At 41.5% G+C, this 288,358-nt stretch overlaps 4 protein-coding genes, 1 long non-coding RNA gene and 1 other non-coding gene across 15 annotated transcripts in view; 2 read left to right on the top strand and 4 right to left on the bottom strand.

The window, feature by feature from the left end:
• Positions 1-48,676, bottom strand: part of Mrc1 (mannose receptor, C type 1) — an 81,687-nt gene extending 33,011 nt beyond the window's left edge. The window contains exons 1-12 of one of the 2 annotated variants that reach the window (NM_001106123.2): positions 48,511-48,676; positions 38,844-39,245; positions 34,934-35,107; positions 30,920-31,084; positions 22,728-22,841; positions 18,119-18,265; positions 15,623-15,808; positions 12,800-12,957; positions 11,761-11,871; positions 6,674-6,789; positions 3,383-3,531; positions 834-1,033 (exon numbers count right to left, since the gene is read on the bottom strand). In NM_001106123.2, the coding sequence (NP_001099593.2) occupies positions 834-1,033; positions 3,383-3,531; positions 6,674-6,789; positions 11,761-11,871; positions 12,800-12,957; positions 15,623-15,808; positions 18,119-18,265; positions 22,728-22,841; positions 30,920-31,084; positions 34,934-35,107; positions 38,844-39,245; positions 48,511-48,571 (1,983 nt within the window). In that variant the 5' untranslated portion in view covers positions 48,572-48,676. Of the gene's footprint in view, positions 1-833; positions 1,034-3,382; positions 3,532-6,673; positions 6,790-11,760; positions 11,872-12,799; positions 12,958-15,622; positions 15,809-18,118; positions 18,266-22,727; positions 22,842-30,919; positions 31,085-34,933; positions 35,108-37,716; positions 37,870-38,843; positions 39,246-48,510 lie in introns of those variants that run through there. The other variant, XM_063276254.1, reaches the window with a different exon arrangement.
• Mir511 (microRNA 511) lies at positions 18,370-18,448 on the bottom strand. The gene has a single exon (NR_032742.1). It is a non-coding gene; the product is annotated as a microRNA 511 (primary transcript).
• Positions 39,240-42,907, top strand: LOC134482611 (uncharacterized). The gene is made up of 2 exons (XR_010058995.1): positions 39,240-41,845; positions 42,361-42,907. It is a non-coding gene; the product is annotated as an uncharacterized LOC134482611 (long non-coding RNA).
• A 7,928-nt stretch (positions 48,677-56,604) lies between the features above and the next one.
• Tmem236 (transmembrane protein 236) lies at positions 56,605-131,381 on the bottom strand. Its single transcript, XM_001057551.8, has 4 exons — positions 109,418-131,381; positions 88,951-89,023; positions 84,615-84,756; positions 56,605-59,759 (listed from the first exon to the last, which is right to left on the bottom strand). The coding sequence occupies exons 1-4, from the start codon at positions 109,672-109,674 to the stop codon at positions 59,191-59,193; spliced, it is 1,041 nt and encodes a 346-aa protein (XP_001057551.1). The 5' UTR covers positions 109,675-131,381; the 3' UTR covers positions 56,605-59,190.
• Positions 131,382-131,683: 302 nt separating this feature from the next.
• Stam (signal transducing adaptor molecule) lies at positions 131,684-177,622 on the bottom strand. 2 transcript variants are annotated; one of them, NM_001109121.2, is made up of 14 exons: positions 177,465-177,622; positions 164,499-164,583; positions 153,731-153,806; positions 153,550-153,645; positions 152,052-152,198; positions 149,122-149,212; positions 148,582-148,774; positions 146,493-146,587; positions 142,967-143,061; positions 140,005-140,092; positions 139,533-139,587; positions 138,638-138,791; positions 137,076-137,251; positions 131,684-133,171 (listed from the first exon to the last, which is right to left on the bottom strand). In NM_001109121.2, exons 1-14 carry the CDS (start codon positions 177,502-177,504, stop codon positions 132,919-132,921), a joined length of 1,644 nt encoding a protein of 547 aa, NP_001102591.1. In that variant the 5' UTR covers positions 177,505-177,622; the 3' UTR covers positions 131,684-132,918. The 2 variants fall into 2 exon arrangements, with proteins under 2 accessions (NP_001102591.1, XP_017456140.2); XM_017600651.3 differs by lacking the exon at positions 177,465-177,622 and adding an exon at positions 177,034-177,452.
• Positions 177,623-191,724: 14,102 nt separating this feature from the next.
• Hacd1 (3-hydroxyacyl-CoA dehydratase 1) lies at positions 191,725-214,117 on the top strand. Of its 8 annotated transcripts, XR_005495327.2 has the most exons (8): positions 191,725-192,036; positions 200,112-200,229; positions 200,401-200,419; positions 200,496-200,584; positions 205,355-205,476; positions 210,049-210,227; positions 212,241-212,340; positions 213,942-214,117. XR_005495327.2 is itself a non-coding variant. In XM_039096059.2 (7 exons), the coding sequence occupies exons 1-7, from the start codon at positions 191,900-191,902 to the stop codon at positions 214,022-214,024; spliced, it is 717 nt and encodes a 238-aa protein (XP_038951987.1). In that variant the 5' UTR covers positions 191,725-191,899; the 3' UTR covers positions 214,025-214,117. The 8 variants fall into 8 exon arrangements, 5 of the variants coding, with proteins under 5 accessions (XP_038951987.1, XP_038951988.1, XP_063132800.1 ...); XM_039096059.2 differs by lacking the exon at positions 212,241-212,340 and having other exon boundaries at positions 200,496-200,554; XM_039096060.2 differs by lacking the exon at positions 213,942-214,117 and having other exon boundaries at positions 212,097-212,340.
• Positions 214,118-288,358: the final 74,241 nt, after the last annotated feature.

The following is a 288,358-nucleotide window of genomic DNA, read 5'->3' as shown; positions in this document are numbered from 1 at the left end:
CTTCTGAAGCATGTCAGGATCATGTGTCTTTGAAAGGGCAAAAGAGGTCCCGAGCATATAACCACTAGATACATTATCATTAGGCACAAGATACATTTCTGTGTTAGTGTAAATCTAAATTTTTCTGTGAAGTTTAGGGCAACATAGAGGGGGAGGAGGGGAAATCAAATCCTTATTTCATTGGAGTTGTGATATTTTGTTTGACTGATTCTGGTTTTGTTCTTGTGTTTGACTGGTTGATTATTTTGGTGATCGCATAAGGAGAAAACAGAAGGTTCAATCTGAGAATATGTAAAAATAATAACAAAACACTGAATCCCCAATTAAAGGAATTGAGGGCCTGTGCACTTACAATATTTCCATTGTCCATCCTTACAGTCATTAGGTCTTAAGTTGGAGAAACAGAACATGAACTATGTAATGCTGACACAACACGAGTGTAGACCAGCTTTTCAATTAAGCTAGCTAAAGCTCAGGCTTGAAGGCAAGGGCAAAATGAAATGCCAGAGGTCAGAGTAGGAAAGAACAACTGTGTTCTTAATGAGCATTACAAGCTCAATACAGGGCTAGAAAGTCACGGAGGAAAAACAAAGAGGGAATGATTACAGCAAAGCAAAAGAGGCAAGAGGTCGGAAAGTCCTATCTGGGCTGTTGCCTGTGTTTGTGGGTCTCAGTTAATGAATCATTTATCTCTATTCGCGGCACTCACCGTCAATAAAATCAGATTAAATTTTCTACAGGTGGAACTGGAGCTGGACGCTGCATCTTCTGGAGTTTGGTTTTTAGTTCTTGGGTATTTCAGATGCTTTATTAGTTCGACAAGTGATCCTTACCTTGAAACACATGCTGGTTTTACTGGTGGTACCCCAGTCTTCTGGACATTTGGGTTCAGGAGTTGTTGTGGGCTCTGGTGGACGAGTTACTCCTTCTGCCCAGTGTTTGCACACAAATTTTGCCTTTTCTTCACAACTCAAAACATCCCATAAACCACCTGCCACTCCAGTTTTCATAGCAACGCATCCTGCCTTTCGTCCTGCCGTTAAACAGAAAGTGGAATTCAGTCAATGGGTTGCTGGCTGAAGATCCGCCATTGCTCACAAAAGGCAACCAACGTGGCAAGATACTGTGGCTCATTCCCTGCACGTAAAAATGAAATGTGGCATTTGGAAGGTGGGTTACCATATTTTGCCTTTTATTTGTGTGGTCTATATTCCCAACATGCTCATAAGAATAGGAAGTTTTGATAACATCTTATATTTTCCACATCAGGCAGAGTGGTCCACATTTAGACATTTAATGATAAAATATTTCTACTATAATGGCAAAGATAACAGTATAATGGATTTTCCTTCCTGTCCTTCTGCTGGACTTCCTCCCTTTCCTTTTTAATTCTTTGAGATTCCCCCCTCCCCACCATGATCCACTTCAGACTCCAGGATTCGAGCACTTGATAAGATTTCCAAACAAGACACATCTCAATTGGATGATCTGGGAAAGTGAGTCAAGCTCTCTTGCTTCCTTGTCTTAAAATGCAAACCACAGGCTCTACTATGCAGAACTGAGAGGTAGGTAATGAAAAGGTCTGTGAAAGTCAAACAATGACCCAAGTAGGATTAAAAGGTTGTAATTCTGTTTGGTGGCCATTGTAGTAAGAAGTCTCAGAGATGTTAAAAACATCAAGATTCTTGCCACTAAGAGGAGCTAATAATATTATCAATAGTTTTCAAAGGATCTTAAATGCATAAAAGTTTATTATCATAGTGCTGAGGAGACATATCCTTTCTAGAATGTTTTCTCTAAACCCTCCGATTTCCTGAGACTTTTTTCAGATTCCTAGAGTCATCTCCCTTCCGAAATTCACAGGCATGCACTGAAACCGACTATTACTACAAAGGATGGCAGCTAAGGCTGCTGTGACACACTGACCCACTGGTTACAAGAGTCATTCACTTTTCTTGATACTTAGGTCAGGCCCCCAAATGCCTTGCCTGTTCTTGAAGCTGCATGTTTGGGCACTCAGCCAGCATTTCTTGAACAGAAAACATCATCTTTCCATCAAGTAGATACAGGCTAGTGGGGTCTGATGGCAAGGCTGTGGTCAGCACATGGGAAGTGGGGTGGGGCTGAAGTAGAAGGATCTTGAGTTTAAGACCAGCCTACATAGTAAGCGCCATAGAAAGTTCTACCAGCTACATTGCAAGTTCAAGTCTAAGCCTGGACTATACAACAAGAGGCTTTGTCTCCAAGATTCTCAATGGTTACAGCTGAATTACAGTTCTAGTTTAGTGAATTTTTATTCAGAATCCTCCTGGTGAGTAAGTAACTGAGGCAAAGTAAAGCTACCCAGTAAGAGCTGTGACTTTCACCAAAATCGAAGCAAACAAAACAAGAATGTGTTCATTTACATGACCTGGAATCTTACAGTTCCTATAATGTTTAATGATTTAGTCATCACACAGCAGTTGCACAAACAATAATCTGACTGGTGACATCAGTTCCTCACTCAAAGCTGCTTATACAAATTCAAATAGCAGATGGAGATTAGGTTATATTGGGCCAAGGAGCAAACCCTTGCACTTAAGTAGTTATTCTGCTTTTAGCTTGTGATCCTGGCACACTGACTTGTTTTTTGTCAAGGGGGTTGAACTGTCTGAGAAATGGCATAGTCAGTAATATTTGCCAATAACATCAGAGTATTAAGATGATATAGGAGACTCAGGGTCTGCTAGAGAGGCCACTTTGGGTCTCCAATTAAAGAAAGCAAGTCAAAATACCGGGGCAGTCAGTTGGTCCAAAACCAGATACCTCAGACTAGCTTATTACCTTGATTAGTATAAATCTAGGCTTGGGTATCACTAGTCCTGTAAATTGATTTCCACATCTTTTAAATGAAGATACTTAAACACCCTTTATAATTCTTTGAGAGATAAAATAAAATCTGATATTTATAAAGGGTTAATGATAAAGATACATGGAAGACATTGGAATATTGATTCCCCATGAGCACTCCCTTTGGTCCCACTATTCAAGGACATTTATATTCATGTTCAGCCCCACTGTAACAGCTTTACATCTACTACCTATAGAGTCGAGTTTTAGGGCATTAAACAAACACTCCTGACACTCGAGAGCACTTGACATCTCCCATCTCTTTGACTACACCAGAACTAAATCACTTAACAATTTTCTCTTCCTCCTTGCTCCAGAATGCTGCAAGCTCATGGGAGTGCATGGTGGAAGAGAAATGTAAAGATTACTAGAACACCGTTGACTTGCATGCTGCATTAGAGAGGTGCACGCTCAGCTGGCAGGAGTGAGCAAATGCCCTGAGCACGGCACCCCCATACCTGGCAGGTCTACCCTGAGCTCGGCACCCCCATACCTGGCATGTCAGCGTTCCAGTGTGTAAACTGCACCTGCTCGTCCACAGTCCACCGAAACGTCCCTTTGTTTTGAACATCTGAGAGTCCTGTCCAAAAATATTTTTCAGGCCTCAATCCAACCAAACTAGTCAGGAATGCTTGTTCATATCTTTAAAAGAATTAAATTCAACTAAACTTTAGAAACATTTATGCACATCGCTTAAATGATCAACATGAAAAGTATTTCAATTGTATATCTGAGTTACGATTTAGTCGATAAATTCAGACATTGCTTTACTACTCTGCAGCTATTTCCCCTGGATTCTAACACTCTTTCTGAAAGACAAAACATATCTCATAGATCCAGGAAGCTAAGGAAACTTAGAAAGCTCAGGAAGTTTATGAAAGGTACAGGACTCGCAGGGCCTCTCCCTGGGATTACAGAAGTAATAAATAATTGCTAGGGAGACGAGATCCTTCTTTGGAGCTCCTGCAAGTTGGTTGGGGAGTGTCAGGGATGCAGCCTTCATGAATCATTCCCCACACTGAGGTGAGCTTTCCAGGGAGAGAGCTGCCAATAAATCACTCATATCCATATATGTAACCTTTACTCACACGCCCCCTTAAAGTAATCCTGTAAACTCCCTGATTCACCAAGCTGGACCTGGGCAGAATCATTTCCTTTATGATCGTGCATGAATAAACACTTCATAACTCCCCACAAGGAATTCCCCCACAGGAATCTTAACTTTATATCACTTACATTATAATATTCTTCACTAGGGAGACATAAGTTTATGAAGTTAAACTACCATTCAGCTGAGTGGATCGATCAACTCAGACATTGTTCTCTTGTTCTCATTTTGGCCTCTCTGGCCATCACAAAATTTAAAAGAACTTTGAAAATATGAAGGATAAAACTATAGCAGTTGGAAAAAATTATTTGAAATGACCAGTCCACTTTTCACACAGGCCAAGTGTCCTGCTCAATTCTTTGATGGCAGAGGTAGAGAGATGATAGGGTTATCAAGGAAAATCACAAATCAAGACCATCAAATTTCTTTCCCCTTCACATTGATAGGCAAAGCAATAAAAATCTGTCTTAGCTTAAAAAAAAACCTTGAAACAATGCAGACAACTTGGGCAGAAACATCTCACAAAAGAGCAAAAGAGGCACTCCATTTTCAGGAACATGGAGAGCCAGGGAGAACAAAGAGAACTGTGGACCCTGCTAAAAAATGACATGTTTTATTTAACCACAGTCCAAATAATTCCAGATACCTAAAACCAGCAAACAAAATGCTATAAGGACAATTTAGTTTTTAAAACATGAAAAGCAATTTTAATGACAATTAGTAGAATTGATTGCTAAATATAAATAGCTCAAAGAACACATGGAGAATAAGTCTTTTCTTGTACAAGATTCTTTAACCAATCAATCACAGTTCAGTCCAAAATGTTATTCCCCTGGTACTTAAACAATTCACCTTCTCTGTCTTACAAAAATACGTATCTATGTTCTTATAGTCAGATGTTTATATTAGCATGTTATTGCTGTCAGAGGAAGATGCAGTTTGAAACACAATCCTCTGATATCTATTTTTATCACAGGATTTTTAGTATCAGGAGGACTCTGTGAAATTTGAGTCGGCCCTGAAGTAATAAAATGTCAGTGACTTTTAAATTTTTGAAGTTTCTCAAGCGTATAATCCAAACTTTGAAAAGAGTAAGAAACAAAAAAACAAAGAGGTAAATAATTCTCAAAGATGGATGGGACCTCAGAGGTTAAAGTTACATTTTTTTCTTAAATCCTCTACTTTCTGTTTGATTTTCTTGGTCTATCAGTCAATTAGCCTAGCGCAGCAAAACTTAATTAATTAGTTAACCTGGTTAATTAATTAGTTCACTAAAATAAAAGAATAGAAAAATGAGTAGAATATATGCAGATATGGCAATATGTATTTGGGAGGTTGTAATCATAATTTTGGGCTCTGATCTGCCTTCTTCAGTAATAAGTGATAGGACGTATCCTATCAATCCCGGAGAGGGAGAAAGGCTGCGTACACTAAGAGGTGCAGGAGAATCTTAGCACACACTGTGATTCCTTGCTCAGTCTATTAGCAAGCATCCTCAAGCAATCATGTCTCTCTAGCAGCCCACGGAGTCTTCAGAAAGCTTCCACACAGTCGAGCAGGTGGAGATTCCTGACAGTGCAAGACAGTAGAAAGGATGGACTCTCCATGTACCTTGTCTTCAACGTCACCCTCTGTCACTGCATCTGTCTGTCTCTGTCTCTCTCTCTCTCTCTCTCTCTCTCTCTCTCTCTCTCTCTCTCTCTCTCTCTGTTACACATATGAAAACCAGAGATCAGTGATGTTGGGTTTCTTCCTTACTCTCTCTCCATCTCCTCTCCCCTAATCCTCTCCTTATGACATCCCCCAAGTGAATCAGGAAATGTAAGTGCTTCCCAGAGTTCTCTGAGCTGTTCTAGCAAATGAACGGAACCGAGCATGGTGCTGTAGGAATGCCTTTCTGTAGCTGGCCATTCAGAAACTCCGGCAGCACAGTTTAGGGCCTGCAACGGGACCTGACATGAGTAAAGCACAAGCTCCAGAAGGTCGAATCCTGCCTGTGGGCTCGGACACTACTGCAGAGCAGACAATGTAAGAATTGAATTAAATTCAGGAATCCAAGGGTGGGGTCATGGAAGAATTGCTTGCTGGGTGCTAGGGGAAGCCTTGACACCTTTGAGATTGGAAAGATTGATTTGAGCTGTGAGTGTGCATTAGGAAAACATATGTGTGGGCTGGTCTTTTCTTGGAATCATTCCCCTCTGCCCCTCCTTTCCACAGAGTGGGTGCTAAAAGCACAAAATGGGGTGTTACCTGAATCTTATAACTTTTTTGCTTTAAAATTTGACAGCTAACAGATTAGAAAACACTCAATCTATAACATTCAGTAGATTAGCCATAAACTTCTGAATACAGACGCCAGTCATGGTGTCTCACACTTATAATCCCAGATCTCTGTGAGTTCAAGGCTATTCTGGTCTACATCACAAGTTAGGGCCAGGCAGGCTACATCATAAGACCCTGTCTTAAAAATAAAGTTTTAAGTAAATTTGTGCCTAAAAGTAACAAAGTAGTTTTATATTAAGCCAACAAATGAGAATATTTTTAACATTTCTACCTTTTAAAGCATGACTCAAGAGCATATGTAATCTACTCCAGCATAAATAGCATGCTAACTCTATGATTTTGTAACACATACTATTTGGCTTATTTTAGAATACGTTCAATATCGCTCCATACCTGTCTTCAACTGTTGTCAAATAAGCCTTCTCATTTGTGCATGTTTGGTTTGCATCAGCGAACGTTGAAAGGGTGGATCCAATCAAGTAGCAGTAAAACCCATGCCGTTTCCAGCCCTGTGAACACCATCAGGTAACAAGCAAACCAGAGGGTTACCATGCATATTCATACTTTTAAATACTTTTCAGTGATTCCTCCATGTAACAGGAGTTGCTGGACAGGAGAGTCTAAAGAAAACACGTCAGAATGCTATCAAATACAGTATGAATTACTCATGTATTTGAATGAAGGAAATAGCATGACATTGTCCCTCACATGACAGACAATGATACTAAAGGAAGGGAAGGCTGTCCTCTGGCATTCTGAGGCATTCTGCAAGGCACACTGCTTGTGAAATGACCCCTGAGGAAACCAAGTAATAGAGCCCAGGATCCATTTCACATGAGGTCATCCCAGAAAATAGCTTGAGGAACTGTAACCGTAGATGTCTACTGATGTCAAAGGTAGGTGGTGAACATGAAACTGTGACTCCTGGCCATTGCACTTCATGACATTCGTTTCCCACAGTTCAAATACACAAAATACTACATAAAGTCATGCAAATTTAAATTCCTGGGAAAAGACTGAGAGGAACTGAGGAACTCTCTGGGCACAGAAAACTAAATTGAAAGCTAAAGTTGTGGTTGGCTGGGAGTATATCAAATGCAGACTGGGGTCTGGGGGGAGGGTCCTGCTGTCAACACAGAGCATAGTGTTAGGCTTTCTTCTACAGTGAGAGCAAAAGAAAATGTAGGCATACAATTCCAAGTTAATAGTCCTGTTATCTGCTTGGTGTGTTAGATTCCAGAAAGGAATGTTTCAAAATAAATGCCATCTATGTATGCCTGCAATGCCAAACTTATGAGACTTAAAAGTTAGATTCCAGCCTGGGCTATATATTAGCAGGACCCTGTCAAAAAACCAAAGACGGGTGACTATCTCAGTGATGGAGCGCTTGTTTGTTGTTTTCAAGGGTGGGAATTTTACATCCAATATGGCAAAAATTCAATCAATCAATTGCCAAGACTGTGCTACAGATAGATAAGGTCTAGTTCCAACTTTGATAAAATAATATTTAGTTTCCACAAACAGAATATCTTAGCTATTCCAAGAAGAATACAAAACCACATAATAGAAAAATTCCACAAACCAGGCATGGAGGGTGTTAGCATCTGTGAGGGAGAGAGTAGGCACATGGGCACTAACTCACAAGCAAAAGTCATAAACTAAGCAATGTCTTGTATTGGGTGAGAATCACTGGTTTCACAAAAGAACAATCAGAAATCTGTATTGTACAAACAATCATGTTTGAGATGATTTAACAACCAAAGATAAAATAGAGATCAAACTGTGGAAGATTTAAAGTAAATTAGAATTTCTAGAAGAGAAAAAATATAGAAATGATGTTTAAAAATACAGCAATGAGATTAAATACACTAAACACTGTTTCAGAGATAAATAGTAAATTAGATAGATGGATGGGAAGACAAAAAGAAGCTTAAACAGGAAACATATATTTCCTGGGAAAATATAAACACTAGTTGTGGTGGTTTGATATGGTTGGCCTAGGGAGTGGCCCTATAGATGTGGTAATGTTAGAGTAGGTGTGGCCATGTTGGAGGACCTGTGCCACTGTGGGATTGAGCTTTCCTGTCCGATGCTCGAGCTCTGCTTACTGTGGAGGAGTCTCTCCTCAGAAGACAGTTTCTTCTGCTGCCTTTGGACTAAGATGTAGAATTCTTGGCTTTTGCAGCACTGTGTCTGCCTTGACACCGACATACTTCCCATCATGACGATAATGGACTAAAACCTATGAAACTATAAGCTCACCCCAGAGAAATGTTTTCCTTTTAAGAGTTCCCTTGGAAATGGTGTCTCCTCTTAGCAATAAAACCACAGATATTAGTACTGAGGGTAAAGTGCTGTTGAACGGGGGTGGGGAGGAAATTGAGGGAATGGCTACCCAATGACTGGCCCAACTCAAGCCCCATCCCATGGAAGAGAGCCAACCCCTGACACTATTAATGATACTCTGCCATGCTTGCAGACAGGAGCCTAAAGTCACTGTCTTTTTGAGAGGCTTTGTCAGGCAGCAGATGGAAACAGATGCAGAGACCCATGGCCAAACATTAGGGGGAGCTTGGGAGTCTTGTGGAAGAGTAGGGGATAGGATTGAGGATCGAGAACACACCAAGAAAATCTACAGAGTCAACCAACGTGGGCCCTGGAGATTTGCAGAGACTGAAGCACCAACGAAAAAGCAAGCATGGGCCGACCCTAGGGCTCCCACACATCCGTAGCTGATGTGTAGCTTAGTGTAAATGTCGGTCCCCTAACAATTGGAGCAGGGGCTGACTCTGACTCTGTTGCCTGCCTTTGGATGCCCTTCCCTACCTGGACTGGCCTCAGTGGGAGAGGGTAGACTTAGTCCTGCTGGGATTTGATGTGCCAGGGTACGTTGGTACCCAATGGGGGGATTCCCAGTTCTCTGAGGGAGAAGGGAAGGAGGTAATGAGGGCGGGGATTTGTGTGGGTGGAACTGAGAGGAAAAGAGGGAAGGGGCAGCAACAGTGATGTAAAGTAAATAAGTAAATACATAAATAAACACATACATGCATGCATGCATACATACATACATACATACATACATACATACATACATACATACAGTCGATAATAATAATAAAAAAAAGGACAAGTGTCCTAATCTCAGCACTGTGGAGGTTGGAACAGATGGGTTTGTTGCTCATTCACTCTGGCCTGTTTGTTGAGCTGCAGGCCAATGAGAGACCTTGTCTCAAAAAAATCAATGTGGGGGTCATCATCAGATAAATTTCCCCCAGCAGCAGATGGAACAGATGCAGAGACCCACAGCAAGACATTACTTGGAGAGAGTCTAAATGGAATGTCTTCATCAAATCCCTTCCCTCAGACCTCAGGAAACCCTGTGGAAGAGGGGGCACAAAGTGTATAAGTGCCAGAGGGGATGGAGGACACCAGGAGAACGAAGCCCTCTGAACCAACCAAGCAAAGCGAATATGAGCTCACAGAGAGGGAAGCAGCAAGCACGGGGCCTACACAGGTCCTCTGTGTGCACATTACAGCTTTTAGCTTAGTTTTTTATTGTACTCCTGACTGCGAAAACAAGCAGGTCTCTGAGATTTGTGCCTCTTCTTGGGACTCTTTTCCCCCTGTTGGGTTGCTGTGTCCTATTTTGACATAATGAGCTTTGCCTTATCTTATTATATTTTATTGTCTTGTGTTTGGTTATTATTTCTTAAGCCTGTTTTTTTATTTAAATAAGGAGAGACAGAAAGGGATTGGCTACAAAGGGGAGGGGAGGTGGGGAAGAACTGGGAGGAGGAGATAAAGGAGAAACTGTAATCAGGATATATTGTATGAGACAAGAATCTATGTTCAATAGAAGGAAAAGTAGCAAAATAAGACAAACGAACAAACAACAACAATAAGACAATGTGGGAAACCTCCTCATTAGGGATAACATAGGTTGCCGAATAGCCTCCACTTATATACACATATAAACACAAACATGCACACACACACACACACACACACACACACAGACACATATACTCACAGACACATATACACACACACAAACACACAGACACACACATACACAAACACACACAGACACATATACACACACACAAACACACAGACACACACATACACAAACACACAAACATACACATACACACAAACACACACACACACACACAGAGTGGGTGGGACATAGTACTTGAGGAAAGACACCATAAATTGATCTCTGGCCTCCATACACATATGTGTATACATGCACAAATGCCAGCACACACAAGTGTATCCACACAAACATGCACAATACAAGAGGAAAGACATCTTTATAACTTCCCTGACTAAGTTCTTGGAATGCGAAATCGGGAGGAGTTTTGACCACTGTTAAGACCGTTCACGAATCTCTCAGATGCTGCGGGTTTTTTTCTATTAACTGCTGCTTTTCTTTACAGTGTATCTGCCCACTAAGTAGTTATGAGTCATATATTCCTATTTTTCATGGTTTGTTATCTGATGGTGTGACCAGCGCATAACACTGGAAATGCTACCAAAAAAATCATAAGTTTTCACTTTGCCCTTCTTTCAGGAGAAAAGTACAAAAGAGAAAGATGAGCTACTCTTCGGATAGGAAAACAATAACCATAAGCCTATGCTGTTTTTCATCCATTTAGACGTCTTTTACAATATAATTTATTTTAGCCTTCTGGAACTCTATGTGTTTCTATCTCTGTGTGTCTGTCTCTGTGTCTGTCTCTCTGTCTCTCTATGTGTCTGACTCTCTGTGTCCATCTATATTTAATCTATATCTGTCTGTCGGTCTGTCTGTCTATATCTATCTATTTATCATTCTATCTATCTATCTATCTATCTATCTATCTATCTATCTATCTATCTATCAACCTACTTATTATCCATTTCTCAGTGTGTCTCTCTGCTGGTAAGGCGCACACACACTGTGAGTTTGTGTGATTTTATTTAACACTGTTACTCAGCACAAACTGAAGGCTCGTTGCCTTGCCTCTTACTGTAGTGATGTCCTGAAAAGTTTCCCTAGTGGAAGAAAGCTCATTCTGTAGGCAAGAGTGGCCAATAATGGCTTGCTACCAGCGTGTATGCATTGAATCTTACTCACTGGAAATGTCTCCAACTGCCCATAGGGTGTCAGACTCCCGGATTCCTGCGCAGTGACTTCTCTTGGGTCTTTCTTTGTCTCAGTCCAGGCTCTTTTAATCATTTCACTTTATTTTCTATTTCCTGTTCAGTTCTCATGACATTCTGAATGGAGCCCAGGAGTGACTGCACCTCCCCCATTAGCCAGAGACTGCCCAAGAAAACTTCAAGAAGGATGGAGTTATCAGACACAGTAAGACACTGAACACTTACACAGTTGAAGTGCTGGTCTTTGACGATAAGTAAGTACTGCCTCATATGAAACAAAGCCCACTGTACAACCCGGGTATCTTAAGTCATTGTGGATGGTCCATACTCACTTTCCGGCAGCCTTTTTCTGCACCCTCTGGTATTACAGTGTGGATTTGTGAGACCATCTTACAGATGTAACCCAGTGGTTGCTCACAAGCTCTATCTGCCCAGTATCCATCCTACAGAGTAAAAGAAAAAGAAATGATTATCTGCTTTAGGACCTTTGTATATTTGTTTCATTCCAGTGCTGAACCCAGGGTCTAATGCATGCTAGCCAGGGAAAGCTATGTCTACAAACAAATGGTAAATTCATATCCTACATGTTAACAGTGTATTTGTCTGTAACTGTACAGGCGTAAAGAGATTGTAGGACTAATGTGAGTCTTTATCTTGAGTATTTGAAGCCAGTATGTGTAGTAGATTGGCCTCACGCTGTTTGAAGTCTGACGTTAATTCTGCTTCCTCAAGAGGAGTTGCCCCTGATGAGCACACCATCACATAGTCAGGTGGTGTCATGTGAACATTTCCCCCATGTTAACTGGACAATCAAAGGCTGGAACTGGTGACTGGGCAGTGAAGAAGAATGGTGGGACTGGAGGTTCAAGAGAATGGGGCAGGTAGGAGAGGAGGAAGAGGAGAGGAGAAGAGAGGATGGAGAGAGAGGAAGAGAAGCCGCAATGAACCAGAACTATGAGGCCAGGGGCAACTAGTAGAAGGTACAAAGCTCTGAATTGTTGAACCAAGTCATATATATGCATACATACGTACATATTTGCATACATCTATATATAAACATACATAAGTATGTTCAAAATGATGTTATATACATAGATATGGCATGTGCATATATTTTTTTTCAGAATTCAGCAGGCAGTATTATTAGGTATTATTTAATGCTACCTTTCAGCCAAACTTTTATTCTATTTATCTATCTTATAGTCTTCCTGACTTTGCTAAACTTTGCTATAGTGAGACACTCAAAGACCTGAGTCTGAATTGTGGTGTAACCTAAGTCTATATCAACAAAGGAAGCAATCTCAGCAGATGATAACCAAGGCAGAGAAAGAGGTCACGGCACCACAGTCAGGCATCAGCAGAGCACCTCACCTTCCCTTTCATCACCACGCAGTCCTCCTGCCTGTTGTTCTCATGGCTCGGCTCTCCGGGAAGCCATTTAGTAAATGTCACCGGGGTCCCATCGCTCCACTCAAAGTACATCTGAATCTTGATGTCATTTAAACCAATCCACAGCTCATCATTTGGCTCTGCACAGGAAGAGGAGCGCCTGAGTCAGTAGCTTGTGTGCTGTTCTCCAAAAGTAACGCACAAGTACAACAGGAGTGTGATTCCCAAAGGCCAGCAGAGAACCTGAGAAGGGTGCTGGGCTGGCCCGCTCAGCTCTGCTCTCTTGATCTTATAGAGCTATCATAGAAGATAATCTATATGCAATAGATACACACCAACTATATATTAGAAGATCAATTTTAGGTTATTCAATGTTTTCTTTCCGTTGTAAATGTGACTATTTCTACTTAATATTTATACATTAAATATTATATTTTATGGTAGTTGTAAAAATTAAATGAGCAACCCCAATCTTGTGAATCTATGTTATTGTTATAAATAACATATTTCTGGAACAACAGGATCATTCATATATATATATATTTCATATATGCATATATATCATTCATAATACTATATATCATTCATATATACATATATATCATTCATATATATATATATTAGTCAAGGATAGTGAAATATATAATGGAATGAATTTGTAGTGACTGAAGATCTCAGGTTTCATGACTACAAAATAAACATTTCCAAACTTAAAAGTTAAGCGTTATACAATTCACTGTCTGTGTAATTTGCCTGAGAATGCCCCTGTAATCTCTGATTCCAATCGTTGAACAGTAGAAGACAGTGATTTCAAAGAATTTTAAAGATGGCACTGGGTAGAAAATGCCAAGTGGCTAGTTTTCTTCCTCCTGAAAGCTGTCAATCATTCATTTTTGGAGAAGTCCTCAAGTGGCCTTTTGCCAGCTTGAGCAGATGTTTCCAGTGTCCTGAAGCCCGGGGGAATTGTGCCAGGATGGGCCCCTCTCCCTTTCACTTGAGTTTGCAGATCAGGAGCTTCTGAGTAACAAACATAGGTTTCGAAGAGAACTTACACACTCTCAAGTACTTTAAGATACAGACCAGTGTAAAATTACATAAGTATATATGAATTTTCTATATATATTTGCTTTAATTTATTTTTATTAGTTTACAAAGAATTAGACTTTATTATAGCATTCTCATGTATAATTTTCTTACTAAACTGCTTTCCTGTTAGATTGCTTGCAATTCTAAAGATTTATTTATTTTATTTTGTATATGAGTACCCTGTAGCTGTCTTCAGACACACCAGAAGAGGGCATCGGATCCCATTACAGATGGTTGTGAGCCACCATGTGGTTACTGGGATTTGAACTCAGGACCTCCGGAAGAGCAGTCAGTGCTCTTAACCACTGAGCTATCTCTCCAGCCCGATTGCTTGCAATTCTATTAATATTCTACAAACACACACACATACATACACACACACACACACACACACACACACACACACACACACTGTAGATCTGTGTGTGTGTGTGTGTTTCAAGTTGTTAAATCAATTGTCATAAGCCAGTTAAACAAATTATATGAACTGAGATTCATTCTTTCCATACCTAGGCTACATACTGTCTAGTTTGTACTTTATTTCCATGACTAATATTAGAGCTTCTATCTCGCCTAATTAAATATTTTTGAAAAGTTTTTATTTAGAAGTAATAATCTTAATTTTATATTTTACTTTTATTGAGATTATCTTGTTCTGTTAAATAAGGAAATACTGTACTAAAATATTATAAATGCTTTTAGTAATATTTTTTATTTCTGTTCTTTCATGTGAGTTTTTTCTTCATGTATATCTGTGTCCCAGGTGTGTGCAATACCCACTAGGATCAGAAAAGGGCTGGTATTACAATGGTTGTGAGCTGCCATCTGGGGCTGTGAATCAAACCCAGGTTCTCAGTAAGAGCACCAACTGCTCTAAACAGCCGAGTCACTGCTCCAGTCCCCACAACTCCTTTCTTCCTAAGGGAGAGCTCTCCAGCTCATTCATTCGTTCTCAGGCTGAACTGAAAGGAAACCTTGGCCACCCAACTTTCATAACTAATTACAGTTAAAAAAAACCCACAGGGTTCTTCTGTGGCTCTGTCACGTCACAGAGAGTAGAATGGACAGCCCTTTGGCCACTTAACTAACCTGCTTCCCACACTGGTTAATGCCAAGCTTCCCAATAGGTCATGATAAGCTTGAGTGACTAATACTTAGATACTCCCATTATGATTTCAGTTCCATCAGTTAATCTGAGTTTCCCAGGATAGGTGGGCACAGAAAAATTAAGAAGTTGTTCACATGCTACAGAGGCTACTTTCCTGTGTGTGTGTGTGTGTGTGTGTGTGTGTGTGTGTGTGTGTGTGTGAGAGAGAGAGAGAGAGAGAGAGAGAGAGAGAGAGAGAGACAGAGAAAGAGACACACACAGACACACAGAAACAGACACACACAGAGATACACACAGACACACAGACAGACGAACAAACAGATGCACAATTCCAAAGTTGCAGCAGGCAACTTTAACACAGACATCCCCAAATCCAGATATGTGGGAAAATAATATTGAAAGATACCCATGAAGAGAACATTTTAAATTTCTTAATGATACAAGTATTTAAACTACAATCTGTGTTGGCAGAGGTATCATCTATTTAAATCTAAATTGTCAATCGACTACCAATCTAAGTTAATGAAACTGAACACTTGTGGTTATGTTTTTGAGATGAGGGTGGAGAGGAGGCAGCCAGGGTGAGCCTAGCGTCAGGGGGTGTCTCTCACCGTATCCTAGCTGGGAGAAGATGAAGTCAAACTCCTCAATGCTGTGGATACTTGCCAGGTCACCACCCTCCTTCCTACAGGCTTGCAAAGCGTATTTCTGGATCTTCTTCTCTTCCCTGTAGATCCTGTAGCAGTGGCCTGCATAGGGCCACCACTGATTAGGGCAGGCAGTAGGCACATCACTTTCTAGAAAGGGAAAAGAAGTTTAGAAAGAATTTGAAAGAAATTTGTTTAAAATTTGCAACACTTTCAACTACCTTGTACGTCAAGTTTTATTATATGTACATATATATATATATATATATATATATATATATATATACACACATACACACAATTGTAGGCCTGAAAATGTCATTCTTCATTTTATGGCATATGCATTTATAAGAGATATATGAGAAAGAACTGTTGTGCTTGTTTTGTTTTGAAAAAGGCGATTTGGAGAAAAAAGAGTATCTTTTTACTTTAAGAGGAAGACTGGAAATATAGAAGCCAATGAAGAGGGTCCTTAGAAACTGTGATAAAGATGCTGAGATTCAGAGGCGATGGGGGGGATGTAGTCCCCTTGTGAGGTCCGAGGACCGGGAAGAGGGGGAGGGGGAGGGCTCAATTATCTTTAAGGGGCTGGACACTGAAGGTTTAACCATGGTCCAACGAGTGTACGGGTAACACAAATTTAACTTGTTGTATTATTTTTTTTCCATTTTGGGGGTAAAAGTGGGAGGGTTGACCTATGTGGAACATAAAATTGTATAAAATTTCCAACTATTCGATAAAAAAAGATTTATGTTGGAAAAAGATAAATCAAAATAAAATGATGTCAAAGGCTGGGGAAATCGGCACAATGTGAGTGTGAGGCGCTAGGTTCAAGCCCCAGAGCCTCAAAAATAAATAAGTAAATAAACAAACAAACAAATAGAATATCAACGAACGAGAAATCTATTTTTGAAACGTGAACCTTCAATGAGACTACCAACGGATCATCTGATTTTATCTGTCCAGAGGCAGGCAGGTGAGTCTCTGTGAGTTAGAAATCAGCTGGGTCTACAAATCAAGTCTAGGACAGCCAGGGCTATTATACAAAGAAACCGTGTCTCAAAAAAAAAAAACAACAACAAAAAAACAAACAAACAAAAAAAACAAAAAAACATGCTGCCATTCATACAAAACAAGGGGAAAAAAACCACTGTAAATGCATTTCCCTAGACACCAGAAGAAACAGCGAGGAACATAAACACTCTGAAACTGTGGTCTTCTGAGAAACAGCCATGGGTGGCAAAAACAAAGGGGTGGGGGAAAATATTATCATTGTCTGTAATTTGGTGCCCTCTGAATTTCTAACCAGGTCAATCATAGTTACAAATAAATGAAACTGATTCCAGGAGTCAGGGGAGAAAGGTAAAGAAAAAAAAATGGGCTGTCTTTCTTAGTTATTTTTTGCTATTTTAAAATAGCATGACCAAGGCAACGTATCAAAGAAAGCATTTATTTGAGGCTCATGGTTTCAGAGGATTAGAGTCCATGACCTACGTGGGGATCATGTCATCAGGAAGGCAGGTGTGGTGCTGGAGCAGGAGTTGAGAGTTCACATCTTCAGACACAACCATTAGGCAAAGATAGAGATCCTAGGAATGGCCCCAGCCTACTGAAATCCCAAACTCCATTGCCAGTGACACCTCCTACAAGATCACACCTCCCAATCCTTCCAAAACAGTTCCACCAACTGCAAGGGAGTAGAGGAGTGAGTATTCAAACCTTTGAGCCCACTGGGGGCATTCTCAGTGAAACCATCACATGGGCCATAACGTTTCCCAAACAGAAACAAAGTAAATAAACCCAGGTAAAGCATGAATCATGCCTCCAGAATAATTGTAGTGATGACATGAAGGTTAGCTTTCAATACGTTGAAAGGACAATCTATTACTGCCTTAGCTGCTCAATTCTTCTATAGACTTATAAAACCATTCATTTGCTATTCTACTGGAGCCCAGTGGAGTGTACTGGGCTTACATAACTTACATTACATGCTTAGTTACTGTGTTTGTCTTTTGAATCATTTATTTTACTGTGTGAAGATTTCAATGCAAGATGCTATAGCGAATCCAACTTTATCTGTGTGCACAGAATAAAGTCTTTCATTCCAGATACTTATTTCCCAGTTTTAAATCCAGTTTCGTTAAGTATATGGGAATTATATATCCTATAAATTCCTCTTTTCTCTTCTATAACATGTGAAAATAATACCTACTTTACAAGACTGGGGAGATGAATTTCTTATTTATATCAAAAGTTTTTCCCGATGTTCAAATACTTCTCTATGTTCAGGAAACAGTAGTACTGACCAAAGAAATGGGCTTTTGAAGGCATATCATTGTATTAATCTATAAATAATTAATAATATCTCTAGAATTATTTCATGCAATTTTGATTGAGTTACAGTTTTATTTATCTTTAATTTCTAGTATTTTATACATTTGATCGTAGAGATCCTCTTACCCGAGGGAATGATAAATGGATTCAAAGTATTGTTGCCTTTTTTACAAATGTAGCCAAGTTTCTGAACACATTCCAGATTCTCCCACTTGGCATTTTTTCCAGGGTTTAGTGACACACAGCTCTTTCCAGGTTCTGATGATGGACTTCCTTTAAGAAAATTACAAAGTTACAGTGGGACTACTGCATTCCCATAAATAGATGGCTTACATTCACCAACCACCACACCTTACGTCGTCATCCTTGGGATTTAATGGATCCCCATCCTGTCTTTTGCTACACATTCACAAATGATTATGTACTGAGTGCAGAGCAAAAGGCATGGTGGGTATCTATTTGGTTTCTTGTTGCTGGCTTATTCCAAGGCTTAAAATGTTGAGCGCAGAGTAGAGCGGTTTGAAATAACCACCCACAGCAACGAAAAACATTAGACATTAAGCTTTAAACAACTGCATGATGATATATGATATCATGTGTCTATATATGATGTCATGTATAGAATGAGTGAATAAGATTAATGTATGCTGCTGCAAGCTGGCCATAGTAATGTCAGTAGCAACCCCCAAAACTAATTAAGCTAATTTAAGAAATAGTCCCAATAGGCCAGATGACCTCTGTTAACTTTCCCCAGTCAGAGAGAGGAGATCAAAATAAAAGACAGTGGGAGGGACAAACACAGTGTAAGAGATTTGGAAATCAATGTGCCACACTCTCAGAACTCGTGGTTTTAGTTGGTTTTGGAGTTATCTCCTCATCCCTTTCTTACAGGAAGCTGGTTAAAGAACCAGACTGGGTTGACTTCCATGGAAACATGCATCTATCATTACATCCTCTGATGTATCATTTGTCTGCTGCAATGGATACATGGATCCATCCATTCCTGCATCCTCTGATGTGTCATTTGTCTGCTGCAATGGATACATGGATCCATTCCTGCATCCTCTGATGTGTCATTTGTCTGCTGCAATGGATACATGGATCCATTCCTGCATCCTCTGATGTATCATTTGTCTACTGCAATGGATGATACATGGATCCATCTACATCCTCTGATGTGTCATTTATTTGCTGCAATGGATACATGGATCCATTCCTGCATCCTCTGATGTATCATTTGTCTACTGCAATGGATACATGGATCCATCTACATCCTCTGATGTGTCATTTATTTACTGCAATGGATACATGGATCCATTCCTGCATCCTCTGATGTATCATTTGTCTACTGCAATGGATACATGGATCCATCTACATCCTCTGATGTGTCATTTATTTACTGCAATGGATACATGGATCCATCTACATCCTCTGATGTGTCATTTATTTACTGCAATGGATACATGTATTCATCCCTACATCCTCAGATGAGTCATTTATCTACTACAATGGATGAATCCATCCTTCCCTACACTCTCTGATCTATCATTTCAACCCCAGTGTTCCAGAAAGTAACTTCATCTCATACCTAGTCTGACAAACAAGTTATACACATTCTGTCCATAATTCTATTTCATGACCTTTGACAGATGTTTATTATGCACCAGAATTTCACTCTTCCCATAAGAAGGAAATCATGTCACCCGCCCTTGGAAGTCTCTAACAGAAACATTTTCCAGGTTGTATGAATATGACATAATATATAGAAAACTGCCAAAATACATATAAAGATGTTTTGAAAAATCTGTTGCTAATACAGCCAAGATAACAGGATAGTAAAGCTCACAGAATCTGCATACGTGTGAGAAAACACTTTCAAGAAACAATAGCACATTTAATACATACTGGTCTTAAACACTGTGCTGTTTGGTAAATCATATTATGTATTCATTTATCAATACAACACCTCTGCCAACCTTGAGATAGCAGTTACAGGTCTTTAATAATCTCGTGACTATTATATAGCTGAATTTATATTTCTTCATCATTTACCTAAAGGATTCTTATTTGAACTCCATATATGTTTTATCACATGAATTACTTAGTAAGTGTTTAATAAAACAGTCCAATGAGTAATTTATAAAAAAATAGTTTAAATATTCCAATTTTAACTTTAAGAAACTCTCACATTATTTAAGAAGGTGAGTTAGTATTGAATCTATTTTCCAGGAATAAGAAAATACTTTTTCTTTCCTAAAATGCCTTTTCCAAAATTAACACCTAATTTTTTTCAGTGAGATCTAAGACTACCAGGGGATGGATATTAGACTCTTTTTACACAACTGAATAATAGAGAAAATGACCTACTTTATGACAGGCAGTACTTTTTGCTACTAAAGATAAGAATGAACTGTTGTCCCCTACCATATAATGAGCACTGTCTGAAGCTTCTGAGTCCATCTGCAATTCTCTAACTTCCCTTGAACCCAAGAGCAGCAGACAAATGATGTCATCACTTATGACGAAAGGGAATCTATAGTCACATGCACTGATGGTTACTTCCCCTATTTCAGAAAACAGTAAAGCAGATTATCCTTTCAAGACTCAAGTCTGGTGCTGGGGATAGCTCAGAAGTAGGTGACCCAGTCATGATTTCTAGCATAAAACAATTCACATACAAGCTCTGTGCCCATCAGGCAGTGAGAGAACATGTTGAGTGGAGTTTCATGGTAAAATATAATCAGAATATATATATATATATATATATATGTATATATATGTATATTATTTTTAAAGCACCAATCATTGGGCCCAGGATCTTGTGCATGATAAATGAGTGTTCTGCCCCTGAGATTCGTCACGGTCCCTGAAACCTAATCAAGTTAAATAAACACATAGCCCTATATGATGATTCTCTAAAATTCTCTCACGCTTAAAACTTTTTAAAAAATACTGTTTTATCTATTTTTCTTCTTAAAAAGTAAAAGTCAAGATATGAAACAGAAAGCTTAGCATTTTTAAGCCATATGTTTTTAAAAGGCATTTAATGTCTCAAAGAAAAGGAAGGAAGGAAGGAAGGAAGGAAGGAAGGAAGGAAGGAAGGAAGGAAAAGAATTGTGAAACAGGCATGGCCTGCATATTTATGGTTGGTCCCAACACTCAAAAGGCAGAAGCCTAAGGATCAACTGCTTGAGAAAATCTGTCCAATGAAGGAAACTTGGTTGAGAGAGGGGTTATGAGGAGAAGAGGAGGAAGGGAAAGGGGAGGAGGGGAGAGGGAAACCTCAGTTTCTCAAACACATTCTCAAGAGTGTTCAGAGCAAAGCTGATAAAACATGACTAACACACACTTCTTCTGAGTCACTGATCATTGACTCTACTCTTCTACAATAAGCCAGGCTTGGACGTGTGCTATAGTCAGAGAGGCTGGCATCACAGTTACCACCACTCCAGGGTTAACACACATCCTACTACTCAACAGGTGAAGACACTTGAGAAGTGACCTTGATGTTTCTCTGAAGTGTTGCTTCCTATGTACAACTTGCATACAGCCTTCAGTCTTGTTTTGTGTTCTGTCATCTTGTATGTTGGAACAACATGGAAGTGATAACACAGAAGAAAGAACACGCACACACACACACACACGCACACACGCACGCACACACACACGCACACACACACCATGAAAGTGTAACAAAATGGACGAGATCCCTTTTCTAACTTTGAGATAATCAGAAGCTGCTGAAGAGTATCCCTGACTCTCTCTTTTGTGATCAAACTATATATGGTCAAGAAAATTGTTAGTAAATATTTATTCTAGCATAATATTTTACAATCTGGGGTTGAGGTAGAATTTTAAGTCAACCCTATTATATTATAAACAACATGAAAGATCATTACCATAGGCTTTAAGATCATGGTAATATTAAAAAAAACAACTCATGACTTAAGATGATGAGGAATTCATCACCAATCCAGAATATTCAGTTCTCCTAAATTCGTAACATATATGTAGATATTACTAGATATGGCCATATCATGTTACAGGAGGCTGAGAAGGAAGGATCCCAAGTTCAAGGTTTTCCTGGAGTAGAGTAAATTCAAGACCAGTTTCTGTAATGAAGCGAGACTGTCTCAAATTAAAAGCATATAGAGGACTGAGGACATAGTTCAGTAGTTGTCTAACATGCACAAGGCCCTAGGGTCTGTCCTTAGTATCCACCCAAGTGTGTTAGATCATTAATATCTATATACAATTCCATATATCATAAATATATGTATATCTTATAGATAAGCACATTTTAGCTGAATTTCTAAGATTCAAGTAGGACAAAAGAATCCCAAAATTTAGGGAGGACAATAGTCATACAAAAAGTAGAAAGCACTCACCCTTTACAATACTTGTTTCAAGAACAATGACAGTTAGTACAACACAAAATACACTTTAACACTGATTCTGTTATCTTTAATTAGACTTAAAAATAGCTCCAAATATGCTTTTGAATGTAGAGTGTAGATATCAAACGGAAGTGACTATTGACTGACATGATTATCCTAGGAGACAAGTCCTAATCCCAGGAAGCTGGCCCTGTGTAAACTTGCACTTTAGAATAATCAAATCCAGGTTGCAGATTTCGAAGCATGATGGGAAATGAGCTATGCTCCATTAGGAAGACCTCTAAGACATCTCAGTGAATTACACTCAGCCAATAATACTCAGGCAGGCTTGACCTTACCTGGTAGCCAGTTCAGATACCGGAATGGGCTTCCCCCAGCCCACTGCCAGCCAGTGCTTAAACTTAAACTGTTGAGTCCAATCCAGAGTCCAGAGGTCAAGGAACTGGTCAATCCTGTAGGGCAAAAAAAAGAAAAAAAAAAAAACATAAAACAGGCTTTGAGAAATGGCAGTAAATTTAAATGTGCTAATCCAAGTTGTCAGAGAGGGTGCAAGCGAGATAGCTAAGTACTTGAAAACTCATACTGTACTTTCAGAGGCCCTAGTTAGATTCCCAGCACTCATGTTGAGTGGCTTACAACCATCTCTAACTCCTGCTCCAGGGGATCCAATGCCTTCTGGCCACCAAACAAACTTACACATACATACATACATACATACATACATACATACATGCATGCACTCACAAATGGACACACACACAGGCAATAAAAAATAAAATTTGTTTCTTAAATGTGATGGAAGTGGTGATTAGTATTACTAAAACTTTATAATCTACAAGTAGAACCATGACCTTCGCTGACAGGCAGAGAATTCTTTGAAAAGCTAGTAGGGCTCTGGGTCAGGGTTCCACACAAATGTCATCACTTAACCATTGTCTACTCTCTTGCTTCTTATATGGACAGGATGGTGTCGACATGGAATAATGACTCTCTTACTTCATGTGAGAGTAAAAATAAGATTTATTTTATAAAAAAAAGCAAAGCTTCTCTACGACAGACAGTTTTCACTAAGCACTTTGACCTACATTGTCATAACTCATTAACTTCGTGTTTCAGAGCTTATTTTGAGAATTTTAATGATATGTTTTAAGTCAATTTTGCTACTTTATAAGTGGCGATTAAACTGAAATTTTTAATTATTAGTGCCAACACAAGCGATGCTCTCTTTAGGCAGATAATAAATAATTATCACAGTGGTTTTGATTATCGAAGCCTAATATGGAAACAAAAATAAAAATGCCACAGGGACCAGCCAATATATTTGAACCTCTTACGGTTTGTATCTTTAAAAAAAAAATCAAAACTCAGAATTTTCTAATCTCCCCAAATTGTTTCAGTTACTGAGAAACAATTTTTAAACATATGCTTTGATTTATTTAATTAAAAAAAAAAACACAATTCTTTACGAAAACAAATTTGCCGGTACATGCTTAGTTGTATTAGTGGAATATTTTCCTCTGTAAAGCTTGATAGTAGGAAGAGTTTGAAATTAAGCACTCACAATATTCAGAGGTCAGCGTTTGCCCATTTGTTTCCAAGGCTAAAAGACAACACAGAAGCGGAAGCAGAAAGAATACAAGAGCGGGAGGACGGGGAGCCGTGCAGCGGAAAGACGGGTCTGAGCATGCGCCGCCAGTGTTCTCCGAGACTGCGAGACTGCGATAGTGCTTATCTGCAAGGTAGCAAGGCCTTCAGTACGCCATCATGGGGATGGGAGGGGATCCTGAGGCCACACCCTCTTTCAGGGGCTATTGGCAATTAACAGTTGCTCTTGGGAGGGAGAACCGTTATCTTCAAGGACGTACAGCTGCTGGTAAGTCACCCTTACCCCAGGAAATAACCTCGTGCCCATGCTCAGTCAAGAAACTCCAATTAAACTTAATATGCAACACACAAAAGGAGAGTGGAGAAAGGAAGGGGCCGTATTGAGAAGAAGCACTCTAGCAGACAGTGATGAGAAGCAGGAATTTGATGTGTCAACGTGACTAAAATGGATTACATGAAGCCGTTAAATGAGAATTTTTCATTATCTGTAAGTTTTATGTGGGAAAACAGAGTTTAAAAAGCCCGAAGGAGCTGAACTTGGACCCAGGGTCCATATGACAATGGTTCTCAGATTCCATAGTGAGAAAAGTCACTCTGAAGTATGTCGAAGCCACTAAAATGGCTGCTAGGTTTCCACTAGCCCGCACATGCACACATTAGTGTCTTCCATTGAAAGATCTGGCAGTGGGAACCCTGGCAATGTTCAGGTCAGATTTTACATCTATCCAGGCCAATTCCAAACACAGTATGCTTTCTTGGGGAACCATGCCTTGTATCGTGCTTGTTCTCATCAAAGGACGATTCACCTGAGGGTATAGGTAAGGCCAATATTCATTAGTTCAGAAGAGATTTATTTAGTTTTATTATTTAACTGTCCCCAGTCCTGGAAGCATGTGCTGAAAAATCAATCCACTGTGACGTTTTAGAAATTGATTTTCTTTCTGACAGCACCTTGCTATATAGCCCTGGCTTCCCCAGGAGTCACTAGGAAGACCAAGCTGGTCTCAGAGTCCCAGAGAGCTGCCTGCTTCTGTCAAGCATGGGGAGGGGACAAAAGATGTGTACCACCAAGCCCAGATGTTACTATGACATTTTAACATGAACTAATAAGAGAAAAATAGAAAAGAATTGAATATTATATGTACATTTCAATGGCAATTAATTCAAATTCACTTATTTTTAATGTGTACTGGTATTTTGCCTGCATGACATCTGTGCACACGTGTGCCTGGGGTCCAGCGAGACCAGAAGAAAGTCACTGGGTCCCCTAGAACTGGAGACTTGGTTGTGAAGTATATGGTTGCTGAGAATTGAACCTATGTACTCTGGAAATGTGGTCAGTGATCCTATACTGCTGGGCCATCACTTCAGTCTTCGTGCATTCTTTATCAGACTTTCTATAATGAAAGGGTTGAAGAGTTAGCACAACTCTCCCAAGTGCATTATACTTGGAGAAGTGTCTAGTCTCATTCCTTCCAGGAACATCTAGGACAAAGACAGACAGGTGAAACACCTTGCTGAAAGCTACAGAGAGTCGCATAGGTCAGAATCAGAGCCCAAGGTTTAGCCGAGTAATTCCAATCATTTAATCCCTTTTAAACTTAAATTTCTAGGGTAGCCTGGTGATTAATAGAATTTATTGTTCTTGCACAGTTCCAAGATTCAGCTAACAGCATCCACGTGGTAGTTCACCACCATCTGTAACTCTAGTTCCAGGGGAGCTTGTGTTCTTTCGTGACCTCTCCAGGCATTGGTCACATATGCGGTACACATACATGCATGCGGGTAAAATACTCGTGCACACAAAGAAAAATTAGTAAATCTGAAAAACCAAAAATGTCATCAAGAGGGTGTGGTCTTGCTTAGTCTTAAATCCGTGTTATAAATATCAAATATTATTTATTAAAATAGATGGCGAATTTGTGTCATGTCAATTTTATAGCTATCTGTGCCACTGATAACTCCTTTTATTTAATTTTTATATATAATTGAAATTAGTTTGAATAATGAATCATCCCTTTAGGATGAAGAAATCAGTTAAAAATTGTTGCCTCACTCTTAATGCAAAAGAAAATGTCTCTAGACTGTGCTAAGAAATATCTAGGGATCAATACTGTATAGCTGTTATCCTGTATATTAAGACAATTGCTGTTGAATGTTGGATTTTTTTCACAAATTCTAACATAAGGAAGGTTACGTTAACTTGAATAATAATCACTCCTATATTTCCAGGGGATATAGCAGAGAATATGCTCTTTTAAAATACCATTTCAAGTTGAACATGGTGACGCATGTCTATAACTTTAGCATTCAGGATCCCGATCCAAGAAGAACCAAGAGGTAGAGGCCAGGCATGGTGGCTCACACCTTTGACACTGGCACTCAGGAGGCAGAAGCAGGCAGATCTCTGTGAGTTCCAGGTCAGCCTGGTCTATAAATCAAGTTCCAAGACAGCCAGGGCTACACAGAAAAACCTTGTCTCAAAAACAACAACAGAGTTGCTTAGGATGAGACCCCGTTTACAAATTGGAAACTTAGTATTATTTTTAAACTGTTAAATCAGCTATTAGGAAACGTGCTCTGGCACTTTAAGATAGTAGTAACAAAGGAGATAAGAGATAAACCTAACAGTAAGTGTTCATAATCCCAGCAATCTAGACTGAAGGCAAAGGTCGCTATGTGTTTGGATTAGCCTAAGGTATACAGTAAGTACCAGGCCAACCTGGACTACATAACAAGATTCTGTCTGGAAAACAAACAAAATGCATAAGGTTTCAAAGCCATGAAAAACTCAGTGATTAATGAAAAATTAAAGTGGGTTTTGTATCACACTTCTTCCAGATCTGCCATCATGAGAAGTGACTGCAGTTCTTTAAAGAAACTACCCTCTGGTGAGCTCAAACTCTGTGCCTCAGACCCCAGACCCTGACCCCACATTGCACTCCAGATCCTGGACCTGGAATCTGGAAGCTCCGTGGGGCTTCTATGCTTTCCTTGAGAACTAAATCGATGCTTTATAACTGTGCCTAGCAGATAGTAATATGCCCAGCGAACACACAAGGTGGCTGTCATTCCCACGACTATTGGCAGCTACATGTTGACTTTAGCTTGGTGATAGTATGGGGATAGAATTCCAGTCTTGTGTGTTAAGTGTGTCATTTAAAAGTCTGGCATCTGGTGGCTGGGGATTTAGCTCAGTGGTAGAGCGCTTACCTAGGAAGCGCAAGGCCCTGGGTTCGGTCCCCAGCTCTGAAAAAAAGAACCAAAAAAAAAAAAAAAAAAGTCTGGCATCTGTGAGGTTCTATCCTCATCAGGAAAAAGAAAGAAAGACAGAAGGAAGGAAGGGAGGGAGGGAGTGAGGGAGGGAGGGAGGGAGGATCACTGAATGGAGGCATTACCTACTCTCCTGCATGTGTGTAATTTTATAAAGGCTCAGACCAAGAATTTTTATTTCATCTATATAAAGCATCAATTGTCAATTCCATTAGTTATAATAGAGTCTGTCCATTATTACACCAGTATCTAGATTTTTCTTCCACATTGATATCTCATTTGTTTGCATGAAAGGAAATTGGGTTACACACATGTGCATGCACACATGCGCGTACACACACACCACATCACATCAGGGTAACAAGCCAAATTTCACTTCCTCCAGCCCCTTTCAGTTCTGTAAATGATCATTCAAATTACACGTAGTTACGAATCAGGTTCAGCAATTGAGGACATACATGTTTCAGGAGAGAAGCTGAAGAGAAGATAGAATGGCAGTGGGCCATGTGCAAATAAGAATCTGGGTGAGATCATGCCACCTGGGGGATACTACAAAACCACATTACAGGTTATGAAGACATTTACTGGCAGAAGAAGATTGTGATGGGTGCATTAAGGTCCTCCCTGGAGCCTTGGGCATACCAGATTCCTGTTATCTTATGAGTGAGACCCAGGCAGGGTAAAACAGAGGACACTGACTTCAATTCAGCCCTTTTTATGAACTTAAAACCTGAAGGAAACTACCTCAGCTTTCACCCACTGGCCTGTCATGTCCTCTATACAGTGAGATAACAATATTTATTGGCAATGTTAATATGGACTTAAGAAGCTAATTCCAGATTCTGGCACATGGCCCCTATCCAATAGAGGTGAACAAATCTGTTTGAGCATTTATGGCAATCTCCCTACAAAGTCTACCCTGGCCTTTGAGCATGGGGATGACAGGTATCAACCACCACAGCCATACTAACAGGTCTTTAACTTCAGAACCATTGTTATGGCATATGCATATTTTTAAAATACTGTCTGCTTCCCACACTCCTCTAATAAAGTACACTTTATTTCTATTAAGGGTTTTTTGAAAGCCTATGTCTCAAAACAAAACATACCACAACCATCCATCTGCCACACCATTATTTCCTAGATTCCTCCTCAGCCAAAGGACATCGAATGCTGTGAATATCTTTCTTCTTGAGAAAGGAATGTCTTTCCTCTGTTTAAGATTTTTGCATTTCCTGTCAGATAACCTTTCCTTGTGGCATGCTATTTCAGACTTACAGAAAGTCAGGAAGTGCCCTGGCTCTCCCTGGAAAAGCCACTCATAATCTAGATTCTCCTGGAAATCTGCTGACTAAATTCTGGAAGTTGAGTAAGATTTAGAGAAACCTATGAAATGAACTCAGATCCATCCTCCGGGGCTTCCTGAAGCCCTGGTGGGCATGCTAACTCGCTGGTGGCCTGACCATAGAAACCAGAGACCAGGGCACAGAGTCTAGTTGGGTAGATTTGCTGTCCATGCCTACAAATCACCTGGTGTAGAGTCAAAATGCAGGTTCCCAGGCTAGCTACTCATCAAGACTGAGATAACCTTGGACCTCCACCTCAGGAATGTTCTGATAAACATGACCAACTGATGGCAGTTTTAAGAACTGTGACACTGGGGCCAGAGAGATGGCTCTGCAGGAAAAAGCACTTGCCACCAAGCTTACAAACCCGAGTGATCTCTGAAACCCTTATGGCAGAAGGAGAGAAGCAACTGGAGCAGGCTGTCCTTTGACCTCCACACCCACATCCATATATATATACTAAATGCATAAACACAAACCATGAAGAGTCATTACGCTGTTTCCTTGCAATCAACTAACTGTTCCATTGTTCAGACTTTAGGGTGACAGTTACCCTTGTTTTTTCATCATTTGTCATTCAGCAAATATTGAGACAATCTTCCTTGGAAGGGTCAGTGAGAAGCTCCCTAGAGTAGGGGGCACACTTATCAGAAGGAGCCTCATCTCTAGCAACTTACCTCATGAGCTCGCCCACCCTCCACACAATATTCATTTTGCTTTTCCCATGTTCTCCCTTCCTATCACTGTACCTGGCCCCTTGTTGGGTTTCTTCTTTATATCTCTTGGGACTTTAACTCCCATGTTCACAAGCCAGGGTCAGCTTGGGTGTCCTAACAGAATGCCCACTGCAAAGTTATCATGGTAGATAGATAGCCTGCTCAGTGAGTAAAGGAATAAACGGTTTTACTTGCTTAAAGTGTTTATACCTAGATTATGGGGGATTTGTGCAAACCAGTATATAAATCAGTAATAAGAAGAGGCAAGGGGATAATTTCACCAATAATGTGATTGCTACTTTACAAGGACTGAGTTTGATCACCAGAGGCCACATAAAAAGCCTTATGTGGTTGGACAGTCATACAGTCCCGGTGCTGGGGAGGCAGAGACAGAAGGATCCCTGTGCCTCAGTAGATAGTGAGACTAGCCTAATCAGGGAGCTCCCAGTCCCACACAGAGGCTTGTCTTTTGTAGAAAAAAAAACGGGGGGGATGATGTCACTCAAGATTGATGATCTGAGTCTAGGGCAGGACTCACACCCAAGAGTTATTGGCCATCAAAAACTGAATGCCATAGGTTTTGTTTTGCTTTTGTTGTGGTAGTGATTGATTGATTGATTGATTGATTGATTGATTGATTTTTGAGTGAGAATGTGAAGTTGGAAAGGTAAGGAGATAGGAGAGAATCTAGATCTGGAAGGCATTGGGGGAGCAGAATGAGTCTGATCAAACTATGTTTGTTGCATGCAATTTTCAAAGAATAAATAAAAACATCATTTTTTTTAAATAATAAAATGGCTGGCTTCTGAGGCACATGCCCGAGGGTGGCCTCCATTTTCTACATGCACAGGAAGACATATGGATGGAAACTTATACATGCATACACAATGTAAGTAAATATGTCATAAAGGTGCTAAAAAGAAGATGAGAGAAATGGAGAAGACTTTGTATTCACTGTGTAGAGTTTGGGGAATGCTAGCTTTAAATCACAGCGCAGCAGAGAGCAACATGAGACAACCATGCCACCCAGGAGGAACCAAAGACCTCTGTTAAGAGGTAAAATACAGCAGTGGGGAGCTGTAGGGAGACAGCATCCTGCAACCAGGTAATGGTAATTCATGATGGGAAGTTAGGGGCCCTGAGTATGTTGTAAACCCAGAAGTCACAGGTCCAAGATCTGTTATGTAACATTAATGCCAGAGGAACAAGAGGAAGCAGGCTCAAACAATGGGGAAGAAGAGACGTGTTTGTTAAACAGCAAGTCAATAAAAAGCCACACTTGGGGAAGCGGAGAAGAGGGCCAAATATCAGCAACGCCCACCCCCACCAACATACTTCCTTTAGCAATGCACAACATGGACTCTAAAGACAATCACAACTGATAGAACAAAGTCTGCTCAAGAAGTGACAGTTGGTCATCTCTCGTGCTGTTTTCTGGGCACAGATTCCTTATGTGAACTGTACCATCTGCTTGGGGACAAACCTTTTCATGACACTCATAATGCCTCTTAGTACCTCCTTGTGCATCATGTGCTGTGGAAACCAAGTAACCTGGCTACACTTAGGATGGTAAGCTCTGTCGGTCATTACCTGTGAGGTACATCTGCTCGTGAATCTCCGTGACACTCAGGAGCTCAGCATTCTGCTGCTTGCAGCTTGCTCTTGCCTGGTGCCAGGTTAAGGCAGACTTGGAGTTTATCTGGTAAAGAATGCCAGTCAGTGGGTCTGTATTCCACAGCCTCTTGCTGCCCTCAACTGAGAAAGAAGACAACGAATTAGCTGTGTCATGCATGGGAGCTGCTTCCAGTGAGCAGAGCATTTTAAAAACCCACCCAGTTCCCAGGGACAAATCTTCTCCTGCTGTCCCTTGTTTTAACGCCCTTTCTCACTCCTGAGAGGAAGAGTAGACTTCTCACGAGCCAACATCATTTATAGTGTTTCATACGCCTAAGGCAGGAAAGAGACACCTTCTCCCTGGTTCACTGCCGAGACACTTGGACCAGATGATGGAGCAGACACAAGGAAGAGAACTCAGGACAGCAGCCCAGCGTTCTGGAGCAGGGAAGGAAATCGGTAAGGGAGAGAGAGTAAATGAGTGGTTTCTCGTGGCAAGGGGCTCTGTGGTCTCCTCTTTCCTTTTAAGAAAGAAGGGCCTACGAGGGAAGTTCCCAGGTTTCTTCAGGCAGGTTGACAGTAAAGTAACCTTCAGAGCACCATTCTCTCATCACGAGGACATCTTAGCCTAGGTCTTAGCAATAGAATGTGTTAATTATTAGACTTTCTTCTCTTGGTTTAAAAAAAAGGCCATTTTAGCTTATATTGACTCTTGGCTGTTATATGACTGAAAACTTGGTAGATGCTACAAAGGCCAACACTATAGATAACTATTATTTACAGCCTTTGACATATAAGGTGCTTGGAAGCTAGTAAATAAAATGTTTTTCTATGTCCCTTTCTTACTTTCTCAATAAAACAAAATTCTTCTTTTGAAAATAGGAAAATGGGGGAAAAAAGGTGTGACCTTCAGATTTACTTACCAGAGAAAGAAAGGGGATTATATAACTCTAACAATTATATAATTTTATTATATGATAAAGTATTCAGCTTGCCAAGCAGCATCTCGCAGATAGCATGATGATTCTTAACCCTGGCTGGAATTGTGTGTTGTGTCTGACGAGGCAGTGGCAATGAGAATGTTTTCAGACACACATACACACCACGTCCTGTGATTGACATGTGTGGTGACATGACACAACAAAGAGGAAGGAGGGCAATGGCACGGAAGTGTCCAAAGTTTGCTGCCGCTGAGGATAACAGTGAAAATGGAGTCCTGGCCTCTGCAGAAGGTAAGTGGGCACCAGAGGACTGAGATCCCCAGGCCCAGCACTAAAACAGCTATAAAGTCACAGTATGCTTACAAAAACATAAATTTCCATTGCTAATGTCAAACTTAGAATGGTCTGATGCCTGACAAATCCAATGCTTGTGTAAATGAGACTTTCCAGGGAGACCTACTTAGGTTTTATTTGAAGGCAAACGTTTTAAGGACTATTTTATAATTGTGGTTGTTGCTTAGAATAGGGGAGAATATGTAACTGTTAACTAAAGGACGGTGCTTTCTAAAGGACGGTGCTTTCTAAAGGACGGTGCTTTCTTATTGGGGAATAGTCAAACGGATGGAACAACCCCAAAATAAGATGAAGTAACTCTTCTCTTCATTTAAAGAAAGTCTCCCTTGTGTTTTAGATCAAAGGGTTGAAAAGTATCTCTCAATGGACTTACAAGTGTGCTGGGTGCTCAGCTCCCCAGAGTTCAGCTTCCAGCAGTAAACCAGGAAAGCGGATAGGAAAAGACAAAGTTACAAGCTCTGGACAATCGGGAGGATGGGGTGTCTTCCTTTTCCTGTTCTCATGATACATGAAAACGAGTGTCCAAATAGAAGACATTACAATAAACAACCCAAAGGACAATGACGGAAGGGGTTGGTGTCACTAGCTCAGTAACTGATACCTCCTTGCCCTGTCTCAATCCTACTGGGCTGAAGGCTAATATAAAATAATAAAACAATGTAAATTAAAACTCTGCCTTGGATGAACCACAAAGCAAAATACAAATTTATGCAGATGAAAATAAAATAACTCTTCTATAGGCATTTGCCTTTTATATATGTTTTCTATCTGGAAAGAATATATCATTTGGCTACACAGAATGCACAGAATTAACGAGACGGAACAAGAACATTATTGTGCTGGATGTACTAGACACCCCCTTTCCATACATATCCAAGGACTACAAAGCCTTCTTTGTGCTCCTGACATCCCACTTGTGTTCTACACTTTATCCCTTGCACATCCATGTAAGAGGTCTCTATCAGTATCAACAAGCAGAGCACACTGTAGTTGGATCCCCCGAACACATACTCCTAAGAAAAATTGGGACAGATCTAGAAAAATATCATTTTTCCTAAGTAAAGACAACTAACTCTTCACTGGTTGAAAAATAGGGGTACTTTAAAAAAAAACCACTTTTTCACACAAAAGAGTTCTTATTCAAAACATTAGAAATCTATAGAGCTCGAATGAAAACCAAATTTCTAAATATTACTATGAGAGGTAAATACATCTTCCTCCACTGGGGCCAGAGAATTGTACCCATCAGGACGTGAAGCCTGTGACCTTCAAATGTTGTTATAAAGACATCTACCTCAGTCAAGGCCAGAGCATGGTATCATTATGGACTTGAAGCCTATGCCATACAGAGCATGAACTCAAGATTAATTTTAATACAATGAATAGGAATTATAAACTCAAAAGGTCAAGTAGGGCAAATTCTCACAAGTCTGGCTGTAGTCTGACATTAAAAAGTTTTGTTTAGCCTTACTGACTTAGAATATTGGTGTAGTAAGCATCCCGGTGTGTGGGTCAGTAGTCACAAAATGGTCAGTAGGAAACAACAGTATTGCTACTCAGATAATTCAATAGCAGTTCTGGACCAGACTGGAGTCTGCTCTCTGGCCCAGTTCCTTTATGGAGTAGCAGAAAACCCATGTTCTGTGATATACAGAAACATGCTGCCATTTCCCAGCAGTCGGTGTGAAAGAGGCTGACTGTAAGTAACTTAGATAGAGTACTTGGCTTCAGGAAGTATGTTCAGAGAAACAGAAGTTAAACCAAGACCTCAACCTCCTCCTCCCTCAGCCCTAGCTCTGCCCTCCAGCTGCCCTCCCCAGCCCCACCTAAGCTGCCACACATTGTCTTACAGATTCTTACAAATGGATAGAACCACAAGAACTCAAGTTCTGGTACTCTATGTGGTCTTGTATGTTCTTAGTGACAACAAACTTCCATTTTTGAAGGACTGAGAAAAGCATAGGTTACCCACTTCCCTTGACTTCCAGCTCAGTCAAATTCCACCCTTCTTACATTGAGATTCAGAAGCCTCCGTCAGTATCATTTGTATAGGAAGGAGCTCCAGAACGTGGTGATGAGAAACGAGAGAGCCTTCAGAGCCTCTCTCCCACCAAACGCATTTGTGGTGTCATTTAAATTCCTGCTCTAACCCATGGCTTTATAAAACTAAAATATTTGGTGTTTGGGACAATGATGTCCCTACCTCCAGTACTGACTGTATACAATACAATATACAGTACAATTTGCCCTAAAATCTTAGCAAAGAACCGATAGGGCCAGGATGTGTAGCTCAATAGTAGAGTGTTTGCTTGGCATGTGCAAGGCTGGGTTTGATTGCTAGCAAAAAGAAAGATAGAGAAAAAGAGAGAAAGAGAAATAAGGGGAAATAAAGCAAGAAACAAAGAAAGGTAGAGGGTAAAAGTAAAGGGGTTAATTCATGCAAGGAATGTTGGGACAACTAGAGATGGTGCCTGATCTTTCTCTCAAGATCTAAATACAAAAGGATGGTCTTTAGCCATGATGGTTCATTTTCTCCATGGTCAAATGGGAGCCACAGCATCTGTAAAGGGTTACAGTGGGATACTCCAGAATAATAAGTGTAAAAGAAATGGAGCATATGAGCTACATAAAGTCCAGGTCCTTCCAGCATGTCGCCATGCTGAATGTTCCAAGTGTACCGCTCTCAGTTACTTACACTGCAGTGGACAAAATCCAAACAGCTTGTCGGTGTCATAGTCAGTGGTGGTTCCACACCAGAGCCATCCATCTGACCGCCCGGCAGAGGTGCAGTCTGCGTACCACTTGTTTTCAAACTTGAATGGAAATGCACAGACAGCTCCGTTTGCATTGCCCAGTAAGGAGTACATGGCTGGAGGGACAGAGAGATTTGCATTTAGAATGTGACTCCTGTCTGTATGCTGACTTTACAATGTACCCTGAAAGAGTTGGTCTCGCTCACCTAATCTGTGAACCCTTTCCCCCTCTGCTTCTACGGAGTCTTTTTTTGCTAGGCACCTGTTGCACCAAGTACTTAAAAAACATCTCTAGTACCACCCCTTTGCCTCCACCTTTCTGAAGGGACTATCTCCTTCCTCTGAGGAAAGACGGGTAATAAGCTTTTGGGGACACCAGCTTTAACTTCTGCCTTCCCTCCAAGGCAACGCAGATGCTATCCCCTTCCTCCTGGGTGGAATTATAGTCTCCGTAACTATTTAGGTTGAAAACAATCGTAAAGCTATGGAGCTTGCTGCAAGTGAGGGTAGGAGTTGGGATCTCTGAACCCATATGAACAGGGAAGTGTGGACCAATCCCCAGAGCAAACTGGCTAACTAGACTCACAGGTCAGCGAGTGCCAGGGTCAAGGGAGAGACTCTACTCAAGATGGAGAGAGTGATGGAAGGAAACACTAGACGTCAACCCCTGACACACGAGCAACATACATCCATACACACATGTTTATACACATGTAAACATGAATACCATACACATAGACACACATGCAAAAAACATCCATGGAGTCAAGCACAGGGGCAATATTCAAATCCCCTCCAACTACTTGACTTACTCTCTCAACAGTGATGCGGGGGAGAGGGTAGGAACAGCATGCTTCTCTAATGCATGTCTTAAAAAGAAACTACTCAATCCCTTACACTGTTTGCAGTCAAAACTCTTCTCTCTGAGTTTGTTTTAAAAAATGTATTTAAGCGGCACAGGATCATTATTTAGCCCATCATGGTCTCAATTTTTTACCTCTTGTCCCGGTCTCCCAAATGTTGGCTCAAAGGCTTGTACCACCATGCCAAAGATTCCTTTACTGGGGTTCTTTTGTATTTGTTTCTCTTTTCTTTTACCCATTATGCTTATTTCAAAATGCTATTCCAGCTTTAATTCTGCTAAGCTCAGGGTCAGATCTCTTCTATTTTTTTTTTTAATGTATTTGGGATGGAGCTTTATGAGTCAGACAGCACATGAGGAAGTGAGAGAGCAACCTGGAGAGTAGGGTCTTTCCTTCCACAGTGTGGAACTTCAGGAACTGAACTCAACTCATCAGGCTTGTCAGTGAGTGTCCTCACCACTGAGCCATCTCGCCAGCCCTGGGACCAATCCTCCCATCTTAAGTTTACACAAAGAACATGGCTGGATTCAGTAAGAATCGAGCCAAGTCTTAGTGCCGAGGTTGCCCACTTCTTCCCGAAAAGACAGCCATGGGAACCAGCACAAGACCAGCTGTACCCTTCAATAAGTCAGTCGACACAGTCTCGGACTGTATCTGTATGGGTGTCTCTTCGAGAGGGGGTATTCAAAAATGGGCACAGACGAGATCCAAAGAACCAAACTCCACCCTGCCTACCTCATTAAAGAAGCACAAAAATGCTATCGATTAGTGTTCCCTTTAGAGCTCAAACTTCCAGATAATCCTTTAAACCATCCAGTCTACAGTTCTGATACTATTATCAACCAGGTGTGCAAGGAGATGGTGACTTCCGTTCTAATCGATATTGCACTAATTTAATTAAACCATCGCTCCAGGGCTGGAGAGATGGTTCGGCAGTTAAGAGCAGGAAGTGTTCGTGCAGAGGACTCATGAACTCATGAGGCGGCTCACAACTGCCTTTCATTGGTTCGTGGAAGCAGATACGCTCTTCAAGAGAGATACCGCCCTTACACTCACACAGACACGCGCACACTCTCTCCCAAGCACGTGCAAACACACAATTTAATTTTTTTTAAATCAAAGTCATTTTTAGTGGCTAGGCCCTTCTGAGGTACTATTTTAAATACGGAAAGATTACCAACATGATGGCTAAATGTAACTACTGGGCCATCTTCAAAACCATCACCGGACTCTTCATAAAAATAACTCAAAGGCTCTTGGGTCCTCCTTGTGTACTGATTAAAAATCTGAATGGGGGAGAGCTCAAATAAAGCCTGCAATCTACACATTTAAACAAGCTTACCAGACGTTTCTTAAACACATTAAAAGGTGATGATTCCTACTCTAAGTACTATACACATTTCTCTCAAAGTAAATGGCAGAATGGAAAGATGGGGGTTGGGGGGGCTACCGTATTTTGCAGTACATTGAGGCATGCTAGGTGGTACAGGCCTTAATCCCAGCTACTCAGAGGACTGAGGCAAAAAGACGTCATGTTTAATGGTGGTTGTCTGAGCTACATAGTGTGTTCAAGACCAGCCTGAGCAACCCAGTGAGACCCTGCCACATAATAAAAGGTAAACACCTACAATGACTGAGGATGCAGCTCATCAGGGGAGCACATGCCCAGAATGTGTGCTGTGTTAGGTTTGACCCCAACTACTGTGGGGAAGAAAATAAGTAAACGAGTTCAATGCGATGACCTCTAACTCTATTACCCTCACATTTAATTCCTCAATTCGACAACTGTTCCCTTTTTAGAATGGAACACAGTCGAGTTTGAGCGACCCCGCCCTGCCCCACAAGCCTTGTATTGAGTTTACCCTGGAAAGGATGTTGCTTGGGTTGCCTCTCTTGTGGTGTCCAAGTTTATATCATGGTCAATAAATGCCTGGAAATAACTCCACTCTCGCCTACTTCAATTTGTACTGTCATCTTCTTTTTAGGACAGAGAACAGAAAGCAGACAAATAACCTCTTTACCAGGAACTGGGCTCCTGGCTGACTCACTGTGATAAGCTAGATTCAACCTTTGTCCCCAGCCCTGGCAACAAAGTAAGTTTGGACTAGGTTTCCCTGGGCCCCAAAGTCCTGCTCTTCCTCTGACCTTGAAGCTGTTCTAGATAACACCTCACAATAGCCCAGTGTCCAAATGAGAAATGGGGTTGCAGCATCATCTGACCCAAGACAGCAGCCTTTGGTAAAGGCTTCATGTTCTATTGAATTGTCTTGCTTTGGTCTCTGGTTCTCAGTGAGTGAAACTGAACCAAGACAAGGGTAGGCTAAGTACTCTGATTTTATTTCCCCCCTTGAGAGCTTGAAGAATCAACTTCAAATACATCAACCACACATCAACACACATACACACACACACACACACACACACACACACACACACACACACACAGGCTACCTCTTTTTAAGGCAGGTGACTAATATGTTTGCTAATTCCTGAGCCAGTTCTTCCGTTTGAATAATCCAGAATGATTATTGTCTCTAAATACTTTGAGGTGACAGAATACATAAGAAACACTCAGAGTTTCTTTTCAGGTGATCTAAAGGAAAGAATATTCTTGGGATCATTTCTCCAGAGAGTTCTTAACCTTACCCTTGAGGTAAGGAAAAGTCTGGTTAGACTTAATGAGACAGTCTCATCCTGTCAAATAGAAGGCTTCAGGTCAAAGACCATGATGAAATGTTTCTGAAAAGTATAATGTCTTGCCTCAAAATAAGTAATATGAAGACATTCAAAAGTAATGTTTACCTGTGAATTACCAATAACTACCAGTTATTGGGGACATTTTTCCTATACCCGTTGGCCATCGTATCTGTCTAGAACACGGGGTAAATTCAAAAGCCGTTTCCTGTACAGACCTCTCTAGGGCATACTTAGCTCCTTCAGTGTCAAACAAAGAGATGAAGAGATAGCTGAATCGCCCTCAGCCTCCTACCTTCATATCCCCTAGAGCACAGGTCATCTGTGGTCCCGTAGACCTTCCATCTGCTCCACAAACCGGAACCTTTGTAAAGCTTGATATTCTTTTCTTGCCTGTTGCCATAGTTAAAATATAGCTCTGTGCCCTTGATTCCAAAGAGTGTGTCGTTTTTACACTCCCATTTCTGAAATTCACTTTTCGAGTCGCAGGCATACAGGGTGACGGAGGCCCAGTCAGTTTTCGATGGCACCCCCAAACACAATTTGAAAGCAACACTCATGATCTGCGACTCCGACACCCAGCGGAATTTCTGGGATTCAGCTTCCGGGTTGCAAGTTGCCGTCTGAACGGAGATGGCGCTTAGAGCGTCCACGCAGCGCTTGTGGTCCTCATTATAGATTAAAAATTGCCGTGAGTCTGTTTATAAAAGGGAAAGAACACTTAGGTATGTTCGCATAGACAGGGCAGTACTTTAGGATAAAACTTCCTAGACTTTTAGTTTCCCTAAGGAGTTACGATTGGAGGAAAACCGGTGAAGGTAACTGTGCCTTGGAGTATGGGGGGGAAGAACCTGGAGCAGGGAACTGGTGGTTGAAAGTAAATGAGTACGGATGGCTCTAGCCCCTAAGCATAAATGTCCCTCTATAAGCATAAATGAATTCACGTCAAAGTATTTCTTTTCTGCTTGCTTTTAAAGACTGGGCTATACAAGGAAAGTAAATGATTAAGTTCTGGCAGAAACATATGCTGACCACTTCTTGTGACATTTCCCTAAATTCATTGTGTCTGTTTTCTATGGTTCTTTCTAAATGAGCTTGTTCTAGGGAGCCTGATGTTATCCATTTGAATTCCTTTGGTTTCCTGAAACCGAGACTCCATCAAGCCTAAATCCAGAACACCGGCTACCATTTGCTTCTCTGGAGTTGACAACTATCCCCTGCATATGCCATAGTTGACCTGGTCACGTGTTGTGATGGTTTGTATATGCTTGGCCCAGGGAGTGGCAGGATTAGAAGGTGTGGCCCTGTCCGAGGAAGTGTGTCACTGTGAGTGTGGGCTTTAAGACCTTCATGCTAGCTGCCTGGAAGTGAGTATTCTGCTAGCAGCCTTCAGATCAAGATGTAGAACTCTCAGCTCCTCCTGCACCATGCCTGCCTGGATGCTGCCATACTCCTGCCTTGATGATAATGGACTGAACCTCTGAACCTGTAAGCCAGCCCCAGTTGAATGTTGTCCTTAAAAGGGTTGCTTTGGTCATGGTGTCTGTTCACAGCAGTCAGTAAAACCCTAAGACACGTGTATAACTGAACTCCAGTCTACACCTCACCTCCCTTTGTTATCCTCTTCAACAAAAATGTAAAGATTACAAGTAGCGTGCTTTGCCCATAATAAAGCACAGGAGAAAAGTAAATAGAACTTTTCTCAAAAGCTACTGTGAGCGTTTATCACGGGCAAATGCTCGTTTAGCCCCACCCCCCTGATTTAAAAACAAAAACAAAAAAAACGAAGCAGTTGGAGGATCTTCCATTGAGCTTAGCTCTCCCTAGCCAGCCTTGGCTTCTTCCACTTTTCAGAGAGCTTGTCTCAGCACATCTCTCTTCACTTCAGATTTCAGACATTTTAGATTTACTGTTGGCAGGTCTTATTAAAAGCCTTTATTACAAGAAAAAGTCACCCAGGAGGCAGCCAGTCATCGATGGTAAAGTTCAGTAAAGTCTGCCTAGTTCATGTGCCTAGTTTTAATCTGTGGTTCATTTTAATTCCACTTAATTGCAGTAACATTTTAATGAACTGTCTTAGGTTTCTATGGCTGCGATTAAACATCATAACCAAGTTGGTGAGAAAAGGGTTGATTCCAGCTTACAACTCTTGGGTCACAGTCCCCCATCCAGGGAACTCAAGGCAGGAACCGGAGCAGAGAAAGTGGAGGAGCCCTGCTCAGCATCCTGTTCCCCCTTTGGCTTCCTCAGCTTGTTTTCTACAACTCAGGAGCCCCTGCCCACGGGTAGTGTAAGCCCAGTGTCTCCTATCAATTATTAATCATGAAAATGCCCTGAAGTTTGCCCACAAGCAGTGTGATAGAGGTAATTCCTCATTCAGGTTCCTCTTTCCAAATAACTCTGACCTATGTCAAGTTGGATAAAAACCAAAAGAAAAAAAGAAAGAAAGAAAGAAAGAAAGAAAGAAAGAAAGAAAGAAAGAAAGAAAGAAAGAAACCACGAGGCAGGGTGAACCAACAGTCACTCTTTTCTCCTCAATGATGAACCACAATGCACCCAGATGCACAAGCCTAAATCTAGTTGACACCCTTGATTCCCAGCTCTCTCTCTCTCTCTCTCTCTCTCTCTCTCTCTCGCTCGCTCGCTCGCTCTTTCTCATCCACCCCTACAGATTCTCTTTGTCTACAGAATTGCAACACACATCTCCTCCTCCAATCTTTTCTCCCCACTAGACATCGTCACTCGTCTGTGCCATGAAACCATGGTCTTGCTCCACTCAAAACTCTTTCTGAAACAGAATCATCAAGGCAGATGACTCCTGATGACCCAGCTTTCTTTTCAATGGTCCTGACACGTCTCTCTACAACAGAATGCAACAGAATGACTGCATCCACTGTACCGCGTAGAAGAGCCACGTTCTTTACATTCCGGCCATCTCTTTGCTGGATTGCCCTTATGTGCATTATTTTAATTGAGCGCTTGTTAATAAAATGGTTTTGTTTCTTTTCTCTTAACGAGTTGGGAGACAATGTTGTTTCTAATTAAAATGATTATTTTCTAACTGCAGAAATCCTTCAACATTGGAACAAAGGATCCAGCAGAGAAGTATCTGCCCTTCACAGCTCGCCCCTGGACAAGGAGATACACAACCCTGACACTTCTCCCTCTTTCTCCTCAGCATTCAGCCCCTTTGCCCCTCATTCTCTGCTCTCAGCACCACTTACCGCCTCCAGCTCTGGGCCCTTCTGTCACTCACCACTCCTGGCTGGTTTGGCACTTCATGGTACCAGGTCAAAGGTCAGTTCCTCCACGAGCTGGCTACCCCCACTCATTCTCTTCTCCCTTTTCTGTATGATATCCACAACCATCTTGAAGAATATGTTCTCCTTTCATTTGTGAGCTTTGTGGAGGTTGGGATTTTTGAGACAAGCAAGCCTTGAGGTCTCCATGGTGCAGAGGCTGGTCTTGAACTCCCGATCCTCCGGCCTCTGTCTTCCAGGGACTGAGATAACAAGTATGTACCACCAAACCTCGTTTACTCATTCTCATTGTGTGTCTTTGCTATAATATAAGCTCCACGAGATGGGCATGGCCTCTCTGGGTCAATACTATCATCTTTCCACAGAAAGCTTAAATAATTTTTAAGTTATTTATACAAAGGTGGTAGATTCATGATTATGGAACTATTTTGAGTTTGTGTTTTTCCCTGCAAGTGCATGTCCCCTTAGACACTTAAGCATCTGGACTTCTGAGATGGTGATAAAATACACACTTATCGCTGCTCATTTCCTGTGTTTCTCCTTTGTCACTAGATGCAGAGCAAGGGTGATGTGGCTGCCATCAGACAATGCAAGGAAACACAACGTTATCATGACATACTGACAGAAACACACTGCTTATTCTCCCGATGGTCAGGGCAGAGTTTCTCTTGCACCATTGTCTCTGTCAAATGCATCTTAATTTAACAGTCATACATCTGCCTCCAAAGGGATGTTGAAGACCTTGACCAAGAGGCAGCTTGTGACATCGCTGCCATTTCCAAGCATTCCAGTGGACAATTGGTAAGCATTCTAATGCTTGTCCATGCTCGTTATGCATCTGTAACAGAAATGCTACAACGCTGAACACATAGGGACACACGGACACGCATGTTCATTTCTCTGCGGTCTCACTATGGACCACGATACCTGAAGATTTTCTTTAATACTTACATACTAGAAACATGTAAAGGAGAGTCTCCTTTCACCTTTATCTTTCTCACATCAGACCTACTTTTCAACAAATACTTGGTAAGCATCTCCTGTGCTGAGTGTTATGCTGGTGACAATATAAAGAATCCCAAGACATTCGTTCCCTCCACATACCAAGGACATATGCTGTGATTATTTCAAGGACAAGAGAGAGAGAGAGACAGAGACAGACAGAGAGAGACACAGAGAGACAGAGACAGAGAGAGAGAGAGAGGGAGGAGAGAGAAGCAAACAAGCAAACAAACACGAGAAAATATATCGGAAGTAGTGGTAACTTTCAGTCCACTATCTCAGATATAATAACAACAAGAACAACTTTAGAGAGGCCAGAAATATTAGTAAAGTGGATAAAAGTATCTGCATCCAAGTCTGACAACCCGAGTTTGATCCCTGGGACCCACATGGTGGAAGGAGAAAACCAATTCTCACAACTTATCCTCTGAGCTCAACCTAAATTCCAGGGCACGAATGTGTGTACCTGAAAAAAACAAGCATCCAATAAGGTGTGGGTTTTCTTCTAGACATGTTTTAAAACATTATTCTATTACATTAAGCAAACTAATTAATGTCAAAAGTCTACCAGTGAAGAAATGCAGCCATAAAGGGAAGAATTGAAAAATAGAAATATAAAACACTGTGTTTCCTCATACACTTGTAGATTTCCTATACTGTCGAGTAAAATACTGACACTAAAACATACAGGAAAATAACTTCTGGAAGGCAAAGGAGTTGAATTAAGAGAGGACAGAAAAAGACTCTGTTATTTCTCAACCTCTGCTGTGTCCCAAAATGTCAGGAGTCCCTCTCCACCTGGAAACATTTTCTGACAGAGTCTGCACACAGGGCAGATTTGGTGGGTCACAGAATTCGCATCCCCTTTAAGGAGGGTATCCCCTATGACTCATGAGGAAGAATAGATACCCCGTGGATTCTGGAAGAGAGTTGGGGGTCCCATTCTAGTGTCCCCTAGATCTCCACCGCAAATCACAGTGGCCTCTGGCACAATTTCATGCTTTCCCATTTCACTTCCCCATTTGCCTAGTCAGTGCTTTCTGGGATGGCTTCCCACTAAAAGCACAGCTGTCCGATGTCATCTTCTGCGGAAACCCAGACTGAAGCTATAGTGTGTGTCTGTTAACCACCATAAATACAGTTTCAACCCACAATGCCCTCTTACCTCCTAACAGTAAGTGGGAAATACTTATCACTCAAATACACAAAAAGCTATGCTAGAAGGAGACAGGGCAGTGTTTGAGGCTTAGCAACATGGAATGAAAGGGTAAAAGAAAACTCAAGAGTTATTTTATTCTTCACTCTGATCCTTTATTCATCCACCAGAGTGTCAAGGAGGTTACTAATTCATGTCACTCCACACGGTCACTTGGAGAGGCTTAAATATGGTACTAAAAGGGGTTCTGAGCCCAAAGAGAAAGTAACAGGGCATTAAATGTTTCAATACCCCTCACATCTCCCTCACAGTATGTGTTTCACAGCTGCCCTGTCACTTACTCACATGTCGGAGGGATGGCCTCCCCCACTGCTCTGTGACCTCTCGTTCCACCTGTGTCATGAAGTCGTCCCTTTAGGCCTTGCCTCCCCACTGTCTCCTAAGTCACCAACTTCCCAGCAGTAGTCTCTTCCCCAGCTTGGGGACAACAAATGCCTGCAGAAAAGATATTTTCTCTGCATACTGCTTTTTTCCAGTGTAGTCACAAGGACAGATTCATCTCGGGTATCCATCGCCCAGAACAGAAGCAGAGTATTAGTAGCAGAGAGTGAGAGTCCACTGCTCACTGGCTGTGGCTTTGCTAAGTGTCTTAGTTATTTCTGTGCCTTCAATATATCAAATCAAGAGTGAACCATAGGATCCACCGTGTCTTATAAACGTTAAACGAGACCATTTAAGTGAGTGGAACAGCAGCAGATTACAGAAACGATTCTGAACATGGTGGTTATCCTGTTCAGGAGTGTAGAGAAGATAGGCTTGAATGGGGGTGAGAGACAGTTCAGAACAGGATGAAACTGGAAAGAAACAAAAAGAGCTGACGAAGCAGCTAGGCTCAGGAGCAGTCGGATAAAACAGCAGTGGAGCTTGGAGGAGGTCACACAGTCCACAAGGGATGTTTTGGAAGGTCCGGGACTTCCTGTGTTGCCTGAGTTAAACTCATTATTTCAACCTCAGATCCTTAACTGTAAACTGAGGATAGTATTCTCTGACAGAGTCTCTGAGACTCTCACTGATGAGCTGTAGGTAAAGCATCCAGCGTGTCTTTCTCCCTGAAGGAAACACTTAAATATTGGCTCCCTCCTTCTCTCCTCTTGAAAAGGAAAAAAAAAATCTTGACACAAATCTGAATATCTAAGTCCACATTTTCGTCTACTGTTGTTTTGAACCCCACATTCCTTTCCTGATCAGAATGGGCCAGCTGATAAAAGACGTCACCTCCCAGCCTCAGTGGTGGAAAGCCGTACTTGGGAGTAGGTGTCGCTGGCTCACAACTCCTGAAATCCACTTAGCCTTCAAGGCCTACTTGCTTCTCATGTAGTAAGACATATCACTCCTCTCTCTGCTCTGTATGACACTATGGCCTCCAGCTCTATGCATTGGCCACATTATGCTTTAGTTGTACATATATGTGTGTGTGTCTATTATATATGTAATATAATAATATATGTGTATATATTATAATACATAATATATATATTAAATTTTAAATTTGGTGGCTGACCAGATAGCTCAATGGGTAAAAGCACTTGCTACCGACCCTGAAGACCTGAGCTTGATCCCCGTAGCCCCCAGAGTGGAAGGAATGAGCCAAATTGTAAAACTTGTCTTCCGACCTTCACATGAACATCATGGCACAGACATGATACACAAATTAAAACGTAATAAAAGTGTGTTTAACAAGAAATAATCTAACGTAGGTATCTGTCCCCAGGTAAATGAGCAAACAGGCTTTCCAACATGAGGTCTGAGAAAGCTGCGGAAAGGACCACAGTAGCAAACAAAGGATGGAGAATGAGGCCAGTTTTCTCCTCCCTAAATGGAGTTCAAGTAAATAAGCACAGCATCCCTGTTGTAAGAGGTGCATTTAAGGTGAAATCAGAGTTTGTGAGAGCTGTAAGAATGGATACTACAACAGCCACAGGGCGATTAGAATGATTCTCTTCTGAGCATTAGATTAAAAAAAAAATGGCATACGTGTCCAGGTGAATGTTCCAGCATGATATCAGTGTCAGAATCACAGCTTAGCTGCTTCCCTTCTACTTTGAGCTCCCATGACGCTACAGCAGGGATGACCTAACACTCTTGCTTGAAACTCATTATTACATTATGGTGAGAAATCAAAGGGGGTGGAGCTGAAGAGCTGGACATGGAAGTGAGTGGTATCCTGGATTGGCCGCTACCTGCTAAGCACTGACCTAGGCACTGGACTGCCCAAGCCTATCACCATCAGCAGAATCCAAGGGGGCAGCACTTGTGCTAATGAGTCTTTCCTCCAAAGGAGGTTTTCCCTCATCACATGACTTCCTCTCCTTTCTTACGGTTGAACTTCCCATCACGTGACAGCCTGCTTTGCTGTGTTCTGAGATCTGGAAAGGTGTCCTGGTTGCCTTGTGGCACCAACCAACCAGAGTCTGCTGCCTGCTTCTCTCCCCAGTTCTACTTACATGGCCTCGGAGTCATAGTTGGAAGTGGACCATGGTGGGAATATTTATACCATAGCAGGTAAAAAAAAAATCAGCGAATGCCATGAATCAGCTAGTGTTTTATGTTTTGTGTTTCCTACAAAAACAGTCGTTTTTGTGTACTAGCGCACCATTGCTCATGAGCCAGACCCACCAATTTATATTTCTCTGCTTAGTCCAAGGTCATTGTCCAACATCTAGCATTAATTATAACTCCCCGTCTACATACTAATGCTTAAACACTGGCAAGAATGCCTGAGAGGTGGGTCAGAAGAGAAAGCAGGACCAGGCGGCTCCTCTCTTAACCTCTCTAGACTCCCATCGCATAACCCATAGCCCCGAAATACATAGTGGTGTTGGGACGGAATGATCCCTTCGGGGTGAGGAAAAGCTGTGGTTCATCAGGAGGTAGCAAAGGTTCTTCCTATGGGTCTTGTAAGTTGATGGGAAATCAGGAAAGTGCGTCCTTGAGAACTCAGGTGTCCTTTTATCGGCTGTTGACCAAAAATGCTCCAACTGTTCCCTTAGGGACTTGGGATATTAAGGCCAAGAGAAGGTAAAGTAAGAATGGCTGACACCTAGGCCAGAGGTGGCTCATCAGATGCAGATCATCTGCTGCTGCCTGCCAGGCCTGACCCCTGGAGTTGACCCCTGGGACCAGTGGAATGTCCTCTGACCTCCACTTGAATTTCTACGGCACACGCACGCCAAAATGCAATGAACACAATAAAACCTTTTCCAGATAAATAAATAGTGAAAAGAGATGAGGGTATGGCTCTACAGCAGAGTACAAGTCTAGAGTCTCCCAGTGAGGGGCTGAGAAATCACAGGCCTGGAGTAACACAAAAACATCTGCACCTTCAAGGGACACTCCTGCACCCACTTTTTATTTGCTTTTCATTCTCTAGAGAGACCTGAAAGACCTCATACTTTGTGTCCCAGTAACTGAGCACACCAAGTGCCCTACAGGGCCTCACACTCTCTCCCAGTATCTGTGCCCAAAGAGACCCACAGGTTCTCACACTCTGTATTCAGGTATCTGTGCCCAAAGACCTCACACTCTGTCTCAGTATTTGTAGCCACAAAGAGAAAGACATTAGGGAGGCATCCTGCTGTCTCAACGGAGGGAAACATTCCTAAGAAAATTGAGAACATCTTTATCAAACAGCTCCCTAGAAAACTTCCGGCATCAGTGTCACCATAGAACTTGGGTTAGGACCAAGGGTACAAACTGTCCAGCAGGTTTCAGTTGTCTGATGAAAAAGAAGGGTGATAAAAAAGGCAAAATAAGTCTCAAAATAGACCTGGGAGTGCAGACTCTCCCAGTCCCTCCCATTCTGGTTCTTAGGAGTCCAGAGAAATGCAGACTCAGCAATGCCCTTGAGCGTCTAAGGAGCCCTGATCAGTTCCTATGGACATATCAACCACCTTCAGACTTCAGCACTGAACACATCCGCCTGTGAGACGGTAGGAACAATTTTGGATACAGAAAAGGATGGACTTTCTAGTAATAAAAATTATGAATGAAAGGGCTCATGGGAAACTCTGAGTGTAAGAATTACCACGTCCCTGCTCTAGGGAGATTCCCCTCCTTATCAATTTGCATCTTGGATGAGGGGCAGCAACTTCCTCTTTCCCCACTAGAAATGCTCAGAGGTATCTGTAGAGAGGAGGAGAGCAGTGGCATAAACTGAAAACTAGAACTAGGGCAAACCACAAAACAAGAAACCGTTGCACACGAACCAGGTAGAAAAAACTAGACATGATGTCCTCAGGAGGACAGAGGTGCTGAGGGCTTCAGCCTGGGCGATATCTGACATGGGAGAGCGGCAGCATTGCCTGGGTGTAGCTCAACTCCCACCCCGATTGCCAAGCCACAGCCAGATGCAGGCTCTATTCGAGTCAGGTAAAAACACAGATGTTAAGGACAGTGCATTCAACTCCTCTTCCAGATGTGCACAGGACTCAGCATATACTTCAAACAAAATGGTATGCAAAGCCCCCACCTCAAAATAGACTTACCCAAGAGTTGAACAGCGACCGGAATCACAGAGATAAAAGCCAGGAGCAGGGGGAGTCTCATGGCCCAGAGTGTGTGTTCCATTGAGGGAGAAGAGGGAAAGGGGAAAAGAAAAGCCAAAGAATACAGCCCAAGTCCCCGGGTTGCCCCTTGGCTTAGTCCAGGGTCTGGGAGCCGTCTGACTGAAAAGGAGAAGAGAGGAAGCTGTCTCTTTTAAAGGACTCCTGAATTTAGGAAAACCCTCCAATTGACAGATATCCTGTCACATGGGGGCGGTTAGAAAAACAGGAATTCAAAGTTACAACTTTGCTTCGTAAGCTAAGGCACAGGGGGAAGGGGAGAGAGGAACATGTGGAGGAGAGGAGTGAACGCAGGAAGTGTGGAGAAGTGAGGACCCAAGCCTCAGGCCTCAGCTGCAGGAGGGAGAGACAGCCCAGCGGAGTTCTCCACAGGTGCTGGGCACTGACTACTTTGGAGGCCATTATCTGGGTGAGGAAAGTGACAGTCTCCAGGAGGCAGTGTGGAGGCTCTTATGCATGTAGCCTCAATTCTAATGTCAGAAAGGGAGGACACGCACTCCAAAGGTCAGAAACATTTCCTGAAGGTGTAAAACTGACCCTCCGCCCCAATCCTGTGTTCAGAGCCCCGGCCCCCGACACACACACACACACACACACCTTGGAAAGGGTCAAAGGTATGGTTCACATAGAGCTTTGCTCCTATCTCTGGAAGGAAAATGAAAGAGAAGTTAATTTTAAGACAATTTCAGTGAGGTCCAGAAAGAGAAAGTTCTAGAAGCCTTTCTCTAGAAAGCCAGAGGAAACAGTGGCAAAAGCTTTGTAGTTGGTTTGCTGCCGGGGCTCAACCATCACAGTCCTCTGAGTTGGAAAAGGGGAAGACCTCTCCCTTGCAAAAGAAAGCCTGGCTTGGGTCCAAAAGTTACTTGTTGATTCATGAAACTGGGATTCTCTCTTGACATTACAGGGTGGTTCACAAAGCACCACACAACCGACCTAAACCTTGATTTTTTTTTCAGGAGTTGAACCAGAATTAAGAATATTTTGAAATGGATAGTGGTTAGATAACCAGGGAAAGACCTGGAACCGGAGGGTGGGAAATGTAAGTGTTTCAAAAAGAAGCTTCTGGAAACACTGGAGAGTTAGAAATTGTAAACAGATGGTTTATCTGCAAATGAAAAGCTGTTAAGAAGCATCAATTCTGAGGCAAAGGTTCACACTTTACTTCCCAGTAAGAACTGTGATTTCTCTCAATAAATTTCTTCTTTAAAAGCCTCAAGTAGGAAGGTGCGGAGAGAGGACCCACAGTTCTGTTCCATCCATTCTACCAACGCTTAACTGACAAAGAAAATTCTCCCAAAACTAGAGGCACAGCAAATGTTTTGTGTCCAAACACTGCTTAACTGTCTTACCAGAGGAACATTGAAACAGTCTTTCAATATTTCAATTCCTAGCTCAGGCTGGCCTTGAATTCTTAATTCCCGTTTCGGCTTTCTGAGTGCCGGAATTATGGGTGTGCCCCGCCCCATGCCTGCTGCCCAGAAATGTTTTAATTGGTCTTTTAAACGCACGCCATTTAAATTGTTTTACCTAATTGAGGTTTACGTGGATTTACTTTCAGAGGAAAAGAAGAGTTGCCTGAATTGTAGGCGTCCCATCTGTACATCCATGGTTTTATTGCACCAATGTGTCGTGTATGCACATGATACAAATCAGAATCAGTAGCAAGACGCTGGGTTTGATATAAAGTGAAGTCCAAAGTCCCACAAAGGATTTGTTTCCAACATCTTTATCTTATTGCAACATTTATCAGGTGATCAAATCAACACAAATCAGAGCTTTCAGGTGATGGTGGAGTAGGACTTTCCGTGGACCTGTCCTTAAAACAATCTTTGTGTTGCCAGGAACTGTGAGAGGTAACACTTTTGCACTTCTGGCGTCTCTTCCAAACCTTGAAGCATCCAATTCAGAGCTTGGCTGTTTTTAAAAATAATGTTTTATTTATTTACCTTTCAAATGATGCCCTCTTCTCTTCCCGGTCCCCCCTCCAAGAGTTCTTCACCCCATTCCACTTCCCCTTTGCCTCTGAGAGGGTGCTCCTCCATCACCCCTACCACCCCGACTTCACCCCCCTCATATCCCCCTTCCCTTAGGATTAGGCCTATCCTCTCCTACTAAGGCCATAGAAGGCAGTCCTCTGCTACGTATGTGCCCGGGACCACGGACAAACCCATGCATGTTCTTTGGTTGCTGGCTTAGTCTCTCAGAGTTCCCAAGGGTCTAGGTTAGTTGACACTGTGGTCTTCCTATGGGGTTGCCGTCCTCTTCAGCTCCTTTGATCCTTCCCCTAACTCTTCCACAGGGTTCCACGGCCTCAGTCCAATGGTTGGCTGTAAATATCTGCATCTGTCTCAGTTAGCTGCTGGTAGAACCTCTCAGAGGAGCCATGCCAGGCTCCTGTCTGTAAACATAATATGGCATCTGTAATAGTGTCAGGGTTTGGTGCCTGACTATGGGATGAATCCTAAGTTGGGCCGGTCACTACATGGCCTTTCATTCAATCTGAGATTCCATGTAGATTTTGGATAGGATTTCCCATATATGAAGTATATCTCTTCAAACACTGCCATCCTCTTCACAGAGGATTTAGTCTTCCATTGCATAAACTTGGGCAGTCTTTCTACTTAATTCTTCAATTTCTGTTCACCTATGTTTTATACTTATCGGGATAAAAAATTTAAATATATATTACTATATAATATGTTATATAGTAATATATTTTAAATATATATTTGTATTTTTAAATATATATTTTTATATATTTATATATACATATATATCACGTCTGACTCCAGCTCTGCACTCCCATCCCCCATCCCTGTTTCGATTAAGAAAAGAGCAGGCCTCCCATGGATATCCTATAGAGGTTAGAAGAGGCAGCCCAGTGGGAGGAAAGGGTCCCAAAGGCAGGCAACAGAGACAGCCCCTGCTCCCACTGTTAGGAATCCCACGTGAAGGCCAAATACACTGCTGTAACACATGTACAGAGGGTCTAGGCCAGTCCCCTGCAGACTTCCTGCTTGTTAGGGCCATTTGTGTGCCCTCCTATTGGCCCAAGTTAGCTGATTGTGTGGGTTTTCTTGTGGTGTCCTTGACCCCTCTGGTTTCTTCAATCCTTCCTCTTCATCTTCTGCAGAATTCCCACAAGCTCCACCTAATGCTTGATCTCTACATATGTTTCCATCAGTTGATGGGTAAAGCATCTCTGATGACAGCTGAGTTAGGCACCAATTTGTGAGTGTAGCAGAATATCTTTAGGAATCTTTTCTCCTCCTCCTCCTCCTCTTTTCTTCTTCTTCTTCTTCTTCTTCTTCTTCTTCTTCTTCTTCTTCTTCTTCTTCTTCTTCTTCTTCTTCTCCTCCTCCTTCTCCTTCTCCTTCTCCTCCTCCTCTTTTCTTCTTCTTCTTCTTCTTCTTCTTCTTCTTCTTCTTCTTCTTCTTCTTCTTCTTCTTCTTCTTCTTCTTCTTCTTCTTCTTCTTCTTCTCCTCCTCCTTCTCCTTCTCCTTCTCCTCCTCCTCTTTTCTTCTTCTTCTTCTTCTTCGTCTTCTTCTTCTTCTTCTTCTTCTTCTTCTTCTTCTTCCTCTTCTTCTTCTTCTCCTTCTTTTCCTTCTCCTCCTCCTCATTCTCTCTCTCTCTCTCTCTCTCTCTCTCTCTCTCTCTCTCTCTCTCTCTCTCTCTCTTTCTCTCTTCCCCCAGTTGTGTTTGGTTCTATCTCAGGTCTCTAGGCTATCAAGCATCCTCTGGTTTCTGGTTTTTAACCCTTCTAACAGTATCAGGAGTGGGCTCTTCTAACAGTGTCAGGGGTGGGCTCTTCTAACAGTGTCAGGGGTGGGCTCTTCTAACAGTGTCAGGGATGGGCTCTTCTAACTGTATCAGGGTGGGCTCTCTCTCGTGGGTCTCAAGGTGAACCAGTCGTGGGTTGTCCACTTCCACATTTCTGGGCGACCTTTACCCCAGTACATCCTGTCAGCAGGAGGAAGGTTTTTGGCTGGGTTGGTGTCCCAATTCCTCCTCTGGAACTGTTTACCCAGTCTGTTCTGTATTACGGGAAATAGTCAGTTCAGGCTCTGTATCCCCCTTTGCTTTGAGTCTTAGCTAGTGTTGCCCTCATAGATTCCCAGGAGTTTCCATTGCCCTAGGTTTCTATCTAGCTCATCCCAAAGATGACCCTGCCCCAGATTCTAGTTGTCTCTCCCAGTACCTTCTCCCTCTGTCCCCCACCTAGTCCCTCCTGTTTCCATCCCCATCTCCCTGTGGAGAAGGGACGAGAGCTCGGGCAGGGAGGAGGGACTGCTTCCACCACCTCTGCTGCTTGTCCTGCTCCTTTCCACTGCTGTCGCTGCCGCTTCAGTTGTTCAAGGTAGGCTGAACCAACAGGAGACTGACTAGCCAATGAGGGGTACAGGGGAGCTTCTGGTGGCAATTTAGGGAGAGCAAATCTCTTCCCCCAGTGGCAGTGTTACAGCTCTTGTGACAGAAGCTATTAGGTGATGGAATAATTCCTGCACACTTTTAATCCTGCACGATTCTTAAATACAGCTTTTGGACGGGTCAGTGTCTGGCAGCAGGTACTTCCGATTGGTTTGGCCTGAGAGCCTGGGAAGACCTCATCTACATATTTGGGGGTGTGGTCCTGTTTCTAGGACTGATCTGTCTAGGATTCATCTGTGGAGGAGGGACTTGGGGCATTGCTCTACATGACTGGTCTGTCTCAAACCTCTCTACAGGGAGATGTGGGGGCTGCAGCTATATGAGGCCTAGATCCCCTGGGAGACTTGGAATGTGCCTGCCTTCCCTTTTAGGGTCTCCGGGGATTCAACATGTCTCATTCAACATGTACCAGGAGTCAGGGTACCTTTCACAGCCCATTGCCCCACATCTCCCCACTGAGACCCCTCCCCCAAGGAAGTCTATTCTATTTCCCCTTCACCATGAGATCCGTGCATCCCTCCCTTGAGCCCTCCTTTTTAATTCTTCGAGGTTAAATTTACTCCTAAATATTTTTTCCTTTATATGTTGTCTTTAGTTCCTTTTCTATCACTGTTTTAAGACGCCATGAGCAAGACAACTATAAAAGTGTTTACTGGACTTACAGTTTTAGAAGATGAGTCCGTGAGCATCGTGACAAAGAGATTTTCGTGGGCAGGCAGGCATGTGACTGGACCAAAGGCTGAGGGCTTACATTCAACTCACAAGCATGACATAGAGATTAAGCTACATAGGAATGGCACAGGCTTTTGAAACTTCAAAACCCACTCCCACCGACACATTCTTATTTCTTCCAATAAGACTGCACCTCCTAATTCTTCCCAAACAGGTCCACCAACTGGGGCCTAAGCATTCAAATATTTTAACCTATGAAGACCATTCTCATTCAAACCGCCAATGCCATTGTAGACAGAATTATTTTCTTGATTTCCCTTTTGAGTTGTTCACCATAGGAGTATGGAAATGCTATTGATAATCTGTGTATTTCTTGCAACTTTAACAATGTTCTAGAACATTCTACATATAAAGTCATGCCATCTACAGACAAAGTCCCTTTTTACTCTCCAATTTAGGTGCTTTAATTTTTTTACCCAATTGCTCTGACTAGAACTTCTAATTCAGGGTTGAACAGAATTGCCCAAGTAATTACAAAACACCAGTCATCCCTCAGCGCCTACAGGCTGATATTTGGAGGGTAAGGTCCTTATTATCCACACTGTTTCTAGGGATATTGGGACTACCCTTATGGCTGTCTGAGGGGTGAGCGATGAGGGGCTACAGGTGAGAAATGGATTATGGAAACCTTCAGAACTGAACGACTAAAATTCACTGACATTTGAACTTCTTAACCTTGAGGCTGAGGAGATGGATTTGTGGACGTTTTAAGTGTCTCTTGGCCACTTAAGATTCCTTTGTTGAGAATTCTATGTTTAGCTCTGTATCCCATTATTTTTCTTTTTTATTGGATTTTTTTATTTACATTTTAAATGTTATCTCCTTTTCTGGTTTCCCATCCAGAAACCCACTATCCCATCTCCTCCCCCCTGCTCCTGCTTTTATGAGGGTGCTTCCTCACCCACCCACCCACCCATGCCCTCCAACCTCCCTGCCCTGACATCCCCTACACTGGGGCACTGAGCCTTGGCAGGATCAAGGGCCTCCCCTCCCATTGATGCCTAACAAGGCCATCCTTTGTTACATATTCAAATGGAGCCATAAGTCCATCCCTGTGTACTCTTGGAATGGTGGTTTAGTCCCTGGGAGCTGGTTGGTTGATATTGTTGTTCTTCTTATGGGGTTGCAGACCCCTTCAGCTCCTTCAGTCCTTTCTCTAACTCCTCCATTGGGGACCCCATGCTCAGCTCTTGGGTTAGAGTCTAACGTCTTCAGATCTTTATATATTTTGGGTATTAGCCCTCTATTGGACGTAGGGTTAGTGAAGATCTTTTCCCAATATGTTGGTTGCCATTTTGTCTTATTGACAGTGTCCTTTGCCTTACAGAAGCTTGGCAGTTTCATTAGCTCCCATGTATCAGTTGTTGATCTTAAAGACTGAGCCACCTGTGTTCTGCTCAAGGTAGTTGGACTTGTCCCCACACGCTTACACATATATGCCTCTGTTTCTCTATCCTCATGCCCTGAGTTTTCTGTCTCCACATTTGTACCACATGACTACAGAGCTGGAAAGAGGGATGAGAGACAGACTGACAGGTAGCGGAAGGACAAGCAGTCACACTCCCACATTGAAGCAAAACCTCACAACGAAAGAGTCACTCTGTCATAAGATTTTAATTAAAAGGTAAAAATAGCTGGGCATGGCAGCACATAGCTGTAACTATCCTAGCATCTGGGAGAGAGAGGCAGAAGGGTCACTCCTGGTTTGGGAACAGCCTGGGCTATATAGCAAATCCCAGGAAAGCCAGGGCTACACACTGAAACCCCGTGTATAAATAAATAAAATTTAAAGATTGAAAATGGCAAAAAAAAAAAGGCCGTGAAAAACAAAACAAATAAATAGTTTTGTTCATATATTACTCATGCTTTTTTTTTTTTAAATATTGTTTCTGGGAGTGTAGGGAGCTATTTTGACACCATAAGTGCTAAGAGGTATGTCTTGTTTTTCTGAGATCCAGTTCAACATACTTTTATTGTTTATTGGGTAGAAAAGGTTGTTGATGTATTCAGTAAGACAAGTCCTGCCCCCACACAGACCATGTCCTGCACACGGAAAGCAAGCGGCTTCCTTTCTCTTAAGGTTCTTATTCCTTAGGGCAATGGCCACTCAGAGAAGTGGTTTGCTAACTCACCACTCATGCTGTAACACTGCCACACTGTAATGCCAACATTAACTTGCAGAAAGAAAAGCCCGCCCCAAAGACTATTAAGTTTCCATAATAATGGTTATAGGACACTAACCCAGTAATAGGTATATTTTATGTGTCTCAGCAGTTAACCTTATATGAAGTTGACATTGAACAAAGACATAATTGTAGTGAGAATTTTGATTTCCCTAAAACAAAAGCAACCACAGTAAAGTTATGTGAATTTTTTGTTTTAATCCCAGGGGTGGGCTATGGGGCTGCCTCAGACAATTCACAGCCACTAACTATGATTTTCTCAGGCTCTAGGAGGGATGTGATTCTTGCCAGCTCCAGATAGTTTAATGTTTGGAATTCTGGGGAGTCTTGAGAATATATAAATGGGAGAGCTCCCAAAGGGCCAGTGGTGGCTGCTGCTCCCCTGATGCTCCCCCTCTCCCCAACGATCCCTGCTCCTGCTGGTTCCTACTACCATGTTTGCTATTGCTGGATTGATGGTTGGAGATATTCTGATGGTGACGACTGGACTTTCCCCAGGGAACTTGATGCCCCTCACTGGCATGGAGGTCCATACCTCTAAAGAGGTCCATACTCTCTTTCCCCTCTAACCATCTTTCTCCTACTCAGTGTTGATTGGAAGAGATTGTGGTGGAATAAGGGTCGAAAGGATAATAGATATAAGAACCCAATAAAGCAGCCGTCAAAGAATACCTAATTATGCAACTTCAGATTTTATTTAGCGTTAAATATCACACAGTCTATCACAGATCTGTCCAGTGTTTGCATTCACACTTTAAAGCAGAAATTAAGCTTTTTATTAGGACACGAAACCTTAATACCAACAACAATAAATAGCTTATAAGAATTACAGTATAATTTTAGTAATGTAGGTTTTAATTACATAATATAAAACTATTGATGCTACATCAGCATACGTCCTTACTATGTCTCTTAAATACCATAGGCTTGAGCTTTATAAACATCTGTGCACTCAGGCTAGAGACTCAAAGCTTTCCCTGCCTTACAGGATCTGTTTGTTATATACGCCTTCATTATCTGTTTCAAGTATTGCTTACATCCCCAGACCTCAGGCATATCGACTATGAGACACAAAATGCAGACTAAACTCAGGTAATACTTTAAAGTTTACTGGGTGCTATTTGCTCAGATTGCAAGATAAAGATATATACATATAATATATAAAGATATATCTATGTAAACGAGTTTTGCATTTATGAACATTGTATATTAGTCACTTGGTTGTAGACACTTCTCAATTTTAGAAAATATGTATTTTATGTTACAAACATCATGAGCACCTACCTGTAGGACTGACAGGTAGAGAGGCGCCACTAAACAAGATACTTTCGGGCTTCCCCGTAGGGGATTGTCAAGTTAGTGAGAAACCAAGAAAAGTAGATATAAAATCTAAAGCTTTCAGACACAGAAAGAGCGGTTTAGGGGTGTGGCTTTGTGGAAGGTGTTTGTGTGACATTGGTGGGCTGGTGAGGGTGTGTTAATCTTCAGCAGTGCACACCCCTGTAATCCCAGCATGGGGGAAGTGAAAGCAGGAGGATGGTGACTCCCATACTGAGCTACATGGTGAGACCCTGCATCCAAAATAAAAAAAATAAAAAATAAAAGAAACACAGCGCCATAGTCTGAGTTCTTTGAAAACTCACAGAAGTTCTATTCAAGTGGAAGAACAGCTTCCCACATCTGCTTTTATCTAAATATTTAGCAACTCATTCACTACTGACCACAAGAGTGATTGACAAAAACTTGTAGTCTGGGGTAACCTTGAGATCGTACAGGTTACATCTCACAAATGCCAGGTGTAAACTATTATTCTCAGAAGGTGGGCAGGGATGTGGGATGGTATTGTTCAATACCCAGCGTTTATTACTTGTTTGATGCTGTATTGAGAGCACTCTGAATCCTACAATCTCCTGACACGACTAAAGAAGTATTTATATAGTTTTCATCTTTTACACAGCAGTGGGAGTCACAGCATTCAAGGAACTAGCCCCAGACTAATAAGCATGGTTTAACAATTACCAGTAGATCTTCCCTAAGGTGTGAGAACTATAGACGTAATTGGGAAAGGAACCTGGGTGTGCAGGACAGAGGGCAGGAACACTCAGAGTTACTCATTGTTTGTTTCCACATTACTCTGCAGAGATAAGCTTCTTACAGACTCCCCTTATAAACAGAGAATCCCTGCTGTAGATGTGAGCCTCCATGCCAACACAGCGCCTGCAGAGCTCATGACCGTGTCTGTGATCGTTGGAGCGTGAAGATATTCAGGACCTCGGGCAACGCAAAGCCCCTTTGGCATCACACCAAGTCCAAACTATCATTTTAAGAAAGGCTTGTACCTGATGGTTTTTTTTTTTTTTTTTTATGATGGCATCAAATTCCACACATGTTACACTCTTACGATGTATGTCTTCAGTTTATGGTGTCTGCTATAAAACTTTATCTAGGAATCACAATGTACCTTGGCTCCATCATCCTCAACACTGAAGTACTGCCAGCCGCACCAGCCCAAGAAGCTTTAGGGAAATTTTGCCAAGCTGCTGACTGCCAAAGACCCTAGTTTTCTACTCAGTCAATGAGCTCAATAGAGGTCAATGCAGTGGGGTAAGAAATGCATTTCTAAGGTCAGGGATGTGCTTATTGGTAGGTGGGTGCTACTACTAAGATAGTGTGCCCTGGGATCAATCCTCACTGCTGAAAACACTCATTCACACACACACACACACACACACACACACACACACACACACACACCCCACAGTGTAATTTTAAGTTTGAACGAGCCCCTAAAATTCCTATTTTCAGGCAAACTCTAAAATATATTCAATAACCCCAAGTTATTTTCTAAAACTGACTTTGAATAATTAAGCCACAAAATGTTCTGGAATGGACTGGAGATAAAATTCTCATCCTTAAGCTACCGCTCACGGCTCCCGCCATTTCAAAAAGGCTTCATTAAGGACTGATTTTTCACCTAAAGTGGAATTTGCATGTCTAAATTTAACAACTAAGCTTTCTGGAAGCCTGGAAGAGGCAACCTGAAGAAATGTAATTTTTTTAAAATGTAGCACCATTTATATATATATATATATATATATATAAATGTGTATATATGTATATATATGTATATATATATCTTTTTTTAAAAGCTATCATATAGGATGGAAATGGTTAAACCATAAAAGTTTATACCCAGACAAACTTTACAAATGTGTCCACGAGCATAATCAGGAGGACTTAGAACCTTAACGTTTGCTGTTTAAAATGGAGAGGTTTCAAAGGCAGAGAAAGGCCTGAGTTTGGTGACATAATTGAAGTAAATATATGACATAGTCACTAGGACATTTTTACAAAGGCCCAGTACTGGCGTGATTGTCCCCAGGGCAATGATTAAACTGAGTCTGAGAAAAATAAAGGGCAGATCTTGCATCAGGATCCCCAGGGAACTGAGGAGAGGGTTTTTAGGCGTGAAGACCATTCGCAGGAGAGAGATGAAACTGAATATGTAGACGGGGTACAACCAGCCTGACTTGAACACCGCTGGGTGCCCAGCCACACGCACCATTTCAACAGTGTCAGACCACATGAGAAAGCTTCGCAGGAAGAGCTCTGCCCGAACATCTCTTTGAGACATCGTCCTCAGGATTCCAGACTGAAAGGAGGGCTCCATGGGTCCGGCCAGCACAGTCACTTGGTTCCGGGGCTGGGGCATCACATTGGGCTTGGCTGCCTGGGCAGAAGCAGGGTTTTCGTCACTCCGAACCACCTGTTCTGTCACCGTTTTTATCTGTTGCAACGAGGTCACACAGATGTCATTGTTTTCATAACCTGCAAAACATTGATTGATTTGGGTATTAACTGTTTCTTTAATCTAAAGTTGTTTGATTTACACGTTACTAAACTGAGTTCAGTGGCGATCCTATAATCCCAGTGTGGGAGGAGGATGTGCAAGCATGAAGGATAGCAAAATGAAGGTTGATCTAAGGCACATAGACTTGTTGAAAGAACAGACAATGTAGCAGGCGGATGGATGGATGGATGGATGGATGGATGGATGGATGGATGGATGGATGGATAATGGATGGATGGATGGATACATACATACACATATATACATACATAGATGATGCATAGATAGGTAAATAGGTAGGTGGGTGGACGGATGAACAGACGGACAGACGGATGGACAGACAGACCTGCCACAATCTCCAATACTTTTTATCTTCATTTTTTGAGATTTATTTTATTTGTATGAGCGTTTTTGCCTGCATATATAGCTCTGTCACATGGGTCTCTGATCCTAACAGGCCAGAAGAGTGTAGGGCGGCAGGCTGTGAAGGGTACCCTGATTCCTGGTCCAGATAGGTTGAATCCCCAGGGACCCTAAAAGGGACGGCAGGAACATTCCCAGTCTCCCAGGAGATGAGACCCTTCATAGCTACAGCCCCTCACAACCCCCTGAAGAGAGGTTTGAGACAGATTAGTCGCATAGGGCAACACCCCAAGGCCCTCCTCCGCAGGCAAGGACATGACCACAGGTTACACAGGCTCAAGACAGATCAGACTAAGAAGCAGGACCACACCCCAAATATGTAGATGAGGTCTTTCCAGGCTCTCAAGCCAATAGGAAGTACCTGCCGTCAGACACTGATCCATCCAGAAACTGTATTTAAGAATCATGTTCAGAAGGATTAAAGGTGTGCAGGCATTATTCCATCGTCTGAGAGCTTCTGACATAAGAGCTGTACCACCGCCTCTAGGGGAAGAGATCTGCTCTCCTGAAATCACCACTAGAAGCTCCCCTGGACCCCTCCCTGGCTAGTCAATCTCCTGCTTGCTCAGCCAGGCCCAAGCAACTGAAGCAGCAGCAGCAGAAAGGAGAAGGACCAGCAGCAGAGGCTGCAAAAGCTGTTCCCCATCCCTGCCTGAGTTCTCTCCTCTTTGCCTGAACCCAAGCACCCAGCTAAGCCAAAGATCTCCGTGGGGAGACCCCTGCACCAGAGACCCAAACTGACTTCTTTTTATCATCCCTTTACCTATATGTATGTATGTATGTATGTATGTATGTATGTATGTATAACAATCATAGAACATTCTTGCCGTATTGTATTTATAAGCAGTATAGAGAAGATTTAAACTCTACAAGGAGGATATCCATAGCTTATCTGTCAACACTGCATCATTTTTTCATGAACTAGAGCATCCTTGGATTTGGCCTCCCATGACATCCTAGGAACAAATCCCATGGGATCACTGTACCTTCCTTTTCAAGTCCCATCATCATCCATTATTTTATCCTTATTGCTCTGACTATGGGAGGCTCAGAGTCACAGCAGTCAGGTCTACCTCCATAGTTATTGCTTCATAACTTTCTAAAGTCTAGCTTAGGCCTGATGCAATGACGTCGTTTATTTGGTTGCCTTTTTACTTTTTGAGACAAAGCCTTGCTATGTAGCCTTTGCCACGTAGACTGCCCTTGAATTCATGGTGATTCTGCGGCCTCAGCTTCCTGAGGGCTTGGATTATAAGTGTCTACACCATGCTCAGCTTTCATGTGGTATCCTAATATTTGTTTGATCAGAAGGGGCAATGGGGAGTCTAATTTATGACTTTTAGTATCAGCATCCTCCCTGGAGCTTCAAGTTTCTTCCCCTCCAGTCCTCCCTGTGGCCTTTCTTCATTCTATTTATATAATTTATGGCCTTCTCTTTGCAAGGAGAATACGCATCATCTGAAAATGGATCACCACTGATTTGCTCTGCTGTGTCATATACTCTCCTTGAGAGCCATCAAGACATCGGGGGAGTGAGAGGTAGAAATAAATCAATACAAGTAAATGGTGAAGTAGGGCAGGCAAAGATTACCTTTTGAAACTCTACCTGTCACCAAAATAATGTCCTTTAATTGTTCGTTTGGTAGAAGTCTCTAAGCTCACATCTGGCTGAATAGAACAAATGACGAACAGTCCCGTAGGAGGAAGTGTAGAATGGTAGTCCTGGGGTGTGCTGTTGAACTTGCAGCATTTGTGTGCTTGGTAGCACCATTGCTGGTCTCCTCCAATGGCCCATATGTTTCTTGCTTGTTCAGCCTGCTTTTGTCCCACTGGGAGGGAGAGATCCCTGCTTCATCACACTTGGAAGTCAGGATTACATCCCCAAATCTAAGCTCATCCCTGTTGAGCTGGTATGACACATGGTGTTCCAAGACCCAACTTTACTGAAGATTTGCTGACTCCGTATATTTTCAAAACCAAACCCTAGCTAATGACTCGGTGCTCTGACCAACAGCTTTTCTAAGATATTACAGCTTCCAGTGACCATAGTGTGTCACGTCTTACGGTGTCATTTCCTGGCTCTGAAACAAAGCTGAGTTTGCAATCATTCGTCAAGCTGGTATTGTGTGTGGTATTCTTATAGTTGGCAAAAAGGATTTTAAGTTTTTCCTTTATTCTTTTTTGTTGATGTATGTCACTTGTATTCATACACATTCCCTGGCCTTCTCTGTCTTCCCTTCTCCTCTCTAGCTGATCCCCTTCATTCTCTCTGATAGAATCCCCTCTGCTTTTGTATAATATATACATAAACATTATACATTATACCTATACACATACACACACATACATATACATACAGGCATACACACTCACACATACACACACACAAACACACACACACACACACACAATTACTCTCGTTTCCACTTCTCTTTCTTTTTTCACAGTCAAGATTAGTTCTTCATACAAATTACTTTGTCTACTAAGTAAAGCAATGGAGCGTTCTCTAGGCCATGACATACTCTAAGAAATGTATGTTCTCCTGAATTCTTTCATGTGTCTACATATGGGTATGAGCACATGCATTGTGTGGAAAAACCTTTTTGCGGGAGAGATGCAACACACCCATCTATTCACTCCAGGTAGTGACCAAAGTACTGATACCAAGAAAGTCCAACGTGGTGAGTCAGATGGTTTAACTGGGCTTACTTATAGGAGTATAAGAGCATGGGTGAGGAGTTAATTACAGGAGCGAAGACAGCTGTATCACCACAACCCAAACCAGCCTGGGTGACAGCTCATGGAGTTGGGAACTTCGAGTAAACTGCTCAGCCTGCCAGCAGCTCAACAAGTTTCAGGTTCCAGTTTTGTTTTCAGGTGTTTAGCTGCTCTAAACATCTTCCGAGAACCTTTTCTGGCTTTCGCTTCTTCCTGGTAGCTGGTCTGGCCTCACCGTGTCTTCCTTGCAACTTGTTTTAATATTCTCTTTGGCTCAGTTTTCCTGAGTCTGAGAGGGACTCTCAGCTTTTATGGCTTACTCTGACGGGGAGGAGCCTAGTGAATTTGGTCAGTTTTAAGAACTTCCTGAAGCTATTTGGAGTTCTTTAACCATCCTGCTTCAAGAGCTTCCCTACAGGAAGCTCTGTTAATGTCAGAGGAGACTGTTAAACAATGGTATGTATGTGTAGAATTCAGATGTCAACCTTGAGTGTCATTCCTCAGCAGCTGTCCACTTTGTATTTAAAAACAAGGTTCCTCACTAGGATCGACAGTGATCATTATGCTAGGCAAATGAGCCATTGGGATCTGCCTGTCTCTACCTGTCTATATCCAAAATTCTTTTAAAATGTGAGTTCTGGGGTTAAACCAAATGCATGCTTTCACATCAAGCATTTTACCAACTGCACTATCTTCCAGCACTCTACTGAATTCACTAAGTGAGGTATAGAAGTAAGTATCTGAGTTTAAAAAGAGGATCTTATGGATTTTAACGCAATGATAACTTACAGTGTGTCATAGTCTTTTAGCATTGTTAGTGAAATGATAACCATTCAGACCATTGTGGCTTCTACTGTGAGAAAAGAGGTATCTCAGGGTTACAAACTCTAGAATATTCTTATAGATCCCCAATACTGAAGCAGAAAGCCAACACCAAGGTGCTGAGGTGGGTGCAGAAGGGAATAGAGAAGAAGAGCTCTCACACTCAATACCAGCAGCCTTAGCAAACCAATGGGCTCCAGGATCAGTGAGAGACATTTCCTTAGAAAACAAAACAACACAACAACAACAACAGCAACAACATGAAAGAAAGTGGGAGGCACTGACCTATGACTGTAGAGAATGTCATGAGGAGTCATTTTATTATTACTTTTCCTTCCCCTGTAGAGCAGTAGCATTTGCTTTTACCCTAGGTCTCTAGGTTATCTAGTCTCTGTTTCTTGGTCATCAAAACACTTGCTCAAAGAAGCTTCAACCTGCAGCAAATGGTAACAAATACAGAGACCCACAGGCAGACAATATGCAGAGAGTGAGAGACCTTGGAATACTCAGCCCTAAATGGGATGTTTCTTTCAAATCCCTCCCCTCAGAACTCAAGGGAACCTATGACCAATGAGGCTGAAGGAGTTTAAGAGCCAGAGAGGAGAAAGGACACCAAGAAAACAAAACCCTCTAAATTAATGTTATTAAAGCTCACAGGAACTCACAGAGACTGAGCACAGAGCCTGCACAGGTCTGCACCAGGTCCTCTGGGTATATATTATGGCTTCCAATTTTAGTGTTTTTATGGGATTCCTGAGTGTGAAGGACTGGGTCTCTGATTCTGAGTCTTTTGTCTTCTCTTGTACTGCCAGCCAGCCATTGCCCCAGTTCTCTGAAGGTAGTCATGGGTGTCACTGGTTTTCAGGGACAAAACTTTGTTTTCCTAGAGCAAAAGTCGCTTACTTTTGGTAATATTTATCTTTCTTAACTCTTTTCTATCTTGTGGTGAAAAGCCTCTGACTTCTAGTGATTAACACCTGTTGTTTAGCAGCAGGAGTATAGGAAAGGAATTAGTTTACTCTTTGTTCTTTTACTCTCAAGCCCCTTGCTGAGAGCTTCAGGCAAGAGCTTCAGAGTTCATTAACACATACTCACAGAGCTAAAACCACTCTGGACCAAACAGAAAAAGAAGCTCCATTTGTTTTGTAAACATACATACATGCATACATACATACATACATACATACATACATACATACATATATACATATGTACATACACATGCATACACAAATTTGATGGATAGAATAAAGCTCCATAGAGCAAGTTCCATCCGATCTTTATTCACACATGCAAGAAAAACATACATTCTGAGTCAAGCTGAAGAAAGTTGCACCATCATTTACTTTTGGTCTTTAGGACTTATACTTTCTCAGGATAGCTGATTGCATGGTTTTCCAAGCTTCAGTACATGCTGTAAGTGCTAGCAAGTTCAAGACAGTAGTTCTTGTCATAAAGACATGCATAAAGTCTATGCCATAAATAGTTGCAACAGAAATGTTTGCATTTAAGACTAGTAACTGACTAAACATTCATTATCTGTTACTAGCTCTATAAGTTCATTATAAGTTTAATTAAGACTTTCCAATTAAGACTAGTAACTGACTAAACATTCATTATCTGTTACTAGCTCTATAAGTTCATTATAAGTTTAAAATAATAATTCTTATGGCATAAATTATTTTTTGGTATGGTTTTGTCAAGAGGCAAATCATCTGACTTGTGTCTCATTAGTTTTGAAGTCTTGTATAGATAAACTAGTCAATATTTTATTTTTTGTTCATGCACCTACAATAAATTATCCATTCTCAGTTTATGACCTTTAGTTACCAGATAATGGTCTCATAGCTAACCTAGATGGAATTTTTTCCTAATCATAAATTTGTTCCAAGCCTGCTTTCTTATCCTAGTGTCATTAGCCCATGACACATGAAGGTTTACAGAGTCCTATTTATAGCTTTTATAGGACTAGAAATTACATGTATAAATTAAGGAATTTCAAAAATCATTATTAGGAATTATGAAATCTTCAATTTCTCTACACAGTGTTACTACATGATTGTACATTTTTATGTTGATCTTCAGAAAATCTGCTCAATAGGGCGAGCTGATGCCCAGGAATCGTTAGGCTATGTGACAGTGACAGGAAAGGCATATCAGTAGCAAAAAGCAATCCTGGCGTGAAGTCTGCTGGAAACTTGCCTCAGAGCTCACCCATCTCAGGCCGTGCAAAATAGTAAGTCATCTCCAGAAAAGTCATTTGCATGCCTTTTGCCTTTCCAAGATAGTTTCTGACATTCTTGAGCTCTTTCCCTTTTGTTTGTTTGTCTCGTTCAATTCCAATGTTTTAGTTTTTATCATATTATATTATATTAAATTATATTTAGTATATTAGTTATTATCCCTAATAGAAGTCTGTTTGCTTTTTCTTTTCTTTTTTTTTTTTTTTTGGTTCTTTTTTTTTTTTCGGAGCTGGGGACCGAACCCAGGGCCTTGCGTGCACTTCCTAGGCAAGCGCTCTACCTCTGAGCTAAATCCCCAACCCCGTCTGTTTGCTTTTTAATGAGAGACAGAAAGGGAATGGATGTGGATGGAAGGAAAGATATGGGATAAACCATGAAGAATAGAAGGGGGTGGCACTGAAATAAAGATATATTATGTGATAAAAATATCTACTTTTAAGAAAAGAAAAGAATAATCACATTTTATAATGAACAAAAAAGGAAAGAAAGCACCATATAGTTCTTACTACCCTGCTTTAAGCTCTGGGTGGACCACGCTACCAACCCCTCCCAGGTTCTCTCTAGACCAGGGATGAAAGACTTGCACACATTAGTTTATTTTTTTTTTTATGCTTTAGCCCAATGGCCAGGCTCTTCTATACTGTCCTTGGCTATCACGTCCTTCTCTTCACTCCCAGCTCAACACCTCTAACTCTGCCCTCAGCTCAGTTGCTCATTTGCCTTTAGTCCTAGCTCAGCACTGTCTGCCCACAGCTTAGTTGCATTTCTAACAACCCCACCCCATCCCCAAACACACTAACCAAGGCCAATCAGGGAACTGGCCAATGGCCACTCTACCCTAAGTCTCTCATGGCTGGTGTCTCTTTTGCCCTCTGAAGCATGGTGGTTTCTTTCCTCCTCTCCTGTGCCTGCTTGTGGGAAACTTGAAACCCCACCTCTTTTGCCCAGCTTCTTGGCCGCTGTCATCTTTATTTATCTTTCAAGAACAAATTGGGGAACAGGACCTTCAGTGTTCACATGCAGATTCCTGATCAAAGCATCAGAACCATCCGCTACATACAACAATTGAGGAAAGCCCCTGAAGTCGTTCTCTGCCTTCTACACACACACACACACACACACACACACACACACACACACACCACATCCAGCACAACCCCCACACAAACAAAATAAAAATAAAAACTTAGATAATCTTTGTAGCTTATAAAAATATTTAGTTGAACCACACAATTTTTAAACAATTAACTATATGAAAAATGACTGAGGTTTATAAAGTCTTATCTTAGTAACTAAGCTTCTTAGTCATGACTGAAAACTTATCACACAATGTTTTTACTTTCAGTCCAACTAGTTTTTATTGACCTTGTCTCTTTGACTTTCGGATCTTCCCACTGAACACTCCCTTTACCTTTGGTCTATCTGGGTAACAGGACTTCTCAGAATATTTTCTTAATAAACTTTATGAGGCTGATAAAATCTTAGCAACAAAAAAAATGGTGTTTAAGTGGATACGCGTTTGGCAAATGATGTGCTGTAGCAGCTTGGGAGAGGGCTCAGTCAGTAAAGTGCTTGCAAGCAAGCATGAAGACCTGAGTTCAATCCCCAGAACCCACATGAAAACTGGACATAATGCTAGAGTGACTACTTAGCACTTAGAAGCACTGACTACTCTTCCAGAGGACTGGGGTTTTATTCTTAGCACTTACATGGTGGCTAAACAATCATGACTCTAGTTCCAAGGTAACCAATTCTGTCTTCTGTGGGCCTCGGTGCCAGAGGTTTTCCATGGAGATCTCTGGTCCAGCTATGTGTGGGGGTTCAGGAGAAGGAAAGAGAACTCAGGCAGGGAGGGGAACAGCTTTTTGCAGCCTCCACTGGTGTTGCTCTGCCTCTGTTTCAGGCAGAGCTTAGCCAGCAGGAGACTAACTAACTGGCCAGGGGTGCAGAAGGAGCTTCTGGCAGTGATTTTGGTAGAGCAGATCTCTTCCCCAAGAGGCAGTGGTACAGTTCTTAAGACAGAAGCTCTCAGACAATGGAATAATGCCTGCACACCTTTAATCTGAACATGATTCTTAAATACAGTTTTTGGATGGGTCAGTGTCTGACAGCAGGTGCTTCCTATTGGTTTAACCTAAGAGCTTGGGAAGACATCATCTACATATTTGGGGGTGTGGTCCTGCTTCTTAGTCTGATCTGTCTTGAGTCTATGTAACCTCTAGTCACATCCTCTCCTATGGAGGAGGGGCTTGTGGTGTTGTTCTATGTGACTGATCTGATCTCTTCAGGGGGTTGTGAGGGGTTGTAGCTGTGAAGGGCTTGATCTCCTGCTGTCCCTTTTTGGGTCCCTAGGGATTCAACCTATCCTGACCAGGAATTGGGATACCTTTCACAGAACCCCACCCTACAAGTCATCACATAGTCAGTTCAGATGTAATTTTTCTCATTCATATACTTTTTGATATGTGTTCCTGTGTATGTACACTGGCATGTTCATGTGTGTAAAGGCCAGTTAACTTTGGATATCCACCCCCCCCACTTGTTCTCTACCTCATCTTTGGAGGTAGAATATTTCACGGACCCTGGAGCTAACAGATTCAGCTAGACAGGATGGCCAGCAAACCCTACACTCTTCTTCCCACTTCCTCAGCTTTGGAATTGCAAGCACCTGGATTTTTATATGTATCCTGAGGACCTCATACCTGAACAGCAAGCATATCACCCACTGAGCCATCCTCCCAAACCTTTCAAACACTCTTGATGTAATGTTGGTGAATCTGTAGATGCAGAAACCATAGATGGTAGGGGAGATGGGGCAACTGTAAATTCTGTAAATTCTGTGATGATGCACAACCCTGAAGTCTCCAAATTACCACAGTGGGGGCCGAAGAGAGCTCATCTGAGAAATGACAGACGAAAAGGGAACTTGGCAGGAAGTGGGAGTAACACACATCAATATCCTTCTGTCCTCAGGAACTGCAAGAGTTGCTGAAAGTCTTGGGAAGCAGAGGGGAAGAAGCAGTGACGAGTTAGCACTTACTGTTCTATGCCTTAGGCACAATTCTAAGTTCTTTATACTTAGAGGGTCATTTAAAAAATCCTAGCCACATGAACACTTGTTTTCTCCTTAAAACAATGAGCAAACTGAGGAACAGAGAGATTAAAACCTATTTCCAAGGTTACAGAATTCACAGAACCTGGACCCCATACCCCAGTATACAGTATACAACACTGTCTGTGGTAGAGATGGATTGAATGAGACCTTTATGACCACGATAACTGTTTCAGACTTTATTCTAAGCACAGCTGTAGAAACTTTGTTTCAAAAGTGAACAAGAGAAAGACCCACTTAAAGAAGAATAAAAGGCACTGGGACTTGGAAGACAAGTGAGGTCAACAGAAAAACAATGTGATCTCAATTCTCTAAACATGAAGAATTACCCAAGGGAAAAAAATTGGTCTTGGCCAACAGTCTCTGAGCTATTTTCTCTGAGAGTACCATATTCTAAAGAAAACTAATTGCTAATGATTCAGACAGAACATTGTGGGGAAGTACAGAAAATTAGCTGTTGTTTTAATATTTTGTTTTCAAAAAAAAAAAACAGGTAGTCACAAAGCATGTGTCAGCATGCTACTTGTAGAGGACAATGTGTTTGAGTGTGCACCCAGGGAAATGGTAGTCACAGTAGTGTTGACACTCAAGACTCCTTCGGGTGGGAAAGGCAAACAGTAATCCAGACTAATAAATGATGAGGTGTAGCTCCTACCTGGCATGGCTTTAATTAATTAAATAATTAATTAAGTTAATTAGAGAAGAAGAGAGAATCAAGAAGGTGAAGAAAGCTGCAAGAACGACTGAGGCTTGTTATTGTCTGGTCATGGGTGGCTTGGTATTCATGGGGAAAGTTCCCAAGTTTGAGAAATAGGGTTACACTACTGTCTTAAGATCATGAAATGACTCCTCATATTTGCCCATCCACACCACAAAGGAGAATGCTGCCCTGGGAATACTACTATCTGCAGTGGAGAGACCTTATACCCTCATGCTAAAGCTCACAGTGAGCACCTCTTCCCAATTCTGGGATCGCTAGTCAGAGACTCATCTTGGCTGTGCGAATTGCTCTTTCTAGGAGTGCTTATACCACAGACTCTGGCAAGGACTATGAATCGGGGGCTGGGAGATGACTCTTAGCCAAAGTGTTTGCAATGCAGGAAAGAGGACCTGAGTTCGGATCCCAAGCACCCACGGAAGAGATGGGCATGGTCACTCCCATCTGTAATCGTAGTGCTGGGGAGCCACACAAGACAATCTTGAGAGGTCACTGGCCAGCCAGTCTAGGCAAACGGACAAGCTACAGGTTTAGAGAGACCCTGTCTCAAAACAAGTTAGATGACTGAGGACTGAGCTAGCCATCCTGGCATCAGTTTCTGACCTTCACATGTACCATCACACATTGCACACACACATATGAACATGTTCACACATGCACAAGCACACACACACACACACACACACACACACACACACACACACACACCTAGAAGTCAGCTTTCTCACTTAAGAGTTCCACACTAGAGAGCAGTTCATTAAACACACTGACCAGCATAACATTGGCTGTTCCCAAAAACGTATGCAATTTCCACCACAAGGATGAGGGGAAAGAGGAGAAAAAGAAAGGCATAAGAGACACGGCAAGGAAGAAAAGCAGGAGCAAACTCAAGAGAGTGAATCACCCGTCCTCATTTCAGAAAGGGCGCTTGAGCACTTCCTAGCTACGAAATAGCTGCGCCAACTTCCATTCAAGAGACGATGCATTATTGTTCAGAAAAATCAGAAACCCTGGTGACCAGTTTCAGTTCCCTGTTAAGCATCTCGTGAATCTGCTAAGAAAAGCATGTATCATCTCTGGGCTGTAAGCAGTGGAAGCTGTTAACGGAACTCTTATCCGAGAATCCGACTAGATGGCAGGGGGTTTAGAGGCTGTTTTGTCTGCTGCCGTTACTCGACAGATCTATCTAACACTGAACCAGAGCTGTTGAAACTGCTGCTGCAGTGGGTGAAGGGATTCCATTTTTGAATGTTGAGAAAGCTTACTGGTTATAACTTCCTGTGCCCCCCGCCCCCAGCTTCTCATGCAGGCAGTTCTGCCCCCCAGCCCCCACAGGTTGGAGAACAGGGTTGCCTTACTATGTGTGTAAATAGAAAACAATCACAGCAGTACACATTTATAGCATCTACACTTCTAAACATGCTTTGCATAATAAAATGTAAAATAGCATACCAAATATTTTAAGCACATACCAAGGCTCAGATAATTCTAAACTTGGAAGGGGAAACACTTTCAGTCTTCCCTGTACTGTTACAAACAACTGGGGGATTCAAGTGTCCAGATACAGAGTAGATTTAGAAATGTTGGTATTGAGCTCAAGCTGGGTGACAGATAGTGACACACGTGAAAGTGAGCTTATCCGCAGCCTTCAGAGCACCCAACTCAGCTTTAATTGGACAAACTCAGTGGTGCAGCCTAGCATCTTCTCAAGTCCTCCTGGACCATGAGCTCCATGAGCAAAGTCTTCAGTCTCTTCTTACTCTGGTACCCCAGCAGCGAATACCCAGTTACCTTACCATGAAATACATATGGTAAATGAAGGATGGGAGGATTATCTATGATCCGGGAGACGGTTAGCACGAGGAAGCAATTAGCATTCTGGGGAAGAAAGAACTTATGGTAGCAAGCCAAAGCGTGGAGCATGGTCCCAAAACAATGCCTCTGGCCCTACAGAAAGAAGTGATTTTGAGTCCTACATAGGCTCAACCACTCAGATTGTCTCCTAGCCCTGTCTTCACATAGACTGTAAGACTGTCCCTTCGAAAGAGCTTGAGGACATCTGGAAAAGCTGTCGCTATGGCCAGAGAACCTCTGTGGTAGTACAAGATGTGGTATGGCTATAGGCCTAGAGAAGAATGACAGCCTAGTTCAACATTTGCATAGGAGCCAGGCAGAAAAAAAAAGGTTCCACCCCCAGAATCTGTCATTCAAAGGATTTCAGAGGCCTCCCAGACAGGAGTAGCATCGAGGGTCATGGGGCTAGGGAGTAAAAGTGTGACGTATTATTCAGAGAACTTGTAGCACACAGTCTTTACTCTGATTCCAGTAACCAAGCTGGGCACACCCTGAGAAATAACAGCCTTGGTGGGAGCTTAAAAAGGCAATATTCCCAGGGATAGAATCCCGCCACCAATTTGCACACAACGTGAGTGAGGGCAAACATGTGCACACGTGTAAACAGTCCCCTCTTGTCTAAGGTAAGAACATGTAGACATGGAACCTCAATAACCTGGGTCTGTGCAAACTTGTCTTGGCTAACACAGCCGTGAAAAATGAGGCTTGCTGTTTATTGTAAAGGAACACATACTGAATTCTCTATATCTCTTGATTCACATAAGACTCTCTGGAAATCTTAACACTTATTCCCCAAACATCTTATAACTGTCAGTATTCTTGTTGTGCATACTAAATTCGTTCGTGGTCCTTTGCCCATGGAGGAGAAAGGTGACCATTTCATGATGCATTATTGAAACCATCTAAAGCTGAGACAGTGGAGATGCTTCAGATGGTGTAGCCCTGGCTTTGCAGACATTAGGAGGTGAATTTGACCCCCAACACCAACATAAACGTCTGGGGAGGGGTAGTTGCATGCGCGTAATCTCCATACTTGGGAGGCAGAGGCAGGCAGATCCCTGGGACTTCCCGAAAAGCAAGTCTAGGCCAATTAGAAAGCCCCAAATCCAGTAAGTGATCCTGCTGCAAAATACAAGATGGGAGTCCCTGAGGAACAGCAGAAACGTTGACCTCCAGACCTATGTTCAAACACATGCATGTGCACCCAAACACACACCCAAACACGCTCACACACACTGTGCACACACACACACACTATGTACACACACACTATGTACACACACACATTGTGTACAAACATGTACACACGCATGCGCGCGCACACGAGTGTACACACATGCACACTGTGTACACACACGCACGCATGTACACACACAAGCACACACACTGTGCACACACACTATGTACACACACACTGTACACACACTATGTACAACACACATTGTGTACAAACATATGTACACACGCATGCGCGCACACACACACACACACACACACACACACACACACAGCTGACCTCATAAAATGGAGCCTGAACTCAAGGCTATTTAGCAGTGATGTCCTCTGTCTTCTGGCACAAGGCTCATGCTGAGAGCATTTTGGGACCTGTCTCTGTGACCTAATCCTGACAGCTGGTACTTCATCAGAGGTATAAATCAGAAATTTGACCCTCCTGTCTGTCCCTCACAGTTTGGGAAATAAACACTTATTTCTTCAGAAAACGGGGAGAAAAATCCTAGAACTATACAGCTTTCTGAAACTTCCTTCTCTGTAGCAAAGGAAAGCAAGGAAGTGAACAGACTCGTTCTTGGAACGGCCCCGGACATCGTGTTCCTCACACCGAGCCCCCAGTACATTACCAAACCGCACATCATGGAAACTTAGCTTGCACTGTATGTGCCCATATTGTTTAATAAGTTGTTCCTTAAAAGGGAACAAAGGGGAACTCAAAATGTCATTATATTCAGAAAAATATCCAATGTCCCTTTTTTCCCTTCTTTAGGGGTTCATTAATAAATACAGTGTGTTGTGATTTTATACACACCACACACACACACACACACACACACACACACACACACACACACACACACACATTTTCCTCTTTTCTCACTCCTTTTCTTCTGCCCCACTGCTCTTTTCTCCTACTCCCCGAGTGGATGGGCCAGTGGAGTAAGGACAAACTCTTTCTTGTTTTGTTTTTTCTCGGCTTCTGTAAACATATTTTACATCCAATTTAGTTAAGGTAGCATGAGCTACAGTCTAAGAAAATCTGGAAGGCAATTAAATTCTTTGGAAATTTGAAGCTGGCCTCTCAGAGTTGAAGCTGGTATTTGTTCCTGTTATACTTCCTGTTTCCTAACCCTCTAAACCTAATCCTAAAAATGCTAACACTAATGCCCTAAAAAAACCCTAACTCTAAACCCTCTAGCCGTACCCTAACCCTAACTCTCTAACCCTCTAATCCTCTAACCCTCTAACCCTAACCATACATAGGTGGTTTAGGGGGCAGGGTTAAAGGGTTACAGGTGGAAAATTATGTCTCTCTCTATTTGAATCAATGAGTACATATATGCTCTCATGATTTTTAGTTATTATTTTCCACACATTATATTTTTATTATATTCTTTCTCCTCCCCATCTCCTCTCTGCCCCCCACAAAACACTAAAACTGAGAATCAAAACTAAATAAAAAACAAAACAACCACAATAAGACAAAATAATAACAGAACAAAAATTTCACACACACACACACACACACACACACACACACACACAGAGTCGGTTCAGTGTTGGGTGGTTACTCCTAGGCATGGGGCCTGCCCTCAGCTGTTGTTGATGTAGTCAATGGCGGCCCTCTGGAGAAAACACTTTGGCCAAGAGTAAGCATTGCAAAAAGTTTTCAGTTAAGGATGGCGCTCGGTGCCTGCCTTTTCTTCCCAGTTTGGGGATTTTGTCTGGTTTGCACCTGTGCAGGTCTCACGCACGTTGTCACAGTCTCTGTGGATTCATAAAGGCATCATCCCTGTTGTGTTTAGAAGAAGCTGTTTCCTTGGAGTCATCGGCCATCTCTGGCCCCTAGAACCTTTATGCCTTTTTGGCTCAGACCCTTGAGCCTTGAGGGGAGGGGTTTGATAAACACCATTTAGGGTGACTTTATTTTCTTGTTTCAGTATGTACTCTGGGTTGACTTTATGCTGCCTCTTTTCCTGCCCCACTACCCAATTGCTGGGAGCACAGCATGCAACATGTATGCATAGTTTGAAGGGGCTCTGCTAGTGCTTTGACTTTCAAGACCTCGTGTCTGTGTTATCAGGTGGCTTCTGGCTCAGCTCAAATAATTTAAAAGTTCTGCATGTATCACCATTGCCATTCATTGAAGTACGTATGCACGGGGGCTGGGGGTTTGGTTTTGTGGGAGAGCATGTGATTAGTATGTATACACACAGGCGCTCACTCTTTAGCACAGAAGGATGAAGAGGGAGAGAACAGTGTAGAGGAGGAGACAGGAGTTACATTTTGATGAGACATGGTCAGAAAGACAAGAGCCCAGAGGAATGGTTCCTTTTTTTCCTTCCTCCCCATCTCCATACACTGCTGAACGGAGGTCAATGCTGCCCCTCTACCTTTTCTACAGCCAATGAGCGGAGTTACCCTGTCTCTTGCCTGCCTCATCCCTGCCCCCCACCCCACCCCCAGTATAGACCCGGAGTTTTCCTATCTGCACACTCTCCTTCCAACCATCTCTGTGGCTCTCCACACTAAGTGTACATCCCGTTTCAGGATGACGTTGTGAACATCGTAAGTTGTCGGTTATCCCTGATCTATTTCTCTCCATTTCCTCTCCTTGTTCTCACGATCGAAAATCACGTAGGGATCTCTTAAAATTACTGGTGCTGCGTATGAATGTTAAATGATAAAAGAATTCATAATCTCTATCAAAACCACAAGTGTGAGGGCCCTACTGCTCAAAATACACATTAGCTATCTTTGGATGTAGCCTGCATTTCCAAAAACACAGGACCCGTTCTTTGATTCTAGTACACAGCGGTGAGTAAAAACCACTACTTTTCACTCAAGACTCAAACTACGGTTCATCCAGTGAGGTTTTCTGGTTAACAACCAATATGTTGTCTGAGTCTAGACCCAGAAGTTCTAGTTCAGTCATGTTTAGGACAAGATACATTTAGAGTCTAGTTTAGGACTGTACTTGGCTCTTAAATCTTTAGTAGACACCACTAAGCGATCGACTTTAATTTTTCACTGTGTGTGTGATATGTACACGTGTGTGTGAATGCATGCTCCGAGCTCATGCACGCAGAGAACAGAGGAGGAGGTTGAGGATCTTGTACACTCTGCCTAAGTGCTCCCTGCTAGAGTTTCTCACTGAACCTGGAGCTAGGCTGGCAGCCAGTAAGCTTCACATGGTACATACAGCACTGTAGTTAGACATGCATGAGGAGCCTTCCCAAGCCCCAGAACTGAGGTTGAACGCACGTGACCAGCTCTTTGTGTGGGTGCTGAGGATTTGAACTCATATCCGCATGCTTAAGCAGCAAACATTCTTACCTACTGGGCTATCTCCCCGATTCCTGTAAGTGCTTTTTAAATGCCATAAGCCATTAGAGAGGAATAGAAATACAAGAGAGTTATAAATCAAAAACTTCTACTGAGTCAAGTAAATTAGTGTTATTATCTTAATTTATTAATCATTTATGAACTAGCAAGCTTTTATACTATTCAGAATTCAATTTTTTGCTTGTTCGGCTCAGTTTGGTTTGGCTTTGAAACAGGCTCTTACCATGTAGCCCAGACTGGCACAGAACCCAGGACTCTCTTGCCTGAGCCTGTAGAGTGCTAGGATTGCAGGGGTGGCCACCGTACCTTCCCCCAACCCCAGTTTCAACTTTTTTTCATCAGATTTTATTTAAAAAAAGAATTTTTTTATTTACAGAAAAAGAAGACTTTTAAGCATAATGTAAAAGGCCAAACCCATAAGGATATAGTGGTAGCTTGAAGTATGAAAAAGTTAAATTCTTTCTCTCTAAAGCATCATAGCAAACTGAGAGGCAAAGAAATGGCAACGTTGATGCTGCAGCTATGGCCGGCAGAGCTTAGCCTCCCTGACCTTCATGGGATTCATAGCCACCCAGGACACAAAACCTCAAAGACGGTGATATGCCATTATTAAAAAACTGAAAGTTACCAATGAAATGTGACCATTTCAAACACAACCAAGATGTTTGCAAATGTAAGGTCTGACAGCCATGTGATACTTTTTTGCCTCTGAAATCGGTAAAAAATAAATTAGAATAAAAGTCATGGTTGAGAAGGAGTGTGTGTGTGTGTGTGTGTGTGTGTGTGTGTGTGTGTGCGTGCGTGTGTGTGCGTGGTCTGCATGGATTTGTATGTGTTTGTGGTGTGGAGTGTGTGTGTATGTGGTAGGGGGTGTACGTGTGTGTGTGTGTGTGTATGTGGTATGTGTGTGTAGTATGTGTCTGTGTGTTGTGCTTTAATAATGTATGTTTGTGTGGTATGTGTGTAAGTTCATTTGTATGTATGTGTGGTATGGGGAGGTGTACATGTGTGTATGCATATGGCATGTGTGTGTAATGTGTGTGTGTGTGTGGGAGTATACATGTATGTGTGTGTGGAATGTATATATAGCGTGTCTGTGTGTGGTGTGTATGTAATGTGTGCTTGTGTGTGGGGTGTGTGTGCATGCATTTGTATGTGTGTGTGGTGGGGAGTGTGCATGTGTGTGTGTATAGTATGTGTGTCTAGTGTGGTATGCGTGTGCAATTGTGTGTGTGTGGTGGGGGGGTATATATGTGTGTGTGGTATGTATTGTAATGTGTGTGCATGTGTGTGTGTATAGTATGTGTATCTGTGTGTGGTATGTTTGTGCAATGTGTGTATTTGTGTGTGTGTGTGGTGGGGGGTATACATGTGCGTGTGGCATGTATTGTAGTGTGTGAGTGTGGTGTGGGGGGTATATGTGTGTGTGTGGTATGTATTGTAATGTGTGTGTGTGGTGTGGGGGGTATATATGTGTGTGTGGTATGTATTGTAGTATGTGTGTGTGGTGGTGGGGTATACATGTGCATGTGGCATGTATTGTAGTGTGTGTGTGTGTGTGTGGTGTGTGGGTATACATGTGCATGTGGCATGTATTGTAGTGTGTGTGTGTGGTGTGGGGGTATACATGTGCATGTGGCATGTATTGTAGTGCGTGTGTGTGTGTGTGGTGTGGGGGTATACATGTGCATGTGGCATGTATTTTAGTGTGTGTGTGTGTGTGTGTGTGTGTGTGTGCGTGTGCGCGTGCGTGCTTAGGAACTGAGTCAGAGCATTTGGAGTGATGCCAATCCTTGGCTACATATATGAAAAGTCTTACAAATTTATGTGGACCTCGAGTGAGAAATTGACACGGGAGCATTTGTCCTAAAGAAACACTCTCCTGTGGCCCCACGGTCTCTTCAATGCCCGGCCTAGGACTATGAGTTACTTAAGGGGAGGTGGAGGGACAGGATGGGACTGGGAGGAGCAGAAGGAGCGGGAACTGCTGTCAGGGTGTAGTGAGTGAAAGAATACATTCTTAAAAACATAATTTCAAAAGATTGATTAAAAGAAAAGAAAGCAAGCAAAAAAATATTCACCCGAGTTACTGAGGTCCCTGCAGGGCTTGGTCCAGGACTGAGAGCTAAAGAGATGACACCACAGGAGTTGGACCAGGGCCCTTGTGAGCAGATTTATCTGAAAACCTCACGCTGCCAACATCATACCTGGCATCTCTGCGCCACAGAGTGCTGAGGTTTTCCACTCAAATAGCCCGCTGACCTCATCTCCAGCAAGCCCTCGCCTATGCTGGAGGCTCTAATGCAGTCCAGCTGCTATTGCCACGCACCACACCGGCTTCCCATTCCCTTCTCTAGTTCCCGTGCAAGTATCCAGCCAGTAGTAGTCACTGTCTTCTGGCAACATGGTTGCCAAGGAGCCTGGGTGGTAACATGGTTGCCAAGGAGTCTGGGCATGAGCGGACGCTTTGGGTCTTCTGAGGACACTCTGCACTCATCCTCTTGTTATCTCCAGACCACAGTCCAGAGGTAGTTAACTCTTTCCATTCTCAGCTCCTCAGCCATTCACCTCACCGAGTAGCTTCTAATTCCCACAGACAGTGGCAGAGTCACTTTAAAAGAGACTACCTGCTCTGTATAATATGCGTACTCCGCCCTTAATGTGTCTCTCCTTCCTGATTCAAGGAATTGCTTGACTTGCTCTTCTCATACCCCTGTCCTATCCAACAACAATAATAGAAAAAAATTAAATAATAAATCACACAAATCTAGGTGCCAGAAATAGGTTAAATGTATCGTGAGTCATTAATATATTGGGATAGCATCTGATCAATAAAAATGGTGGTATAGTAGATAAAATAACAAGAACAAGTCCAGTATACACTGTATCACAAAGTAACTTCTTTTAACTGAGTATGTAACAAGGTCCCATCAATTATACATTTCTAGCTTATGGAATTATAGTTTTTTTTCCTAATTTTGTTTAATTTTTGTTTGTTTGTTTTTTGTTTTTCTTGAGACAGGATTTTTTTTTATGTAGCCCTGGCTGTCCTGGAACTAGCTCTGTAGACCAGGCTACAATTTTTTTTCCTTTTTTAACACCTCTGTTTTACAATGTCTTTAAATGAATATTATTGTTCTGTAAAAATTAAACATTCAAAAATGAAAGGGTTCAAAATAGAGCAATGAAAAAGTTGTGTGGATTACAAGAAGATTGCGGGCCAACCCTCTGCGTAGCATCAGGATGGGCTTGTTTGTCAATGTGTCACTTTGAAAACTTGCAAAACAGGGCTGGGTTGGTTCTGAGCAGCAGGAGCTATGATTAGGCTTTGTGTGGGGTTTCTTCTGCCTTCAGATAGCCTGTCTGCCTATAGAGCCACGCTTCCCAGAGAGCCAGGTCTATAGAGAGCCTCAGCTACTTCAGTTAGCTGGCCAAGAGGAGGCAGTCGACAGTTCTAAATGAGCTTCTGGATTAGTGGTCCTCAAGCATCTGGAGAAAAACCCTGCTGTTGTCTCCAGACAGAACTTCATAGGAAACATCTGAACAAAAGCCCGTATTGTCCTTTGGAATAAGGGACTGCGACCTTTGATCTAATTAAGCCTCCTTCACTTCCTTCTCCAAGTCCTCTCCCTCTGAGTTTGCACTGAAACTCTCGAAGCTGTTTTGCAAGTTTTCAAAGTGACACATTGACAAACCAGGCATAGATGGTTTTAAGGAGGCAATTTCTGTTCCTGCAAGGTTTGTTGACTGATGGTGTGACACCCAGCCAAGCTACTTCCACTTCTGGAACACACCCACAGGTTACATACACACTTGACTTCCTTGCAGTCCAAGCTTGCTCAATGGAGAATGTTTCCTCTCCATGTTCACCTACAAAGCCTTGCAAAACTCAGGCCTCTCCTTTAGTCTCTGCTGACCTCTAACACCTAAGATAATATGAGCATTTCTGTTATTCAACCTGAAGCTCAATATACTATTTTGCACAGAGACCCTACAGAACTTTTATTAATAGAGTCTTAACATTTGTAACATTGGGTCCAACCTGGGCTACAAACACTACTTCACTGAGTTCTGCTGCTAGGACTGAGAACTCCCACCGAGCCACTGATATTCTTATGTTTATTCTTATGATAATTCGCGTGTCTCCTGTTTCTGTGTGGTTTAGAAATCCTGACAGAGGCAGTAGGAGGAGTCGATGGTGGACATCACTGGGATTCAGCCAATGGGATATCTATTATAAAACCTGAAGTAAGGAGAGCCTATGAGTCATCTAGGGAAGATTGTCTGGAAAGGACTCTAACTCTACTAGACTCAGCTCCAGGTCTATTGGTAGGAGGGGACACTATGTTGTCTACTGGAGGATAATGGACATTCCTTGAAGTCCCTGAAGCCCAGGCAACATGTTAGAGCCTGTACATTCTGGAGTTAAAGGACTTATTTCCAAACAAAACTTCCAATCTTCTGTTTGCACCTTGTCCAGAAAAGTAAGTCCCAGTGGAAGGAAGTCAGCTTTCCAGCTATCAAAAAAGGACACGAACCACCTAAAGTCCAGAGAGCACACCCGGGAAGATTCCAGACACTAAAGACAGGGCTAACTGTTTGGAGCTGAGCACGGTGGGCAACCACACACCAAAGACAACTATGGTTCAAGTGGGAATTTCAGGACAGTCTGAACCAACAAACAGGAGGCTTTTGAAATGGGAGCAAGAACAAAATGGCAGTTGAAAGCAGAAAGTGGTGAATGTTCAACTCTCTGGAGCCACAAGTAAGAGCACAAAAGTCAGCCTGAGGAGTCTCTTAAAGTGGAAGCAATAGCAACACGGTGGAGAAGTCTACTCATTTATAGGAGACTCAGCGGGACTCATTTATAGGAGACTCAGCGGGCCAGCCTCAGACAGAAATGAAAAGTCAACAGTAGATACTACAATATCTGAGAAATTATCATACCACGGAGATCCATGTACCAGCAGGCTGTTCCCACGTAGTTTCACTGTACATGAGACCCTGCACTCAGAAGCCATGCTGTCCTATCATTGTACACCTCCGTGCCCACTGGTCCCACCTGTAACTCAAGCTCTCAGATAGTAGAAACAAGAGGATTCTCTGAGCTAAAGATCAGCCTGGACTACACAGCTAGACTGTCTTTAAAAATGATTTGTAAAACCAAAGTGTTTAATCGACAAGTTATAGAGGACAAATGTGGATATATGGTAGACTCAAAAGACACATAATTGTGCATGCTAAAATGAGGGTAGAGATCTGAGTTCAAGATTTACATAAAAACTGAGTATTTGTAACATTAATATTTACAAAGGTATTTTGGACCAGTTCTAGCTTTTAAAGTGTCATTTTGTTATTGACTGGAAGAGTTATTGTAGTATGTGACACACATTGTAGTCTGTGTCAGTTAACCCACCACACCCTCTGTTAGGGCAGAAAGGACTGGAGGGCATGTCTCAACTAAGAAGCAGCAGGGCTTCACTCTTTTCTAATCCTCTTCAAAGACTGGCTGCTTCGGAAGCCTTTACTTAGTATCCAATCATCACTATAGACAATTAACTGTCATTAACTACTTTTATGATGTAATATTGTATATTCTTATATATTAAAAATATAATATTCTTATAATATATCAATGAATATAATATTAATATAATTACATAGTATAATAAAATATATTGTATATTACATGTTATATAACATAATATAAAATATATTCTATATTATATATTTATTATATAATAATGTATTATGTATTACATATTATTTTATACAATTTGTAATAGGTACTATATTATATGTAATATATTAATATATTATGCTGTATATTGTTATGTGTTATATGTTGCATGCTGATGTTATATATTATACCTTAAGCATATTAATAATATATATTGTATATATTATATTATATTTATATCAGTAATATAATATTATATTATATATTATTAACATAGTTGATATATAATATATGAATAATGATATATAATGTATAAAATATTGATATATGATATTATATATTTATATTATATAATCACACAATATTAAAAGTATATATTATTCATATAAATTATTTATATTTAATTCATATAGAAATACATAATGTACTTTATGCATAAATATGTGCACTTTTTCTAAATACATAACTGTCATTTGGACAAAAAATTTACATGGACATGTAAAACGCAGTCATCAAGAACAGAACAATTTAAAAGCAGATTCCAGGGGGGCTAGAAACAGAGAGAAAGGTAAAGAGTCCCACATAGTTAGAATAGAGAGGCTTGGCATTCAAGAGAAGATGGAGTTGGGGGAGATTTTTCCCTCAGGGGGTGGTCCTGGGACTGTCATTGAATTGTCACCTGTGTGGTGTTGGACATAATGGCATGTGATCTCCCACGTAAAGACAAAATGTAAAATGAAAGGCTCTGCTTTCCTGGTGGCCTATGGGACAGACTTCCTTGCCATCTCTAGAGCAATGGTGACTGCACAAGGGTGTTGTGTGGCGCATGGCTGACTGTCTCTGGCTGTTACCCTTGCCACTCTGAAACCTCCTTCATCCACCTGTCGGGAGTGATCTCCCAATGGCTGCATATTTCAAGTACACACCCAACATAATTGTATTCTTTTTTTTTTTTTTGATTCTTTTTTTCGGAGCTGGGGACCGAACCCAGGGCCTTGCGCTTCCTAGGCAAGCGCTCTACCACTGAGCTAAATCCCCAACCCCCACAATTGTATTCTTAAAATACAGCATGTCAATCAAAATTAGCACAGGGAACTAAATGGAACTGGAAAGAATTTATGTCTGGACAAAGAAAGTACTCAACTCATGATATACATTTTAGAGGTCAGCCTATACTTAATTTCAACTTTCTAGGAAAGTGGTTTGTCTCTTCTTTACTAATGTGAATTTTGGCTTTTTAAATAATTCATAATTTAAAGTATGCAATTCTCCAAGTCATAAGTAGGATGTGTAGTTGTTACACTGATTCTTGTACCAAAGGTCTTCAAATGAAATGACTTTTTGTTCCTTTCATTTTGTTCCTTTATTTTTTGAGACAGAGTCTGGCTATGTAATTCAGATTGACTTCCAACTCCTGGTCCTCCCATCTCAGCAAGAACACAGCTGTGTGCCACTAAACAGGGCCCCAAACTATATAATCCTTCTAAATTTAAGAATTTAAGAACATTTCAAAAATAACATGTCAATAATGTTTTCTTGCTAGAGTACACATTAAGCTTTACTGGTATTAAATATTAAATTAAGTAATTAGTATTAGGTATTTTATTTTATTTTTATAGGCATTACCAAAATATAAATAATAATGACTGGTATCAATTTTTTTAAAAATTTTTATGTCTAGGTATCTTAATTTTCAAGGTTCTCAGTGATTAAAAAAACACTATCTCTTGCATCCCTGGCATCTGGGACTTTCTAGAGGTCCCCCCCACCCGGTTCCCACCCACCACTGTTCCTAGGACTGAATGGAGATGACCTTAGCTGAAATACCCAACAGCAGGGAGAAAGAAGTTGAAGGGACCATCTCCAGTAGACAGACATGGCTCCCAGTGGAGGGATGACGACACCCACCATTTCAAAAATTTCAACCCAGAATTGTTCCTGTCTAAAGGAAACATAGGGAACCCCCCCACACACACACAAAGGGAGCAGAGTCTGAAGGAAAGGCCATCCAGAGACTGCCCCATCTTGGGACCCAACCCATCCTCAGACACCAAACCCTGACACTGTTGCTGATGCCAAGAAGCACTTGCAGATAGCATCCTAGAATGTTTGTCCTCTGAGAAGCTCTGCCAGCACCTGACTAAGACAGATGCAAATACCCACAGCCAACCATCGGACTGAGCCTGGGGACCCCCATAGAAGAGTTAGGAAAATGACTGAAACAACTGAAAGAATTTGCAACCCTATAGGGAAAAACAAAACAAAACAAAAAACTCAATATCATCTAAGCAAACCCCTTAGGACTCTAAGGGGCTAAACCATCAACTAAAGCGTATACATGGATGGGTCCATGGCTCCAGCTACATATGTAACAGAGGGTGGCCTTATCTGGTATCAATGGTAGGAGAGGCACTTAGTCCTGTGGAGGCCCCAGCAACGGGGGATGCTAGAGGAGTAAGGAAGGAGTGACTGGGTGGAGGAGCACCCTCTTAGAGGCAAAAGGGAGGGAAAAGGGGTGGGAATTTGCATAAGGAAGACCGAGAAGAGGGACAACATTTGAAATGTAAATAAATAAAATAATTAATAAAAAAGAAACACTGTCATACTTTTTATCAAGCAACAGAATACCAGAAAAGATAAAAGATAAATAAAAAAATTAGTATTGATATTTGAAAGAACACTTACCCATTTGACTCCCTCTGAGAGGATATATCCTGAGTTTTTCAATAATGTCAACCACGATCAGGGACAACAGAACCAGAGATACTGGCAGATCAGGTAAGGAATCAGACAGCAAATTAGCCGAGCCGTTGATGTTCTTTTGAACCTGTTTCCAGAAAGCCACAGAAGCACATTTGATCAGTTTGCTTTGTTTATTCTAAACTCCGTCAATAATTTGCAGACAGTGCTAAACTTAGCATAAATATGTTCACTGAAAATTTCAAAGCCCTGGTTTTAGTTTCTCAGGTTTCAACCACAAGTCTTTGAACCATTTCTAAATATGTAATGAAGATTAACACAAGGTTTTATTTAAAATAGAGCCCCCTAAATGAATGCCAAAAATATAATAATAAAAGGCTGCGTATGTAGTTCATTGGTAGAGCATTTGCCTGGCAGATATGAGGCCCTGGATTTAATTTGATCCTCATTTCTGGTGTCTGTCTGTCTGTCTGTCTGTCTGTCTCTGTGTGTGTCTGTGTCTGTCTGTCTGTCTGTGTCTATGTCAGTATGTATCTGTGTCTGTATATCTGTGTGTGTGTTGCTCATCTCTGTGTGTATGTATGTCCATGTCTGTATATATTTATGTGTATATCTGTATATGTGTAAGTGTGTATCTGAATATATGTATCATTGTATGTTTATGTGCGTGAGTATGTATCAGTGCGAGTCTGTGTGTGTGTGTGTGTGTGTGTGTGTGTGTGTGTGTGTGTGTGTACAGTAAAAGTGAAATGGGCCATTCCTTCCAATTTCCACGCTAAGCAGAGCTCTGGCAGCCCCAGGTAAGCTCAGCCTAGCTTTCTTCTTCATCTGCTTATGGTTTCTATAAAGAACAGACCAAACAAAATACAGCATGCATCATATTCATGGTGGAATATTGGAAGCTTCCTCTCAAAGACAAGACAAAGATGTTCTCATGACCAGTTCTAACCAGCTTGTCCTGGATATCTTAGAACTCCTAATAAATCAAGAGAAAGTAATAAATAGTATTTAAGAATGAAAAATTAAACATCATTCTCATAGACTATGTCACTATATATGAAACAAATGCTCCCAAAGAGATTTATTCTTTTTTAATTACTAATGACAACAAAAAAAATAAAAACTGTTTTAAAAGATAAAACTTCAGTCAGCATGTCAATTATAATGCTCATTCTAAAAAGAGTGTGGAAATAAAAGGGCAAAACATTGTAGAAGAGAGGCTAGAGCAATTTGATATTCTGCGTCTATAGAATGCGTTTATAAGATAAAGCCACAAGAATAAGCTGTGTGGTGTGAATGAGCACAGAACAGACAGGCAAAGTGATAAAACCGGAAGTATGGGGACAGGTCACTCACATGAACACAGAGCTTAAAGGACAGGTGACTCACATGAGCACCTGGCTAAAAGAGGACTCTATGGAAACAGACAAGGGACAAAGGACTGGGCTCAGCTCCTTGGGAAAACAAAAACAAAAACAAAAACAAAAACAAAAACAAAACTTGACCCATCCCATCCCATCCCTACACCACATAACATTTCATTAAAGCTGGACTGTGCGTCCAAAGACGAAGAAGCAAAAGAAGAGGAGGAGGAAGAGGAAGGTGAGGAAGAGGAAGAGGAGGAGGAAGAGGAAGGTGAGGAAGAGGAAGAAGAGGAGGAGGAGGAAGAGGAAGGTGAGGAAGAGGAAGAAGAGGAGGAAGAGGAAGGTGAGGAAGAGGAAAAAGAGGAGGAAGAGGAAGAGGAGGAAGAAGAAAAGGAGCAAGAGGAGGAGGAAGAGGAGGAGGAGAAAAACACATTTTCCAGAAGACGAGATGAGATCTTTAGGAATTTGCACTTTAGATTCAAAAGTCACCTCAGCCCACTCACTGGAAGCATTTGCACAGATGAGAGAGTTGGCAAATCAGACTCCTTAAGTAAAACAAACAAAACCTTTTCATCAAATGACACCAGTAAAACTGCGAAGGCAAGTCCCACGATGAACATATTTACCGTAGATACATCATAAAGGGGTTGTAATTTGAACATGTAGACAGCACTTTCGTACCATTTTTAAATAATTCTTTTATTTTTGAGATTATAATATAATTACACCATTTCATCTTCCCTCTCCTCCCTCATAAGTCTTCCACATTACCTACCCTCCACCTTCTCTGTCAAATGGTCTCTTTTTAATTATTGGGGTGTGTATGTGTGTGTGTGGTGTGTGTGTGTGTGTGTGTGGTGTGTGCGTGTGTGGTGTGTGTGGTGTGTGTGTGTGTGGTGTGTGTGTGGTGTGTGTGTGGTGTGTGTGTGTTTGAGTGTGTGTGGTGTGTGTGGTGTGTGTGTGTGTGGTATGTGTGATGTGTGTGTGTATGTGTGTGTGTGGGTGTGTGTGTGGTGTGTGTGTGTTTGAGTGTGTGTGGTGTGTGTGTGTGGTGTGTGTGTGGTGTGTGTGTGGTGTGTGTGTATGTGGTGTGTGTGTGTGTGCATGTGTGTGTGCGTGTGGTGTGTGTGTGTGTGGTGTGTGTGGTGTGTGTGTGTGTGTGGTGTGTGTGTATGTGGTGTGTGTGTGTGCATGTGTGTGTGCATGTGTGTGTGTGTGTGTGTTTTCTAAATACATAAACATAATCTGCTCACTCTGTAAATCAATTCTAAAAGACAGGCAGAGGTGAATGAACAAGCATGAAAAGATGTGTAACCTTGCTAACTTGAAAAAAGATAAAATCCCAAAGTTCAACGGGTCTCAAAACAATGTCCCTCGAAAGAACTAAAGACTAAAGGCAGGGCGTGGTGAAGAACGGGAAGCCTAGGGATCATCCATTCTCTGCTCCTGGAGTCAGCACGCGGACGTCGGCACAGTCTCCCTTGATACTCGCTTGACATGATCAACTGGTCGGATATCGTATAATACATAACCCATCTACTCTTCTCCTGCGTGTTAAATCAACTGTTGCATGGCGCATCTGTAAAAATGTTTGACCTAGTTCCCAGCAACGTGAGCCTGAAATGGCAAAAATGAATGTGTCTTCAAGAACAGAACTGACTGGCCTGAGGAGATGGCTGAGTAATAGAGCCCTCGCCTCAAGTGTGCAAGGCCCCAGGTTCCGTCCTCTTCGATGCAGCAACAGCAACAGCCAAACAGAAGTGTTCAACTAAAACATAAGCTGCACATCAGGCTGGGCTGGTGTAGCTCGGAGATAAGGTATACGCTTAGTGCCCACCAAGGCTCAAAAACCAAATGAACTACAATAGCTTCGAGATGAGACCCTTGTATCTGTAGCAGTGGAAATAAGTGAACTAATAAACACGTGAATGAGCCTCACACCATACTTTTGAATAAAGTAGGAGGCATACACCACTATGGAATCAGTAAGTAGTCGTAATTTGACTTCCCCTGGCAGAAAATTCAAAAGTAGGTAAATGACTCTGTGGTAAATGTCCTGGTGAAGGGAGGAAGGAAAGGGAGGTCTGGCTGGCCAAGCCAGTCGGGGTGGAGCAGTTCAGGCTGCATTTCGTGACCTGAGTTTGTTTGCATAGGGATCAGTTTTGTGGCACTCTGTTAATACGATACAGTTGTGCTTCAAATGGGGTTTCTCTTGATGTAAATTTAATAAAACAAGAACATTATGTGAGGGGACATTTATACAATGAGTGAGACGTCTTAGGAAATAATAAGGAAAAAGCTACCACATCCCAGTATGACTTTATGAACTGAAATGAGAACTCTTGGGACCGCCTCCCTTGCCCCTCCCCACAAGTGTTGGTGTTCTCTATCCCAGTATCTTGCAAGCTAATGACATCATTGGTAAGGCCTTTCCTGACTTCTACGGAAAGTAAGGGTCTTTCGACCTGTGGACCTTGACTATTAGTCTTGACCTATGGTCTGGTTGTCTGCTGGAAACCTTTTGAACTCATGTTTCATCAGAACAAAAGGCCATCGACACAGTTAACATGTGGGAAGTATTTATCAATGGGAGCCTTAGCATAGGTAAGTGGGTAAGAATGTAGATCAACTGCCATCCTTTACTCCTTCTGACTTCGCATCGTGTATCACATACACGAGCACAGAAGTAATGTGTTTTAAAAGCTGAATGCCAGACTATCCCTTAAACCATGGAAGTAACAATTATCTTACAATAAGGTGTGTGTGTGTGTGTGTGTGTGTGTGTGTGTGTGTGTGTGTGTGGTGTGTGTGTGTGTGTTCACATATATTATTTTGGAAAAAGATTGGAGTAAAGTAAACCACAGAAGATGACTTGGGTATGCTATTCTCTTGAAATTCAAAACCATGCCGTTTTAAGATCTCATACTCCTGCAGCAGAAGAAATCAAAATTGCATACCTCGGTCACTGCGATGGAGAAGCTGAAGCTGGGAAGGGTCGTGAGCACGACACACATCACCAGAACAGGTCGCCTAGCAAAGGAGAAAAAAATATATATAAGCAACAGCAACATCACGGCCCGTCAACAGTTCCTGTTACATTTTGCTAATTTTGTAGTTCTGCTTTCATTCATCTATAGCTTTTTCTAAGAAGTTCACTGCTTCCCTATTTCCATTTCCCAAATGTTTGAGCATGGCAAAAAGTAACAATATGCAGAAAAAAAAAAAAAACAGAATTCCTTTCTCTAACAAACAGTTGAGAGGTTTCCGAAATAACCCAAATAATTAGTAAGCTAATAATTAAGATATGAAATAAATATCACGCTGTATTTTATGACAAGGAAAATCAAAGGGATGCTTACTTTCCTGAATTAAGACAGAAGACAGAGTATGCGTGAGTGCAGGTACAGAGCGACGGTGAAGCCAGCGTAGAGAGGTCAGAGGATATCTTGTGGATTATCCTCACCTGAACCTTGTCTGTGGTTTGGTCTCTCGTTATCTTACCTCTGGGTGTGCTGGGACTAACCCACAAGTTTCTGGAGTCTCTGGTCCCTGCCTCCTAACTTCCCATAGAGACACGAAGTCTGGCCCTTTATGAGGAGGGTTCTGGAGTTCAAGTCTCCTTGCTTGTGGGATAAGCACTTCACCCACTGAGCCATGTCACCTGCTTCATGAAGCTTTTTGTTGTTGTTGTTTATGTATCTCTCCTTCCCTTCCCTTAATTACATTCCTATAAAGTGCTCCTCAGTATAAGAAGTATTGAATAGTTTCAGAGTATTAGTACTCCCTCCTTACTGCTGAATGCCTCTTATCCCAGATCCATGTTAGACACAGATGTCATCAACAGAGGACAGAAGCCCCTCTGTAAGCCGTACCCACTCCCACCAGCTAACACTGGGTACCGTGCGATTTAAGAGAGGCATATCAGAACTACTTATTTTGTCCCTTTAATAAAGTGAAATATAAAGAAGGAAGTTGCTTGCTTTGCTCTGTGTCTCAGATCAGAGCTACACTCCTGCAGTGTCCTAACAGACCACGGGTACGGGATGGTAGCTAAGCTTGCTACCCTGGGGTCCCCATCCTCATAACCCAACTTCTGTAAGAGGAGACTGTCCAGAGGATTATTCCTCCTCTAAATAATCTCCCTCAATTACCGAACCCTAATGTCCCCTCAGCTCTAGACTTAGTCACCTAACAGCCATATCTACCTGAAAGTTTAAGAGGCAGTACAAACTAGATATATATATAAAGAATGACAGTTCTCCCCCACACTCACTGTAACCCACCACCCCTCCCCCACACTCACTACAACACACCACCCACACTCACTGTAGACCACCACCCCTCCCCCACACTCACCATAACCTGCCACCTCTTTCTTTCCGACTTCCTGCAAAATCCCAGTCCACCCCACCCTCTGCTCAAACCAGAACCCGTCCACAGTCAGTTCCCATTTGTAATTTTTCCCAACAGGTTTCCTGTTTCCATTCTTGAAACCACCTAATGCCTTCTCTCTTGATCTCTGCCTTATACCTTGGGATAGGGTCCCTTGCTGATCCTGAAGCTCGCCACATCAACTGGACTTTATGCCCAGTGATTTCTCTGTCCCCACAATGCTAGAGTTCTAGTCCACACATCCACCCATGCCAAGATTTTTACCTGAGGGCTGGGGATTGACACTTTAAGTTTCTCATGCTGGCACCCTTACCCATCTTGCCACCTCCCCTGGAGTCACGTTTTAAAATGTAAAACACATTTTATCACCATATCTCCAAAAATAGGAGGGTGGGTGCAAGGGATGGGGAATTTGTTTGCGACAGCACAAAGATTCGATCTTGAGAGATGAGAAGAGTTCATAGACAGATGGTTGACAGAGATAGTTGCCTGGCAACATAAATGCATTTAATACCTCGGAGCAGTACACAAAATGGTTAGGGTCATAAATTTTATCTTAAGTATATTTTACTGCAATCACAGACATCTCTGGTGGATATGCAATGCATTTGAAATACAACTCATCCTTCCCACCCTAGCCCATGCTTTCTTTGAGAAAGCCTTTCTTCCTCATTTAAAATGATCTACACTACACACACACACACACACACACACACACACACACACACACACACACACCCCTCCAGCCATTCCAGTTTTCCGGTTATGCTCTCCACAGTGGCTTCTCCTCAGCCTCATTTCAGTCTCATACTTCCTGTTCCTCTTGCTAGTGCCTGTCTGTCACATCTGCTTTGGTGGACCCTGTCTCCACACTGTCATCTCCTGCCCCACCTAGGTACCTTCCCCACATTTCTTCTCTGCCTGATTTGTACACGTGGCCTTCTGGTGACTTGAGATGTTGCTGCTTTTCTTCTGGCTTTGTTACTCATCCTCCTCTTCTTTCTTCAACTCACAAACCTAACTCATTCTTGGTGTATTCTTTGCTTCCAGAGTCTAGAACACTGTTTTTTGAATATTTTTATGTATAAAAGTCAGTTGGGAATCTAGTGATTCTGGAATAACTTCTCAGGATAAAATCTATAATTGACTAAAAATAAAAGCCAGACTTTCATAACAAATGAAAACGAAATCATCTATAACTTTTAAAATAATTCTCCAATTCTCCGATCTTCTTACAGAATTACGTACAATGAATTCAAGTCCTTTGGGAATTTTAAACGCAACAATTCATCTACCTGTGTACCTCCCCAGTTGTGGAATGTATAAAGCTTGATAAAAATTGTAGTCATGCGTAACAATGTAGTTACTATTGAATACCAGATTTTAAAGAATCTGATACATCTATTGTGTGACACAAGTAGATTACATAATAAGTTATATAGGTCCTGATCACAGTGCTATAGATTGTTGCCAACATTCATATTATGCAACATGCTAGTTTTCAATTACAAGACATATATTTATTAACTATTCCATTAGTTTGTATAGTATTGAAAAATATTTGGTATAGGCTAATGGAATAGTTAATACATAAGTACTAACCCCTTACTTATGTTTTCTTTATTGGGTGTTAGAGATCTTCAATTACTATTAAGTCCTGCTTATAATTTATTAGTAAGAGACATAAATGAACTGATGTGCTTACCTAAAAGACATGCTGAAGTCACAACGCCCCAGTACCTTGGAACTCAGCCTAATTTGGAAATGGGATTTTCACACAGAATGAGCCAATTAAAACGAAATCATTAGGATGGGTCCTAACTCAATATGACCAATATTTTTATAATACAGACTGCCGTAGAAAAAGAGATGGAAACATTGGGAGAATGCCGTGTGGCAATAAAAGCAGAAATTTCCCATTATTTCACTTATTAGCGAAGGAGTGCTACAAATCATCTGAACCCAGCAGAGGCTGGGATAGAGGTCCAGATTAGAGGTCACTCATACCCCTCAGCTTCAGTCTACTGATCCCGTGTCTCAGGCTTCCAGACTCTAACCCAATGGAGAATAGGCTGTCTATAGAGCATGTGGCTGAGGGCGCTTTGTTCTAACATGTCTAGAAAGTAAGCCACTGAGCAAGACAGATGCTGTCGAAATGTCTGAAAAGGCAGACGCAGCTTCGGAAGTGAGTGATGGGAAACTTTGAGATGTGCAGCAGAAAAGCCTAGAACACCTTGGAGAGGTTGCTGGAAACGTAGATGGTACAGGAGATTCTGGGCAGGGATCAGAGAAAATGTCTATTGCCTCAGGGAAAAAAAAAGACATGCTTTTGTGAACAGAAACGGGCTGGAGGTTTGACTGGCAAGGTACTTCTGGTGTGTAAGATAGAAACGAGGAGGGTTTTATTGGGACCTGGGAGGAAGGAGGTACCTCTTGTAAGAGGGGAAAGAACAGGCACATTGTTGCAAGGACAACAGAATTTGCCTCTCTGTTACTTTTTCTTCACTGTGGCAAATCACCAGACAGAAACCAGGTAGGGGCAGGAAGGCTTACTTTGGCTGACGGTTTCAAAACATCACGGTGCAGAAAACATAGACGTAGAAGGGGTGGTAGACAGTCTGCACATGGTAGTGGACAAGAAGCAGAGTGGAACCTGGGACTCCTATGCTCGTCACAGCCGGGAACCAATATTAAAAACGCAAGCCTGTGGGAACCTTCCAGATCCAAACCACGACTTCCAAGCAATGAATCATGGACAGTAGTGCCGAGGCCTGTTTTCTCCTCATTATTGGCGGTAAAAAAATAACTGAAGAGCAATACATTTTTTAAAGTGTGTGACAGGCAAGAAACTAGACCTTGCAAGTTTAGAAAGCTCCTACCCCATCCATATTGAGAGGGGGAGGAGTGGCAAAAATATTTTCAGAAGGGAAGATGGAGATCAAGGCTTGTGAATTCAACCACATCAGCAGAAAGCCCTAGGCGGAAGATGAGAGACAAGGGCTGAGATGAAGGAAGGCTGTTGGGCTTCTGGGACTCTCGGGAGGAAATGAGCTGATAGAACTATTTGGCTATAAACACGTTATTCTGAAATAGGGAAGAGTGGCTCTAACTGGTTCAGACACTGAACAAATGGAGGTTTCCTCTATGAATTCAGAGAGCAGAGGGTATCAACCATGAGCCAGCATCCCCGGGGGCCTGGAAGGTGGGTTAGAGAGAACGGAGCATCTAGCCACAGAAAATCATCCTGAAGCCTTAACCCTGAGTGGAATTTTCCGTCCTCAGTTGGATCATTCTTGGAAGCCATGGCTTTCCCTTTCCTGTTTATTGTTTATCTCTCAAAGAATGGTGATGCTTGTTTTGTCCCACGATTGTATTTTTGAGGCAACGTACTTTTTTGAAAGCCTGTAATTTTTTACGCATGCGTGCATGCGTCTAAAAAAGCCAGAAGAGGTCAACAGATCTCCTACATCTAGATGATCAAAACCGAACTCGTATTTTCCACAAGAGCAGCGAGCATACTTAGTCCATCTCTTTCGGTCCTGCAAACTACTTTTTGTCTGGTTTCACTGATAGAGAGGAATTTTGACCCAGGACAAGCCCTTCCCCAAGTCTTGCTCATAAAATGGAGATTTGGAGTACATCGGGATGTTTAGATGAGCTCTGAACATAGAACTGAACTGAACAAGACTTTCTGAGAGAGTAGGAGGAATTTACTTCCTCAAGGAAAAAAAAATGTGAAGTTTGAGGGTTCTAAGGGTGCCGTGCGGTAGGGTAAGTCTTCTAAGGGTGCCGTGCTGTAGGGTAAGTCTGCTAAGGGTGGTGTGCTGTAGGATAAGTCTGCTAAGGGTGGTGTGCTGTAGGGTAAGTCTGCTAAGGGTGCTGTGCTGTAGGGTAAGTCTGCTAAGGGTGCTGTGCTGTAGGGTAAGTCTGCTAAGGGTGCTGTGCTATGGGGTAAGTCTGTACCCCAGTTATGGTTGAGTCCCTATTTCTAGTCCCTCAGAATAGAAACTATTTGAAAATAATGTTTTACTAAAGTAATTAAGTTAAAACAGGATATTAGGAAAGACGTTTAAGTCAATGTTATAGGAAGGCTTTGGAAGCACACGCACAAAGGGAATATCTGGAGAGCAATGCCAGGAAGAATGTCATGTGATCATGGAACTCAAGACCAGAAAATGGAAAGATGGCTGGCTCACCATACTTCCCGGTGAGCACAGCGCACATTCTCCCACTTCAGACTCCTAAGTGTCTACGATTTTGAGATGACAAGTTTTGTTATGTTACCACGTTCATACAGTTTGTTCTGGCGATTTTCAAACATTGCAGCATAACTCTAGAAGATAAGGATTTCAGCTAGAATATTAGCAGTGTCTTTGAATATCCACTTACAGTTAAACTAACTGGATGCCACTGAATACACACAGCACAGAGGGAAAGAAGACCAGTGGTGTAATGCCACGTGACTATTACCAAAGCACAAGCCCTGTGACTTCAACAGTCATGGTCATTGAAAGTGCAATGAAAAGGTTCTCCCAAGAGGTGAGCTCAGGACAAGAAGACCAAGCTCAACCCCAATGGGTTAAAACTTCTTGTTTGTGCAGCAAGTCTGGCCCTGAGATTACTCATGGAGGAAGCTTGGTGGGTGGAGAGGTCAGATAATTTACTTGGGAAATGACTCTCTGCTAAGAAACCTGCAAGATTCTCTTTTCCCTAAGTCATTAAATCAATGTTTCCTGCCTAAAGTCTCCCTTGAATCCGTTAACTCCCCAAACAAGAACACTCTTGTACTATCTTCTAAGTTACTACTGAATGCTGAGTGCTTCAGTGAATACGGTGTTTCAATCACCCAGACCCCACCCACAAAAGCCTCTAACTGTTGCTGAAGCTGGTGAGGATGCTTTAATTCATTCACTCCAGGCCCTCCACTGGGATGTAAAAGCTGATCTCTAATCCAGGGTGTTCTGACTGCAAATCCCATATTCCCAATGGCTGTGATGCTACACAGCTCTTTTCTTTCTGCTGGCTCCTTTGGAAACACATTGGTCTTCCACCACTTCTTAAAACATATCTACTTCTTCCCCGGTCAGCTCGTTATCCATCCTCACCTGTGGAGATACCGTCTACCCTCTTCTTTTCAAGCTCAGCTCAAATTAAGTCTACACTGTGAGCTTTTCTCTACTTTGAAACCTGTGGCCACACATACCCAAGCTTGAAAACCTACTTCATTCAAGGCACCGTGGTGGGCTGATGGAGTGAGACAGGGTGGGGCATAATGAATAATTTTTAGAGTTATCAGTGAGGGAGCAAGTAGTCAAGTGTTGGCTGTGCAAGTGTGAGGAGATACATGAGAAGCCAAGCAGCACAGTGTGTCCCTACAGTCTCGGCAGAAACAGGGCCCTTGTAGCCAAGATAGCTAGATAGTTCAATGAGAAAGACGCCATCAAAAAAAATAACATTGGACAGCATCAACTCCAGGCTTCTATACATGCACACATACATATGTACGTAACACACACAAAAGCACATGCACATATGTGCATACATACAGACAGACACTCATACAGACATACATTCATATAGACATATAATAATAAAACTCTCCCTTAGTGTCAATATTACATCAGTATTTTCCATGCAGAGTTGCATAATTTCTACAGTAGACCACAATCTTTGAGGAAGAATTGCAATGCCTTGTGTGGTGAAAGGTCTCTCTATAATTGTTTGCAAACGGCATCAACTAAATGAAGATTTTGCCTACTGAGATAGTTGGGAAAGGTATATGAGTGTAGCAGGTAGACAGTCTTAAATGCCAGAGATATGATAATTTGAATCCCTGATGTCAGTTTGGGGGGGACAATCCTTCCAGGCAGTGAATGGCTCATATGTAAATGTTTAGTTAGAAGAGGATTGTATTATTGAGAAATTGGGAACTGGGAAGAAGTCAAAGAGCTAAAGTTATAGCTATTTATGCAAGCCCTTATTTTTCTTAAATCATTAGAGTACGTTGGTAGATTATTGTGAACCCGAAGAATTTCCAGTAAGATCATTTAGGCTAAGACATTTTATGTGACTTGACAGGAAGTAAGGAAGTTGTCTTCAGCTGACTTGTAGACAAAACAGAATCAAGTCAGGCTCTCAACATCCAAAGTGATACTATCAAGAGCTTAAGGTTTCAACTGAATAGAGAAGTGGTTTAAACTGGTATAAATTATATTAAATCAGAATAAAAATAAACTAATGGAAGGCAGGGCAGCCACCTGAAAGACCTAACCTGCTTTCTCAGTTCTCACATAACTGAGAAATACCCCTGGACAGGCATAAGCCACATTTGCCAGAAGACTAGATAAGCTGCACATCTGTGAAACTCCATAGTCTATGGAGACTGAGGGAGACTTCCTGCCGCACTAGAAGCCACACCGATCAGAACTCCAGGTAGATGCCTACCTGCAGAACCTCTCTACCCTCTCAGCACTGCCACAACACTCTCCCCAATTCCCCCTCCCACACCCCCTACTCTCTACAAGTGCCAAGATGGGCAGGAAAAAAACCCTTCTCAATAGCAGACCATACAGGCCAGAGACTGGAGAGAAAACAGCAAACAAGGAGCAAAATACCCACCCAACAAAGCAAAGCCTAGAAATCAGCATGTAGACCTACAATCACCCCTAACCCAGTTGCCAAAACACCAGCTTAAGAATACAGTAACTAAGCCCTGACTATTCCAACACAGCTGAAGCACAAGAGAAAGACCTTAAAATGAACTTTAGGAAGACGGTAGAGGTCCTTAATGAAGTGAATAAATCACTTAAAAGAAATCAAGAAAAAGACAAACAAAAATTGGAAGAAATGAATAAATCCTTTAAAGAATGCCAAGAAAGAACAAAGAAACACACAGAGTTGAAGGAAATGAATGAAAACATTGAAAACCTGAAAACAAAAAGGGAGGAAATAAAGAAAACACAAACTGAGGGAAATCTAGAAATGGAAAATTTAGGTAAGTGAACAGGAACCACAGATACAAACATTACCAATAGAATACAAGAGATGGAAAATAGAATCTCAGGCATAGAAAATATAGATATACTAATCAAAGAAGATGTTAAAACTAAACAATTCCTGACACAAAAAGTCCAGGAAGTCTGGAACACTATGAAAAGACCAAATATAAAAATAATAGGAATAGAAGAAGAATCCTAAATCAAAGGCACAGAAAAATATCTTCAACAAAATCATAGAAGAAAAATTTCCAATCTAAAGAAGGAGATACCTATAAAGGTAAAAGAAGTATACAAAACACCAAATAAATGGACCAGAAGAGAAGGTACCCTCATTGAATAATAATCAAAACACTAAACATTCATACCAAAAAAGAGTATTAAAAGTTGCAAGGGGAAAATAGCAAGTAACATATAAAGATAAACCTATTAAAATTATACCCAAATTCTCAATGGAGTCTTTCAAGGTGAGAAAGGCATGGACAAGTATCCTACAAACACTAGAAAGCCTACAGATGCAGCCCAGAGTGCTATACCCAGCAAAACTTTCAATCATGATAGATGGAAAAAACAATATTTCATGACAAAATCAAATTTAGAAAATATCTATCTACAAAACAGCTATACAGACAATACTAGAAAGAAAAGGTGGTTAACTATATACATGAAAACACAAGAATTAAATACTTTCATGCCAACAAAACCAAATGAAGAGAAACACACAGAGACAAACCACCACCACCACAAACAACAACAACAAAATAGCAGGAATTAACAGTCATCAGTCATTGATACTTCTCAATATCAATGGTTTCAGTTCTACAATAAAAAGACACAGAATAACAGAATGGATGCAAAGACAGGATTCATCCTTGCGCTACATATAAGAAGCACATCTTAACATCAAAAGGTGATATTACCTCAAAGTGAAGGGTTGGAAAAAGATTTTCCAAGTAAATAAATGTAAGAGGCAAATTGTTGTAGCCATTCTAGAATCTAACAAAATAGACTTTAATCCAAAATTTCTCAAGGAAGGTGAAAAGGTACCTAATACTCATCAAAGGAAAATCCACAAAAATGACATTTCAGTTCTTAACTTGCCTCAAATGCAAGGGCACCCACATTTGTAAAAGAAAAACTATTAAAATTTAAATCATACATCAAACCCACAGAGTGGGAGATGTCAACACTCACTCTCACTTATGGACAGGTCATCCAGACAAAAACTAAAATAGAGAACTACTGGAGCTAGACTGTAAACCAATGCATCTAACATACTTACAGAGCACTTTACCCAAACATAAATGAATATGCCTTCTCCGCACTTCATGGAGCTCTCTCTAAAACTGACTGCAAGTCTAAACAGATGCAAGAAGAATGAAATAAACACCTGCATCATCATCAACAACAACAGAAAGTCTAACAAACTCATGGAAACTGAAAAACTCTTTACTGAGTCAAGACAGAAATAAAGAAAGAAATGAAAGACTTGCTCAGATTTAATGAAAATAAATGTACAACATACCCAAACTTAGGGGACACAATAAAAGCAATGATAAGAGGAAAGTTCACAACACTAAGTCCCTTCATGAAGAAATAGGCAAGATCTCGTTCTCCAACTTAACAGCACACCTGAGAGCTATAGAACCAAAAAAAGCAAGCTCTTCAAGGAGGAGTAGACGGCAGGAAATACTCAAACGGAGGGCTGAAATCAGTAAGATAGAAACAAAGAGAATATAAAGAATCAGTGGAACAAAGAGGTGGTTCTTTGAGAAAACCAACAGGATGTATAAAACTTTATTCAAACTAGCTAAAAGATGAAGAAAGAATATCCAAATTAACAAAACTGGGGAGACATAAAAACAGACGTGAAAGAAATCCAAAGAATCATCTAAAAACCTATGCTGCACAAAATTGTAAAATCTTAAAGAAATGAATAATTTTCTTCATAGATACCACTTACCAAAGTTAAATTCAGATAAACAACTTAAATAGACCTATAGCCTCAAAAGAAATAGAAATAGTCCATAAAATCTCCAAAGCAAAAAAAAAAAAAACATACTCAGGGCTAGATTGTATTAGCAAAGAATTCTACCACACATTCAAAGAAGACTTAATGCCAATACTCCTCAAATTACTCCACAAAATAGAAACAGAAGGAACTAATTTTATTTTATTTTTTTTTATTTTTTTTTAATTTATTTTATGAGGCCACAGTACCCTGATACCCAAACCACACAAATATTCAACAGAGAAAGAGAATTATAGACCAATTTCCATTATGAACATAGAAGCACAATATTCAATATAAATATTCCCAAAATTAATCCAAGAACACATCAAAAAGATCATCCACCATGATTAAGTAAGCTTTATGCCAGAGATGCATGGATAGTTCAGCACATGAGAAACAGTCAATGTAATTCATCATATAAACAAACTGAAAGGGAAAAAAAAACTATTTGATCTTCTCACTTGATTCAAAAAAGCCTTTAACAAAATCCTGTACCCTTTCATGATATAAGTCTTGGAGAGATTAGGGATATCAGAGAAATGCCTAAACATAAAAAAGGCAATTTACAGCAAGCCTATAGGCAGTCAACGTAATTGGAGAGAAACTCAAATTTCACTAAAATGAGGAACAAGACAAGCCTGTCCATGGGATATATGTTACAGTTGTTTAGCTTGGGGATTCTGTGAGACTCCCAACAGTGGAAGCTGGGGAGCCTATGACTCTTTTGCCTGCTCTTAGGACCCATTTCCTCCTACTGGGTTGCCTCATTCAGCTTTGTTATGAGAGTTAGCCTTACTGTATCTTGTTATGCCTTGTTCAGTTGATTTCCCTGGGAGACCTGCTCTTTTCTGGAGGGAACAGAGGAGTAGATCTGGGGGGGAGGAAAAGTTGGGGGAGGTACTAGGAATAGTGATGGGTGGAGAGGTTGTGTTTGTGGTGTGTTATATGAGAGAAGAATAAATAAAAGTGTGAGGGAAGGAAACTACTGAATCCAGGTTTAAAAATACAAATACCCATACACACAAAGTACCATACACATAAAATTAAAATTTCTCTTCATATCTAATCAATACAGTACTTGAAGTTCTAGCTAGAGCAATAAAGACAACCAATGGAGATCAAGGGGATACAAATGAGAAAGGAAGAAGTCAAAGTATTGTTGATTGCAAATGATGTGATAATGTAAATAAACAATCCCAAAACTTCTATCAGGGAATTCCTACATAAACACCTTCAGTGAAGTGGCTGGATACAAGATTAACTAAAAGAAAAAAAAATAGTTCTCTAGGAAGAAATTAAGGAAACAACACCCTTCACAATAGTCACAAACAATATAAAATATCTAACCAAGCAAGTGAAAGACCTGATGACAAAAACTTGAAGTATTTGAAGAAATTGAAGATGGCAAAAGATGGGAAGATCCCATGCTCATGGATAGATAGGATTAATGAGGTAAAACTGGCCATCTACTAAAAGTAATCTAAAGATTCAATGCAATCCCCACCAAACTTCCAACATAATTCTTTAGAGATCTTGAAAACATAATACTCAATTTCATATGTAGAAACAAGACCAGCACTACCAGTAAAAATAGCTAAAACAAACCCGAACAATAAAAGAACTTCTGGAGATATCACCATCTCTGATTTCGAGCTCTAACAGAGGCATAGCAATAAAAAACACATAGTATTGGCATAAAACCAGACACATTGGTCAATTGAATTGAATCGAGAAGCCAGACATAAGTTCACACGTCTATGAACATCTGATTTTTTTTTATAAAGAAGGTAGAAATACACACTGGAAAACAGAAAGCATATTCAACAAATGATCCTTCTCTAACTGGATGTTTGCACGTACAAGAATGTAAATTATTCCATACTTATCATCTGCACAAAATTCAAGTCCAAGTGGTTCAAAGACCTCAATATAATACCAGACACATTGAACCTGATAAAACAGAAAGTAGGGAATAACCTTGAACCATTGGCACAATGTTCTTAAAGCGAACACTGATAGTGTAGGTACTAAGATAACAATAAATAAATGGGGCCACATGGAACTGAAAAGCTCCTATAAGGCAAAGGACACTGTTGATAGGAAAACATGGCAGATGGCAGCCTACAGAATGGGAAAAGATTTTTAGCGACTCCACATCTGATCAAGGACTAATACTCAAAATATACAAAGAACTCAAGAAAATGAGAATCAACAAACCAAATAATCTAATTAAAATGAAGTTCAGATCTAAACAGATTATTATCAATAGAGGAATCTTAAATGGCCAAGAAACACTTACAAAGTTTTCAGCATCTTTAGCTATCAGGGAAATGCAAATCAAAACTACTCTGAGATTCCTTCTTATACCTGTCAGGATGGGTAAGATTAAAATCAGATGCATCAGCTCATATTGGCAAGGAAGTGAAACAAAGGAAACACTCCTCCGTGGATGTTCCTCAGAAAATTGGGAATTGATCTACCTCAAGAACCAGCCAAACAACTCTTGGGCATATACTCAAAAGATGCTCCAGCCTACCACAAGGACATTTGTTTGACTATGTTCATAGTAGCTTTATTCATAGTTGCCAGAAACTGGAGACAACCTAGATGTCCTTCAACTGAAAAAAATGGATAAAGAAAATGTGGTACATGTACACAATGGAGTAATACTCATCAGTTTACAAACAAACAAACAAACAAACAAAAAAAGTGACATTATGAAATTTTCTGGCAAATGGATGGAGCTAGAAAAAAAATCATCCTGAATGAAGTAACCCAGACCATGCTATGGACTCTTATTAGTAAATATTAGCTGTTATGTAAAGGATGATCATACTACAATTCAAAGACCTAGAGAGGCTAAGTAATAAGGAGGGCTCTAGAAGAGATGCCTAGATCCCCCTAGAAAGGAGAAACTTGAACGGATTGTGTGGGTGTACTAGGGGCGTGTAGGAGTAGGAACAGGAGGGATCAGGAGAGTGACAGAGACACTGAGGGAGAGAGTATGGGGAGACAATTTTGGACCTGGAGAGGGGGGAATTTGTGGAGTAATAGAAACCTAGTATAGTGGAAACTTCCTGGGACTTATGAGGATGATCCTAATGTGGACATCTAGGAATGGAGGATGTGGAGCTTGAACTAGTAATCAGTCAAACCTTCCAGTAGTGGGATTGGGACACCAAGCAAACCACAAAAATCTTTGACTATCTGCAAGACGTGTGCAGATATTCTGCCTGCAAGATGTCTTCAGATAAAGGTGGTGAAGAACTTGTGGGAGTGGCCAACTACTAGTCTAACATGAGGCATGAGCCATGAGAGGGAGACCATGTCCAACACTGTCTAGATGGCCAGGAACCAGAAGTAACCAAGAAATCTAGGGTAGAACCAAACACAACTGTCCCCCAAAGTCAATGAAATAATGAAATGATTCCTAATGATATTCTGCTATACTCATAGATGGTTGTCTAGCCCAGTTGTCTTCAGAGAGCCTTCCTCCAGAGCTTGGGAGACCCTGAAGAAGAGGTGGAGGAAAGATTATTAGAGCCAGAGGGGTTGAGGACACTAGGAGAACATGGTTCATGTAGTACATAATACAGGGCTCATGGGGGCTCACAGAGACTGAAGCAGCAATCATGGAGGCTTCATGAGTCTGCAGCTCCTTCACATATTTGTTATGGTTGTTTACCTCGGTGATTTTGTGGGACTCCTAACAGTGGAAGTTGGGGAGTCTCTGACTCCTTTGCCTGCTCTTGGGACCATTTTCCTCCTACTGGGTTGTTCCATCCAGCTTTGATATGAGGGCTTGTGCCTAGTCTTCTCCCACAGTGCTGTGCCTTGTTCAGTTGATATCCCTGGGAGACCTGCTCATTTCTGGAAGGAAATGGAAAAGCAGTTGATCTGGAAGAGAGGAAAAGTTGGGGAGAGGATAGTAGGAATAGTGTGGGGTGGAAGGCTGTGGTTGGGATGTGCTGTGTGAGAGGAGAATAAATAAAAAGAGGGGGTAGAAGAAACTACCGAATTCAGGTTTGAAAATACAACTACCCCTTCACTTGCCTGTTTGCCTCGTCTGTGTTAAATGCATGTTCAGTACAAAGTGTTCTAAAGACAAAGAGGTAATGACCTCTGACATTAATGCATTTGGGGGCTTGTAGGTGTTGCTTAAGTTCACGATGAGGAAACCCCTCTTCGAAGTAAATCTTCTAGAAGTTTTAATCAACTGGACCTTTAGTTGTAAAGCTGGTGGCATGACTGTAAATGGAGCCCATGATGTTGAATTGATGGTTGAAGTCAGCATTTGAATCAAAAGGATATGAAGATATGATACCCAGACATTAGAAAGCCAAGGAGCATCCAAGGAGACTACTAAAACTGTATAAAACCCAGGAACCATGGCCATGAAGGACTGATGGGATTCTGCAAACTGGAAACAAACAATGCAAAAAACAAACAACAAAACCAGAATGGCCAGAGCCATGACTGAGCCCAGTGGGGGTGACCTGACTATGTTCATCTGTCTGAGAGACTTTGGGATCGACTCAGAGAAGTCACCCTGGAGAGACATCGGAGAATGGGCAGCTTATAGATTGGACAATGAGTAGTGTGCTTAAGGAATGATAGGGACAGAGTTTGGAGACGGGATAAGCAGAAATCCTGGCCATAGCCAAGCTCACTGATGTATAAAGGGAGACGAAGTCTCAAAGAGAATGGGACAGAAGGTACACAATGGCCGGTTTTGTCTGATAAATAAGGAAGACCATTCTGGTAATTAAAACCACAGAAATTACTAAGATTCCAGTTTTAAAGAAAGAAAAACAAGAGGCAAATGGTCTACCTATCTTGTACAAGACAGTTTAGACACTGAGCTCTGGGATTTCTTCCAGCCATTGAGTTGATTTTTAAGGGACAAAGTTGATGTTCAGAAATCTTTACTCAAGAGGGATGCAGCTGCTGGGTGGTGGTGGCCCAGGACTTTAATCCCAACAGTCAAGAGGGGCAGATAGATCTTTGTGAGTTTGAGGCCAGCCAGGTCTACAGAGCAAGTTTCAGGACAGCCAGGGTTACTCATAGACAACATGTTCAGAAGAATGTATGGCACACTGGAGGTGATCAACAAGTGTTTGTTCTTATTTTGTTGCTATGACCATAGCCTAAAACAAAGCAATGGCAAAATCCTAACAATTCAAAATGTCACTCAAGAAACTTCACACTGCTACAGATTCCTGACATGTCTTAGTTTGAAATAGTCGTATGAAAGTTATGAAAAGGACTAGGGAGAAATCCTGGAACATAGCTCTGGGCCCTGCAGCTGGATGGGCACACCATACATCCTCCAGAGCTGTCCTGTCCCCAGTGAGTGTTCTGAACTTCCAGAAAATGGTGTCCCTCATGGGTTGGCATATGCACCTAGTTATTTACTTTAAGTAGCTTTTCTTTATTCCACTTAGCCTTTCCCTAATCCATAGGAATGATAACAGGCAATCAAGAAGGGACAACAAGTCTAAAGGAACGAGGAAGTGTTTGGTACAAGTGAAAGTTCAATATCTTCTGTTGACTTAGTGTAAGTCTTCAGCTCCGTGACATGCTTCCTCTTCATAAAGGAGAATTATGGTCGCCTTGTCAATTCACAGCACAGTCCAGTAGGTCACAGAGAAAAGGAAACCCAAAGCACTTGTGTAAATGCAAAAGTAACTTCTGAGGATGTAGTGAGTTTTCATGTGCAAACGACAAAAGGGATCCTACAAAATACTTCAAGTTCTAAGAGTACCACTGTCAACATCTGCTTTTCTTCAGTTGTAGCTTGATTTTATTCCATTTCTCGGGATTACTCTAAGGATTAAACAAGTTCACATTTTAAACGGAAATAATCAGCTCATCGGAAGGTCAGTGACGCTGACATCTATATAAAGCCGTGAGGCACTGTTCTAGTGACTTCAGATGCACAATCGCAGTCTCTCTCTCTCTCTCTCTCTCTCTCTCTCTCTCTCTCTCTCTCTCTCTCTCTCTCTCTCCAAGTGCTCCTAAATGGCAACTATATTTCCTCTGAGAAAACATTTTTTCTTGAGGAAAAAGCTTTGTTTCTTGAGAAAACTAAAGCTCAGAGAATATAAATAACTCACATAAAGCCAATGTCAAAGCTGAGATCTGAACCCATGTCCGTTCTTTCTTACTCCTGCTCTTTGGACAGATTCTTGATTAGCTCTCTGGTACCTCTCTCTGTAAAGACCGGTTTCATGGGGTTCATGTGGTCTTTCCCAGGATGTTCTCAAATAGTCTCATCAAGATCAAACCTAGGAACTTAGGGATCTGTGAAACTTCAAATGAACAACTATCTACCTAGTTATGCAACGATAAATAATAAAAGAGTAATGTTTGTGATCCCATCTATGTGTACTAACAGTTGCTGGGTTTTTTTTAAGCTATCTTCATGTAGCAATTAAGGTTTAATACCCTGCATGTGACTGCACTGGGGTAAATGCAGAAGTGACTTTGAAGTTGTAATGTGTCATTATGCTGCCACCCATATGTTCCAATAACAAATGGAATCCTACACAATATCATTGGCAATCATGCGTGAGTGCTAGGGTAATGAACATCTCTGGGAAAGATACATTCTAATGCCTTTAAAGTAAACCATGCTTAGCCTTCAAAGCCAAAAAGAAAACAAAAAAAATCATAAAATAGAAGAAATTGCATTGAAGGAATCAGAGAAAGGACTGAAAGAGCTTGAAGGGGCTCGAGACCCCATATGTACAACAATGCCAACCAACCAGAGTTTCCAGGGACTAAGCCACTACCTAAAGACTATACATGGACTGACCCTGGACTCTGACCTCATAGGTAGCAATGAATATCCTAGTAAGAGCACCAGTGGAAGGGGAACCCCCTTGGTCCTGCCAAGGCTGAACCCCCCAGTGAACGTGATTGTTGGGGAGAGGACGGTAATGGGGGGAGGATGGGGAACACCCATAGAGAAGGGGAGGGGGAGGGGCTAGGGGGATGTTGGTCTGGAAACCAGGAAAAGGAATAACAACCGAAATGTAAATAAGAAATACCCAATTTAATAAAGATGGAGAAAAAAATAAAAGAAATTGCACTGAATTGGACAGCTCTGGGCTTACAGATCCCAGACCCATGGCAAACTAGCTACGTCTTTTGACAAAGTTACCACTTCAAGTTTCTTTTTTTTTTTTTCAGATATAATGTAAAAGCAGTAACACCCAACTTCACTGGGTTGCCATAAACTCGAAGTTTAGCTTTGCTGAGTGTGTAAAATGCCTACAGATTGTTTTCATGAGCTGTTTCCTCTCTTTAACGACCCTGGAAGGTAACTATGAGATAACGTCCATGAATGTGCCCATGAGGAAATAGTGGCAGAGTTCACCGAAATTACAGATAAAGTTGACGTCTCTGTAAAACCACTGATAGCACCTAAGGCCAGCCTCACCCCAAAACAGAAACTGAAGTGTGGGAGAGGGTTCCCCAGAAGAAAATACTGAGAGATGAAGTCTTGGCAACTAACTTACTTAGATGCAGGGATGACTTGGGACTGATATAAAAAGGAAGTTTGAGTAGATTCCAAAAGGGATGAGATTTTGCCATGCCCTGAAGATTAGGAACAAAGGACTTCTGTTCTACTCAACCTCAATTGCCTACAGGCCTGAAACCTTGTTCATCAGAGATAGTCTGGAAGGTATTTGGAATCTGAACCATGGATTGAGACAGGCCAAAGTCCAAAGCCTAGTTCTATCACTTAGTAGACTGACCTTGGAAAAGTTGCTAAGTGTTCCTGAGTATCAGTTTCCTTTGAGAGATACTAATGACACACTCGTCACAATGTCTACTTTTTGAGGTAAGGCACCTGTATGGAGTGGTCCACAATTAAAAGATAAAGATCCATGTATAACACCCTCGGCCCACAGGATCTGTAAAAAGGCCATTATAGCTTAATACCCACCATATTGATAATAAATTATATTGGAAAGTTTGCCACCTGAAAAACATTTGGAGCATAAAGTCCTGGAGATATGAGCTGATGTGAGAACAAACCTGGAAAATCAAGAGCCTTGGGCAGGGGCACTGCAGTGGGCTATTATCCCCGCCCCTCTTCTCACCTTCAAGTGGAACTGCCACTGTCTCCACAAAATCCTTTACTCATCTAACAGTCTTGGAAAGGCAAAGACATTTTGGGGATATGGTCCACCTCTAAGACACCTATGGGTTCAGTTCAAACCAAGATTGGAAAATCTCTGCTTCGTCCCAACCACAAAATGATTTACTTCTTAGACGCCTTGCCCTTAGGGAACAGAAAGTGGCCTCACCACCTCCAGTGTTGTACCTGTGGAATCCTTGGTAATCTCCACCCATACTTCAGCTCTGTGTGTCAGCATCCTTCCCAAGATTACTACATCATTGTATATACAGCTCTTACATTTCTACCCTAAATTATATTACAGTGCTCAGCTCTTCCCTTTTCAAATTTGCTCTGTGTTGCTCAACCATGAAGTAAAGGATCACTGATGAAAAGAATTTAACTTATCAGAAAAAAAAAATAGAGAAATCCCTGATTGGAGAGAACCAGACCTGAAGATCTAAAAACAGGGGTTGTTGTCTAGTTTATCAGTCAAAGATGACAGGCCAAGGAAGGAGGAGGAGGAAGAAGAAGAAGAGAAAGAAGAGGAGGAAGAGGAAGAGGAGGAGGAAGAAGAAGAAGAGAAAGAAGAGGAGGAGGAGGAGGAAGAAGAAGAAGAGAAAGAAGAGGAGGAAGAGAAGGAGGAGGAGGAAGAAGAAGAAGAGAAAGAAGAGGAGGAAGAGAAGGAGGAGGAAGAAGAAGAAGAAGAGAAAGAAGAGGAGGAAGAGGAGGAGGAGGAAGAAGAAGAAGAGAAAGAAGAGGAGGAGGAGGAAGAAGAAGAAGAAGAGAAAGAAGAGGAGGAAGAGAAGGAGGAGGAAGAAGAAGAAGAGAAAGAAGAGGAGGAAGAGGAGGAGGAGGAAGAAGAAGAAGAAGAGAAAGAAGAGGAGGAGGAGGAAGAAGAAGAAGAAGAGAAAGAAGAGGAGGAAGAGAAGGAGGAGGAGGAAGAAGAAGAGAAAGAGGAGGAGGAGGAGGAGGAGGAAGAAGAAGAAGAAGAGAAAGAAGAGGAGGAAGAGGAAGAGGAGGAGGAAGAAGAAGAAGAGAAAGAAGAGGAGGAAGAGGAGGAAGAAGAAGGAGGAGGAAGAGGAGGAGGGGGAGGAGGAGGAGGAGGAGGAGGAGGAAGAAGAAGAAGAAGAAGAAGAAGAAGAAGAAGAAGAAGAAGAAGAAGAAGAAGAAGAAGAAGAAGAAGAAGAAGAAGAAGAAGATGTTGAAGTTATTGTTTTCACTCTTTTTAAGATCTCACTATGTAGCGCCCAGGCTGACCTAGAACCCATGGATTCTCCTGTCTCTGCCTCGTGATCGCTGGGGTTACAGGCATGTCAAAATGTCAAATCTTTATCAAAGGTACTTCTGAATTATCACAGACATATTTTCTCCCTGCAAGGATTAATAGGACTTATGACCATATAAAGCATTCTTTTATTTTTCAAAATTAGTAATCAAGTTGCCTAAAATGCCTCAGTTAATGAATGGCCAAATTGTGCCTTAGACCAACAAAGTCCAACGTAAATACTTGAAAGGAGATGTTACTTTTAATTTGGCACAAAAGTGAAATTCTGCCTTGTAAGCTTGTGATTACGATGTGTGTAGAGAAATCTGAAGACTTTGTATAATTTAGTGTACTGAGGAATTACTGGCGATATTCAAACCAACATACCTCATTAACTTATGTAATTTGTTATTTAGGAAGAAAAATGATCATAGAAAATGTAGATGATGTCGACATAAAAGGTATAAAAGATACCACAACATCAATACATTTACGGAACTTACATGCGATGTCACTATTAATCTTGAACACTCTTGTGCTAAGTTCACTTGCTTAGCATACACGGGCACATCCTATGCAAGGATAAAAGCAAGGCAGGGGCCCCCTGCTAATGAGATCCTTTACTTACCATCCTATGATTTTCTTGTAAAGATGCCGTTTCTTGTATAGGACCACTTTTATTGGAACCCAGATCAAGAGACTCACTCCAGCCACATAGGCGATGGAGCAGGAAACAATGAGCCAATAGTGAGTCCTTTCAGACCCGTTCTTTGTTCCCTGATAGGCAGTCGCAAACTGTTCCATTATCACAAGGGTAGGAACGGAGAAGGCAGCAAACTCAAGCAGCTCAAAAACCACCAGCTTGATTATTTTGCCAGAAGCCATCCTGAGAAGCAAGCAGGTAGCAGCCGAGGACCTGGCACTCCCCTGGTCACAGTGAGCAGCATATAAACACACACTGGGATCAAGTTCCTTGTACTCGAATCGCTAACCAGGGATTTTATTCTTTTATTGACCCTCATATGGTTCAATGATCTGAGTTAACAGTCATAGTTCTCTTAAAGAAACAGAACCTCTGGAGGAGTGACCACTAAATGTATTTACGCATGCCCTACTAGACGTCAGATGAACTCTCAAGCATGAAACACCGGTGAAAACAAAAACAGAAACAAACAAACAAACAAAAAAACCCAAAAAACAAAAAAAAACAGAGGTTTTGTTTGAGGAGCTGTTGTTTGTTGCTTTTTCAAATGCAATGCTTCTGGGTAAATATGCACAAGAGTCACAGCCCTTACGATATAGAACCACTTACAATAATGTAATTCTAGAGTTAAAAAATGTTTCATTTACTAGATTACACCTTTCGGTCCCCCTTTTATATGTAAGTAAGCTCACGCAGAGAGGCACTCTCCCTCCGAGTCTTCATCTTCAAAACTACTCTTTACAATCCTTCAACGTTCTGAGAAAAGAAGTTTGGATTGAGTTTTTCAGCCTTCTAACCGGGATTTCTCCTGCCAAGGTCTTCATTCATTAGTCACAGATTGGTGTGCAGCACGAATTTACACTGTTCTTTGCTCGCTGGCCAGGAAACTGTCACAGAATTAATAGAAACCGGTGACCAGGATTTGCATACTCAGAGCAACTCATCTTGCCCAAAAATCACATGAAATACCTAACATACATATATATCCATGGACAACACTTCCTTCATAAGACTGATCTGGGGCACCATGGCGATCCTCTTACTAGGTATTCTGGGGCGAAGATGAACGACAGAGCTTCTTGCTCTGAGAGTGTTCACAGTCCAATAGAAAGAACAAACCTGTCAACAGCAGCACAGCGGAGAGCAAAGGCCAGAGATATAAACTCCACGCTACGTCGAAGCTGAAGGGTGGGACAGCTTTGTCTTTGCCATGAGAAAGGGAAGATAAGAAGGATGAGCGAGAGGAACGAGGGATGTTGGAGACACTGCAGAGAGAGAGCTAGAGAGCTGCCGTGGTCAGCAGAGCCAGCAGGGTAGGTCCAGGGGAAGGTGACATCAGAATAGCCCACTGAGTCCTCATAAAATCAATGTCCCCTATGTGGAGAGCGAGCACTGACATGAACAGCAATACAAAAAAAAAGCGATTTTCCCTCTTCTTTTAATTAATTAATTAATTTTGGCTTTTCAGGACCGGATTTCTTCGTGTAACCTTGGACATCCTGGAACTCGCTCTGTAAATCAGACTGGCCTCGAACTCACAGGGACCTGCCTGCCTCTGCCTCCCAAGCGCTGAGATTAAAGATGTGTGCCACCCCTGCCAGGGCTTGATGTTTTCTTAAATCTCTATTTGTGTGAAGGAGTACAGACAATTATGGGCCAGCAGACAGGGGTGCCGGGAGCTGAACTTGTTTTCTCTGCAAGAGCCGTATTCTTAACCCCTAAGCCATCTCTCCAACTGTCATTCCTGCTCTCTGAGAGCCCAGTACTGCGTGAATAAACGTTGGCTAATTTACATATCCACTGAATATGTAATGTATGCAAATCTCTGCCATCCCCCTCTGGGAAATGATTCCAAATGCATAATGGAACCTGGAAATTTTTATAGAACATGCGGGACAGATCCAGGCTGGGAAAAACTGCTTGTCTAATTCCTCCACCCTTCTTCAGTCACATCCTCCTGAACGAAGGACACAGGGCTGTGGAACATCCGGCAATCTACCAAAGACCTGAAGTCCCATCGGCCCGTCAGACTTTTTCTCTCGGGAATGTTAACTAAGAAACATGAGGAGTGTTCTAATTTGCTTCTGTTGCTATGCTAGAACACTAACAAACTTGTGGGGGAGAGGTCTCTCATCTTACAGCTTACAATTCATCTTGAGGGGAAGTCGGGGCAGGAACTCCAGGCAAGGAATCTGGAGGAAGGAACTGAAGCAGAGGCCATGGGGGAATGCTGCTTATTGGCTTGGGCTCCAGGCCATAGTTTGTTCTCGTGACCACTTGCCCAGGGCTGGCATCACCCACAATGGGCCAGACTTTCCCATATCAGTCATTAATCCAAACAATGCCCCCACCGCCTTGTCTACCTATGAGGAGCAGTGGAAGCCCTGAGTATGTAAAGGCCTGAGTAAATATGTTATTGACATGGCCACGGTTACAGCAAAGACCATAGCCTCAGATCCACGGGCAAACGGCAAAGGGTTAGGCTCAGAGAAATATCTAAGCACGTCTGGTCCATATGTGGATGCTGCCAGTGTGTGCAGAGAATGCCCACCATAGCTTCTATGCCATGACTGACCCAGATGTTTACAGCCTGAAGACTGCTTTCCTACAGAGTCTGCTCCTACTTTTATTCAGCCATATGCAATAATCCTGCCTTCCTATTCCAGTGCATCTGCTAAACACACTGAGCTCCCTGGGTGCCGTGGTTTCTCCTTCAGAGACCCCAGTCCAACTGATTGCAGCTGTTCTATGTCCTTGAGTTCATACGTCTATCATTGTTTCTTTCCTTGGCTACCCTGGTCAAGCCAATCCCTGGAAGCCATGTAAGGACTTACCCCCTACAGACTGATTTGATGAACACATTTTCTCAATTGATGGGCGACTCTGTTCCCTGGCTGACAAAAACCAAACCAGCATAGGAAGGATCGGGTAAGCTACAAGGGCCATTATTCTTAGTCAGAATTAAAACAAGTTTAACTAACTGTATCTATTCAAGCTACCCCTGACACATGGTCAATTAGTTTGTAACTGTGATGGTTAAATTGATTATCAATTTGACAGGATCTAGAATAACCAAGGGGATAAAACTCTGGGCATAGCTATGTGAGATTGTCTAGATGATTAGCCTCTGGCCACGCCTATATTGGTGTGGTGGTTTGAATAAGAATGTCCCCCATACAGTCATTTGAATGCTTAGGCAGTGGCATTAGGGGGTGTGACCTTATTGGAATAGGTGTGCCCCTGTTGGAGGAAGTGTATCCATGGGAGTAGGTTTTGGGGTTTCAAATGCCCAAGCCAAGCCCAGTGGCTCTCTCTCTCTTCCTGATGCCTGCCAATCCAGATGTAGAACTCTTGCTTCCCTCTCCAGCACCATGTCTACCTGCGTGCTGCCACACTTCTAGTCATAATACAGACTAAACCTCTGAACCTGTAAGCCAGTCCCAACTAAATGCTTTTCTTTATAAGAACCAATAGCCGTGGTCACGCTTTTGCTTCACAGCAATAAAAACCCCTGACTATGACAAACAGCTTATCTCAATTAAGCTGAAAGAGGTGGAGAAACCTTCCTACTGTGTGCCATGCCACCCAGGGTCCCAGACTGAGTCCAATGAGAAAGCCAGCTGACCACAAGCCGTCCCCTCTCTTTCTGCTTCCTGATTGTGAATGGAATGTGACCGCTGTCTCAAGTCCTGCTTCTATAGCTTCCCATCCGTGATGGACGATATCCTCAAATCGTGAGCCAAAATAAACCCTTCCCCTGTAAGCTGTTTCAGCCAGTGTATTTATCACTGCCACAGAGGAATTAGCTAAGACAGTAACTATGCGATGGACGACTTACAAGCCGAAGCCAGATGCAGAGGGAGCAGAAGAATCAGTGGAAGGATGATGTCCACCCAGAGAGTGGGATGACGAGGATAGTAAGCAGACCGAGAAACACCCACACTGGTGCTGCCTCAACTGCTCATATGAACCCTTACAAGAGGGGCTCACTGTGCTCTGCTTGTATGTCCACATGTACATTGTGCACTGCTTATGCGCGCACGCACGCGCGCGCATACACACACACACACACACACACACACACACACACACACCACTGCTTACTGTGAGCATTAAGAAAAAATAAGGCTTAGGTGTAATGAAAAAAAAAAAAACCTTCAGAACTGACATGTACAAAGACTGATGATTCCGAAGAAAACACAACACTGAGAAGAAATGTAGAAAGTGCAAGGCTGTTCTTTGAGCTGGACCTCTACTGCTCTTTCTCCTGACTCAGAGCAGGCTCTAAGTACTGGGGCAGCATTGTCTTTGCCTGAGGGAATGGAAAACCATCTCTTCTGAAAACGGTTGTAATAGCGTGTGGGGTCTTGAGAGCTAAGAGGAGAAGGAAGCAGTAAGGCGCAGAGACTGGGGTTAACTCTCGGGGACACAACCTCATTTCTATATTAAATTGTTGTAGTTTTAGATATTCATATAAATTTAAAATTCAGAAAGATACCCATCAAACTGACAGTGTTGTGTCTAGAAAATGGGGGAGAGCAGTATAGGAGGGAGATTTAAAAACAAAAACAAACAACAACAACAAAAAAAAAACACCCTTTTCACTAGTTTTGTCATCATCTAAATGGTTCTAAAAGATTGGAAAGCAATTTTAGAGTAAGAAAAATGTATTTTAAAATCACTGCAAGTGGGCTGGAGAGATGGCCCAACAGTTAGGAGCACTTGCTGATCTTGTGAAGAACGCAGGTTGGATTCTCAGCACCCACATGACTTACAGCAATCCAGTTTCAGGGGTTTTGACACTCTCTTCTGGTCCCCAAGGGAACAAAATATGCGTGTGCTGCCCTAGTATACATTACAGCCGAACACTCATACAGAGAAAACAAAAGTAACTTTAAAATAATTATTGCAATTACATTAAAAGTTTATTATATATGTGCATATGTATGTGCACATATATGTGTGTGCATATATATGTGTGCATATGTGTTCATATATGTGTATATATACATATGTATGTATATGTATATATATATGTACACACACATATCTATATATATATATGCACTTTCATTTATCAATTTACATTCCTCACTTTCCCTTGGGCAGAAGCTAGACAAACACATTTCACTTCCACTTAACCTCTGAGTGGAAAAACTAAACACAAGCAAAAAGCCACACAGCCACAAACATCAAGCAGGACAAAGGCATGGAAACCATCTCCCCATCAAGCTGGGTCGCTGTGTCAGGCTCTTGAAGAAGCCTCGAGACTCGTCACAGCCATCCTGCAGCAGCGCCCACCTCAAGTGCTTCCTCCTGCCCAACCTTCCTCTAGGCACCTTTCCCAAGTAGGATGTGGCATTACCTCCTTCGTGCCAAAAGCTTTTGGAAACCGTCTCTGCTCGCAGTTACAGCTATCTATATCCTGGTTTGCCTGCTGGATCTCCAGGAAGCCCATATACTCCTTGAAAGCAGGAAACATCTGCCCTAAGCCTTGACTCATCATTTCTCAGCACAGTGCCCAGCACAGAACAAGCTCTTAACACACATTCGTGGGAGGGATGGGGAGCACAGAGCAGCTGCAGAAGGCACAGCCCCCAGTCATGGCTAAGGCCTCTCTTTTTCCAAGGGAATGCTGCTTCTCACACTGCAGGAGATAGCGATCGAGAACCATCTGTCCTGTGTGATCGGCACACTCATTCAGCACACAGGTTTACTTATGTGCTCAATCATACTCACTCTTCCTATGTCTCCTTCCCTCATCACATAGCTCTTTAGAGTCCCAAGGCCAGAGAGGGAAGACAAAGTAGTGGGTTGGGGCGTAGGTGGGACGAGGAAGGGGGGTGGGTCTTACACAACTAATTTCATGCTTGGTGTTAGGCAATGTTTCTGGTCTTTTCCAGACACTAACAAAAGTTTTGTAGATGCCAGTGCTACGGTGTCTCCCAAATTTTTTCCAACATGTGTGCCCTCAAAAACAGACATGAGCACTAACAGAGGTGTTTGGGAGAGAACTGCCTGGCGCTTGTCTGGCCCAAGACAGAAGCTCCAGTGATTTCAGCCTTCATCTCCTAGTGTCTCATTTGCTCTAACTCTAATTAATAGAATGGCAGGCAGGGAATGACTGATCGAGCAACCAGCTCACTGGGCTGAAGAAAAGAACACCATCACGCTAACAACCAGGACGAAACAATGCCAAGGGTTAGATTTGGAGGCACAATCATTGGGGAGTTGCAAGAGGACTTTGCTAACCATTTACCCTCCAACAGAGGGCTGCGTACTTCAGTCCCGATGCTTCCCCTCCTAAGTTCCCTGACAATCTGCCATGCCACTGCACCGAAACATAAAGGCCATTTTCGAACCGCTCAAATGCTTTACTTGAAAAAGTCCAAAACTGATCGGAGAGGCCTGTGCCTCAGCCTGCACTTGCCTGTCAGGCCGGCGGTCGTCAGAACTTCCTGACAGAGAACACATTTGGTTTCTGAAGCTGGATCTGTGCTGGAATGACTGGCCCCTGTGGTTCTGAATTCACTTCCACATAGGACTGTTGATGCAGAGCTTTTTATTTTAGTAAGCAGAAGATATCATTCCGTCCAGAGGAACACCTGTTGTCCACACTGCCAACTGCCATTTCCTTCCTGCAGGCAGGAAGTCAAAAACTGAAAGTCTCTAAAAATCGTTAGCGAGAGCATTTGCAATCTAGAGGTTCATACATTGTTTTCGGCAGAGGGTCTGTGAAATGGAACGGACAAACTGCCAAGAATGTTCTGGTACGTCTGGAGTTTGCTTCCTGAGATCACATGGTGTCGAGGGGCACAGAGTCCGGAGCTGGTAACAGCGACGCTTCTCGCGGGATCGAGCTGGATCTGCAGAGAGTCTGGGGAGGAGGTGGAAACATGGTCCTGGGCCTAATTTACAATTTCTAAAGCTTGCTGAGCCTCGTAAGCAGGTGTGACCAAATAAATCACTAGAAGTCGTCTCAATAAGCTTATGACCCGACGCGCCCTCTGCCCTAAGCCCAAGTTACACTCTCAGAGTTCACACTATCCTAAATTTAGTGTACGATCACGTATAACTGTCCAGGTAGCAAATAACTTAAGCCTTTGTGTAAAAGCCAGCACAACGCCATATTCCCATGGGAGGCCCTTTCCTGATGGACTCTTCCTGAGGCCAACGAAATGCAAAGAAAGATTTTTAAATAGTCTCCTCTCTCAATGCCACAGGACTTAAAGGAGACAACTAAAACAAGACCTTCCCATCCTGCCATGTTAACCCCACACCGCTGCAGAGAATGGCTGCTCCAGATCATGAAATAGGGACACGTACGTGCTCCACCATGTTCATAGCAGCCTTATTTGTAATAGCCAGAAGCTATAAGCCACCCAGGTACCCCACAACCAAAGAATGGATACAGAAAATGTGGTTCATTTCCACAATGGAATATTATCAAAGCACTAAAAACAAGGACATCATGAATATACAGGCAAATGGAGGGAGCTAGATAATATCCTGAGTGAGGTAACTCAGACCCCACAGAATATGCATAGCAATTACTCACTGATTAGTGGCTATTAGCCAAAATGTACAGAGTATGCAGGCTACCACCCACAGGCTATAACCAGAAGGAAGAACCAAATGAAGATGCTTCAATTCCCTAATCAGAGTCGGGACGGAAGCCTTGATCCTCAGAGTATTTGAAGGATGTTAAAGGGTAAGAAATAGGGTTTGTCTGATAAGGTGAAGAGGAAGAGGTCTTTGGGGAGTGGCTCTGAGTTATCTCAGCCAACGTCCACTGACATCAGTGTGCCAGGTTTACATATATAGGTGAAACTTGATCTCTTTATCTTCTTTCTATAAGACTCATATCTTTAGATTAACTTTTTCTATTGGTTATTTTATTTATTTACACTTCAAATGCTGTCCCCCTTCCAGGTTTCCCCTACATAAACCCTCTATCCCATCTCTCCTCCCCCTACTTCTATGAGGGTGCTCCCCACATCCACATCACTCCCACCTCCGTATCATGATGACTGAAGACTTTGAACATTCCTTTAAGTGCTTCTCAGCCATTTGAGATTCTTCTGTTTCGAATTCTGTTTAGCTCTGTACCCCATTATTTAATTGGGTTATTTGGGTTTTGTTGTGGGTTAACTTCTTGAGTTCTTTATATATTTTGGGTATTAGCTCTCTGCCAAATGGAGGGTTAGTGAAGATTAATCTGTATGTTACTGATTTATCCTAATGATGGCGTCTTTTGCTAGGATACAGCCCATAGATCATAAGAAGTTTCAAACGCAGAAAGGTCCAAGTGAGGATGCCTCAATTCCACTCAGAAGGGGGACAAAATAAACATGGGAGGCAGAGGGAGGGAGGAATCTGGGTGGGAGAGGGCAGGAGGGGGGAGAAAAGGGGGAAAAGATCAGGTAGGGGGGAGCATGAGAGAAGCCCAGGGGAAATATGCAGCCTCGGGGGTGAGGGGTGGGGATGGGAACCTCTAGAAAGTTCCAGAGACCTGGGAGGTGAGACTTTCAGGATTCAATGAGGGTGACCTTAGCCAGAATGCCCAACAGTAGGGAGAGGGAACTTTTGCAGTCTACCTCCAATAGACAGACAGGGCCTCAAGTGGAGAGACAGGGTGATCAACCCACAGTCAAAATTTGTGACCCACAATTGTTCCTGTCTAAGAGAACTACAGGAAAAAAAATGGAGAAGAGAGTGAGGGAAAGGAGGTCCAGTGACTGGTCCAACTTGGGATTCATCTTAAGGGGGAGTCTCCAAGGACTGACACTATTACTGGTGCTATGTTGTGCTTACAGACAGGAGCCTATCATGACCATCCTTTGAGAGGCCCAACAAGCAGCTGACAGACAGACACAGATACTTAAACCCAACCATTGGACTGGTCAGGGCCCCCTGTGGTTGAATTAGGAAAAGGCTGGAAAAAGCTGAAGGGGAGCTTGTCCATATAGGAAGACCAGCAGGCTCAACTGACCCGGACCCCTGGGAGCTCCTAGAGACTGAGCCACCAACTGGGCAGCCTACACAGGCTGGTCTGAGACCCCCGACACGTATACAGCAGAGGTCTGCCTGGTCTGGCCTCAGTGGGAGAAGATGCAGCTAATCCTGGAGAGATTTGAGGCTCCAGGTAAGGGGGTGCCTAATAGTGGTGGGAAGAGAAGGAATCCCCTTTCAGAGGCATGGGGGTAGGTGTGATGAGGAACTATGGGAAGGGGGACAGAATGAGGGGTTGGGATGTAAATAAATAAAATACTTTAAAACATAAGATGAAAAATAGTTTTGAGTGACTGGACAAACCCAGTTTCTTGTAGGATCCAAGCCTGCTGACGCTAAAGAAGGTTTTGGCAACTTTTGAGGTGAGTCCTTCTAAGTCATCACTGGGTTGTAAGAATGATGCCTGCTGGTTCTAAATTACGCTCTAACAGCAGGAGGCCATGTCTTTGGGATGAAAGAACTATGTCTTAACAGATTACCAGCATCTTTGATGATCTCTTATTCCTGGAAATTTCTAGTAGCTGTACCATGTAAGGTACTGGTTTGAATATTGACTTCAATAATTGTTGTACTATTTATCTTTTTTTTTCTTCTTTTTATCGGAGCTGGGGACCGAACCCAGGGCCTTGTGCTTGCTAGGCAAGCGCTCTACCACTGAGCTAAATCCCCAACCCCTCTGTACTATTTATCTTGAGGAATATACACACTTAAAGGAAACCACTTAGGTTGCTTTGGTTTTAATTTTCTCATTGTTCGAGAATATAATCTGTAAAGCCTGTCCATTTCTACAACCTCTGTCTGGAATGATAAAACCTAAGGCTCCAGCAGTGGAACTGGAGAAACCTTGAGATCTAGCTGGAGTTTTAAATTGATTCTTAAGATAAGCTACATAGGCAGGATCAAAGGGATTTCTCTCTCAGGGACCCATGGCTTTGCTTTCACGAAGAAGACTGTTAAGCCTTAGGCAGAGTGGATGAGGAGATCGAGTTCAAAGAGAGGAGGCTGAATAGGGCCAGGGTTTCCAAGACTAATGTCTTCTGTGTATTATCAGAACACTTATTAATTCTGTGGATTATTGAGACACTTATCAATGCAGCACTCCAGCCTCATTCCAGGCTCACCAAACCACAGTCTTCAAATGTTTTATCAGGAATTTCTGCGGCGTAATTTTCAAAACCAGAACTTCAGCATCCTGAAAAGTCTCTACCAGGCTCAATGTTTTGTAAAACTGTGATTTTTATGGGCACAGTTTTCATTTATAGGGGTGTATAGTATTTTCTATCTAGTATTTTCTCTATTATCTTGAGACTTGACAAAGAAATGGTACTTGTGATACTGCCAGATGGCAAAGCTCGGAAATTCCATGCATGTAATTATTTTCTTCAGGAAACTCAAACTGAGATATGTGTATGTATGTGTATGTGTATATGTGTATATATGTGTATATGTATATGTATGTGTATGTGTATATGCATTTGTGTGTGTATATATATGTATATATTCATTGATTGGATTTGTCTGAGTAAGACATCAAGAAGATACCCACAATACAGTATGTTAGAAAACTACCAGTGTTCAATAATGTGCTGCATCTGATTCTGCAGACACGCATCTAAGTCACTATTGTTCAAATTGCTGGATGAATTTAGAATATTCTACATATTAAGTAAATCAAAATTCTAAAAGTCAATGCTTTTCAAATGCTACACTGTAAAACACTGGCCAGAAGTTAAATGAGCCGTGAACGAAGTTCTTCCCCACAGCTTGTCTGTAGCCTAAGTAAGCTCAGCGTGATGCTTCATTTTACACTCTTTCCATTTAAATCTCAGCAGCACCACCTACTGATAATTTAAAATCAGTATTTTTAAATAAATTATAGCAATGCACATATCAAGTGACTTTGCTGGAAAGTATCTACAACATGCCTGGCTTTTCACAATGTATGCATATTAATACACTTCCCAGAGGGAACATTTAATATTTTTTGCAGGTGCCAAATCAATTTTCACCATTACTGCATGCTACCATCCAAGCATGTCTCTACCATGCCCCTTCATCACCAGTTGCCTCCTGTAAGGCTCCTGTCATTGTGTGGCAACTTGGCTCAGCCAGTGAGAGGAGTGTCAGGTGATCAGAAGGCAGAAAGATATGGGAGTTTATTCTATTTACATCTGAGTTCTGCTGCCGGACCTGGTACAACTCTGTCAGTCTATCTCTCATGTCTGGCTTGATTGAAGTTGTATGCACTTGCTGCTCTCAGCTGGCCTAGGTGTAATGACAGTAGGAGGGACTTATGTCCTATGTCTGCCCCCTCAGGCTGCCTGTCTGCTCATTCTGTGTATGCCTGTACAGGTCAAAGGTAGAGATCAGGTGTTCACCCCTGTTGTTCCCCACCTTATTTTTTGAAACAGGAATTACTCACTGAATACAGAGCTCAGGCTACTGGCTTGCAAGTCTCCACGATCTGAGTGTCTCTGCCTGCCCAGTCACAGTGTGGCATGCAGCCATGTCTGGCTATACACGGGTGCTAGGAATCCAAACTCCAGCCCTCACTTTTGCATAGCAACCCCTTTGTCTACTAAACTGTTTCCCAGCCTCTTCCCTTAGTTCTAATCAATTCTTCCTTGCAAGTGTGTTCATATAAATATGAATGTATATTAATGTTTCTTCCAGGGCACTGACTGTGAAAGAGCTCTCTGTAAACTCTGCCTTGCCTGCACATTGAAAAGGGCAATGACCTTCAACATTTATTAAGTGAATTCTAGAAGATGATAAAGGCCCTTAATATAGCAGAGGAAGAAGATTCCATTAGTATACTTGAGAGGTCAAGTTAATGGAGAGGGGACTGTTGGATAAACACACTGTGTCTCTCTGTGTGCCTGTTATATGTATGTGTGCACATGTGTATGTGCAGATGTGCTCCCCTGTGTATGGGCATATGGTGGCCAGAGATCAACAATGGGTGCCTTCCCTCTGTCACTTGGAGGTAATGCACCTGGACATTAAGGGACATGATCCTCTTATTTTGTGGATGTTCAAACCTAGGCCTAGGAAAAGTAAAGTGCAGGAAGCCACTGAAGAATGCAGGTGCATACAGTACAGCACAGAGGATGCCGCAGTCAACCAGTACAGTCTTGCTCTCAGGAGCATCTGGTCACTGACACAGACACAGTACAATCAGAAATGGGTGCAGCAAGATTAGGCAAAAAACAAAAAACCTTCCTTCCAATGCTGCAAAAGCCACAGGCATCCAATTCCATTCTGGAAAAAGTTTAGTCGAGAGCATGGTAAATCCTGTCACATAGGGAATGATTTCTTGATTTTACTATCATTACCCAACACACTGACAAGACCTATAAAGGGTCCGAGACCATTCTACTTGCAAAATAAAGCTTAGTTCTTCAAACAGTAACAGATGATACTCAGGCACAGCTTGAGGACATTCACAGCATCAGCAGTAGCCAATATATTGGCATCTCCTTTTGGGCACAAGAGAGGTAGGATGGCCAGGCAGCACATGTGCATGCAACGGGCGACAGAAAGGCCAGGAACCTAAGCTTAGGGTTTCCAGTCTTTTTATGTTGGCAAACCTGCCTGCCTCTGGCTGTGTGGAAACACTAACCACATCTTCCAAGACTGCAAGAGGATTTGCTGTTTGCTCCCAAAATTAGCGCCTCTGCCTACAAGATGCGCAAAAGGAGAACAACCTCCTAACAAATTCTATTCCGTGTCTCCATCAGATTTTGTCAAATGCACCAATCCATGTAAAGCCTCTTTAGGTCTTTCTCTATCAAAGGTGCAGAGTTCCACCCCCAGCATGAAAAAACCCCTAGACCAGAAAATGAGTCATGATTCAGTTTTGTAGTAGCCCTTTCACAAAGCATAAAGCACGCGCGAGCGCGCACGCACACACACACACACACACACACACACACACCCAATGCTAGCTTATTTGATGGAGTGACGACAGCGAAATAAAGTCCTATTAAAACAGCAACCGGTCTATATAATCAGTTTCTTTAGTAGTAAGTTCAAATGAAGCCCACCAATCTATATTATTTTTTCTAAATTTTCTGAATTCAAACTAGGACTTAAGCTCAGTTCTACAATGACATTAAGTCATTACAAACGGCCAGTGGTCCAAATGGGCAATGCAGTTCTGGGTCGGTTCTCACTTAAGTAGAAAGCAGAGCTGTATGGAGTGAGGTAATGAGTAAAAGGAAGAACAGACTCTCCCTGATCAGTCTTTAGCCAGGTGTTCTCACCATTGTCTTCATAAATCCTTGACCTGGACCAGATCCTGTTGGCCTAAATAGGCCAGTTTGAAAGACTGTTGTGGGGGCATGAGAGAGAGCTCAGTGTTGAAGCTCACCTATTGTTGTTATTGTCACAGACCTTGGTTCCGTTCCCTAGAACTGGAACTGCCTAGAACTCTAGTTTTGGGAGATCCAACACTCTATTCTGGCATCCATGGGTACCTGGCATGTAGGTCAACATGTACACAATTTAAAAAATAACAAATCTATAAATAAAAGAACAATCCCTACTGAGTTGGTTTAGAGACAATTGCCCCCTTAGGCAGAGGACCATTCCAGTCTGGACTTCCCAGAGTTCTCCCTACCTTTGAAGCCTTCTCTTAGTAATTTATCATCCACTGACTACTTCCCATTCTCCCAACCTATAGGCCATGTCTGCAGCTACTGTAGTGGCTTCTGAACAAAATCTACCTCCCCACTTCAGATAATGTTGGCACTGGTTGTCCCTAGCTATAGAGAGGGTGGTGCACTCCCTGGGGGCCCAGTGGTTACGTGTAGGAAATGCAGGACAATGATGTTAGATGTGAGTGTTCAAGAAACTAAACACCAGGGGCTGGAGAGATGGCTCTGCAGCTAGAGGACCTGATTAAGTTCACTTGGCCCAGGTCAAGAGGCTTGCAACACCCTTTCACTCCAAGGGTATTCAATATGTATGGCTTCCATGGGCTTATATGTAAAACTTTTCAATGCAAGAAGTCATGTTTTTCTGGTAAATTGTGTGTGTGTGTGTGTGTGTGTGTGTGTGTGTTTCTGTATTTCTCCCGATTCTGAGTTAGACTAAGGGCAGAGTGGGAGCTAGCTTACCATGGCGCTTCTAAGCCACATGTTGATTCACGAAGTTATTGTGAGCAGCTTCCATTATAAACATGCGTGCACAGATATATCAACTACGTGACTTGATTCTTCTGGAGGGATGGAGATATATAAATATATATCTCCATATCCAGGAGTGGAAGAGTTGGATTAAATGGTACTGCTATTTTGAATTTACTAGGGAACCTCCATATTGGTTTCCATAATGGCTGGATCAATTTATATTCCCAACTAGAAATGGATAAAGACTCCTTCTGCCCTGCCATACTTTTAACACTTGATATGACTCTCATAGCCATTCTGCCTGAGGTAAAATGCAACCAAGTCACTGTTCACAATAGTCATGAACGCTATGGAATCAGCCAGGTGTCCACTGACCAGAGGCCAGTCAACACATGAATGGATAAACATTCTATAGAGAGGTCTGTCCAATTAAGAATATAAGCATGTTGTTTGCAGGAAAATGAGCTTCTGGAGAGTATGGTAAAGCAAAATAAGCTAGACGCAGAACATCATGTTTTCTCTCATGTGTGTAGAAACCCAAAAGTAGAGATTAACTGTCAAGGTTTCTTTGGCTCAACCTTCGTACTCCAATCACATAAGACAGGCTGCCAATCATTCACAATCATCAAATGGACCAAGTAATGAATGTGATGTGAAGCTTCCAAATAAGGCAGGTGGATACGTCTCTGGGAGCCAATAAGGACAGCCGGCCTGCCTAGATTATGCCTAGTGATGGATATTGGAGATGGGGCATCATGAACTGTTGGTGAGCAATAGGGGATGGACTGCTGGCAAGCCAGTTTGGACTAGAATGCATCTTTTCATGAAGTACCTATGGTGTATACATTCCTCACACCATTTAGGAGTGCTACACTTTCCTCATACCTGGATTCAACACAGCAGACTGCAGCCTGGTGCCTTCACCTCTAGGTTCTGTAATTCGCCTCCATACTGTGAATACATTCCTAACATTCCTGACAGGAAACAAACAGGGATGAGCTTTACTTTGTTTCCCAGTTTGAGAGGACACAGTTCCTCATGGTGGGTGGCTTGATGGCACAGGAGCACAAGGAAGCTGCTTGTTTTGTGACAGCCGGCAAGGAGTAGAGAAATTCGAACAATGCAGGGCAAGTCCTGATCCCTAGCACCCCACTTCCTCCAACTAGACCTGACAGAAGCACAACCTCCCAAAATAGCCACGAGAGAGCAATTTATTCAAACATGTGAGCTTGTATGTGATTGTCACACATTCCAAGCATAGCAACATCATTACTAAACATCCAAAACTATATTGAAAACAACGTGCTTCAGGAACACCAGATTCAGAGACTTTTGTAAAAACATCTCAGTGTATACTATGTAAGATTTGGGGTAGATTACTTTCAGTACTAATGTTCTACTAACCTAATGACATGGGTTCAAACTGTCCGGTCTGCAGATATGCAACTATGAAAATATATTTCTTTAGACTGTTAATAAACCTTGAAAATCCTGTGTTCATCGTTCTAGTCAACCAAATGGAGAACAGTTACAAAATTAAAGTAACAGCATAACAAACATTCTTATATCTGACTAAGCAGGAACCAAAAAAATCCTAATTTTCTGATTTTCTTCTGTTCAATCCTTTTTGTGGGGGAGGACAGTACTTATGGGTATTATTTCTCCAAGACTATAGACAAAACAAAAAGTAATTCTTTGAGCTGTCCATGTTCAAACTAAACATTTATTATCCGCTAAGAGGAAAGAACATTTTCAATCACAGAGGTTATTTGTAATCCATGTCGGTTACTTAAAAGGACATTGTCCCAAAGTAGTAAATATATGGGAAGGAGGCACTCCTTCTGGCCCCACATGACCTTTGGGGTCAGTATTGCTGTTGTATTTGGTTAAAACCACGCTTGTTCCAGGAAGCCAACACATGTTGGGACTGTGTGAACAAAATGCAAATCTGCATTTGCTTATCCATGACTTCAACACGTGGGAAACCACAGCTATCATTAGAGTCCATGAAACACGCCTATAACACTTTGAACCCTTACCAGTGACCTCTGATCCAGGAGGGCTTAGTCATATTCACCCCTAGCTGGGTCACTTCTCTCCTCTCAGCTGACTTCTCCCACATAAAGCACAGCTGTGACCCTTGCTGTGCTCATTTCCATGGCACGGGTCTGCTCTTTCCAGGGGTAGAGTGCTGTATTTGTTGTTGGGGTCACCTATTTCCACCTGAGCCATTTAACACGTTTGAGTCTGACCTGGTTCACTCACTGCTCATGTTTTTGAATACTGTGTTTCTAGCCTAATTTCACTAAAAATCCTCAGGGTCTTTTTATTGTGTCATTGTCCCTACAACAGTGACTTTTAGGACAGTGTGCACTACAGCAGAATGCACTGCATCATCAACCATTCAACACAACTGTAGGAATCAAAAGGCAATCCATGATATCTTGCTGCCAGAAAGGATCACCACTGTCTAAGTTCCTCTTCAGTTGGTTGTAACCATTCTAGGGAGCACTGTATGTTTCTCAGAAAACAGCTCTGGAATTAACCGGGAGAAGCTAAGGAGGTACATATAGCACTTGATTTGTAAGTCACAAATAAGTAAAAAGGGAATACTTAAAATAACGTTAAGACGACACCAAATACACTGTGCATAGAGCTACTCAACTTTAATTTAGTGGTTTGTCTTAGTCAAGATTGGGCATCAGCATTGCAGACCTCCGGATGCTCAATCCTTGGGATGCTGGCATCTGACAGAGCATGTCTCTGTCATGTCTCTGGAACGTAGCTTCTTTCACTCATCACCCTTTTGGGGGGTTGGTTTTTAAAACAATTTTACCATTTTGAGTTATACATAAAACAAATGTGAACTGAATATTTCATTTAAATTTTCCCACAAACAAAATAAACAGAATCACATTTCAATATTCCTCAGAAAGTTTAAGGCGGTATTTCTTTGTATCGCAAAGGTACAAATCGGTATAAATCATTATAAACGCTAGATGAACATCAGAAACAGAATTTGCTCGCATCGTGTACTCGTCCATTTTATCTACCCTTAGCAAACAGTGAAACCTGGATCTACTGCCTAAGAGAGGTCTGTTCATTAGACAGCTCCTCCACTTCAAATGCGTGAGATTAACTTGAGAGGAATCCATGGGGAGAATCCCCTTATCTCTCCATTTCAATTTGTATTTGGCAACTACATAAATAAAAGATGGCCCTGCATTTATATTGACAATAAAATATCTAAATTTTATTAGAGTATGAGTTGTTTTTAAAGAAAAAGAAGCAAATGCAAAGCCAGTATTTACTGTGACACAGACGTATTTCGCCATTGAAGGGGAAAAAAAGGGTATTTCATTCATTCTGGCGCCATTTCTGAAAGATGGTATAATGAGAAAAGGAAAGAAGGGGGTGGGGTGGGATGCTGGCCTAGGGATGGAATGATGAGGCACAAGTTCAAGGCCAGCCTGGGTTACAAAATCTTCCCCAAATCAACAGCTTACCAAGAGAAAACACGCATGCTGGTGACGCAAATATGCACGTATATTCTGTACTTGAAGTAAGCCATTATGTTTATCTAATCTCCTAAAGTCAAGCATAAATATATTTTATCCTTACAATTATTTTATGTACCTATAATAATGAAACAGTTTTAAAAAGATGACAAGAACATAGACAAGAGTTACCGGAGAAGTAGTGTGTGTGTGGGAGGGCAGGGGGAGGAGAGTAATGGAGAATGACTATGACCAAGGTACTAACATGCAAGTATGACAATGTCACAAAATAACCCTAGTATTTTGTATGATTATTGTGTGAGACACGAATGACACCAGCGAACATAATAGATAACGTTATGTAGTAGTAACTTGGGACTAAATGAGACAGACTGGTATTTTTCTTGGCTATTTAGGATGGTACCTTTTACCTCTCTAGAATATTTTCAGGACATTCTTAACCAGCACCAAGGACAGAAACTACAATGTCACAGTACTGCGGTATCTGAGCAGTTTGCTTGCCAATGAGAAGATACAAGAATTATAACAAGAAGATTCACTGCCTCCAGTTTGCTTAAGGACCAAAATACCACACCATACAGTAGAACCCAGAGAACAGTAAAACCTCAGTCTCATGATTGATATCTATATATAGAGATATAATATATATGTATCTATATCTATATCTTTATATATTTATATCCCAACTTCTTACTCCCATCTCCAATGCAAAATACTATCACTATCATCAAGCACTTCCTTCCTAAGAAATCTTTAGGACAACTGACAGATTTATAATGAAAGTTAATTCCATGATTTTACCTTGTGCTATGCAATTATATGTGTGAACATGTTATTAAGAAGCCTCTTAAAGGCAAATTTGTATCTGTCTACTTCTTCAGTTTCAGCAACTCCTTTGGACATGTGATCATTAGTTTTTCAGTAATTTTGGTTTGGAGAAAAAAAAAGTAGTCCTACCTTATATATTTTGTATAGTTTTCCATCTGGGATTCGACCTACCTTGCAGATACGATAGACCATCTCCAGTATCTATCATGTTTGTCTTTAAGACACACAGTAGTCTAGGATCAAGGGCCCGTCCATCCTTCTCAGAAACAATACATTAGCAGTATTTGATAAACCCCATCAACCAGATGAAGTAGGACTGGTCCAACAGTGATCACTGCTGCATCTTCCGTGTCTCTAACGTGAAACTCCGCTTTACTCAGTCCGACTCCAATCTGGCAGTCAGATGGGGAAAATTAACAACTCTCATTTTAAAAGAAAGAAATAATTGCCCTTTCAGCATCTTGGTATTGTATTGACAAGAGGTAAGGAGAAATCTTTACAAGCAAACCAAATGTACCTGAAACTATAGTTCTTGTACAGTATAGCACTTTTGGAATTACCTCCATGCTCCCCACCCTGAATGGATGTGTGAATCACTGAGAAAAGCTCACTTTGGTGAGAATAGGGGAAAGCAGCTAATTGTTTTTAACAGTTTCTTAAAACAAAACTGCAGTGCCCTCTTCTGGCCTCAGTGACCACAGATTAATCAGTTAAATGCAGCAGATAAAAACTGCAAGGGAAACCAAGTTTATTTGTATGTGTAGTTTCTGAAACAAGCCTAAAAATTAGTCTCACTACTTTCATGCACGTCTGTGTGCTACATCTAGTGCTTATATGGGTGCTAGTGATCTCAACTCAGGTCCCCGGGCTTGTGTGACAAATGCTCTTACCTGCCGAGACATCTTCTAGCCTGTAGTTCCATTACTTCTGGAAACAGTCATGTGGGTTCTGATTTATGTATCTCTTGGGCATAAGAGTCACTTTAATGAGAACGGATGTTTGGATTTGAGTGGTGGATTATGAAATGCATATGAAAGTGCGGAAAGTGTAAAATCCAGCAGAAGCTGTGCAGGTTCTGTTCTGAATGCCTATTCTAACTGAAAGACTGTGGTCGCATAATCTTTTTTTCTGGTTAATCTTAGTGTGTGCTTTTTTTTGTGTGTGTGTGTGTGTGCTTTTTATTCACAATTTTTAGTATAAAAATAAAATAAGAATTTTCATTGAGCATAAAAAATTAAGTTAAAGGTTAATACAAAGAAAGAAAAGAAAAGACCCAGAATATAGGAAATTCTATGATATATTCTGAATCTTAAAGAGCCAACATAAGAGTAGAAAAAGATGGTAATGGGGATTAATCTAGATTAATCTAGCAGAGTAAGGGGACATTATACAAGTGGCATGTGTTCCTGGAAATGTATCCTCGATTTAAGAGAGAGAGAGAGAGAGAGAGAGAGAGAGAGAGAGAGAGAGAGAGAGAGAGAGAGTGTAAATATGTGTCTATTTAAGACAGTCTGGAGGACAGTTGATGGTTATAACATCTGAAGAATCCTGTCAGTTTTCCTGGGAATATGTGTCTATCTGAGACAGTTTAGAGGACAGTTGATGGTTATAACATCTGAAGAATCCTGTCAGCTTTCCGGGACGACAGTGGTTTAGGTTGCATGGGAGGCTGCTCTTACCTTTACAGGAAGCATCAAGTAGCCAGGCACAGGGGTCCTACCTGCAGCATGTTTATCCATTCAGAAGTAGGTGTGTGTGTGCACATGTAAATCTACATCCAAGTACGCATGCACATCAATGTGCGTAAAGGGATGGAGCAAGTGTGAGTAACTGGTGAATTTAGACAAAGAATATCTTGTGTGGCTGATGCTTTGCAGGCTTCAAACTTCTCTGAGCAGACAGCTGTCACCCAACGGCAGCCACAACGGCGGCCAAAGTGGTGGTTCCTACTCCCCTTCCAAGGAAAGATCACTGAAAGTAAGACCTTAGAGAGTGAAAACCAAGGCTAGCTCCTTTGTAGTCTTTATACTAAGAGATACGAGCAGCTATCAAGTCAGACAAACCAAAGACAACAAAAATTAAAAACCTAACAAATTGATGGGAAAAGACAAATGACTCAAAATTTTCACCCTCAGTCTTGTTATTAACCTAGAAAGGAGCTGTACAGGAAGCTATTATTATTACAATACAATGGGTAAGTAAAACAAAGTAGTAAGTAAAAAAATAAAACAATGATTGTACCGTATGCATGAAAATGCGCCCAATCGTACCGATGAGCCTTACTAGACAGTAATTTCTGCAGTTTGTTAGGGCTGCACAGGGTACAGGACATTCATCTAAGGCAAACTTCAGCTCGGGACAAAGATTATTTTTAGGTTCCATGAGGCAGACGTCATGCTGATTTATTGACCACTTTGAGTATTAAAGGGAAAGAGGGAAAAAAATGTCCCAGAAGTAACTAAGGAAGAAGTAAGTAAGACGGACATGTCTGGGGACATATCAGAAAATGTCCCTAGCCAAGCAGGGGTGACAGGGAACAGTCAGGAAGGTGGAAGGGTCAGAGAGTTTATAAAACCCTATCAGCACCCAGCACAGACCACAACTACTGACCTGGCACTGACATACCATCACACCCAACACTGCACGGGGACCGCAGCACAGGACTCTTCGGCATTCTGTCTCCTTTAAGGCTGTTTTATAAAAACACTTCTCAAACCGTACAAAGGAATAAACCAAACATTTCCTTCACAGATGTTTACTCTATAGAGGCGTTTTTAAAAACAGTCTGGTTATCAAATTATGGATGGCTGTCAGTGAAAGTCTGCTGTTGCTGTTTGCTTTTTGAGATCTTGTTTTGCTCACTATGTAGTCTGGCTGGCCTCGAACTCACAGATCCGACTGCATTCTCCTCCTGAGAGCTGGGATTAAACACGTGCAGCAGCAGCAGCAGCAGCACAGTCAGCGTCGTCGTCGTCCCCAGCAAAGATTTCCTTGAAGTGCAACTTGCACAGGACTTAGAACAGAACTAGTAGCACTCCCCATTAGCCCCGGCTTCCACCCTTGTCAGTGCTTCGGTGACCCGAGTGAAGTCACGAGCAGAATCCACACCAGGCACACTCATTCATCTCTCTAAATGCTTGGCAATCTGATGTGTGACAAGAAAGAGTTATGCACTGTAACGTGGTGGCTTCTCTTTTCTCATCTCACCCCTGAGGACTTAGAGGGTAAGATGCATACTAGAGATTATTTTGTTGGTATTTTTTTTAACATGAAGGTATCAAAATTAAAATGGGAATAGAGTTGTAAACAGGAACGTATAAAAATATGAGGAAAATACAGTATGACTTAAAGAAAAGTATATCACGTATACCATAATATTTAACTTGGAACAAAAATGATTATAATCTAACTGCTTATGAGGTTTTATTAAAAAACTTAAAATGTGACAGCTGAATTAAAATCTAAACATTACTATTTGATGGTGACACACTTTAAACTCAAGTAAACTTACGAGTGAAGGAGCTGTAGATATGATCTGAGTTAGTCACCCTCAGACTATTCGCCAAAGCGGAAGGCATTTGTCAGAAGGAGGACAAGTCAGCAATGCAAAGCTATCATGCACTCACAGGAGGGATGCTCAGTTCTAGTGAGTATGATACGCAAATTCTAGGTTATTTAAATAACAGGATAGCACAACCAGGGGAATTGTAAATATTTATGACTAAAATATCAATGGAATTTTTATATGAATTACAATAATTCATTAAAGTTACTCCTAAATAAGCAAAAATAATTCTATTAGAACTTCAAGTGAGACAAAGAGGGAAAAACTTAGACTCCAGTTTGTAGCAACAATAAATATATACACTATTAAACAAAATCAGAATATAAATTACTTTGAAACACCTATTTATATCCATTTTAATGAGAATTAAAAGATACAATGTGTCAACAACATTAAAAAAAAACCTAGTGGGGTAAGACAGGAGAATCAGATCTTGTTTATAGCGTACGCTTTACAAGAGACTTTGACATTGTAGTGTTAGTTCATCGCTGCCCACTGAACGATCCCCGTGTGCATCGTCTCTGTCTTTGGTGTCACTGCTACCAATAAACACAGTACACGGCTTTAAAACCTAATCACACTAACTAGGAAAAAGTAAATCAACGTCACCTTTTTCAAAATAAAATACAAGGACTAATTTTTGTCTCATGGTCCACAATACCTGGAACATCATGCCAAAATATAAAGGGTTAAAGGGAACATTATTCTCCTCTAATTGCACCAAAATGTGGCTACTGTATGCTGGTGTGATGACAACCAGTGGGCAGAAGCTACACAAAGATACAACGTACATGTTTTGTTCACAATTAGTAAAAGAAAGGTTCAATTTAATGTGACACGATAACAGGACAATGCCTTCAGGTCAATGTGCTACGAGTTGCTTCTCTTGTAGCTTAAAAAGATAGTGTACTTATCTTAAATTTACACAAAACATTAGCAAACATAGTTGTTCATGATTAAAATAAAACAATGTAAATTAATTTAACAGTGTTAAATATATTCACATGACCACCACTGTAATTCAAAGGTCGCTAAGGAAGTTACATGTCAATATATGTACATAACATTTGCCACAGCAGTTTCTGATCATTTGAGTGCTGCAGACCAGGTAATTTTACAAGACAATAATCTTGTAACAATTCTTCATATCATGAAAGGAAATAAATGTTGTAAGTAGTTTCATTCCTCGGGGGAGGAGCATTCCTCTAAAAAGTCAGTGCAAACTGAAGCAGTTCTACCTTCTTGAGTATTTGAACTTGACCAAGATAGACTCTCACAAGCTGAGGAAAACAAATCTTAGGATGTTAATGAATTTCCTAACACTGTCAGTGGCACTCAGCAGAAATAGGCCACCCAGAGCAGCATCAAGTCCTATAGCAGAGCCTTCTGAGAATATGCTTGCTGTGGCTGAGGTGGCTGTTGGCTGCCTCCTGTGTGAGGCAGGGTCGATGACGTTAAGGTATAGTTTGGCACCTGGGACATGTTAGGTCCTGGATTCTGGTAGATGGTGACATCAGCAGGCACAGGCACTGCAGTGACAGCGACAGCGGCAGCAGCAGCAGCAGGACTGTATATTGAAGCCTGGCTGGGATACGAATTTCCTTGAACAGAACTAACCATTGCACTGTGGAGGGAGGAAAACACTGGATTAGCTAAATAATGAATTATGCATCCAATTCAGAGATGAACAGGAAAATTATTAAACAGTTCATCTGACAATTTATTAAATAAGTGCAAAGTATCAAACACTGTTATTTAAGCACTGGGATGCTATCAAGAAAGAAAATGAGTAGCTATCATTACAGAGCTTACATTCTGGTGGGAGAAAAAAAAGATAGCTAATAAATTTAAAGGATGCCAATGCTTAAAATCTCAGTAAAGAAAAACAGGGATCGGCAAATACCAGAAGTCTGGTAACCAGATTCTCGCTTATGTAGGGTGTTAGAGGGAGGCCTTTCAGACAAGGCTTCATGCAAGGGAAGGTCTTGAGAAAGCAGAGGAACTCCATCAACAGTCTAGGAAAGGCACACAGTAGGCTACAAAAAAAAAAAAAAAAAAAAGAAGCCTTTGAGGTTTTGTAATGCCATGTTCAAAGAACAAAAAGGAGGCCAAGGCATTCATACAACGTGCCGAGAAAGCACATGTGGTATAAGAGATAAAGGAGCTGTTAGGAGGGCTACAGAAGGTCCAACAAGTTCCTTAGAAGCCACAGGGTTATGCATGTGAGTCAAGTGAAACAAGCACTGGGTGGTGTCTGAGGAGAGAGGTAATGAGATAGGACTTATATTTTTGACAGGCTCACATGGGAACAGGAACAGATGTGAGAGCTGGCAAGTGCCCAGAGCCATAGTGGAGACAGGAGAGAAGGGTCACACCCTACTTTGAAAAAAGAGCCATTGAAATTTGATAATGGACCAAGTAGTTTAGTATGCCTGGTTTTGTAACTGATAAAAATAACTGGAATGACCACTTACTAAAAGAAGAAAACTACACTTGGGACTACAGCTGACTGGAACAAGAGAGGCATGGGCAGGCAGAACCAACAGTTTTGGACACCTCAAGTGAGATGTCCAAAAGACACGTAAGAAAACACATGCAACCTGGTGTCCCAGGGGAGAGAGGAGTGGAAATAGACACTAAGAGTCCTCATTCAGAAACACGGGGCTGAATGAAGTCCTCAGAAAGTGACTGAAGAGAGCGAGCAGAGCAGTGCATGCGAGTCCTCCACTCTCTGACGTCAGGAACATAAAGGTGTACCCGACAATGGCACGTGAGGAGCAGTAACCAGAAAAGAAAGCCTGACCCAGCCTAACAAGGGCCTGACCCAGGAACACGCACCAAAAACGAACAGGAAAGAGACTCACTGTAAGAGAGGTGGGCCTGGGGTTTGAGCAGAGGGTCTGGACGTCGGCACATCCTGACAGAATCATCTCAATGGACTAGTGAATGAAAGCATGGCTGCCTTTGTTATCTCCCTAAAGGTTTAGGCTAAGGACATCCTACACACCCCCACCCTGGCCACACCTACCCCTACCTGGAACTGTAACTAACTGTTCTGGTTGGCGCCGGTGTCTAATGTGCCCAGCCTGACATGCAGTGGAGCACTGACGTCACCTCTAAGGAACACCTGTCCCTTCCATACGTTCTGTGAGGTGTGTCCTTAAATGTCTGGCCTTCTTGGCTGGTCTCCTCTCTGTTCTCTAGTTAGTTCTTGGCGCGACGTCATTTTCTCTAGGACACCCCTGCTGTCCGTCTCTATTGCTCCTGGTACCAGCAGATTCGACGTGTGCTCCTACCAGTTTCCTTGGGTGGCTCCCTTCCTGTGTCTATGCCTATAAAACTACAGCAGTTTCAAGAGCCAGGACGGAGTTTCTGTCCCCTTTTTACAGCCATCTCTTAGGACATGACTTACAGCAGGAGCTCAGTGACTAATGAGAAAGCGCCAGTGCCCACAATTCCAAAGTCTACATTAGGACAGAGGTGAGGCGACGGCTTTCAATCCCTTGAAGGCGTATCAGAGACTCCGAGGTAATCTGAGAATTGATATATATTTGTACATGTATAAAAACAAGTGTCTGCTCAGGAGAAGAAATAAGGCAAGTGCTGGCAGAGGAAATGGAGGATCTGGAAAGGAAAACGAAGGAAAACCAAGGCCTGGTGTGAGTCAGGAGTGCTATGTATCTGAGCTTTCGGCTGTAATTCAAGGCCATGCAGATTTTCACCAATTCACTGGCAGGTTGTCCCAGCCCTGGAAGGTTATTTCCTTTTTGTCTTTTTAAAAATTTTTATACACTTTAATTAAAATAAAATTATATCTCTGTCCCTCTTTCCTCCCACCAACCCCTCCTACGGACCTCTCTCTCAAGTTGATAGCTTCCTTTTCTCTGACTATTGTTATATACATGTGTGTGTGGGCACAAACACATAAATACAACCTACTCAAGAGTGCGCTTTTGTTCTTTGTTTGCGCATGGTTTTAGGGCTGACACCTCTGGAGTAAAGAAGCAACAGGGAATGCATGAGAGGCTGTTTTCTCTTCCTCTTCACACAGCTTTAATTCTAGAAGTAAGCACTTTGCAGACATCTGTCCCCAGGACATACGGAAGGCGCTCACTCAAGAGCCAGTACTCAGGTAATGTTCTAAGCTACCTACCGTGGGGACAGTATTTTGAGAAGAGAGAAAGGATGAAGCCACCATAACTTACAGATCTATTATCACTGATTTGGTTTGATGAACAGATGTTTAAGGATTTAATGAGAAATGAGATATAAAATGGCGGTAGAACACTGGCTTCATATACAAGGTTCTAGGCTTGATCCTAGCACTGTGAAAATGTGAGGCTGGGGGGTGGACATGGACAAAAGCAGCTTCTTTAGACTATGAGCTTTTCTATTTGACATGGGCTAGTCAAGAAAGGTCTCACTAAGAGAAGGGAGGAACTGACATCGGTAAGTACTTCCCAAGTCAGGGGAAAAGGGTAGATATTTTTGTACGCCATTAGTACAGTTACTGAGGGGTTAAAGTAGATGATAGGATCAGAAAGAAACACCACAGAGACACTGGTGAGGAGGACCGAAGAATGAATGGACCAATCTGAGTTGATGAGAACTGCAGTAATTGGATAAACTCATTTATAAGGACAAAAAAAACTGTGCAGCCATGGTGATTAGGTAAGAAATGATTAGTATCCAACTGTAAGTGTATTATGGTATTTCTCTGAAAGACTTGGACATGGTAAATAATTACATATTAGTTGTCGTGGTAGACAATGCAGAGGAGAGAGAAGCAGTCCATGTGAACGGCAGGGGTTAGCCTCAGCTAACTCTGGGAGGAGATGAGGAGTGGAACGTAGGAGACAGCTGACACTGGACAGAATATTTAGCATGTGCCCAGAGCACATCAATGCTCTGCAGCCACCACCACCATTCCAAATGCTGCACTGGGAGAAAGGGAGCTAAATTTCAGTGTTCTGGCCTCAGGCCTGGTTCTGGATCTTAGCTAAGTGGGACCTTAGTTTGCATATCAGTTTCCCATTAACAAAATGGAGTGAGTGCCAATGTTACCTCTCATAGCTATTACAGAGAGTCAGTTGGTTAGCGTGTGTTAAACATAAGCACAGCACTTGGTCCGTACATGCAGTATCAGGCTTCTTCACTATCTTCCTTGAAGTCATGTTAACATCTGAGACATGACAACAGAACAATGTCTTTAAAAGCTCACCCACACTTTGTGGATGGGCACGCCAATAGCGAGGTACACACAGGACATTACTGACACTGCTGCTTTCTGAAGTGTGCCTGTGTTACCCAGAAACACTATGCTGGTGAGCTCGTGAAAGCCTTCCCTTACTTGCCTCAAGGAAAAGACTTTGCCCGCACTCTTACAACACTCACTCTACATAAACAGGGCAGTCTGAACAGCGATGCCTACCTCCTGTTTTTCTTATCCAGATTTATGATCACAGACCACTGTAACCAATTAAAAAAATTTAACGTTAACCCTAAACAACCATCAACAATGAAATTACTTCGGGTAAGAAGCCTGGGCCTGCTGATTAGGAAGGGCTGGGGTTGCAGAGGGAGGAACTGCTCCTTGGCTGATGGAAGCCAGCTGCTCCGGGGGAAGGCTGTAGCTCTGGAGATGGGTCATCTGGGCATTCCCTGCAACCAGATAGGCTCCGCTCTGAGCAGGCCCTGGGTATACCTACAAGAGACGACACGGACACAATCCATTAGACAAGTGTAATGTATACTCCAAAGTTACTTAGCAGAGGCATTCAGTTACGAAAACAGGGATACTGTTCTTTAGAACTTCCTTTAAAAGTAGCTTCTATCAATTGGAATTTTATAAAAGGCACTTTATATGTTTGCATGAATGTGGATGCATGTATGCGTATGTTGGAGCATGTGGGCCAAGGGTCAAGTGTCTTCCTGGATTATTTCCCACCAAATCTATTCAACCAGGGTCTCTTACTGAACCCAAAGCTCACCTATTTGGCCACTATAGCTGGCCAACTTGCTCTCCCTGTGCTGGGATTAGCTACCATGCCCAACTAGCATTTACAAGAGAGCTAGGAATCCAAACTCCGGTCTGGCAAGCATTTTATGCCCTGAGCCATCTTCCTAGTCTGAAGTGTTATTTTTACAGATTATATGAGCAGACTTTACTTTCATATAGAACCATCCCTATTGCCAATTCCTATATCCAAAAGCTGTTCTTTCTGATGTTGAAATACATTTTACACTAACATAATCTCTACACTCAATTTATGATATACTTTCCATGTTGGTCTTTTAAGAGCATTTGTTAAATTCCCATTTGTTTGTCAGCAAGTTTATTTGGGGGTGGGGGCTGTGGTTGTGGGGGTATGGAGACGAGAGGATCTGGGAGGAGTTGGGGAAGGGAAACCATGATCAGATTGTATGAAAAACAGTTTTTTCAATTTGTCTCTCCCCCTCTTCCTTCCTCCTCTCGGAAATATATTTTGTTATATAGCCCTAGACTATATTCACAATTCACATTTCTAAACTGCAACGGAAAGAACGGAGAACGCACTAACTTCCTAGGGTTAAGGTGCAGTGTCTGTGGTAAGCACTCAATTCTATAGGCTTAGAATGCAGCTCTGCACAAAGCAGAAACAAACGGGGCAGCTGTGAGGCAAATGGAGTGGCTGGTGTGCACTTCATACAAACGGGCAGCTAGATTTGCTTGTCAATCCCCATATCTAAGCTGTTCCTCCTGTGGATGCTGGGTTAAATTTAAAAAGACAGAGTCCTTTTTCTCTGAGGTCAGTTCCCAGCACCTACAGCACACACTTCAAAATGTTGTAAATCCAGCTCCAGGAAATCCAACATCTTCTTTTGGCAACCAAGGGGAATAGTACACACATGTAGTACATAGTACACACATGTAGTATACACTAGCAAGCACAGATACATATGCACACATTTTAGAAAAACAAGACGTTCCAAATAATGTCAACTACATTCAAGGATTTGCACAACGCCCGTCAGCTTTACAAAGCATACCTGGGGAGCAGGCCCGGCAGAGGCCTGCACGTAGTCCTGCTGACCCTGTAACTTTGCGTACCTGGGGAGCGGACACACCAGAGGCCTGCACATAGTACTGCTGACTCTGGGACTTGGCGTACACAGAGTACACTGGGTCTTCATTCATTAGCTTCGTATACAGTGAGAGAGCCTCCATCACCTTCACATTCAGTTCTGAGAGTTCTGAGTGTTTTCTGAAACATTACACAGAATTTGATTGTTAAATGATACATTGCTCTAATTATGACTCATCAAAATAACAAAGAGTAATCAACAGGGGAGGCAGAAAGGCCTTCTGCTCGCCCCTGAGGCAACAAAAACTGTTTCAGGTTAGGATTCCCTGCTGGAGTCCTTGACTTTACCTGAGACGTCTAGATTTCCTCATTTATCAACAGCCAGCCAGCCTGTGGGCTCTGACAATGCTGCCTACATGAGCATGATTAGAGAGCAAAGAGGAAGACAGTGAAGGCCTCTGGGAAGCCTGCTTTTCAAGAACGGGCAAATGAAGCCAAATCCTCACTCCTGGCAGAGTAAACAGTGCATAAAGACTGGTTCTTTGAAGCACTGTCTATGTATGTGGTCCATGTAACAGCTTCATGCACATGGAGGGCCTGAGACAGTGTGGATGTCTGTCCTCTACAGCTCGCTACCTTTCGTTTTAGGACAGAAGGAAGCTGAAGCTCATCCAGAGCCCGTGGCTGGCAGTGGACTCAGGCATCTGTACCACACCTCTTCTTTCTCCTGCCGCACCTCCTTGGGTTTACAGACAAGCACCACAGCCTGCTTTTTATGTGGGCTTTAAGGATCCAAACTCAGGTCCTTGGCAGTTGTATGGGAGCCATCTCCGCAGTCTGCAGCACCTTTTTAAAAGGTGGTTCACTAAAATGGTTTCAGAGAGAAAGATACACAATCTAAATAGAGCTCAAGTTCCTTACCTATCGATGTCCTCCAGCTTTTCATCAATGAGAGGTCCCATCTGGTGACACATCGCTAAGGTGACAATTTTTGAAGAAATAAGAAAACACAACAAAAGAAAGTAAACTTTTGAAAAATATTCATATAAAGAAATGAAAAGCTTAATGTGAAGTAATAAAAATTACCAATTATCCTTCATCAATACAACTTAAAATATTTTCTTAAAATATAAAATGGTGACAATTTAAAATACTGACTTCAAAATACTTTTTTCATTGTACAAGATTAAGATGTTGAATAAAATAATTTGTATAGTAAGGCTTTTTCAACTTCTACACAAGATTTAAACAGCACATGACAGGTGAAAAAGGAACAGGAAGAATGTGTAATGTTCCGTTTCTAAGCTTACTCTCAAAGCCCATTCTGGAGCAGTAGAGGAAGAAAGGTCTCAGTTTACTCTCTGCTTATAATGTAGATAGAAAATGAGGTTACCTTCGAGATGAAGTAGCTCTGGTAAGTCTGGCTGATTATCGCTGGGATCTGTACTTTGCAACATCTGTAGCAACTGGTCCATTTTATCCTACAGAAGTTAAATGGTTAATGTCGAAAGCAGCCGATCTCTATGAAACCTTATGCTCTCCTAACTCAGTCATGGCCAGATGATTCTCACAATTCAGAGTGAGGAAGGCTAATTTCCCGTTTATGCTTTCAGCATCTTACTTATTCCTTTAGTACCATGAGAAACACTATCCTCAGGTCTTTTTCAAAATGTCCTAATTAGAACAGGACCATCCACAGGAACTCACAGGGTGTAACCTCTCCAATTTCTTACGTCACGTTCAGGAATTTCACTTTGCTTTGGAGCGGCTGTAGTTTAGCCACACAGCAGTCAGGACGTCCCTCAGAACGGCCTGCTATGCTAACAGCTCAGTCTTACTTTTCTCTGGCAGTGAGGATGACAGCTGTTCCTCTAAGGACTGACTCTGTTCTCTTCCCATCAACATTTCAGTTTGTCATAAAAGAAAAGAAATTTGTACTTTATTCCTTTTTGTTGGAAATGATAGCTAGATTATATCCACTTACTTGAGTCTATTTCAAAATCCTTTAATACTTAGGATGGAAAGAACTAAAAAAGGCCGTTGCATAAAAATACCACGTATTGTATAAGATGTAGCTTTTCATTTGCCAAATTCTATGAACATTATTACAAACTTCTGAGACATTTTCTACACAGTAATGCTATTATACATAGGTATAGGGCTAATATATTAAAAACTACAAATTCAAAGTAAGACTGCTATGTCAAACAAAGACTGTTTAAGAGATGAATTAATTGTCAGATTGGAAGCAGAGGAAAGCTCCTCTCTGGGCAAATTAATTCTGTATTTTAAAATGGATACTCTTTCGGGTAAAAGATTCACATTAATTTAAGACATTTAAAAAGACAGTAGAAACGGTTGTCTCTTGTTAACACAACATGCTTTCTCCATGGCCACGGCCAAGTACTCATTCAATTCCCTCTGTGAGGCAATCTGGCCGAGCAGAACACTCCCTGAACTAGCTGGATTCCATAGTCTTAGCACTCTTCCACTCTCTTGCTTCTCTCAAACAGAAAGCAGCAGCACCATTTAGACCAGGCTGGAGCTATGGCTCAACAGACCACTTGCCTGCCATGTACTAGACTTTGGGTTCTATCTCTAGGACTGCAAAACAAACAACCATTCTTTAAATCAGTAATTCTAAACTGATTTTCTCCTTAATATCATTATACTATCTCCTACAAAATGTTACCTAACTGTACTTTAAAGTCTTCTAGAAGACTATGTCAAACCTCTTTGCAATAAAATGTGTGAAGAGTAGCAATACTCTTGTGTGTAAAATTCATCTGTATGCATTCATGATTTCTACCAGTATATAAATGGGCTGAGGTAAGAAAGCTCGAATTTAAGAAGCGGAAACGAGTCAGGATTCATGGTCATTCACATCCCTACTTGATGACGCTATAGATGAAACTGATGGGAACTTGTTTACATAGTTCAAGCTCTTAGCCTTATCATTAAACATCGCTTTTAGGGGCTGAAGAGATGACTCAGCAGTTGCGAACACTGCAGCTCTTCCCGAGGACTCCCAGTGCCCATACGGCAGCTTGCAACACCCTGTTCTTCCAATTCCGGGGAAACCCAATGCCCTTTCTACCCACTTATATACCAGGCATATAAGTGGTACACAGACATGAATCCAGGCAAAATACCCATACAAGTGAAGTAAAATAAAATTTTAAAAATTTAAAAATTATATTTAATAATCTACTAGCTGGCAATTCACTGTACTCATTTTTTTTATTATTACAAAATGTATGAAGCCATTGGAATTGTGCTACCCAGTCATTACCACCACCAATATGTGGAACTGCCCCTAGAGCTCAATGCGCTGCAGCAAGCTCAGGATGGGCACAGGATGAGGCTTTTATCTGTCGAGTGGAGAAAGTGTAAAAGAGAAGAGGAAGAAATGGGAAGTGATGGCAGGAGTGTTCTCACACACACCAACTGCAAGACTTAGTACAAGAAATGAAGTGCAGAAAAGGTGTTGTACACTGGTCTATACCAGGAGCCAGAAATTATGCACAGGACTCCATAGTCTCTTTGGTAACTTCAGCACAAAGGCATCAGAAAGTACATAAAAGAGTCTAGTGGGACTTCAAGTTTGATCTGCTGGGACAGCATCCTGTATGGCTTGCTAACTCCATCATTCATACTTTACTGTAAAGTAAATTTTAGTGGATTAATATTTAGTTTTTACTAATCCAATACAATATTGATACTGTGATTCAAAACAATACTATTAATAAGTGGGAATAAAATTTAATAGCTGTTGAGTATATGGAAAAGCAAGTATTTTCACAAGCAGTAACAAAATTAGAAAATCTCCCTTCTGTTCAACAATTAGTTACAATTAGTTCTGTTCACAGTAGTTATTAACATGAAAAAGACATAGATCCTTCAGTCTGGAAGTTCCAGTCCTGGATATCTTAGCTAAGAAAGTTAAACTAAATGTTAAGAAGAAAACAAACAAAACCCTCACTAGAATACTCTTTGTGACAGCAATTAAAACTGGAAACTGCCTAGGTGCCTAATAATTAGATGCAGCAATGTAGATCCATGGAATCCAAACATACGAGACAGGAATGCATACTCAGTCTTACCTTGTTACCCCTTCGTCCTCTCTCTATGGCACTGGAGATCAATGCAGAGTCCCACACATGCTACACAATGTTCAACTACTGAGCTACATCCTCAACCCTTTCTTAGCAGAATAAAAATTAACATTTTTGTACGGGAGACGCGAAGCCCGAGAAGCTGTAGCGACGACGCTCGCTTGGTCTTCTCTAACATTCTCAGAACAAGTGACTCGGCTTCCACGCAAAGTGCCTGCCGCTGTGAACAAGAGCACGCACCTCATCAATGAAGGCTGGTTCCGGTTCTGGTTCTGGTTCTATTGTCTCTATCTGAACATCGTCACTGAATTGTACCGTCTTCTTCTCTGTCTTAACTGAAAAGAGAGATAAAAATTATATTCCCCTCAAAATAGATCTAAAAGTTTAAGTCCTTAATAGGGAATATGGACTATGGAGACTATAGAAGGAATAACTGAGCTGCAGACAGCTTAGACAACAGGGAACAGAACTTGATAAAACTGTCTAGATTTTCTAATTCCCTCCTGCAAAACTCTCTTTCCTATCAGAGATGTTACTAAAACTAACTTATGTTTCTGAAATTAAAAATTACCTACTTCAGAATTAAAAGTTTAATACTCACATATGTAAGTTCTATAATTTAAAGCAATTGTTTTTAAATGACCAGACAATTCAAAAGAAATATTGCCTTTGATAGAAAAACCATGTCACGGCAGTATAGTGAACTGGAAAATCATTAAGTGCCTTGGCAAGGCACCGGGTTTTGTACGCAGAGAGTAGCATCACGGCTCATGGAAAAACCATGTACATGACCTCAGCAGGAATCTGCACTGGCCAGCACATAAGCCTGACTTTCTAGGTTCACTGTTCTTACAAGTGAAATGTGACCAATAAGATTCGGCGAACTGGCCATATGTACATATTTCTCTTGCTCACCAAAGCTTAAATGTAGCTAAAAATGTCAGACTATGTTCATATGGTAACATCCAAGTAACACAAAAAACAGACACTTCTAGAGAAGGAAATACTAGGAATAAAGATGAAAATGGAGATGTCACAGTAGAAGACCTATGGACAGAAATAATACTCATTATGTAACTCAGTGATGAGATATAATTTTGATGAAACAGTAAATTTGCTCTGATGACTTTCCAAACAATCCTATATAGAGTGATTATGTTAAGAAAGTAGTTTAGAAAGATTAAAATCTCTTGGACAAAAGAAAACGAACAACTGGAACAGCCGGACCTGAATGTCAACTGCTCTTGTCCTTTAGTCCTACACCTGGAATCTGGCTTGCGGCTTTGAAAAGAAGTTGTTATGTATTATGGGCTTGGGTATTGTCTCTTCAATCGCAGGTAAGAAACGCATTCATTACATTCAAGTCACCACAAAGCAAAATTCTACATAGCATAAAAAAAAGTCTGGCTGATTCATTTCCCCACGGGGAAAAGCAGACATCTGCTACAGACATTCCGCTCGCTGTGTTGCACTATTAACAAGTAGAAAACTGAAACAGCTCGGTATTCATTGCTGCTACCCGAAAGCAAACACATGGCAGACTTCACAGAACCAGTAAGACATGAGTTTGCAATCCCCTTTCTCATAGGAACTGATCCTGAATGTGTATGATATGCTATTCACACATACACAGTGGCATATTTTCACAATATCATGTCTCCCAAATCACACAAGTGAGGCATATGTGTGCATGTGACAGGTCAAGTGAGACTGGCTTCTGTTTCCTATAGAAGAATGATGCTACCCATATTCTGCTAGCATATTCTTTGAGGCCTATGACTGAATTATATAAGTTCTGATTTTCCTGTTTCTCTTACACTGTCCTGAGTAAAGCATATAAAAATCAGAAAACTCATAGTAAAGCAGCATTGTCAGATGAAAGACAAAGATTAAATGACTGCCTATCAGACATATGATCTTGGCTCTCATCTTGAACAGAAGTCCAAAGAAGTTCTAAGCTTGCCAAGAGCTGACACTAAAAAAAGCCCAAAATACAACAAAAAGCCTCCAGCAGACCTGATTATTAAAAAACATGACACATTATGCAAGGCCATTCAAATAGGTTTATAATAGGCTTTTTAATATACTTTTAAAAACTATGCACAATGTCCATCTGTGTGTCAGAGTGTGCATGTAAGTGCAGGTACCCTAGAAGGGCAAAGGCATTTGATCCCCTGGAGTTACAGATAGTTGTAAACCATTCAAAGTGGGCACTGGGAAACAAACTTGGGTCCTCTGTGTTCTTAACCACCAATGTATCTTTCCAGTCCAAGTTTATACAATATTTAGTTTTCAATGACGTTTTAGTTCTAACAATAGAAAACTGAATAAAAAGATGGGTATCAAGATCTGCCTCAAAAGCTGATGAGGACAGCTCAGTACAGGTCTGCAGTTTCAGACTTGGGAGTAAACAGGAAAAGTGTTCTTCTTCACTGCTAACATGCATATCCATGGCACATACATAGTCTGGGAATGTGTACATAGTGTATATTGGGCTTGAGATTCAATAGCAGGTGCAAACAGCTAAGACAAAGATCCTTCCTTCAATTCTTTGTCAGCTAAAGAGGAACTACACACCTTGTGGCATTTAACTAATTTTGAATCCTTCTGCCTATTATAACAGAAAGAAAAGGTGAGATAGCCTGGCAGATAAGAACAGCTTAGCAATTTATAAATAAAAGTTCAAAAGTTCTTTTACGATCCTGAACCTTTCAGTCACTAACAGAAATCTTCCCATACTTAACATGTTTTTCTGCTTTCCTAAGAAATAGAATATTTTGATTTTCCCATTTCTCTGATGATTCTTAACATGAAGATTTATCACAGCACAGCTACCTACGGACTCTATAGTCAGGACACAGCACTGTTCAAGGGCCTGGCAATGCTATCTCCTACTTATGTTACAGCTGCCATTACCACTGCTTTTCTCTATGATCACACTTGTCTTCTTTGCAATTTAGCAAGGATTTGAAATCAAACACAAAGTCTCTGTGTGATTAAGATTTTTACCTGGCTTCTGCAGATTTTACCATACTTCTGACAGAGGTGGCCATTATGTGGCTTACAGGCTCTACTGAAAAATCTAAGACGCCAGAAAATGGCCCCACATTTGGAAAGCACTGTACATGCCACCCTTCATTGGCTGATAAGAAAGAATTCACAGTGCACATGAGCCCACAACACTTCTTCATGTGTCTGTGTCTTGGATGGCACCTACTCTGTCAGATATATACCAAAGTCGGGCAGTGTACACAGGATTTTAATTCTTACATTATTTCTGTCTTGGATTTTTATTTGATTTATTTGGTTTATATAAACAAGGTGTCAGAAAGTAGCTCTTCTGAGGCCTTCACTTGGCCGTGTGGCATCACTCCTCCACATGCTGGACCTGCGGAAGTGTTGGGAGTACAAGCATGACCACAATGTGCACCTTGGAATTTCATTGTTAAAAACACCTAGAAACGGGCTGGAGAGATGGCTCAGCGGTTAAGAGCACCCGACTGCTCTTCCAGAGGTCATGAGCTCAATTCCCAGCAACCACATGGTGGCTCACAACCATCTGTAAAGAGATCCGATTCTCTCTTCTGGTGTATCTGAAGACAGCTACAGTGTACTTACATATAATAAATGAATAAATCTTTAAAAAAAAAAAAAAACACCTAGAAACAAAACCACCTAAGTCATTTGCCTATAAAGCTGAGTTTACTCAACTTTCACCAAGAATATGGATTTTCTATCATCCACCAACAGACTGAAAAGTACTTACTCATTTCCGGTTCAGCAGTAAGATCTGCAGTTACAAAATTAGAAGGAAAAAGCCCCATGCCTTGATGTGTTTCACCTTTCCACCAGTTGGGATCACTGTGACAAACAGAGAAAGCATGTTTCATCATGAGAAGGACTTACTCCTGTACTCCTAGTACTTATCCTGCATTATCACCAGACTGGAATCCCGCAACAATTCAATAAAGGAGAGAGCAGCCTATCTCTGTGAGGAGCTCCAATGGCACAATCAGTTAGTGTGAAGGTCTAATGCAAAAAGGGAATGAGCCCCTCCAACAGAAGCTTTTAAAGCCACAGTCCTCTCCCCCAGGTCAGTAAATCCTCTGAGAAGCCAATAAAAAAGCTATGAACAGTGTAGTATTAGAATTTGCCATGCATTTCTGATACTATTATGGTCTTGTATGGATTCCTAACAATACAGCAGACACTCAAATGCTGGTTTTTAATTGTCTTACATTTTGTTGCTGTTCTCATAAGGACCTGAAAAATGTTTCAGTTTGTCAAATCATATGTGTAATGTTCATATGTAAGCCTTCACATGTCAATCTCTACTGAGCTCCCGGCTATAGGCAGCCCCCACCCCACCCCCCGCCACCCAGGGGTTTTAATTTTCTCAGAATAAAATAGTCTATTCAGCCTTTAATGCTCTGGGTGTGCATTACCCATTTTTCTCATTCCCAGTTTTGACACATGTTAACAGAGTAAGTCAAACAGGGTAGAGAAATGTTTAATAGTGTTTACTCCCTTCAGAATGTTTTAAATAGTGCGGATCCGAGGCATTTATCTTTCCAACATAAACAGGCTGCATCATTCTCAACTTCAAAACACAAGAATCTGAACAAACAAATGAAAACCAAACTATAAACTCTCCCTGCAAAGGGGCCGTTAGGCTTAAAGCCATGCCTGTCAGGTAGTCGCTTGGGCACCTACGTAAGAGCACTTCCTAATATGACGCGTGCTTAGCCAAATCTGCACTCCTTCAACACTACTCCTGCGTGCACCCACTAAGGAGAACTGCTTTCTCCTCCCACAGACACCACAGAATATGACGCTACCTGCAGTACAAACATGAAACTAAACTGTCCCCAGTGCCTACTGCAGAAAAAGCCAGCACGAGTTTAATGAACGCTTTTCCAAAGAATGAACGACCAAGTGCAATGTCAGCTAACCAGGTCAGGTTCTACATCGCTTTGGCTTCCTCATGAAAACATTAACGGTCTGAATGTCTATCTTCCTCAAGTCCCCGCACTGAATCTTGTCAGTGTCAGAAGGGAGGCTTCGGAAGGTGGTTAACTCATGGAGGCAGAACTTCCTTGACCGGAATTGGTGACCTTATAGAGGAGACTCCTGGCCTTTTCTTCGCTCCTGCTGCCACATGTGAACTCGGTGAGCACACAGCTGACTGATCAGAAAGGACCCTCACCATGCACCAAGTCTGCTAGAGCTTGGCCTTTCAGTCTCAGAACTCAGAGAAGTAAATTTCTGTTGTTTAAATACTATAGCAATAAAATTTTTAAAAAGCCTATAAAAATAACCTTTATCAATCCAAATTCATTTTTAAGGAGCACTTACAAATTCTAACTTCGTGATTCACTTCACATAAACATCATATGGATAAACTCTAAGAAGCTGACACTGTGTAGTTCTACCATGGCACCACAGCATAAAGTTATTATATCTTATGGATACACGGTTCTGTATGGACACTTACACCATAGCATAAAGTTATTATGTCTTATGGATATACGGTTCTGCATGGACACTTACAGCAGATCATGAATCCTTTCAAATTAATCCACCATATTTTCTAAAACTTTAACCTTTTAAAAAATTTAACAATTTAAATTACTGGATGAAACAAAACAAAACAGAACAGGTTTCCAAAACGAAAACTATTTCAGTATCATAAATTAGGGGGAAATTATATATAAAATGAGCCTTTATAGTATGAGGCGAGCAAGTTAACCATCATCTAAAACGTCTAGTCAATACTTTGATCGTGTTTGATAATAACATTCAATGAGGTATAAAGCCAGGTCATGTGACTCTATCTTCACAGGAGTGACTCTTACCTGTCGTCAAGCACTGTGATGACCTCTCCAGCTTTAAAGGTGAGCTCATTGTCCTCTGCAGCCTCAAAGTCATACACAGCGCGGACTTTCCTGCCTTCATGTTGGTGGTTAGTGAGGAGACTGGATGTGCTTGGGTACAACGTGGAGAGGGGGGCTGCCTGCTGCCTTTGCTCCTTGAGCGACAACTCAATAGCTGCAAACCGTGAGAGGTTAAGACCCCAAAGGTTAAAGCGGCCAACAATGCATTGAAGTGTTATTCTTCCACAGTCTAGCAGGAGACACGGCAAACCCACACACGGTACCAACAGTCAGCAGTTCTACACATTAACTCGGTACTGAAAAAACAAACTTTTTAAGTATTTATGGCATTTTAACTGAAAAAGTACAATTAAAGTTATTCTAGGTAATATAAAGACTCCATTCAAAACATAAAGCAGCTCGCTTTACCTGAAGACATTCCTTTATCTGTAAATAGCTAAGAAACACCCTTCAGTCAGAGACCTGTCTTTTTGCCTCCCCTTCCGGGATTCACAAACTCACCTTTGGCTAAATCTTCTTCTTCCTTTTTGGTAGCCACAGTGCCAGGGTCCTTGGCTACCAGAGCCGGGCTTGCTTTCGCTTGTTCTGCAGCCTAACAAACACAGAAAAGGGCGTGGGCGGGCGTCATTCTCAAACCGTCTTACATGTCCATCAAAGCAAAAATCTCCCAAGAACCCTCTCGTTCCTCTGCTACAGATTTCTCAAGAAGAAAAGACATCCAATCGGAAAGACTTTCCATTGGAAAGAGGAAGGAACGTCAGAAATGAAAAGTAAAGTCTACTGGACAGGTGGGTAGGCCACCTGCACTCTCCAGATCAGTACAAAGACAATAAACTAAAGATACGTACGTAAGACAGAAAAAAATGAAAACAAAAATAGTATTTATAATTTTAAAAAAATTCTAGAACCAAAAGAGGAGTTGTGAGAGGAAATCTGAGAACTATTTTAAAAACAGCTTTGGAAATTTTTAATACAAATTTAATAGTTGTACTTTACTATTTCTTTCAGGTGAAAAGGCAGAAAGTAATCTCTATGTGCTAATATTTATAAATAACAACATAGTTAGTCTTAGAATCACATTTTATTAATGAAAATACACGCTCCTCTGGCAGTGTGCTAATGCTTACCATTAATTATATTGTAAACAAAACAATGTGCAGATAAAAACGTGGGCGAAGTCACAGGTGTGAAATCGGAAGCTTGTAAAGCTCATGGCCTTCATGGCCTTGTGGAATTTGCATACCATCATCACAGATCAGAATGTGGCCTATCTTGCTAACCTCTGGTTCAGTCTCCAGTCCCCAGAAGCTGACAGTGGCTGCTGAGCAGAATGCACACTACAGCTAGTACACCTAGGGCCTGCATGTGCTTCTAGTCAGAGAGCTCCCTTGGTTCATTACGCTCTATCACTCTGTTGTCACTGATCCCTACTGAGTCCCAACAACCAGTCAGTCAGTAGCTAAGAAATCACTTGCTCAAGCCCCCTGTTAAGCACCCTTGTTAACCTCTGGTACCTAAACAACAATTTGAACAAGGTAGTATAAGATGGGTGACTAAAATTACAAGTTAAGGATCAAGGCAAATGTGGATTCAAATTCCACATGTCCCATACTAGCCATATGCTATCAGGTGTCCCTAGCCATACAACACTCTTCATACAACATGCTCAGGGGCCTGGGCTTGCATGTACAGCTTCTAAAGCCAGATGAGAAGAGGGTCATTCTGGGTTCAAAGCAGAAGGATACCACTGAGGCTTTTCTACATTTGGGGTAACTTCTAAGCACAAGTGCATCCAGTCGATGCTCTCAGAAAACAAGAGTAGGTGGTGTAAAATCTCTGGACTGAATTATCCAGTCTGTGGTGTCCTTCTTCTGGCGACTCTCAAAATCAGTTCTTCACATGCAAAACGAAGGGACTGCATTAGGAAGCCCTGAAGCTGCTCCCATAACTATCTAAGAATCTACATAATGGTGGAGGCTCCATGTCAAACACATCCCTAGGTCTCCTTCTCTCACAAGGGCAATCCCATCTACACTGAGTTGTTTACACTCGCACTAGGCTGGGCTCCAGAGCAGAGATCTCAGTGCTTTGTGCACACGGGAAACCGTCTTAGTAACGGAGACAATGAGTCCACAGGAGTCATGGCACCTCAGAGGCTGCAGTCCTGATAATACTTCCAGTGATCCTGATGATAATGGTCAATGGATCACAGTCTGAGTAACAACTTCTAGAACAAGTACAGAAAATGCAATTCTAAGTCTGTTCTGTATGTCCCTCCAGTGCATTCACTCTGTGATAGACATTGCTTCTCTCTCGTGCCAAAAATTTATAGCAGCTGTGATTGTTCTGCATAAAATCAAACATTAGTTTTAAATTTTCAAAATTACTAATAAAATCTGGCTATTAATTATGAATGAATACTAAGATGTATTACCATAGACTTAGTTTAAAAACCGATTTTTTAAAGCAAAAAGAAAATAATTCACACACTTCCTTTCTCATATGTATATATATGTACATATATATATTTATATTTATATTTATATTTCTAGGCCTTCACATCTAAAGAACACTCAAATTGGCCTGGAGAAAAGTCTAGACAATTGTATATGATTTAATATAACTGCTTAAAGCAGTCAACAGTCAGAAGGTATGCTCTTCATGGAAAGGCTGGTTTGTTCATATTCTCATATAATTTGCTAGAGCTTGTCCAATCCAAAAGCAGGAAATGAGAACACACTACTCTGCGCTTTAGTCAGCCCACGTTGGTTAAACGCCCCTAAGGATGGCTACAGAATAGAAAAGACTGTAAAAGATGCCCGCTGATTTTTTTTCCTATATGACACAAACCAGAAATCCACTGCATAACAGACACAGTGGTGTGTGTGAGAGGAAAGTTAACCCCGCAGCAGTCAGACTTTTTAGAAAGCAGAAGACTCAGGGTCTACTTAGCTCTTCATAACAAACAAACAAACAAACGAACAGGTCATTTATTTCATTTGCTTTTTTTCCCACTGACTACTCCCATATTTCCTCATTTTAAATAAAGGCACTCATACATTTCTCAATAAAAAGACACACAGATTTTTAAGCTATCGTTCTTTGTAGATAAGTACTAGCATTAAAAGCATTAACGAGATTGTCCATTGCTATCTGAGCCAATGCCATTTTGTCAGAGTCAAACTGGATAAAGAAGTTAAACTGTAAGACATTGAAGCCATTGCTTTCTGAAGGAGAGGAGGTGGTGGGAAAGGCACACTAGTCTTCTACTTCAGCTTGTTGGGGGGGGTACAGGGAGGGGTCTCTAAATAAAATGTTATCAGCAAACCACACTATAGCACTAAAAGCTAACTATAAATGAGAAAAACATCAACAGACATAGCTACTTTAGAAGAAAAATTAAACTGTAACATACATAACTTCACAAATACCTGAGAGCCGATGGCTGGGAATGTTACACCCTGTTCCTTGAGGTTCTTAATCATTGCCGATATCAGACTTAGCTGTGGGTCATTCTTAAATTCATCTGTCCATTCAACCATAAGAGCCTTTAATTTTTCACATACTTTAGGATGGCCCTAAGGAACGAGAAAGAAAAAATAATGATAAAGCACCAGTTTTCTGGTACAGTTTTGAAATATATTTCTTTTGTATTGCAACAGACTATACACGTGAAAATAAAACATCTATAAATTAATTAAGATTACTTTCTTACCATAAAAAAGAAAAATATTATTGCCTATATATCACTTAACTGATACATTAAATGTGTAATAATTATTTTGGAGATCAGAATGACAGGACTTTTCAGTATGATTTACAATTTTACATGCTTTATACATCAGTACAACAAAAAATAATTATGTATTTCTATTGCTATTTATATTTTTAAAAAACTGCAAAGCAAATATAAATCGCTAACATGAGCTAATATCCCTGAAACTGAGTGCTTCTTAGTTTAGAATCACAACCAGCCCAGTCTTGGCTTGGGGGCAGTACCCAGAAAGAACGTCTCTGCCACCACATTAGGGGGGAACTCCACCTAAAGGTCTGGCCCAAGAGAATGGTAATACAGGAGGAAAACCCAGTGATGGCCAGTCACACAGTATCCCTGATCACGTAAGACAAAGACTTAATAGGACCTTAAATTCTAGCAGTTCCCTCTGAAGGAGTCTACATTAGGGAAATGCCTTTGTGGATACAAAAATGATAAATAATAATAATAATAAAGAAGAAGAAAAGACCTAAAGTAGACTGGTATTTCATTAAATAATGGAGAGACTTGAAGCAATTCCACTATAATCAGGAACAAGACAAGGCTGCCCACTGTCTCCCTTCCTACTCAATATAGTACTCGAAGTTCTACCCAGAGCAATAAGACAAATAAGCAAAGGAGATCAAGGAGATACAAATTGGCAAAGAAGTTGTCAAAATTGGCAGATGACATGATAGTATACATAAGCAACCCCAAAATTCTACCAGAGAATTTCTACAGCTGATAACAACTTCAGCAAAGTGGCCAGTTAAAAAATTAACTCAAACAAATCAGTAGTCTTCCTTTATACAAATGATAAACGGGCTGAGGAAGAAAATAGGGAAACAACACTCTTCGCAAGTCACAAATAATATAAAATATCTTGGGGTAATTCTAACCAGGAATGTATCTTTTCTTATCAAATGAAAATATAAAAATCCTAAACCTACTACAATGTGGCTTGCAGAAGAAGAACCAATGTAAAATTTCATGTAGTCTTTTCAAGTAAACACAGTTCTTATAATCTAGGAACACACACACACACACACACACACACACACACACACACACACACACACACACGATCTTTGGAATTTAACATGGGAAGAATTTAACAATAAAAACCACAAAGAAAGAACGAAGACGCCCTTGTATCTGGACATAAGGTTCCTTACCTTATTTAACACATTGCTTACTTCGCTAGCGAAATCCCTTGAACACACTTCTAAGTGAAAAATTTTGCCACAGTTTGATACACATGCTCCTAGAAGCTGTAAAGACAGAGTGAGAAATTAAAAGGGTTCCGTGATGAAAGGTAATGAAGTAGTGCTGCTGACTTAAAACGAAGCTACTTACAGTTAAAGCCTGCATAGCAACATGGGGGTCTTTATGGTTCACTCTTCTCATAATAGAACGAAGACAATCTTTAGGTCTAAAAAACGACAAGTTTAACAGTTAATAATACATCTAGCCCCCTGCACTTAGTGTGTAAAGGGAAGCTAGTACCCAACGGTTTGACTGTCACAGACAATGTGCCAGTTCCCTAAGCTCTCCTGTTCTTGCTTAGCAGACACAGGTGAGGCATTTCAAGCGATTTCTGCAATAAGAACTGAGGAAAATGGAAGGCTAAGACATCTCAAGTCTGACAAAATAAACGCAGCAAGATTTATATTCCCCCTATAAAAAATTACAAAACTAGAAAACACACATGAAACATGTATTGAGAAATGTTGCCCCGTAGTTTGGGTAGTGACAGGAGCTCCTGGCCCACGCAGAGCCAGCTTGACCTGCTCTACAGACTGTGAGTGAGGGAAAGGTGATGATCAAAAGCAGACAGGTCCAAGGAGATGCAACAGGAATTGGTGAAGTATTGCAATCAGGCAAGGAGAATAATTGTGGCGTTCATCGGAAAGAGCGCTGTAGCCTATGTCTCAATTAGAGTAGTGCAGGAGTGGTCATGGCTTCCTAATGAGGACAAGTGCAGAAAGGGATAAGAGGTGTGACCCACCTAGAAAGAAGCACTGTGCCATGGAAAGGAACCTCAGGAGCTGTGACACAAGAAACACACTGAAGCTTTTTGTACCTGGGCTAAATGGCCAATTTTCCACTCAAAGCTGCTGATAACGACTGTGTCACAAACTCAGTGACCTACCAAAAAAGAATTTTAGGCTAACTACCTCATAACAGAGACAGATATCATCAGGCATCCAGACCAGCATTTAATACTTGGAGTTTAATTATGGACGGCAGTTCTGGTGATGGAGCAATGACAGGACAGATGGCCTTTGCTTTCCATCTCAGAGGTGCTGGACTGACCCTGTAGGACGTGTATGATGCAGGGAAGCACTCTATCACTGAGATACAGCCCCATTCTACATTTGCATTTACTTTCTATTCTATATTTCTCTGCTTCATCTTTTCTCTCAATCCATTATTTATAAAACTACTGTAAATAAAAATAAGCAGATGTGTGTGTAGGTCAATGACAGAGTGCCTAGCAAGCCCTGAGTTTGACCCCCATCACTGCAAATTAATCAGTTAATACATATTGAGGTATTTGGAGACATAAGACCAGGCAGTAATAAATACTAATTCGCAAAAAGAAAACAAGTCAGATAAGCCAAGTTTGTTTCAACTTTCTGCCTCCAGATGCTTTTCACACTTTTACTTAAAACAGTTTCTAGATTTCAGAACAAGGAAGGTGATTCTGAAAATAAGAGAAAATCACTGACTCAAGCAGAAATGTATTAAAACCAGGAAGTCTATGAAATCCAGAAATCATAGGATGAAATAGAAAGAATTCTAGAATTTGAGAGATGATCTAGTCCACAGGGCACCTGCCACACATGCATGAAGCCCTGAGCTCAATGACCCAGCCAGCCTAGCAAATGTGCTCAACTCTGGATTCAGTAAGGACCTGTCTTAGAAAACAAGGTAGAAAATGCCTAGAGAAGATACCCAACACCAACTTCTGGCCTCCACAGACATGCCTACATTTATGCATCATATATATGTGAACACACATGTACAATGCACACAGAAACTATAAAAAATTAAAGAATTATCTTAAATAAATTAGATTTCTCAATCTGCTTCACTCTGACCCTAGCATGATGAACTGAAACTATGAAATTATGAACCTATGAAATTAGAAATGGGGTTGTTGCTGAGTTTGCTGATATGATTCAGAACTCCAGAACAGATCTGTGGGAGAAATTTGAAAAAGCTTACAGATACAAGAGAGTTCTGCAGTGCTGTCAGCAGAGCTCACTGGTGAGCTCAGGTGCGAGCTCAGAATGCTAGCAGAATACAGACAGCACAGGCTGTGCTCAAGAAGCTTCACAGAGGACTAAGGATTCCACAGAGTATGCAGTCAGAGGCCATTTGTATTACACTCTGGCAAAGAACTTGCTACATTTTGTCTTGTTCTGAGGCTTTAAGGAAGGCTGAACTTCAAAGGGTGGAGTAATTAATCTACTTGAGGATATTTCAAGCCAGGCCACCATTCAGGCTCTAGCATGATTACTGGCCCTTTTAGCCAAATTTACATAGAAACACGACAGAAAGGCCTGGAAAGTTTGCAGTTTACTCAGAAAGGAACTGTGAGCAAAGTTGAGGCCAGAAAGCTATGGTTACTGAAGAGAGACAAATACCCTACACCATCAGTACAGTAGGAGAGCTACTTAACGGACTCTGAAGGAGTCACGCCCTAGTTCTAGGGCATCCGGCTCCCAGAAAGCAGTACAGTGAACCTCACCAGATACATGCACTCTGTGCCTATGGTCTAGGGGATCCAATCACTCCGTTAGCTGGCGACATTCCTTGGCATGGTTCACATTGGTGCTAGCTTTGCAAAGAACTAAATCTGAGAATTATATGGTCACAGGAGCTTCCCTCCAGATTTCAAAGAACTGCTTGAGAAGCCAGGGAAAGGGCCAAGAGTCCTGCAGCACTAAGACTGTAATTCGTGCATCTGTGACAATGGGAACGGAATGAGAGCAATGTAGATCTTAGGAAGTCAAAAATGCTGGGAATGTGGGTTACCCACATGCAGTAAGTGAAGTCAACCCAAGGGAGAGGCCATGGAGGCAGTAAAGCAAAGGCCACGGGTGAGGCTTACCACTGAATGGGAGAAAATAGTTTCTAGTTATACATCTGACACATGATTAGTAAACAGAATATACAAGAAATTCAGAAAAACTAAACATTAAGAAAACAAACAAGCTGATTAAAATGCAGTGTGAAACTAAATAAAGAGTTCTCATGAGAAGAAATGCACGAGTACTAAACACTTCATATTTTTTAAACTATCCTTAGCAATGCAGGAAATGCAGAGTACAACTACCTTAAAAATTCCACTTCGCCCCAGTCAGAACACCAAGAAAAATGGCAACATTATGGCAGCATAGAGCACCCTTTTACACTGTTGGTAGAAATGTAAAATAGTGCACCGCTTTGAAAAACCTGGAAGGCCCTCACTAAACTAGAAATAACATTACCGTGGCTCATTCACACCACTCCTGGGCATATAACCAAAGAAATCTGTGTGCTATTACAGAGTCACTTGTCCACACACATTCACCACTACTGCCCTCTTATCAAGCAAGGCATCGGCATCAGCCTAGACGCCCACCAATTAGTGGATCGAAAAGTGTAGTACACATGTACAATGAGTTCTATTTAGCTGTAAAGAAAAAGTAAAATTTGAATTTTCCAAGAATAAGGATAAAACTGGCACTTGGGGGAGGGGTACTGAGTAAGGTAATTCACACCCAGAAAGACAGATGTCACATGTCTCTGTCCTAAATGATCCTAGCTTCAAGTTTAGGGGTTTTGTTGTTTGACCTAAGAATACTTGTGGAAGCCGTAAAACTAGAAAAAGGTCAGGGTTGGGGTACAGAAAGGACCTTAGGGAGAAGGATTGTAAAACATGGGTAAAAGTGAAAGTGCAGAGGGGAATTGATTGAGATAGAGTTAAAGACAGAGGGTGAGGATGGAGAAACTGGGGACAAGAACAAATAAAAACATACAGGGGTATGAAAAAGGCCATATAAAAACTACAATCTTCTAACCCAATTAAAAAACAATGTGTGGAAGGGGGTACCCTTCATGGCAAGATACTAAACAAGAACCCTAGTGCTAATGTGGGAACTCTCCATAAGAGCAGTTGGCCATTGAGGACCCAGAGGCTCCAAAACAAGACAATCCCGTCTTTCCACCTGGGTGCCCACCAGAGCAGGACTTACTTGTTTAAGACATTATACTTTTTGGTTGCAAGACATAGAGAAATGAAGCTGGGCTAGACACCTTCCCTGCTTACTGGCTTTCAAACTGTAGGAAGGCACTACACAGGCTACCGGGCAAAGAAGGAAACTACCAGAAGCCTTACTCAGCAGTTAACCCCACATTCTTCAACATTAAGCTATCAAGCAAGATGTGTCCACATGCACAGGAGCGGCACAACTGTTATGTGGGGTTGACTGGATCTGAGGCACACTACAGAAGAGAAAGCTCATGAGGGCAATTACTACTGATGTTACTTTAAGCTAAATGGACATAATGTTAAACTGCCTTCTAAATACCTCAATTATACCCTTAGACAAAGGCTACTCTCAACCCTAATGAGAGAAGCCTACAGAGACTCAAGACGCTGAGGGTAAGTAACAGAGGAGGGCTCAGCCCTTAACAATTCATTTCTCATCTTCTAGACATGAACAAGATCGTGAACTCACAGCACAGTTACATGCATTGGACTGCATGAAAAGCCTTCTCAGTACTCTGCTGTGAATGGAAGACAGACCCACAGGGCTTTGGCCCTTATCGTTCAATTGTAGGGTATTGGTCAGACTCTAGGAAAGCCACTGTCTTCAGCTGTGTCCCCACTGATGAACCACCAGGCTCTATGGATAGTTCTAATCTCACGTCCACAGACACAGTCCTATTCAAACCCTGTTCAAACAACACAGAATGACAAGATGGGGTGTGGGCATGTGGAGGTGAGAACAATCAGAGTACATTACACACATGTAGGAAATTAGCAAAGAAAAAAATTTAATGAATAAAAAAATGGGGGAAGTAATAAAGCCAATTCTAAAGTGTACACAGGGACAGAAGAACAGAAACAGGTAGGAAAATCAGAGAGGGTTTATAGGACACAAGTGGTAAAAGGGGAAAGCAAGAAGGAAGGTTTTAGTTGGGAAGGGGGTAGGAGGACCAATATGGAGGAAGGAAGTATAAATTTGAAAATACTGTAAGGAAACATTTTATATTTATTTAGTTTTGTGTGTGTGTGTGTGTGTGTGTGTGTGTGTGGGTGTGTGTGTGTGTGTTTGTGAATCTTAAGTTATGCCACTTGAGCTAACAATGTTCCCCCAAAGAACCGTGGACCACCTAACAAAACCCCACCACCCAGCATGAGAAACCTCCTTTTGAGTCAATGGTCAGGGAGTCCAAGAGTCTCCTAAAACAATACAGGATGCTATAGTTGCTCTTGGTTGACCCCAGAGGTTGAAAGTAAGTTCCTATAATTGCTGAAGAGACCATGTACTTTGGACACTGGGCCTAGAAGATTCAATCTGGAACTTGCCTAAAAGTTTCCTCCTTGAGGAATAGCTTTCTTAGTACTAGAAGGTTCTATGCAAATTACCACGGGAGGGAGGCAAGCAATAGTCCTACCCACCTGTGATGTCTATGAACCACAACAATCACTAGTATGGCAAGATATCCTAACGGTGCAATACTGGCACTCGAAAACCACGGAAACCAAAAGCTCTCTGGCTGAAGACACACTCAACGGAAAATCATGCTCATTACTGGACACCTAAACAACTACATATGGTAATTAGATGATGCAGCTTAGAGAACCACTACCACGACTTTACCAGACCAGCATAATTCCTAACTGCATTCCAAACACTTATCTTATGCACAGAGCTAAGTACAGCTCTCCTTCCTCATCAAGCTTCTCTTTGTAACAAAGAGACTATCAAAGAAGACTCTAACTGGTAAAAACGCAGAGAAGAACTGGTAGTGGACTGCCTAGCCCCAACTGATGGGTACAATTCATCCACTCAAGGATCAGGGAACCTTGAGGAAGAGAGGGAGATAAGATTGTTTAAAAAAGAAATCAGAGGACCAGGAAGTCTGCTATGAGGCTGTGTCTCTTAGAAAAGGCAGTTCCTTATACACACATCTTAATACTATGATTACCTAAACAAAACCCAAACAATGAAAGCACCAACCGACATGCTTACATGGAAGGAGGAAACTTCACATGACCCAACTCCTAGTTCAAAAATACTACAGGCAACTAGGCAATTCCTGAGAGAGGGAGAGAATTAGCTTTTTCCAGGAAAGAGCCCCTTAACTGGTTATCCAACTACAAGTGCTTGGCTCTGAGATCATATGCATACAGGCAATGTTAACAAAGTAAGCAGGCTGTGCATGCGTGCATGCGTGCATGCGTGTGTATAGCAACAATAATGAGAGGGAAAGAGACCATGACTTTGGTCTGTTTGGAAAGGAGCAAGGCAGGAACATGCAAAGGGTTGGAAGAAGAAATGGGAAGGGTGAAAATGATGTAATTACATTTTAATCAATTTAAAAAGTTATGAAAAGAAAGCAATGAGAAAGACTAGTCTTACCAACTATTAAAACATATTACAAAGCTTTATTAATTAAATCCACAAGTAATACACACATAGTAGACATAGTATCAATGAGACTAAAGAGAAAATTCAAAAGTATCCAAACCCAGATCGCAATGTACTATAATGAAGTATAATGTAGTATTTCAAATCAGAAGGAAGTAAAATAAGACTATTTAGTATATGGTACTGTGGTGTCTGGTAACGGGTCACTGGCTATCAGCACTATTGATGCTGACTACAAAAAAAGTTGGAGTAAGTCCTCAGGGTGCTTAATAAATATCAAACCAGACCAAGGACCTCAATATAAAAGATGAAACAATATAGTGACTACAGATGGTTAAATTAACAACTAATTAAATGAACAACTAATAAATCTAACACACAAAAGAAACTACTCTGAAACTTCTCTTGGTTTCTAACAGAGGCTGTCCAGTTCATCACATGACCTAGCTGGCATCCTTCACTACTGACTCATACACTGGCACTGCAGCTAGAGAATCATGTGAGCAATGAAAATTCCTAAGTATTTTTCAAAACATCAAGTTTTAAGTTTAATATAATCAAATTGCTTTATCTTTATCAAAAAAATCACATAGGCTACCTAGACATATGGGGGGGTACACAAATGTATCAAGATTGATACAGTTATTTAAGGTTATTAACTTCTATTCATTAGTGTGTAAACTTTGTCAAATGTTATACTCATAATTAAAATTGATATTAAATTAGAATGTTTTTATTAGTCCAATACTAATAGACATCTTAAAAAAAATACATCTCTATGAATGACTGGCTGTGTTAGAGAACTAAGCACAGTGTACATTACAGAACAGTGTATACGAAATGTGTATAGTATATGAATGAAGAACAGATATTTATATTTGTGTAAAAACACAATGAAAAACTGTAGAGGAGAATGTGTTTTACCTACATGAGGTGGGCCTAAGAGACAGGGATAGGAGGAAAGATTTGTTTTCCTTTTGTAAGCAGGTATTATGGTATACACTTAACAATCCCAGCACTTGAGGCTGAGGCAGGAGGATGAAGAGTAGGTCATTCTGTATCCCACTTTATTATTTTCCTAAAAGGAAACTTGATGGGATAGAGAAACAGTTCATCAGTAAGATCCCCAGCTATGCAAGACACTGTGGCAACAGAATAAGACATGACCACGACAGAGCAGAACATGTGACGTTCTACTCTGGCTTCTGCATGTGAGCAGGTACTCATCTCACACAAGACACAAACATACACACAAATAAAACTTTCACTGAAAAAAGTTTAATTTTCTATTACAGACTTGATCTGGTATCGTATAAACTGTTCCTATAATGTTAATCCTTTGTGCATGTATCTGGCTTACAATTCTAGAGTCACACAAAAATGTTAAGCTCTAAAATGGTTTAATATACTTAGATTTCTTTATAACAATTCAATAGATAAAATAATGCATATATATTAAATTAAATGGGGAAAGTATCCCATAAAAGTAAAATTGCCTTAGGGCTAGGGAAGTCAGCATGGGACCATATGTTGACCAATTCCTGCAATTAGACTATGAAGGGACTGTAATAAAGCAGAAACACATGTATATACATAAATACAAAACATTATATATGCACATTCACAAATCCACTCATTCATTTATCATTGTGTAAGTGAGGCAGACCCAGAAAGATCTCTCTATGTTATGTGGTCTGGCTTTGAATGCCACCATTCTTCCTGTCTCTGCCTTCTGACTACTGGAATTACTTACTCATAGGAGCCACCAACTCTGGCTCCCAAAACAGTCTTACTTTAGCCAGGTAGAGAAACACATGGCATTATTTTTAGACCTCAATAATACTGGACCAGTACCTCCAATATTATTTAGATTTCCAAACCATTAATAAGGGCTCTAACAAGATGTCTCATGTATACAAGCAAATAAATGCTTGGAAAACAATGGTTTATAATGGTTCTCAACTGGTGGGGTTGGACTTATTTGGGGGTTGTATATCAGATATTTACAATTCATAACAGCAGCAAAATTACAGTTATGAAATAGCAAGGAAAAATAATTTTAGGTTTGGAGGTCATCACAACATAAAGAACCATAGTAAAGGGTCATAGCATTAGGAAGGTTGAGAACTACTGGTTTAGAAGAACTACAGACCACTAACTCTTCAAGGAGAAAAAAAGGAGGAAAAAGGGATGAAAGGAAAGAAGGGAGAGGAAAACAGAAAATACAAAGGAATAAGATCAAGTGAATAAGAGAGCCATCCCTCATCAAGGCAGAACTGCTTCCTAAGTAAATACCTCGATTTTAGTATAACCAATTCAAATCTCCAAACAGCAACTCAAATGTTAATGATGCCCTTTGAAAAAGCGTACAGGTTGATTTTTTTTCTTTTTAAATGAGCATGTACTTCAACCAACTGGTACTGAATAAAACACAATGCAGACAAAAGCACTCATAGCTAAAATGAGTAAATTTCAAATATATAGGAAAAAAATGTCTCATGAATATGGCTGGTCAATATTAATATACTGAAAAACAACAACAAAAAAAGTAACTTCCCCATAATTACACACCACACAAAATTTCAAGTTGATTTTTAACTAGAAAATAAGAAAATTTCTGATAATGAAAGTGTACAAGATTTAGATACAAAAGAGAAAACAGGCTAATGTACCATTGCATACAACACATACACTCTACTTGCACTTCTACAGCTATAACAAAGTAACCTCCAACCCCACCCCACCCCCCAGCAACTTAGAGGGAAAAGGTTTTTTAGTTTACAAGTCTAGGTCACAGTCCATCATCAAAAAGACAGACATCAGGACAGAAACGGAAGGTGAACAGAGAAATATTAATTTATACATGCTCTCTTTAAAACAGTTTAGGCCACACCCGTCATCCTCATGCTGCGTGCTCTGACTCTTCCCTGGTTAGTGAAGACAATCTCCAGAGCGCACACGTGGCCGACCAATGTAGACCGCCCTCCACTGAACCTCCCTCCTCAGGTGAGCACACACTGTGATAAGCTGGCAATTAAAGCTAACATTCATCACAATGAGGAATGTTCCAAATAAAGTGGGCCAAATGAAAACTGAAGAAGAAATGTCCAACTGACACACAGCAGTTATTCAAATTTCAGTTAAATTAATGAGCTAGACCAGAGAACACAGTCTTAATACAAAGATAAAAAAAATCGAAGTAGCAGAGAGCCCAGATGTTTCCATGGGTAAAATGTTGCCATGCGAGACTGAGGAACTGAGTTCAATCCCTGGTACCCATGTAAAGAAAGGGGAATGGAGAGAACTGACTCCTCAAAGTTGTCTTCTCAAGTCCATGTATAAGTTGTGATACGCATGTACCCATGTACACGTGTACACACATACACGCACAGACACACACGACTAAAATTCAGTTTAAATTTAAAAAATTTTAAGTGATTAGACAGAGGACATATTTCAGACAATCTTGGGGACCAAATAAAAACAACAGACCAGAGGCTGAAAGAAAGCTCTGGAGTAAAGGTATAGACTGACCCTGGCTATAAACTTCCTGTCTAGCCAGGCTTATAGGTTATGGAATCCTTGAAAGAGACTATAAGGACTGCATGGCAGAACCAAGCAAAGGCTAGGACTATACGATGACCACTGGAAGGATGAAGCGCAAACCGGACAGGCCTTCTGAAGGACTCCCATGTGAGTAAGACAATGCGGTCTGTGTGTCAGACATGCAAATGATACTGCTCTGCGCTGAATGGTGTTGGACCAGAAGCTGAAGAAATCATTTATATACACATCAGTTAATCCACTCTGAAGTGTTTGGAAAGATTATCCTTTAATCGACATTAATCAGTTGACGATGTGAAGAATTCAAATATAACAAAGAAAGTCGGTAACCAAGAAATAACAGTGATCTGGCATGAGTGAAAAGATGGATTTCAAAAAGAAAATCACGTGACAAGTGAGTAGTAAAGCTCCAGCTTCCCAACAGCCCTGCCACCCTCAAGGCCACAGGTTATAGTAACTGTTTCTCTCAGGACCGAGACACATTCTGACTAGAAGCAGCTTAAGGGCTTATCCTGGCTACCATTCTTATGGTCTGGAAGATGCAGTGAGAGGAACAGGAAGCAGCTGATTACACTGTATCTGAACTCAGGAAGCAGAGGGACAGGGTGTAGGGCCAGAGATAATCAATCCCTCCAGAAACATTCCCAGTAACCCATTCCTCCAACAGGGCTCCACCTCCAAGAGGTTCTACAGCAGTCCCAAACAGCACCAACTGGAGGCTAAGGGTTCAAACACAGGGTGTGAGAGGATTGTTTCACAGTCAAACCACAAGAGAGGGTACTCTAAACAGGACAATTCTTCAAACCTTTATAGTAAAACACCCTCTTTTTAAACTAATTTAGAACTGTAACATACTTTACTTTTCTAATTTTTCTTAATTATAAGGAGGATGAATCTTGAACACTCACCCTGTGCGAGATTGGCCAACCTTATCACAAATATCCAAGATGAGGCCCCAGTCCTCAGCAGTATTCAACTCACTGGTTGCTTTCTCTGTAGATCATAAAAGAATATTGTTATAAAATGTTATCACATTCAAATCACCAAGCTGTAACACAATTAAATCTCAGCATCAAACCCAAACAGTTGCCAAATTATTATTAATCAGATTTTATAGGCTTAATCTATCAGAAACTTCCCTAGTCACACCTCAGTTGTTCTTCACTTCACTTGAAAGCCATTATCTTTCTTCGTTCAAACCTATCTCTATCTGCAAATAGACTACAGAAAGAAAGACTTTTGTTTTCAGAAAATTCTTAGCCTTACTTACCTGGCATTAAAAGAGACATGGACTAAGCACTGACACATACATGCACACCCATTCACATGCACAATAAAAATCAGGCAAAAACTTGATATATTATTAAAGACATCAACAGAGACAGGCAGATTGATTTTTAAAAAAACAAGGGCAAGATAAACATAGCAAGCTTTCTTAGCAGCAAAAGTTTTCCAGCAATACAGATAAATAGGGTGGTACATATAGAAGGCATAAGAAAGGAGAACAAAGATAGGAATAATAAACCTTAAGAACAAGGTTGTTTTATACAACTGAGTCACAAGGAACTTTGCTCTCGATGTCAAAGAGCACAGAGAGAACTTAAAGGAATGGATGCCAGCTAGAGTGACAGTACACCTCTAATTCTAACACTTAGCAGGCAGACGTAGGTGGATCTCAGCGTCCAAGGCCTATCTAGTCTATACAGGAAATTCCTGGCCAGTCAGAGCTACATAGGTAAGACTCTCGCAAAAGAAAAAATAAACTGTAAAGAAGAGTGAATAGAAGCTGATTAAAATGTACGCTGGTCACTACGTGCCTTCCTCACGCACAAGAGCTGGCAACTACCAGTAAGAGAAAGAGTGGAAGTTTGCTTTCTGGAGACCAAACAAAACTTTTCTGGACTAGTAGACACCAGAATAGTAGAGATGGGAACAAAAAATGAAGGAAGTATTAATTCTCGACATAACATGTAAGGAGAAAGGTGCCATCCCTCTACCCAACCAAACAAAAAGCTGGGTGAACTGAAAACGTGGCTCTTTCAAGATCAATCTTTCAGGAAAGGGAACTTATTGCCAATTGCTGATCCCAAAACTACAAAGACAGCAAATGGAAAGAACTCCAATGGTCCATAAGAACCATCTCCATAAGAACCAATGGTGAGCCGGAGGACCCACCCAATACAACAGACTGATGGAGGCTCAGCGAGGACAAGTACCCAAGCCAGGGAATCGAAACCTCGGGGGTAAAATCACCAGTCCACACCTCTGTTGTCTCTAACTGTCCGAATTACACAGTGAATGTATTTAAATGCACACACGCACACAAGGAGAAATAAAGCCATTATGAAAAACCTCAGAGAATTCAGTTCTTAATACAACCCATCCTTAAGAAAAATTAAGATCAACATTTTACTAATAACTAATCAAATTAGTTTTACCAGAGATTAACTCCCTTGAGGTAGGAAAATCCCTAACTCTGGCCTCCTCAGGCACTCCACTAGAAGGAAGAGGAGCATCCAGCTCCAGTTCACCCTAGCTACCCTACCTCACATAATGGGGCATTCATGACGTTTATGAACCACAGCACAGGCTCCTTAATATACTTACCACAATGCCACACCTCTCTGACACACTGCTCAGGTCTATGCAAAGATCTCTAAAGCTCTAGAGTAGTTCCTATTCTCTAGTACATAAAGTTGGGATTTTAGCAAAATTTTACAAGTCATACTAAAAGACAAAAACGACCTGAAAAGACAAGCGAGCTTCAGACTCTGATGGATGGATGGTAGAATGCTAGATTTAACAGTCTTTGAATTTTGAAACTATGTTTAATACATAAGAACAGCCTATAAGAACAAGACAATAGAAGCAGATAAAAGTTAAGAAGGAATAAAAATGATTATTTAAAACTAGAAATTATAGATAGGAGGGTTAATGAAATTTCTGTCAGTGAAGTTCTTTGACATGCATTCTTAAGGACTTGAGTTTGAGCCACAGTGCACACATTACATCATGTAATCATGATGATAATAACGATAAGCTAGGCACGGTGGTGCACACTTGTAATCCCAGTACTGAGGAGACAGACACATGGGTCTGAACCATAATACACAAGTACTAAAAATACAAATTATACAGTGTTTGCTCAGACCATAATAGCATTAAGCTAGTAAGGAATTACTGAAGAATCCTAAGTACATGGAGAAAATACTTGATTTAATTAGTTTGTCTTATTGTATATGTGTATGTGTATGTATGTGGGAGGTGGAGGACAACCTGCAAAGTCAGTGCTACGCTAATCCTACATAGATCCTGGAGCTCCAACTCAAGTCTTAGACTTGAAAGTGAACACTAAGCCATCTCACTAGGTTGGTTTGTTGTTATTGTTGCTTGTCCGTGTTCATTTTTGTTTGTAGGGGTAGGGAGTGTGGGCTTGTTGGAGTAGGTGTGTCCTTGCTGGGGGAGGTGTGTCACTGGGGTAGGCTTTGAGGTTGGAAAAACCCAGTCTCCCCCAACTCTCCCCAAACCCACCACCCTTGTGTATCAGGATGTAGTTCTCAGCTACACTTCTCCATACCATGCCTGCTGCCATGCTCCCTGCCTGATGGTAATGGGCTAACCTAACCCCCTGAAGCTGTAAGCAAGTGCCACCCCCACCCCCGATTAAATGCTTTCTTTTCAAGAATTGCCTTAGTCATGACATCGCTTCTCTGAAGTGAGAAGTTTGGTTTCTTTTAAAAAACCACAGACATATTATGAAAAAGTGCTTTTGTTTTAATCCCAGGTGTGGCAATGTGGGGCTGCTACAGACTGTCTGCAGCGGCTGACTGTGATTTGCCTCTTGCTCTGACTGGGGTGATTTTGCCAGCTGCAGATAGTTTCTTGGGGCTGTGTGATGTTTGAAATTCCGGAACTGTCAGAAGACATATGAATGCTAGGGCCCTAGGAGGCAGTGGGTCTGAAGTGGGGCTGCTGGTAGGTTGGTTGATGGTCACAATTTGTTAAGCAGTCATGCACAAAGAAGAAATTGGCTATCCTGACAGTAAAGACCAAACTTGCCCCAAGAAACTCGAAGCCTCTAATCAGTAAGAAGTCTAATGATAATGTCTCCCCATTTCTAACCCCTGAGTTTATTTAGGAATCTCCTAAAGATAATACTCAAGTTAGGTAACAGCATTACTTGTAAACTATGAATAAATTCTTTCCATAGTTACAAATGCAAAAACTCCCAGCAATATGAACAAACTGAATTTAATAATGTTTAGAAAAATCACATAGTTTGACCAAGTGAGGTTTATTCTAATTATGCAGGACTGGTTAAACTTAAAAGGCTATTATCTTCTGCAACATGATTAGAAGACTTCTTTAGACTGGAGGGGATGCCACACACCTTTAATCCCACTTGGGGAACAACAGCAGGTGGATCTGAGTTTGAAGCCAACTAGCTCTACAGACTGAGTTCCAGGACAGCCAGGGCTACACAGAGAAACGGTGTCTCGGAAAAGTAAAAAGACTTCTTTGTGTGCTCTGCTCAGCTCAATATAAAAGACTAAAACAAAATGTGGAGGGTTGAGGAAGAGACTCCATAGCAAACTGACCACCAGAAAATTGTACTAAGATGAAGGTCAAGACCTAAATATATTATCAGCATTTCCAGTATGTGCTTGATTTTTATTTACTTATATTTTTTAAGTATTAACCAGGGGCAGTCAGCCAAGGATTATCAGCTGAGAGTGTTCTAACATGAAAGTAAAGAAAACACAAATAAGTCGGAAAAAAAAAAGATGGGAAAAAAGGTTAAACAGAAGCTATGTTCAAAGGTCAAAGCTGCATACATGCACAAAGTAACTAGTTCTGACCACAACACTGTAATAAAGTAATGTAATACCATCATGATCTTCAACAACAGATTTAAATTTTAGCCTGGCACAGACCAACCAATAATACTAAGATTCTTATTTGTAGTGCTTGGTCTTACTTAGGTTAACAATGAAACCCCTGGCTTCCTTCTCCCCAGCAGTCTGCTAAGTCAAGAACACTCCCAGTTCAACAGGTAAAGGAGGTGTTGGCAAGTTTAACAGCAGAAAATTCTTTGCAGGCTTACAAAATGATCCATACCAGAGCTGTCAGAGTCATAGCATTGCTCAAGTTAGTCTCTAGCCCTGGACATCTAGAATAAACACCTTGCAACAAAGGCATCAGCCCGAAGGTACTAGTACACACAGTACCTCTGCCTCACTGTCTCTATCACCACTGTGGTCTTGTAACAACATACATACATACATACATACATACATACATACATACATACATACATTCATTCATGGAACTGGTTAATCTAGCAGCCTCATCAGCTCAGCCCCTAATGGAGACTTCACAGTAGTCTTTAACACACACACCAGTCACGTAATTTCATGAAACAAGCAGTCATGGGATTTTAGAGGGCAGGCTCACTTTAGAATATAAACAAATAGCTCACTTTTGCAGGAACTAATCCAGGTTCCGTAAGAACTACATCCATCTCTTCCAATAACCCAATTACTTCCCTCTAAGCTCCACCTTTTAAAGGGTCCATCACTACTCCATATTGCCACAGTGGGCACCAAATTTCCAGTTCATGAACCTGAAGGGCATACTCAAACTACAATACTGATGCATAATCTTTTAATATGGAAAATAACAAAAGCAAGTTATTCATTAATATGTAAGAATAGACAAATTTCAAAACATTTTTGATTTCACTCTTAGGCTCAGAAAATGATACCCCAAAGCAAAGGCCTCATATGCGATTTTTTCCTGCACCTCAGTCTTTCCTATCCCTCATTCTGTCATGATCGAAGCCACACAACGACATTTCTTTTTTCCAAGGCTGCATTATAGAAACTAAAAGCCATTCTTCCCACAGCTGTAAATACTAGGATTACTCTAATCTTTCTCTGCCCGTCTGTCTGTCTAGGCGCTGGCCATAAACTTAAGACCAACATCCCAGAGGTGTCCTGCCTCACACTCAGAGGAACTGCTACAGCAGAGAGGAGAAACATCTGAACAGCTAGGTCTTGGTAGATTTTTCCACTCTCTCTATTACCATTAACTCATTGTTTTTCTGTCCAACCACCTTTCTACATCGAATTTTAGCATAAAAATGAACAGAACACCCCAGATGTCTGAAACTTCAGTAACATGGCTCCCATGTCAAGAAAAACTACTATCACATCAGTTTATTATCTCTTGTTAAACTACCTTGAGTTCTTTTTAAGCAGCCCTAGGATTCACTAAAGTTCAGGTTAGCCCTGAACGTATAATCTCCCCCATCCTAATGACCACCTTAATCTGTTTTGATATAAGGGATACAAACTATAATACTATCTTAGAAATAGGATCGATCACATATCCCTTCTCTACATTGCTAAGTTGATTTTTACAGAAAATTATAAAATCTAAGTATATATTCCAGAAAATAAAATGGATTTCTAGTCCATTCAGGTCATATCTGAAGCAGCTAACAACTAAAGTAACAAAGGAGTTAACAGAGAGAGCCCTAATACAAAACAGGAAAAGGGTCTCAAAATGTTAATGATCAGCATAATTTAAAAGAAAAGTAAAGAGCAGTGGGGAAGAAAGAAAAAAAAATCAAAGGATGTTGGACATTAGAAACCAAAAAGAAATGGAAAGGTCTTTCTTTCTGCTTAAGGAATAAAGCATAAAGTAATAAAAACAGAAAAGGACAATGATGAATACAGGCTAGCTGGTGAACAGACCGCTTTGTAAAAAGTTGAAATAAGAAGACCCAACTACAGAACAAGCTCCAGGCATCCAGGGCTACTCTGAGAAATTTTGTCTCAAAAACAAACACTCCAATAATGCCCTAAACTAATCATATCATTTTTGATGCTTCCTTAAGATCAACCAAATAGTAGCATAATTCTCCTCAGCTCTTAAAAAAATTATTTTCTAAATCAGAAGAATATAAATTACCAACAGCAACTCAACATGGTTTTATATAGAGCAAATGAACCAAAACCTATTAATTTCTAAGCTAAAACCAGGAGGTGGGGGAAACACAAGTCACACACATAAACACACACACACACACACACACACACACACACACACACACACACACACACACACATCCATACTTGCTTCTAAAGAATTCAAAACTTATGATTTGTTTTTCCCCTGAGACAGGATTTTTCTGTGTAACAGCCTTAGCTGTCCTGGAGCTCAGCTCTGTAGACCAGACTGGCCCTGATTGCAGAGATCCTTCTGCCCCTACTTCTTCTGAGTACTATGATTAAAGACACAGGCCACGACAGCCGGGCCTATTTTATCTTTAGATTATCTCTGCAGTTGTAGTGGTTTGAATGAAAATGGCCCGGACAGGCTCATTGGAAGTGGTACCACTACAAAGTGTGGTCTTGTTGGATGGAAGTATGTCACTGGTGGTGGTTTTGAGGTCACCTATGTTCAAACTAGGCCCAGTGTCTCTCTCTCTTGCTGCTACCCACCAACCCAGTTGTAGAACTCTCAGCTACTGTCCAATACCAAGTCTGCCTCCCACTGCCATGCTTCCTGCCATGGCAATAAGGGACTAAACTTTTGAACTGTAAACAAGCTCCAATTTATGCTTTTCTCTCTAAGAGTTGCTATGACCATGGTGTCTCTTCACAGCAACTGATCAGTAAGACAACAGTCATAAAGAGAAGAGTAAGGATTTTCTAAAAGCTACTCAGTAGAATCACATGTTAATGCTTCAAATGAGTTTTAGTCTTCTTAACAGAACTTTTTACTGATCAGCAGGTATGGTGGTTTGAATATATTTGGCCCAGGATGACACTATTAGGAGGTGTGGCCTTGTTGAAGTAGGTGTGGCCTTGTTGGAGGAAGTGTGTCACTGTGGGGGTGGGTTTTGAGACCCTCCTCCTAGCTGCCTGGAAGATGTCTTCTCCTGGCTACCTTTGGATCAAAATATAAAACTCTCAGCTCCTTCTGCAGCACCATGTCTGCCTGGATGCTGCCATGCTTCCTGCCTTAATGAGAACGGAGTGAACCTCTGAACCTGTAAGCCGGGCCCACGTAAATGCTGTCCTTATAAGAGTTGCCTTTGCCATAGTGCCTCTTCACAGCAATAAAACCTAAGTAAGAAGGCAGGTATTTCTGATTTTCTAAAATGTGACTGTTGAAAATGTGAGGAAGTAAAGAAATGGGACAGGATGACTACCCATAACATTATCTTGCAGAAAAAGGATTGAAATTCTTCAGCTTCAAGATATTGTTTAAAGCTGGACAATGGAGGCTTAAGATTCGGTGTTAAAGTATGCTTATGATTCAGATACTGGGCTCAATCCTCAACATTCAAAGGCAAAGGCCCAAGCTAGTGAAGAGAAAGCTATTTAAGGCCACAGAGAGAGCTATCTGACCAAACACAGTTGCATAAAAAACAGTAAGGAGTAGAAATGTTTAGGAACGAGATGGAGGGCTGGAGAAATGGCTCAGTGGTTAAGTACACTGTCTAATCTTCCAGATGACCCAGGGTCAATTCCCAGCACTCACATGGCAGCTCAGTCTGTAACTCCATTCAGTCTGTAACCCTCACACATACAGGCAACAGGCAAAATGCCAACGCACACGACAGAAGGAAAAGAAGGAGGGAGGGAGGAAAGGGAAGGCTGCAGAATAAAAGAGAACCCACGTCAAATACAGAAGACCTCCACAACTATAATCCCAATATTTAGATACAGAGGCAAGAGTACTGCTTCAAACAACAGCCTGCTTTACATAAAGCTTTTTGGCCTGTCAATTTTTCACATGAAGGCACAGGGGAGCCAGAAAATTTGAGTTGTTAAAGTCATCATGAGTTCATACTAGGTGTAGATGTAGGATTACATTGACATTCTTTAAACACAACCATCAAACATCACTAGAGAAAGAGGAAAACAATTAGAAGCTTCTGTACTAATCTAATTACCTCCCCGGGTGCAGAAATGGAAGATGGATTCAAAGCGATTAAGATAAAACATATACACTATACCAGTATCCTAAAAGACACGGTGGCTTTATCTATTACAGTCAACAGTACATCTTTGTGGTCAGGAATGTAGAAAAGTACAACCACGAAGTCAAGATGTCACACAGCTTACTGACCTATATAATAAATAACGACTGATGTCTACTCAGAAAAACAATGGGAAAATGTTAATAAAGTCTCAATACAGTTTTGAACATGCTGAAGTTGAGGTGTACAAAACATATCCAATACCAGTAAAGAAATAGAATATCAAGTATTTTGACAATCCTTATAGCAACCTGAGATAGTTTTATAACTACTTACAACACTAGAAAATGAATTCAAAGGGGTTTGATCTTATTTAATACAAAATTCTAAAGGGGCATTGAAGGTCAAAGTCAAGAGCTCAGGACAATGGTTCTCAACCTGTGGGTTTTGAACCCCTGGCAAACCTCTATCTCCAAAACATTTATATTATGATTTGTAACAGCAGCAAAACTGCAGTTATGAAGTAGCATTGAAAATAATTTTATGGTTGTGGGGGTCACTAAAATACAAATGATTTCATTAAAGCGTTGGAGCATTAGGAAGGTTGAGAACCACTGCTTTAGGAGAAAACTCATCGGACTGTGGTTTATGATGCTGACTGGACTAAGCAAAATAAGTAAAAAGTACACATAGTGGATGGATTAGCAGAATTCATGACATGAACTGGTCAAACAGTTTGACTAGGAATACATACTTTTTGAAAATTACTTACTTTGTTTTTAGGTAAGGCCTTGTTATATATAATACCTTTAGCTGATCTGGAACTTACTAGGTAGACCAGGCTGTCCTCCAAACAATAGAAGACCACCTGCCTCTGCCTCCAGAGAGCTGGGATTAAAGGTGTTGGCCACCACACCTGGCTACATTACTATTTGCTCTAAATATTAAAAGCAGCATTTATCAGAGACAAAGGAATAATTCAAAGTCCTTTCTTATTGGCACTAGGCTTGTTTTTGCACAACTCTCACTTAGCAGGCAAAGGCAGCACTTAGGAGGGAAAGTTAGGAACGTCTCATGTTCTAGACTAATCTTGGATACAAAGTGAGACCCCATGTCAAGAAAACAAGATTAGGGACTGACTACTGGGTGTGGGCTCCCTAGCCAATGCAAGGCCCTGGATTAGATAGATCTCCAGCACGAAGGGAGGGAGGGAGGGAGGCAGACCCACACTTTTTATTTTTTAAAAGTTACGAAGGCAGAGGTAGGCAGATCTCTGAGTTAAAGGCAAGTCTGGTCTACAGAGCTAGTTCTAGGATAGCTCAGGCTATACAGTGAAACCCAGTCTCAGAAACCAAAAGTCAAGATAAATGAAACATTATAAAATAATCAAATAATGAAAAGAACAACTTGGAAAGGTAATTTCAAGTTTCTAATAGACTGATTTTTAAGTGGTAACAGAACACCAAACTGACAAACTAGCAAATTGTCAGTAATTTATTACTAGATAAATTATGGGTTTTAGGAATTGCCCCTAAGGTGCCAGAGACAAGAACAAAACGTTCTTTATGAAGTTCATGCCACACAAGGCCATCGATTGATGAACTTAATGGCAGTACTGAATACTATCAAGAAAATGAGTAAGCAGTCGTGAGTAGAAAACAACTGATGGTTTGCTTTAAGAGACAGGAACCAGGAAAACCTCTTTTAGAAAGTGAACTTTGAACAGCATCCCTAAATGATGTGATGGACATCAAGACCTTAAAATGCCTAAGGGAACATTAACAGAAGCAAAGAAAATGGCCACAAAGCTACAGATGCAGAAATGTTTGCAAAGTTCAGATCCAAGAAGCTTGACATGAAAACGAATCCAAAGATTGCAAATCCTATATTACATATAGAAAGTCACCAGAGATTTTTTAATAGGTAGGTGACCTTATCCAGTATTTCTTAAAGATTAATGGCTTTTATAAATGAAAGCTTATTAGAGGGACAAAAGAGAAATGAAAAATCCTGCCAGTCTTTGAGGGGGCTGAGGTGACTGAATGTAATATGAGGTAACAAGATTCTGGATAAAGTTAGGTAGCGCCAAAAGATCTCACTGACAGAATGGGTGGGAAGTATGAAAGAACCAACATGACTCTTAGACATCAGAACTGACTAACAGGAAAGATTGATGACTCAATCTGAGACCAGCTAAAAGGACAGAATAAGAAGTGGGAAGGGAATAAACGGGTTTTTGACATGCTTGTTTCTAGACTCCTATCGAAATCCAGTGGACAAAATCTCTAACACCTACCAAGACTATCTAGACTTGGGAGTAGTAGGAATATGCAAGGCGTTCAAAGCTAAGAGACTAGCTGATTTAAATCCTACTTCACAAACATAAAAAAAAAAAATTGTTTTCTAGGTGCTTTTCAAACACTGACTGATTCTCTTACCAACCCTGTAAGCTAAGAAACATTGCAATTCTTTTTTTGTTTGTTTTCATTTGATTTTTTTTTGCTTTTGCAAATATCTTTTTGAAGAAACATTATAATTCTTATGCTCCATATTTAAAGATAAGTAAACAAAGGTACAGAACATCTAACAACTAACTTAAAGCCACATTGCTAATAAGCAGCAAGCCTGAAACCTGAATTTAAGCAAATCACTCCAAATTCTACTAAACATTAAGTGTCATAAGACTCTAAGAGAACCAAGTTGTCAATGGAGAAGAGGTTTCATTACTGCTCAACATTTGGACAATGCAAAAAAAGAGGGGTGGGGACGGACACTAAAAAGCTAAGCAGAAATCCAGAAAAGGGTTGGTGGCCTACAAACCTATGGATAAAGCACAGAAGGAAAATTTAAGACATCAATAAAAAACTGGATGAGGAAAACTTACTGTTGGAATTGGTAAAAACAAATCAGTAGGGAACTTGATGTACAAATTATCTTTATAATTCAAACTGAATTTAAAAACCATGTCTAACAGGCTTAACATATTTTCAACTCAACAAGCATTTATTCAAAGCCAACTACGTAAGAGTCATCAAACAAGGAGCAAAATAAAGTATACACTGATATACAATGTTTAATTTAGTAACGACAAAAACGTTGAAATTTGTAGGAGATGGGAGAGGGTGAAAATCACCATATTTAAACCCGCTAGAGACATTAAATCATGTCTGAAGACTTCTCAAGTCATGACTGGCTGTGAGAGGTTATAGGCATCTACTGAGTGAAGAGCGAATACAAAGTTAACACCCTTCATGTGTAGAGCATAACCTCCTTAAGGATTTTATGTATTCCAAACCGTCAATAGCGTTCCGACTTATCAACTCCAGGTTGCAGGAATCAGCAAATCATTCAGGTCCAACAAGTTGGACTCTAACTTGACTTTAAGCTTGAGGCCATATATGCACAAAGACAGATGAAATAACACAAACAAAGCAAAGGCAAGAAGGGGCCTGTGTCGGACTGGGCGGTGCAGTGGCAAGAACAGGTTTAACGTTAAGAAATCCACCTGAATCCACTGCAAACGTAGGTTCAAAAAAAAGCAGAAAGAACACATATTAGGCCCTGGGTTCCATTCCCAACACCACAAAAACAAGCAAGCCAGGAGAATGTAACTGTGATTGGTTAGCAGAAAGCAAGATTATGTAGGATCACTACATAATGCTGGGAACAGAAGCAGCCAAGTATTGCTTTGCCCTAAAGACTGATGGAACAGATTGTAGACTGCCAAAGGGCCTCAGCGAGATGGGCTTCATGGTTGCGTCTCTTGTCAATGAACACTGTGTTCAGTAAGTACTGGTGCTAATAAGCACTTATTAAACACAATTTCCCAGCTCATTACTTATTTAGCATTATTGATTATTCTATCCACAGCTCAGATTCAGGACTTTCAATTAAATCACTATGAACTAGGCAGGAAGTTGCAGTAATAGGATTTCCAGTTGGCAAAATTTACAATTCACCTCTAATACACAAAATTCATAAAGTAACTCTCACAAGTCATCCTTACATTCTTTTACGACAGTTATGGTTGAATTCAATTTATGGGACGGGATGGTATCGGTTCGCTTTCATTCTACACTATGGAGCCAGTGTAGTTCTACACGCGCGTTCAAAACATCCCCAAATTCTCTTTCAAGAAATTCAAATTTAAGCCAGAAAAACAGTTAGCCTGCTAAATGGGTACAATCGGTACCTAATACCAATTATTCAGACACCAAAATTTAGCATTTCAGACCCCCTTCCTAGAATCAAAATCCTCTTCCACACTTCCCAAAGGCAAAGGCCCAGTCTGAAAAAGACATCCCGATGGCTCATGACTTCAATGGCGTTTCAGTTGTTGCCAAGAGATCTTCATCTCTTCCAACATTTCAACCTACCCATACGTAACCATACCTCTGTCTTCCAGGGACCGTTATAAGGGCTATTAAAAAGCCCTTTAATAACCTTACCTAAAACATTTTGCCAGTTCCTGACGCTTTCCATTGGGCCAGACAAACACTTTGGCGACACAGCTTATAATCAATCTGCTCAAGCCCTTCGCACTTCTCCCAGAAGTCAAGCTCCAGCGGCAGATGGTTTCGTCGTCTGTTCCTCCCGAGGCAACCCTTTACCCCAAATCCCTTAAGCGATCCCATCAAAGCTCCCCCTCCCCAAGTCCCTTACCAAGGCCCATTGGAGAGGTTCTAAGTCCCATTTCTTTCAAAGAGGATGCGCCAAGCGCTCAACCTTCTCCCAACTCTGAACCAAGGGGCCCCGGGAGAGAAGAACGTGGGCTCGGCCTTGGGAATTTAGAATGAACGAACGCAGGGAGAGAGTGGGCGGCGTGGGCTCGTGGTCTCGGGGGTTGAGGGCACTCACAGGGGGCGGTGAAAACACTTACCAACATCCTGGTCGAAGGGGTTGGTGGCAAAGAGAGGCATGTCCGCTGCGTGCCGAGGTGTCCCCAGGGACTGCCCCTCGACACCGCGGCACTCGAGAAGTGACGGAGAAAGGAGGCCCCTCAGGTACAAAAACACTAAGGGAGATTGCCAGTGCAGGGTCCTTCTCAGCCCCTCCTCTCACCCACCCCCAGCAACAGAGGAGGAGGCGGCGGCAGCGGCGGCAACAGCGGAGAAGCTGGACAGGCCCCCGCGCGGGGCGTGTCGGGAATCTAGGCGACTTGAGCGCTGCCTGAACCGTGCTCGCTCCAAATCTGACCAGAACCAGACCCACGCGAGGAGCCGCCTCTGTCGCTTCCTCTGCTGAGCTCTCGCCTACGCGTGGGGTTAACGGCTGTGTCCTCAGCTTTCCCATTCCCCGGGCGTCTCTGGAGGATGGGGTCCTTCAGGCGCACCGAGGCCGACTAAGAACCTCTGGAGTGAATCAGAGTCTGGGAAAGGGAGAGGGTTCAGTTTGGGTCCAGCCAAGCCCTTAATTTTTAACTCCTTGGGTTTACTGGATGGGTTGTTGTTGTGATTTTGTAATCCCTTCTAGAAGATCAGACAGTCCTTTGGGTTATCCAAGTAAAATGTGGAGCTCGCTGGTCTGAGGGGTCAAAGGAAGTCGTGGGATTGGAGTCATGTGAGCTGGTGGAACTGGCTGGAATCCCGAGGAGGGGAGTGTCAAGGCGCGCAGCCTCTGGAGAGGCTGAGGTAACGCTGGCTCCTGACCCAGCCTGAGATCAGAGGGAAGCTTTCTGGGTGTCGGCTCCGACTGACTAAACGTGCTGTCACTGGGTCGCTGGAGTGACTCGAAGATTAGACCTTCGCGGCCCGAGATAAGCACCCACACCCAGCAGCAGAAATAAAAAACAACCATGAAAAATGGAGTCAGACATTGATGGCAACTTACAATGTTGACTTGGTGATCTTATTTGTACCTGTGAATGTAACGCACGCCCCCCCCCCCAACGCACACAAGCACACACACACACACACACACACACGCCCTCAACATCATGCGAAATCTAAAGAATCATCTCTTGGGAATATTACATAAAGTTAGCAAGCCAGTCTTGCACAATGAGATTATGTAAAATGTGCCCAAATAGGGACTCTTAAAAATGAAGCTTACAGATACATGTCAACAAGATTTGTATATCAGTAATAACAGTTTTCTTACCAAACAGTTGAGGCCGAATTTTGAAGAGGAGCAAACTAAAGCATCAATTAATGTTTTCAGTCAATTAAAAAATAAAAGAATCAAAGGGAAACAAGTTTGCCTGACGGTATATAAATTAACAGCATTCTTAAGAGAAACAATGGGGAGTATATAGTGAGCTTTTGGAAATGTGCCTTTGGTTCCAGGAATTCTGATTTTTAAAAGTTACATAAAGACAGTCTTTAAAAACATCAAGATATTAATGGCAGCGTTGTTTACAGTATCAACGAACTGTAGACCACTAAAATGTCCGACACTCAAGAGACTGGGCACACTCCTCTCAATGTCTGTTTCCTCGTTTATAAGAAACGGAAATAAACTATTGAAGATTAAATAAATTATGAGAAGCAAATCCCCTGCAGTAGTGTCTAGCACATAGTGAGCACTCAAGTGCAATCAATAGTTATAATCGTACTGCTCAAATAGAGTGTTCGATATCAAAAGTATTTAGCCATTGGAAGTAACACTGTAGATCTGTATTTGCATTGGTACACATGTGAGTACATGAAAATCTAAAAGGTAAAGACTAAGGATGTGGCTCAGTGATGGAGAACTTGTTTCGCATGCAAGAGACTCTGAATTCTGTCCTTAGCACCGAAAAAACAACAACAACAACAACAGCCTACAAATGCATATGAAATGAATTTAAATTCTGACAACAGTCTGGATGAAAATATGAATGACACGATTATCTCTGGATAAGGTTTTGCTTGCGCATTTTATGTTTTCCAAGTAGTTTAATGATGAGCACAGTTTTTTTTTTCTTTCAAAAGGGTGGGATTAAAATATAAAGACACAACAAATGTCATATGTTAAAGTCACCATTTTCTTAACAGTTGGAAGTGCTTGTGAGAAGTTGTGAGTCCTTATAAAATCTTCCTGCTGTCTGTATGGAAAGCAGAGTATCAGCTCTCAATAGACTTTCTCTTGACTTCTGTTCTGACAGAATTAGATGTCGACTTATCCATTTAAAGTGAGGGACCTGTGCCTTGGGTACCTTATCGTAATGGCCCTGGCTCAGAGCCAGATGGTTATGAAAACATATTTGGGCATGATCATACTCCAGTAATGAAATGTAATTGTTGCTAGCAAAACCGCTACTTTTCAAGTTTTAATCATCAGTATGTGAAAATTGTAATAGCATACATATACATGGTATTGATAACAATAACAATGCTTTCTGACCTAGAAGAATGACTTTGCTATTAGGCACCTTTATGATGTAATATGCTATTGAATAGAGGTTTTAAAAATAAGAAATGTTATACGTACAAGAAAAGCCAAATATAAAACATGGCATGGGTTTGTATTTTGGAGTTAACTTGTCATATGACCTAAAATACTGAAATTACTGAATAGTTTTATTTTTAACAACAGTTCCTTAAAAGACATTTTAGAGACTTCATTTCACGTTAAAATGTTTGCGTGATGTTTAATAAATTCCACAGTTTATTTTGAAATGTTATATCCCTTTAATCGATTTGATTTTTAAAACTGTTCTATATTATAAACAAAGATACCTGTGTGTAAAATGGAGTAGGTCCAGGAAAAGTTTCTGTTGCTATAATAACCCACGATTAACACACTCAACCTACCTATCTGTAAACCACTCTATATTACAGAGTGATTTTTCTATAAATGTGATATCATTCCTTCCCAACTCTCATATGATTCCCCAGTCAGCCAATGATTCAATAAACATGTAATAACTCCTTATATCTCTGAGGTACCTATATGCTGGAAATATTACAGGATACGTATCAGGAAGAGAGTCCTTAAGTTATTGCCCGATTATGGGTGTGCGAAGAGGCTCCTGCCTTCAAAGTTAATCCATTTTTTAAAAATAGAGCAAATGTAGAATTATTAAGAAAAAGTGAGAAAGAATGGGAGTGGGAGGTGCTCCAAGAGAGGAATCCCTAACCTTAGAACTACTATTTACACCCTTAACGCATTGGCCCTGATTGACCCTTTACTTGATACACTCTAGCTTTTTTCTGAACTATGACAGCTGTCCGGATGTCCCATATCTTCCACATCCTCAAACAGACAACTTTTACCACTCTTGTTGTATTTAGAAATCTCTGGACCTTCTCTGAATCCCCACGTAGGTACTGCTGATAAAAGCCTTTTCTAATTCAGTACACAATGGATAACGACACATCATAAATTCTTGCTAATTAATTGATTGAGTGGTCACTTCTACCATAGCACTCAGTGGGGTGATATTTGTTCCAGATATTGATTTCTATGTAGCACATTCTAAGGGTAGCCTCTTAGTGTGAGAATGATCATTTATTTTGCTAACGCATCAAAAGTTTGGTCAGACCTCACCACGAACAGCTTGCCTGTCCTCCACACGGCATCAACAGGACTGGTACAGTGCCTGCGATCATTACAGCTCATTTTCAATATTTAACGAAGTTGCTCAGTGTGTGTCTGGCAATGGATGCTGGAAGTTGGCTGAGTCATTGAGGCTGTCTGCCACACCAACTGCACAGAACACGCTATGTATCTCCTTGGCTTCTCCCAGCATACTGAATGGACGTAAGTTAGAATGTTTCGGGAGACAAGAAGAGGAAGCTTCCAATGCCTTGAGGTATGGACCGGGAGGTGGGGATACCATCACTCAATCATACTCCGTTGCAGCCACAGTGTCTACACTCAAGGACAGAGAACAAAATTTACTTTTTGGTGAAATTAGTTTCAATGAATTAGGGTAGGGGGGCATGTTTAAATGCTACGACAATATTGTATCCTCTGGTTAAGCATTCTGCTTTGGATTATTATCTGTATGCATTGGCTTTTCATAGTTGGTTGTTCCATGGTGTTTATTAAATGGGATAAATGCAATCAGCCACCATTAAAATGGCATATACTGCTGTTGCTGGCCATAAGGAGGTAAAGAAATCACCACTTCCTTTACTGTAAGCAAAAGGAAACTGGGCGGGGGGATCATGTGTATGGGTTAGATATGAAATGTGGCTCCAAGGCTCATGTAACCCCCTCTGGTGATGCTGTTGAGGACGATCAGATCATGAGGATAACAACCTCATCAACGGACAATGTTCACACTGAACAGGAAGTGAGGTCTGGTTGGAGATAGCATAGTCTAGTTCAAAATCCCGTCTTTATCTCTAGCTCGGCCTCGTGGCCACCGTGAAGTGGCAGCTTTGGGTTCTTCTTCTCACAGCCCATGAACAATAGAGCCAGCTAGCGGTGGGCTGAGGCCCCTGAGGGTGTGAACTAAAAAACATATCTTTCCTCCTTCAAGGTTGCTTATTTGAGGCACTTTGTCCCAGAGACGGAAAAAGTCAGTCTTAAGTTTACGGCTGATTTCCAACATAAGCTAATAGCAGTATAAAACAAATGGGGAGGAAGCAGGAAGTGTGCGTTGAGCCACATAACAGCCAATGACTTCCTGCTGGCCCACAACTGTTTTTCTGAACTGAAGCAGAGAACCCCGAAATGATCCCAAATGGTCAGAATGTAACCGTGATGATTTGAATACGTTTGGCCATGGAGTGGCACTATTAGGAGGTGTGGCCTTGTTGGAGTAGGTGTGGCTTTGTTGGAGTAGGTGTGGCCTTGTTGGAGTGGGTGTGGCCTTGTTGGAGTAGGTGTGGCCTTGTTGGAGTGGGTGTGGCCTTGTTGGAGTGGGTGTGGCCTTGTTGGAGTAGGTGTAGCACTGTGTATGTAGGCTTTAATACCCTTGTCCTCACCCAGTCTTCTAGCAACTTTGAAGTGAAGCTGTGTAGGTTTCTCAGCTCCTCCTGCCCCACACCTGCCTGGATGCTGCCATGTCCTCACCTTGATGATAATGGACTGGACCTCTGAACCTGTAAGCCGTCCCCAATGAAATGTTGTCCTTGTAAGAGTTCCTTGATCTGGTGTCTGCTCACAGCAGTAAAACCCTAAGGTAGCACTGAAGAGAAAAAAATCAGAATGGGGGAAGCCGAGCGATGATTGCACAGCTTAGAGGTTTCGGCCCATGCTTACTCCCTCCTCCTTCTTTTGACATCGTATATCTTTGCAAGAGCTGGTGGCAAAACAGAATCACACATTCAGCGGTAGGATAGCAAAAGACAGGAAGTATCTGGAGTCCCACTCTCTCCTCTGCAGGATCCTAGTGACCCAAAGATCTCCTGGTAGGGACCTACTCGCTAACATTTCCACCACCTCCCAATAATGTTAGGACAAAGCTCAGGCCTTTATCACACATTGATACGGGGGGGGGAGGGGCGACACATGGCCCAAACTGCAGTACCCCAAAGATGCAATATTTGAAAGTGGAAGCCTTTATAATGTCCAGGGGTCAACAAAAAAATTTACTGGACATATGACAGAAAATGGGAATTAAACAAAACAGTCAGAAGAAACAGACCCCAAAATGAAAGGATGTCTCAAATATTGTAAGGATGTTTTAAGATCATGTGCTCCAGACTTTACAGAAAGTGGAGTATGATAAAGAGAAAAGAGAAATAAAGGGTATCAAAAGGGAGCAAATGAAAAGCCTAGAAATGGAAACAACAAGAGAAAACGTAAATGAGGTGTAGTTAACAGAAAAAAAAATACAATAATGCAAATCAAAGCAGCCTGAAAACAATGACCAGAACCTCAATTATCTGTAGAAACGACAACAATTACAACAACAACAGAAACCAAGACAGTGTGCCATGTGTGAAGTTCCAGGGGAGGGGGAATAAGTAAAACATGGTGTCTCATGCCTGTAATCCCAGCATTTGGGAGGGCTAGCCAGAGAATTACTTTGCCGTTGGGGACAGCCTGGGCTAAAGAATAAAATCCAGGCTTCAAAAGAACAAAAAAAAAAAACACACACAAAAAAGAGCAGGGCATGGTGGTGCATGCCTTGAGCCCCAGCACGCAGTCAGGAGGCAGAGGCAGGTGAATCTCTGAGTTCAAAGCCAACCTGCTCTACAGAGTAAGTTCCAGGACAGCCAGGGCCATAGGGAGAAACCCTTTCTTGGAAAACCAAAACCAAACAACAACCAGAAGAAGAAGAAGAAGAGGAGGAAGAAGAGGAGGAGGAAGAGGAGAAGGAGGAGGAGGAGGAGGAAGAGGAGGAGGAGGAGGAAGAGGAGGAGGAGGAGGAAGAGGAGGAGGAGGAAAAAGAGGAGGAGGAGGAAGAAGAGGAGGAGGAGGAGGAGGAGGAGGAAGAAGAAGAAGAAGAAGAAGAAGAAGAAGAAGAAGAAGAAGAAGAAGAAGAAGAAGAAGAAGAAGAAGAAGAAAGAAAGAAAGAAAGAAAGAATGAAAGAAAGAGAGGAAGAAAGAGAGGAAGAAAGAGAGGAAGAGAAAGAAAGAAAACCTAGGTGTGGTGGTACACACTGTTAATTCCAGCACTGGAGAAGCAGAGGCAGGCAGATCTCTGATTTCAACACCAAACTGAGTTCCAGGAGCCAAAACTGCTCTACAGAATAACCCTATCTGGGATGAGGGAAGGGAAGGGGGCTAGAGAGATGGCTCAGCGATAAAGAGCACGGGCTGTTTTTTCCAGCATTCCAGGGCTCGAGTCCCAGCACACACAGGACAGCTCACAACTGTCTGTACCTCTAGTTATAGGGTATCTAGCGCCCTCACGTAGACATACATGCAGGCAAACACTAAAGCACGTAAAGATAAATATTTAAAAATGTTTAAGTAAAGCACAGAAGTGGTAGGAGACTTTGAAGTCTTGAGTGCATGGGTCACGGTTACAGTATCTAACAAAGTAAAATAATGTCTAATCCAGTCAGAAATTACCAGACCACAGGAACTCACTTTAAATACAAGAATATTCCACGGAGCGTGGGTTGGGGAAATAACTCTGTTGCTAAGGTACAAGCATAAGAATCTGCATTCATTTCCCCAAACCTCCTTGGAGAGCAGGCCTAGCAACACATGCTTGGGATCCCAGCACTGGGGAGGTAGAGGCACGGGGATCCCTGAACTTCTGTTTTGTTTTGGGGTTTTTTTGTTCTTTTTTTTCGGAGCTGGGGACCGAACCCACTGAACTTCTGTTTTGATCATGGGGACGTTGTCGGGGCTTGGCATGGTGATGAGGGACTTTAATCCTAGCACTCAGTGGGACAGATCTCTGTGAGTCCAAGGTAAGCCTAGACTACACGGTTAAAGGTGCGCGTGCATGGACGCGCGCGCACGCAAGCACACACACACACACACACACACACACACACACACACACACATTGAGCACTTGTCTTTTACTGTCTATTGTAATGCTAAGTGCTGGACCCCAAGACCTGGTGTCTGCACATAGCTCCCGGAACCCTGGCCCCAAGTTAAGTTTGATTGGTGAATAAAGATGCCGACAGCTAACAGCTGGGAAAAGGAGACGTAGGTGGGGTTGAGGTTCATGCTTGCTGGAGAGAGGGCCACTAGGAGGGAGAGGAGAGAAGGCGCCTCCGTGGAAGAAGAAGAATGTGCAGGAGGGAGAAGGAGAGCTGGTATAGACTAAGGGCCAAAAGAGCTTGTCTCAGGGGGCTGCCGGATCAGATTAGGAGCAGCGCAGATGGAACGTAGTAAACAGTGAGTGGTAACTTGGGGTTATGGAAAGTAGAGGCTAAGGACGTGGAGGGTACGCAGCTGCCCAGCTACTGCGCTGCCTAAGGCGGATGACAATGTAAAGACTGTGTGTGTCTTTCATTAAGGAACACAGATGGTCTATGATGTGGGAGAAGCTCTGGGCTGGGATACTTAATATTTTTTATTACACACACACACACACACACACACACACACACAGATGGGGGGATTCTAATGATGCATGGTCTGAAATAAGCAAAGTACAATGCCATATATGTATAAAGTGCCAACTAAATTTTAAAATAAAAATATTGACGCCTTCAGCAATAGGAACTTTTCACCCTCTGAGAGGCAAGCAAGGGCAAGAGACTCTATGGAAGTCTCTTGGATTCTGTTGACCAACTTGAAAGTTGGTTTCTCATATCTGGGGCTGGGGGGGTATTGTTAGATAGCCTGTGGCTCTTTAAAGAGAACACTATCACTTTAAAAAATATATATGTCTCTATATATTTTAATATATACATATGCATTTTATATTTATACTTATATTTATATGTATATCACATATTTAGTTTATGATATATTTAAATATATTTTATATAAAAATATTTTAAAATGTATGTGCTATATAAAATATATTAGATATATACACATATATTTAAAATGTATATATGGGGGTGGCACATACCTTCAATTGCAGCATTCGGAGACAGAGGCAGGGGGGATATCTGAGTTTGAGGCCAGCTGGTCTACAGAGAAAGTTGCAGGAGATCCAGGTATAAACATAGAAATCTTATCTCCAAAATCCAGTAATATAATATATATGTATATATATAATGATATATATATATATATATATATATTCCCAAAGGAAGAAGAAAATAAAAAGAAATACACTGAGTCCAGTCTGTGTTGCCCATATACTCGCTGAAGCATGGTCAAGTCTGGGGCCTGAAGAGATGGCTCAGCAGTTGGGAACACTGACTGCTCTTCTAGAGGACTCAGGTTCAATTGCCAGCACCCACATGGCAGCTCACGACTATCTGTAACTCCAGGATCTAACCCCCTCACACAGACACACAGACCGGAAAAACACCAATGCACAGAAGAAAAAAAAATGAGTCCTTTCCCCGATGTCCCCACCCCCACCCCATCAGCACTGAGGAGCTACAGGTCAGCATCATGGTCACGAATTTTAAGGGCTCTCTTCAGTGGCTTCCTACCTAGACTGTTTCCTTTCGTATGGGAGTGGGAAGTTGTCCCAAAAGACTTCAATGTCTCTGATTTCAACCGGGAGTCTGCAGTTATTGATACCACGGCAAAAGGAGCTACCTCGCTCGTCGTCGGCATGGATCGTAGACTTCCACACGGTTTCTGGTGACAGTCCAGACCACGGACATCCACTGGCATTCTGGTGTCAGCACAGACCACAGACAACACAGCTCCCAGCCACAGCGCTATTCCCCTCTACAAAACTTCTTTCTCCACACTGTGGTCCTGTTCTCCTGGGTTCTGCACTTAGTACAGGTTATATATTGACATCTGAAGATTCGGACCTAAGAAACCGCTGATGAGCAAGAACATGAGATTTTCTTCTTGGACCTGTGTTAGTTCATGAATATATTCTCTAGTTCCAGCCACTAACCTGCAAACTTCATTTTTTCTTTTAAAAATAGATATTAATAATTAACTAAAATATAATAAAATAAAAACTCATTGGAACAGTACAAAGTGAACAGAAGGAAAAGAACTTGAGCAAAGGCACAAGAAACAGGTGAAGAGACCTACTCATTCACAAATACAAAACTGGAAACCATAATATATACACAAAGGAGCTATAAGGAAGGAGGGAGACAGGGAGGGGGAGAGGGAGGGAGGGAAGAAAGGAGGGAGAGGAGAGGGAGAGAGAGAAAGAAGAGGGAGAGAGAGAGAGAGAGAGAGAGAGAGAGAGAGAGAGAGAGGGTAAATATACAAATAAAATAAAAAGATAAAGTTAATGGTGGTACAGAACTTGTGGGAGTGGCCAACCAATGACTGGTTCAACCTGAGACCCATGGCATGAGAGAGAACACACCCCTGACACTACCGGAGGGCCAGGACCTAGAGGCTGGATAGCCCAGAGACCTAGGACAGAGACCAAAGTCATCTGGGAAAAATTTTAATGAAATTATGCCTAATGGTATCCTGCTATACTCATAGATTGGAGCCTAGCCCATTTGTCATCAGGAAGGCTTCATTCAACAACCAATAGAAACAGAAGCAAAGACTCATAGCGAAACATTTAGGCAAGCCTCAGGGAATTCTGTGGAAGATGGAGGAAGGATTAAAGGAGTCAGAGGGGTCAAGGACACCACAAGAACCATTGTTCACACAATCAACTAACTGGGCTCAGAGAGGCTCACAGACTGAACTGACCATCAGGGAGCCTGTATGGGTCTGATGTAGGTCTTCTGCGTATATGATTGTGTAGGTATCTTGTGGGACTCCTAACAGTGGGAGTTGGGGGTGTTTCTGACACTTGCCTGCTTTGGGGACCCTTGTCCTCTCACTGGGTTGCCTAGCTCAGCCTTAATATAAGGGGAGGTGCCTAACTTTATTGCAGCTTGATGTGCCATGTTTGGTTGATATCCCTGGGATGTCTGCCCTTCTCTGAAGGGAAATAAATGGAAGAGGGGGTGAATCTGATGAGGAGGGACTGGGAGAACTGGGATGAAAAACCGTGGTTGGGATGTAATATATGAGAGAAGAATTTTAAAAGTAATAAAATAAAATAATAAAGTATAGAGTTCTGGCACAATGGTAGGAGACAAAGAACTTCTGATGATCACTTGGGTTCCTTTTCCTCTCAGGGTTCCCTGAGGGCTGAGGAGAGGAATTTGATGGTATGGTGGTTTGAATATGCTTGGCCCAGGAAGTGGCACTATTGGGAAGTGTGGCCTTAATGGAAGAAGTGTGCCACTGTAGGGATGGGCAATGAGACCCTCCTCTTAACCACATGGGAAGGTCTTCTAGGGGCCTTAAGATGAAGATGCAGAACTCTCAGCTCCTCCACACCACGCCTGCCTGGATGCTGCCCTGCTCCTGCCTTGATGATAATGGACTGAACCTCTGAACCTGTAAGCCAGCCCCAGTTGAATGTTGTCTTTCTAAGAGTTGCCTTGGTCATGGTGTCTGTTCACAGCAATGGAAGCCCTAACTAGGACAGAAGTGAGCATCCCGCTTCTTCTTGACATCCTTAAAAAGTAAAGAGATTATTAGATCAACTCCTCGGCAGGAAAGGTGTTATGTAACTGACACATCTTATTACTCCAAACTATAGAATTTATCTTAAACTTATTCATAAGGCTATTTTTCTTATCTACTCTAAAATACTGCTCATGAGGATATACCCTCACATACATACACCTGTATAAGTTATTTACAACCAGTACCCAACAAATTATTCATTTTCAAAGAGACAGTTGACATGTTTCAACAAACATGTTGTTATTTAGTCCTAAGTAATATTTTTTCCAAAATGTTATATTTTGAAGTTTGTAAGAAACATCATTATTGTGAAAATGAGGTGCAACATTGTGTCAAGTTCTGTGGTTTGTACTGATCTCAGCCAAACGACTAAGATGTGACTCAAATTCAATGCTTTAAGGGGATGTTTGAAAGGGAGATGATTTATTAACCATGCAACAAACCTCACCTTTATCATGATATTGGGATTCATGCCATCACCAATATGTAAATATACACTTAAAATGCTATGTGAGATATTTAAAGATCAACTCCAAGAGATATCTAAAGATCAACTCCAAGCAAGAATCTGTACTAAATAATCCAGTTCTCATTTGGTGTGAAAACAGAAATCACAACCAACCACGCCCCTATTTAGTCTTGGTCTTTCTTTCTCACAGACATCATTAGCTTCAAGCAATGTTGTCCCAGCTAAGATTTTTCCTTTCTAATTTCATAATACACTATATATTTTGTTTGGCTGCATTAGCTCAGCCTAACGTTTACGAGACTCGTTTTTGTTGACCGGCCGGCTGCTCATGTCTTGGTTCTGCTGAGTAACGTGGTACTAAAGAATACATTTGTCTCTTCGTTCCCGTGTTAACCGACATGCGGGTTATTTTTAGTTTGGGGCTACTATGACTAAACGGTTATGAATATCCGTGTCTAATTCATTGTGTGGGTATATGTGTTTGTTTGCCCTGGTTAAACACAAAGGGGAAATTGCTCGACCATATGACAGCTAGACGTGTTGATCTTTTGAAAGACATTGATAGATTGTGTTCCAAAGCAGTGCTCTCCTTAGCCCTGTGGAAAAGGCCACTTGCTATACACCCTTGCCAGCCCTTTGAAATGTTAGCCACTGTAATTGTGCTGTTCTTGTCACTGTGGGTCTAATTCAAATGTCCCAAACGACTAATGAAGCAAAGCACTTATGTTTGCGCCACTGGCTGTGTCTGCATTGCCCTGTGGTTTACATTCTCTTAATTGCTAAAAAACGAACAAACAAACAAACAGACTCCTTTATTGACTTAAAAATACTTTATTTTACTACTGTGTGTGTATGTCATGTGTGTGTGCCCGAGGAGGCCAGAAGAGGGGTTACCCAGAAGATACCCAGGAACTGGAGTTTTCACGGTTAAACCACTGACCTGGGTGCTAGGAGCCAAACTTGGGTCCTCCGGAAGAGCAGCAAGAACTTTAAACTGCTGAACTCTCTCTCCAGCCCCTGTCTTACTGGATTATAAAGATTGATCATATATTCTTGTTACTTGAATGTATGGCGAATATTTTTCATTTTAAAATTGTTTTTGGAATAGATTTTTACAGTTTGATGATCGGTTTTTAAGAGTCATATTTCCTTCCTTCCTTCCTTCCTTCCTTCCTCCTTCCTTCTTTCCTTTCTTGATGGTAGTTGCACCTAAGAAGTCTTTGCCTTTTCCCCTAACATCACAGATTTTGCTGTTTTCTTCCAGGAGCTTTACAGTGCTTGGTTGTGCGTTTAATTCTGTGATCACCTTGAAATGATCGCACGTCTATGATGTAAAGATTCCTTTTGAATGTGGTTGCCTAGTTGTTCAACTCATTGAAAAGATTAAGACTTCATCAATGCATTACCTCAGACGAGGGTGTATCTGGACTCTGCAGTCACACTGGCCCACAATTCCCTTTTGCTTACGAGTCTATGTTGAGACTGTAGTTTCATAGTGAGGTTTTTGATAGGCTATGGTTTGTAAGAGGCTATGCACATGCCCCTCGTTCTTCCTGTACACTTTCACGGACCTGTTGGTTTTAGCTTTTCAAATGAAACCTGTTGGCATCTGGAGAGAACTGACATTCTAACATTCTGAGATTTGGGGACCTGTCGCACGGCAGTGACTTAATGCTCAGTGTACAGGGCCAGCACATGCTTTAGTAAATGTATCCCCAGTTCACTTTGCAGCTGGAAGGTTTTACTTAACCCACCCCACCTCAGATTGGACGGGTAATGCTCCCATTCCACATCCAGAATCTAGGCGCGCATGGACAAGCCTATGGTCATTTGTCCCTTCCAACAGTGTCTAGATTCTGTTGCTGAACTGTGTAACACCTTCCGATGCCCTTTGCAAAATCCTTTCTCAAATTATAAGCAAGATCGCCAGAAAAAGTGCTAGTATGCATATTTGTGGTGACAAGCAAGTCCGTACCTGCTTTTGATGGACAATTTACTGAACCCTACCTCTCTATGAGGTACACCATTTTGTTTTCCTTTGTGGAAATGTAGGCATACACAAACTTCTAAGTTCCCAGACTGGTGGAGGTCAGGAATTTGGGGGTTGAATTCCAGTAAACCGACTTGGTAGCCTGCTTGCTTAGCTACACTTTATAGAGGGGAAAGGAAAGGGAACTATTAAAAGAATGGTTCTTGGGAGGAAGAGAGAAAAAGTGGAAGATTAAGTGTGGAGAGCAGTGGGGCACTTCTTCCCTGCAAGACAGGGAACTTGTTAACACCATGGCTGGATTTCCTGTACGTACCCTAACACCGATCCTTGTTTTACCACGTCCTTTCCCCCAGCTCCCCTTTGGCATGCAGCTTTAGAACAGACTCTCTAGAACCCATGAGACCCATCTGACCCCGTAGTAATGGCACGGGACAAGGCTAGGCCGGAGCTGCTTCTCCAGAAGCTCAGGAGACCAAGCCTTTGGTGGGGGAGACCCTGCTTTCTGGGCAAAACCCCCGTCGCCTCTGGTACATTCGCTCTGTCTGGACAAGGCGCACCAGCGAGACACCCATTGCCAGGGCACGCGTCGCCCGCGTCTCTCTAGGAAGAGGTCGCAGCCAGAGCGGGCGGACAGCTCTTCCACGGGAGCGCGCGGCGCGACACCGCCTGGAAGCCGTGACCCCGGCTGGCCCACCCCGGGGCCCGGGCCCTGAGAGCGCGCTCCCGAGAGGCGGCGCCGGGGCGGGGCGCGCGGCCGGGGGCGCGCTCCTCCCCCTCGCGGGCGGCCGGGCAGGCGGCGCCGACCCCCCGCGCGTCGCACATGGAGCGCTGGACCGTGCCGGCGGCCGCGGGCAGCGGCGCTTCAGTGGCGCGCTCAGCCGGCCCCTCCCGCTCCTGTGCGCTGCTCCTCCGGCTCCGCGTGCGCGGTCACCATGGCGTCCAGTGAGGAGGACGGCACCAACGGCGCCTCCGAGGCCAGCGACGAGAAGGAAGCCACCGGCAAGCGGAGACGCCTAGGCTTCCTGGCCACCGCCTGGCTCACCTTCTACAATATCGCCATGACCGCCGGGTACGTGCGCGCGAAGGTCCTTCCGCGCTCCGCACGCAGTTGTGCGGTCCCTCGGCGATCCGGGCTCGGGGACGCGGGGAGCGCGCGCTCGCGGGGCTGCTGGGGGTCGAGCCGCGCGGCTCGCGTACGAGGGTGGAACGGAAGCGCGCGGGGGAGTTCTCAGGGGTCGAGGCGGAGGCGCGCGACAGAAGTGGGGGGGTTCTTATGAAGCGAGAGCGCGCGTGTCGTCCAACTGGGGGTCGCGGCGCAGCTGTCGCACATGGAGCTGGGGGAGCGCGTGTGCCCTGCCACTTGCGGTCGGAGCAGTCTGGGCGTGTGGCCCGGGTGCAAAGAGCAAGAGCGCGAGTGCTGGGCCCTAGGTGGTCGCGGCGCGGCGGGGGCGCGCGGCGCGATGGGGGAGGGGCGCAGCCCTGTTGAATGGAGCGGGGCGGGGCGGCCGCTCGCCGCTCGCTGGGCATTGCCTAATACGGTGCACGGTGTGGCGCGGCGGCACGGGGCGCGGGCCGGAGGTTAAGTATAGACCCGGGCAGGAATGCGGGGCCGACCCACGGGGGAGGCGACTGCGGCCCGGCAGCCTTCGCCTGTTGTTGAAGAAACCACCGAGTCTGTTCACCCCAACGGGGAGCTGTCCGCTGCCTGTAGACGCCAGACCCTGGGCATGTGGTTCTTGGTGCTGTGGGTCGCTGGGCAGTGTCTTCACCTACTGTTTCTTCTTCACTTACTGTTTCTTTTTAAGCATGACACTTAGGAATGCCCACTTGGGACTTTGTTTGAAACACCTGGAACAGGGCAAGATGGCCAGCGTGTCCCGGCCTAATCTTTTCCAGATTTGTCTTCCCCACCCCCAACCCCAGGCCTAGCGTGAATTGGAAGTTAAGATCATACAAGATCAGTCTTCAAAGGGCTGTCAAATGACTTATGGGTCTACAGTGACTCAAACCCATTATGAAAATGCCCTTCGCTCCCTTGGCATTAGAGTTACATTCTCAGTATCCACGCACGTTTTAAGTTACAGGGTGGCGAAGAAACGTTTACTCTTTAAAATAGTCCCTGATGTTTATAGAAATAAATGTGCACTTTTCTATAAATTGAATCGACCTGTTAGCTAAGATAAAGTGTAGAAGCTAAGATTCCCCCATAGACCCTCTCCTGTCCTAAGGGATTTGGGGCTGTCCTCATTGAAGACCATTTTCACTCCCCAGTTTACTTTCCCAGTGTTCTTGCCTTTCAAACCCCCCAACTCTCTGCTCAGGTTGCACTTTACAGCTCTCTTTGCAGAGGTTCCCTCTTTCTGTGACATCATCATTGTTCTTGTGGCTTCCGCAGAGGGTTTGAACTTTTCTAGGTTCCCCTGCCTCAGGGGGTACTGCTTTGTGTTCTCACACTTCAGTCATGCTGTGCCCTTTCCAGAGAGCCACTGCTTACCCTAAGTGTGTCTGTCCTTTGTACTGAGAGGGCTCCCTGCTATTCTTATCAAGTCAGAGTACCCAGATGGAGTCATCCACGAAGTTCTATGAGCCCCCTACAGAGAAACGTTCATTTTTCCTTATCATTTGAGCATATGATTCCCTTCAAGGTTATCTCCAGATCTCTATCCTTAGGGAGACTTTACCTGGGCACCTTCTGTGATGTACTAGCACATCCTGACTCCTTGATTTTTCTCCATCCCACTTACTGGCCCTCAGCCATACCATATATTGTACTAATTCTTCATTGTAAGCTCCAGGAAGTAATAAATACTTATGGAATGAATGAATGAGTGAATATCTTGTAGAACATTGGTGATTAATGTCTTTTGTATAAGCTCCTGTTTCCACTTGATATTCAAGTACATCATTCTAATTTTTATAATTATACTTTTAATTCTTATATAAGACTGTGTAGAAGAAATGTACCATTATGGATTAAGTCAGGCCCTAGTGACATTTTAAAGTCCCCCTACCCTGACCCTGTGGAATAATTAGTGGCTTTAGGCAAATTCAGAGTGGAGGTCCCTTTAAAGGATGGAAGGATTTTATATATATACATATATATACATATATATACACACATATACATACACACACATATATATATAATGTATATATGGTTTATTCATATTATTCATAATAGTCTTTTGGCTAGAGTAGGGAGCATCTGTGGTTTGCTTTCCCACAAACTCTTCTGAACCTATGGATGCTAATTCGTCGCCTTAGGTCAAGTGGGCAATGTAAGACATATATCTGGGCTCATCCTTGAAGAAGCACAGCCTGGACATTTACAGGCAGATAATAATTGCAATAAAGATGGGATACAATGAGTGCATGCAAAGCAGAAGCCAGAGAGAGGACAGGGAGACTGAGCGAAACCTCAGAGGGAGATGAAGGCATTTGAATGGATCTTTGAAAGCTAAGCAGGGTTTATCAGACGTGGTTGAGGAGACAGCCTGTGTTAGTATTGAGACAGGAGGCAGGGAGACATCAGTTAGGCAACACCAATGGGCCGGAGCACAGATAGACGGGTGGCTCAGTCCATCCATTGTAAGGCCGCAGGTGCCTTGCGAGCGGATTTTATTTTTTAAACACTGCGAGAGTGTTGATGAAAGGTTCTGTAGTGGAGTAAAGTTGAAAAGTTGTTTGACCTCTGAGCCTTAGTTTTCCCATCTGTAGAATTGGAACAACACAGCTACTTCGCTAAGGATATATTCCAAGGGGTAAAGAGGTGAGAAGTGTGAAGTTCTTTTTTTCTTTTTTTTAAAGATTTATTTATTTCATGAATGTATGGCTCTCTTCAGACACACCAGAAGAGGGCATCAGATCCCATTACAGATGGTTTTGAGCCACCATGTTGCTGCTGGGACTTGAACTCAGGGCCTCTGGAAGAGCAGACAGTGCTCTTAACTGCTGAGCTACCTCTCCAGCCCCAGGTGTAACGTTCTTAGCAGAGGTGTTTGATGGACAGATGCAGGAGCTGACGCAGAGGCCAGAGTAGCATGCTGTTTGGTAGCTTGCTCCTCATTCTTCAAGAAGAAGTATCCCATCCTTAGTGGTTGATTTGAAATTACACTTCCTGGGAAGAGAAAGAGAAACCAGGATTTTTCCTTTTCTCTATTATGCTGAATGTACCTTGATTGAACGACAAATCCAATTTCCCTTCCCAAAACGTTAAGTAGTAGCCATATCTTCTAGCCAATGATCGATTGCTATGCTTGGTAGCTTGAGTGAATGGATATACCACAACTGGGTTATCCATTTACCTGTTGATGGGTATTTCTAGTTCGAGACTACAATCTACACAAAGCTGTGAACATTCACGTACAAGTCTGTGTGTGGGTTTGTGCTTTCATTTTCCTCGGATAAATGTTTAAAAGTACAGTGGTTCCGTCATGGAGTAGTCACATGTTTGATGTCTCAAACCACTGAGCTCTTTTCCCGAAGCATAATGCCCTTTCCCCTTCCCATTAGCAACAATGAGACAGTTCCTGTATGTCCTTGCCAACGATTGGTGTGGCCAATGGTCACTGTTTATCATCAAGTAAAGTTAGGACAGGAGCTCAAACAGGGCAGGAACCTGGAGGCAGGAGCTGATGCAGAGACCATGGAGGAAGGCTGCATACAAGCTTGTTCCTCATGGCTCAGCCTGCTCTCTTACAGAACCCAGGACCGGGGCTGGAGAGATGGCTCAGCGGTTAAGAGCACTGACTGCTCTTCCAGAGGTCCTGAGTTCAATTCCCAGCAACCACGTGGTGGCTCACAACCATCTGTAAAGAGATCCAATGCCTTCTTCTGGTGTGTGAAGACAGCTACAGTGTACTTATATATAATAAATGAATAAATAAATCTTTAAAAAAGAAAACAGAACCCAGGACCATGGAGGAAGGGGAGGGGGGGCTAGGGGGATGTTGGCCTGGAAACCGGGAAAGGTAATAACAATCGAAATGTAAATAAGAAATACTCAAGTTAATAAAGATAAAAAAAATCTAGAAGAAATCCAGAAGAAATCCTGAAGAAAAAAGTGCTAGAAGATCACTAGAAGAAAGAGATTAGCTTGCCAAGGACATGGCAGCCAGAGTGACATAGAAACACCCGTTCCCTTTGTAGGTTCTAGCACGTGTTGCTTGTCAGAGCACTGTCCTCTGTACTTGCTAAGTCAGTGCAATCTGAGCCAAAATAAATCACGTCCTATTTATCTCACATCCAGTTTAGCACCTCCCTATCTCAGTAATGCTTGCCGAATGACGAATGAATGAATGAACAAACGCAAATATGCAGCAGAAACTCCTCTGAAACAGGTTTTGATTGTTTGTTTGTTTGGGACAACCCCCCATGAGGCCCTGCCTGGCCTGGAGCTTGCTCTGTAGACCAAGCCGGCCTTGAACTTGAGGTGACCCTCTACCCTGTGCCTCTGGAAGCTAGCATCCCAGGTGTGCACCCTTACTCTAGGCTTGCGCATTTGGTTCACCGAGGGCGGGGACTGAAGCTATTCGAGTTCATGCGATCTAAATCCCTGGCACATTTAAAAGCAAAACAGAACAGAGCACCCCTCAAACCAATTTCCAGTTGGAGAAATTCCAGTTGCTATGTTTTTTTTTTTTTTAAAAACTAAACTAATACCCACAGTTTGCTAAATGTAGGGCCCTTAGGGGAACTTTGGGCATTCTTTGTGAAAGTTTCCTTGGGCAATGAATTCTGATTAGTTTATATAGGCCTTGGCCTTGTTTACTGAAAACAAAGTCAGGTTCAAAGCCCTGGTGGTCTTTTCCAGCTCCAGGGCCTTCATTTGTAGTCACCTGTGTAGCATGTAGCTGGTACAATGCTGCCACCTATGGGACAGTCCCAAACACGAACTATCACATAAATACTGCTTAAAATGTGAGGAAGACTTATCGCTTTGACGATGTTTTTGTTAACATAGTAATTGCCGCACAAATTAACTTTTATAGGCGTCTAACTTGTCTCTGCCTCCAAAAGCCAGGTGTGTGGAAAATGAGTTAGCCTTCGCTAACTTTTTGGTTTTCTTATTAGGGCCTCGGGGACTTAGAACCAAGGCAGATAAAGTCATTACGTTTTGAGCTGGGGAGGTACTTAAAACACCGTCCAATGAGGGCCTTAGGATTAGCTCAGTACTTATTACAGAAGCAGCTCATTACAGAAGGCAGGGTCATGAGCTGAATCAAATATCAAAGCCGTGATGTGCTAGGACAGGTTTGGGGACTTTAGAGGCTCAGTCCCAGCCTTGCCCATATCTTACTCCAAGATGCATTCTGTAAGGTTTTTTTCCTTTTTTCCAATGTTAAGTGCAGAGTGGAGGGCTTCTTATATAGTCTTCTTATATAGGCAGTCTACCACGGAGCTATGCCCTCAGATTAGTAAATTAACCTCTTTACTGCGAGTGGCCTGCACACTTTTTCACACTATAGAAATGTTTTAGCCCAGTCTCTCCCTGTGACGTTACAATGTAAGGTAAGCATGGACTATTCTGTGATCATAGTGGTTGGAGCCAACCCAAGTCAGTGCAGGAGCTCAGGAGTGGGGGCTCTAGGTCACAGCTGGCTTGGCTGTGTGTCCCTCTGTGTCTGCTTCTTCATCAGTAAAAGAAGAATAATCCTTCAGAAGCTGGCAAGGACCAAAATTGGTGTGTGGCCGTGTCTGAAACAGATCTGAGGGTGCATTTACTGTCTTTGCTAACATCTCAGACGTCTGATGCTGTTAGACATTTGCTTGGCCTTGTGCTGTTTTGTCCAGTGTGCCCTATGCTGAGCAGGGGGAGAGGAGAGTGGTCCTGCATGTTGCACTCTGTCCTTAAGTTCTGTCAAGCCTGCACCAGTCACTGGAATCTTTATAAGGGGATGCATTTAAGCCAGTGGTTCACAACCTTCCTAATTCTGTGACCTTTTAAGACAGTTCCTCATGTTGTGGTGACCCCCAACTATAAAATGATTTCCATTGCCACTCCATAACTGTAATTTCACTACTGTTATGAATCATAATGTAAATTTATGTGGTTTCCCAGGGGTCTTAGGTGACCCCTGTGAAAGGGTCATTTCACCCCTGAAGGGGTTGCGACCTGCAGGTTGACAACTGCTGATTTGACTGTACACTTTGCTACCCCCCCATCTTAAGGCTTAGGGTGTCTATAGATGGAGTATCCCAGGCTTTCAAAAGCCACTGATAAGGCAACTTTCTTAAACTTCTCCATACAGGAGTGGAGATGGAAACCAGGAAGTTAGCTCTCACCAGAAACATATGGAGCGTGGACCACAAAGCTGCTGCCCACAAGTGTGAATTCAGGGAGGAGAACACATACTTAACACATACCTGGAAGCTGACAAGGGTCAATATATGTTCATTTCTTTTTTAATAACTCCAACCTTTGGCTGGGTGTGGTGGCAAGTATCCTTGATCCTAGCATGTGGAAGACAGAGGCAGGCAGATGGATGTGACTTTGAGGTCAGCCTAGTCTACACAGTCAGTTCTTGACCAGCCAGGCCTTCACAGTAAGACCCAGCTTCCAACAGCAGTAATTCTTTGAAAGCAGGCTCATATTTGATCTGTATGTAGGTCTTCTATATTACAGCCATTGGCTTTGTTTATCGAAGACTAATAAATGATTCTTATTAAAGATTTCTGTGTGTGCCCACATAAATTGTATGTTGTATTTTCTTATGAATACAGCTTTCCAACAGCTTTTTATCTTGAGACTGGTTAGTTTACTTACCATCAACCCGCTACCTGGTCAGAGAGAAAATCTACCGAGGAATTTCCCAGATCATATTAACCTGTGGGCCTGTCTATGGGACATTGTCTTGCTTGATGATTGATGTGGGAGGCCTCAGCCCACTGTGGGCGGTACCATACCTAGGCAAGTGGGTCTGGACTGTATCCAAAAAAAAAAAAAAAAAAAAAAAAAGTCAGTTGAGCAAGGAAGCAAGCTAGTAATCCATTTCCCCATGGTATTTGGTTCCGTTTCTGCCCAGATTTCCCTTCATGATGGACTGTGACCCGGAAATGTAAGGTGAAACAAAGCCTTTGGTCCAAATGTTTTAATCACAGACATATAAAGAAACTGGTACTATGACATTATATACTTATTAAGTGCTTTGATAATCTCATTTTTTTTCCTTTCTTTTTTTCGGAGCTGGGGACAGAACCCAGGGCCTTGTGCTTGCTAGGCAAGCGCTCTACCACTGAGCTAAATCCCCAACCCCGATAATCTCATTTTTAAAACACACAGCTACTTCTGTCAGTCTGTCAGATTGATTGCTGCAAACAAACGCATCCTAGCCTCTGCCTTGTTGGTAATTGGCCCCTTGTATATTCCACAGACCAACTTTTGTTCTCTTTCCCTCTGGGCTGGTTTTTTTTTTCCCCCTCAAAATAACGAACTAAGAGAATGATGAAACACAAATACTATTGTACAGGTTTTGGCATTTTTCCGAGAGCCTCAGCGAGGATAAATATACACGGACTTTCTTGAACGTCGTAACATACAGTCTGTGGCTTTAAGTACAGTTACGGTTTGTGCGGTTGTCATCGACACTCCTATCCCTGAGTTCATCACAGACAACAACCTCTGTACACATTGAACACTGTCTCCTTCTCACCCTTTCTCCCAGCTCCCGCCAACCACCAGTCTTTCAATGCCTGGGACTCTGATAACCCCTGGTACCTCATATAAGTGAAATACAGTATTTGCCCTTTTGCAACTGGCTTATTTCCCCCCAGTATATAGTGCCTTCAGGGTCCATCTATGTCATAGCATATATTGGAGTCTCTTCTTTTAAAAGACAGAATAATATTTTGGGCCTACAAGTATATTGCGATCTACAGCATTGGTATTTTAAAGTGTTGGCATATTACAGGGAGCAAGATGAGTGAAAAAGGGGTGGGCTTGAATTTAGGTGTCGCTGTAGACTGACTACAGTAAATGACAAAGTACTGACAGACCACAAGAAGTATCTGTGTAGTCGGCGACCGATACCCGCTGCTTTTACCTTTTAGTTACTGCTAATGGTAAATAACACTGCTACGATTGCATGCATGAGTCAGTAATATTAGTTTTGATAGAACTTTGTAAAATGCTTTTATTTCCTCTAGGTGGTTGGTTCTAGCTATTGCAATGGTACGCTTTTATATGGAAAAAGGAACACACAGAGGTTTATATAAAAGCATTCAGAAGACACTTAAATTTTTCCAAACATTTGCTTTGCTTGAGGTAAGTGTTTTTCAATATGTCTGCTATGGTGTTTATTTGGAAATACTTCCGTTGAACAATGGGAATCCTCATTTGCTAATTACATAATACCTGTGGGCTCGTTTCCCACCCCCCGAGGATGGGTATTTAATATTCATGTTATTGACTTGTGGTTTCTCAATTTCCCTACAGGTAGTCCACTGTCTGATTGGTGAGTCGTTCCTTTAATTTTATGCTATTGGTAGAAGGTGCCTGTGAGGCAATCACTGACTTGATTTCTCTTCCAGGAATCGTACCCACTTCTGTGCTTGTGACTGGGGTCCAAGTGAGTTCACGAATCTTCATGGTATGGCTCATTACTCACAGTATAAAACCCGTAAGTGATGTGCACATGTTGTCTACCTGAGCCACGGGAAGCTTTCCATTCTAAGAGACCCAAAGTATTAACCCTGCAGTGTTTTGGGGAACTGAATGATTGGGCACAGAGGAGGTGGGCTTTGATGTAGAATGGGCTGTACAGTCGTCTTCTGTTCATAGAATCTCCCGTGTTTTCTGGATGTGAACACATTTCCATCCAACTGATTTTTTTTTCTTTTCTATTACGTTTCTTCTTAACCTAAGTAATTAAAAAAAAAAACTTGGACATTATCAGTGTAAACAATTCAGTTGCTTTTCTTTGTTTAGTACAAGGGATTATAGCAATAGGCAAACATAAATGTAGTTTTTCTAGCATCTGAACAAATAGAAAACATTTAAATTAAAAGCTGTAGTTCTTAAATCTCCGGCGGGAAGAGTTACATTTCAGAGAGCTGTGGTGACTACAGATGTTGACAATGTCTGCTTGAACATTGTTGACAGTAGATTTTAAGTGTTTACCCCCAAACAAATGAGAAATGTGCCAAGGTAAAGTATAAGTTAATTAGCTTCAGTCAGCCATTCTGTAATGCATACATATTTTCAGAACCGCATGCTATGTACCATAAATATATGCAGTTTTAATTTGCCAATTAAAATACATTTTGAAAGTTAAGGTTGAGGAACTTAGAGAAAAATAGACACATTATTTATGGACACATGACAGGAGACAGACCTAATTACTGAGTCTAATTAGTGGTTTCAACTATGTAGACAAAACAAACACTGTTGCAAGTCTCTCTGAGGATGTTGGGCCTTTTAAACCCATGTCAGAAACATTTCTCAGCTCAACCCTCCTGACCTTCTTGACAGCCTCCGTAGTCTCCTGTCCACTTGAGGACAGATCTCTGGCTTTCTTTCCATCCCGCAGATTCCTTTCTCGTCTCCTCTGTGCTTTGGGGCTGACACCTAACCTCCTCTCCATTTCCTCTGAGCCTCCCTGGCCTTGTGTCTGTGTGGGGACAGATCTCTGACCTTGTTCCCTCTCACTACTCTTGACGGGGATCTTTTACCTAATTGACTCGAACCTAACTGACTCGAACCTGTCCCTAGCCAGGACTGCAGACCGGACAGTACTGAGCACACACCTCACACTCAGCCCAAGCGTTTTCTAAAGTTGCTTTCTAGTTTAAAAGGAAGACCACCACATTGACAGACCAGCAGAAAGATGACTCTAGACAGGGAAGGAATATAATAAATGAGCCAGAACCACAGAGACCCTGAAGACGGAGGGAGAAGGCAGAGTTGTGTAGCTGACAGCACCGAGGGGGAACCGTTAAAGAGAAGTTAGGAATGGAGAGGTCCTAAGGGGAAAGGAACCTCCTGGTCCTTTCATTCCCCTGGAGGCTCTATCCCTTGAGTTTCTTATTTGATTTTCTCTGGCAGTGGCTTCCCATTGACATTTATCAACAACTGATTGATTAATTCAACCAGTAGTTATTGAACATCTTCTCCACATCTTGAAGTACTAATTCCTGGATGTCCAGAAATGAATATGGCAACCACAGCTATCACTCTGCTGGATGTTGGGACACATGGGCCACACGTAGCAACTGTGCAGTTACTCTGTGCTGAGGACGTGGCCGTCAACAATGCCTATGGTTTCTTACCCTCTGGAGCCTGTGGTGGAGGGAACCTAAATAAATAGTTCTGCAAATGCTGACTGAATTGCATTTGTTTTAAGTCTTTTGAAACAGGAGCACAGTATGCTTTACACTGTATGCCTAGAGTTTAGTGTCTTCTGGGAAGTGATTGAATGCTGCCATAGAAAGGCGTATGTAAGCTGGGCGAGCACCGACTGAGATACAGGAGAGAACATTATCTATTCAGATCAATGAGTGCTAATCCAAAAAGTCGCATCAGGATGGGATGGTGAGCAAGGAGCTGCGCAGGCCTGAGAGAGGCTTGGGACTTGTGTTAGACTGAGTATGCTTGACACAAACAACAGTGAAGACATTCGTTAAAGGTCATGGTTTTAGAGGCTTCAGCACATAGTCCTTGGCTCCCAGGCTACACAGAGGGACAACTTCCTGGAAGCAGGAACATAGCGCAAGTTATTCAGCTCAGAGTGGAGACAGGAGGCAGAGAGGATAAGGGATCAGGCATCAGAGGTCTGCCTCTCCAGGGACCTGTATCCTCCAGCTATGTCCCCTCTGCCCATTTCCATTGTCTCCCCAAGTAGTGCCACCGCCAGGCATGGTCAACACATAAGCCCGTGGGGACATTTTATATCCAACCCATTACAGGGGCTGTCATCTCGTAGCTGGGTCTTAAGAAACGAGAAAGGGTTTTGTATGGGAAGCAATCACTCTAATGAGAGGGACCAGCCTGTGTAAAGACATAGATGTTCTGAGCATATCCCGGGAATAATGCGAACTATAATGTTGCCACGGTAACAAGCAGAGAGAGATAAGTAACAGCAGAAGAAGTTGTGGATGTAACTGAGCTCAGGCTGTGAGGACCTTTCTGTAGCACTCAGGTGCTAGAATTGACCCTTTTCACCTGTTAAGCCATGAGAGATCAATGTTAAGTTCCACATCACATGACTTAATCTGATTTTATCATCTTCATCATCTTCTTCACCACCACCACCACCACCATCATCATCAGCAGCAGCAGCAGCTTTGTTTTATTTTTAAGAAAACTTTTACTGGAGAGGAAGATAAAAATGAAAAGCCACTTAGGAAAGAGTTAGAATGGTCCAGCTGCGACATGATAAGGCTGGAACTGAAATATAAATGTTAGAGGCAAAGAAGAATGGCCAGATTAGAGAGTTGGTATCTTTCGTCACTGTTCTGTTGCTGGGAAGAGTCACCACGACCAAGGCAGCTCTCATAAAGAGAGCATTTAATTGGAGGCTGGCTCACAGGTTCACAGCGTCAGTCCATGATCTTCATGGCAGGAAGCAGACAGGAATGTTGTTGGAGCAGTAGCTGAGAGTTGAGCTTCACAGGCAGCTGACTGAGAAAGAAGCGTGTGCCACTCCCAACCACCGCCCCCAGCCCCCGCCTGTCCTGAGCTTTTGAAAGCTCATCCCCCAGTGGCACATAAGGCCACACCCACACCAACAAGACCACACCCACTCCAACGAGGCCACACCCAAAGGCCACACCCACTCCAACAAGACCACACCCACTCCAACGAGGCCACACCCATACAAAGGCCACACGGACTCCAAGGCCACACCCACTCGAACAAAGGCCACACACACACACACACACACACACACACACACACACACACACACACCAACAAGACCACACACCCCCAACAAGTCCACACCTTGTACTTCCCAAATAGTTCCACCATCTTGGGGTCGGGGGGAAGTGGTCCAAGCTTTAAATATATGAACCTCTGGGGGGACCATTCCTGTTGCAGTAAAAATAAGAAAAGCGGCAGAATGGGTTCCTGCTTGTTTTTACTCCTCAGGAGTTGTGCACTCTGGCTGTTTCTCTGCCAGCTGCTTTCACACACTGTCCCCTTGGCTTGGCAGGTTGTTACCACGCCTGACACACACATCGAGTTCCCCGGGCCATTCTACTGTGGCACCATGCCAAGCTAGCCCCAGGCATTCTGTAGCCTAGCACAGCTTCCTGCCACAGACTCTGCCCACGCTCCCAGCAACCGCCCCCCTGGTAGTTAAAGTATAAACTCCCAACTACCCAGTGAAGTCAAGACTCAACAAACTGTAACACAGGCATCAGATTTATATGTTAAATTCTCAGTCCACAATACAACCACACGATGAATACACAACCAATTGATAAGGATATAAACCGCCCACCTAGATAAGATAAATTTGCCTACAGAAATCCATCCCAGCTACCTTGGCGATTCAAGACCACCCGGATCTGAGTCATTCTTCCCCATTTCCATCTTGATTCTCCCGCTTCCCCTCTCCTCTTCCTCCTCCTCTTCCTCTTCTTCCTCCCCTTCCTCTTCCTCCTCCTCTTCCTCCTCTTCCTCTTCTTCCTCCTCTTCCTCTTCCTCATCTTCCTCCTCTTCCTCTTCCTCCTCTTCCTCATCTTCCTCCTCTTCCTCCTCTTCCTCATCTTCCTCATCTTCCTCTTCTTCCTCTTCTTCCTCCTCCTCTTCCTCTTCCTCCTCCTCTTCCTCCTCTTCCTCCTCTTCTTCCTCTTCCTCCTCTTCCTCCTCCTCTTCCTTCTCCTTCTCCTCCTCTCTCCTCCCTCCCTTCTCTCTTCCCATTCCCTCCCCTCCCCTCCCTGCCTCTACCCTCCCCTCCCTCTCTCCTCCCTCCCCAATCTCCTAGATTTCTTCCCCCGTGTACCCTTCGTTCTCATCCAATGATAGGCTTTGCTTTATCTTGGACCTGCCTTTGTTGCATAATGACATCGTCCTACACGTTCTCATTCAGACTGCCACAGTATCCTCGAAGTAGCGTTTGTATGACTTGATGACTAATAGGAAGTTGGAAGAGCACTGTTCCCATTCAGGTTTCAAGGCAACAATGTTGTTCTAGGATATTAATCACATTCACTGGCTGGTCTGAGAATGGAGGGAGCAAATATCAGCAAATAGTCAGCCCCTCGCACAGGACATAGTTAAGTTCCACGTTTAGAACCATTACATAATGGTGACTTCAATGTGTCCTGAATTCCATTATAATAAAGGGTGACAACCAATCTAAAAAAATTTTTTTTTGCTTATCTCACTGGGAAAAAAAAAAAAAAGCCCGATGTTGAACGGCACTGTGGCTTTCTCTAATCTGCAGATCCAGAACGAAGAGAGCGTGGTGCTTTTTCTGGTCTCCTGGACTGTGACCGAGATCACTCGCTATTCCTTCTACACATTCAGTCTCCTCGACCACTTGCCGCACTTCATTAAATGGGCCAGGTGGCAGCGTCTTGCCTTCTAGTTCCTCTCCGCCCTGTGCATGCTGACCTTGTGTGCTGAACTAACACGGGAGAATTACAGTCGGGTCACAGCTCCATGATGCCAGAATGCTACCGCTTGGGATACTAGCATTGTTCTAACTCACATCCTAAACGCTGAATCTCAGTGGCCATAGGCACATAGTAGTACTGAAATACAGTTTATGTGAAATCATATCCTATGTAATATCCAGCAGACCATATCCTTAAGTAATCTCAGTTGGTCATTTACTTCATTATTTTGGAAAGTACAATATACCTTTTGGGTGTTACATAGTAAGTAACGTTTACTCAAAATATAGCTAACTGATTGCTCTGAGGTATTAGTGTGGAGGCTTATTTTTATTATTTTTGACTTTGTACACACCTATGTGTCTGCCTGAGTGCCGGTGTCCTTGGGGGCCAGAGGCATCAGAGTCCCTGCAGCTGGAGTCACAGGTGTTTGTTAAGGCCCTGATGTGGGTGCTTAGAACCGAACCCTCTCTCTCGCTGAGGGAGCCCCCCTTCCGTACGTTTTTAAGTCAGCAGGAGTGTGTGTCAGTCTAGCACTCCATCCCTAGTACTTGGATGCTGCCACGAAATGCTCCTTCCCAACCTTCTGATACCATAAGAGGTGATGCAAAATATTAGAGACAATACCACATCTCCTATTTCTCTCTTTTAAAAACTAATTTTTAAGCCCAGCAGGTGATACGTGCCTTTCATCCTAGCACACGGAAGGCGGAAGCAGGCGGGTTTCTGTGAGTTCAAAGCCATCCTGGTCAAACTAGGGAGTCCCAAGCCTGTTATCATTACACGGGGAGACCTGTCTTAAAAACAAAACAACGGACCAGGTGATGGCAGCGCAGGCCTTCAATCCCAGCTCTCAGGAGGCAGAGGCAGGTGGATCTCTGAGTTCCAGGCCAGCGGGGTCTGCAGAGGGAGTTCCAGGCTGCACAGAGAAACCTTGTCTCAAACAGACAAAAGAAAGCAAAACAAAATAACCTCTGACATCTGTATTAGAACATGCTTCGTTTTTCATACTTGCTCCAGATCACCATCTATTAAAGGCCTAACATTTTCTTAGATGATTACTCTTTTTTTAAAAACTCACTGTGCCTGTTTAATGATAATAAATTAGAATAAATAAAAAGAAGGAAATAAAACTTTGAAAATTACCCACAACTCCATTCCATAGGGCATTCCTGTTGACTGTATTTCGAGACTCTTACGCTTAAAATACCCTTTGGTTCCCTTTTAGACATTTCTACCTTACAGTTTTGCATACAATAAAATGCTCTAAAATTATACCTCAATTCCTTGTCTGTCATAAGAAGGTTGCATGGTTATGCACTGGGTTCATTCTTATTTTACATGAAAACCCATTCACGTTTAAGGATTAGGCCTTTGAAGAGGTTTTGCAGCTTAGCATGACGCGGGGCCTAATGTTAGATGGCCCATCAGTCCTGTTTTCCAGCAGCCTTTCGAGCCTCTGGTTCTTTTAAACTCACTAACACAGCACATCGTCTCTGCTCACGAAACTGTACTTTGCAAAGTCTTCTTGAAGAAGGTAACGGAACACTGCATGTTTGCATAGGCCAGGCCTGCTAGCCTGCAGTGTCTCTGTTCCCTCGTTTGGAATGTATTTGCGTGTCATCCGTTTCTGAGTGCACAGAACTGCTGTGTCATGCTTGAACTTGCTGCGTTGAAATCATTTATCACCTCCTTTGTGTGGAGGGTTTAGAATCTGGGCATGGTCGTGTGCACTACAGTCCCAGCTCTTGGGAAGTGGAGGCAGAAGATGAGTAGTTTAGGGCCAGCCTCTACTACATATGGAGTTCGAGGCCAAATCGGTATTATGTGAGACCAATTCTAACAATTACAACAACACTGAAATAGAACTGCTGATATATGTATCATTTGATTATAATCATCAATGATTTTTTTTTTAAGATAGAGTCTCACTTTGTAGCCCTGGCTAGCTTAGAATTTATTATGTAGACGAGGCTGGCCTTGCCTGACCCTGCCTCCTGGGTGCAGGGATTAAAGGTGTGTACTCATGCCTAGCCATCATCAATAATTTTGTTTCCTTTCCAAACACTCTTGATATTTTCAAATATTTAAATATATTTTCCAACAATGTTAAATAATCCAAAGTAATATTTATATTTAAGTTCAAATATGGAAGCTATTATTCTCAAATAAAACTTCAGTTTAGAAATGGATTCAAAGTTTGACCTATCACAATTGACTACCTTGATTCTATTTACGAGTTGAAAATGTTCCTGAATAATTTTATGTCGGGTTATGCTTTCACACTGATTTCCATTTTAATTTCAGAAGTATATTTTCTCAAAGAAATTTTAGGTAACAAGTGGAAACGTCCAAGGTATCGAGGCTTTCCACAGTTAGCATAAGAAAAGTGAAATAATATATAACTTATTCCCATCTCATTATGAATTTTCACTGACCTTGTGGCTTTCAACTACTTTTTAAATATCATCTATTTAAGAGTGATGGCCAGGTGATGGTGGCACATAGCCTTAATTCCAGCACATGGAAAGCAGAGGCAAGCAGGTCTCTGAGTTCGAGGCCAGCCTGGTCTACAGAGTGAGTTCCAGGAGTGCCAGGGCTACCCAGAGAAACCCTACCTCTGGAAAAAAAAATAAACAAAAATAAAACAAAACAACAAAAATAATAATAATTTACAAAAGATATTTAATTACATTTTCTTGATGGATTGTAGTGTTTGTGTGTGTGTGTGTGTGTGTGTGTGTGTGTGTATGTGTGTGCACTTGCGTTTTCCAGATGCTCCTGTGAAGATCATAGGATAGGTTTGCAAGGAGTTTTCTCCTTCTTTTTATGTGTCCTGGGGATTGAACACAGATTGTTTAGATTGTCAGGCTTCCAAGACCCTTGACCCACCACCCAATCTTACCAACTTGGGAGTGAACACACATGCTACTTAAAAAAAAATCACCGGAGAGCTTCATGAGGTTAAAACATAAATTAGATTAGGTATTTTGTTTGAAAGGAGATTATACAATTGGATATAGGAGTTTTAAAAGGTAAAGTTGGAAAATGTTGATTTAAATAATACACAAAGGTATATGAGTCCGGGAAGTGAACAGGAGCATAACCCAGCAAGGCCAGAATAGGTAGGGACAGCAGAGGCTCTTTTCCTTTCTTTCTTTGAACTTCCTTCCTTATCTCTTCACATGACTGTAGTACATGGGAATCAGGTGACCTAGCTATCATCTGTCTACCTGTCTTCCTGTTTGTCTGTCTATCCATTATCCATCCATCATCCATCCATCTAGCCATCCATCCATCCATCTATCCATCCATCCATCTATTCATCTGTCCATCCATCTTCATCTGTCTTTCTAACTATCCATCTATCTACCTACCTATCTATCCATTCATCAGTATATTATCTATTGATCCATCCACTATCTATCATCCATATTCATTTATCTATCCATCTCTCTATCCTTTCATCTGTCTGTCTATCATCTTTCTGTCTCTGTCTCCTCTTTGTCTGTCTGTCTCTCACCTCCTCCCACCCACTATGCACCTCCCGACATACAGGGTATTGTGTGTCCCAGGCTGGCCTTGAACTCTCTGTGTGGTAGAAGATGACTCTGCACCTCTGCTCCTCCTGCCTCTCTGTCTCCAGAGTGCTGGCCTCACAGGTGTGCTGTACCATGCCTGTTTCATGCAGCGCTGGGGACCTAACTCAGAGCTCCGTGTGTGCTTGGTAAGCACTCCCCCAGCTGTGTCACGTGACTCTTCTGTACAGATGTTTCTTCATGCCAGCTGGGGGTTAAATGAAACGCAAATCATTTTTCCATAAGAGAAAATTCTGTGAAGATGTTGTGCACTGTGTACTAATTACTGGTGGCTGGTGACTGAAGTTGTGTGGTCAGTTTCCTATAGTAGTATGTTTAATCAGTAATCACAATTTTCCAAATAACCTAAAATATCTGCTTTAGTCACTTGAAAGTTACTACCCAATTAGGGTCCCTGTTGGCCTTTTTAAAGCACAGAATTTATCAGTAAATGACCAGCTATAGGAGAAAAAGGAGCCATTATGACTATATACCCCGAAGAATAAATATTTTTTAAAAAAATAATTAACTGAAACAAAAGAGCTGTATGGATAGACATGGTGTCCCCATCTGTGGTGTCAGTGACTTGGAGGTCAAAGCAGGAGGAGGGTCACTTGAGGCCAGGATCACTCAAGACCAACTTGGCCAACACAGTAATCCCACATCACAAAGCAAACACGCATACTTTCAAATGAATTATAACAATATTTTAATACCATATAGAGTAAATTGCTTCCTTTATCCTATGTTGTCACTGGGCATGGGGATCACTATTAGAAACGAGGTGACAGTTAGTGAGCATATGGTGACATCAACAGCCTGTGGGCAATATTGTAAACGCATAGAGAGACTTCCAAGTGAACACACAGTAGTGACGGAAGGGCTGAGCTCTAGAACAGTGCTCGTTCTGGAGGAACAATCATCCGTGTCTTGTCTTTCTCCAGATACAATTTTTTTATCATCTTATATCCCGTTGGAGTTGCTGGAGAGCTTCTCACGATATACGCTGCCTTGCCTTACGTAAAGAAATCAGGGATGTTTTCAGTAAGGCTTCCTAACAAGTACAACGTCTCTTTCGACTACTACTATTTTCTTCTCATAACCATGGCCTCGTATATACCGCGTAAGTACGGACTTACATGTACTTCGATTTAATGCATAACATGCACGTGTTTGGAACAGCAAGCTAAGCTAATTTAAAAAGTGAGGGGAATGGAGAATAATTTCTCCCAAATACATTAGCATGCTTATGTGTTTGGAATAATGGAAGGGAAGTGAGTTAGTTCTTTCTTTCTTTCTTTCTTTCTTTCTTTCTTTCTTTCTTTCTTTCTTTCTTCTTTCCTGATTATGTGAAAAGGTAAGTAAATTAATATCCAAGTGATTGCTCTCTTAAAAATAATTTAAATGAGCTCTGTATGGTTAAAAGAAAAAAAAACTAAATCATTTCAAAAGCGTGCATCTGTAGGACTATTAACGAGGACTCTAGCTCTGTCTGAATCATAAGCATTCTATCAAGAAGACGTGAGATCTTTTCTACCCGTTGGCATACTGGGGATTTAATACAAATGCTCTCTAGGCTTTTTTGTGTTGTTTCATGGACTTGACAGGAATACAGATTTTTTTTTTCTTAAAAAGTATTTTGAATAATTGAGCCTTTCCTCTAACTTCTCACCATCTTTCAACAGTTTCAATGAGTTCACGAGACTTTGTTCTCTTCTCGATAGATTTTTATGTCTTTTTTTTCTTTTTGGAAATCAGTAGCAGCAAATAAAAGAAGGAAACATGATTTGTTCACCTTCTCAGTAAAATAAAGGGAGGATGTCTGTGGGAAGTAGATGGAGATGTGAGAAAGTCAGAGAGCCTGAATTCGATGTGGCCAGGTGAGAAGGGCCTCTTGTGTCACAGGGCTGTGCATAGGATTTGGCCAGTCTGTGAGAGCCCTGACCCTGGAGCTTTTCTAAAACCAAAATAGACAGAGTTCAGAGGATGCATCTCCTTGTCCTTTACCACTTCGGCCTGATTGACCACCCAGCCCGTGCTGTAAGCGAAGGAAGATGGACAGACGCCGTGTGTCACACCCCTTGCTTTTTAAGAGTCTCAAGGTGGGGACAGAATGCCGCAAATAGAATCAGGGCTCATAAAGACTGCTTGCGGTCACAGGGGTGACCGGTCCTGTGGTCACCTCTCTTGTGACCTCTGAAGTTAGTCCATAGAAACCAAGACCCTTAGAGAATGTAGCTTGAGGCTTCAAACCTCTAGCCTGCTTGTCAGGTGTCCTGGGAGATGTTAATCTGACCTCTGACCTCTGCCAGTGGCAACTTCCTAGCTCACTGTCCCTGCGGCCACTGAGGTTTCTCTTGCCCCAGATCGGTCTGTCAGAGACTTGTGTTTGTTTCCACATCCTTACTGATATTGCTAGATACAACAGCTGGTTTTACTTGGATAATCAACAACAGTAGCATTTGAATACTTAATTTCAGTACTGAGAATTTGCATCTCTCACTCAACCATGAGGGCATTCCACATGGGAGAATTCCAGCGAACACTGAAGTACCCAGGATGCAGTGCCTTCTGTTAAACTACTCAGGGTTTTATAGGAGAACTCACTGTAATTGCTTGGTTTGCTTTAAACGTACATGACCTGCATGTTTTCACCTGTAGATATAATATGACTCAATTTATCAGTATGGGAAGTGCATAATAAAAACAAGAAACCCTGTCTACATTCTTGTCCTGTTTGAACTAAATTTTAAAAATAGTTTTTGAAAACAACACACACACACACACACACACACACACACACACACACACACACACACAGGCCAAAGATGCTTGAAGAAGATATTGAAAGTTTCTGTGATTAATTTCTCTAGTGTGGTTATTCAGGGATGGCCTTATATTCGGAGGTTATAGCTGGTTCATACTTGCTCAGACACCAGCCTTTATGACGTGACTGAAAGTCTTTCTTCCGGTTCATTTCACACTGGTTCAGACTTTCCTCCAAATCTGCTGCACGGATAGTCGTATATCCAGCCGGTACGATCTGTACACACACATCTGTGTGATCCATGACAGAAGCCCACAGGCCCAGCTGTGGGGACTGTCTGATGAGGACTCTGTTCTGGCTGCCCCTTAGACACCACATCTGAGACTATGGCCCAGGTCCTGTCCTGCTCCAAGGGTTAATCTCAGCATTAACGCGTGATGTTCCGAGAGCATGTGCAGCTGTTCAGTGGGTATGGATGAGGGCTGGATACAGCTGGGACATTTACATGTATGTGCATGCAGATGTTCATGGAGCTAGGTACAGTTAACAAAACAGATAAAAGTAGACAGTGTAGTGTGGTCTGCTGTCCTTGGTTCTGATTTATTTCTGTGTTACTGATGTGTAAAAATAAACACGATCATCCAGCTCTGGATGGAAACTGTGTTTATCGGGGCATATGAACTTGCTATGACAGACACACTCCCAGCAGTTTATGTGCTACATAGCGCATGGCCTCTAGTTTTGCTCTTAGCTCCTGCTCCATAAGCATCAGTGGGTTGTGCATGTAGTAGCTCTATATGTGTGTAGTAGCTCTATATGTGTGTCAGAGTTCTGTGTGTGTAGTAGTTCTCTATGTGTGTAGTAGTTCTCTATGCGTGTAGTACTGTATGTGTGTAGTTCTATATGTGCATAGTAGTTCCATATGTGTGTAGTAGTTCTATATGTGTGTCTAGTTCTCTATGTGTGTGTAGTATTTCTCTATGTGTGTAGTAGTTCTCTATGTGTATAGTAGTTCTATATGTATGTAATAGTTCTATATGTGCATAGTAGTTCTATATGTGTGTAGTAGTTCTCTATATGTGTAGTAGTTCCCTGTGTTTAGTAGTTCTCTATATGTGTAGTAGTTCTCTATGTGTGTAGTAGTTCTCTATGTGTGTAGTAGTTCTCTATGTGTGTAGTAGTTCTCTATGTGTGTAGTAGTTCTCTATGTGTGTAGTAGTTCTTTATATGTGTAGTAGTTCTCTATGTGTATAGTAGTTCTCTATGTGTGTAATAGTTCTCTATGTGCATAGTAGTTCTCTATGTGTGTAGTAGTTCTCTATGTGTGTAGTAGTTCTCTATGTGTGTAGTAGTTCTCTATGTGTGTAGTAGTTCTCTATGTGTGTAGTAGTTCTTTATATGTGTAGTAGTTCTCTATGTGTATAGTAGTTCTCTATGTGTGTAATAGTTCTCTATGTGCATAGTAGTTCTCTATGTGTGTAGTAGTTCTCTATGTGTGTAGTAGTTCTCTATGTGTGTAGTAGTTCTCTATGTGTGTAGTAGTTCTCTATGTGTGTAGTAGTTCTTTATATGTGTAGTAGTTCTCTATGTGTATAGTAGTTCTCTATGTGTGTAATAGTTCTCTATGTGCATAGTAGTTCTATATGTGTGTAGTAGTTCTCTATGTATGTAGTAGTTCTCTATGTGTATAGTAGTTCTATATGTGTGTAATAGTTCTATATGTGTGTAGTAGTTCTATGTGTGTGTAGTAGTTCTCTATATGTGTAGTAGTTCTCTATGTGCGTAGTAGTTCTGTATGTGTGTAGTAGTTCTCTATGTGTGTAGTTCTATATGTGCATAGTAGTTCTCTATGTGTGTAGTAGTTCTCTATGTGTGTAGTTGGTTATATATGTGCGTAGTAGTTCTATATGTGTGTAGTAGTTCTCTATGTGTGTAGTTCTATATGTGCATGGTAGTTCTAATGTGTGTAGTAGTTCTATATAAAGCGCAGAGCTCTTTCATTTAACAGGTTTCAAGCAGAGTTTAAAGCAATGGCTTATCTCTGTTTTCTTTTTCTTTTTTCCAATGAAGTGTTTCCTCAGCTCTATTTTCATATGTTACGTCAAAGAAGAAAGGTGCTTCATGGCGAGGTGATCGTAGAGAAGGACGATTAAATGGTCCCTACAAACAAGGTGCTTTTTTCAGAAAAACCGGATTACTTGAGTCCAAGTTTTAATAATAAGAATAAACAACTTCATGAAATACCATGGATTGTATTGTTTCCTGAAATAGAAGAAAAAAACATGGTGTTTGCCAGTATTTTTCTTTGTACTGTGTTGTATCTGTTTTTTGACAACTGCAAATATTCTAAACCTGTGCGTGAGGGGCCAGAGTGACTCATTTAGAAACAATTGGATGTATTACCCGGGAAGAAGAATTTCTTGTTACCTTTATTAATATTTTTCACAACATGTGCTCAAGGCTCTTTAAAATCAATAGGTAAAAATTGGTTTAATTTAGCATGATGCCTACCGATGACACTTATATTTTACTTTACAAATGAAAGCCAATACGAAACTGTTACGACTGATCAACCTTGCATTAGAACTGCCTGTCCATTGTTCCAAGTTGTAAGGCAACGTTTAGGATTGATATCAATGTCTGGGAAGCATGGACATTATTTTCTATGGCGAGCCTTTAATATAAACTAGAAGCATAAAAATGTTCAAGTAAATGTCAGTGTTAGAAGCCTGTTTCTTTTCTTTGGAGAGAGTTGGGGTTACTGGAGACACAGCCAAGATAGTCCACGGAAGTGATGGTCACCAAATGGCATCCTTAGTTTCAGGAGAATATTCTTTGAAGATCTTTCTAGACTGTTGTAATTATTTATCGAGCAGACTTTTGTTTGCATTAATCACACAAGGACAGCTTTCTCAGTCATAAGGATTTTAAGAGGCTAGACAAATTCCAGATATTTATTTTGCCTACTGGCTAAAAGAAACATCTGATCATATTGTTTCCAGATATTTGGTTGAGCAAGCGACTCCAACCTGCTGAATTATCTTATAGGACCGTGGCATGGCAATCCTTTGTGGTACTTTATAACTAAGCACTTCTAGCTGTCTTCTGAAACATTTCGTTTTATTCTGAGTTATACCAGGGAGCAAAAGTCTCCTGATAAAGCCTTGACCCCATCTTTTTTAATGGCAAATTTATAATTTCAAATTTCTTATTGGATATTTTTTATTTACATTTCAAATGTTATTCCCTTTTAGGTTTCCCAGGCATTACACCCCCCCATCCTATCCCCCTCCCCTTCTTTTATAGGGTGTTTCCCCTCCCAAACCACCTCCTCTTCCCGTAACCCCCTCCTCCACATTCCTCTATACTGGGGAGTCCAGCCTTGGCAGTCCAGCCTTGGCAGTCCAGCCTTGGCAGGCCTGACCCCATGTTTAATAGAAAGACAATCCTGAACAATTTTCACTTCCGCTTTAATGAAATAAGGTCTTGAAAGGTCTGTGTCCTATGGTAAAATATGCTGATTTACTGGTCGAGTTTAAAGGGATTGTCCATGTGGCGAGAAAAGGAATCCTTTGTCTGCTGTAGCTTCACAGATGCAATTGTAGCTGTAAGTGTCTGGTCTGGTGTGTACTTACACACGTAACACACTCTTTTCAGATTGGCTCATTTGTATGTAACCTCCTCCTATAGTGGTCTTTGTATAGTGAGGTAGAGTTCAGAACAGCTTTTCAGATTTGTTATGGGTAACTTTTTCCCCCAAAGAAGCTGTTTTTGTTACATTGCCCTCTATGCCTCCACTTCGGCTGATTGTTCAAATGCACGCCAAGTATTAGGCCACTAATTTTCAAATGCCACCATCATTCTGCTCGGACACTGCTTGGTCAGTTTTCACCTTGAATTTTTTGATGAAGAAATTTTTCCTTACTTTGGGTAACACACTGTGAAACATCTACCTAGTGCAAATACCTCCAGTCATATTCCCGAAGCAGGCGTTCCTTCAGTCTGCACTGCCTCCAAGAAGCTGGAATACTTCTCCGCTTCCAGTGATAGTCTATCCTGAAATAGGAATTATAATTAACTTTAATAAAAATGAATTCTTAAGCTATTTGGCGAATTACTCAAATAATGTACTCAAAACATGTAGGTTTTAGGTTTCGTTTGGTATCCCCTAGAGTCCACCAATTTTAATCTGTCAATTTATGGAGTAAAGTGCTAAATGGTAGTTTGACTTTAGGAGAGAAAAAAACTGCTTGAAATTCACTGTGCTGTGACTGCATCTGATTTTCTCCTTAAGTCGCCCTAACCTGTGAACCAGGGCTCAAATCAAATAGAATTTGAATTCCGTTAGCATTTGAGAAGATTACACCTAGAAATTTTATTACCAGCACCATTCAATTACATTTGGTGACAGTCGCCAAAATTCTGACAGTTCTTTATTTAAGCTTGATAACAATAAATTACATAATATGCAAATTGAGAAGATTTTGTGATGTCTTAATGTTGACAGTTGCCACTTAGAAAAATGTAAACAGTTCTTCACTGAAGCCTTTGCTGCCTGAGATCTGGTCACTTTCGGAAGTGTTTTTTCTTTTTTTTTCCCCTCCATCTTTATTAACTTGAGTATTTCTTATTTACATTTCGATTGTTATTCCCCTTCCCGGTTTTCAGGCCAACATCCCCCTAAAACCTCCCCCTCCCCTTATATATGGGTGTTCCCCTCCCCATCATCCCCCCATTACCACCCTCCCCCCAACAATCACTTTCACTGGGGCTTCAGTCTTGGCAGGACCAAGGGCTTCCCCTTCCACTGGTGCTCTTACTTATGCAGTTGGAGCCCAGGGTCAGTCCATGTATAGTCTTTGGGTAGTGACTTAGTCCCTGGAAGCTCTAGTTGGTTGGCATTGTTGTTCATATAGGGTCTCAAGCCCCTTCAAGCTCTTTCACTCCTTTCTCTGATTACTTCAACGAGCGTCCCGTTCTCAGTTCAGTGGTTTGCTGCTGGCATTCGCCTCTGTATTTGCTGTATTCTGGCTGTGTCTCTCAGGAGAGATCTACATCCGGTTCCTGTCAGCCTGCACTTCTTTGCTTCATCCATTTTATCTAGCTTGGTGGCTGTATATGTATGGGCCACATGTGGGGCAGGCTCTGAATGGGTGTTCCTTCAGCCTCTATTCTATTCCCTCCCAAGTGTAATCCTGTTCCCCTTTTAAAGAAAGAGTGAAGCATTTGCATTTTGGTCATCCTTCTTGAGTTTCATGTGTTCTGTGCATCTAGGGCAATTCAAGCATTTGGGCTAATATCTACTTATCAATGAGTGCATACCATGTGTGTTTTTCTGTGATTGGGTTACCTCACTCAGGATGATATTTTCCAGTTCCATCCATTTGCCTATGAATTTCGCAAAGTCATTGTTTTTGATAGCTGAGTAGTATTCCATTGTGCAGATGTACCACATTTTCTGTATCCATTCCTCTGTTGAAGGGCATCTGGGTTCTTTCCAGCTTCTGGCTATTATAAATAAGGCTGCGATGAACATAGTGGAGCACGTGTCTTTGTTATATGTTGGGGGCATCTTTTGGGTATATGCCCAAGAGAGGTATAGCTGGGTCCTCAGGTAGCTCAATGTCCAATTTTCTGAGGAACCTCCAGACTGATTTCCAGAATGGTTTTACCAGTCTGCAATCCCACCAACAATGGAGGAGTGTTCCTCTTTCTCCACATCCTCACCAGCATCTGCTGTCACCTGAATTTTTGATCTTAGCCATTCTGACTGATGTGAGGTGGAATCTCAGGGTTGTTTTGATTTGCATTTCCCTTATGACTAAAAATGTTGAACATTTCTTTAGGTGTTTCTCAGCCATTCGGCATTCCTCAGCTGTGAATTCTTTGTTTAGCTCTGAACCCATTTTTTAATAGGGTTATTTGTCTCCCTGCAGTCTAACTTCATGAGTTCTTTGTATATTTTGGATATAAGCCCTCTATCAGTTGTAGGATTGGTAAAGATCTTTTTCCAATCTGTTGGTTGCAGTTTTGTCCTAACCACAGTGTCCTTTGCCTTACAGAAGCTTTGCAGTTTTATGAGATCCCATTTGTCAATTCTTGATCTTAGAGCATAAGCCATTGGTGTTTTGTTCAGGAAATTTTCTCCAGTGCCCATGTGTTTGAGATTCTTCCCTATTTTTTCTTCTATTAGTTTGAGTGTATCTGGTTTGATGTGGAGGTCCTTGATCCACTTGGACTTAAGATTTGTACAGGGTGATAAGAATGGATCGATCTGGGTTGGGGATTTAGCTCAGTGGTAGAGTGCTTGCCTAGGAAGCGCAAGGCCCTGGGTTCGGTCCCTAGCTCCGAGAAAAAAAAAAAAAAAGAATGGATCGATCTGCATTCTTCTACATGCTGACCTCAAGTTGAACCAGCACCATTTGCTGAAAATGCTATCTTTTTCCATTGGATGGTTTTGGCTCCTTTGTCAAAAATCAAGTGACCATAGGTATGTGGGTTCATTTCTGGGTCTTCAATTCTATTCCATTGGTCTAGCTGCCTGTCTCTGTACCAACACCATACAGTTTTTATCACTATTGCTCTGTAATACTGCTTGAGTTCAGGAATAGTGATTCCCCTGGAAATCTTTTTATTGTTGAGGATAGTTTTAGCTATCCTGGGTTTTTTGTTATTCCAGATGAATTTGCAAATTGTTCTGTCTAACTCTATGAAGAATTGGGTTGGAATTTTGATGGTGATTCCATTGAATCTGTAGATCGCTTTTGGTAAAATGGCCATTTTTACTATGTTAATCCTGCCAATCCATGAGCATGGGAGATCTTTCCATCTTCTAAGATCTTCAATTTCTTTCTTCAGAGGCTTGAAGTTCTTATCATCCAGATCTTTCACTTGCTTGGTTAAAGTCACATCAAGGTATTTTATATTATTTAGGACTATTATGAAGGGTGTCATTTGCCTAATTTCTTTCTCGGCTTGTCTCTCTTTTGTGTAGAGGAAGGCTAGTGATTTATTTGAGTTAATTTTATACCCAGCCACTTTGCTGAAGTTGTTTATCAGGCTTAGTAGTTCTCTGGTGGAACTTTTGGGATCACTTAAGTATAAGATCATATCGTCTGCAAATAGTGATATTTTGACTTCTTCCTTTCCAATCCGTATCCCTTTGATCTCATTTTGTTGTCTGATTGCTCTGGCTAGGACTTTGAGAACTATATTGAATAAGTAGGGAGAGAGTGGGCAGCCTTGTCCAGTCCCTGATTTTAGCGGAAGTGTTTTTTCAACGTTGAGATTTCTGTGCATCTCTTGAACATGCGGCTCCTACATCATTCCGGTAACCTTTCTCATGTACCAAATATTGTTTTGAGTCCCTTACGTGCTCCATATTTGCAAAGGGCAACTAGCAGTCTCTTGTCTTTTGCCGTCTGGCACAGAAACCCTTTGGCACAATTATGAGATCACATTGCGGGATATTATACAGACTTCAACAAAATACAGTTTGTTGATGATATGAGGATGTGGCCTGGTTCCTGTTCCCTGGGTCTATCAAGGCGCCGTTCGAGCTATTTCAGAACCAACAGAAGGGCAGTTATGAGACTGAGAAAACAAACCACTAAGGGACCATTGAACGAAAGGACAACTGTAAAAAAGCAACATTATAAGTATTTTAAAGGGAGTACTTGGCTGTTGATATTTTTCTGACCGGTACTTATAGGTCTGGATTATACATACACGGATTAAAAAAAAACAAAGCAAAACAATAACAACAACAACAACAAACAAACAACAGAAAAAGCAACAGAAAGGCTCATTGGGTCAAAGAAAGCCTGAACATCTGGGTTGGATCCCTGGGACGCAGGTAAATACATCTGATGGAGTAGCCTGAATCTGTCATCACACCATTCCCATGGCTGTGGGAAACAGAGGCAGGAAACCCACCTGCTCTCAGGCCATGAGCCCAGAGTACTCAGCTTGGGAGAAACAAGACCAACCCTGCCTCAAGGAGGTGAAAGGTGAGAACCAGCTCTGCAAAGTTGTCTCCTGACCGCCACACGTCCTCACTGACGTCCACATGCCACCACCCCCAAATAACATAAACAGGAAAGAAGTCCTCTCTTAAAAAATTAGCAACACGATAGCATGATTTCTCAGAGGAAGGCATTTAATAGAAAGATTTGTTCATGTTTTGGTATAACTGTATAAATACTTAGACAAGAGTGGTTCCCTCAGAGATGAAGGTTAAATAGTCTGAAGGTTTTAGATTTCTAGAATTCTCATGTCAGCTTGAAGAATGTTCTGCTTGCTGTTTTGAAGTCATTTCAAACCTACAGGCAGCCTGCAAGGACAGTGTAATGAGCTGTTCAAAGCCTTCTCAGAATTCTCCGTTTGGCAGCTGCTTTCCGATCTCCACAGTGTTCTCTCTGTTATTGCACAGAAGCTGAGATCATTGGTGCCCGATTTCCTTAGTGAGTATTTTCCTAGGAACTTTCCTATATTTCCCCAGTTTAGTGACCAGTTAGGCTAACAGCATGGCTGGCCTATCTTTGCAGTCTGCCACCATTCCCAGTCTTGGTGTGCAACCGCACACGTGCACTCTGGGTCAACTTCCAAGCTTTCAAGCCAGGTTCAGGAGCTGCATGCAGTGTGTGTGTGTGTGTGTGTGCGTGCGTGCGTGCGTGCGTGTGTGAGTGTGTGTGAGTGTGTGTGTCTGTGTGTGTATGTGTGTCTGTGTGTGTCTGTGTGTGTGTCTGTGTGTGTATGTGTGTGTCTCTGTGTGTGTCTCTGTGTGTGTCTTTGTGTGTTTGTGTGTGTAAGTGTGTGTGTGTGTCTCTGTGTGTGTGTCTGTGTGTGTGTGTGAGTGTGTGTGTGTGTCTGTGTGTGTGTATGTGTGTATGTGTGTGTGTCTATGTGTGTGTATGTGTCTGTGTGTGTGTCTGTGTGTGTATGTGTGTGTGTATGTGTGTGTCTGTGTGTGTGTGTGTGTCTGGGTCTGTGTGTGTGTATGTATGTGTTGGAAACGTGCCACAGTGTGCTGATGGATATCAGAGGACAATTTTTAGGACCTGATTCCTCCTGCCTTTTTATGGGTTCCAAGGACAGAAGACGACTGTCAGACTTGCATGAAAAACACCTCTACCTCCTGACACATGCCACTTCATCACGGGCTCCTCATGACTTAGATGTTTATCAATAGTATAGGACAGTTGATTTATAGCAAGTCCTTCATCTTGGGGCTGTCTCCTCGGTGAGTTTATCTGACTTTTGGCAGGAATATTTCTTTTCACTCGTTTTAACTGCCGCCAGCCTGAGGTAGTAAGAATTTTTTGTCCTATAATGGTTTTCGTTCCAGAGAATTTCCTACAATTTCATTGTTTTTGAGACAGGGTCTTGCTAGGGCTGTGTGGCTTAGGCTGGACCTAGACCTGCAGCAGTCCTTCTGCCTCAGCTCCCGAAGGTTGGGATTATAGGTCTGTGCCGTCGCACCCAGATGCATAGAAAATCTTTTCTTCTGATTCTTGGGGGTTTATGAACTAAAGTATTGAGTCTTTCCTTTTCTGAAAACCCGATGAATGGGCCATTAATACCTGAGCATCAATGTCTAAGACATGAAAAGGTACTCAGCTCTTTACACACGAACAACTTCTGGGCACATTATTAACTCAACCTTTGTATTGACTTTTATGTCACCTAGATTAGATTCTGTACAATTCTGTAATTAACACAATTTGATTTCACTTGGCCATTCTTGACTATACCCTGTTCTATACTATACTGTACACGCCTCACTGCCAGCACTGTGCTAACGTTCTGTATGGTTTTAGGTTGACATTCCTGTAACATATATTTTATTTCCTCTTTTATGATGGCCTTCTATCCCTATCAATTGAAAATGCAGTTTAGACAGGTTGAAATTTTAAAATGGTCTCAAATGCACTTTGTGGATTAACTCCTGACAGCAGAATTGTTTTCATCTTATATTTCCAAGAAAAGGAATGCCCTGGGTACCTTAGCCTCCTGCCCATTGAGACTTTCACATCAGCGGCTGTGGGACCAGAGATGGGCACTTTGACCTGGTGTTGGCTGATGCCTTCGGGCAGACGGTTAGATTGTCTTTCAAGCCTGTGAGAAACACTGCAACAGCCTGGCAGCCTGACCTGACCATGTAACAACCCCTAGGAGGATGAGACAAGGGTACCAAGTTCAAAACCTGCCAGGACTAGGTAGTGAGTTCAAGGCCAGCCTAGGTAATTCTGCTCCAAAATAAAAAGGGCTTGGGCTGTAACTTAGTGATTGAGTGCTTGTCCAGTGCGCATGGGTAAAATCCATTTTTCCCTGCCATAGTTCTTCTTTTCCCTTTCATTCTTTGTATTTGCTTATATGGTTCATGTGCACACATGCGCATACGTGTGTGTGTGTGTGTGTGTGTGTGTGTGTGTGTGTGCGCGCGCGCGCAAGCGCTTGCCTTACATATGTATATGTACCTAGTACATGTGCCTGGTGCTTGAGGATTCAGAAAATGGCATCTAGTCTTCTACAGTTGGAGTTATGAATGTCTGTGAGCCACAGTGTGGGCCCTGGGAACCAAATCTGGGTCCTCTGCAAGAGCAGTAAGTATTTTGACCCCCGAGCTGTCCCTCCATCCTTCCCACAAACACCTAGTTCTGATGTTAAAGTGAACTGAACGGATTCACTTAAAGCTAGACATATTTCTTTTTTTTTTATCTTTATTAACTTGAGTATTTCTTATTTACATTTCAATTGTTATTCCCTTTCCCGGTTTCCAGGCCAACATCCCCCTAACCCCTCCCCTCTCCTTATATATGGGTGTTCCCCTCCCCATCCTCCCCCCATTACCACCCTCCCCCCAACAATCTAGTTCACTGGGGGTTCAGTCTTGGCAGGACCCAGGGCTTCCCCTTCCACTGGTGCTCTTACTAGGATATTCATTGCTATCTATGAGGTCAGAGTCCAGGGTCAGTCCATGTATAGTCTTTAGGTAGTGGCTTAGTCCCTGGAAGCTCTGGTTGCTTGGCATTGTTGTACATATGGGGTCTCGAGCCCCTTCAAGCTCTTCCAGTTCTTTCTCTGATTCCTTCAACGGGGGTTCTATTCTCAGTTCAGTGGTTTGCTGCTGGCATTCGCCTCTGTATTTGCTGTATTCTGGCTGTGTCTCTCAGGAGCGATCTACATCCGGTTCCTGTCGGCCTGCACTTCTTTGCTTCATCCATCTAATCTAATTGGGTGGCTGTATATGCATGGACCTAGACATATTTCTTTGCGGATGAAGTACATGCTCTTGCTGGGGGTGTGTAGCTGAACAGTCAAATGCGTGCTTAGTACCTGCAAGAGCTTACGTTCAACTCCCAGAGCTACCTGTAGTCCCCAAATATATAGATTTACTTCTTAAGGAACATTAGCGACAGTTTAGAAGCCACAGTCAGTACCTTAGGATGTTGCTGGATTCTGGTGACAGGACTTTGCGGATTATCGTCAGCCACATAGAGTAAAGATGCGGTGGCTGGAGCCTGGCCATGGAGCTTGGGCAGGCAGAAGTGTGGCGGAGGGTTTCCAGCCATCCCTCCCCCACCCACAGCAGTGTTTCCAGGAAACACAGGGGAGTTCGACCCGCTGGCAGGAGCACCGTGAACTATTCTCCTATGGACCCTTTAAGAGGATTCTGCGCTGTCAGCACACTGTTCCTATTGTTAATAATTGGTATATGTGTCATTAATGGAAGATTATAAAGGCTTTTATGGGTTTCTCAAATGAGGAGTTCCCTTAATCAGAATCTGCTGAAATAATTTTGGTCAGAACGGCTTCATTAATCTGTCACTGCCAGCAATAAGATGATTTTCTTAGAAAGAAAAGTTCATTGGTGACCATCCCCATTAAAGTGTACATGCCAATCTCCTTAATTCTAAGTGCTAGGAAAAACCGTATTTCATAACAACGTCTCCGCTCATTTCCATCCTGAAAAGCCAGTTGAGTCGATTGGTTTCAAATGACGCAAGCCAAATGGTTAGTGGTTGTGGTTGAATGCATTGAGTTTGCTGGTTGTAAGGAGATCCTGGAGTCTCATTGACTGTTTAGAAAGGACAGGATTGAAACAATGAGGGACACAAGAAGGCAAGTCTTCAGCTCCTCCCTTCACGCCAGACCTTGATGTGTTAGTGACAGTTTCGTGTCTTCTCACTCTCGTGCGAAACAGCCATTTTCATCTTTTAAATATTGCGTTAATTCCCCAAGAATTTCACGTAATGTATTTCGATTGTATTCGCCCTTCTTCTCCCTCCCATCCCTACTACCTAATTTGTGTCCATTGAGTCCATTTGTGCTTTCCACACTCCTGTCTGTGGGGCTATTCACTGCAGTGTGGCTGACTTACCAGGGACCATATTTTGTCTTCTCCAGAAACTATCAATTGTCCGTAGCTTCTCAACGAGTCTCAAAGCTGAGCAAGGCACGGGACAGAAAGGTGAAAAAAATGAAACAAAGAGTACACTTAGATAACGTACATGTGCACCCAAATTTAAATACCAAATAAACAGTTGTATATCTATAGGAATCCATTTTGTCTTTTGATTTGGGTCTTACAGTATCCTAACAATATTCACTGTATAGGTCTTCTACCAAAAGGAAAACTTGCTGTGCTGTGGATTGTGTTAATGTACACATATGCATGTGCACATTTATATGGACATAACTAAGTTAAGAAACAAACCCAAACTTGGTGATTTAAAACACCTGTAGATGACCGTCTTTCACCATCTCATCCACTAGAACTGTTTAGCAAGCGGGCTTGTGTTTGCCCCCTGTGGTGCCAAGTGAGGCTCAAGTGTTTGGGACTCAGTGAGTCTGGACCATTCATATGTCTCATGCATATGACTGGCATCTGCTGCTGGTTGGGATCTCAGCTGGTTTACTGTATGTTGTCTTTCTCTCTGCTGGATACCAAAGATAGATTGGAAGACTGTTCTCATGAACACCAGCTCCATAACTGGCCATATGTCATGTGTACCACATTAGGCTCACCCAGGGCCAGCTAGACTTAAAAGAAAAATGAGAAAATTATGACACCTCTTCATGAAGAGAGTGCAGAACAATTCGTGACCATCTTCAATCCAGCACAAGGATCAAGATGTCTTTACTAGAAATTAAATATAGTTAAAGTTCCTACTAAACAACTCATTAGCAAAAACAAATTCTACCAGAGAGAATTACAAATGGATTTGAAGAAGTTAAGACCATTCCTGGAAACATACCTACCTTCCCATATCCCTGAAGAAGACCATCATTAGCATAGGATACTTAGTCTAAAATATTTGGAAGCTTGGACAGTTGTGTTCAGTGAGTTCTGAAGTCATGCTCTCTGCTTAACAAAGGGAAACAAAGTAAGCAGTCACCAGCCACTCACTGCTGTGTTTTAGAGGCCTGGCTATGCCCTTTCCATGACCTATGTGATGGTCAAGAAAGCATCAAGGAAGTTTCTGCTGTTGTTTTCAAATCCTAGGGCTAGGAAATTCCTATGGCCTGTGAAGAATTGACATGATTATTTTTTGCAGTTAATATCAAATCTACAGCATACTTCATTAATAATGTTAAAAAATTTTCAGGTGATTTTAATGATGATGTGGATTATGACCTGCATGCATTGATGCGCTCACTGCCTTCTTAGTATTTTTCTACACTAGCTGTATTTTCCACAAGGTTAAGTTTTATATATGCCTGTTTTTTTTAATGCTTAATCTATTGTCCTTGTAAATCTGAGATCTCTTATAAAGAAACTAATTTATAAATAGTGAAGACACTATAATCATTGGTAGAGATAAATATATAAATTTGCACTCTTTTAATGCATGAGTTTGTAGGACAAGGGGCAGTACCAAGGTCACATCTCCAAAGTATCTAAAACAATTTCAGAAAACCTATCCTGGAAGTCATAAACTTGCACAACCCTGGTTTGCAAATTGACAACAACGAGAGGAAATGCCTAATCACTAATACCTGGAGGAGACTTACACTGGGCACCATAATATGTGGGGACAGAATGAATGCTTTCTACATAGTAACAAACATTCCATTGTTGTCAATTCACCCTTGTGGAAATTTTGATTAGTGAAGGGAGTAAAAATGGGATTGTGATGGTTTGTATCTGCTTGGTCCAGGGAGTGGCACTATTAGGAGGTATGGCCTTGTTGGAGTGGGTGTGTCACTGTGGGCATGGCTTAAGACCCTCATTCAAGTTGCCTAGAAGTCAGTCTTCCACTAGCAACCTTCAGATGAAGGTGTAGAACTCTCGTCTCTGCCTGCATCATGTCTGCTTAGATGCTGCCCTGCTCCCACCTTGATGATTATGGACTGAACCTGTAAGCCATTCCCAAGTAAATGTTGTCCTTTGTAAGACTTGCCTTGGTCATGGTGTCTGTTCACAGCAGTAAAACCCTAGCTAAGACAGGGATGAAGAAAACTTACCACTCACAGATGCTACTGAGGATGTAGAAATAGAGAACTCTTAAGGTAAACAATATTCACCAGTAAAGTTACCAAGTTCACTGGCTATACCCAAAATGGGTTGTATGTTCTATATACTAAATGCAACCAAAAGTCATATAGAAAACTTACTATCTGCTCAGTGAGTAAAATACTAGCCAAGCAAGCTTTTAGAAAAGGGAAAACTATTATAAGAAATGAGAAAGGGACTGCATACCTCACCAAAACATATCGAAATGCTTACTGAACATGGTTAATCACCACAGAAGAATCTAAAACTGAGACATGACACACAGAAATGGTTAAAGTTAAAAAAAAAGAAATGGTTAAAGTTGGAATTTACTGTAAAGTTGTGGACCACCAGGAAATCACATATATTGATGGTGGAAGGGTTAATTTGAAAATCTGGCAATGGAGTGCGTGCATGTACACCTGTGCATATGTTGTATACTGTATGTATACACACATATATACATTGTGTATAATATATGTACATATATAGTTGTATAATATGTACATATGCATGTATACATATATGCATAATATAAAAACACATACATATTATCTCTAATATACATACATATATGTATATATATATACCACCATTGAAAGTGTCCATCATCATCCTGATTATTCAAACTTCACACATCAGTGAACTAATCCATCTACCTATCTATCTATCTATCTATCTATCTATCTATCCATTCTATTCTTAGATATATACCTAGGAGACTAGTACATATGTGTACCTAAAGAAACATGCAAGGTTACTTAATAACAGCATTTTTCATTACAATGCCAAACTGAAGACAATGCAACTGCCTTTCAAGGATAAATGAGTAAAACCATTAATGAAGTGTTATTCATTATTAACTAAAAACTACCCACTGCTGTGTGCAGTAATAAGGATAAATTATATAGACACAATATTGCATGAAGAGAGCTAATAAAAAGGAGCACGTGGTTCACTGTGATTCCATTTAGAGCTCAAAAGGAGCAGAACTCAATTATCATGATTAAAATCATAATAGTATTGACCTTCGATGGGTGGCAGATTACTGGTATTTTTTTGGGTCCGAGGTCCCTCCTTTCCTGCTATCTACTATTTCTTGTCTGGTCTCAGTCCCGCAAAGCTTACTCCTCACATGGTCCTGTCTCTCTTCAGAGCAGTTGTAGTTCATCAAATCCACTGCACACTAGGCATAGCACTCACAAGATGGCAGGAGGTAAACATCATTTGGGTCAAAGCATAGGTTCCTGTAATAGGCATTGTGTTAGTTTTGAAAGAAAGATTTATTTTGGATCGCTATATCAGAGATTTCCGGTCATGTAGTTCGATTGCATTGTTTTTTTGCCTGTTGGAAGGCGGAACACGGCAGGGCAGAGTGAGGCAGGGCTGATTTCTTCGTGGCAGTGAAGAAACAGAGAGAGACACACACAGAGGAGGGCCTGGGACAATATGCACCTCTAAAGACATACTCCTAGCGACCAACTCCTCCAACTAGCCCCCACCACTGCAAGTATCCACCCTGATCATGCGACCAAACTCAACTCAGAAGTGAATTAGTCCATTGACTTGATCAGAGTCTTCTCTATCCCGTGACCTCTCAGTGATTGGATCCACAAGCTGGGGACTAAGTCTTTCAACTTTTGGAGGGGACACTTTATATCTGGACTCACAGGCATTTCTAAGTGTAAAAATTCACCCTGATGGATGAATTAAGTTTACCACATGTATAGCATCTTTTAATAAAGGTTAAGTCAAATCTGGAGACATGGCTCGCTTGGTAAAGTGCTTGCCTCCTAAGTGTTAGGCTATGAGTTTGAATCTCTAGGCACTCATGTAAAAGCACGGTGTAATCACAGTGAAGGCAGAGGCAGGGGGATCCCTGGGTTTTGCTAGCCAGTCAAGTTTAACCAAGTGAATCAGTGAGCGTCAGGTTCATTAAGAGAACCCTAGGGAAAAAAATAAGACAGAGATGTCTCACTAAGGGAGGGGTACTTTTGAAGTGGAACTCAAAGAATAGTTATAACAGTGACAGGTAACTAGGAGCAGGAAGGCAGTCTTGACAAAGTGATTGATCTTACAAATGCTGACGTGGGAAATACAGAATGTGTGCAGGGAGCAGCAAGGAGATTGGCAGGCACCAAATGAAACAGCGTGGAAGAGACAGGAGGAAAAGTGCAGGGAGGAGAGATGGCTTGGGATCAGCCTCAGTGGCGTTTGACATCAGCCCTGGGCTGGAGCTCAGGAACTGGAGTCCAGGTAGCATTAGAAGGGGGCTGTGGTAGCAAAGAGCAGACCATCAGTTATAACAACAGTAGTGCTAGCTGAAGAAAGGACCACAGAGACAGAAATGGAAGGGGCTTGATAAAATGGGAGGTGGCATTATAGTTTATAGGAGAGCTTTGCCAGCCCAAACTGTTGTTTACCTCTGTAGTAATTAAACACACATGCACATGCGCATGCAAACACACACACACACACACACACACAAACACACACACACACACACACACAAACACGTGCATGCTCACATGCTCAGTTTTCCTGTACAATGTATTTTGATCATGGTTTTCCTTTCCCCAATTTCTCCCAGCCCACCCCCTCCCCACCTCCTAACCTCCTTTATATTCTCTTTCCATTTTTTTCAAAAAACAAAACAAAGTTCCAAAGCAACTAGAAACAAACAAAAAAAGATAAACACAAAAATACCCCCATGGAAACAAAAATCAAAGTAAAAGAAAAACAAACCAACAAACAAAAAACAGTAACACAAAAGCAAGCAAACAAAACCGTAAAACAAAGCAAAATGAGAAAGTCCACAGAAATATACTCAGTGACTCCATTGGAGGCTGCTTTCCCTTTCCCCGTAGGTATCAATTACAGATAGCTTCCTGGTGAGGATTTGGGTTCCAGTATTCCCTTCTCCCTCTCAGTGCTGAGACCCGGCTTGACTTGAACCTGTGCAGACCATGGGTATGCTGTCACAGTCTCTGTGAGTTCATGTGTACATCAGCTCTGTTGTGTCTGGAAACATTGCTGCCTTGGTATCATCCATCATCCCTGGCTGTTACAGTCTTTCAGCCTCCTGTTAGGCACAGCTCCTTTGGCCTTGAGTTTGAGAAGACATCCCATTTAGGACAGAGTGTTCCAAAGTCACTCTCTGCACCTGGTCCAGTTGTGAGTCTCTGTGTTAATTTAGCTTATTACAAGAAGTCCTAGTATCTTTGATGAAGTTTCAATGAGGCACTAGGGTATGGAATCCTTCAGTTATAGCTTGTCATTGAGAATAAAGACATTTTCCAGTCTCCTTGACAGTTAGACGGTTATATGACTAAGTTCTAGTCAGTGGGATGTAAGTGAAACAATTCCTTACGACCATTTTTTTGTTTTGTTTTTAAGATTTCTTTTGTGTAATGATGCTTTATCTCCATGAGTGGCTGTTCCTACAGAAGCTAGGAGAGTGTATCAGATCCCCTGAAAATGAAATTATGGATGGCTGTGTGCTACTATGCGAGTGCTGGGAACTGAACTAGGGTCTTCAGAAAGAGTACCTAGTGCTCTTAACCACTGAGCCATCATCTCTCCGGCCGCACACAACCAGATTTCTAATGGAGTGTGGTGATGGCGATTCAGCTTGGAACACAATAAATCCTGGACTGTCCTGGAAACACTGGAGCAATAGGATAAGCTGTGCCTCCAGGGAACAGCCTGGGAACAGCGGGAACGAGTCTTGGAAAGTGTCCACAAGGAGGTTAATTTGAATATATATTGTGAGTAACATGAGGGCCTCAATCACAAAGACATGGGTGTTTCCATTGAAAGTAGTGGCAGGCAAATGGTGAGAGAGAGTAAGATTTTGTGAGGGGACAAAGTGGGACACGGTGTGTAACGTCTTAGGATGAGAAGTGTGAGAAGTATGAAGAGTGGAAGGTCCATACCCCTAGGAACTTAAACCTACAGAGAAAAAAGTGCATTTGTAAAAATACATGAGGGCCTAGAGGCAGTAGCAGCTGTGGAATTTATACTCCAATGAAAATGCATGTATGCTAATTGTTAATTATGCATTATTATCTTTGGTACTGAGGCTGAACTTGGGTCCCTGTGCATGCTAAGGTCTTGCTCTACCACAGCACTACAAACCCCAGCCTTATATCCATAACATTAGTAAGCGGGAGTGAAGTGAGGGTTTGGAAGCAATAATCTAGTGAATGAAAGACATTTATACCAATAATGGTAATATACAGTGGTGAAGTGAGGGCCAGAGGCATCACTGATATTAAACAGGATTGAACTAGCTTGCCCGCAGCTCCAGTCAACGTTCATCACGTTTTCCTTAAGATGTCCTTAAGTTATGAGATTCAGAGCTAATTTTTCCATTTCATTGTCCTTAGACAACTGGCCTTTGCAATTCTCGAGACATTTGCTGGTGTGTTTTAAAGAGCTGTGTTTTTTTTCCCTTACCGCAGAAATGAAAAAGAAAAATCAATATATTTTTATTTGCTCAAGAAAATGAAAACATACTTGGCCCCAGAGGAACAAAACATCTAATTTATTTTTACAATGTTTTCTAAATATTTCTCCAGAGAAGCTTATGTTTATGGATAGTATCTGAATATGACCTTTAAAGTACATTGGTAGTTTTGTTCTAAGCAATCCATGACAATAATAATACACTATAAAGGAAAATGCATTTAGAAAGAAATAATGTAAGGGGGTGCAAATGCTTATGTGTGTGAGCTAGCCACAAATCTTGCAAGTCTCTCTTCAGTGTTCAGACTGTTCCCATCGCAGTACCAATTTGCTATTAAGACTCACCGTGAATATTTATTGAGGACCTCTTTACAAAAAAGTACTCTACAGAACACTGTGGAAGAGTGTGTTTGTAAGGCAAATTTTCTGTTCTCATATGGCAAGCCATCACCTTGAAGAGTGTGTGGACTCATGCATAAAGAGTCACTATGTAGAAGTGTTAATAAATAACATTAAAATAATGTTAAATAAATAAAATTAAAATATTAAAAGTAAAGGGTTGAGGTCATGCAAAATTTGGGAAGAAGTTTCCCGCCACCCCTGGGTGATGCTGGAGTGCTTCAGTGAGGGGAGGGATTTGGATATTAAAAGGTTGGTAGCCTATCAGCATGCATACTGAGAAGTGAGCTTTAGTCTGGGGCAAACTTGGGATGAATGGGTCATCACCAACTGAAGCAAAGAGAGTATTCAGGGAGCAGACAAAGCTGGCAGGGACTGAAAGCTGTGTTAGATTCCTGTCATTATGACTAAATACCCAAGAATATCCACTAAAAAGGATTTATTTTGGTTGTTGGTTTCAGAAGTTGCAGTACATGGTTGGCTGGCTTATAGATTTGGGGCCTGTGGCTAGTCAGGTAGAAGGTTTGATAGAGCAAACTGCCAGCCTCATGGTGCCTAAAAGAGACAGAACTAAAGTTCCAAAGCTCACCTGTCTTCCCTCCTCTAGATACTGCCTCCTGAGACTCCCACCACCTAGAAGTAATAAGATCTACCCACAAAGCTAGTGTCCTGTGGTGTTTCCTGGGGAGACACAAATGTTTACTCACCCCAGATAGGGAGAGCACCGACAAGCCAAGTGACTTGCATGTGACGCTTGATGAATGAGTGAGTTTACTGGGAGTGGTCATCAGAGCCTCGAGGGACTCAGAAGCAGCTCTGTCACTCAGCAGAAATGAAGTTAAGTCTGCCTCGCCATGAAGAGTCCTACCTGCAGTGTGAATGACTTGTCAAAAGCTGTACCGAAGAGGCTCCCTAGGCAACATTGGCAGATAGGCTACTAAGGAGTCCCAGCCCTTAGTCAACCTTTCTCCCATCTCACCTTGGGAAGGAGAGAGGGCCTTGTCATAAAGACTCATGAACCTCCCTCAAGGGGATGTTAGTAGCACCAATCTCATAAGGGCCACCCTGGGTGATCACATCTGCTCTAATTCCAGGACAACAATGCTACTCTCTTCGAAGAATATTCTATGGTAGCTGTGTTTTTGATTTTGAGTCAGTGACTTTATTCGGTTCGTAGCCAGTAGCAGATGATACAAAAACATCGTCAAATCAGGCACTGAGAATATCCTGCAGGAACAACTAGGGGAGGCCTGGAGTTCCAGAATGCTGAAGTTCCAGAATGAGACGTTTCTGAGAAGAGCGGAGAGGTTTCTGGGCAGATGAACTTTCAACTTCTTTAGCCACTATAGGCACGTAAAAGTTACGAGATGAATAACAATAACTTCAGCTGGAAGTGCTTTGCCTCCTAGCTGTTCTGAAAGGCACAGCACTTTTAATGCATCTCGCTGTTTTATCTTCTTCTTCCCAGTTACAAGGTTGGGGGACCAGCTTTCCTCGTGACTAGAAGATTTAGATTAACAGGCTGGGATCTGAGACAGGGCGTCTGTCTAGCTCAGAGTCAGCAGGCACAAACAGCACATGCTGATTTACTAATCAATATATCTTACATTACCCACAGTCATGAAAAAGTCAGAGGAAATAGCACGAGGCCCCTAAAAAAGTCTGATATGCAGATTTTTGTCTCTCAAGGAGACATAGTAAGCTGACTGAGACCGTAGAGATCTTTGAACATTCGAGAATTCCATCTGTGGCTTCTTGGGGGCAGAGACTAGACGCATCAATTGGTAGGCTACTTTGCAGCATTATCGTAGAGGATCTAACTGGGGAAAACATGGAGGAATATAAAGATGGCTGTGACGTTCAAGTCAGCACCGAGAAGGAGGTTCTGTGGTTGGTGACTGGGAAGAAATGGCAGAGGAAACAGGACACCTTGAAACAGTCTTCTAGTACATAGGCCAGTGGAGCTTTGTCATCTGACAGAAAACGGAAGTGAGTGATGGGGACGTGGCTTGGCAGGTAAAGTGCTTGCCATGCAAGTGTAAGGACCAAGCTTCAGTTCACCCAGACCCATGTAGATGCTGAGTGTATGGTGGCATGCCTTTAATCCCAGTGTGCACAGGTGACAGAGACAGGATCCCTAGAGCAAGATGGCCACCTGGACTAGCCGAAACGGTGACCACTGGGCTCATCAGGAACCCTGCCTCAATACACGAGGCAGAAAGCAACTGAAGAAGTCAATATCCACCTGTTATGGTCTCTACAAGCACATAGTACATGCACACCCCCTACACATATAAACACACCTATGTACACATGCACGCCACAGACATGTACACATGCAAAGCAGTGAAAATGAAGACGTTGAGTTCTCCTGAAGATACTCAGTAATTCAATCCAATTCATCAGTACACGCCAATCCATCCTCTTTCTCCGATCTCGCAGTCATCAGTGATGTCCTACTATCTTCTTGCCAGAGCACTTCCTGTTAGCTTCATCTTCAAAGCACACCAAGAATCTAGTATTTCATGTTCCTCTCCAGACAGTATTCTGGGCTGGGTCACATTAGGCCATCATTGTCTTCTTTTTATATCACGACCAGTTTCTCATAGCTAGTTTCTCCTAATTCACCCCTCTAGTCCTAGGTCTGTCCTTCCACAGCAGATAGAAGATGAAGATAACCTCTCTTTTCTTCTCAAACACTTGCAGCAATTCCCCATGGCGCTCCTAGTAAAAGTAAGAGCTCCAGAAAAATGGCCTGCCTTGCTCTCCTCAGTTCCCTTCTTTTCCTTCAATCACAGTTACAACTACCTTCCACCTCATCTTTCTTTGCTACTGTGCCCCAACCACACTTGTACTTACTGTATCACTCCTGGGAAAATGTCAGTCATGGTTCTGCCTCAGGACCCTTGCACTTGGTACCTTTTCCTATTGGTTTTCTGCTCAAAATGTTACTTTGTGGTCTGGGTAAAGTGCTTTCCACAAAAGCATACGGACCCATGTTTGAAGCACCTCTGTCTGAAACAGCCAAGCAAATCAGTGCTTGTCTGAAACTCCAGCACTGAGGTGGCAAGACTGAGACCTCCTTTGGCTTTGACAGATCTAGGCACTTGGTGAATTTGAGATGGGGTGAGAGATCATGACTCAGAAATAAGGCAGAGAGAAACTGATATACACATCAAATGTTGACCTCATGTGCACACATATGAACAGATTCACATACAAGGAGAAAGTCACTTCAGCAGAGAGCCCTTCCCTGATCACCCTGTGAGGAAGCAAACCTTGTCACTACGCTTATTTTATATTTGTTACACCCCAGATACTTGTTTCTAGAATATTTGACAAAATGAATATTTATCCAGTTCATGTTTCTGAAGGTCTGGAATATCGAGCAAAGGCAGGCAATCCTATTGACTGTTTTGGTTTTCACTGGTTGCCCCATCTCCAATATCCAGAATAGCTAGAAACATAGTAAATGTAGAAGCACCCACAGAATAAGGGAATGAATGAGTCCTTACACTTTTATCTTGCTGTGGTTTCTGAGGATTGAACCCAGAGCCACCCACATCCTAAGCAAACGCTCTGTCACCGTCCTACATCCCCAGTTCTGAGTGCATGAGTTCTCTCCACAGAGGGTTGCGTTCTGGAGGTGTGCCAAAACCTCCCATTGCTCATGCCTGCTGACAGCCTTTGATGTATAGATTACTAGGAATTTCCAGTACATCATTTATAAATCACAACTGGCAAAAAGAAAAGAGAGAGAGAGGGAGAGAGGGAGAGAGAGAGAGAGAGAGAGAGAGAGAGAGAGAGAGAGAGAGAGAGAGAGAGAAAGCCACAACACAACAATCGAGCAACTAAAATAAACAAACCTGAAGCCTGATCGGTACAGTGTCCTAGTGAGGTGACACTTTGCTTTGTTCTCAAACTTGAGGGGTTAAACAAGTGGTCTTTGTATTATTTATTTTTAAAAATGTACTTAATCTGCAGAATTTACCAGAATTCACTCAAACAACAGTGCGACAGTTTTATTAACACAAATGCCAGCACTGTGCAGTAATGTGCCAAGGTAAAAGGCTGTTTCTGGCCACAAGAAACTTATAATCTGTGATAGAAGAAAAAGAAGGAAAGAAGGACCCAAAGGATATTGTTAAGTCAGTAAAATGTTGTCATAAAAGCAAGAAGTTCTGAGTTTGTATCCCTGCACCAAAGTAAAAGACTGTATATGGTGGTATAAATTTATAATCCTAGACAGGGGAAGCAGACATAGGCAGATCCAGCTAGTTTTGCAAAATCTATGAACTCCAGGTTCAGTGAGAGACCCTAAAATGGTGGAAAGCAATAAAGGGGAAAAAAACTGACATCAGCCTCTGGCCTCTACATGTATGTGCACACATACTTATATGTATATGAAAGTGTGTGTACAGAGATGTATATACACGCAGAAGAGTGAGAATGAGTGAGTGAGTGAGTGAGGCTTATATTTTTCAAAACCTACTTTTTTTTTTAAGCTTTCTTTTTTCCTTTAATTTTTATTTTTATTTTATTGGATTTTTTTCTTTTCTTTTTTTCGAAGCTGGGGACTGAACCCAGGGCCTTGCGCTTGCTAGGCAAGCACTCTACCACTGAGCTAAATCCTCAACCCCTGGATTTTTTAATTTACATTTCAGATGTTATTCCCTTTCCCAGTTTCCAGTCCATAAGCCACCTATGCCCTCCCCCTCCTCCATAAGGGTGTTCCCCCCATCTACCCCCACTTACTACCCCTCACCCGACATTGCCCTGCACTGGGGTCCAACCTAGGCAGGACCAAGGGTTTCTTTTTCCACTGGTACCCAACAAGGCCATCCTCTGCTACATATGCAGTTGGAGCCATGGTTCAGTCCATGTATAGTCTATCTGGCTGGTTAACATTGTTGCCCTTATGGGGTTGCAAGCCCCTTCAGCTCTTTCAATCCTTTCTCTAATTCCTCCAATGGGGGTCCTGTTCTCAGTTCAATGGCTTGCTGCTAGTGTCAAAACCTACTTTTAATAAGGGTACTTAAATGCTTTGACCTCCCTTCTAGCCCACTACCCACCAGAGGCAGTAGAAAGGAAAAGTTAATAGGGCAAAGGAGGATGTGGGCTGTTTAGAAATTGTTCTTTGGAGTGAATCCCATCTTCATTGTCAGGATATCAGCAGTTCAGTTCCCATGAATCAGCGGCAGCAGCTTGACCCACTCACAAACACCATTCACTAATCAGCAATGACAAGTCAATCCAGAAGATACCGTGAGGCTTTGCCAATCAGCCTGAGGCTGAGGAAACAGCAAGAAGATGCCAGGACACCACCAGAAGTTCTTTGGTGACATTTGTCTCTATAAAGTCATGACAAACGATGACCAATAAAGAGTGGCAAGGCGAACCAATACCACACAGCAACATTCACTGACTGTTGAGTTATATGTATACCCTTTCCAAACACCACGTGTTCTCTCAAGCATCCACCCAAGCAAAACATCACACGCCCCTTTCCAGGCTGCTTCCAGAAAAACACCACATGTCTGTTCTCAGCAAAACATCTTCCCACTTGTTTGCTTCAGCAAAAAAAATCCTCGCATAACAGTTTCCAGAAACGCATCACACGACACAACTGTATCTTCAAAGAAACCAGAAATTTCCACTTCATATCCCCCCTTCTGTTTAAAAAACTTGTCCTTTTCTCTAACACTGTCAGTTTACACACAGTAGAAACAGTTATAAGAACCACAAACTAGAACTTTACATCGTACCTTACATAAACAGCTTATGTACAAGACAGTTAAACAATAGTCTAGCAAAGCAAACTTACATCTCTATCAATATACCATAATTAGGCAAAACAAACTAAAATTCCTGTCATTATACAATAATTAGGCAAAACAACTTTAAATTCTATCACTCTACAATAATTAAGCAAACTAACCTACCACCCTAGATGATAAGAACCATAACACGTCAAATGATCAAAACCATCCACCCCAATTTTAGGGATTGGGATGACAGTCGTCGTCGTCGTCGTCGTCGTCTTCTTCTTCTTCTTCTTCTTCTTCTTCTTCTTCTTCTTCTTCTTCTTCTTCTTCTTCTTCTTCTTCTTCTTCTTCTTCCTCCTCCTCCTCCTCCTCCCCCTCCTCCTCCTCTTCTTCTTCCTCTTCCTCTTCCTCTTCCTCTTCCTCCTCCTCCTCCTTCTTCCTCTTCCTCTTCCTCCTCTTCTTCTTCTTCTTCTTCTCCTTCTCCTTCTCCTCCTTCTCCTTCTCCTTCTCCTCCTCCTCCTCCTCCTCCTTCTTCTTTTCTTCTTTTTTGATAACCCAGTGTCTTTCAGCTGCTGCTGTTCCATTTTCACCAACATTAAGAACATCTAGAGTTAACAAATCATTATGTAGTCTGTCCCTGGGGGAGGTTTATCCTCCTTTTTTGTCTAATAAGCATCTCTCTTAAGGTATAGTTGGATCTTTCTTTTAAATATTTTTTTCTTTATTCACTTTTTATTTGAGTACAACACTGTAACTGTCTTCAGACACACCAGAAGAGGGCATCGGATCCCATTACAGATGGTTGTGAGCCATTGTGTGGTTGCTGGGAATTGAACTCAGTACCTCTGGAAGAACAACCAGTGTTCTTAACCGCTGAACCATCCCTCCAGCCCTGGTTGGATCTTTCTATAACGTCTTGCCCTGTGGGATTTTGTGGCATGCCAGTAACATGCTTTATATTATAATATGCAAAGAATTGCTTCATTTTATTGGGTACATATGCAGGAGCATTGTCAGCTTTAATTTATGCAGGTATCCCCATAATTGCCAGGGGTTCCATTAGATGTGTAATTACATAATCAGCCTTCTTAGAACTTAAAGCAGTTGCCTATTAGTATCAATGGTATGCTGTATATACTTTTGTTTTCCAAATTCTGCAAAATGGAAAACATCCATCTGCCAGATGTCATTTCTTTTGGTATCCCTAGGGTTACTCCAAACAGGTAATGGAGTTTGTGTAGGAAACATGTAGGACATTTTAAAAAATTTTCCTCTTTGGCTGGTTGCCAAGTGACAGAAATTTTTTCTTTAAACCTTTCCCACTAACATGATGTTTCTCGTGAAAATTTGAAGCTTTTAACATAGTTCCTATTAGTAATTGGTCAATTTTCTCATTTCCTTGAGCTAATGGATCTGGCAAAGCTGTGTGAAACCAAATGTGAGTAATAAGGATAGTTTCTACTTCTGATGGCCCGTTGCAATTGTATAAACCACTAAGTTAAATCTGAGTTACCAGGTACAAGTTCAGCAATCTTATGTAAAACAACTCTTTATGCATATAAAAAAATCACTAATTATGTTAAGAGATTCAGGGTAACCTAATAATACCATAAGGATAGCATATAATTCTGATTTTTGAATGAATGTATATGAACTTCTGATCCTTGTTTATTTTATTTGATTTATAACCTGCCGTCTCCATCTTGTTTGTATCAGTATAAAATGTTGGTGCCTCAGGAATTGGTGTTCTATTTACTATACATGGAAGAATCCAAGTAGTTCTTTTTATAAAATGTAATGTTTGCTTTTTGGATATCTGTTATTAATTTCACCTAAGTAATTACTACAAGATCTTTGCAAATCTTCATTGATCACTCACAATGACATAATGTAAGCACTTGTCAAAGGTATTATAATTTTGGTCAGGTCTGTTTCTGACAATCGTTGTAATCTTATTCTTTTTTATACATTTAATAATTACTACTATATATGTATAATATCTTTTAAAATTAATTCAGAAATCCTTTCTGTATATGTCTTCCATTTTTTACTTTGTTCATGAGCTAAGGAAATCCATTCCACAATGCTATCTTCCCTTTGCCTAATGAGCATAAGTAGGAGAAGGAGTTACAGGTGAAAGGACCAAAATACAATCAAATTTAGGATCAGTTTGATCTGCCTATGCCTCTTGCAGTCTTTGTTCTACACGAGTTAACTCTTTTTCTGCTTCAGATGTTAGACATCTTGGGCTGTTTAAATTGGAGTCTCCTTGTACTGTTTGAAACAAATTACTTAACTAATGTTTACTTAATCCAATTGTAGACTGCAGCCAGCTAATATCTCCCATTAATTTTTGAAAATCCTGAAGAGTTTGCAATTGGTCCCTAGGGATGTGTACCTTTTGTGGTTGAATTTCTTGCTGGCTGATTTTTATAGCTCAAGTAACTAAGTGAATCTCCTTTTCTAGTTTTTTTTTCTGGAGAAATCTGTAACCCCCAGCATGGCAAAATTCTTCGTTACCTTAAACATATTCTCTAAAGCATCTGTGTCATAATTAGCCAATGGAATGTCATTCATATAATGATAAATGATAGATCGAGGGAATTGCTTACAAATTATTTCTAATGGTTGCTGCAGAAAATTTTGACATAAAGTTGGACTATTTAACCTTCCCTGCAGAAGTAAATTCCAGTGGTATCTTTTCATTGGACTGCTATTGTTCAGAGAAGGTACTGAGAAAGCAAACTTTTCCCTATCTTACTCACGCAAGGATATTGTGAAAAACATTCTTTCAAATCAGTTATTATTATAGGCCATCATCTCAGTAACAAAGATGGTGAAGAAAGTCCAGGTTGAAAAAGACCCAGTGGTTTAATTACCTTAACTGCTCTTAAGCTCGTTATCATCCTTCATTTCCTGATTTATTTACAACAACCACAGGGGAATTACAAGGGCTGCTACCAGGGACTCTTCTGTATGTTGAGCCTCCAGCTGCTCTTGTACTAACTGTTCAAGTGCCTGCAAGTTTTCTTTAGTTATGGGCCACTGCTCTTGAAATACAGGTCGATTCGATAACTATTTTTTAAAAATTTTTATTACATATATTTCTTTACTTACATTTCAAATGTTAGTCCCCTTTCCGGTTTCCTGTCCATAAGCCCCCATCCACTCTGCTCCCTCTCCCCTATATGGGTATCCCCCCATACATTCCCCTACTGTCCCCCCATATTCCCCTGCACTGAGGGTCCAACCTTGGCAGCACCAAGGGTTTCCCCTTCCACTGGTGCTGTAACAAGGCTGTTCTCTGCTACATATGCAGTTGGAGCCCTGGGTCAGTCCATGTATAGTCTTTGGGTAGTGGTTTAGTCCCTGGAAGCTCTGGTTGGTTGTCATTGTTGTTCTTATGGGGTTGCAAGCTCCTTCAACTCTTTCAATATTTCCTCTAATTCCTCCCAAGGGGGTCCTATTCTCAGTTCAGTGGTTTGCTGCTAGAATTGACCTCTGTATTGGACATGCTCTGGATGTGTCTCTCAGGAGAGGTCTGTAGCCAGTCCCTTTCAGCATGCATTTTTTAGCTTCATCAATCTTACCTGGTTTGGGTAGCTGTATATATGTATGGGCCACATGTGGGTCAGGCTCTGAATGGCTGTTCCTTGAGTCGCTGCTCTAAACTTTGCTTCCATATCCCCTCCTATGGATATTTTCCCCCTTTTAAGAAGGAGTGGGAGCGTCCACATTTTGGTCATCCTCCTTCTTGAGCTTCCTATGGTCTGTGGATTGCATCTTGGGTAATTTGAGCTTTTTGGCTAATATCCACTAATAAATGAGTGCATACCAAGTGTGTTTTTCTGTGATTGAGTTACCTCCCTCAGGATGATATTTTCTAGTTCATTCCATTTGCCTATGAATTTCATGAAGTCATTGTTTTTGATAGCTGAATAGTACTCCATTGTGTAGATGCACCACATTTTTTGAATCCATTCCTCTGTTGAAGGGCATCTGGGTTCTTTCCAGTTTTGGGCTGTTATGAATAAGGCTGCTATGAACATAGTGGAGCACGTGTCTTTGTTGTATGTTGGGGCATCTTTTGGGTATATGCTCAGGAGAGGTATAGCTGGGTCCTCAGGTAGTACAATGTCCAATTTTCTGAGGAACCTCCAGACTGATTTCCAGAATGGTTGTACCAGTTTGCAATCCCACCAACAATGGAGGAGTGTTCCTCTTTCTCCGCATCCTCACCAGCATCTGCTGTCACCTGAGTTTTTAATCTTAGCCATTCTGACTGGTGTGAGGTGGAATCTCGGGGTTGTTTTGATTTGCATTTCCCTGATGACTAAGGATGTCGAAGATTTCTTTAGGTGCTTTTTTGGCCATTCGATAATCCTCAGCTGAGAATGTTTTGTTTAGCTCTGTACCCCATTTTTCAATAGGGTGATTTGGCTCTCTGGAGTCTAATGTCACATAAAATCAAACAAATCAGTAGCCTTCCTCTTTTCAAAGGATAAACAGGATGAGAGAGAAATTAGGGAAAAACCACTCTTCACAGAGCAATCATGAGAAAAACTGCATGGTATTGGTACAAAGACAGGCAGATAGATTAATGCAACAGAACTGAAGACCCAGAAATGAACCCATACACCCATGGTCATGTGATCTTTGACAAAGGAGCTAAAACTATCCAATGGAGAGAAGACAGCATTTTCTTTCCTCTTTTTTTTTTTTAAATGATAGCATTTTCAACAAATGATGCTGGTTCCACTGGAGATCAGTTTGTGCAATAATGCAAATCGACACATTCTTATTTCCTTGTACAAAGCTCTAGTCCAGGTGGATCAAGGGCCTGAACATAAAACCAGATACACTGAAACTAATAGAACAGAAAGTGGAGAAAATCTTTGAATACATAGGCACTGGGGAAAACTTCCTGAACAGAACACCAATGGCTAATACTCTAAGATCAAGAATTGACAAGTGGGACCTCTTAAAATTGCAAAGCTTCTATAAGGCAAAGGACACTGTCAATAGAACAATATGGCAACCAACAGATTGGGAAAAGATCTTTACCAATCCTACCACATCCAATAGAGGCCTAATATCTAATATATACAAAGAACTCAAGAAGTTAGACTCCAGGAAAAGCAATTCTTAAATTCATTTGGAATAACAAAAATCCCAAGATAGCAAAAACTAAATTCAACCATAAAAGAATTTTCGGGGAAATCACCATTCCTCACCTTAAGCTGTACTACAGAGCAATAGTGATAAAAATTGCATGGTATTGGCTGAGAAGTAGACAGGTAGATCAATGTAATAGAACTGAAGATCCAGAAATGAACCCACACAAAATGTTCACTTGACCCTTGACAAAGAAGCTAAAAATCATCCAGAGGAAAAAGGCATTTTCAACAAATGGTGCTGGTTCAACTGGAGGTCAGAATGTAGAAGAATGCAAATTGATTCATTCTTATCTCCTCGTACAAAGATCAAATACAAATACATCAAGGACCTCCACATAAAGCCACATACACTGAAACTAATATAAGAGAAAGTGGGGAAGAGTCTTGAACACATGGGCACAAGGGAAATATTTCTGAACAGAACTCCAATGACTTATGCTCTAAGATCAAGAATCCACAAATGGGACCTCATAAAATTGAACATCCTCAGGGGTTGGGGATTTAGCTCAGCGGTAGAGCGCTTGCCTAGCATGCACAAGGCCCTGGGTTTGGTCCCCAGCTCCGAAAAAAAAAGAAAAAAGAAAAAAAATTGAAAATCTTCTGTAAGGCAAAGGACAATGTCAATAGGACAAAATGGTAACCAACAGACTAAGAAAATATCTTTACCAATCCTACATCCTATAGAGGGCTAATATGCAATATATACAAAGAACTCAAGAAATTAAACTCCAGAGAACCAAATAACCCTATTAAAAATGGGGAACAGAGCCCAAAAGCTCTGATTACCCAAGATACAATCCACAGACCACATGAAACTCAAGAAAGACAACCAAAGTGTGGATGCTTTAGCTCTCCATAGAAGGGAAAACAAAAATATTCATAGGAGGAAATATGGAGGCAAAATTTGGAGCCCAGACTGAAGGAAAGGCCATCCAGTGACTGCCCCACCTGGGGATCCAGCCCATATACATACAGCCACCAAATGCAGATGACATTGCTGGTGCCAAGAAGTGCATGCTGACAGGAGCCTGATATAGTTGTCTCCTGATAGGCTCTGCCAGAGCATGACAAATACACAAGCAGACACTTGTATCCAACCATTGAACTGAGAATAGGGTCCCCATTGGAGGAGTTAGAGAAAGGATTGAAGGAACTGAAGGGATTCTCAAACCCATAAGAACAACAATACCAACCAACCAGAGCTCCCAAGGACTAAACCACCATCCAAAGAGTACACATGGACAGACCCATGGCTCCAGCTGCATATGTAGCAGAGAATGGCCTAGTTTGGCACCAATGGGAAGAGAATCCCTTGGTCTTGTAGGGGAATGTTGGGGAGATTGGTGGGGGAGCACCCTCATAGAGGAATGGGGAGGGGGTAGGATAGGGGGTTAATGGATGGGAAACCAGGAAAGAGGATAATTTTTGAAATGTAAATAAATAAAAAATCTAATAAAAACTAAAAAATGGGGAACAGAGCTAAACAAAGAATTCTCAACTGAGGAATATTGAATGGCTGAGAAGTACCTAAAGAAATGTTCAACATCCTTAGTAATCAGGGAAATGCAAATCAAACAACCCTGAGATTCCACCTCACATCACTTAGAATGGTTAAGATAAAAAACTCAGGTGACAGCAGATACTGGTGAGGGTGTGGAGAAAGAAGAACACTTCTCCATTGTTGGTGGGATTGCAAGCTGTTACAACCACTCTGGAAATCAGTCTGGTGGTTCCTCAAAAAATTGGACATAGTACTACCTGAGGACCCAGCTGTACCACTCCTGGGCATATACCCAAAAGATGCTCCAACATGTAACAAGGATACATGCTTCATTATGTCTATAGAAGCTTTATTCATAATAGCCAGAAGCTGGAAAGATCCCAGATGTCCTTCAACAAAGGAATGGATACAGAAAATGTGGTACATCTATACAATGGAGTACTACTCAGCTATCAAAAACAATGACTTCATGAAATTCATAGGCAAATGGAAGGGACTAGAAAATATTATCCAGAGTGAGGTAACTCAGTCACAAAAGAACACACACACTATGTACTCACTGATAAGTGAATATTAGGCAAAGAGCTTGGAATACCCACAATAAAGCTCAAGGACCACATGAAACTCAAGAGGAAGGAAGACCAAAGAGTGGATACTTCAGTCCTACTCAGAAGAAGAAACAAAATAATTAAAGGTAGTAGAGGGTGGGAGGGCTTGGAAGAAAGAAAGGAGGAAGAAAAAAGAGGGGCAGAAAAAGAGGGAGGAGGAATTTCTCTTCTGGTCCAATCTATTTGGAGTTCTGTAGGCTTCTTGTATGTTTACGGGCATCTCTTTCTTTAGATTAGGGAAGTTTTCTTCTATAATTTTGTTGAATATATTTACTGGCCCTTTAAGTTGGGAGTCTTCACTCTCTTCTATACCTATCATCCTTAGATTTGATCTTCTCATTGTGTCCTGGATTTCCTGTATGTTTTGGGCTAGGAGTTTTTTGCGTTTTACATTACCTTCAATGGTTGTGTTGATGTTTTCTACTGTATCTTCTGCCTTGAGTTCTTTGTATATTTAAAAGAAAATGCTGTCTTTTCTCCATTGAATAGTTTTAGCTCCTTTGTCAAAGATCACATGACCATAGGTGTATGGGTTCATTTCTCGATCTTCAATTCTATTGCATTGATATATCGTCCTGTCTTTGTACCAATACCATGCAGTTTTTCTCATGATTGCTCTGTTACAGGAATTGCTCTGTTGAGGTCAGGAATGGTGATTTCTGCAGAAGGTCTTTTATTGTTGAGAATAGTTTTTTCTATCCTATATTTTTGGTTATTCCAAATGAATTTGCAAATTGCTTTCTAATTCTATGAAAAATTGGAAATGAAAAATTTCCATTGGGCATATACCCAAAAGATGCTCCAACATGTAACAAGGATACATGCTTCATTATGTCTATAGAAGCTTTATTCATAATAACCAGAAGCTGGAAAGAGCCCAGATGTCCTTCAACAAAGGAATGGATACAGAAAATATGGTACATCAACACAATGGAGTACCACTCAGCTATTAAAAACAATGACTTCATGAAATTCTTAGGCAAATGGAGGGAACTAGAAAATATCTTTCTGAATGAGATTACACAGTCACAAAACTTATGAACTCACTGATAAGTGGATATTAGCCCCAAGTCTTGGATTACCCAAGATACAATTCATAGACCCTATGAAGCTCAAGAAGAAGTAAGACCAAAATGTGGATGTTTCAGTCCTACTTAGAAGGGGGAACAAATACCCACAGTGGAAATATAGGGACAAAGAGGAGCAGAGAGTTAAGGAAAGGACATCCAGAAACTGCCCTACCTGGGCACCCTTATGCCACCACCATGCCCAGTCACTATTGCCGATGCCAAGAAAGGCTTGCTGACAGGAATCTGATATGGCTGTCTCCTGAGAGCCTCTGTCAGATCCTTACTGATACAGATTAAGATGCTTGCAGCTTCCATCAGATTGAGCATGGGGCCCCAATGGAGTAGTTAAAGAAAGGACTGAAGGAACAAAAGGGTTTTGCAACCCCTTAGGAAGAACAATATCAACCAAGCAGACCTCTCAGAGCTCCCAGGAACTAAACCACCAACTAAAGGATCTACATGGGAGGACCCATGCTTGTAGCAGAGCATGACATTGTCTGGCATACATAGGAGGAGGTGATCTTGGTCCTGTGAATGCTCTTGTCCTCAGTGTAGGGGAATGCCAGGGTGTTGAGCTGACAGTAGGTGGGTGCAAGGGGAAGCATCCTCACAGAAGCAATGGGATGGGGAAAGTGAGAGGGCGGAACTGGGAAAGGGGATAACATTTGAAATGTAAACACATAAACTATCCAGTGTGGGGGGTAGAAGGAAAAACAAAGAAGATAACAAAAAATGCTCTTTCTAACTCTCTGAAGAATTGAGTTGGAATTTTGATGCGGGATTGCATAGAATCTATAGATTGCTTTCAGCAGGATAGCCATTTTTACTATATTAATCCGGTCAATCCATGAGCGTGGGAGATCTTTCCATTTTCGGAGATCTTTGATTTCAGAGACTTGAGGTTCTTGTCATTCAGATCTTTCACTTGTTTGGGTAGAGTCACCCCAAGGTATTTTATATTATTTGTGAATATTGTGAAATGTTCCATTTCCCTAATTTCTTTCTTAGCCCCTATGTCCTTTGAATGGAGGAAGGCTACTGATTTGTTTGTATTAATTTTATATCCAGCCACTTTCCTTTCCAATCTGTATCCCTTTGACCTCCTTTTGTTGTCTAATTGCTCTAGCTTTAACTTTAAGCACTATGTTGAGTAGGTAGGGAGATAGTGAGCAGCTTTGTCTATTCCCTGATTTTAGTGGGATTGCTTCAAGTTTCTCTTCATTTAGTTTGATGTTGACTTCTGGTTTGCTATATATTGTTTTTACTATGTTTAGTTATGGGCCTTGAATTCCTGTTCTATCCGAGACTTTTAACATGAAGGGGTATTGAATTTTGTCAAATGCTTTTTTAGCATTTAATGAAATAATCATTTTTTAAAATTTTTTATTTAGTTTGTTTATGTGGTGGATTAGATGGATATTGAACAACCTTTGCATCCCTGGTATCAAGAATACTTGATCATGGTAAACGATCGTTTTGATGTGTTCTTAGATTTGGTTTGCAAGAATTTTAATGTGTATTTTTGCATCAATATTCATAAGGAAAGTTGGTCTGAAGTTCTCTTCCCTCTTTGGGGAGAGTCTTTGAGTGGTTTTAGTATCAGGGTAACTGTGGCTTCAAAGTGTTCCTTCTGTTTCAATTTTGTGGAATAGTTTGAAGAGTATTGGTATTAGGTCTTCTTTGAATGTTTGATAGAATTCAGCACTAAACCCATCCGGTCCTGGGCTTTTTTTTTGGTGGGAAGATTTTTAATGACTGCTTTTATTTCTTTAGGAGTTATGGGACTGTTTCAATGGTTTATCTGAACCTGATTTAACTATGGTACCAGGTATCTTTCTAGAATTTTTCCATTTTCTCCAGATTTTCCAATCCTGTTGAGTATAGGCTTTTATAGTAGGATCTGATGATATTTTGAATTTCCTCAGCTTTTTTTGATATGTCTCCTTTTTCATTTCTGGTTTCATTAATTTGGATACTGTCTCTCCTTGGTTAGTCTGACTAAACATTTATCTATCTTGTTAATTTTGTCAAAGAACCATCTCCCCCTTTTGTTGATTCTTTGTATAGTTCTTTTTGTTTCTACTTGGTTGTTTTCAGCCCTGAGTTTGATTATTTCCTGCTATCTACTCCTATTGGGTGTATTTGCTTCTTTTTGTTCTACATATATCAGGTGTGCTATCAAGGTGTTAGTGTGTGCTCTCTCCAACTTCTTTTGGAGGCATTCAAAGGTATGAGTTTTCCTCTTAACACTTCTTTCATTGTGTTCCATAAGTTTGGGTATGTTGTGCCTTCATTTTCATTAAATTTTAAAAATGTCCTTAACTTCTTTTTTATTTCTTCCCTGACAAAATTATCGTTGATTAGAGCATTGTTCAGCTTCCATGTGCATGTGGCCTTTCTATTGTTTTTGTTGTTATTGAAAACCAGCCTTAGTCCATGGTGATTTCATAAGATGCATTGGATTATTTTTGTTTGCTTTTTGTTTTTTTTTTTTGTTTTGTTTGGTTTTGGATTTTTTTTCCAATTCTATGGTCAATTTGGAGAAGGTGCCATGAGTTGCTGAGAAGAAGGTATATTCTTTTGTTTTAGAATGAAATGTTCTATAGATATCTGTTTAATCCATTTCTTTCATAACTTCTGTTAGTTTCACTGTGTCTCTGTTTAGTTTCTGTTTCCATGATCTATCCATTCATGAGAGTGGGGTGTTGAAATCCCTCACTATTATTGTGTAAAGTAAAATGTGTGCTTTTAGCTTTAGTAAAAATGCTCAAATGTGGGTCCCCTTGCATTTGGATCATAGTTGTTCAGAATTGAGAGTTCATCTTGGTAGTTTTTTTCGTTGATGAATACAAAGAGTCCTTATCTTTTTCAATAAATTTTTGTTGAAAGTCGATTTTATTTGATATTAGAATGGCTATTCCAGCTTGTTTCTTGGGCCCATTTGCTTGGAGAATTTTTTCCAGCATTTTACTCTAAGAGAGTGTCTTTGTCACTAAAGTGCATTTCCTGTGTGCAGCATAATGCTGGGTCCTCTTTACATATCTAGTCTTTTAGGCTGTGTCTTTTTATTGGGGGAATTGAGTCCACTGGGGTTAAGAGTTATTATGGAGTAGTAATTGTTCTTTCCTATTGTTTTTGTTGTTAGAGGTGGAATTATGTTTGTGTGTCTATCTTTTGTGTTTGTTCAAAGAAGATTACTTTCTTGCTTTTTCTAGGGTGTAGTTTTCTTCCTTGTGTTGGAGTTTTCCATCTATTATCATTTGTAGGGCTGGATTTGTGGAAAGATATTGTGTAAATTTGGTTTGGTCATGGAATATCTTGGTTTCTCCATCTATGGTAATTGGTAGTTTTGCTATGTATAGCAAAAGTGCCCTAGCATTTGGGTCCTCTTAGGGTCTGTATGACATCTGCCCAGGATCTTCTAGCTTTCATAGTCTCTGTTCAGAAGTCTGGTATAATTCTGATAGGTCTGCCTTTATATATTACTTGAATTTTTTTTCTAAATGCTTTTAATATTATTTCTTTGTTTTGTGCGTTTGGTGTTTTGACTATTATGTGATAGGAGGAATTTCTTTTCTGGTCCAATCTATTTGGAGTTCTGTAGGCTTCTTGTATGTTTATTATAGACATTTCTTCCTTTAGGTTAGGGAAGTTTCCTTCTATTATTTTGTTGAAGATATTTACTGACCCTTTAAATTGGGAATTTTCTCTCTCTTCTGTACCTATTTGGTTTGGTCTTCTTATTGTGTCCTGGATTTCCTGGATGTTTTGTATTAGGAGCTTTTTGCATTATGCATTTTCTTTGACTGTTGTGTCAATGTTTTCTATGGTATCTTCTACACCTGAGATTCTCTCTTCAATCTGTTTTATTTTCTTGGTGATGCTTCTGTCTATGACTCCTGATTCTTTCCTAGGTTTTCTATCTCCAGGGTTGTCTCCTTTTGTGATTTCTTTATTGTTTCTATTTCCATTTTTAGATCCTGAGTGGTTTTGTTCAATTCCTTCACCTATTTGGTTGTGTTTTCCTGTAATTCTTTAAGGGATTTTTGTGTTTCCTCTTTAAGGGCTTCTACTTTTTTACCTGTGTTCTCCTGTATTTCTTTAAGGAAGTTATTTATGTCCTTCTTAAAGTCCTCTATCGTCCTCATGAGATATGATTTTAAACCAGAATCTTGCTTTTCTGGTATGTTGGGGCTTCCTATGGTGGAAGAACTGGGTTCTGATGATGTCAGTAGCCTTGGTTTCTGTTGCTTATGTACTTGCATGAGCCTCTCACCATCTGGTTATCTCTGGTGTTAGTTGGTTTTGCTCTCACTTACAGTGGCTTGTCCCTCCTGTAAGCCTGTGTATCAAAACTCCTGATGGAATTTAGGTATGGAGAGCTGTGGCACAGGGTTAGCTCCATGGTGCGAGGGTTCTGGATGAGTCCCTCTTAGGTCAGGTATTTGAGCAGAAGTGTTGGTCTCACATGTGTGCTCAGGTTTGACAGCACTCTTGGGATACCAGCTTTCTTTGGGCAGGATTTGTGTACAGAGTGCTGTGGCCCAGGGTCAGCTCTGGGGCACAGATAGAGATGAAAAGGATCCTGTCCCAGGCTGCTCTTTGGTTGCTGTGTCCTGAGAGCTCTGGGAGGGTTCCTTGGAGCAGAAGTGGTGGTCTTACCTGTGCTCTCAGGTGTGCCAGCACTCCTGGGAGATCAGCTGTCTTCTGGCAGTTTTTGCGTCTAGAGAGCTTGGCACAGGGACAGCTCTGGGTCCCAGATGGAGACCAGAAGGATCCTGTCCCAGGCTGCTCTTTGGTTCCTGTGTCCTGAGGGCTCTAGGTGGGTCCCTCAGAACAGAAGTGGTAGTCTTACCTATGCTGTCAGGATTGTCAGCACTTCTGGGAGGTCAGCTCTTTTCCAGCAGGATTTGGGTACAAAGAACTGTGGTACAGGGTCAGCTCCAGGTGCAGATAGCAACTAGAAGGATCCTGATAGTTGCGTTTTCAAATGCCAATATTTTTATTAATGACTGTCTGGTTTCAGGGTCTAATATGACTCTACTCACAGCTGAGCCCAACCCCTATAAAGAAGAATTCTGTAATGGGTTCTCTGGAACCCTATATTATCTTAGTACATGAGATGGATCCACCCCCCCCCCCCCGCACACATCCCCTCCCAAGCTCTTAAAGCTACACCATGACGTTTTTCAGTTAATCCATCATCAGATCAGATTTGTTTTTGTAAGTCAGCATAATGTACTTTAGTTAAATTTATTCTCCCCTCCATGACATTTTATTGTTCTATTGTTGTGGCTTTGTTCTTCTACCACAATAGCCATTGTAATTGCTTTCCTGCTTCTAGTATGGCTGACACCAATTGCTTCTAATCTTGGAAGACGACCCTAGGCTGCATGGCCCAGTTATTTAACATTTCTTTAACAAATGGAGAATGCAAGCTGTACAACATAATGGGCTCTTTAATATGCTTTAGATCTAACATTTCTATCAGTCACCAGGTCAATACATTAAAAGTGTGGCCTCTGTTGTTAGCTGGTATATGCTGCACAAAGACTGGGAAAGCTGAAGGTGCTTGTGTAGCCTCAAACAAATCCTCTGGCACTTGGCAAAGCCTATGTCGAGTTTGTATAGTCTCCTGCTCTTCCTGCCCTTTTCTTTCACTGAGGTGTTCTGGGGGCATGGCAGTGAAAGTTTGTGGAGGATGTTGGGTTGGCAGTTTACCTTTCAGCCTAGTTTGCTTCCTATTTTCATCATTAAGTAAATTCCTGGTCTCAGACACCTAGCCTGAAGCCTGTTTTTCTCCTACTGGCTCTTTTCGTTTTCCAAGTACTTCTACCTCAATTCACAAACTCTCTAAGTGCATAGCCAACTCTTTAATCTTCTCTAACAGCAGAGAATTGTCAGGTTTCTCCCTAAACCTTTTCAAATTAGTATACACGAGAACTATGAAGCAAAACCAACCAACCAACCAACCAAACAAACAAACAAACAAACAAACAAAAAACAAAACAAAACTTATGGTAGCAAGGCAGGAGACCACCCAGTGGCAGCAGCTGGTATTTTACTAACCTCCTTAAATAACATTCCTAACCCATCAAGACCTGCCCTTTCCTCTAGTAAGTTAGAATCAGTAAGCCATAATGCCTAAGCCATTTTGGATACCACATATAGGCTAATATTTTTCAAAACCTACTTTTAATAAGAATATTTAAATTCTTTATCCTCCCTTCTAGCCCACAACCCACTTGAGGTAATGGAAATGGAAGGTTAATAGGGCAAAGAAGTTTGTGGACCCATTTAGAAAAGGTTCTTTGGAGTGAATCTGGTCTCCATTGTCAGGTTATCAGCAGTTTGGTTCACAAGAGCTCAATCCAGAAGAAAACACTAGGTTCTGCCAATAAGCCCGAATTTATGGAAGTGTGAAGAAGCCACCAGAACACTACCAGAAGTTCTTTGGTGTCATATCTCTCCATGAAGTCTCAACAAACAATGACCAGCAAAGAGTGGCAAGGCAAGCAAATACCACAAAGCGTTGTCAGCGAAGACCAGCATCAAAGTCCATTGATAACCAACAAAGAATTGCAAGGTGAACCAATACCATATAGCAGCATTCACTGTCTGGTTATATTTATACCTCTCAAGCATCTGTTCTAGTAAAACATCACACACCCTTTCCCCAGGCTGGTTCCAGGAAAACACCGCATGTCTGTTCTCAGCAAAACATTTTCCAGCATGTCTGCTTCAGCACAAACATCCTCTCAAAAAACAGTTTCCAGAAAAACATCACATGACAACTGAGTCTCCAAAGAAGCTAGAAATTTCTGAGAGAGAGAGAGAGAAAGAGAGAGAGAGAGAGAGAGAGAGAGAGAGAGAGAGAGAGAGAGAGAGAAAGGAGGAGGAGGAGGAGGGAGAGGAGGAGTAGTAGTAGGAGGACGAGGAAGAGGAGAGGAGAGGAGAGAAGAGAAGAGAAGAGAGAATTTGAATTAAAATTGAGCCTGGCAAGTGCTTTTTTGAGTCTGCTGTTGCAACCCAAGAGGCGGGACTGACCCAGGTATGAGCCAGGCTAAAACAAAATCTTGAAAGATTATGAGGGTCTTACCAAGGTATGGATATTCTGGTTAACTATGGCACAAGCAAAGGCCCACAGTTATTAAGGAATGTGAGGAAGAAAAATGTAGTGGTTTGAATGTCTGTGTTCCTTCAAAATTCATAAGCTAGAAACTAAAGTTCTCCTTAAATGGGCCTTTGGGAAATGGTGTAGCTGAGAGGACTTGGCCTCCATGAATGGCAGCAGTGTCTGCATAAAGGTCACGAGGAGCAAGGTTGTCCTCTTTTGCCTCCCGAAGGTGCTACATAAAGGCAGGCTCCATATTGAAAACAGAGGACAAATGTTAACCATGAGCTCAGTGTGCCAGCATCTTATACTGGACTTCCCTGTCTCCATGGCTATAGGAAATAAATGACTGCCATTCATATATTATCCAACCCAAGGCATTTTGTGATAGGAGCAGGAATGGAGTGAGTCAGAATATTCAAGTAATTTTTTGGTAGGGCTGTGAGCCACAGTATTTTCTCTGAAGGGATAAATGCAGAGCCTAGAAACATGAGCAAAACAGGTTGAGGTAGGAAACATGGAGCGAACAGCTCTTCCAAGAAGAGGGGTCATGAGAGAATAAGATCCATTCTGATGAGGGAGATGAACCATGCACACATGCCGCCATTTAAATTTAGCTTTCAATTCAGGAGAGACTCAATACTTTTTCTTAAAATACTCTAAAGAATTGTTAGTTCAATTTAAAAATAACACTTTCCTGTGATCACATATCAATTTTCATTAAGTTCATTAGATCTGTGAGTTAATTATAGGCAGAAATCAGCACATTCTGTTTTATCTGTGGCAAACTCATGATTGGCGATCTTTGAAGAGTTTTAAATTTGCTCTTCGGAGTCAGACGTGGAGCTACACACCTGTACTCACAGCACAGGAGGCTCATGAAATCCAGGCCAGCCTAGGAGAGAAGTGAGATTCTCGCTAAAGAAATTACTATTCAAAATTCATATTTCTGGAGGGCTAGGAAGATAATCTGCTTAGCACAGTGCTTGCCGCGTATGCCAGAAGTTGAGCATAGTGGTGCACACTTGTAATCCCAGTGCTAGAGGTGGGAAAACAGGCAGCTCCCTGGGGTTGAGCAGCATTGACTAGTTAATGAGTTCCAGACCAATGAGACTGAATCTCACAAAACCAAGCCAAATTTAAAAAAACAAAAACAAAACAAAACATAACAAAACAACAACAACAAAAAAACCCCAGACAGACAGACAAACAAACACGCAGACAGTGTCTGAGAAATGACATCCAAGATAGTCCTCTGGTCTCTACATACATGCCCATACATATGCACTTATACTTCCTACATATATACACCTACTCTCTCACACACAAACATGTGTACACGCATACACAAACACAAATGAATTTAGACTTTATATCTTTTATCCCTAATTTAATTTTAATCACTGTGTCAGCTTCATAATGCTTTCTACATTGAAGAGCAAGAAGCCTTACAACTATAGTCACAGGACATCTAGACAACATACCTAGCTTTTGGAACAAGGGCAATGGTCCCTCATCTCATCTAACTATGGTTAATGGCTATTAAAATTTTGTATAGAGTGCTCGGGATCAGCCTGAAACACATCCTTTATCATTAGCAATACCCTGCCTGGGCATGACTAACCAGCCTTGGCCTGTGTCTTTTATCTAAACCACACCTGTTGAGGAACATAGGTCCTGAGAACTCAGTCTTACTATAGGGGCAGGACCTTTGAGAACTCTTCTTGGATGCTTCTCTGAAATGTTTGAGCTTTAAGAATCTTCTGGGTGAGTTTTTCTTACTTACCCTCAACCCTGATTTTTTTCAAGCTCCTTGCTGTTTATTTAAACCATGGAAGACAAAAATAAATTGTGGTATATGAATACCTCTACCAATCCATGACTGTAGACATGGATCTTCAGGATTTAACATATGCCTTACTAAGGTCCAGTCCTTTCTTTGGCCCAACCCTTCATTTCTATGGCCTCATCTCTTCTTTTCAAAATAAGAGTTTGTCCTGAGTATCAGAGGAAACTTTGAACATTGTTGAAAGTATTAATATTATGGAGGGTCTTGGAGAGGGACTGGATAAATTTGTATTATGAGATGCTTGTGAATCTTTTGGGGATGGATGTGGAATGTTATAGCATGTGATGTTTGATGTCCATTGACAACCTGGTGGGATTGAGAAGCACCTCAAATAGTAAAGGACACTTTCAGTGAGGTCATTTATTAAAAACATTTAACTGAGATGGGGAGGGCCCATGATGAATGTATACAGCATCATGCAACAGGCTGAGTACCACTGGAATACAAGGAGAAAAAAGCAGAAAGCCAGTCAGGGTAGGGATTCCATATCTGTTTCCTGCTTGCCATAATGTGAGATGGTCCAGAGATTTCTCCACAGCCTCTCTACCAGGATAGGTTAGGATCTGTGAATCCTTTGAAACCCTGTGCTCAAATCAACCTCCTCTCCCTGGAGGTGTTAAGTTCAGGTATGTTTGTCTCAGCAATAAAGTATAAGTTGTTCACGTGACTGTATTAAGCTACAACATCAAGAAAGACATACAAATCTGCATGCCGGAAGTGTTTTTTCACATCCAGTGTGGACGTAGTAGTCAACAGTGAACTTAGTCACAAACCAAAAGAAACTGGAGGGATGAAGGTGTTCAGGACGAACTTTCTCTAGGAACACTAGGTGTACCACTGACTTACTGCCAGTGGGATGTGTTTGCTTAGAGTCTGTGGTCTGTTAGCTGCTTATAAAAGCAGCTATTATTTTTATTATAAGTGAAATACTAAAAAAATTTAAATCTTAGTAAAAGACATAATTGCATCCTATAATTTTATGTTTATGATCAAATAATTTTTTTATTTAGAAACTAGACAAAACAGGCCAAAAACACATAAGCAAACAAAACCAATATGAGCAGATGGTTCATTGGATAAAGTAATTGCTGAGCAAATTTGAGGCCCTGAGTTCAGATTCCTAGAATAGAAATAAAATCCCTTTGGTCGTTACTTGTAAACCAGTCTTTGGGAGGTGGAGACAAAGATGGCTTTGGCAAGCTGGTAGAACTAGTATAATTGGAATCAGTATGCTCGAGTGAGTATTCTGAAGTGACTTTGCCTCCTCAATAGATAAGGTAGGGAGGGAGTCGCTTAGGCACAGACACACACACACATCTAAACAACTGTGTGCCACCACACACATAAACATGAACTCCACATACATACGTGTGTAAAAAATAACAACATTGGGGTTGGGGATTTAGCTCAGTGGTAGAGCGCTTGCCTAGGAAGCGCAAGGCCCTGGGTTCGGTCCCCAGCTCTGAAAAAAAGAACCAAAAAAAAAAAAAAAAAACAACATTGTATAATTTGTATGTAGTTAAAATTATTGTTTGAAATAGATGTATCATATCCTTTTCTTTCCTTTCCTTTTCTTTTTTTCTTTTCTTTTTCTTTCTTTTCTTCGGAGCTGGGGATCGAACCCAGGGCCTTGCGCTTGCTAGGCAAGCGCTCTACCACTGAGCTAAATCCCCAACCCCGATGTATCGTATCCTATGGCACCAGCAACATTATTTCCAGGGTTTCCCTTCTGTGAATACTAATTTAACCTTTGTCCCATATACAAGATTTCAATGAGAACCTATGGAGTTAGTTTTTGATTCTCTTAAACTGTTTTTTTTTTTTTTTTTTTTTGGTTCTTTTTTTTCGGAGCTGGGGACCGAACCCAGGGCCTTGCGCTTCCTAGGTAAGCGCTCTACCACTGAGCTAAATCCTCAGCCCCTGTTTTTTTTTTTTTTATTATTAACTTGAGTATTTCTTATATACATTTCGAGTGTTATTCCCTTTCCCAGTTTCCGGGCAAACATCCCCCTCCCCCCTCCCCTTTCTTATCGGTGTTCCCCTCCCCACCCTCCCCACATTGTCCCCCTCCCCCCAACAGTCTAGTTCACTGGGGGTTCAGTCTTAGCAGGACCCAGGGCTTCCCCTTCCACTGGTGCTCTTACTAGGATATTCATTGCTACCTATGAGGTCAGAGTCCAGGGTCAGTCCATGTATAGTCTTTAGGTAGTGGCTTAGTCCCTGGAAGCTCTGGTTGCTTGGCATTGTTGTACATATGGAGTCTCGAGCCCCTTCAAGCTCTTCCAGTTCTTTCTCTGATTCCTTCAACGGGGGTCCTATTCTCAGTTCAGTGGTTTGCTGCTGGTATTCGCCTCTGTATTTGCTGTATTCTGGCTGTGTCTCTCAGGAGCGATCTACATCCGGCTCCTGTCGGTCTGCACTTCTTTGCTTCATCCATCTTGTCTAATTGGGTGGCTGTATATGTATGGGCCACATGTGGGGCAGACTCTGAATGGGTGTTCCTTCAGTCTCTGTTTTAATCTTTGCCTCTCTCTTCCCTGCCAAGGGTATTCTTGTTCCCCTTTTAAAGAAGGAGTGAACCATTCACATTTTGATCATCTGTCTTGAGTTTCATTTGTTCTAGGCATTTAGGGTAATTCAAGCATTTGGGCTAATAGCTACTTATCAGTGAGTGCATACCATGTATGTCTTTCTGTGTTGGGTTAGCTCACTCAGGATGATATTTTCCAGTTCCAGCCATTTGCCTACGAATTTCATAAACTCGTTGTTTTTGATAGCTGAGTAATATTCCATTGTGTAGATGTACCACATTTTCTGTATCCATTCCTCTGTTGAAGGGCATCTGGGTTCTTTCCAGCTTCTGGCTATTATAAATAAGGCTGCAATGAACATAGTGGAGCACGTGTCTTTTTTATATGTTGGGGCATCTTTTGGGTATATGCCCAAGAGAGGTATAGCTGGATCCTCAGGCAGTTCAATGTCCAATTTTCTGAGGATCCTCCAGACTGATTTCCAGAATGGTTGTACCAGTTTGCAATCCCACCAACAATGGAGGAGTGTTCCTCTTTCTCCACATCCTCGCCAGCATCTGTTGTCCCCTGAGTTTTTGATCTTAGCCATTCTCACTGGTGTGAGGTGAAATCTCAGGGTTGTTTTGATTTGCATTTCCCTTATGACTAAAGATGTTGAACATTTCTTTAGGTGTTTCTCTGCCATTCGGCATTCCTCAGCTGTGAATTCTTTGTTTAGCTCTGAACCCCATTTTTTTAATAGGGTTATTTGTTTCCCTGTGGTCTAACTTCTTGAGTTCTTTGTATATTTTGGATATAAGGCCTCTATCTGTTGTAGGATTGGTAAAGATCTTTTCCCAATCTGTTGGTTGCCGTTTTGTCCTAACCACAGTGTCCTTTGCCTTACAGAAGCTTTGCAGTTTTATGAGATCCCATTTGTCAATTCTTGATCTTAGAGCGTAAGCCATTGGTGTTTTGTTCAGGAAATTTTTTCCAGTGCCCATGTGTTCCAGATGCTTCCCTAGTTTTTCTTCTATTAGTTTGAGTGTGTCTGCTTTGATGTGGAGGTCCTTGATCCACTTGGACTTAAGCTTTGTACAGGGTGATAAGCATGGATCGATCTGCATTCTTCTACATGTTGACCTCCAGTTGAACCAGCACCATTTGCTGAAAATGCTATCTTTTTTCCATTGGATGGTTTTGGCTCCTTTGTCAAAAATCAAGTGACCATAGGTGTGTGGGTTCATTTCTGGGTCTTCAATTCTATTCCATTGGTCTATCTGTCTGTCTCTGTACCAATACCATGCAGTTTTTATCACTATTGCTCTGTAATACTGCTTGAGTTCAGGGATAGTGATTCCCCCTGAAGTCCTTTCATTGTTGAGGATAGCTTTAGCTATCCTGGGTTTTTTGTTATTCCAGATGAATTTGCAAATTGTTCTGTCTAACTCTTTGAAGAATTGGATTGGTATTTTGATGGGGATTGCATTGAATCTGTAGATTGCTTTTGGTAAAATGGCCATTTTTACTATATTAATCCTGCCAATCCATGAGCATGGGAGATCTTTCCATCTTCTGAGGTCTTCTTCAATTTCCTTCTTCAGTGTCTTGAAGTTCTTATTGTACAGATCTTTCACTTGCTTTTTTAAAGTCACTCCGAGGTACTTTATATTATTTGGGTCTATTATGAAGGGTGTCGTTTCCCTAATTTCTTTCTTGGCTTGTTTCTCTTTTGTATAGAGGAAGGCAACTGATTTATTTGAGTTAATTTTATACCCAGCCACTTTGCTGAAGTTGTTTATCAGCTTTAGTAGTTCTCTGGTGGAACTTTTGGGATCACTTAAATATACTATCATGTCATCTGCAAATAGTGATATTTTGACTTCTTCTTTTCTGATCTGTATCCCCTTGACATCCTTTTGTTGTCTGATTGCTCTGGCTAGAACTTCAAGAACTATATTGAATAAGTAGGGAGAGAGTGGGCAGCCTTGTCTAGTCCCTGATTTTAGTGGGATTGCTTCAAGTTTCTCTCCATTTAGTTTAATGTTAGCAACTGGTTTGCTTTATATGGCTTTTACCATGTTCAGGTATGGGCCTTGAATTCCTATTCTTTCCAGGACTTTTATCATGAAGGGGTGTTGAATTTTGTCAAATGCTTTCTCAGCATCTAATGAAATGATCATGTGGTTTTGTTCTTTCAGTTTGTTTATATAATGGATCACGTTGATGGTTTTCCGTATATTAAACCATCCCTGCATGCCTGGGATGAAGCCTACTTGATCATGGTGGATGATTGTTTTGATGTGCTCTTGGATTCGGTTTGCCAGAATTTTGTTGAGTATTTTTGCGTCGATATTCATAAGGGAAATTGGTCTGAAGTTCTCTTTCTTTGTTGTGTCTTTGTGTGGTTTAGGTATAAGAGTAATTGTGGCTTCGTAGAAGGTATTCGGTAGTGATCCATCTGTTTCAATTTTGGGTAATAGTTTGGATAATATTGGTATGAGGTCTTCTATGAAGGTTTGATAGAATTCTGCACTAAACCCGTCTGGACCTGGGCTCTTTTTGGTTGGGAGACCTTTAATGACTGCTTCTATTTCCTTAGGAGTTATGGGGTTGTTTAACTGGCTTATCTGTTCCTGATTTAACTTCGGTACCTGGTATCTGTCTAGGAAATTGTCCATTTCCTGAAGATTTTCAAGTTTTGTTGAATATAGGTTTTTGTAGTAAGATCTGATGATTTTTTGAATTTCCTCTGAATCTGTTGTTATGTCTCCCTTTTCATTTCTGATTTTGTTAATTTGGACGCACTCTCTGTGTCCTCTCGTTAGTCTGGCTAAGGGTTTATCTATCTTGTTGATTTTCTCAAAGAACCAACTTTTGGTTCTGTTGATTCTTTCTATGGTCCTTTTTGTTTCTACTTGGTTGATTTCAGCTCTGAGTTTGATTATTTCCTGCCTTCTACTCCTCCTGGGTGTATTTGCTTCTTTTTGTTCTAGATCTTTTAGGTGTGCTGTCAAGCTGCTGACATATGCTCTTTCCTGTTTCTTTCTGCAGGCACTCAGCGCTATGAGTTTTCCTCTTAGCACAGCTTTCATTGTGTCCCATAAGTTTGGGTATCTTGTACCTTCATTTTCATTAAATTCTAAAAAGTTTTTAATTTCTTTCTTTATTTCTTCCTTGACCAGGTTATCATTGAGTAGAGCATTGTTCAATTTCCAAGTATATGTGGACATTCTTCCTTGATTGTTATTGAAGACCAGTTTTAGGCCGTGGTGGTCCGATAGCACGCATGGGATTATTTCTATCTTTCTGTACCTGTTGAGGCCCGTTTTTTGACCAATTATATGGTCAATTTTGGAGAAAGTACCATGAGGAGCTGAGAAGAAGGTATATCCTTTTGCTTTAGGATAGAATGTTCTATAAATATCCGTTAGGTCCATTTGGCTCATGACTTCTCTTAGTCTGTCTACATCTCTGTTTAATTTCTGTTTCCATGATCTGTCCATTGATGAGAGTGGGGTGTTGAAATCTCCCACTATTATTGTGTGAGGTGCAATGTGTGTTTTGAGCTTTAGTAAGGTTTCTTTTACATATGTAAGTGCCCTGGTATTTGGGGCATAGATATTTAGGATTGAGAGTTCATCTTGGTGGATTTTTCCTTTGATGAATATGTAGTGTCCTTTCTTATCTTTTTTGATGACTTTTAGTTGAAAATTGATTTTATTTGATATTAGAATGGCTACTCCAGCTTGCTTCTTCTGACCATTTGCTTGGAAAGTTGTTTTCCAGCCTTTCACTCTGAGGTAGTGTCTGTCTTTGTCTCTGAGGTGTGTTTCCTGTAGGCAGCAGAATGCAGGGTCCTCGTTGCGTATCCAGTTTGTTAATCTATTTCTTTTTATTGGGGAGTTGAGGCCATTGATGTTGAGAGATATTAAGGAATAGTGATTATTGCTTCCCGTTATATTCATATTTGGATGTGAGGTTATGTTTGTGTGCTTTCATTCTCTTTGTTTTATTGCCAAGACAATTAGTTTCTTGCTTCTTCTAGGGTATAGCTTGCCTCCTTATGTTGGGCTTTACCATTTATTATCCTTTGTAGTGCTGGATTTGTAGAAAGATATTGTGTAAATTTGGTTTTGTCATGGAATATCTTGGTTTCTCCATCTATGTTAATTGAGAGTTTTGCAGGATACAGTAACCTGGGCTGGCATTTGTGTTCTCTTAGGGTCTGTATGACATCAGTCCAGGATCTTCTGGCCTTCATAGTTTCTGGCGAGAAGTCTGGTGTGATTCTGATAGGTCTGCCTTTATATGTTACTTGACCTTTTTCCGTTACTGCTTTTAATATTCTTTCTTTATTTTGTGCATTTGGTGTTTTGACTATTATGTGACGGGAGGTGTTTCTTTTCTGGTCCAATCTATTTGGAGTTCTGTAGGCATCTTGTATGCCTATGGGTATCTCTTTTTTTAGGTTAGGGAAGTTTTCTTCTATGATTTTGTTGAAGATATTTACTGGTCCTTTGAGCTGGGAGTCTTCACTCTCTTCTATACCTATTATCCTTAGGTTTGATCTTCTCATTGAGTCCTGGATTTCCTGTATGTTTTGGACCAGTAGCTTTTTCCGCTTTACATTATCTTTGACAGTTGAGTCAATGATTTCTATGGAATCTTCTGCTCCTGAGATTCTCTCTTCCATCTCTTGTATTCTGTTGGTGAAGCTTGTATCTACAGCTCCTTGTCTCTTCTTTTGGTTTTCTATATCCAGGGTTGTTTCCATGTGTTCTTTCTTGATTGCTTCTATTTCCATTTTTAATTCCTTCAACTGTTTGATTGTGTTTTCCTGGAATTCTTTCAGGGATTTTTGTGACTCCTGTCTATGGGCTTCTACTTGTTTATTTATGATTTCCTGGAATTCTTTCAGGGATTTTTGTGACTCCTCTCTATGGGCTTCTACTTGTTTAATTATGTTTTCCTGGAATTCTTTCAGGCATTTTTGTGATTCCTCTCTGTAGGCTTCTACTTGTTCTCTAAGGGAGTTCTTCACGTCTTTCTTGAAGTCCTCCAGCATCATGATCAAATATGATTTTGAAACTAGATCTTGCTTTTCTGGTGTGTTTGGATATTCCATGTTTGTTTTGGTGGGAGAATTGGGCTCCGATGATGGCATGTAGTCTTGGTTTCTGTTGCTTGGGTTCCTGCGCTTGCCTCTCGCCATTAGATTATCTCTAGTGTTACTTTGTTCTGCTATTTCTGACAGTGGCTAGACTGTCCTATAAGCCTGTGTGTCAGGAGTGCTGTAGACCTGTTTTCCTGTTTTCTTTCAGTCAGTTATGGGGACAGAGTGTTCTGCTTTTGGGCGTGTAGTTTTTCCTCTCTACAGGTCTTCAGCTGTTCCTGTGGGCCTGTGTCTTGAGTTCACCAGGCAGGTCACTTGCAGCAGAAAAGTTGGTCTTACCTGTGGTCCCGAGGCTCAAGTTCGCTCGTGGGGTGCTGCCCAGGGGCTCTCTGCAGTGGCAGCAACCAGGAAGACCTGTGCCGCCCCTTCCGGGAGCTTCAGTGTACCAGGATTCCAGATGGCCTTTGGTGTTTTCCTCTGGCGTCCGAGATGTATGTACAGAGAGCAGTCTCTTTTGGTTTCCCAGGCTTGTCTGACTCTCTGAAGGTTCAGCTCTCCCTCCCACGGGATTTGGGTGCAGAGAACTGTTTATCCGGTCTGTTTCCCTCAGTTTCTGGCGGTGTCTCTGGCAGGGGTCCTGCCGCTCCTGGGCCCTCCCCTACGGGAACCCAGAGGCCTTATACAGTTTCCTCTTGGGCCAGGGATGTGGGCAGGGGTGTGCAGTGTTGGTGGTCTCTTCCGCTCTGCAGCCTCAGGAGTGCCCACCTGATCAGGCGGTGAGGTGTCTTTCCCACAGGGTCTGGGAGCAGAGAGCTGCTGCGGGCCCGGGACCCGCGGGCGTGGGACCTCCGGCAAACACAGGACGTGCCCGGTCCTAGATGAACTCTGCCTCTGTGTGTCCCGATCTCACCAGGCAGCTCTCTTGCAGCAGACAAGTTGGTCTTACCTGTGGTCCCGAGGCTCAAGTTTGCTCGCGGGGTGCTGCCCAAGGGCTCTCTGTGGCGGCCTTAAACTGTTTTTTTATGGTTATACTTTTGATTGATTGTATAAATAGTTCTGAACCAAGAGCATTTTAGCAGACAGTTTTTTCTATTGAATTATCTCCTTAGACTTAATATCGACCAATTGTGTTACTTGATTCAATAGTATGAATATTTTAACAATCTCTCACATAATGTTTTCATCTAGAAATTCATAGCAAATTTTATTGGTATTAAATTTACTCTTTTATCCGAGTCTCACCATCATTATAATACATATTCCTCATGCACTTAGTGCAAAATGATATTTCCATTTGCCTTAACTTTGATTACCAAAATGAACATCTGTTTTCATTGCTATGTCCATGATGTTTTTCTTATATCTCATGAAAGAACTGTTTATCTGTTAAAGAGATTGGTTAGTTGGCTATTTATGGGCTGTAAATTTATCTTCTTCTCTCTTATTTTCTAAATTCAAAGCTTTTCTGATCCCCTCCATCTCAGACACAAGTGCTTTGCTATACACAAGCTGTCTATATCTGTTGGTGTGATGTTTCTTCCTGTAATTTGAAATCAGAGAAATGTATCAACCATAGAATCTATTTGTGGCTTTGTACTCATGGTTTTGACATTTGCACCAATTGTTTACTTTACACAGGTTGGGACATATTCCAGAGATGAGAGCAAGATTCAAGGAGAAGGTGACCAGTTTTTCTTCTGTACTCAGTTTTCTTACTCAGCTAATGGGAGTCTAAGAACAAGCAAGCATGTGCCTATATGTCTATCAGGAGAGAGGGTAGATAAAGATGGACAGAAGAAAACAGAAAGACAGTGACTGTGGGTGATTGGGACAACAGTGACATGTCAGGGTAAACTGAGGCAGGACATAGAGTCAGCAATTGACCACCCAGAGGAATTTATCTTGAGGAAACAAAGCTTGATTCTTTGGAAAGTTCCCTGGTGCCAGTAAAAAGGGTGACGGAACACACACACACACACACACAGTGGATGAAACAAGACTTCATTTTACACATATACATATATATGAGTACACACATTCAGTAGATGGAGCAAAGCTCTAAACAACTTTACATATATACATATATATACACATGTATACAAATATACTCATGTATACACATATACAATATATATGTTAATATATATACACACATGCACACATACACATATACACACCACACACACAAATATGTATATATATGTATATACACACACACAAATATGTATTTATATATATACACACACACACATATATATATACACACACACATGCATGCACATGTTTGGTGGATGGAGCAAAGTCCCAACAACTTTATTGTTTCTTTTAAACTTTTTATACCACCTAGGACAAAAATACTATATGTAAGAAAAAAGATTACCTTACAGCCACGTTACATATTCCCCAAAACAATCACAAGACCATATTCTTCAAAAACAGATTAAAATCATAAAAAGAAATTTCAATAGTATTATTGATTATGTATTCTTTTGAAATTCATATCCATCTATTGAAACATTTGCCATCTATCTTTCGCTTCACAAGTTCACCAAAACCACAAAGCAATAATTCTTTTGTCATTAATTAAGAAAGTTTAAGTAAGAGCACCGATACAACTGAGAGCAGAGGTAAGACTAACTCTTCTGCTCCAAGTGACCCCTGGAGGTTTCAGGACACACAAACCCAAGAGCAGCTCTCTATTCCCAGATCTGGCTGAAGGAAAATATGTCTACAAGAATGTTGACACACAGGCTTACAGGAAGGTCAATCCACTGTCAGAGACAGAAAGACAAGCTAGAGATAAGACACCAGAGAAAACCTGATGGCAAGAGGCAAGCTCAGGAACCTAACTAACAGAAACCAAGGCTAATTGGCATCATCAAAGACCAGTTCTCCCACCAAAGCAAATACTGGATATCCCAACACACTGGAAAAGCAAGGTTTGGACTTAAAAATCACATCTCATGATGATGATAGAGGAATTTAAGAAGGACATAGATAACTCCCTTAAAGAGCGACAGGACAACACATGTAAACAACACAGGTAAAGAAGCACTTAAAGAGGAAACACAAAATCCCTTAAAGAGCTACAGGAAAACACAACCAGACTGGTGAAGGAATTGAACAAAACCACCCAGGATCTAAAAATGGAAATAGAAACAAAAAAGGAGTCACAAAAGGAAACAATCCTGGAGATAGAAAACCTAGGAAACAGATCAGAAGGTATAAATGTAAGCATCACCAAGAAAATATAGTAGATTGAAGAGAGAATCTGAGGTGCAGAAGATACCATAGAGAACATTGACACAGTAGTCAAAGAAGATGCAAAATGCCAAAAGCTCCTAACCCAAAACATCCAGGAAATCCAGGACACAATAAGAAGACCAAACCTAAGGGTAATAGGTATAGAAGAGAACAAAGACTCCCAACTTAAATGTCTGGTAAATATCTCCAACAAAATTATAAAAGAAAACTTTCCTAACCTAAAGAAATAGATGACCATAAACATACAAGAAGCTCACATAGATCGGAACAGAAAAGAAATTTCTCCTGTCACATAATAGTCAGAACATCAAATGCAGAAAACAAATAAAGAATATTAAAAGAAGTAAGGGAAAAAAGTCAAGTAACATATAAAGGCAGACCTATCAGAATTACACCAGATTTCTAAACAGATACTATGAAAGCTAGACGATCCTGGGCAGATGTTGTTATACAGACCCTAAGAGAACCCAATGCTAGCCCAGGCTATTATATCTATCAAAACTCTCAATTGACAAAGATGGAGAAACCAAGATATTCCATGACAAAAACAAATTTACACAATATCTTTCTACAAATCCAGACCTACAAAAGATGATAGATGGAGAACTTGAGCATAAGGAGGGAAACTACACCCTACAAAAAACAAGAAAGCAATCTCCTTGAAATGAAACTAAAAGAAGAGAGATACACAAACATAATTCCACCTCTAACAACAAAAATAACAGGAAACAACAATCACTATTCCTTAATATCTCTTAATATCTCAGTTCCCCAATAAAAAGACATAGACTAATAGACTTGATACGTAAAGAGGACCCAACATTTTGCTGCATACAGGAAATACACCTCAGTGACAAAGATAGACACTATCTCAGAATAAAAAGCTGGAAAACATTTCCAAGCAAATGGACCCCAGAAACAAGCTGGAATACCCATTCTAATATCGAATAAAATCAACTTTCAACAAAAAGTTAACAAAAAAGATAATGAAGGACACTATATATTCATCAAAGGAAAAATCCACTAAGATGAACTCTAAATTCTAAATATCTATACTCCAAATGCAAGGGCACCCATTCATAAAAAAACCCTTTATAAGCTAAAAGCACACATTGCACCTCACACAAAATAGACCTCAACAGATCCAAGAAGATTGAAATAATCCCACGCATCCTTTTAGATCACCACAGACTAAGGCCGGTCTTCAATAACAACACTAATGACAGAAATCCCACATATACATGGAAGTTGAACAATGCTCTACTCAATGATAACTTGGTCAAGGAAGAAATAAAGAAAGAAATTAAAAATTTTTTGGAATTTAATGAAAATGAAGACACAACATAGCAAAACATATGGGACACAATGAAAGCTGTGCTATTCCTCAGTTGAGAATTCCTTTTTTTTAGCTCTGTACCCCATTTTTTAATAAGATTAAAATTTCACCAGAGAACTTATAAACCTGATAAAGAACTTCAGCAAAGTGGCTGGATTTAAAATTAACTCAAAAAAATCAGTAGCTTTCCTCTTTTCAAAGAATAAACAGGATGAGAGAGAAATTAGGGAAATAAGACTTCACAATAGTCACAAATAATATAAAATATCTTGGATGACTCAAACAAAGAAAGTGAAAGATCTGTATGATAAGAACTTCAAGTCTCTGAAGAAAGAAACCAAAGATCTCAGAAGATGGAAAGATCTCCCATGCTCATGGATTGGCAGGATTAATATAGTAAAAATGGCCATTTTGCCAAAAGCAATCTACAGATTCAATGTAATTCCCATCAAAATTCCAACTCAATTCTTCATAGAGTTAGAAAGAGCAACTTGCAAATTCATTTGGAATAACAAAAACCCTTGGTAGTGAAAACTATCCTCAACAATAAAAGAACCTCTGGGGGAATCACCATTCCTGACCTCAAGCAGTATTACAGAGCAATAGTGATAAAAACTGCATGGTATTGGTACAGAGACAGACAGATAGACCAATGGAATAGAATTGAAGACCCAGAAATGAACCCACACACCTATGGGCACTTGGTCTTTGACAAAGAAGCCAAAACCATCCAATGGAAAAAAGATAGCATTTTCAACAAATGGGGCTGGTTCAACTGGAGGTCAGCATGTAGAAGAATGCAAATCGATCCATTTTTATAGCACTGTACAAAACTTAAGTTCAAGTGGATCAAGGACCTCCACATAAAACCAGATACACTCAAACTAATAGAAGAAAAAGTGGGGAAGAGTCTTGATCACATGGGCACTGGGGAAAATTTCCTGAACAAAACACCATTGGCTTATGCTCTAAGGTCAAGAATCGACAGATGTGACCTAATAAAACTTCAAAGCTTCTATAAGGCAAAGGACACTGTCATTAGAACAAAACAGCAACCAACAGATTGGGGAAAGATCTTTACCAACCCTACATCCAATAAAGGGCTAATATCCAATATATACAAAGAACTCAAAAAGTTAGACTCCAGAGAGCCAAATAGCACTATTAAAAATGGGGTACAGAGCTAAACAAAGAATTCTCAGCTTAAGAATCTCAAATGGCTGAGAAGCACCTAAAGAAATCTTCAACATCCTTAGTCATCAGGGAGATGCAAATCAAAACAACCCTGAGATTCCACCTCACACCAGTCAAAATGGCTAAGATAAAAAACTCAGGTGACAACAGATGCTGGCAAGGATGTGGAGAAAGAGGAACACTCTTTTACTGGTGGGATTGCAAACTGGTATAACCTCTCTGTAAATAAGTCTGTAGGTTCCTCAGAAAATTGGACATTGCACTACCTGAGGACCCAGTTATACCACTCTTGGCCATATACCCAAATGATGCTCCAACATACAACAAAGACACACACTCCACTATGTTCATAGCAGTCTTATTTATAATAGCCAGAAGCTGGAAAGAACCCAGATGCCCTTCAACTGTGTAATGGATACAGAAAATGTGATACATCTACACAATGGAGTATTACTCAGGTATCAAAAAAATGACTTCATGAAATTCATAGGCAAATGGATAGAACTAGCAAATATTATCCTGAGCGAGGTAACTCAATCACAGAAAAACACACATGGTATGCACTCACTGATAAGTGGATATTAGCCCAAAAGCTTGAATTACCCAAAATACAATCCACAGACCACATGAAGCTCAAGAAGAAGGACTACCAAAGTGCAGATGCTTCAGTCCTCCTTCAAAGGTGGAACAAAAATATTCATAGGAAGGGATATGGAGACAAAGTTTGTAGCAGAGACTGAAGGAATGGGCCATTCAGAGACTGCCCCACCTGGGAATATAGCCCATATACATATGGCCACCAAAACCAGATAATATTGATGAAGCCAAGAAGTACATGCTGGCAGGACCCTGATATAGCTGTGTCCTGAGAGGCTCAGCCAGAGCATGTCAAATACAGAGGTGAATGCTAGCAGCAAACCATTGAACTGAGAATGGGACCCCCGTTGGAGGAATTAGAGATAGGATTGAAGGAGCTAAAGAGGCTTACAACCCCATAAGAACAACAATACCAACCAACCAGAACTCCCAGGGACTAAGCCACTACCCAAAGACTATTCATGGGCTGACCCATGGCTCCAGATGTATATGTAGCAGATGATGACCTGGTTGGGTACCAATGGGTGGAGAAGCCTTTGGTCCTCCCAAGGCTGGACCCCTCAGTGTAGGGGAATGTTTGAGGGGTGGCAGAAGGGGTCGTTGGGGAAGTGGAACATCCTTATAGAAGAAGGGGTGGGGAGGGATATGTCCAGAAAACCTGGAAAGGGAATAACATTTGAAATGTAAATTAAAAAATCCAACAATAATAATAACAACAATAACAATAACAACAACAATAATAATAATGAAGTTTAAGCAAGCCAGTCTGTAATAGAAAGGCTTTTTATTGGATATTTTATGTATTCATATTTCAAATGTTTTTCCCTTTCTCCCCTCTCCCATACCCCTTCTCTTTCCCTGCTTCTATGAAGATGCTCCCCCTCCCAACCATCCACTTCCACCTCAACACCCTGGCATTCCCTTACACTAGAGAAATGTGCCTTCACAGGACCAAGGACTTTTCCTCCTATTGATGCCAGACAATGCCATCCTCTGCTACATATGCAGATGGAGCCATGGGTCCCCCCATGTATACTCCTTGGTTGGTGGTTTAGTCCTGGTGAACTCTGGAGGGTCTGGTTAGTTGATATTGTTGTTCTTCTTATGGGGTTGCAAACACATTCAGCTCCTTCAGTCCTTTATCTAACTCCTCCTTTGTGGTCCCTGTGCTCAGTCTGATGGTTAACTACAAGCATCTAATTTGTATCAATAAGGTTCTAGCAGAGTCTCTCAGGAGACATCCATATCAGTCTCCAGTTAGCAAGCATTTCATGGCATCAGCAATAGTGCTTGGGTTTGGTGGCTGCATATGGGATGGATCTCCAGGTGGGGCAGTCTCTGGATGGCCTTTTCTTCAGTCCCTTCTCCACTCATTGTCCCTGAACTTCCTCCTGTGGGTATTTTGTTCTTCCTTCTAAGAAGGACTGAAGAATCCACATTTTGTTCTTCCTTGTTCTTGGGCTTCATATGATCTGTGGTATTCCAAGCTTTTGAGCTAATATCCACTTATCAGTGAATGCAAACCATGTGTATTCTTTTGTGACTGGGTTACCTCACTCAGGATGTAATTTTTTTCCAACCATTTGCCTAAGATTTTCATGTAGTTTCATATAGTCATTGTTTTTAATAGCTGAGTACTACTCCATTGTGTAAATGTACCACATTTTCTGTATTCATTCTGTATCCTTTTGGAGGACATCTGGGTTCATCCCCAGATCTGGCTATTATAAATAAGGCTGCTATGAACATAGTGGAGCATGTGTCCTTGTTATATGTTAGAGCATCTTTTGGGTACATGCCTGGGGGTGGTACAACTGAGGAACTGCCAGACTGATTTCCAGAGTGGTTGTATCAGCTTGCAATGCCACCAACAATGGAGAAGTGTTCCTCTTTCTCCACATCTTTGCCAGCATCTGTTGTCACCTGAGTTTTTGATCTTAGTCATTCTGACTGGTGTGAGGTGGAATCTCAGGGTTGTTTTGATTTGCATCTTCCTGATGACTAAGGATGTTGAACATTTCTTTAGCTGCTTCTCAGCCATTTGAGATTCTTTAGCTGAGAATGTTTTGTTTAGCTCTGTACCCCATTTTTAATAGGGTTGTTTGGTTCTTTATAGTCTAACTTCTTGAGTTCATTGTATGTATTGGATATTAGCCCTCTATAAGATGTAGGATTGGTAAAGACCTTTCCATAATCTGTTGGTTGCCATTTTGTCTTTTGCCTTATAGAAGTTTGGTAATTTTATGAGATCCCATTTGTAAATTGTTGATCTTAGAGCATAAGCCATTGGTGTTTTGTTCAGGAAATTTCACCCTGTGCCCATGTGTTCAGGTTCTAATAGTTTAAATGTATCTGGCTTTATATGGAGGTCTTTGATCCACTTGGACTTGATCTTTGTTCAAGGAGATAAGAATGGGTTGATTTGTATTCTTCTACGTGCTGACCTCCAGTTTAACCTTCACCATTTGTTGAAAATGCTCTCTTTGTCCACTGGGTGGTTGTAGCTCCTTTGTCAAAGATCAAGCAACCATAGGTGTGTGGGTTCATTTCTGTGTCTTCAATTCTATCCCATTGAGTTACCTGCTTTTCTCTGTACCAATACCATACAGTTTTTAATCACTATTGCTTGAGCTTAATACTTAAGTGATATTACTTTAATACAGCTTGAGGTCAGGGATGGTGATTCCCCCAGAAGTTCCTTTATTGTTGAGTGTAGTTTTCACTATCCTGGGTTTTTTTGTTATTCCAAATGAATTTGCAAATTGCTCTTTCTAATTCTATGAAGAATTGAGTTGGAATTTTGATGGGGATTGCATCGATTCTGTAGATTGCTTTTGGCAAGATGGCCACTTTTATTGTATTAATCCTGCCGATCCATGAGCATGGGAGATCTTTCCATTTTCTGAAATCTTCTTTGATTTCTTTCTCCAAAGACTTGAAGTTCTTGTCATACTGATCTTTCACATGTTTGGTTAGAGGTACACAAAAGTATTTTATATTTGTGACTATTGTGAAGGGTATCGTTTCATTCATTTCTTTCTCAGCCTGTTTATCCTTGTGTAGAGGAAGGCTACTGTTTTGATTGAGTTCATTTTATATCCAGCCACTTTGCTCAACATTTTTTAGGGTCACTTTAGTATGTTATTATATCTACAAATATTGATATTTTGACTTCTTCCTTTCTAATTTGTATTCCTTTCACCTATTTTTGTTGTCTAATTGCTCTGGCTAGGAATTCAAGTACTATATTGAATAGGTAGGGAGAAAGTGGGCAGCCCTGTCTAGTACATGATTTTAGTGGGATTGTTTCCTTTTTCTCTCAATTTAGTTTGATGTTAGCTACTGGTTTGCTGTATATTGATTTTACTATGTTTAGATAAGGGCCTTGAATTCCTGAACTTTCCAAGACTTTTACCATAAAGGGGTGTTGAATTTTGTCAAATGCTTTCTCAGCATCTAATGAAATGATCATGTTTTTTTTTCTTTGATTTTGTTTATATACTGGATTATGTTGATGGATTTCCATATATATTGAAGCTTCCCTGCATCCCTGGGATGAAGCCTACCTGATCCTAGTGAATGAACCTTCTAATGTTTTCTTGAATTCAGTTTGTGAGAATTTTATTGAGTATTTTTGCATCGATATTCATGAGGGAAATTGGTCTGAAGTTCTCTTTCCTTGTTAGTTCTTTGTGTGGTTTTGGTATCAGTGTAACTGTGGCTTCATAGAGTGAATTGGGTAGTGTTCCTTCTGTTTCAATTTTATGGAATAGTTTGAAAGTACTAGTATTAGGTCTTCTTTGAAGGTCTGACAGGATTCTGCACTAAACCCATCTGGTCCTGGGTTTTTTGCTTTTGATTTTTTTGTTTGGGAGACTTTTAATGACTGCTTTTATTTATTTAGGTGTTATGGGACTATTTAGATGATTTATCTGATCCTGATTAAACTTTGGTACCTGCTATCTGTCTAGAATATTGTCCATTTCATCCAGATTTTTCAGTATTGTTTAATATAGGCTTTTGTAGTAGGATCTGATGATGTTTTAAATTTCATCAGTTTCTATTGTTCATTCTATTGTTTCTATTTTCATTTTTAATTTTGCTAATTTGGATAATATCTCTGTGCTCTCTGTTTAGTCTGGCTATGAGTTTATCTATTGTGTTGATTTTCTTAAAGAACCATCTCCTCCTTTTGTTGATTCTTTGTGTAGCTTTTTGTTTCTACTTGGTTGATTTTAGCTCTGTGATTGATCATTTCCTCCTGTCTGCTCCTCTTGGGTGTATTTGTTTCTTTTTGTTCTAGAGCTTTCAGGTGTGCTGTCATGCTGCTAGTGTAGTTTCTCTCCAGTTTCTTTTTTGGAGGCTCTCAGAGCTATGAATTTTCTTCTTAGCACCGCTTTCATTGTATCCCATAAATTTGGCTATGTTTTGCCTTCATTTTTTATTAAATTCTAAAAAGTCATTAATTTCTTACTTTTTTCTTTCTTGACCAAGATGCCATTGATTAGAGCATTGTTCAGCTTCCATATGTATGTGGGCTTTCTGTTGTTTATGTATAAGACCTGCCTTAGTTCATGGTGATCTGATAGGATGCATGGGATTATTTCAATCTTCTTGTATATGTTAAGGCCTATTTTGTGACCAATTATATGGTCAATTTTGGAAAAGGTCCTAAAAGGTGCTGAGAAGAAGGTATATTCTTTTGTTTTAGGATGAAATGTTCTATAGATATCTGTTAAATCCATCTGGTTCATAACTTCTGTTAGCTTCTCCATGTCTCTGTTTAGTTTCTGTTTCCATGACCTGTCCATTGATGAGAGTGAGGTGTTGAAGTCTCCCACTATTATTATGTGAGCTGAAATGTATGCTTTGAACTTTAGTGAAGTTTCATTTATGAATGTGGGTAACCTTGCATTTGCAGCATAGATGTTCAGAATTGAGAGTTCATCTTGGTGGATTTTTCCTTTGATAAGTATGAAGTGTTCTTCCTTATCCTTTTTGATAGCTTTTTGTTGACATTTGATTTTATTTGATATTAGAATGGGTACTCCAGCTTGTTTCTGGGGTCCATTTACTTGGAATTTTTTCCAGCGTTTTATTCTGAGATAGTGTCTATCTTTGTTTCTGAGGTGTGTTTCCTTTATGCAGCAAAATCCTGGGTCCTGTTTATATATCCAGTCTCTTAGTCTATGTCTTTTTATTGAGGATTTGATTCCATTGATGTTAAGAGATATTAAGGAATAGTGATTTTTGTTTCCTGTTATTTTTATTGGTTAGAGGTGGAATTATGTTTGTGTGGCTATCTTCTTTTGTGTTTTTTGAATGAAGATTACTTTCTTGCTTTTTCTAGGGTGTGGTTTCCTTCCTTGTGTTGGCGTTTTCCATATATTACCCTTCGTAGGCCTGGATTTTGTGTACCTTTGATTTTGTCATGGAATATCTTGGTTTCTCCATGCATGGTAATTGAGAGTTTTGCTAGTTATAGTAGCCTGGGCTGGCATTTGTGCTCTCTTAGAGTCTGTATGGCATCTGCCCAGGATCTTCTAGCTTTCATAGTCTCTGTTGAGAAATGTAACATAGAGGTCTGCCTTTATATGTTACTTGACCTTTTCCCCTTATTGCTTTTAATAGTTTTTCTTTGTTTTGTGTATTTGGTGTTTTGACTATTGTGTGACAGGAGAAATTTCTTTTCTGGTCCAATCTATTTGGAATTCTGTAAGCTTCTTGTATGTTCATGGGCATCTCTTTCTTTAGGTTAGGAGAATTTTCTTCTATAATTTTGTCGAAGATATACTGGTCCTTTAAGTTGGGAGTTTTTGCTCTCTTCTATACCCATTATCCTTAGGCTTGGTTTTCTCATTGTATCCTGGATTTCCTGGATGATTTGGGTTATGAGTTTTTTGCATTATGTTTTTTCTTTGACTATTGTGTCAATGTTTTCTATGGTATCTTCTGCCCCTGAGATTCTCTCTTATGACTCTTGTATTCTGTTGGTGATGCTTGCATCTATGACTCCTGATTTCTTTCCTAGTTTTACTATCTACAAGGTTGTCTCTGTTTGGGCTTTCTTTATTGCTTCTATTTCCAATTTTAGATCTTGGATGGTTTTATTTTATTTCTTCACTTGTTTAGATGTGTTTTCCTGTAACTCTTTAAGGGACTTTTGTGTTTTTACTTGCTTACCTGTGTTGTCCTGTAGTTCTTTAAGAGAGTTATTTATGCCCTTCTTAAATTCCTATATCATCAACATGAGATGTGATTTTAAATTCAAATCTTGCTTTTCTAGTGTGTTGGGTTATCTAGTACTTGCTGTGGTGGAAGAAATGTGTCTGATGATGCCAAGTCGTCTTGGTTTCTGTTACTTAGCCTCTTGTGCTTGCCTCTTACCATCTGGTTGTCTCTGATATTACCTGGTCTTGCTGTCTCTGAATGGAGCTTGCCCTTTCTGTGGGCTCATGAGCCTGTGATCTTAGGGGTGAGTGCACTACTGGGAGACCAGGTCTCTCTGGGCAGGCTTTGAGTCCAGATGGCTGTGGGGTAGCTTTAGCTCTGGGCACAGATAGAGATTTGGAAGGATCCTGTCCCAGGCTGCTCAATGGTTCCAGTACACTCATGGAAGGCCCTTCTTTGGACAATTATTGGAGCAAAAGGGGGGGTCTCACCTTTGGACTTAGAAGTGAGAGTACTTCTGGAAATCCAGCTCTCTCTGGGCAGGCTTTGGGCCTTGACGGCTAGGGGACAACCTTAGCTCTGGGTGCAGACGGAATCTGGAAGGCGCAAGTTTTTTCCTACGCTTAGCTGACGACAAATTGTGTTTACCAAGAAACAGATCATCAGCTACTTTGTCTTATTTTTAAAGTCTTGTTCAGTTAAAAATGTCTAACCATTTATTCTTCATTCTTATACTCAGAATTTTTTACTCTTTGTACATAACCCTATCCTTTTATGGTGCACACCAAAACCTATGGCCACATCCCAAGATCCTAAGATCTAGGAACTCAGACCCAAACTAGAATTTATATTTTCTTTAATCATTAACTTGTCTCAAGCCTATTTTGTCTTCCAAGTATAATTATGTGCTTTTAATGCATGAAAGCTCACTGAAGTCCTTTTCTAATCTACGCAGCCTTCAACAAGGCAGGCAGCACATTCTACTCTTAATTTTTATGTTATCAAATCTTTCTGGCGAAAAAACTGAAACTGTCTCCTTAAACTTTTTATCAACTACCCTAACATTCTAAAACTATTTAAGTCAAATCAGGAATTATGTAAAATAATTAATCCATCTAAACAACAGTATTTTATGCAGGTTCATCTTCATGTTGATCTGTAGAAAATTTGCCCAAGAGGTTGGGTTGTCTCTCAAGAAGCAATCATACTAGACCACAGTAGTCTATTGGCAGTGAGGGTCTCCCCACACCAATTGCACCATGCATGATACAGGAGAAAATATAGCAAAGACAAACATGAGAAGGAGTAGCAGCAGCAAAAGTAATCCTGAGGCAAATTATCCGGGACTGAGCCTCTCCTGGGTGCATCCATTGCCAACTGTGCAAACTGATGACCCATCTCCAGAAAGCTCACTTGTCCTTCACAACTCCTGCATGGCATCTGCCATCTAATTGGTTTGGATTAGTCATGGGCAGGTCAGCATTTCTGTGATTGAGCAGAGTTCATAAACAGAGAGAGAAAGTCTGATGGAACAGCTTAGAGAAAAAAAAGTTACAGCAGAGTGTACACCTTATCAGAATGTTGAATGAGACTGTGGTAAGTCATCGTGAATCTCCCATAATTTATATAACTTATTCATTTTCAAGTTTATTTTGAGTGTGTGAGCCATTTCTGGGTTTGGTCTGCTTTTCTAGAATCTAGTATAGGAGTTCGATAAAAGCAATAGCCTCCTCTAGGTTTTGTTGACCAAGTGATTCCACACATCTATTGATTTCATAGATTCCAAACTTCTGAACTGTCACACTTGCTAGGTAATTCTGTCTTTCCTTAGTAATGTTTGCTTCAAACAGAGTTGCAAAATGAGTCATTAATGACAATGTAAATTCAGGTTCTTGTGTTTTGTTTGTTTGCTTGTTTGTTTTCTGTTTTATCTGCCTAGAAAGAAAAAATAAAGACACTTAGAAAGGAATCAAAGCAAAGAATGTGTAAAATTTCACCAAGAGGGTGGTGGTATGGTATTTAATAAAATAGCTTTGTTCTTTTTTCAGAGAGACAAAGAAAAACTATTTTTTAAATAATATAATGCTAAAACCATTGTACAAAGAATTCATATTTTCTCATGCTGAAAGACAAAAAGATCACTTCAAGCTCAATGGATTTTATAGTTCAGCTATGAGAATGCACTGCCTGAGGCTTATTTGAATACCTAATGAAGGTAATTCAGAAGTTAGGTGTATAACTTTGATGTGCACAATGTGATCATTCCTAAGTTTCATCAGATTCCTTGATCACATAAAAGTTGCTTACAGCAGAGTTATTGGCACTGTTGGAAGCTGGAAGGGATCCAGAATCTCTTGCAACCCATGGGAAAAAGTCCTTTCATGTAGTGGATATATAGAATCCCAGTGCAAACAAATTTTCATCTACATATTGCAATTCATGGTCAAGTCCTGTTCCCTGCCAAGGCTTTTCTGGGAAGCTGTACAGAGAAAATGGTTTGTTGGCCTCACTTTGGACTTGACTTCATTCCTCTTGGTGGAGGATTACATTACAATTTCTTTAATTGCAGGGTCAGCTTGTGTGAGTGGCAGTTGTTTGAATGGAGAAATGGATTTGAATGAACCGTGGTTTCTATTGCTCAGTTGGAAATTAAGGAGTCGTGGGCCAAAATGAGCCTCTCTGGTCTGAGCACAGATGATGGCCCTGTTGCCTAAAAGGAAAGGTGACTATTTCTATGTTAAGGCCGTGCTCTGAAAGCCACATCACTTGCAACCTCACACTTTTGACTGCCATTGCTATTTTTCTCCCTCAAGACCAAAACGATTTCTAGCAGATCGTGTCCTAAACCTCAGGTGACAAGCCACCAAGAGCCATAGGCTAATGGCAGCTAGCAATCTGTAGCTATCTGGTGATTTATAACCTGCTGTCTTTCTTAGTTTTCTCTTCACAATGAAGAAATTCAATATGTCATAAATAGTATTTCTGTTTAGCATCTAAAGATACAGGTGCAGACAACACAGATAAGTCATATAAATAGAATAATAGGAGCACCTAACCCTTAATTTAATAAACATTTGCAGCTCTCCCTATTGCCACATGCCACCTAAGTTTTATTTCATGCACTGTGAAAGGACCTTTTATGAGACATGCAAATTGAAATGATTAGTAGTATATTACTTTTGTTCATTCTTCGAGTATTACTCCCTAGAGAACTCCACTTGCCTGTGTAAGATCTTCCCTGAAGCTTGTTGATTGTTGATGTGTTTTAAATGTCTCCTAGCCACTCGTCCTTTTGACAGATGGATTTGGATGAATATGTAGGTTACCTTATCTCAAAGCCAGGTAACAATTTTGCAACAGGAAATGGGAAATCTGTCACTTGTTTATAATGTATCATATTCCTAAAGGCTGGGAGGAAAGCAATGGAACTGAACTCTAAGGGCAGAAGACTGTTCTACTGGAGAGACAGCCTGCTTGCGGTCTATTTGTTTTCATTTTAGGGGTATGACTTTTGCATGCTTGTGGGATTGGCTGCTATAGCAGCCAGAAGAGGGTGTCATGTCCTCTAGAACTGGAGCTGTAAGCATCTATAGGGATGTCAAGAACTGACCATCAGCAACAAGTGATCTTAACCACTAGGCCATTTCTCCAGCCTCTCACTTGCAGTTTTTGCCAATGAAACACAAGGATGTCATGATTCTAAGCATCTCTTGCATCTAGAGAGGCCAGTGCTTTTCAGTTAGCTTCAGACACTGTGGAATCTGAGCACTGAAAGTCTTTCAGGAAAATTCGGCAGTCTCAGGCTGATCACAAAGGTTGGTTGCTCCATTTGCAGTGGAAATTCTAAAGGCAGAATAGGGCTCAGGAGTGGCTTCCCTCAAGCCACAGCATCAGCCTTCTGAACTACCTTCTTCCTTCAATCATGCTTCAACCTTAAATCTTCAGTGTTTCAAGCCTGGCGCAGAGGGAAGAGCATTTCCTAGAAGCCTCAAGGTGAATTTCTCCTGTAAACATTTTTCTTCTTTTTCATCTCCTTCTTTTCTATATAGGTACATGTATGTGTGCATCTAACTAGGCATGCATATATGTGTACATGCATATGTGCATATAACTAGGTAAGCACATGTGTGTACATGCATGCATGCATCTACCTAGGTGAGCACATGTGTGTACATGCATGTGTGCATCTAACTAGGCATGCACATATGTGCACATGCATGTGTACGTCTAAGAAGGCATATACATGTGTGCTTCTAACTAGGTATACACATATGTGTACATGCATGTGAGGGGCAGAGGATGATACTGGGTGCCTTCTTTAAATGTTTCTCACTTTGTTTCCTTCGACACAATCTCTTACTGAATCTAAAGTATGTCAATTGTCTAGGCTAAGTGACGAGTAAGGCCCTGGGATCCAGTTGTCTCTGCCTCCCCAGTGTGAGGATAGCAGACTTGTGTGCTGTGTTGGCTTTTAAAAAATGTGTGCTGAGGATCTGAACTCAGTTCCTCATGCTTGCCTGGCAAGCACTTTACTGACTGAGCCATCTCCTCAGTCTGCCTCCCATTTCTCAAAATCAATTTGTTTTTTTATTTACCTATTTTGCTCACATAAGTGGACTCACGTATGCCCACAGGTCAGAAGACAACTTGTTGGAGGTGGTTCTCGCCTTACACCATGTAGATTCTAGAGATCAATCTCAGGTCTTCAGAATTGACAGTGAGTGTCTTTCACACCATCCCCACTGTTGTGGTAAATATCAATTGGGGTTTTCCACCACACCTTAGATTATTTGGTTCCCAAATAAAAGACATAAAACCTTTAGATTTATAATACCTCTTGATAGCACTAGATCAGGGCTAGGCTATTTTTGTCTACTTTCCTGTCAATAACTGCAAGATATAACTTGCCATGCTCTGCCTGGACCACTCCTACTCATGGCAGTCCAGCCCTCATGGCCATGCTCTCATGACCCGCCTACCCCATAGCATCTTCTCTCTTCTCCCTTTCTTCATAGTCTCAGCCTCAGACCCCAAGCCCCATCACTGAAACCCTGCCTAACTCTCTTCTGTCCAGATATAGGCTGTAGGCATCTTTATTCAACAATTAGTTTGGAATTAAGGAGTAAGGTTCCATAGCATCACTTGGTATACATGAAGATCTCCTCATCCCTGAGGCTCTCCTTGTCTGGGCAACCAGACCTTGGGGGCCAGTATTTAGTGTTACAATACATAGCAATAGAGCAAACTTCAGCACCACACCCCACATTGATACAGGGTATCACTCTGTGCCTGAATTAGCCTGGAACTTTTTATGAGACTGCCCTGATGTAATAACTTGTAACAACCCTCTCACTTCAGTATATGAAGGGCTAGCAGTAAGGGTATGCTGCACTCTACCTGTTTCTGTATGGTTCTTCATTGAATCTTAAGATGCGAAGTCCCACACACGCGGATCCCGGCCCGCAGCAGCTCTCTGCTCCCAGACCCGGTGAGAGAGAGACCCAACCGCCTGGTCAGGTGGGCACTCCTGAGGCTGCAGAGCGGAAGAGACCACCAACACTGCTCACCCCTGCCCACATCCCTGGCCCAAGAGGAAACTGTATAAGGCCTCTGGGCTCCCGTGGGGGAGGGCCCAGGAGCGGCAGGACTTCTGCGCCTGAGACACCGCCGGAACCTGAAAGAAACAGACCGGATAAACAGTTCTCTGCACCCAAATCCCGTGGGAGGGAGAGCTGAACCTTCAGAGAGGCAGACAAGCCTGGGAAACCAGAAGAGACTGCTCCCTGCACACACATCTCGGACGCCAGAGGAAAAAGCCAAAGACCATCTGGAACCCTGGTGCACTGAAGCTCCCGGAAGGGGCGGCACAGGTCTTCCTGGTTGCTGCCGCTGCAGAGAGCCCCTGGGCAGCACCCCACGAGCAAACCTGAGCCTCGGGACCACAGGTAAGACCAAATTTTCTGCTGCAAGAAAGCTGCCTGGTGAACTCAAGACACAGGCCCACAAGAACAGCTGAAGACCTGTAGAGAGGAAAAACTACACGCCCGAAAGCAGAACACTCTGTCCCCATAACTGACTGAAAGAGAGGAAAACAGGTCTACAGCACTCCTGACACACAGGCTTATAGGTCAGTCTAGCCACTGTCAGAAATAGCAGAACAAAGTAACATTAGAGATAATCTGATGGCGAGAGGCAAGCGCAGGAACCCAAGCAACAGAAACCAAGACTGCATGCCATCATCGGAGCCCAATTCTCCCACCAAAACAAACATGGAATATCCAAACACACCAGAAAAGCAAGATCTAGTTTCAAAATCATATTTGATCATGATGCTGGAGGACTTCAAGAAAGACATGAACACACTTAGGGAAACACAGGAAATCATTAATAAACAAGTAGAAGCCTACAGAGAGGAATGGCAAAAATCCCTGAAAGAATTCCAGGAAAACACAATCAAACAGATGAAGGAATTAAAAATGGAAATACAAGCAATCAAGAAAGAACACATGGAAACAACCCTGGATATAGAAAACCAAAAGAAGAGACAAGGAGCTGTAGATACAAGCTTCACCAACAGAATACAAGAGATGGAAGAGAGAATCTCAGGAGCAGAAGATTCCATAGAAATCATTGACTCAACTGTCAAAGATAATGTAAAGCGGAAAAAGCTACTGGTCCAAAACATACAGGAAATCCAGGACTCAATGAGAAGATCAAACCTAAGGATAATAGGTATAGAAGAGAGTGAAGACTCCCAGCTCAAAGGACCAGTAAATATCTTCAACAAAATCATAGAAGAAAACTTCCCTAACCTAAAAAAAGAGATACCCATAGGCATACAAGAAGCCTACAGAACTCCAAATAGATTGGACCAGAAAAGAAACACCTCCCGTCACATAATTGTCAAAACACCAAACGCACAAAATAAAGAAAGAATATTAAAAGCAGTAAGGGAAAAAGGTCAAGTAACATATAAAGGGAGACCTATCAGAATCACACCAGACTTCTCGCCAGAAACTATGAAGGCCAGAAGATCCTGGACTGATGTCATACAGACCCTAAGAGAACACAAATGCCAGCCCAGGTTACTGTATCCAGCAAAACTCTCAATTAACATTGATGGAGAAACCAAGATATTCCATGACAAAACCAAATTTACACAATATCTTTCTACAAATCCAGCACTACAAAGGATAATAAATGGTAAAGCCCAACATAAGGAGGCAAGCTATACCCTAGAAGAAGCAAGAAACTAATCGTCTTGGCAACAAAACAAAGAGAATGAAAGCACACAAACATAACCTCACATCCAAATATGAATATAAAGGGAAACAATAATCACTATTCCTTAATATCTCTCAATATCAATGGCCTCAACTCCCCAATAAAAAGACATAGATTAACAAACTGGATACGCAACGAGGACCCTGCATTCTGCTGCCTACAGGAAACACACCTCAGAGACAAAGACAGACACTACCTCAGAGTGAAAGGCTGGAAAACAACTTTCCAAGCAAATGGTCAGAAGAAGCAAGCTGGAGTAGCCATTCTAATATCAAATAAAATCAATTTCCAACTAAAAGTCATCAAAAAAGATAAGGAAGGACACTTCATATTCATCAAAGGAAAAATCCACCAAGATGAACTCTCAATCCTAAATATCTATGCCCCAAATACAAGGGCACCTACATACGTAAAAGAAACCTTACTAAAGCTCAAAACACACATTGTACCTCACACAATAATAGTGGGAGATTTCAACACCCCACTCTCATCAATGGACAGATCATGGAAACAGAAATTAAACAGTGATGTCGACAGACTAAGAGAAGTCATGAGCCAAATGGACTTAACGGATATTTATAGAACATTCTATCCTAAAGCAAAAGGATATACCTTCTTCTCAGCTCCTCATGGTACTTTCTCCAAAATTGACCATATAATTGGTCAAAAAACGGGCCTCAACAGGTACAAAAAGATAGAAATAATCCCATGCGTGCTATCGGACCACCACGGCCTAAAACTGGTCTTCAATAACAATAAGGGAAGAATGCCCACATATACGTGGAAATTGAACAATGCTCTACTCAATGATAACCTGGTCAAGGAAGAAATAAAGAAAGAAATTAAAAACTTTTTAGAATTTAATGAAAATGAAGATACAACATACTCAAACTTATGGGACACAATGAAAGCTGTGCTAAGAGGAAAACTCATAGCGCTGAGTGCCTGCAGAAAGAAACAGGAAAGAGCATATGTCAGCAGCTTGACAGCACACCTAAAAGCTCTAGAACAAAAAGAAGCAAATACACCCAGGAGGAGTAGAAGGCAGGAAATAATCAAACTCAGAGCTGAAATCAACCAAGTAGAAACAAAAAGGACCATAGAAAGAATCAACAGGACCAAAAGTTGGTTCTTTGAGAAAATCAACAAGATAGATAAACCCTTAGCCAGACTAACGAGAGGACACAGAGAGTGCGTCCAAATTAACAAAATCAGAAATGAAACGGGAGACATAACTACAGATTCAGAGGAAATTCAAAAAATCATCAGATCTTACTATAAAAACCTATATTCAACAAAATTTGAAAATCTTCAGGAAATGGACAATTTCCTAGACAGATACCAGGTATCAAAGTTAAATCAGGAACAGATAAACCAGTTAAACAACCCCATAACTCCTAAGGAAATAGAAGCAGTCATTAAAGGTCTCCCAACCAAAAAGAGCCCAGGTCCAGATGGGTTTAGTGCAGAATTCTATCAAACCTTCATAGAAGACCTCATACCAATATTATCCAAACTATTCCACAAAATTGAAACAGATGGAGTCCTACCGAATTCCTTCTACGAAGCTACAATTACTCTTATACCTAAACCACACAAAGACACAACAAAGAAAGAGAACTTCAGACCAATTTCCCTTATGAATATCGACGCAAAAATACTCAATAAAATTCTGGCAAACCGAATTCAAGAGCACATCAAAACAATCATCCACCATGATCAAGTAGGCTTCATCCCAGGCATGCAGGGATGGTTTAATATACGGAAAACCATCAACGTGATCCATTATATAAACAAACTGAAAGAACAGAACCACATGATCATTTCATTAGATGCTGAGAAAGCATTTGACAAAATTCAACACCCCTTCATGATAAAAGTCCTGGAAAGAATAGGAATTCAAGGCCCATACCTAAACATAGTAAAAGCCATATACAGCAAACCAGTTGCTAACATTAAACTAAATGGAGAGAAACTTGAAGCAATCCCACTAAAATCAGGGACTAGACAAGGCTGCCCACTCTCTCCCTACTTATTCAATATAGTTCTTGAAGTTCTAGCCAGAGCAATCAGACAACAAAAGGAGATCAAAGGGATACAGATCGGAAAAGAAGAGGTCAAAATATCACTATTTGCAGATGATATGATAGTATATTTAAGTGATCCCAAAAGTTCCACCAGAGAACTACTAAAGCTGATAAACAACTTCAGCAAAGTGGCTGGGTATAAAATTAACTCAAATAAATCAGTTGCCTTCCTCTATACAAAAGAGAAACAAGCCGAGAAAGAAATTAGGGAAACAACACCCTTCATAATAGACCCAAATAATATAAAGTACCTCGGTGTGACTTTAACCAAGCAAGTAAAAGATCTGTACAATAAGAACTTCAAGTCACTGAAGAAAGAAATTGAAGAAGACCTCAGAAGATGGAAAGATCTCCCATGCTCATGGATTGGCAGGATTAATATAGTAAAAATGGCCATTTTACCAAAAGCAATCTACAGATTCAATGCAATCCCCATCAAAATACCAATCCAATTCTTCAAAGAGTTAGACAGAACAATTTGCAAATTCATCTGGAATAACAAAAAACCCAGGATAGCTAAAGCTATCCTCAACAATAAAAGGACTTCAGGGGGAATCACTATCCCTGAACTCAAGCAGTATTACAGAGCAATAGTGATAAAAACTGCATGGTATTGGTACAGAGACAGACAGATAGACCAATGGAATAGAATTGAAGACCCAGAAATGAACCCACACACCTATGGTCACTTGATTTTTGACAAAGGAGCCAAAACCATCCAATGGAAAAAAGATAGCATTTTCAGCAAATGGTGCTGGTTCAACTGGAGGGCAACATGTAGAAGAATGCAGATCGATCCATGCTTATCACCCTGTACAAAGCTTAAGTCGAAGTGGATCAAGGACCTCCACATCAAACCAGACACACTCAAACTAATAGAAGAAAAACTAGGGAAGCATCTGGAACACATGGGCACTGGAAAAAATTTCCTGAACAAAACACCAATGGCTTATGCTCTAAGATCAAGAATTGACAAATGGGATCTCATAAAACTGCAAAGCTTCTGTAAGGCAAAGGACACTGTGGTTAGGACAAAACGGCAACCAACAGATTGGGAAAAGATCTTTACCAACCCTACAACAGATAGAGGCCTTATATCCAAAATATACAAAGAACTCAAGAAGTTAGACCGCAGGGAAACAAATAACCCTATTAAAAAATGGGGTTCAGAGCTAAACAAAGAATTCACAGCTGAGGAATGCCGAATGGCTGAGAAACACCTAAAGAAATGTTCAACATCTTTAGTCATAAGGGAAATGCAAATCAAAACAACCCTGAGATTTCACCTCACACCAGTCAGAATGGCTAAGATCAAAAACTCAGGTGACAGCAGATGCTGGCGAGGATGTGGAGAAAGAGGAACACTCCTCCATTGTTGGTGGGATTGCAGACTGGTAAAACCATTCTGGAAATCAGTCTGGAGGTTCCTCAGAAAATTGGACATTGAACTGCCTGAGGATCCAGCTATACCTCTCTTGGGCATATACCCAAAAGATGCCTCAACATATAAAAGAGACACGTGCTCCACTATGTTCATCGCAGCCTTATTTATAATAGCCAGAAAATGGAAAGAACCCAGATGCCCTTCAACAGAGGAATGGATACAGAAAATGTGGTACATCTACACAATGGAATACTACTCAGCTATCAAAAACAACGAGTTTATGAAATTCGTAGGCAAATGGTTGGAACTAGAAAATATCATCCTGAGTGAACTAACCCAATCACAGAAAGACATACATGGTATGCACTCATTGATAAGTGGCTATTAGCCCAAATGCTTGAATTACCCTAGATCCCTAGAACAAACGAAACTCAAGACGGATGATCAAAATGTGAATGCTTCACTCCTTCTTTAAATGAGGAAAAAGAATACCCTTGGCAGGGAAGGGAGAGGCAAAGATTAAAACAGAGACTGAAGGAACACCCATTCAGAGCCTGTCCCACATTTGGCCCATACATATACAGCCACCCAATTGGATTAGATGGATGAAGCAAAGAAGTGCAGACCGACAGGAGCCGGATGTAGATCGCTCCTGAGAGACACAGCCAGAATACAGCAAATACAGAGGCGAATGCCAGCAGCAAACCACTGAACTGAGAATAGGTCCCCTATTGAAGGAATCAGAGAAAGAACTGGAAGAGCTTGAAGGGGCTTGAGACCCCAAAAGTACAACAATGCCAAGCAACCAGAGCTTCCAGGGACTAAGCCACTACCTAAAGACTATACATGGACTGACCCTGGACTCTGACCCCATAGGTAGCAATGAATATCCTAGTAAGAGCACCAGTGGAAGGGGAAGCCCTGGGTCCTGCTAAGACTGAACCCCCAGTGAACTAGTCTATGGGGGGAGGGCGGCAATGGTGGGAGGGTTGGGAGGGGAACACCCATAAGGAAGGGGAGGGGGAAGGGGGATGTTTGCCCGGAAACCGGGAAAGGGAATAACACTCGAAATGTATATAAGAAATACTCAAGTTAATAAAAACAAAAAAAAAAAAAAGATGCTGGAATCCAGAACTTTTCTTTAAATATTGTAGATTACATAAACCTTGCCTGTTCTAGTGTGGTTGGCACTATATGGCTTTATCATCCCTTCTTTTCTTCATCCAATGGTGTCTGAGTCACCAGTGTGGGCTTGAGCAAAAGCATAGACAGGAATGATTAATGCTCTATGAGTTCTGGGGCCTAGGTGTCAGGGAGACCAGCAGCTGTATCTTTGCTCTTCTGGAACACTGTCCCAAGACATATGACAAAACGAGTCCAGTGTAGGGGAGGAAGGCAGCCATAAAGCTGGAAAACAAAGAGCTCCATCCAACAGTCGTCATCCCCTGCTGGACAGGCGCATCAGGTCATCTACTGTCTTCTAACCCAGGCAATCTCCCAGCACATACATCTGCAATATTGATCCCAGGCAGAGGAAATGCTAGCCAATGCACGGAAATAAAATTCATCGTAACTGTTAGACATTCATTTGGGATATATTTTTTTTGCTTGTTTTTGTTTTTTTCTCAGTCACAAATAACTGAGAGAAATGTATGGTAAAGTTGTCTCCCAAGTGTGATGGCAGTAAATTAATTATCAGTGAATCAATGAACGCATTCAAGAGTCCAGGAGACTCATGTGGAAGAAGCAATGTGACAAATATGTAAACAGATCATGGCATTTTTATGTATGTATATTACCATTCCTTAAGAAACACACAGATGTTCCTTACAGATACTTCTACTAAATGGAAGAATAGCATTGACATTCATGAAAACTAACATAAAGGAACCATTATAGAAAAAGGATGGCATAAGAAATATTAAACAGAAATCCTTAATGTGGGAGGAGACCTGGGATGTGAAAACCATCAGGACCTTAGTGGGAGGCTAGGGTCTTAATGCCCAGTGTCTGCACAGACATTTATAATGAGGAAACCATCAATCCACTCTCTTTAGAACGTCTCCCAACTACATCATTAACAGAGAATGTGTTCCAAATTAGATTCAGGCACCTCTTGCTTGATTTTTGGACCATGAAGTTTCTTCATCCCCAATAATAAAACGAGCCTTGTAGTCTTATTTCTTCCACACGTTGACTCCTTGTTTGTTTTCTGAAGTCTAATTGTACATGAGATCCTTCAAATGATGGATGACAGTAGATGTATTCCTTCAGATCCAGTATTTCTTTAAATATTCTTCTGCATATGATTTATAGAGACTTAGAGCCTCAACTTTACTTTTACCGTTCCATTTAAAAAACACTTTAAATATGATTCACAGGGTTAAAAAGTAAATTTGGTGTGGATCATCATCAGTAATTCATAGGATGAGATTTAATTTCTATAGGGCTGTGTATTGAGACACTGGCATTCTACCCTTCACAGAAGTGAGAGCAATGTCTTTGTAGCATCTGTGTGGAGTGGGCAAAGGAAGGCCAGAAACATGTCTGTCCATATCTTCCCTTTAATGAGAATTCCTGCCTTTGTAGTAGTTAAGATTTCCCTCTCTGGGTTGGTCATAGCCACTGATTTACTTAACCACCTGTTGATTCAGCATAGGACTCATGCTGTCTCAGAGCTCAATCTTTGATGAATGTCTGAGTCTCTGGACACTTCTTTGGAGACCTTTATCTGCAATTCTGACAAACCCACAGCTGGTGGCATTAGATTTAATTCTTCTGATGCACATTCTTTTTTCCCTTTAATGAAAGTCATTGAAGCAAGTATACAGTACTCCTATTCATTATCCTTCGCTCTGAGTCCCCAAAGCATCTCTTATAGGAAGCTAAACTCAACGAAGGAGGAAGCAGCAGTCGTGAAGGAGTGATGGTGGGAGATGTAGAGGTCGCCTGGGCTCTGCGTACTCTATGATTGGCCATGCCAGACTTTTTTCCTCAGTATTCACAGAGACTCAGTGAAACTTGAATTAGCCTCTTTATCTGTATAACTATAATTTAATGTGATGTTTTTATATTTGCTGTTATCTTTAAAGTAAGA

The sequence above is a fragment of the Rattus norvegicus genome, chromosome 17 (assembly GCF_036323735.1).
Source record: "Rattus norvegicus strain BN/NHsdMcwi chromosome 17, GRCr8, whole genome shotgun sequence".
Lineage (NCBI taxonomy): Eukaryota > Metazoa > Chordata > Mammalia > Rodentia > Muridae > Rattus > Rattus norvegicus.
Note: the sequence above shows the minus strand (reverse complement) of the source record. Positions and strands in the feature narration are given on the sequence as shown.

What these genes read in the sequence shown, in the direction of transcription:
- Hacd1 (NM_001101001.1), top strand. Translation starts at nt 191,900, where the DNA reads ATGGCGTCCAGTGAGGAGGACGGCACCAACGGCGCCTCCGAGGCCAGC. An exon ending in AATATCGCCATGACCGCCGG is followed by an intron (nt 192,037 to 200,111) that starts GTACGTGCGCGC and finishes TATTTCCTCTAG; the next exon opens with GTGGTTGGTTCTAGCTATTG. An exon ending in CACTTCATTAAATGGGCCAG is followed by an intron (nt 205,477 to 210,048) that starts GTGGCAGCGTCT and finishes GTCTTTCTCCAG; the next exon opens with ATACAATTTTTTTATCATCT.
- Tmem236 (XM_001057551.8), bottom strand. Translation starts at nt 109,674, where the DNA reads ATGGCTTCTGGCAAAATAATCAAGCTGGTGGTTTTTGAGCTGCTTGAG. An exon ending in TACAAGAAAATCATAGGATG is followed by an intron (nt 89,024 to 109,417) that starts GTAAGTAAAGGA and finishes CTCCTTTGCTAG; the next exon opens with GCGACCTGTTCTGGTGATGT. An exon ending in TCTCAGAGGGAGTCAAATGG is followed by an intron (nt 59,760 to 84,614) that starts GTAAGTGTTCTT and finishes AATGTTTTGCAG; the next exon opens with GTTATGAAAACAATGACATC.
- Stam (NM_001109121.2), bottom strand. Translation starts at nt 177,504, where the DNA reads ATGCCTCTCTTTGCCACCAACCCCTTCGACCAGGATGTTG. An exon ending in ATCACAGTGCTTGACGACAG is followed by an intron (nt 146,588 to 148,581) that starts GTAAGAGTCACT and finishes TGTTTGTCACAG; the next exon opens with TGATCCCAACTGGTGGAAAG. An exon ending in AAGCTGGAGGACATCGATAG is followed by an intron (nt 138,792 to 139,532) that starts GTAAGGAACTTG and finishes GTAATGTTTCAG; the next exon opens with AAAACACTCAGAACTCTCAG.